Source organism: Nerophis ophidion, linkage group LG01 (assembly GCF_033978795.1).
Source record: "Nerophis ophidion isolate RoL-2023_Sa linkage group LG01, RoL_Noph_v1.0, whole genome shotgun sequence".
Classification (NCBI taxonomy): domain Eukaryota; kingdom Metazoa; phylum Chordata; class Actinopteri; order Syngnathiformes; family Syngnathidae; genus Nerophis; species Nerophis ophidion.
Window position 1 is genome coordinate 57,660,968 of NC_084611.1, and position 288,311 is coordinate 57,949,278.

The 288,311-nt window shown below is 41.5% G+C and overlaps 3 protein-coding genes, 1 long non-coding RNA gene and 1 other non-coding gene across 8 annotated transcripts in view; 1 reads left to right on the top strand and 4 right to left on the bottom strand.

Annotated features, from left to right (window-relative positions):
* Window positions 1–33,567: 33,567 nt before the first annotated feature.
* Window positions 33,568–97,983, bottom strand: patl1 (PAT1 homolog 1, processing body mRNA decay factor). The gene is made up of 20 exons (XM_061907942.1): window positions 97,823–97,983; window positions 86,670–86,772; window positions 86,315–86,539; window positions 85,988–86,206; window positions 67,564–67,643; window positions 65,494–65,574; window positions 64,676–64,876; window positions 64,375–64,476; window positions 62,924–63,010; window positions 62,549–62,769; window positions 57,275–57,419; window positions 55,148–55,265; window positions 50,331–50,428; window positions 47,415–47,474; window positions 44,902–45,047; window positions 44,653–44,812; window positions 41,988–42,113; window positions 37,373–37,464; window positions 37,145–37,294; window positions 33,568–34,089 (listed from the first exon to the last, which is right to left on the bottom strand). Exons 1-20 carry the CDS (start codon window positions 97,835–97,837, stop codon window positions 34,068–34,070), a joined length of 2,451 nt encoding a protein of 816 aa, XP_061763926.1. The 5' UTR covers window positions 97,838–97,983; the 3' UTR covers window positions 33,568–34,067.
* Window positions 97,984–106,201: 8,218 nt separating this feature from the next.
* LOC133557499 (E3 ubiquitin-protein ligase DTX1-like) lies at window positions 106,202–172,860 on the bottom strand. Of its 2 annotated transcripts, none has more exons than XM_061907989.1 (12): window positions 172,414–172,860; window positions 171,968–172,194; window positions 161,054–161,268; window positions 160,068–160,948; window positions 128,512–128,573; window positions 120,802–120,957; window positions 120,632–120,693; window positions 120,396–120,562; window positions 120,167–120,320; window positions 119,968–120,057; window positions 115,940–116,038; window positions 106,202–115,025 (listed from the first exon to the last, which is right to left on the bottom strand). In XM_061907989.1, coding segments are annotated over exons 1-12 (2,247 nt in total). In that variant the 5' UTR covers window positions 172,416–172,860; the 3' UTR covers window positions 106,202–114,893. The 2 variants fall into 2 exon arrangements, with proteins under 2 accessions (XP_061763973.1, XP_061763965.1); XM_061907981.1 differs by having other exon boundaries at window positions 120,796–120,957.
* Window positions 172,861–179,879: 7,019 nt separating this feature from the next.
* LOC133562975 (5S ribosomal RNA) lies at window positions 179,880–179,998 on the bottom strand. The gene has a single exon (XR_009808970.1). It is a non-coding gene; the product is annotated as a 5S ribosomal RNA (ribosomal RNA).
* Window positions 179,999–196,090: 16,092 nt separating this feature from the next.
* Window positions 196,091–288,311, bottom strand: part of LOC133557479 (protein AF-17-like) — a 95,074-nt gene continuing 2,853 nt past the window's right edge. The window contains exons 2-20 of one of the 3 annotated variants that reach the window (XM_061907970.1): window positions 268,256–268,335; window positions 268,092–268,146; window positions 267,848–267,957; window positions 259,271–259,374; window positions 258,651–258,744; window positions 251,801–251,911; window positions 251,574–251,663; window positions 246,721–246,862; window positions 245,908–246,651; window positions 244,642–244,784; window positions 234,839–234,938; window positions 231,503–231,581; window positions 226,868–227,016; window positions 219,163–219,360; window positions 210,801–210,877; window positions 210,333–210,697; window positions 210,133–210,223; window positions 206,108–206,299; window positions 196,091–204,614 (exon numbers count right to left, since the gene is read on the bottom strand). In XM_061907970.1, coding sequence (XP_061763954.1) covers window positions 204,579–204,614; window positions 206,108–206,299; window positions 210,133–210,223; window positions 210,333–210,697; window positions 210,801–210,877; window positions 219,163–219,360; window positions 226,868–227,016; window positions 231,503–231,581; window positions 234,839–234,938; window positions 244,642–244,784; window positions 245,908–246,651; window positions 246,721–246,862; window positions 251,574–251,663; window positions 251,801–251,911; window positions 258,651–258,744; window positions 259,271–259,374; window positions 267,848–267,957; window positions 268,092–268,146; window positions 268,256–268,335 — 2,960 coding nt within the window. In that variant the 3' untranslated portion in view covers window positions 196,091–204,578. Of the gene's footprint in view, window positions 204,615–206,107; window positions 206,300–210,132; window positions 210,224–210,332; window positions 210,698–210,800; window positions 210,878–219,162; window positions 219,361–226,867; window positions 227,017–231,502; window positions 231,582–234,838; window positions 234,939–244,641; window positions 244,785–245,907; window positions 246,863–251,573; window positions 251,664–251,800; window positions 251,912–258,650; window positions 258,745–259,270; window positions 259,375–267,847; window positions 267,958–268,091; window positions 268,147–268,255; window positions 268,336–288,311 lie in introns of all 3 variants that reach the window. The other 2 variants (XM_061907966.1, XM_061907957.1) reach the window with 2 other exon arrangements.
* LOC133557522 (uncharacterized) lies at window positions 245,981–248,937 on the top strand. The gene is made up of 2 exons (XR_009807784.1): window positions 245,981–246,487; window positions 246,553–248,937. It is a non-coding gene; the product is annotated as an uncharacterized LOC133557522 (long non-coding RNA).

Below are 288,311 nucleotides of genomic sequence, written 5' to 3' on the forward strand. Positions count from 1 at the left end.
CGGAGTACCCGGAGGGAACCCACGCATTCACGGGGAGAACATGCAAACCCCACACAGAAAGATCCCGAGCCTGGGATTGAACCCAGGACCGCAGGACCTTTGTATTGTGAGGCAGACCACTAACCCCTCCTCCACCGATATCTTATTATATATGTAAATAAAATAAATAGTTGAATTTCAGATGGCACCTACCAAATACACAGTAATAAAAACACAGTTGTTCTACTAACTGTACTGTGCTTGCTGGTTACTGAAAGAAAAAAAAAACACCTTTCACTATTTGAGTAACCTTTGTTCTGCCATTTGCGTACTGGCGAGAGTCACTTGCCATCAGGTACACAACACCACGTAAATCGTTGGCCAATCAAAAAGCAACCCCATAACGCTAAAGCCAACATTCACCAGGAGATGGCAACAGACAACATAGATCACTCTATTACAGACGGCGTCGCCATGGCTGTAACTTCCTCGTTCTTCTGCTTCGTCTCCTTGTGTGTGCAGTTTTTTATTAAAATCCGTAGATGTTGTAACGTGATTGGACAGGCAAGCTGTTTATATATTAGGAGAACGGACGTGAAAACAGGCTGTCCCCACTCATGTCCGTATGGAGTTGGACGGGGCGTGGCCTCCAGCTTCGGCTGAATTTTGGGAGATTTTCGGGAGAAAATTTATTCTGGGAGGTTTTAGGGAGAGGTGCTGAATTTCGGAAGTCTCCCGGAAAATCCGGGAGGGTTGGCAAGTATGATACTTGCCAACCTTGAGACCTCCGATATTTGGGAGATGGGGAGTTGGTAGTGAGGGGGGATCTACAAAATTTGCAGACAGCAAACCCCTTCCCCTTCGAGCAGTCCTGGATGAACTGAAAGTATTTTTTTTCCAATCATTTTGGAACTTGCAAGCTTATTCGTCGTCGCCATGTCTCCTCTTTGTTCTTCTGCTTCGTCTCTTTTAATGTTTTTGGACATTACTACTTGCCTTAGTTTTGAAGCAATGCATGATGGGAATCCGGATGTTGTGTGTCAGTGTATTAACGTGTCGGCTGGAATAAACACACGCTGAGAAATAGCCTGCCTAATTTATGGGTTATAGATAAACCTATGGACAATGGAGACATGTAGAATAGTCTCCTTTTCAGGTGAGAGAGGACGCTAAAGTGTGGAAATCGGGAGAAATTCGGGAGAATGGTTGCCCCGGGAGATTTTCGGGAGGGGCACTGAAATTCAGGAGTCTCCCAGGAAAATCGGGAGGGTTGGCAAGTATGCAAATGATACACACAACCAAATTGGTGGCTTTTTTTGTCAAATTTTTGTCTCCCGGCTGGCTTGGGAACACCTCGGGATCCCCTGGAAGGAGCTGGACGAAGTGGCTGGGGAGAGGGAAGTTTTGGCTTCCCTGCTTAGGCCGCAACCCCCGTGACCTGACCTTGGATAAATGGAAGAAGATGGATGGATGTTTTTGTAGCAACGTGTTACATATTCAGCATATAAATAAAGGTGGTTCTCAAACTTCTTTTATCAAGTACCACCTCAGCAAAAAACAAGGCTTTACAAAAAAAGGACATATTGTACAGGTGCAGGAAAGAAAAGTGGAAGAGGAGAAACAATGCCAAGATAAGGTCAGGTGCATTTTTGGAGGGCTTTTCAACTTTAGCCAACTCGATGCACAGGCGACGAAGGACCAGTGTACATTTGCAGAACAGTCGAATATTGATGGGAATGCACGGGCTACCGAGATAGAGAGCCTTCCAGATCTCCCCAAAGCTCAGATGTCCCCCTTTGAATTTCGCTCTTACTTTCTCAAAATGAGATCTTTCGGCAGCTCTACGGATAGTCTGCAATCTTCCTGAGGCCGTTATATCTGCGTAGTGGAGCTTTGCCAATCTCAAATTAATAATAAACTACTTGAGTTCTTCCATGGCACCGGAAAGACTGAGTGGACTGCAGTGGTTAGTGTAAATAACAAAGGTGGCCATCAGATTTCTTAAAGTATCATGAATTACATTTCCCACAGAAAAGCCAGGAAGCACAGGTTTTAAGGAGTGGGCGGCGGATTGAGGAAGAACAGAGGAACAAAAATGTGATTTAATTGTCAAATAAGGACGTTTATTTAGATTTTTTTCCCAACATTTACATTGTTTTAATACATAGTTCTTCAACTTTATGATTGTCCATCCGTCCATTTTACTACCGCTTGTCCCGTTTGGGGTTGAGGGTGGGTCGCTGGAGCCTATAAATGATAAATGGGTTGTACTTGTATAGCGCTTTTCTACCTTCAAGGTACTCAAAGCGCTTTGACACTACTTCCACATTTACCCATTCACACACACATTCACACACTGATGGAGGGAGGTGCCATGCAAGGCGCTAACCAGCACCCATCAGGAGCCAGGGTGAAGTGTCTTGCTCAGGGTACAACGGACATGACGAGGTTGGTACTCGGTGGGGATTGAACCAGGGACCCTCGGATTGCGCACGGCCACTCTCCCAATGCGCCACGCCGTCCCAACTTTATTCGGGCGGAAGGCGGCGTACACCATGGACAAGTTGCCACCTCATCGCAGACTTTAGGATTGTTTTTAAACAATTTTTGTTACCTTGTTTCTGGTAACTGTTCATTAATATTATTTAGGTGTTTGCTTGATATTTAATTATTTTTGTTTTTGTGCAGTTGAATATGTTATTTTAGCAGTGGTGGGCCGTCAGGGCCAGCAAGGTCTTTTCTGCTGGCCTAACATAACCAGAAATCATGATCATAATTAAAGATAAAAGCTTTTTTTTTAAATGTACTTTCCCTAAATATCTAGAAGTATTTATATTCTCTTAATGTCATATTATGCTCCTTCCAGTGCTGTTGTAGAATTTTTATCCAATCAGAATTCAGGTAGCTCATGTTGCCATGCAGTACGAAATCTGCCCGGGGCCTTCAGAATCAACATTGCAGGCGTCTGTGCACTGTAAGCGAACGTACACATACAGTTGATAGACAATTGTGATAGCCAATCAGATCACGAATTGTTGTCAGTAAGTCCTTCTAGCTGGCCTTGCGGTGAACGTGTGATTGGATACTCAATTGGGAGTCCCAAGTGACTATCCAATCAAAAGTTGCGAAAACATGAAGTGGCACCGGAGACATACGAGCCATAGAAAGCCACAGAAAACTCACAGAGGAGAGAATATATAATTACAAGGCCATTTTCAAGAAGAATACTTTAGAGAAACTAGATCTTGTGGGACGAGGTCGGCCGACACAGGAAGCTATCCCGGTGGTGAAATGGTTTGCCCGCCACTTTCACACAAAATCAACCGACTAAGATCCAACTATTGACTAGGAGTGGTACCACTGGCTTATACGGCATCGAATGGGTTCTACAAATTGTGACTTCAAATATTTTATACAATCAATCAATCAATCACTCAATGTATATTTATATAGCCCTAAATCACAAGTGTTTCAAAGGGCTGCACAAGCCCCAACAAAATCCGGGGTTCAGCGCCCACATAAGGGCAAGGAAAAACTCACAACCCACTGGGACGTCATGAGAATGAGAATGACTATGTGAGACCTTGGAGAGGACCGTGAATGTGGGTAGCCTCCCACCCTTACGTCCCCTCTAGGAGAGACCGGATGCAATGGATGTCGAGTGGGTCTGACATAATATTGTGAAAGTCCAGTCCATAGTGGATCCAACATAATAGTAAGAGTCCAGTCCATAGTGGATCTAACATAATAGTAAGAGTCCAGTCCATAGTGGGGCCAGCAGGAGACCATCCCGAGCGGAGACAGGTCAGCAGCGCAGAGATTTCCCCAACCGATGCACAGGCGAGCGGTCTACCCCGGCTCCCAACTCAACTCTGGACAGCAAGCACTTCATCCATGGCCACCGGACCCCCCCATCCAATATTTCTTAATTTTGTTCATGTTTCATTGGTTTTATAAAATTAATTTTGACAGTACCACCTAAGATATGTTTTAATTGCTGAAATGGGTTTATTGAATGTTAAATGCGCCAAAAAATAGACAATTTTGTACACTATTGCGGGGGATCAATGCCCAGTAGTGTGCGAGTGGGTTTCTGTATAGTATCTCCAGCCGTGTCCATGTGGTGACATAAATTACGTTATTTTGAGAGGTGAAGTAGGACTAAGTAGGACATCACTGAAGGCCTATGTGAGAAGCGCACGGCCCGCCACTGTATTTTAGTATATATTTAAATCAGGGGTCCACAAACTTTTTGACTCGTGGGACGGATTGGGTTAAAAAAATTTAGCCGGGGGCCGGGCTGTAAAATATATATCAGGTCAGGGAATAACACAAAGGCTATTTCATCCCCACAAGCCTGTTTCACAGGTTGCCCTGATTTTCAGGGGATTTATAATAACTATATATATATACATATATATATATATTATTCTTAGCGCAATGATGTCACAGGAAAATGCATTTTTAAGCGATAACAACCGCTGCTGTAACCCAGGACACATCTCTGTGAAGAAAGTCTTGTGTTGCCCGGACCTGGAGCTACTAGCTGTTAGCCTTCGGCCATACTATCTGCCGAGGGAGTTCAGTCACGTGATCTCCCTCTGTGTTTACATTCCCCCGAGGGCAGATACTGCCAATGCATGTGAGATGATCCACGCCATCACATCAAGGCTACAGACAAAACATCCTGAGGCTTCTTTCATCATTTCTGGGGACTTCAATCATGCTACTTTGGACTCAACATTAGCTGCTTTTTACCAGGCTGTGGATTGTCCCACGAGAAACAACAGGACAATTGACCTACTGTATTCTAATGTCAGGGATGCATACAAGGTCACACCCCTACCCCCACTAGGGAAGTCTGACCACAATCTTGTTCATTTGCGGCCAAAATACACCCCCATGGTCCAAAGACAGCCTGTTAACACTTGCTATGTGAGGAAGTGGTCCCCTGAATTGGAAGATGCCCTCAGAGACTGCTACAACACCACAGACTGAGACGTGCTGCTTCCACAGGGTGAGGACATTGATGGGCTGACTCACTGTCTCACAGATTACCTCAACTTCTGCATGGACGTGATCTGCCCTGCTAAGACTGTTCGGTGCTACCCTAATAACAAACCCTGGGTAACACAAGAAGTTAAAGCTGTCCTCAACAAGAAGAAAGCTGCCTTCAGGAGTGGAGACAAGGAGGCAATGAGAGCAGCACAGCGTGAGGTGAAACGACGGGTGAGGGAGGCTAAGGACAGCTACAGGAAGAAGCTGGAGCAGAAGCTGCAGCAGAACAACATGAGGGAGGTCTGGGAAGGTGTGAAAACAATCACAGGCCACAAGACAAAGACCAGAGCTGTTGTGGGGACAATAGAGAGGGCCAATGAGATGAATAACTTCTTTAACCGGTTTAACCAGCCCGTGTCCTCTCCGTCCCCCACTTCCCATCACAGCCAACCCCTCTTCTGCTCCCCTCAACGCACCTCCCCCCCAGCCATGGCAGCACCCCCCTCCACCACCTCTACGCAGACATTAGTCATCTCTGCGGACCAGGTCAGAGGTCGACTGAGGAAGTTACAGCCAAGGAAAGCAGCAGGCCCAGACAAGCTGTGCCCCCGACTCCTGAAGACCTGTGCTGCAGAACTGGGTGAACCACTTCAAAGGATCTTCAACCTCAACCTCAGCCTGCAGCTGGGAAGAGTGCCCACCCTCTGGAAGACGTCATGCATCGTTCCAGTTCCCAAAAAGAACTGCCCCAGTGAGCTGAACGACTACAGACCAGTGGCGCTCACCTCTCATCTAATGAAGACATTGGAGCGGCTATTTCTCAGCCTCCTCAGACCACAGGTGCAACATTCCCAGGACAGCCTGCAGTTTGCGTACCAGGAAGGCGTTGGTGTGGAGGATGCTATCCTTTACCTGCTGCATCGAGCCCACTCACATCTGGATAAGGGAAATGGCACTGTGAGGATCCTGTTCCTGGACTTCTCGAGTGCCTTTAATACCATCCAGCCTCCGCGTCCTTCAGGACAAGCTCTACAAAATGCAAGTGGACCCCTGCCTGGTTGCCTGGATTTCGAACTACCTCACCGACAGGCCACAGTACGTCAGACTGAAGGACATCACGTCTGACACTGTGATCAGCAGCACCAGAGCACCGCAGGGAACGGTGCTGGCCCCTCTTCTCTTCACCCTGTACACCGCTGACTTCTGCTAAAACTCAGAGCTGTGTCACATCCAGAAGTACGCGGATGACAAAGCCATCGTCGGGTGCATCAGGGACGGCAGAGAGGAGGAGTTTCGGAACCTGGTGAGGGACTTTGTTGTCTGGTGCCACACGAACGTCTTGCAGCTCAATCCGTCAAAGACCAAGGAGCTGGTCTTCGACTTTGGGAGGTAGAGTCCACGGTCACAACCTATTGTGATCGAGGGAGTTGAGGTACAGACCGTGGACTCATTCAAGTACCTCGGGGTTTGGGTGGACAATAAGCTGGACTGGACTGTTAACACAGACCACCAGTACAAGAAAGGACAGAGCAGGCTGCACTCCTTCAACATTTGTAGAAAACTCCTGTGGATGTACTACCAGTCTGTGGTTGCCAGTGTTCTGTACTACATGGTAGTGTGCTGGGGGGGCAGTACATCTAAGAAGGACAGCTCCAGACTTGAGAAACTGATCAGGCGGGCCGGTTCTACAATCGGAATGAAACTGGACTCACTGGTGACGGTGGCAGAGAAGAGGACTGTTGACAAACTAGTGAGCATCCTGGATGATGCCAGTCACCCTCTGCATAGCGTTATCAGTAGCCAGAGGAGCCTATTCAGTGCTAGACTGCTTCATCCCAAGTGCAGGACTAATAGACTCAAGAACTCCTTTGTCCCACACGCCATTACACTGTACAACTCCTCTCTGGGACAGGGGACGGGGTGTATTAGGATGACAGGGGATGCAAAACATTAACAGTGCAATACGTTTTCATAACATGGTCACTACTGCCTACTTTGTCTTGTTATATTCTTATTTTACTGTTATATTGTTATTCCCATTGTTTTTATTCTTTTTGTAATATTTCTCTATTTTGTTTCCTTTTAAACCACCATTATTTACTTTTTACTTTTTTCTTTAAATTGATCTCAACTCTGTACACTGCTGCTGGAATTTAAATTTTCCTGAAGGAACTCTCCTGAAGGAATAAATAAAGTACTATCTATCTATCTATCTATCTATCTATCTATATGATTTGTCTGGGCGGCTAGGAGACACCAAGAGTAACAAGCAGTATAAAATGGATTAGAAAGGACGGATTAAAAAAATTAAAAAATACAGAAATAAAATTTTATTTCAAATATTGTAACTTGAGACTTCCCGCGGGGCAGATCTTGGACGCTGGCGAGGCGGATTCGGCCCGCGGGCTGTAGTTTGGGGACCCCTGATCTAAATGATTTTATTGTTTCACTTAATTGTTTTCTTGAACTAAAAAATATTTTTTGCACATTGATGTTGCAGGTTTTTGTTATTAAAACAATAAACCAAATCAGAATGAGCTTTATTTACCAAAAATTACCTTTGCACTGTGCTCTCTCTGTTTGAACATACACAATAAATAATACCAATTAGCTAAAAGCAGATTATTTAAGACTCATATGTACAAGACTAATGAGACAAGGTGACAATTTTAAAGTAAATACAAAGCTTTATCGCTTCGAATGTTCAACCCCACTCTTGCAGCTGAACAATCAACATTTGAAATTAGGAACCATATGTGGCAGCCTGGACATCAGTCATGCATTGGTATAATTTGTGTTATTATTGCATTGGTATTATTTATGTTCTTAATTGGGCCACCACCATGTACAGTACTTATAAATGGCATGTCATATGTAAATACATGCCAGGCTAACAATAATAATATAGATAAAGGGCCCAAAAATCCATAGAGGTGTTATGGTTACTAACGACTGAGAGGAAGTGACGGCAATAGACACCAGCTGAATATTTCTAAGTATTTATTTATATAAAGACACTTTATATAATAAACAAACAATAATAATTAAACTAACCAAGAAAATGTAGCGTGACAAAATCCAAGAGTGTGTACAGTGTAAGACTATGTGTGTAGATTAGCTGTTGAGTGATACCGTAAATGTTGAACTAGAGCGAAGGAACACAGAAGTCCGTGGGGCAGGCAGGCAGGCAGATGATCCAAGGCGAGCGCGAGGCGTCAAGAGAAACATTTCCAAGGGGAAGGTTGAGAAACCAAAAGGGCAGTCCAGGAGGCAAGGGGAACAACAGGGGATCACTGGAGAAAAACGGAAAGCGAAAGGTACAGAAGACTATACTCCGGCCTGGCATGGCAGGTTGTGCGGGCTTAAGAAGGCAGCTCGTTCATCCCTTGTAGGTGCGCTGATTGCAGATCTCCTGCAGCCCTGTGGAGGTGCGCCCGCAGAGGAGAGGAAACGCCCGTGGGCGTGGCCTGCGGTGCTCTCACTGGAGCGCATAGACGGACGAGCGGCGGTGGCAAGAGTCTGAGCCCTAACAGGAGGGCCCCAAAACAATGTTTTGCTTCCGGCGCCATTGAGGCTTGGGCTTACCACTAGATAGAGCCCGTGTACCACTAGTCCTTTATAAAGGGTTGCAATCATGTGACTTAGAAGCACTTCCAGGTGATGGTCTATAGTCCCATGAGGTAACAGTTTATTTATCTTTATTAGTGCAGATATGGGCATACTTTGAAAGGTTTAGACGCAAATATATAAGCAAACATGAAAACATATTTAAAATGGGATGGAGTGGATGTATAAACTCTTAAGAATTTTTTTTTTAAGATTCAAGACAGGGCAGCATGTTGTCTGTCTATCTGTGTTGGCCCTGCGATGAGGTGGCGACTTGTCCATGGTGTAGCACGCCTTCCGCCCGATTGTAGCTGAGACAGGCACCAGTACCCCCCGCAACCCAAGAGGGAATAGGCAGTAGAAAATGGATGGATGGATGGTTTCAAGACATTCTTCATCACCAAGACGTTACTGCTTGCCTCGGCCTCACATCTTTTGACACTCACAAGGATTTAAAGAAGAAAATATTGGAAGCACATCATGTTTTTACATCTGGAGGCGTCCGCAAATTAAGCATGAATCCATGGAGGACAATGTCAAATTTATTTGTGTATGGGTAAGTACCGCATTTGATTGACATGACAAGCGCCATGCCGCTTTTATTGTGTCGCTTATGAGAAAAAGGATACGTTTCGTTTTTGCAGTTGATTTCCTGCTAAAAATATTAAGTCTCAGCTACAATTCATGTCTGCAGTTGTGTTTATGGTGTGAAGTTCATGCTTTGTCTTATTATTGCGCTATGAATGTTCCTTTTGCTCAGCAAAGTTTGCTGGTGATATCAAGATTCAGTATATACAGGCACATATGTAGAAGTAGATTTTTACACCAAAGTTTTAAAGCTTTGTGATCTATCGGATTGTAGGTGGGGGGGGGGTTACCAACCACGTTAATATTTTGTTGTGTTTGTTGCATTTTTGTTGCGTTTCGCTTGATTGTAAAATATGTCGATCGATAGGGGGTGTGACATTCATATGTTGTCAATACTCAGTTTTTTATCGGTCATAGTTAACATTGTAAATCCCATGTACATTCTGGGTGTCACATTCAGTGTAAAAATTTTAAATTCCATTTCGGTTTTTTTAAGGCGGTCTGTCATAACATTTTTAGCATTCAATTAGACATTATTTTGAGGTTTTGTATTAGTGTTCCTGAAAATCAGATATACCGGCCCCCAGACACATTTTATGCTCTAAATTTGGCCCCCATTGGTGTGCCGTCAGGGCCAACAAGGCCTTCTCTGCTGAATCATTATTAAAGATAATATAATTTTCTATTTACTTTCCCTAAATATCTATAAGTATTCATATTCTCTTCATGTCATTTTATGCTCCTTCCAGTGCTGTTGTTTTTAGTTTTAGTTTTTATCCAATCAGAATTTAGCTAGGTTATGTTGCCATGCAGTACCAAATCTGCCAAACGCCTTCAGAATCAACAATGCAGGCGTCTATGCACTGTAAGTGAATGGACACATACAGTTGATAGACAATTACGATAGCCAATCAGATCTCGAGTTGTTGTCAGTAAGGCCTTCTAGATGGCCTCACGTTGAAACGTGACTGTAAATGTCTCTCTCTATGGTGGGTTCTCCTGGTGCCCAGAGGTCAGGTTTGAACAAAGTATTTTATTGCAAGCACACACCCCCAAGGATAGCCTGCTTTCCAGCGTGACTTTTCAGTCTGCGTGTGTCTGCTCCCTCTCTCAGTCTCTCAGGCATGTATTTTCTCCGCCCACTCCCACCACGTGTCTCGGTACCGGCTGCTGCTAATAAGGGCGACAGGTGATTAGATAACAAGCTACAGCTGGGCAATCTTCTCACCTGCCGCTGTCTTCGAGGCCGGTCCTTACACACCCGACTCCGCGGCAGGCCCGCAGCCCACACCCCCCCTTCACAGTGACATTTACGCATCCTGTGACTGGATACTCATCGGCACCGTTAGCGGATGAATTTGAGAACATATAAAATTGAGAGACAGTTGCGATAGCCAATCAGATTGCAAGTTGTTGACAGTAACTGTTCTGTTACCACTAAAAGATGTATACTCTTGTTTTTAAAGTGTGGCATGCTTGTCATTTAATTAACATTGTTACCTGTATATTTGTCGACATCATGTGGTCAGGGTAGTTAATATAAATCGGAGAAGTATGTACTTTGAATCCAACTTTATTGACTGGAAGTTGCATAAGCCAAGCAGAGAATTTTACAGTATATGTTTTAATTACTGATGAGTCTGAATTGTTTTTTAAATGCGACAATAAATAACCCGTTTTGCACACTGTTGATGTGATTCAATACATATTAGGGCGTAAATGTGTTCCTGTATAGTATTTATCCAGCAATGGTCATGTGGTGACATCAATTATGGTATTTTGAGAAGTAATCATTGAAGTCGGACATCACTAAAGGCCTAGTTGTGAAACGCACGGCCCACCACTGCGATTACCACACTATGTACTGCCAGCCAGAAATTAGCAGCGCTGTACTCTAATATTTGAATATCTCAGTATTTCAGTTTTTTACCGCATTGTGGGACTACATCCTTCAAGTCTACTACTAAGTAGACATGGTAGAGGGTAGTTGCCCTACATTCTGTTTTTTGTGGCACCATTTTGGTCTTTAATATTGCTAATGGAACACGCTAGGGGCTATAAGGCTGACCGTTATGTCTAGAGGGATTTCTTAATGTTAAAACAATATTGTGGAGGGAGGCGTGATCTGCGGGCCTGCCGCGGGCCTGCCGCGGAGCGGGGTGTGTAAGGACCGGCCTCGAAGCAAAGCTGGCAAGTGATTGGATTATCAGGCTGGGAGTGTTCTGGTTCTTTCTGACTACAGTTCCTGTTCGACCAGTGTTACTTCTCCTCTGCCTGCTAGCTAGCTGCTAAGCTAACGAGGCTAGCGGAGAAAGGCAGCGCCGGTCTGAAGGAAGCTACTCCCCCGCCACCATGACCACCACTTCCCGAAGACAGCTGGCACTCCACTCGGTGACGGAAAGTTTCTGTGAGTATGGCTTCCTGCGCTTCGTGCACTTTACTCATGGATAGGTTGGCTTTGCTAGAGAGCCGTGTCCGCCAGTTAGAGCAGTGTAATTTCGTAACTTTAGATGTTGCGGACACATCTGCTAGCGTTAGCTGTAGCGAACTAACTAGCCCAGCTTGTAGCAGCCCTAAGCGGCCTACAAGCTACGGTGTACCGGTTGAGACGCATAATATATTTAGCCCTTTAGCTAGTCCTACACCCCAGTCTACCGGGCACCATACTTTAGTCATAGGGGACTCCATCACCCGAAACATAAAGCTTAGCAAACCAGCCACAATTAAGTGTATTCCCGGGGGCAGAGCACCTGACATTGAAGCTAATCTTAGGGAGCTAACTCGCAACAGGTCTAGTAAACACGTACGACAGGCTAACCGCACCACTAGTTATGCAAATATAGTTATACACGTTGGCTCCAATGACGTTAGGATGAGACAATCAGAGATTACAAAGAGAAACATAGCCAGGGCTTGTAATCTCGCCAGAAAGATGTCCAGGCATCGAGTAATTGTCTCTGGCCCCCTGCCTGGGAGAGGCAATGATGAGAGATATAGCAGATTAGTCTCTCTTAACAAGTGGCTGGATAGCTTCTGTAGACAACAGGGATTTACGTTTATTGATAATTGGCCCTCTTTCTGGGGCAAACCTGGCTTGCTGAGGAGAGACGGCCTTCACCCTAACCAGGAAGGCGCTATCCTCTTGTCTCGGAACATAGATTTCGCATTGAGCCACATTTGACTAACTGCACTAGAGCAAGCCCGGTCACAGGCAATTACAGAGCCTGCTAGCCTGGGTATGGAGTCAGTTAAGTTAGAACTAGCCAGCGCCAGGCTGGATGATCCCTGTGCACATAGCAATTTTCGTAGACTAATACACAACTCACAAAATGGTTTTTCTACTGTGTCTATGACTACGTCAGAGTTAGACATGCGTTCTACTGAAGTGGCAAATTATGATGCGTTCAGTTTATCGCAGCGCCAAGTAGACAATCTGAAAATTCCCGTCATATCAATTCCTAGATAGGGTCGTAATTATTTTAAGTACACTGTGCATAATAAACGCAACATTATTAATATTGCTACTACGGATAATTTTATCAACAAATCCTTAAAACAGCCCACTACCTATAATATGGGCTTTCTAAACATCAGATCTTTGTCTCCCAAAACGTTATTAGTTAATGAGGTCATTAGAGACAACAACCTTAACGTCATCGGTCTTAGCGAAACCTGGCTTAAACCAGATGACTTTTTTGCGATAAATGAGGCATCCCCTCCTAACTATACGAATGCGCATATTGCCCGTCACCTTAAAAGAGGAGGGGGGGTCACACTAATATACAATGAAAACTTTAACTTTAGTCCTAACTTAAATAATAAATATAAATCGTTTGAGGTGCTTTCTATGAAGTCTGCCACACCTCTGCCTCTTTGCCTGGCCGTTATCTACCGCCCCCCAGGGCCCTATTCGGACTTTATTAGTGAATTCTCAGAGTTTGTTGCTGATCTAGTGACGCACGCCGATAATATAATTATAATGGGGACTTTAATATCCATATGAATACCCCATTGGACCCACCGTGCGTGGCGCTCCAGACTATAATTGATAGCTGTGGTCTTACACAAATAATAAATGAACCGACGCATCGCAGCGGTAATACGATAGACCTAGTGCTTGTCAGAGGTATCACCGTTTCCAAAGTTATGATACTCCCGTATACTAAAGTAATGTCCGATCATTACCTTATAAAATTCGAAGTTCAGACTCATTTTCGGCAAGCTAATAATAATAATAACTTCTATAGCAGCCGCAACATTAATACGGCCACAACGACGACTCTTGCTGACCTACTGCCCTCGGTAATGGCACCGTTCCCAAAGTATGTGGGCTCTATTGATAACCTCACTAACAACTTTAACAACGCCCTGCGCGAAACAATTGATAGTATAGCACCGCTGAAGTTAAAAAAGGCTCCAAAAAGGCGTACCCCGTGGTTTACAGAAGAAACTAGAGCTCAGAAATTATTATGTAGAAAGCTGGAACGCAAATGGCGCACGACTAAACTTGAGGTGCACCATCAAACATGGAGTGATGGTTTAATAACTTATAAACACATGCTTACCTTAGCTAAAACTAATTATTACTCAAATCTCATCCGCATTAATAAAAACGATCCAAAATTTTTGTTTATTACAGTAGCATCGCTAACCCAACAAGGGACTCCTTTCAGTAGCTCCACCCATTCGGCAGATGACTTTATGAAGTTCTTTAATAAGAAAATTTAACTTATTAGAAAGGAGATTAAAGAAAATGCGTCCCATCTACAACTCAGTTATAGTAACACAGATACGACTGTATATACGGCGGATACTGCAAATATCCAAAATAGTTTCTCTCGTTTTGATGAAATAACATTAGAAGGATTGTTACAACGTGTAAATGGAATAAAACAAACAACATGTTTACTTGACCCACTTCCTGGGAAACTTATCAAGGAGCTTTTTGTATTGTTAGGTCCATCAGTGCTAAATATTATAAACTTATCACTTTCCTCGGGCACTGTTCCCCTAGCATTTAAAAAAGCGGTTATTCATCCGCTCCTTAAAAGACCTAACCTCGATCCTGACCTCATGGTAAACTACCGACCGGTGTCTCACCTTCTTTTTATTTCGAAAATCCTCGAAAAAATTGTTGCAGAGCAGCTAAATGAACACTTAGCGTTTAACAATCTATGTGAAACCTTTCAATCCGGTTTCAGGGCAAATCACTCGACTGAGACAGCCCTCGCAAAATTGATTAATGATCTATTGCTAACGATGGACTCTGATGCGTCATCTATGTTGCTGCTCCTCGATCGTAGCGCTGCTTTCGATACCGTCGATCATAATATTTTATTAGAGCGTATCAAAACACAAATTGGTATGTCAGACTCAGCCCTGTCTTGGTTTAACTCTTATCTTACTGATAGGATGCAGTGCGTCTCCCATAACAGTGTGACCTCGGACTATGTTAAGGTAACGTGTGGAGTTCCCCAGGGTTCGGTCCTTGGCCCTGTACTCTTCAGCATCTACATGCTGCCGCTGGGTGATGTCATACGCAAATACGGTATTAGCTTTCACTGTTATGCTGATGACACCCAACTCTACATGCTCCTAAAGCTGACCAACACGACGGACTGTAGTCAGTTGGAAGCGTGTCTTAATGAAATTAAACAATGGATGTCCGCTAGCTTTTTGCAACTTAATGCCAAAAAAACGGAAATGCTGATTATCGGTCCTGCTAGACACCGACCTCTATTTAATAATACAACTTTAACATTTGACAACCAAATAATAAAACAAGGTGACTCTGTAAAGAATCTGGGTATTATCTTCGACCCAACTCTCTCCTTTGAGTCACACATTAAAAGCGTTACTAAAACGGCCTTCTTTCATCTCCGTAATATCGCTAAAATTCGCTCCATTTTGTCCACTAAAGACGCCGAGATCATTATCCATGCGTTTGTTACGTCTCGTCTCGATTACTGTAACGTATTATTTTCGGGTCTCCCCATGTCTAGCATTAAAAGATTACAGTTGGTACAAAATGCGGCTGCTAGACTTTTGACAAGAACAAGAAAGTTTGATCACATTACGCCTGTACTGGCTCACCTGCACTGGCTTCCTGTGCACTTAAGATGTGACTTTAAGGTTTTACTAATTACGTATAAAATACTACACAGTCTAGCTCCATCCTATCTTCCCGATTGTATTGTACCATATGTCCCGCCAAGAAATCTGCGTTCAAAAGACTCCGGCTTATTAGTGATTCCTAGAGCCCAAAAAAAGTATGCGGGCTATAGAGCGTTTTCCGTTCGGGCTCCAGTACTGTAGAATGCCCTCCCGGCAACAGTTCGAGATGCTACCTCAGTAGAAGCATTTAAGTCTCACCTTAAAACTCATCTGTATACTCTAGCCTTTAAATAGACCTCCTTTTTAGACCAGTTGATCTGCCGCTTCTTTTCTTTTTCTCCTCCGTCCCCCCCTCCCTTGTGGGGGGGGTCCAGTCCGATGACCATGGATGAAGTACTGGCTGTCCAGAGTCGAGACCCAGGATGGACCGCTCGTCGGGACCCAGGATGGACCGCTCGCCTGTATCTGTTGGGGACATCTCTACGCTGCTGATCCGCCTCCGCTTGAGATGGTCTCCTGTGGACGGGACTCTCGCTGCTGTCTTGGATCCGCTTGAACTGAACTCTCGCGGCTGTGTTGGAGCCACTATGGATTGAACTTTCACAGTATCATGTTAGACCCGCTCGACATCCATTGCTTTCGGTCCCCTAGAGGGGTGGGGTTGCCCACATCTGAGGTCCTCTCCAAGGTTTCTCATAGTCAGCATTGTCACTGGCGTCCCACTGCATGGGAATTCCCCCTGCCCACTGGGTGTGAGTTTTCCTTGCCCTTTTGTGGGTTCTTCCGAGGATGTTGTAGTCGTAATGATTTGTGCAGTCCTTTGAGACATTTGTGATTTGGGGCTATATAAATAAACATTGATTGATTGATTGATTGATTGATTGATCTTCCAATCACCTGCCACGCTTATTAGCAGCAGCAGGGCCGAGACACAGTTGTTGGAGTTGAAGTTGCTGAGCAGACGCGCACTGGACATTGTGAGAGAAAAGGTCGCAGAGCGGGAATTGAAAAGTTGGCTGTGTTTTTCCAAGCGTGTGTGATGCCAAATAAAAACACATTGCTAACACCAGACATCCGGACTATCGTGGGGGTTTGTCGGCCACATGTAATGCCACGGGAGGGAGACTTCCACAAATATATTAAGAAAGTTATAAACAGTTTTTTTCTACTTTAGGTATGAAAATATTCGATTTATAGATCAATCAATCAATCAATGTTTACTTATATAGCCCTAAATCACTAGTGTCTCAAAGGGCTGCACAAACCACTACGACATCCTCGGTAGGCCCACATAAGGGCAAGGAAAACTCACACCCAGTGGGACGTCGGTGACAATGATGACTATGAGAACCTTGGAGAGGAGGAAAGCAATGGATGTCGAGCGGGTCCAACATGATACTGTGAAAGTTAAATCCATAATGGATCCAACACAGTCGCGAGAATCCAGTCCAAAGCGGATCCAACACAGCAGCGAGAGTCCCGTTCACAGCGGAGCCAGCAGGAAACCATCCCAAGCGGAGGCGGATCAGCAGCGCAGAGATGTCCCCAGCCGATACACAGGCGAGCAGTAAATGGCCACCGGATCGGACCGGACCCCCTCCACAAGGGAGAGTGGGACATAGAAGAGAAAGAAAAGAAACGGCAGATCAACTGGTCTAAAAAGGGAGTCTATTTAAAGGCTAGAGTATACAAATGAGTTTTAAGGTGAGACTTAAATGCTTCTACTGAGGTGGCATCTCGAACTGTTACCGGGAGGGCATTCCAGAGTACTGGAGCCCGAACGGAAAACGCTCTACAGCGCGCAGACTTTTTTTGGGCTTTGGGAATCACTAATAAGCCGGAGTCCTTTGAACGCAGATTTCTTGCCAGGACATATGGTACAATACAATCGGCAAGATAGGATGGAGCTAGACCGTGTAGTATTTTATACGTAAGTAGTAAAACCTTAAAGTCACATCTTAAGTGCACAGGAAGCCAGTGCAGGTGAGCCAGTACAGGCGTAATGTGATAAAAATGTCTTGTTCTTGTCAAAAGTCTAGCAGCCGCATTTTGTACCAACTGTAATCTTTTAATGGGGAGACCCGAAAATAATACGTTACAGTAGTCGAGGCGAGACGTAACAAACGCATGGATAATGATCTCAGCATCTTTAGTGGACAGAATGGAGCGAATTTTAGCGATATTACGGAGATGAAAGAAGGCCGTTTTAGTAACGCTTTTAATGTGTGACTCAAAGGAGAGAGTTGAGTCAAAGATAATACCCAGATTCTTTACCGTGTCGCCTTGTTTAATTGTTTGGTTGTCAAATGTTAGAGTTGTATTATTAAATAGAGTTCGGTGTCTAGCAGGACCGATAATCAGCATTTCCGTTTTTTTGGCGTTGAGTTGGAAAAAGTTAGCGGACATCCATTGTTTAATTTCATTAAGACACGCCTCCAGCTGACTACAATCCGGCGTGTTGGTCAGCTTTAGGGGCATGTAGAGTTGAGATAAAATGTTCTACTTTGCGGAAATTCCATGACCACGCCCAGAACAAATTAACAACAATAAACAAGGGTTTACTGTGTATTACTTTTGGCGACTACAAGTAAATTTAGATATGGGAGCATGTGCATAGAAAAAAGAACAACCAACAAGCATGTACTTAATGTACTGTATGTTTATAATTAGATATTAAAAAATAAGGTATTTATCTGTATTTACTATAAATAATCATGTTTGAATAATAAACAAAAAGACTACCGTATTTTCCGGCCCATAGGGTGCTCTACCGATGAGCGGGTCCAGTCAGGTCTATTTTCATACAAAAGGGGCATCAGATTATGGGGCGCATTAAAGGAGTCATATATTTGTTTTTGTTTTTTTAAATTAAAAACACTTCCTTTTGGTGTACATCGGGGGTCCCCAAACCTTTTTCCCACCAGGGAACGGTTTAATGTATGCGTTATTTTCACGGACCGGCTTTCCACGTGTGGCAGATAAAAACAGCAAAAAAAAAAAATTGCATGAAAACCCAACTCACTGTAACGCTAAAGTAGGCACGTTGATGGCATTTACTCTATACCAGTGTTTCTTAACTATAGGGCCGGGTCCCAGTTTTGGCCCGCGAGCGCCCCCTAGATTGTGATATCTTGTTTTTTCAGCTGTAGTCCGCCAAGGGCACAGCAATACTCAGTTGTAATACACTTTTTTACCACTTGTGGCAGTAATGACAATACAAAACAAGCAAAAGAAGTATGGTGCTAATGTCATAGAGAAATTTCTTAAGCACAAAAATTATGACTATATTGGTGGAGCTGAATTTTCATTTGCACTTTAATTTTATTGACAATTTAGTTAAGAAACATATTTATTATTAATTCAGTTTATTTATTTTAGCACAAAATATTATATACTTTTGGTAAATGTATTTTTGTCTAATCAGCCTAACCTAAGCCTAAGGTTTATTTGTTAAATTAATTATATGATCTTTGTGATTAACACATGTTTTTATATCATTTTATAAGGTAGTAAACTGTAAGTAGTTTTGATATTTTGTTTTGATTGAATATGATTAAAAACAAGAGTAAGATTACTAATTTAGTGTAAATATTGGAGTGGTTTCCGGGTCCGTATAGTGGAAAAGTTGGGTCCCGATTTCAAACAGGTTAAGAACCCCTGCTATATATACGACAGCCCTGCAGATGGCAGTTAGCTTTTGGCTACACTCTGGTACATTAAGATGTTATATGTTCATTAATGTGCATTAATGCGCTATAAAAAATAGTGACTTCCTATCAGGAGTTCTAATATCAATCAATCAATCAATGTTTATTTATATAGCCCTAAATCAGAAATGTCTCAAAGGACTGTACGAACCATTACGACTACGACATCCTCGGAAGAACCCACAGAAGGGCAAGGAAAACTCACACCCAGTGGGCAGGGAGAATTCATACTGGGGGACAGTGACAATGATGACTATGAGAACCTTGGAGAGGACCTCAAATGTGGGCAGCCCCCCCTGTAGGAGACCGAAAGCAATGGATGTCGAGCGGGTCTAACATGATACTGTGAAAGTTCAATCCATAGTGGCTCCAACACAGCCGCGAGAGTTCAGTTCAAAGCGGATCCAAGACCGCAGCGTGAGTCCCGTCCACAGGAAACCATCCCAAGCGGAGTCGGATCAGCCTCGTAGGGATGTCCCCAACCGATACACAGGCGAGCGATCCATCCTGGGTCCCGACGAGCGGTCCATCCTGGGTCCCGACTCTGGACAGCCAGTACTTCATCCATGGTCATCGGACCGGACCCCCTCCACAAGGGAGGGGGGGACGGAGGAGAAAAAGAAAAGAAGCGGCAGATCAACTGGTCTAAAAAGGAGGTCTATTTAAAGTCTAGAGTATACAAATGTGTTTTAAGGTGAGACTTAAATGGTTCTACTGAGGTAGCATCTCAAACTGTTACCGGGAGGGCATTCCAGAGTACTGGAGCCCGAACGGAAAACGCTCTATAGCCCGCAGACTTTTTTTGAGCTTTAGGATTCACTAATAAGCCGGAGTCTTTTGAACGCAGATTTCTTGCCGGGACATATGGTACAATACAATCGGCAAGATAGGATGGAGCTAGACCGTGTAGTATTTTATATGTAAGTAGTAAAACCTTAAAGTCACATCTTAAGTGCACAGGAAGCCAGTGCAGGTGAACCAGTATAGACGTAATATGATCAAACTTTCTTGTTCTTGTCTATATAGATCTATAAACAAGCTTATTGTGTGTATAGTGGGAGAGGCGAAAGTTACGTTGGAAAAAATGTGTTAATTAAATTAAATTATTAAAGTAAATAAGGTAATTCATGTTTCTGTGCGGCCCGGTAGTAAATGCATCATGGACCGGTACCGGTCCACAGACCGGTGGTTGGTGACCACTGGTCTACATAACATGTAATGGTGGTTCTTTGGTCAAAATGTTGCATAGATTATGTTTTACAGATTATCTTCAAGTCGCTTTCTGACAATCGCCTTAGGATGTGCCGTTTTGTGGGCGGTCTTATTTATGTGGCTCACCTTTAACAGCGTCTTCTCCCCGTCATCTTTGTTGTAGCGTGCAAGGATGGTTATGGAAGAAGTGTCAAAAGATGGAGCTAAGTGTTTTATTGACATTCAGACTTTACTTAAATGAATAACAGAGCAGCATCTCCTCATCTGTGGCTCACTAGCGCAATAATAACGCCGGAAATGTGTCCCGTGAAAAACCGTCCGACCAGAACTTTCTAATAGCTGAAGTTCCTTGGGTGATTAATGTAAACTCACCACACCGGTATGTTTTAGCGCTTTCATGGTGGGTTTACTGACAGATATAAGTATGAACTTTACACTACTTTATATTAGACATGGCAACAGTGAAGGATGAATGTCACATAACAAAAAGTTAGAGAAAAAGAAGAAGCTTTTCGACTACACTGTCTCCACGGACTACAAAGGCGGAAGCGCACAAATCAGATCAGCAGGTACCAAAAAGTAAGAAAAGTTGCTTTTGCATAATATTGCAAAACAAAACGCCAGAAAATATGTCTTTCCTTAAACAAAAACCGTAATAATACTCGAATGATGAAGCACAGTACAATCCATAAAGCGGTCCGGCTTCATAATTTATCAAAGTCGTACTAAAACATTTTGATAGATTTTTGAGCGCCGTGTTTAATGTTCTATATTTTCAATGGAACATATAAATGTTGGTGTTGTTTCCTTAAGTCATATTACAGTCCAAATGTACAGTCCAAATGTATCTCTTATGTGTGACTGCCATCTACTGGTCACACTTATCCTTTCACCATGTACCAAATAAAGTAGCTTCGAGGTCGGTAAGCACAACCGAATTTATTCTGTGCATTAGGTGCACCGGGTTATAAGGCGCACTGTTGAGTTTGGGGGAAATGAAAGGATTTTAAGTGCGCCTTATAGTCCGAAAATTACGGTACATTCACAGCTACAATTCAATTCAAGATTTTCAAATAATCCTGTGTTTAAATATCAAATATGTATGTGAAAAGGTAAAAACATAAGTTGGTAGGTCCTAGGGGGGAAAAGTGTTAAATTTAATTAAAAACTGCTGTACGGCTTTGGCATTAATTGAAAAAGAAAACAAAATAAATGGGCAAAAATTATGAAAAAATATATGTTCTTTAGACATGTTTGGTTACAATATTACGGTCGTTTTAGAAATACGGCCAACAATCTTTCGCGATGACGGATGACGATTTTTAAAGCGATGCTAAATTGCCAACTGTCTCTACGGGATTTTTGAATGGACGTGGCCACGATGCTGCTAAACGGAACTAAAACTACTGCAATGTTGACTAATCAACAAATGCAAGTTCAGCCAAAATAAAATAGGATTTTTACCCTTTAGGTTTGTGGAGGAGCGTGGTCGACGCGTCCCCTGCGGGCGGGGCGTGCGCAGGAGCCGGCTGTGAAGCGATGACAGGTGAGGAGATTTCTCAGCTGGAACGAGTTGTCTAATCACCTGTCTCTTTATCAGGAGCGCGGGAGACCATGACAGGCGGTGGGGAAAAGACTGGAGGCCAGAGACGCTGACGGGAAAAGCGGCATTAAAATATTGCTGAAAAGCAAAAACACTAAAAGAAAGAGATTTTGGGCTGTAAAAATAAAAACTATGTAACTTGGCAACCGTCTGGCTGTGCTCTATTGGGTCAAGAACGACCCACGGCTCCAGACCTGTTCACATTGGCGCCCAACTAAACGAACCCAGAAGAAAAAAAAGGGAAAGAAGAAAATGACGGCTCCGACCCCACTGGAGGCACTTGGGAGAGTGCTGGCAGAGGTATCAGCGGCGGGCCAGCAGCAGACGCAGGTGCTGCAGTCGCTGATGGAGAGAGTGGGTGGTCACCAAGCGCCGGAGCGAAGGCCTCCATGCAGCGCATGGCGGAGGCCGAGGATCCACAGGCCTACATCGACATCTTTGAGTCCACAGCAACTGCGTGCGGATAGCCTCAAGAAGAGTGGGGGGTGAGGCTGTTGCCACTCCTAGCGGGGGAGGTGCAGCGAGCGGCGCTCAGCCTGCCAGCAGCGGCCCGGGTACAGTTCCAACATCTAAAGAGAGCAATCCTGGACCGGGTCGGCAGCACGGCAGAAGACCATCGGCGCTGTTTCCGGTCCTTGAATTTGGGACCTGAAGACCGACCGTTCGCTCTTGGGCAACAGCTCTGGGATGCGGCAGCAAGATGGCTCCAACCAGGACAACGGGACAGCCACATGTTCGAGCTCATCTTGCTGGAGCAGTTCCTGGAGGCCATCCCGACACGTACCGCGGCGTGGGTGAGGTACCACCGGCCGCAAAACCTGACCGAAGCGGTAACATTGGCGGGGGATCACCTGGCGGTCCATCGCAACGCACGGAGGGAGGAGGGGACCCCAAGACCGGCAGAAAGACCCACACCGGCCCCGCGCAGACGATCCGCACTGCCGGTGGCCACAGCGCCATTGGGGCCCCGTTCCCGACCGGCAGCGCCTACGCCGACTCATGAGCAGGTTCCAGCCTCGGACAAAACCACCAAACAAAAAAGAAAAGACACACACACACACCAGCATCATCACAAGGGGGGTGAAGGGATATAACGGTGTCTCTGCTCCTCTCTTCTAGGGTACCAGCGCTGCTGATGGCGGGCTTCCCCAGCAGACGGCACTGCGAACACCAGGGCAGGTGTGTTTGGGGTGCGGACAGCCCGGTCACCTGAGGCAGGAGTGCTCTGCAATGGAGGTGGACCAGGTGATACGGGTTGCCGGGCCTCTAGCCTCCCCTCCCGATCCAGGGGAGACGTATTGCGTCCCGGTAAGGCTACAAGGGAGTACACACCGAGCTATGGTGGATTCGGGCTGCAAACAGTGCATGATCCACCAGAACCTGGTTCGACCCGGGGCGTTGAGGCACGCGACACAAGGGAGAATAAGGTGTATACATGGGAATGTGCACACGTACCCTATTGTGCCCATAGAAATCTGGCATAAGGGCCAAAAACATACCGTAAAGGTTGCAGTAAGCGCGCAACTTACGCACCCCCTGATTTTAGGGACAAATTAGCCGGGGTTTAGCCAACTAATGGAACAATGTATGGGGATGCGTTCACGGGCTGTAGGACAGGGAAGTATCCGCGCAGTACTGAGTGGCGACGCGAGTTCACGCGGCGCTGCCGAGTGGGAACCGGCGGGGGCTTTGCGGGAGGCCCCCCCAGCCCCCCAGTGGAGACCCACGGAGGACTTTCAACTCGAACAGTCCCGCGATGAAACTCTGCGCGCGGCCTGGGACCAGGTGGATTACATCGACGGTCAGCTGGTGCGCCCGGGGAAAACGCGGGTATTTCCCCACTTTTCCATTATTAGAGACAGGCTATACCGAGTGACCCGTGACACTCAAACAGGCGAACAATACACCCAATTGTTGGTGCCAAAACCCCGCCGGGAAATGGTTTTCCAGGCGGGGCTTTGCAATCCCCTCGAAGGCCACACGGGTTACGAAAAAACACTTAATCGGGTCATGGTCCGGTTCTATTGGCCAGGCATCCGGGCGGGCATACGCCGATGGTGTGCTGCCTGTCCGGACTGCCAGCTGGTGAACCCGGCGGCCATCCCAAAGCCCCGTTGTGGCCATTACCGCTCATAGAGGTCCCATTCGATAGAATCGGAATGGACCTCATCGGACCATTTCACCCGAGCACACGGGGATATCGATTTGTGTTAGTCCTAGTGGATTACGCAACCCGATATCCCGAAGCAGTGCTGATGCGCTCCATCTCTGCAAAGAGTGTTGCACGAGCACTGTTCTCCCAGGTAGGGATTCCGAAAGAAATCCTTACTGACCAGGGCACGTCCTTTATGTTACGCACGATAAAAGAATTATACGGATTACTGGGAATTAAATCCATCCACACCTGGAAAGATTGAATAAAACACTGAAAACCATGATCCGTAAATTCATACACGAGGACAAACCTAATTGGGACAAATGGCTGGATCCCTTGATGTTCGCGATGCGGGAGGCACCCCAGACCTCCCTCGGCTTTACGCCCTTTGAGTTACTTTACGGCAGGAGGCCGCGCGACGTGCTGGACCTTATTAAAGAAAACTGGGAGGAAGGCTCCAGCCGCAGTAAGAATGAGATTAAATACGTGTTGGACATGCGGGCAAAACTTCACAAGGTGGCGCACTTAACAAGGGGAAATTTGCTCCGCGCCCAACTACAGCAACAGCGCACGTACAACCGAGGAACCCAGCCGAGGAAATTTTCACCGGGAGAAAAAGTACTTGTACTACTCCCAACCTCCAGCTCTAAATTACTGGCCAAGTGGCAAGGGCCCTTTGTGGTCACACGGCAGACTAGCGAGGTAGATTACGAGGTCCAGCGCTCGGACCGGGGTGGAGACATGCAAATTTACCACGTGAACCTGCTGAAGGCATGGAGGGAGGTCGAGCCTGTCTCCATGGTGACGGTAGTAAAGGAGGAGGAGGAGCTGGGGCCGGAGGTCCCGCGCTCCGCCTCCTCTTCCTTGTGATGACCAGGTCACATTGGCACAAAAGCGGAGGTTGCTGAATTACAGCGTCGCTTTTCAGATGTGTTCTCCGCGCGGCCCGGGCGCACAGACCTCATCTGCCATCGCATTGAGACCAGCCCGGGGATTACGGTGCGGTCTCGTCCCTATAGGCTTCCCAAGCATAAGCGTAAAATGGTCCGGGAAGAATTAAAAAACACGCTGGAGTTGGGAGTAATAGAAGAGTCCCACAGTGCATGGTGTAGTCCCATCGTTCTAGTGGGGAAGAAGGATGGGTCTATACGGTTCTGTGTGGATTACCGCAGGGTGAATGAGGTGTCACATTTCGACACGTACCCAATGCCTCGGGTCGACGAGCTCCTGGATCGGCTAGGCACTGCGCGTTTTTTTTCCACACTGGATTTAACCAAGGGCTACTGGCAGATTCCTTTATCACCAGAGTCCCGGGAAAAAACGGCCTTCTCCACTCCAGAAGACATGTACCAATTTGTGACACTCCCGTTCGGCTTGTTCGGTGCGCCCGCGATGTTCCAGCGCCTCATGGACCGGATGCTGCGACCCCACGCGGCATACGCAGCTGCATATCTAGATGATGTCATCATCCAGAGTAACAGCTGGGAGGAACATATGCAGCGAGTGGAGTCGGTACTTGAGTCCTTGAGGCGGGCGGGGCTCACCGCCAACCCCGGGAAGTGTGCGATTGGTCGGAGGGAGGTACAGTATCTGGGGTACCACTTGGGGGGGTCAAGTGTAACCGCAGGTTGACAAAACGGCGGCGATCGCGGCATGCCCACCCCCCAAGACAAAAAAGGAGGTGAGGCGGTTTTTGGGCATGGCCGGGTACTACCGCCGGTTCATCCCCCGGTTCGCGGACTTGACCAGCCCACTGACCGACTTCACCCGGAAGGGTGTGTCAGAATTGGTCCAGTGGACGGTGGAGTGCCAGCAGGTGTTCGAACAGGTAAACTCTGCACTCTGCAAGGAGCCGGTACTGTGCATGCCTAACTTCTCCATCCCTTTCTGCCTGCAGGGGGATGCGTCGGAGCGGGGGCTGGGGGCGGTGTTGTCGCAGCAGGTGGGGGGTGTCGACCGCCCCATCCTATACATCAGCCGGAAGCTCTCGGACCGGGAGGCGAGATACAGTACGCGAGATACATCGTGGTCCGATGGGCAGTCGGGGCCCTCCAGTATTACCTGTTGGGGCGCCCCTTCAGCCTCTCCTCGGACCACAAGCCGCTCCAATGGCTCCACCGCATGAAGGATGCCAACGCGCGGATCACCCGGTGGTACCTAGCATTGCAACCCAACAACTTCCGGGCGGTCCACCGGTCGGGTACGCAGATGGCCGTGGCCGACTTCCTCTCTCTCCCCTCGACGGGGGTGGGGGGGAGTGGTCGCGGCCGGACGGGTGCCCGGCCTTATACTGGCGGTGGAGGCATGTGAAGGGGCGTGGTCGACGCGTCCCCTGCGGGCGGGGCGTGCGCAGTAGCCGGCTGTGAAGCGATGACAGGTGAGAAGATTTCTCAGATGGAACGAGTCGTCTAATCACCTGTCTCTTTATCAGGAGCGCGGGAGACCATGAGAGGCGGTGGGGAAAAGACTGGAGGCCAGAGACGCTGACGGGAAGAGCGGCATTAAAATATTGCTGAAAAGCAAAAACACTGAGAGAAAGAGATTTTGGGCTGTAAAAATAAAAACTCTGTAACTTGGCACCCGCCTGGCTGTGCTCTATTGGGTCAAGAAGGACCCACGGCTCCAAACCTGTTCACAAGGTTATTTAGTCCATCAAAGTACAAACCCCGTTTTCATATGAGATGGGAAATTCTGTTAGATGTAAATATAAACAGAATACAATGATTTGCAAATCCTTTTCAACCCATATTCAGTTGGATTCACTACAAAGACAAGATATTTGATGTTCAAACTCATAAACCTAATTTTTTTATTTTTTTTTTTGCAAATAATAATTAACTTAGAATGTCATGGCTGCAACATGTGCCAAAGTAGTTGGGAAAGGGCATGTTCACCACTGTGTTACATCACCTTTTCTTTTAACAACACTCAATAAACGTTTGGGAACTGAGGAAACGAATTGTTGAAGCTTTGAAAGTGGAATTCTTTCCCATTCTTGTTTTATGTAGAGCTTCAGTCGTTCAACAGTCCGGAGTCTCCGCTAACGTATTTTACGCTTCATAATGCGCCACACATTTTCGACGGGAGACAGGTCTGGCCTGCAGGCGGGCCGGGAAAGTACCCGCACTCTTTTTTTACGAAGCCACGCTGTTGTAAAACGTGCTGAATGTGGCTTGGCATTGTCTTGCTGGAATAATCAGGAGCGTCCATGAAAAAGATGGCGCTTAGATGGAAGGATATGTTGTTCCAAAACCTGTATGTACCTTTCAGCATTAATGGTGCCTTCACAGATGTGTAAGTTACCCATGCCTTGGGCACTAATGCACCCCCATACCATCACAGATGCTGGCTTTTGAACTTTGCGTCGTTAACTGTCTGGATGGTTCGCTTCCCCTTTGGTCCGGATGACACGATGTCGAATATTTCCAAAAGCAATTTGAAATGTGGACTCGTCAGACCACAAAACACGTTTCCACTTTGCATCAGTCCATCTTAGATGATCTCGTGCCCAGAGAAGCCGGAAGGCGTTTCTGGATGTTGTTGATAAATGACTTTCGCTTTGCATAGTAGAGCTTTAACTTGCACTTACAGATGTAGCGACAAACTGTATTTAGTGACAGTGGTTTTCTGAAGTGTTCCTGAGTCCATGTGATGATATCCTTTAAAGTTAAAGTTATAGTGCTTTTAAGTGCTTCCTTAAAAGGGGCAGAACACATTTTTGTGCTTCATGGACACATAACTGCTCTGTCGGGGGTCAGAACATGATTGGTAAACCAACAAGATGAACAAATACAAATTATAATACAAATTAATTTACAAACCCTGTTTCTATATGAGTTGGGAAATTGTGTTAGATGTAAATATAAACGGAATACAATGATTTGCAAATCATTTTCAACCCATATTCAGTTGAATATGCTACAAAGACAACATATTTGATGTTCAAACTGATAAACTTTTTTTTGTTTTGCAAATAATCATTAACTTTAGAATTTGATGCCAGCAGCACGTGACAAAGAAGTTGGGAAAGGTGGCAATAAATAAAGATAAAAATGCAAAATTCTCATCAAACACCTATTTGGAACATCCCGCAGGTGTGCTGGCTAATTAAAGTTAAAGTTAAAGTTAAAGTACCAATGATTGTCACACACACACACACACACTCGGTGTGGCAAAATTATTCTCTGTATTTGACCCATCACCCTTGATCACCCCCTGGGAGGTGAGGGGAGCAGTGGGCAGCAGTGGTGCCGCGCCCGGGAATCATTTTTGGTGATTTAACCCCCAATATCAACCCTTGATGCTGAGTGCCAAGCAGGGAGGAAATGAGTCCCATTTTTATAGTCTTTGGTGTGACTCGGCCGTGGTTTGAACTCACAACCTACTAATCTCAGGGCGGACACTCTAACTGATGTCGGTTTTTGATCGAAGGTCACGGTCATTCAGTGTTGGTTTCCGGCCATGCCGCTTACGTGGAGTGATTTCTCCAGATTATCTGAACCTTTTGATGATATTATGGACCATAGATATTGAAATCCCTAAATTTCTTGCAATTGTACTTTGAGAAACGTTCTTAAATTGTTTGACTATTTAATCATGCAGTTGTGGACAATTGATTGATTGAAACTTATATTAGTAGATTGCACAGTTCAGTGCACATTCCGTACTAATGACCACTGAATGCTATCACCCGAATTAGTTTTTTTATCTTGTTTAAGTCGGGGTCCACGTAAATCAATTCATGGTAGGGGTGTACACAGAGGGGTGTACCTCGCCCCATCCTTCTTGTGAAAGACTGAGCATTTTTTTTTTTTTTTTTTTTTTTTTTTGGAAGCTGTTTTTATACCCAATCATGGCACCCACCTGTTCCCAAATAGCCTGCACACCTGTGGGATGTTCCAAATAAGTGTTTGATGAGCGATCCTCAACTTTAGCAGTATTTTTTCCACCTTTCCCTGCTTCTTTGTCACGTGTTTTTGGCATCAAATTCTAAAGTTAATGATTATTTGGGAAAAAAAAAAGTATAAGTTTAAACATCAAAATGTTGTCTTTGTAGCATAATCAACTAAACACGGGTTGAAATTTATTTGCCAATCATTGTATTCCGTTTATATTTACATCTAACACAATTTCCCAACTCATATGGAAACGGGGTTTGCATCTTATAGACCTATAGACTATCAGTATATCCTGTCTTGACACTTTGTATTGATATTTTGTTTTACATTCTTCCCCTAAATGATAATGATAAAAATAAATGATAATAATGAGAACACTCTTTATCTTCATCATTTATTTCAACTTTATGTTATACAAGCATGACATTTCTAAATTTAATTTATTGACAAGCAATTATATTATGGTCATACTCTTGTTTCAGTACTATTGAAGATATTTGCTCCTTCTCAAATCTGTGGTAGTATTCTTTTCACTAAATACAACCAATAGTACGTTAATGTTAAATCTATCTTGTGAAAAATAATGCCCCGATTCCAATTTTCAAAAGTCCGCTCATTTGAGCAGGAAAACGCCGAACACCAGCCCGGCATCTTTGTTTTCTACCTGTCAACTGTCAGTTTAGGCTGCTCTCCGGCTCCTCTTCACCACTTCAAGATGGCGGCTGGATTTCTCGCGTCATAGCAGCCAATGCTGCGTCCACTTATAAGATGTCTAAGGAGACCACCGCTAGGGGATCAGGCGGGGTCCGAGACACCTGGGCCAGTGCATTGTTTAGAGCAGTACAGCGTCACTTGAGTTCGAGTTGAGCATAATTAGGAGTAAGTCACTTTACTACATGTTCCAAATAAATATTACAATGTTTGTTGTAGATATTGGTACAATACGTGATAATACTTGTAGGGTAGTGACAAAAATGACTTGAATTTGATTCGGACGCCAAGATTCAACACGTTGTCATGTGTCTCTTCCATCACTGGATGGCAGTAGCATTCCAACATCGTCAACCACAACAACCAGAAGTGCTTGTGTTTTCGTCGTCATAATTATATCTATCCATCCATTTCCTACCGCTTATTCCCTTTGGATCGCAGGGGGCGCTGGCGCCTATCTCAGCTACAATCGGGCGGAAGGCGGGGTACACCCTGGACAAGTCGCCACCTCATCGCAGGGCCAACACAGATAGACAGACAACACTCACACTCACATTCACACACTAGGGCCAATTTAGTTCTGCCAATCAACCTATCCCCAGGTGCATGCCTTTGGAGGTGGGAGGAAGCCGGAGTACCCAGAGGGAACCCACGCATTCACGGGGAGAACATGCAAACTCCACACAGAAAGATCCCGAGCCCGGGATTGAACACAGGACTGCAGAAACTTTGTATTGTGAGGCAGACGCACTAACCCCTCTGTCACCGTGAAGCCCATAATTATATATATATGGTTAATGTTATTTTTCTAAATCTCATTGAATTAGATGCGTATCTCCTGATCACACGGAAAAAATAAAACAATATGCGGATCGGTAATAAAAGTATTTTTGTTATTACAATTAGTGAAACCGATTCCTCGCTTGTGACGTCAGTCTGAGCAGCGGCAGCGACATCTGGTGGCAATAGAGACTTAGTCCAGAGATTAATTTTAAATTGTATTTATCTCCTTCATAGGGACTTCACGGTGGAAGAGGGGTTAGTGCGTATGCCTCACAATACAAAGACAATTATACCTCAAATATAAAATTTTACATTCACACAACAAGGAGCAGGATGAAGAAAAATCTTATGTTTTCCTGCCCCCTTTGACATAATACGTAATCTTACTTCATGGAAATCATACAAACCAACAAATACATACAAATGAAATGAAATGAAAACTATCAAAAAACACACAAAAAAAACACAACAAGTGCAATACTTCATGAAGTATAAACCCAACAATGTAAAATAATGATATAATATACACCTCACGAAATGATACAAAACAAATACAAAACCAGACAAAAAAAATAAGTCAAATAATAAATACAAAGCAAAATGTAAACACTTATGGCTGTCCATATGATCTTATTGTTCTATCTTTTTATATATTTTTTTTCAATTGGAATATATTTTTACAGTCTTTTATCTCATTGTAAAGACAATTCCACGGTTTTACCCCCACCACTGATGTACACATTTGTTTTAAAGTTGTCCTTGAATATTGCTGTTTGAAATGACCTTTTCTTCTATGCTCTGTATTCTCAGAAGTGATGACAAACATTTTTTGTAAATTTGCTGGTAATGTTTTATTTTTAGCCTTAAACATGTCACACAATGTCTGTCGCTTTACTAGCTCCTGTTGTCTTATGTTGTCTTTGAGAGTTGAAGTAGAGCGGTAATTGTTTTTGGCAAAACCACAATATTTCATTGAATTGGCTTATGAAGCAGTAACTTGAACAATGCGGACACATTTGTTACTGGATATTGTCTGATGCACTTCTACCTGGGAGCCTGTGTAAGTAATATGGATCTATACATATTTGATGTTGTTTAGATTGACAAATATGCATTTAAGGACAGTTATGTGTCAATCCTCAAGATCTTTCTGTGTAAATTGCATGTTCCCCCCGTGACTGCGTGGGTTCCCTCCGGCTTCCTCCCACCTCCAAAGACATGCACCTGGGGATAGGTTTAATGGCAACACTAAATTGGCCCTAATGGGTGAATGTGAGTGTGAATGTTGTCTGTCTATCTGTGTTGGACCTGCGATGGGGTGGCGACTTGTCCAGGGTGTACCCCGCCTTCCGCCCGATTGTAGCTGAGATAGGCGCCAGCGCCCCCCGTGACCCCAAAAGGGAATAAGCGTTAGAAAATGGATGGGTGAATGTGAGTAATGAATGTTGTCTATTAGTGTTGGCCCTGTGATGAGGTGGCGACTTGTCCAGGGTGTACGCCACCTTCCGCCCAAATGCAGCTGAGATAGGCTCCAGCAACCAACCCCCCCCCCCCCCCCCCCCCCCCCGCGACCCTTAAGGGACAAGCAGTAGAAAACGGATGGATAGATGTGTGTCTAGCTTATATGCTGTTAGGATGGACTTTTATGCGTCTCACAATGGGGAAATTACGTTATTGTCGTGCAGGTTTTTACAAATGTAATAAATACTACATATTGCTCTCTAATATGTATTTTAAAAAAATATTAAAAACAACAACCAAAAACACTAACATCTGCATTCCCCACCACGAAAAATTACAGTAATCCATTAAGTTGATTGTATGGTGTTGTGGATGTGTGTAGAAAAGACCTTCTTGCACAGTGGGTGTAATAGTCTAATAGTGAAGGAGGTGACAGGGATTGGACATTATGGATATCTCTCTTGGTCAGCATTGTCAATGCTGTCTAGTGGGCAGCCTAGGACGTAGTCAGCTCTCTTAATCAGTTTATTAAGAAGTCTGTTCCTGTCTCCGACCTTTGCTGTCCCCACCCTAGTAAACGACAGCATAGAGCATCGCAGAAGCCACCACGGTGTCGCAAAAAGTGCACAGTAGTGACCCGTACACCCCGAAGGGCCTCGTTCTCCTTTGACCACATAGTCCAGTCCAATTTATTGAGGTGAACACTGTTAGCTTCAAACACTGATGACATCTATTAATCAGACAAGAAGCAAGGAACCATGCAGAGACAGAGTTCGATTTAGCGCATGAGGAGAACACATGGAGCTGCACTCTTAAGTCACAGTCACGCCCTACGCTCGAAGGTTCAGCTCCCCGCGTGCTGCTATTTATTCAGGAGTTCCCCAGTCAACATCACTGAGGCCGCCTCTAAAAGGAGTGGTCACATATATTATGCAAAGCAGGTCCAGGATGCACAAAACGTGACGGAATGTGCTGGGTCCCTGCGTCGTCTGTGTGTTGTCGTCTTATCTGCGTTGAGGTCATTAAAGTCATTGGCTGTTAGTGGGCTAAAACAAAGATAACATCTGCGGCTGAAGCCACCCCTCAGAAAATAAGTTTTGTCCTTGCACAGATAGAAACAATGCAGCTTTAGCACAATAGCTAATAACTATAGCAACAGACTTAAAGCATACTAAATTTGTGTGGTAATATATATACATGATTATTCTAGCAAACACCCAGGTTTTTAAAGGAGTCTAATATTTGTATATCTGATCCTTGAGTGTTCACCCAGCCTCACGTCCTGCAGCCAGGTGATGGTCTACTCCCCCATCTTCCAGTTTCAGCCGCAGCAGTGCCAGCTGGATTTTGTTTAAAGAACTGGAGAGGTCAAAGAACACTTACCGTGGTCTAGAGGTGGGTGAAGGCCCGATGCAGCAGGTAGATAATGGGGTCATCCACCCTGAAGCTTGGACAGTGAGCAAACTGCAGGTGGAGGAGGTTAATCCACTCCATGGTCTTCATAAGCCGGGAGGTCAGGCCAACAGGTCTGAAGTGGTTTGAGTCAATAGGATGAGGGCGTTTTAAAAATTGGAACCTCACAGCAGTGTGCTTGGCTGTTGTGTAGCCGCTTGATTACAAAGTTGGCTGAGGGACAGGTTGACACCTTATGAATAGTCCATGCACACTATCCTTTCTTAAGAAAATATTTTTATTTATTGCGGAACTATTTAGGTATTCCAAACAAATGTCAACTTAGAAAAAAAAAAAGTATTCACTAAAAAAAAAAATTGTACATTTATTGAAAACCACATGTTCAGTTTACTTTAAAAAGACAGTTACACACAATGTACATTCCAATAATAATTTACAAAGAGACTTAAAGCAGAGGAGTTTAGGGAATCGATTAGTTGGACATATTTGTCAGCTATACGGTGTTAGAGAACTACGCTCAAAGCAACGGGACAAGAAAAATAGCAGTGCACATTTGATATCATAGAAATACTTTTAATTTTAGGGTTCAATTTTCAAAACAATATATTTAAAAACGCAGATGTCATTGCTAGCATTCAAAAATCCTCAATCTCATTTAGTCGGCTCGGTTCCATTAAAAAAAATGCATACACACGCGGACGCACTCGCACACAAGAAAAAAAGGGGCAGGAGAAGAAATTGGATTAAAACAAGTCATCACAATGCCACACACACACACACACACACACTCGCCCGCAATATACCAGGAGGCTTCTGTGTTGATGACGATGCAGAAACTTTTACCGGGACAAAGTGGAAATCCTGGAAAAGACAAGTAACACACTTATTATTTATTTTCTAAGAAACGTCATTGCTTCAGAAATACAATCCAAAACGACTTCAATGACGTCTAAATACATATTCAAAGCTTAAATACACAATCCTAAAGTATTAAAAAAAAAAAAAGGCAGAAATGTGTATCTTTGTGCAGCACAGTATTGTAAATTGTGCAAAACCCAAAACCAGTGAGGTTGTCACTTTGTGCAAATGGTAAATAAAAACAGAATACAACGATTTGCAAATCCTTTTAAACTTATATTCAATTGAATAGACTGCAAATACGAGATATTTATTGTTGGAACTGGAAGACTTTGTTATTTTTTGCAAAAAATTAGCTCATTTGGAATTTGATGCCTGCAACATGCTTCAAAAAAGCTGGCACAAGTAGCAAAAAAGACAGAGGAAGTTGAGGAATGCTCATCAAACACTTATTTGGAACATCCCACAGGGGAACAGGCTAAATGGCAACAGGTGGGTGCCATGATTTGGGTATATAAGCAGCTTCCATGAAATGCTCAGTCATTCACAACCAAGGATGGGGCGAGGAGCACCACTTAGTAAACAAATGCGTAAGCAAATTGATATATAATTTAAATTGATGCTGGATCGATACCTATTTTTCAGAAGGCCAACTTGTGTAACATTTAACAACAACTCGGTTTAAAAGTACCTCTACCCATAGCCCGTGCAGACTCAGGTACTGTAGTGTAGCGGGTGGGTGGCAGAATAGTAGTTTTAAAGTTAACAGCCAGCGGATTTCAGCGCAGTGAGCGAGTAGAAACTCCATCTATCCCGCGTACAACCGAGAGAATATAAACCCAAAATCCATGAACAAAAAAATGCTTTGACATAGTAACGACTGACTAACTATTTTTAAAGCATAAACAACTGTGGAGGGAAGTTTGTCCACGCGCCTGCAGGAGCAAAGGTCACCGCCTCCGTCAACGGTGTCGAGGGTGGAGAACCATCAGCTAGGGGTAGTGCATTTCCCGGAAGGCGAGACACAGCTGGCAGGTGATTAGATTTCACAGGTGGTACATGTTAAACTAATCATCTGTTGTCTTTAACAGTAAGCGGCCGGGAGCAGAGAGGATTGGGAGAGACGGCAATGTCATGACATGCCGAAAGACATTTGGAAAATCTTGATAAAAACATTAAAACTTAAGTGGAGCTGCTAGGAAGCGACTTCCACACAACACATTATGTTACTACTTATAACAAAAATAACCTGAGTGCTCTCAACACTGGTTATCTAGCCATAAAACATTGAGGAAATCTTAAGCACTTTGAACGTTTTTATTAATATACCGGTATAATGTATCAGATAGCGGTATTCAAACTAAAAATACAGCGGAATCAGTTTAGGTCCATATCGCCCAGCCCTAATATAGTTCAATACCTTAAGTGCTGTGTGTATTTACAAACCCCGTTTCCATATAAGTTGGGAAATTGTGTTAGATGTAAATATAAACGGAACACAATGATTTGCACATCCTTTTCAACCCATATTCAGTTGAATATGCTACAAAGACAACATATTTGATGTTCAAACTGATAAACATTTTTTTTTTTTATTTGCAAATAATCATTAACTTTAGAATTTTGATGCCAGCAACACGTGACAAAGAAGTTGGGAAAGGTGGCAATAAATACGGATTAAGTTGAGGAATGCTCATCAAACACTTATATGGAACTTCCCATAGGTGTGCAGGCTATTTGGGAACAGGTGGGTGCCATGATTGGGTATAAAAACAGCTTCCCAAAAAATGCTCAGTCTTTCACAAGAAAGGATGGGGTGAGGCACACCCCTTTGTCCCCAGCTGCGTGAGCAAATAGTAAAACAATAGTTAAACAGTTGAAGAACAACGTTTCCCAAAGTGCAATTGCAAGAAATTTAGGGATTTCAACATCTACGGTCCATAATATCATCAAAAGGTTCAGAGAATCTGGAAAAATCACTCCACGTAAGCAGCATGGCCTGAAACCAACATTGAGTGACCGTGACCTTCGATCCCTCGGACGTCACTGTATCAAAAAACGACATCAATCTCTAAAGGATATAACCACAAGGGCTCAGGAACACTTCAGAAAACCACTGTCACTAAATTCAGTTTGTTGCTACATCTGTAAATGCAAGATAAAGCTCTATTATGTTCTCAACAACATCCAGAAATGCCACCAGCTTCTCTGGGCCCGAGATCATCTAAGATGGACTGATACAAAGTGGAAAAGTGTTCTGTGGTCTGACGAGTCCACATTTCAAATTGTTTTTGGAAATATTCAACATCGTATCATCCGGACCAAATGGGAAGCGAACCATCCAGACTGTCATAGGCGCAAAGTTCAAAAGCCAGCATCTGTGATGTTATGGGGGTGCATTAGTGCCCAAGACATGGGTAACTTACACATCTGTGAAGGCACCATTAATGCTGAAAGGTACATACAGGTGTTGGAACAACATATGTTGCTATCTAAGCGCCTTCTTTTTCATGGATGCCCCTGCTTATTTCAACAAGACAATGCCAAGCCACATTCAGCACGTTTTAAAACAGCGTGGCTTCATAAAAAGAGTGCAGGTACTTTCCTGGCCCGCCTGCAGTCCAGACCTGTCTCCCATCGCAAATGTGTGGCGCATTATGTAGCGTAAACTACGACAGCGGAGACCCCTGGACAGTTTAAAGACTGAAGCTCTACATAAAACAGGAATTGGAAAGAATTCCACTTTCAAAGCTTCAACAATTAGTTTCCTCAGTTCCCAAACGTTTGAGTGTTGTTAAAAGAAAATGTGATGTAACACAGTGGTGAACATGCCCTTTTCCAACTACTTTGGCACATGTTGCAGCCATGAAATTCTAAGTTAATTATTATTTGCAAAAAAAATTTAAGTTAATGAGTTCGAACATTAAATATATTGTATTTGTAGTACATTCAATTGAATATGGGTTGAAAATGATTTGCAAATCATTGTATTCCGTTCACATTTACATCTAACACAATTTCCCAACTCACATGGAAATCGGGTTTGTATGTGACTTACTGTAGTTTTTCCTGTAACAAGTCCAAGCGTTGGCGGTCCACGTAGCGTGAGAATAGGAAGAGCAAATTGGGAGGCGTAAAAAGAGGAGACGAGAGAGACGTAGAGGGAATGCTCAGCAACTCCCTGGTCACAGAAAACACCAACTCCGTCCTGGATGACAAAAAAGTAACAGCTAATTAAAATGTGTGAGTCGTGTTAGTGCAAACATCGAGGATTGAAGTGTCTCACCATCGATTGTCATCCATGAGCTGACAGTTGGGGTCAGAACTTTGCATCCTCTCTCCTTTACTCAAGATCAGATAGAGCAGCGTAACACCAAACTGAACACAAACAAAGGACACATTTATATTTAGTGTCTTTTTGTATTCTAGACCTCAATATTTGTATTTTATGAAAGTGCTGAGTATCATAGCTAATATCCCAAATCCATTCCATTTTAATTCTTAAGGAGCTAAATCGATCAATCACGATTAAATTTGATTCAATCTGCACATAAAAATTAAAAATGTCTCAGATCTGTTACAGAATGCAAATGTACCATGTTGTTTCTCTCTACCATGAAAAAAAAAAACTTTGGACAGTTAAAACCCTGTCTGTCAAAGTCAAGGCCCGCGAATGAATGATCTATGATATTTTATTAGTATTAGAACTGGCCCGCAAGACTGCTGCTGTTTTGCACGCACCAATATGCCATCAGTGTTGGCGCTAGGAATTTGCAAAACAGGGTCCCAGGGACCCCATCAAGTCATAGAAATGGGGTCCCACAGCAAATTTTTGGGGTCCCACTTTTTTTTTTTAAGTGTTTTGAAAACAAATGATCAGAGGTGTCCGTTAATATCGGAAATGATCAGTATCTGTTTCTAAATTTTCGGTACTGGTTTTAAAAAAAGTAGAATTTATGACTCTTTAAAACGCCGCTGTGTACACGGCCGTAGGGAGAAGTACAGAGCGCAGATAAACCTTAAAGGCACTGCCTTTGCGTGCCGGCCCAGTCACACAATATCTACGGCTTTTCTCACTCACACACTCACACACACACACACACACACACACACACACACACACACACACACACACACAAAGTGAATGCCACGCACACTAGGTCAACAGTCATAAAGGTCACACTGAGGGTGGCCGTATAAACAACTTTAACACTGTTACAAATATGCATCACACTGTGAACCCACACCAAACAAGAATGACAAACACATTTCAGGAAAACATCCGCACCGTAACACAACAGAACAAATACCCATAACCCCTTCCAGCACTAACTCTTCCGGGACGCTACAATACACCCCCCCCCCCCCCCCCCCCCCCCACCTCAACCTCCTTATGCTCTCTCAGGGAGCGCATGTCCCAAATTCCAAGCTGCTGTTTCAAGGCATGTTAAAAAAACAGAATGCACTTTGTGACTTCAATAATAAATATGGCAGTGCCATGTTGGCATTTTATTCCATAACTTGAGTGGATTTATTTTGGAAAACCTTGTTACATTGTTTAACACATCCAGCAGGGCATCACAACAAAATTAGGCATAATAATGTGTTAATTCCACGACTCTATTCATCGGTATCGGTAATTAAGAGTTGGACAATATCGGAAAAAAAGCTATTATCGGACATCTCTACAAATGATGAATGTATGCATTATCCTGTTATATCTCACATTCTATATTGTCTTTTGGAAAAAGGTTGTCATAAACGTAACTTAATTCATGAAAAAAAATAATACAAAATAAAAAACATTGTATTCAGTTACAAGCATTCATTCATTTTCTTCTTTCTCTATACTTTACTGCTGCCAGTATTGTTTCCTATATTTTATTGTAATATTTTCAGAATGTCTTTGTTCTATTTTTGGCCAAAGTAAAACAAGGAAAACAATCTGAAGTTGTCTTTATTTTTTATTATAATGCCATGATTTTATTAGTCCATCCCGTGTGTGCATAGATTTTCCTCCATGCGGCCCCTGAGCTAAAATAACTTTGACACCCATGCTTCAAACCTTAATTTTTAAATAAAGGAACTCGAAGCAAGCTATTCTTTGGGGCTCTTATTATGTTAGTGCGGTTAGACAGGATGTAACACAGAGCAAATTTATTGTAAAGACTGCAAGTGTGGTGTTGTTTTTTCCGCTGCACCTATAAACAGTTGTTATGCATGCGGGGAGATTTGTAAACAAAAGTGTCTTCTCCCGAAATACAGCTGCCACCTTTTTTTTAATAGTGAGTTTAGTGTCCGCCCTGAGATCGGTAAATTGTGAGTTCAAACCCCGGCCGAGTCATACCAAAGACTATAAAAATGGGACCCATTACCTCCCTGCCTGGCACTTAGCATCAAGGGTTGGAATAAGGGTTCAAATCAACAAAAACGATTCCCGGGCGCGGCCACCGCTGCTGCTCACTGCTCCCCTCACCTCCCAGGGGGTGATCAAGGGTGATGGGTTAAATGCAGAGAATAATTCCGCCACACCTTGCGTGTGTGTGATAACCATTGCTACTTTAAATTTAACACTACATTAGTGCAGACATCCCAAAACTGACAGTTAAAAAAATTGTTATCAAAAATAACAGCTTCAGTCAGATGGATAGATAGATAGATAGATAGATAGATAGATAGATAGATAGATAGATAGATAGATAGATAGATAGATAGATAGATAGATAGATAGATAGATAGATAGATAGATAGATAGATAGATAGATAGATAGATAGATAGATAGATAGATAGATAGATAGATAGATAGATAGATAGTACTTTATTTATTCCTTCAGGAAAATTAACATTTTCAGCACAATCCCATTTAATATCAGACAAACATTACAGGGAGACAGAACAGGATCGCTGACGGGTCTGCCAACTTCCGGCGCCCCTTACAAAAAAGGTGAGATATAAACAGGGGGGGGGATAAAAGTTTAAAAATTAAATTAAATTAAAAAATCGGTCTAAGCCTGGGCCTCTGGAGAGGGGTCCAGACTGAGGCCAAGAGAGAAAAAAACAAAAAAACAACAACTCATAGCCATAGTACACATCCCTCTTACATGTGTCTAAGAGGGAAACATCAAACATGATAGAAAACGAAGGACATGACAGACATTAAAGCAGCGGAGCTGATACAACACGCCACTTCTACATACAGCTATGAATAAAAAGTAAAAGAACCATATACACTGCGGTGGCCTCTGCGGTGTTCCACGCCATCGTCTGCTGGGGTGGAGGGAGCATGGCCTGAGACAGGAGCAGACCCAACAGAGCAACCAAGAGAGCCGACTCCACTCTCGGCCGCCAACCAACTCTCGGCCAGTGTCCAGTCCGCATGGATGAGCGAGAATACGTCCAAGAAGACTGAGGTGTTCGATACCTGCTCATTCAGCCAAGACACTGTGAAGTTTGTCCGTCTCGGCGCTCAGTGCCAGCTCTGCGGCCCTGTCTCCTCATCCGCTTCTCCTCCAGTCTCTCCTAACTGACTCCGGTGTGGCAGAGACCCAGCAGCTGGTCTCCATGGCCAAAAGGCTCCCGGAAGGCAGATCCAGAAGTCCACAAAAAGCACCGCAGAGATCACGAAAGTGCCACTCCTTGTCACACAGTCCCAAAGGGTCCCGGACCAAAAGGCAAAAAAAAACAAAAAACAACAACAACAACAAAAAAAAAAAAAAAATATATATATATATATATATATATATATATATATATATATATATATATATATATATATATATATATACATATATATATATATATATATATACATATATATATATATATATATATATATATATATATATATAAAATAACATGAAAACAAGAGGGAAACACAAAATGATGACACAAGACCACAGAGCTCCTGCCAACAGCAGCCACCACAGGGGCGCCATCTTGAAAAAAAAAAAAGGTTTATGTTGCACCAGAGTGTGGGTCAGTACGGGCAGGGCTTTAAGTTTGATGCTGGTGAGTAAGACCATGAATCTTTGCCAACAAAAATAATGATGACCTCTACAATTGTAGCTTCATGGCTCGTGGAGAATCAGGTAGTAATTAGAGATGTCCGATAATGCCTTTTTTGCCGATATCCCATATTCTCTTAATTACCGATTCCGATATCAACCGGTACCGATAGATACAGTCGTGGAATTTGTATGCCTAATTTTGTTGTGATGCTCCGCTGGATGCATTAAACAATGTAACAAGGTTTTCCAAAATTAAATCAACTCAAGTTATGGAAAAAAAATGCCAACATGGCACTGCCATATTTATTATTGAAGTCACAAAGTGCATTATTTTTATTAACATGCCTCAAAAGAGCAGCTTGGAATTTGGAACATGCTCTCCCTGAGAGAGCATGAGGACGTTGAGAGGGGCGGGGTTTGGTGTGGTAACGGGGGTGTTTATTGTAGTGTACCGGAAGAGTTAGTGCTGCAAGGGTTTCTGGGTATTTGTTCTGTTGTGTTTATGTTGTATTAAGGTGTGGATGTTCTCCCGAAATGTGTTTTGTCATTCTTGTTTAGTGTAGGTTCACAGTGTGGAGCATACTTTTAACAGTGTTAAACTTTCGGTCTTGAAAGTGACATGATTGTTTGTGCCACTGCTTAATAGATACAGTTTTAGTGTGATTATATGCATCAAGTGTTCATTCAAGGCTAAGGCAATATATCGAGATAATATCATGTATTGTGACATGGCCTAAAAATATTGAGATATTAATAAAAGGCCATAACGCCCAGCCCTAATTCATATTGCACTTGGTTTAAGATCCTCATTTGTTTGAGTTGCCCCTTCTTTAGGATATTTGATGCCCCACAGAAATAACTACAATACAGAGCATGTCATCAAAAGTGTGTACCTTGTTATGTAGTACTGTGGCAAGTTGACCCTCACTGCCCTGGAGCTCCTGCAGCAGGTCTGTGAGGGCAGCACTGGACATGGACATTATCACAGCCGAAATTGGCTCCACCAACCAGCACAGCACCTGAACAGACAGAAAGCTGGGAGTTATCAGAGTCATTCTGTATTGACAGTATCTTTAAAAAAAAAAAAGCTTCAGTATGAGCACAGAAAATAAGACTTTACTTGAAAAAAATGTATTGCTACTATTTAAAGAGTTATTAAACAGTTGGACAAATAACTTCACTATGTCGGGTGAAGCACAACAGAGTTGTCAATTTGTGTACCAGCTGATCACTAGTCCACACTTATACCTCCATATTGCACTTTTCTTTATGAACCAGTAGAATTTGGATTTTTTTTTTTTCAACCATTTTTTCTCTCCAAGCTCCGCTTGTATGCCCTTGGTGTGTGCGTTTTGACACACATCATGCGCCTCGGCTCTGTCGTCACCGTCGCACAGCAGCATAAACGGCATCGGTGTTTGTTTATCGTTTTTTATTTTTCAAAGGTAGTATTGTACCGTTTCCGATGGATTAGAATCGCGGAAATTTATTAGTACCGGTATACCGTACAATCCTAGTGTACTGCGTGTACGCGCACGTATTTCAATACTACATACAATACTAAATAAAGGGGACCACAATTAAAAAAAAATTCAACTTTAAAAAAAAATTAAATAAAATACATTTTACATTTAAATTTTTACTCCTGATAACAATTTACATCCATCCTTCCATCTTCTTCCGCTAATCCGAGGTTGGGTGGCAGGGGCAGGAGCCTAAGCAGGGAAGCCCAGACTTCCCGCTTCTTAGCCACTTGGTCCAGCATTTCCCGGGGGATCCCGAGGCGTTCCCAGGCAAGCCGGGAGACATAGTCTTCCCAACGTGTCCTGGGTCTTCCCCATGGCCTCGGATGTTTCCAAAACACCTTCCTAGGGAGGCGTTCGGGTGGCATCCTGACCAGATGCCCGAACCACCTCATCTGGCTCCTCTCGATGTGGAGGAGCAGCGGCTTTACTTTGAGCCCCTCCCGGATGGCAGAGCTTCTCACCCTATCTCCAAGCGAGAGCCCCACCACCCGGCGAAGGAAACTTATTTCAGCCACTTGTACCCGTGATTTTGTCCTTTCGGTCATAACCCAAAGCTCATGACCATAAGTGAGGATGGGAACGTAGATCGACCGGTAAATTGAGAGCTTTGCCTTCCTGCTCAGCTCCTTCTTCACCACAACGGATCGATACAGCGTCCGCATTACTGAATACGCCGCACCAATCCGCCTGTCGATCTCACGATCCCCTCTTTCCCCACTCGTGAAAAAGACTGCGAGGTACTTGAACTCCTCCACTTGGGAAGGGTCTCCTCCTTAACCCGGAAAAGGTACTCCACCCTTTCCCGGGCAAGAACCATGGAGCTGGACTTGGCGGTGCTGATTTACATTGTATCACGATATATTCCAAGGGGATATATTCTGGGGATAGGTTGATTGGCAACACTAAAATTGGCCCTAGTGTGTGAATGTGAGTGTGAATGTTGTCTGTCTATCTGTGTTGGCCCTGCGATGAGGTGGCGACTTGTCCAGGGTGTACCCCGCCTTCCGCCCGATTGTAGCTGAGATAGGCGCCAGCGCCCCCCGCGACCCCAAAAGGGAATAAGCGGTAGAAAATGGATGGATGGATGGATATTCCAAGGCAAACAACTACAATTGGAAGTGTCTTTCCTGATGCCTCTTTAACGCAGTCCGTATGGAAGAAACACCCAGAGGCTTGTCATTGGAATCCATAAGTCTGGTGAGGCTGCTTTTTGAGCTGGAAAACTCAGTGGTGCAAAACACTTTAGTCCAAGTTCGCTCAGAAACGCTTTATAGGCACTGCTGCAAGGCGGCGCTTTTTGTTGTTTTTTCTTAAATGACCTGCAAGCAGTTTGCGTTTTATATTTATATTTTAAAAAAAAATTTTTTTCACAAAAGCTAAGCACTTTTATGTTTTGCAATATGTCTCCTTATTGTACACAACATGAACAAACCGTAATGTTAAAACGGAGGGTTTGTAACGACCGGGTCGCTTGGTGATGCGGATTCGTTCTCCCAGGAATGCTGACGAGCCTCGGACACAGCGTGAAGGTAAGAACAAATGATTTATTTAAAAATAAATCAGACTGTGAAAAAGAAAAACTTGCTCAAAGCACTAAAGGCAAAACAAAAGAGCTAGCATGGGAGCTAGAAGATAAACCAAAGAGCCTAGCGTGGAAGCTAGAAGGTAGCGAGCAGGAACACAGAAGTCGTTACTTGTTGCGTGAAAACAAACCACGAAGCCAGACAGACTGACGGGAGAAAGCAGGCTTAAATAACGACAGTAATCATAAAACAGGTACACGTCAGAAGCAAGCGGCAGGTGAACATAATGAGTTACTATGGTGACGAAACTAACTCATAGGTGCACAAATAATAACAAAAGGAGTCCAAAACTAACAGAAAACACAAACAGACTCAAAAATCTAAATCATAATATGATCCGGGCAGCGGATCATAACAGGGTTGTACTAAACAGTGATAAAGGCATACCGTTACTACCCTAGTACATAGGATATTTTCTTATACTGTCATTTGAAATATATATACCTTACCTGGTCTTGCTTGTCCTTCTTGGCTAAGGTGGGCAGGTTGCGGGCAATCGCCATAACAACGGCAGCAGCCTGAGAGGAGGGCAGATAGGGGAGCAGCCTGGATATGAGCCGCTTGCCCTTCCTCACTGACATGATCATCATGCACCGATCATCGCTCACCCTTCCAGAGAGCATAAGGAAAGTAATAAAAAAAATAATTGGGCTTATGAAGACAAAATGCACAGAGCAAACTTAAGTCTAAGGTCTAACCTGTCGTCCCAATCTTTTTCTTGCAGAGAGTTGCACAGCTGCATGGTGTTGGTTTTGTGCTGCTCGAGTAAAAGCTCTCTGTCCTCTTCTGGTGCATGGACAAAACGTTTCTCAAAGTCCTGGACCTCCAGAAGCAAACTGTAGATCTAAAAAGGTTATGTGGATTAAATATGGGCCGGGTAACAATTGTGCTGGTGGAAAACACACCCTAAGAAACGAGAAGGCATCAGTTTCCTGAAATTCATCAAATGTTGTAAATCATATTGAAATGCGCTTGCTGCATAGACGTACTGTTATTACTAGCTATTTACAGCCACATTATCGACCTTGTTTTGATGAGCAATTGTATTGTAAAAAAATTTAAAACATGAAAGTTGACAAGCTATCATATAGTTCATGGAATTTCGTAAATTATATTGAAGTTGGTTTGCAGCTATTCTGGCTAGGGCTGGGCGATATGGCCTTTTTTAATATCCTGATATTTTTAGGCCATGTCACGATACACATCTCGATATTTTGCCTCAGCCTTGAATGAACACTCGATGCATATAAGATAAATAGATAGTAATTTATTGATTCCATCACAGCAGTATGATGATTATATGTGTGTACATTAAAACATTCTAGTTCATACTGCATTAACTTATGCTAAATTTTTTTACTTTCATGCAGAGAGGGAAATCACAACTAAGTCAATCGACCAAAACTGTATTTATTAAACAGTTATTAAGCAGTGGCAAAAAACATTCATGTCATTTTAAAACAGAAAGTGCAAGACTGTCAGAGACATTTTAAAACAAGCTATTAGTGCACTTTTGTGCATGATGTCACCAAGATGACATATCAAAACAATAATAAATTAAAGTGTACTTTTTGTACAGAATGCCGCTACAATAGTTTAAAAAAAATAAAGTGCTCTTTTGTGCATGATGTCACAAAACTTTTCAATAACTGTCAAATAAAAATGAGCTGCATAATAGGTTCCTGCGGACGTTATCTCCTTCTGTGGTTGGAAATAGTTGCTTGGGCATTTTGTTGGTGTGTCACCGGCCGGAGATGTTGACATGCGGATTTTGAAGCACTCCTTGTTCTCTAGCGGGTGACTTTTCAAATGATGCTACATTAGCAGTGCTTTTACTTTTTGTAGCAACACTTTTGCCGTATAAATGTTGAACATATTCCCGCTTAAAGCCAACCCACCGCCGGACGATGGATCCCGTGCTGTTTTTTTGGGGAATTAATTCTGCCTTCATTTGTTACCAGATTTGCCCCTTCTCGCTCTCTCGTATTATCACTTGCACCTCACCTTTAGCATCACAGCTAATGTTACCATGTCGCTACCTCTCTGCTCCGCGGCAGCGTGTGACGTTGCGCACGTGACGTGTGTAAGAAGGTGCGGTTGGTTTACGTCTCTGTGAGAAGGAGAGACAAGAAAGAGTGGGAAACGCATGCAGTGTAATGCCGGCAGCTAAAAGTAACTGCGTGAGAATGTATACTCGAATATCACGATACAGTTATTTTCTATATTGCACAGAGACAAACCCGCGATATATCGAGTATATCGATATATCGCCCAGCCCTAATTTTGCCATTGTAGTTTACTAGCTACAGACACACATGCTGGCTTGTATGTCAAGCCATTTTAGAATAAAAACATCCAAAACATGACTAACGTAAATTTTGAAAGTAGATCAGCTGTTTAATCATTAATTAAATGTAGTAAATTGTAGTGAAGTCTGTTTGCTGCTCACCTGACATCGTTGTTTACTGGCTACAAACGCATTTACTAACTCATTCTGATGAGTGATTCTTAAGTAAAAACATACAATGCACGGCTGTTGTTAATATTGAAGGCAGATCAACTGTCCAATCGTTCATAAATGTAGTACATTTTTGCTAGTCTGACAATGTGGTTATACTAGCTACAGCCGCACAACCTAGCTAGCATGACAAGCATTTTTAGAATAACAGAACAACATCCTAAATGGGGCTTATATAAATTCTGAAAGTAGATTGTGTAATGTGATGCAGCGTGATGGGAACTTTTTCATTACACTTAGTTGCAAGCTTTATTAATTTAACAATGTAATAAGTGTCCCCACTTGACAGCCATTGTAGCCAGTCACTCTGGAACGAGGGTCCCCACATCCGTGATTAATTTTCATAAATTCTTCTTTTTCCCCATCTGGGATTGATAAAGTTTTTTCTCGCCCGGATGTGGGTTTAGGTCAGGGGATGTTGTGATTTTGTGAAGCCCTTTGAGGCACTCGTAATTAAGGGCTATATAAACAACATATGATTGATTGATAATGTCCAGGGTGTACCCCGCCTTCCGCCCGTATGCATCTGAGATAGGCCCCAGCACCCGCTGCGACCCCGAAAGGGACAAGCGGTAGAAAATTGGATGGATATAAATGTCCAAAACAGAGGGCGAAGAGCTAAAACAAGGTAGTTCAGCCTTACAGCAGTCTAGCTGGATGCGTGGAAAGTTTATCTGATTTATATGTTCTTACCTTTTCCACTGTGTACAGAATTTGCCGCCTCTTGTTCCAAACCTGCTTTTCTCTCTTTTCCTGGAAATAAAAACACGTACATAAATTAACTGAAAAGGAACATGTCAATCTAGTTATACAACAAAAAGCAAAAATATACAAATATATTGAAAATGATACAGTTTAATTAATAATAATTAATACTTATTATTAATTATTAAATAAGATAATTTAATTAATTAAAAAATTAATTAATAATACAGTACAAGCTCTGAGAACCTCAGAGAGTGGTCTTCTGCTGGTGCCCAGAGTCCGGACCAAACATGATAAAACTGTGTTATTCTTATGAACCTAAAATCTAAAATAGTCTTCGCGAAGATGTGAGACAGGCCTCAACATTTGCAATGTTCAAATCTCGGCTGAAAACATTTTTACTTTTGCATATGATCACTAAAAATATTTTATCTACAGTATTTGATTGATTTTAAATCTAATTATGATAGTTTGTATGATTTATTTTTCTGATTTTAATTTTGATTTTATATTTAGATTATTGCCATGTCATTTTCTGGAAAGCCCTTTGAATTGCCTTCAATACAAATTGTGATCTATAAATAAACTCGCCTTGTCTATTTCTTCCATCAAGCTTCTATATCGTGTAGCCTGTCCCAGTCTTGTGCAGGTCTACAGTCTGGTTCCTGAGGTTTTTTGACAGCTCTTTCGTCTTACCCATGGTTGTGGTGAGGTTAGAATACTATTTTTTTTTTTTTACACAGCAAGATCTTCACCACCAACCACAATTATTTTCTGAACTGGTGTCGAATTTAGAGATTTTTCTAATCTACATTTAACAAGCTTTTTTGTGGTTTAGATAATATGTATTAGAAATGTGTTGGTGTAAACTGTGTGAGATTTTTGCACCACAGTCACATTTGTAACCCATGTTTTTGAGAGTATGCAAGACATTTTTTGTGAAGATTGCGATTCTAATTCTCAACACCCTCTCCAAAGTATCAAAACATACATTTAAACAGTTCTCATTTTTAAAATGTAAATTTTGAAAACAATCATCACAACTATATTTTCAGTCAGGGTTGAAAAGCTTCATAAACAATATTTTGATACGCCGGTCAAAACTATATGTACACCTGCCCACTCTTGGACCCATACAGCGACGCATCAAAAACTGCTTTTAGCAGCATTTTTGTCACTGAATGTCATTTATAGGTTTTAGATTAAAATAATACTTGATCTTTCCTTATCTTGTGTTTCCTCAAACAAAGTAGTAATGTCGCTGCATTTTTCCTGCGAAGTTTAGCGGCTAATCCAATTTTGTGGTGTTAGTTTTATAGTATTTATTTTATAAACATATAGCAGGCAAGAGGGGATAGAACTAGAAGGAATATACAGAAGTTCCAGCAACAACAGTCAGATTAATTTAGCATACACTGAATATGTTCATGTAGTCTGTGTATGCACAATTGTGATGCTTGACTTTCCTAAACCACATTTGAGAAAAGGAAAACTAAGATAGTTACTGTGTAACATTAAATAGGCCCTCCTTTTCGACTGAGAGGAACACAGTTCGAGGTGAATATACGTGTGAGCCAGAAAACATTGTTGATCCCGAGTCAGTGGTAGAACCTAACGCTGCACTATTGTAATTGATGTGGTGGAGTTTAGTGCAGCACTTCAGAGAAATTAAAAAGAGTGATTGTAGCTGAGATAGCCGCGACCCCAAAAGGGAATAAGCGGTAGAAATGGATGGATGGATGGATAGAGAATTTTTCATGGAAGAAACTATTTATGTGTCTTTTATCCGTTCAAGTTAACCTTAAGTAAAAAAAGTTAAGCCTTTTGTAAAAAAAAAATATATATAAAAAAAATTAAATAAAATAAAGGGACAGAACTAGTTTGTGTGGAGGTCAAAACGCTAGCTGGTGAGTAGCGGATTAAATACGCATTTCACTCAATTCAACACAAATTAGGTTTGTGTGTTTTTTGTTACACACTCCCTCTTTCTGTTATTGATGACATCAAATTGGAGATGTCCGATAATATCGGACTGACGATCTTATCGGGCGATAAGTGCTTTAAAATGTAATATTGGAAATTATCGGTATCGGTTTCAAAAAGTAAAAATTATGAGTTTTTAAAACGCCGCTGTACGGAGTGGTATACGGACGTTGGGAGAAGTACAAAGCGCTAATAAACCTTAAAGGCACTGCCTTGCGTGCCAGCCCAGTCACTTAACATCTACAGCTTTTCACACACACAAGTGAATGCAAGGCATACTTGGTTAACAGCCATACAGGTCACACTGAGGGTGGCCGTAAAAACAACACTGTTACAAATATGCGCCACACTGTGAACCCACACAAAACAAGAATGACAAACAAATTTCGGGAGAACATCCGCACCGTAACACAACATAAACACAACAGAACATGTACCCAGAACCCCTTGCAGCACTAAATCTTCCGGGACGCTACAATATACACCCCTTGCCCCCCCCCAACCCCGCCCACCTTAACCTCCTCACGCTCTCTCAGGGAGAGCATGTCCCAAATTCCAAGCTGCTGTTTTGAGGAACGTTAAAAAAAAAATGCACTTTGTGACTTCAATAATAAATATGGCAGTGCCATGTTGGCATTTTTTCCCATAACTTGAGTTGATTTATTTTAGAAAACCTTGTTACATTGTTTAATGCATCCAGCGGGGCATCACAACAAAATTAGGCATAATAATGTGTTAATTGCACGACTGTATATATCGGTTGATTTCGGAATCTGTAATATAGAGTTGGACAATATTGGAATATCGGATATCAGCTAAAGAGCCATTATGGGATATCTCGAGATCAAATACTTTTTTTTAGATGTATGCAAAGCAGCTGGTAAAAGAGGATGTTAAAAAGGCACAGAACAAGAAACAAACCTCATCATCTGAGCGAGTTGTTACCACAGCATCAATCATCTTGCGTGGATTGTTGACACTAGACACAGTCAGCTTACCCAGAGAACCCGCAAACTGAACTGTGGGAAACATACAACAGAAACAAATGTTAGTTTGATTCATGATAATCTCTAGTGTAGTGTGTGTGATACAGATTTAATCTAATGGTCTTTGCTCTGTTCATGTCACCAAATGACATTGGGGGAGTGCTGGAGCTGTCTAAATAAAATAGCACCGACCACAATGGCACATATCCCTAATGCTGTTGTTGCCAGGTGAAAAACACACCCCAATACTGAAAACATAAGCCACACTTGGTAAGCAATACTGTAAATTAAATGTATCATAAAGTTATGAATATAAAGTGAAGCTGCACTTTCGTAAATCCGTGATCACAATCAAGATTAAACGAGGGTGATCGTAATTGATATTTAAAAATCAAGCTCCACTGCATATCAAATCAAGCACTTTCACAGCCCGTGGCGGCAGAATAGCAACAGCGGCTCGTATTGGTGCCCTCTAAGTTACCACCCAAGCCAAGCTATAGGCCACTGAGTATGGCACAGACCTACATGACCACACCAGCCACCTCGCCGACCAGCGGCGATCGCCTCATTTTACTTTGCTAAAACAACAAATTCGGCACCATCATGTAATCTTGTATTAAATAGCCTAAAATACAGGCTGGTCAAACAGTATCCATGTATTTAAAATTCAATTTTAGTATTAATATATACATTTTTTTCTCATTACATGATGCCTTCAGCTCCATTTTTGATGCTTTTTTTATGACTCCATAAAAAGCTCGTCATAAATTGGACACCCCTGCTTGACCTGATCATACATTTGATTTGTAGTGTGAAACATATTTAATAAATGACATAATATATGTCCAAGTAAATGGACAAATACATAAGGAGTTTGAGCAGAAATATGTCATATAGGAATCAACTATGCACCTCAAAACATTCACGAAAAGTACATCATATGAATTGCTTTTTAAAGTAATAACATTCTGACATGAAAATCCCCTACAAATAATGTACTTTTTAAAATCAATATAAAACAAACCAGCTTGGCCAATGAAGATAAAATAGAGATTTTTTTTTTTTTCTTTCACAGAACCATGTGCTAAAGTTAACGTTAAAGTACCAATGATTGTCTCACACACACTCCAAGTGTGGTGAAATTTGTCCTCTGAATTTGACCCATTCCCTTGTTCACCCACTGGGAGGTGAGGGGAGCAGTGGGCAGCAGCGGTGCCGCGCCCGGGATTCATTGGTGGCGATTTAACCCCCAATTCTAACCCCTTGATGCTAAGTGCCAGGCATGGAGGTAATGGGTCCCATTTTTCATAGTCTTCGGTATGACTCGACCGGGGTTTCATCTCACAACCTACCGATCTCAGGGCAGACCCTCTAACCACTAGGCCACTGAGTAGGTCATATTATATCTGTAATATTTGTTGCAATAATGGATGGTATTAGAGTTTAAAAGCCATGCAATTTCAAGCAGTAGATATATTTTTTCTGTCAAAATTAAAAAAATAAATTACATTTAGTGTGAAAATATTAAGTACTTTATTGACACATATCATTTCCAGGTGTTTGCAGGCCAGATAAAATGATGTCGCGGCCCGGGCCTTGAGTTTTATATCTGTGAACTATCTTGATGATTAGTTGACTAATCGGATTTTGAAGTGTACACCTAGTAAGTGGGTCTAATTTTGCCATCGGTTTGTGACCTAGTTCAGTATAATAGTTTTGCCTCACTGACAACCGAATGCTGTCAGTTTACAGCCTGCGTCTAATTCAATTACATGACAAAACATTTTAGCTCGTATTAATATTGAGAACACTGACCCTCCGGGTACTCCGGCTTCCTCCCACTTCCAAAGACATGCACCTGGGGATAGGTTGATAGGCAAAACTAAATTGGCCCTAGTGTGTGAATGTGAGTGTGAATGTTGTCTGTCTGTGTTGGCCCTGTGATGAAATGGCAACTTGTCCAAGGTGTACACCGCCTTCCGCCCGATTGTAGCTGAGATGAGCACCAGCGCCCCCCGCGACCCCAAAGGGAATAAGCGGTAGACAATGGATGGATGGATGGATGACAAACTTGGCAAACAAAATAATGGACGAGTGACCATCGTAATTAACAAAGGGCAAGACGTTATAAACAAGTTGTGGCAACGTTCCCTCCACTTTTCTGCCTGTTCATAACACTCAGAGTCAGAGCAGGTGAGGGAAGGAACGACCAGTGACACGCGCTGCGTTACGCTTTACAATGAAAGCAGCATCAAATATTTTTCTCTTCTGTAGTATGATCTTCGGGCGGGACAAATGCATCAGTTTCCAATATTGCCTACATCTGTTGCTATCTAATAACAGCAGTGCCTTTTTAAACGCCCGCCATCAACTACAACAACCTCGGGAAAATATTGTGAATCTTAATGTTTTAATGTAATTAGTGTAGTTCATGTTTAGGTTCAGTGTGGTGATAACGTTTTGTGCCCATACACAAAGGACTCTGGCGTAGATAGGCGCTCTCTTTATAAAGCTGTTCTTTGCCGCTGCGGTTGTGAAAGTACTTGATTTGATATTAAGAGGAGCAAGCGTTTTCAAATTGTACGGTACTGTATGCTACTCAGTGGCCTAGTGGTTAGAGTGTTCGCCCTGAGGTCGGTAGGTTGTGAGTTGAAACCCCGGCCGAGTCATACCAAAGACTATAAAAACGGGACCCATTACCTCCCTGCTTGGCACTCAGCATCAAAGGTTGGAATTGGGGGTTAAATCACCAAAAATGATTCCCGGGCGCAGCACCGCTGCTGCTCACTGCTCCCCTCACCTCCCAGGGGGTGAAAAAGGGGATGGGTCAAATGCAGTGGACACATTTTACCACACCAGGAGAGTGTGAAACAATCATTGGTGCTTTACTTTAACTCTGCATTGTCATTGCACAAGTACAACAAAATTTCATTTTCAACACTAACTCGTTCAAGATTAGACAAACATACACTATATTGCCAAAAGTATTTGGCCACCCATCCAAATGATCAGAATCAGATGTCCTAATCACTTCGCCCGGCCACAGGTGTATGAAATCAAGCACTAAGGCATGGAGACTATTTATACAAACATTTGTGGAAAAAATGGGCCGCTCTCAGGAGCTCAGTGGTTTCCAGTGTGGAACTGTCATAGAATGCTACCTGTGCAACAAATCCAGTCGTGAAATTTCCTCACTCCTAAATGTCAACTGTCGGATTTATTTTAAGAAAATGGAAAAGTTTGGGAACAACAGCAATTCAGCCACCAAGTGGTAGGCCATGTAAACTGACCGAGAGGGGTCAGCGGATGCTGAAGCGCATAGTGCACAGAAGTCGCCGAATTTCTGCACACTCAGTTGCTACAGAGCTCCAAACTTCATGTGACCTTCCAATTAGCCCACGTACAGTACGCAGAGAGCTTCATGGAATGGGTTTCCATGGCCAGGCAACTGCATCTAAGCCATACATTACCAAGTCCAATGCAAATTGTCGGATGCAGTTGTGTAAAGCACATCGCCACTGGACTCTTGGGGCGGTATAGCTCGGTTGGTAGAGTGGCTGTGCCACCAACCTGAGGGTTCCCGGTTCAATCCCTGCTTCCGCCATCCTAGTCACTGCCGTTTTGTTCTTGGGTAAGAAAGACAATTTACCCACTTGCTCCCAGTACCCCTCACACTGATTTAAGTATAACTTAGATATTGGGTCTCACTATGTAAAAGCGCTTTGAGTCACTAGAGAAAAGCGTTATACAAATATAATTCACTTCACTTCACTCTAGAGCAGTAGAGAGGCGTTCTCTGGAGTGATGAATCACGCTTTTCCATCTGGCAATCTGATGGACGAGGCTAGTTTTGGAAGTTGCCAGGAGAATGGTACCTATTAGACTGCATTGTGTTGAGTGTGAAATTTGGTGGAGGAGAAATTATAGTGTGGAGTTGTTTTTCAGTAGTTGGGCTTGGCCCCTTAGTTCCAGTGAAAGGAACTCTGAATGCTCCGGGATACCAAAACATTTTGGACAATTCCATGCTCCCAACCTTGCGGGCCCCTTCCCCTTCCAACATGACTGTGCACCAGTGCACAAAGCAAGGTCCATAAAGACATTAATGACAGAGTCTGGCGTGGATGAACTTGACTGGCCTGCACAGAGTCCTGACCTGAACCCGATAGAACACCTTTGGGATGAATTAGAACGGAGCCTTTTGCAGCTGTTATAGCTGCAAAAGGTAGGCTGACATCATAATGAACCCTATGGGTTAGGAAAGGGATAGAACTTCAAGTGCATATGTGAGTCAAGGTGGGTGGCCAAATACTTTTGGCAATATAGTGTACATTGTACAAGTAGACAGAAAAAGAACGGTGATGGGTCGCCACTTAATGGCGCCCCATAAAAAGTGGGAAAAACGTAGACGCTGGGGAAGGATGAGTATAATAACTTGATGGGAGCCCACAGGACAACACAAGTTACTTAGTTAAATATCCTTTCCAAGTCCACAAGGCACCTGCTCGACGGGCTGGCAAACTTCTATGCACCCTGGCAAGGGTGTAGATCTGCTCGAGTGATTTCTCTTTACCCGTGTGTCCAAAACATCCGGACACGGTCTGATGATACGACTACAATGACGATAAACTAGTGGCATTAAATGTCCTGGGCATTGAAAAGTCTCCACGCTCCCTTTAACAGGACGTACCCAAAATGATCTACGACAGAAAAAAAAAAAAGGTGCAGGTCCACCTGCATATCAACTACATTTACCTGGTCTGTAGGTGTGTTCAATCTTGGCAACTTGTGGAGTAATGAGCTTGGTCGTATGTTCTTTTTTACTGCTGTCTCTTTCTCTCTCCTGACGTTTTTCCATCTTTTCGTAGTAGTTCTGCAAGTGTGGCATGAAATATATAGATTATGATATTGAATTAATGCAGTAAACGATTGCATGTTATGTTACCAATATTGTTATAGTTATCAATACCTCGTGATCATTTTGCTCAGTAGGAATGTGATGTGTTGCTATGTTTAAATAGGCACACTTCAATTTAAAATACATCCCGGAGCTTTTAGTACCACTTATTTCAAATAAATCATTAAAGTGATTGTATTATGACGTTTATTTTTCAACATTTAAAAAACATGTTTGTGGTCTACAGGCCTGTGGGTATAAAAAAAACTGCTCCCAGCGGTGGTTCGGCTTCAAGCGGGAAGACGTCGAATAGACAACTTTAACTTATCAGGTGTGGAGCACAAGCGTTGCTACCAAAAGTAATATTACTGCTAATACGTAGCATCATTTGAAAAGTCACCTGCTAAGAACTTTAATACACAAATTTGGTCAATTGACTTAGTTGTGATTTCCTTCTCTGCATGAAAGTTTAAAATGAGCATATATTAATGCGGTATGAACAAGAATGTTTTAATGTAGACACATAGAATCATCATACTGCTTTGATTATATGTATCAAATGTTAATTCAAGGCCAAGGAAAAATATCGAGATATATACTGTATCGGGTAAAGCGACATGGCCGAAAAATATCGAGATATTAAAAAAGGCCATGTCGCCCAGCCCTACTTCCATCTGTTGAAAAGCTCTGTGGAGATGATGATTTCATTGTCCAGCATGATCTGGCACCTGCCCACAGTGCCGAAACCACCAGTAACTGGTGTATTGGTGTATTACTCTCCTCAATTGGCCAGCCAACTCCCCTGACATGAACCCCATAGAGAGTTTGTGGGGTATTGTGAAGAAGAAGCAGAAAGAAACCATACCCAATAATGCGAATGAGTTAAAGGCCGATATTGAAGCATCCTGGGCATCCATAACACCTCAGCAATGCCACAGGCTGATTTCCTCCAAGCCACGCCGCATTGAGGCAGCAATCCGTGCAAAATGATTCCCAACAAAGTACTGAGAGCATTAATTGACATTTTCAAATGTTTGATTTTGTTTTTCTGTTATAAATCTTTTTTTTTTTTTTTACTTGGTCTGAGGAAATATTCTGATTTTTTGAGATAGGATTTTGGAGTTTTCTTAAGCTGTATGCCATAATCAGCAATATTAAAACAATAAAAGGCTTGCAATATTTAAGTTGTGTAATGAATCCAGAATGTATGACATTGTCATGCTTTTGGTTGCATTACAGAAAATAAAGGACTTTATCACAATATTCAAATTTTCTGAGACAGTCCTGTATACTCCGGCGTGCACTCTGAGGTCCGAGAGCCAGCTCCTGCTCGTGGTGCCCAAAGCGAGACATAAAACCAGGGGAAACAGGTCCTTCTGGAACACTTTGCCCCTCCATGTTTGAACTGCTCCAACAGTGGAGTGTTTTAAGTCTCGTCTTAAGACCCACTTTTATTCTCTGGCTTTTAACACTACTTGAGTTGTGTGGTCCTCTGTGTTTTTAAATTTGTATTTGTATTTTATGTTTTCATTGGTTTTACCCTGTAAAATCGTTATTAATCATATTTATTTTGTTTTTATTCAGTCATTGGTGGAGCCATGGATAATATTTGAATCTTGTTTTTAATATTTTTGTGCATCACTTTGGAAACATTTTTGTTGTTTAAATGTGGTATATAAATAAAATGGATTGGATACATTTTAAATTTGATTAAAAAAATTCAGAACTTATGCAAATCTACCAAATACACAAACAGGTACCAATAGGTAACAAAAGTTGGTTTTGGAAAATAGGTCCCCTTTAAGAGCCCTTAGTTAAGACATTACGTGCGTTATTACCCAAACTGTGTATATTCTCAAGGGACCATACAATAGAAATTAAACTTGGATTTTCACTAACTTAAGAGTACTCAGTGGTAAAAATATGTATTTAGTGTGAGCACTACTGTAGCAGTACTTTAGAGGAGATGAACTTGCAAGACCCACCTGATAGTAGTAGTCATCCAAGAAAGGGTCAGTACTCTGAAGCTGCATCATTTGAATTTTAGTGACCCATTCCTTCTCTTTCGGAGTCATCAAGTTACTGTATGGATCCCTGCTGTGCCAGTCCCCTCCAGTCCTGTTACGGTCCCTTCAGGAAGGTAAGCAGATGTTAGAAGTAAGGAACTTAGACCTGCAGTGCATTCTAGAGTCAATGTCCCCATGAAATATATGAAGATATTATATAATTTGATCGCAAAGAAATAGCGATAGTTGAAAGACAGGAATTGACGCGTACGCTGTACCGTATGTGCTTACATGTTACGTTTCATTGCATAAGTTGATTTGAAAAAAAAAAGCTAACGTAGATCCACGCTGATGTCCACTAAACAGCCACAGAAAGATTAGAACCCTCCAAAATATATTACACATATTTTACATACATACATACATACATACATGCATACATACATATATATCAGTGGTTCTTAATCATGGTTCGATCGAACCCTAGGGGTTCGGTGAGTCGACCTCAGGGGTTCGGCGGAGATCAAAAAACACCCGACTCTTCGTGTAAATACAAACTTCTCCCTGTTGGCATATTACAGATACGGCAACAGCTGACTGATTTGCAGGTGTGTAATTTGTTGTGAGTTTATGCACTGTCTTAGTTTTGTTGTTTGAACAAGGTGATGTTCATGCACGGTTGATTTTGTGCACCAGTTAAAAAAAAAATGTGGTAACCCTTTAGTATGGGGAACATATTCACCATTAATTATTAATGCTTATTAATTAATTATTAATGCTTATTAACATGCAAATTACTAACATATTGGTTCTCAACTAGTCATTAAGTACTAATTAATGCCTTATTCGGCATGGCCTTATTATAACCCTAACCCTCTAACCCTGACCCTGACCCTAACCAAATAACTAACATATTCAATTACTTAGAACATGTTCCCCTAGTGTCCAAATAACTCTAAATTAAGTCTTTGTTACTTAGAATATGTTCCCCTATAGTAAAGTGTTACCAAAAACATACTTTGTCTTGAATTTGAAAAAAAAAACATTTTATTTTTCACAAAAAAAGGGTTCGGTGAATGCGCATATGAAACTGGTGTGGTGTGGTGCCTCCAACAAGGATATATATATATATGTTGTGGATAGGTGGAAGGAATACTTCGAAGACCTCCTCAATCCCACAAACACGTCTTCCTATGAGGAAGCAGTGCCTGGGGGATCTGTGGTGGACCCTCCTATTTCTGGGGCTGAGGTTGCTGAGGTAGTTAAAAAGCTCCACGGTGGCAAGGCCCCAGGGGTGGATGAGATCCGCCTGGAGTTCCTTAAGGCTCTGGATGCTGTGGGGATGTCTTGGTTGACAAGACTCTGCAGCATTGTGTGGACATCGGGGGGCGGTACCTCTGGATTGGCAGAACGGGGTGGTGGTCCCTCTCTTTAAGAAGGGGGACCGGAGGGTGTGTTCCAACTATCGTGGGATCACACTCCTCAGCCTTCCTGGTAAGGTTTATTCAGGTGTAATGGAGAGGAGGCTACGCCAGATAGTCGAACCTCGGATTTAGGAGGAACAGTGTGGTTTTCGTCCTGGTCGTGAAACTGTAGACCAGCTCTACACTGCCGACAGTGTTCTTGAGGGTGCATGGGAGTTTTCCCAACCAATCTACATGTGCTTTGTGGACTTGGAGAAGGCATTCGACCGTGTCCCTAGGGAAGTCCTGTGGGGAGTACTCAGAGAGTATGGGGTATCGGACTGTCTTATTGTGGCAGTCCGCTCCCTGTACGATCAGTGTCAGAGCTTGGTCCGCATTGCCGGTAATAAGTCGGACACGTTTCCAGTGAGGGTTGGACTCCGCCAGGGCTGCCTTTTGTCACCGATTCTGTTCATAACTTTTATGGACAGAATTTCTAGGCGCAGTCAAGGCGTTGAGGGGTTCCGGTTTGGTGGCCGCGGGATTAGGTCTCTGCTTTTTGCAGACAATGTGGTCCTGATGGCTTCATCTAGCCGTGATCTTCAGCTCTCACTGGATCGGTTCGCAGCCGAGTGTGAAGCGGCCGGAATGAGAATCAGCACCTCCAAATCCGAGTCCACGGTTCTCTCCCGGAAAAGGGTGGAGTGCCATCTCTGGGTTGGGGAGGAGACCCTGCCCCAAGTGGAGGAGTTAAAGTACCTAGGAGTCTTGTTCACAAGTGGGGGAAGAGTGGATCGTGAGATCGACAGGCGGATCGGTGCGGCGTCTTCAGTAATGCGGACGTTGTACCGATCCGTTGTGGTGAAGAAGGAGCTGAGCCGGAAGGCAAAGCTCTCAATTTACCGGTCAATCTACGTTCCCATCCTCACCTAGGGTCATGAGCTTTTCCTCATGACCGAAAGGATAAGATCACGAGTACAAGCGGCCGAAATGAGTTTCCTCCACCGTGTGGCGGGGCTCTCCCTTAGAGATAGGGTGAGAAGCTCTGTCATCCGGGAGGAACTCAAAGTAAAGCCGCTGCTCCTCCACATCGAGAGAAGCCAGATGAGGTGGTTCGGGCATCTGGTCAGGATGCCACCCGAACGCCTCCCGAGGAAGTTGTTTAGGGCACGTCCAACCGGTAGAAGGCTACGGGGAAGACCCAGGACACGTTGGGAAGACTATGTCTCCCGGCTGGCCTGGGGACGCCTCGGGATCCCCCGGGAAGAGCTAGACGAAGTGGCTGGGGAGAGGGAAGTCTGGGCTTCCCTGCTTAGGCTGCTACCCCCGCGACCCGACCTCAGATAAGCAGAAGAAGATATATACAGATATATATATATATATATATATATATATATATATAATCAATGAGATGCCAGCACTTTGATCGGGGATGCATCCATGAGGTTTTGTAACGGTTTCTCTGGCGGAACAAGGTGTTTGTGATCACGAGCTCGTGTTCAGCACATTTAGATAATAGGAGGATTCCATTGGAGTTTACATTCCCAACACCCTCTTTGCCCAAGGTGCCTTTCCAGAGCTCGTGGTCCTGGCATTGAAGTCCCCGAGTAGGAGGATCTTGTCTTCCTTTGGGACGTTTGATAAAACCTGGTCAAGGGTTGCATAAAAGGTCTCCTTATCTTCATCTTGTGAGTCCAAGGTTGGTGCATAGGCACTCACAGCTGTGGCCATCTGATAGTTTGAGAGACTCAGTCGTAGGGTCATGAGACGCTCATTGATGCCTAGTGGAGAATCGGAGAGTTGGGAGATGAGCCGATTCTTGATGCAAAACCCACCCCATGATTTCTGGGCTCATCAGCCGCTTTTCCCTTCCAGAAGAAGGTATATCACCCTTTCTCCTCCTTTAGTTGGGTAATGGTGAGTCCTTCCTTCAGGAGAACGCCTGTGCATGGAATCTTATAAAGTGGGGAGGCTGGTGCACAGGCAGCCACCACACTGTCCTTGACAAAGGGAGGGCCAGGGTCCAATGGCATGGAGACCAAGACAATTGGGGACCCATCTTTGCTGCAGCCTTCTCCCGCCTTTGTGACCGTTGTGGAGCTTTCTCCGCTGCCATCATCAGCCCACTCCGCCGTTGAGGACTTTTTGGGCCGCTCTTCGTCTGGAACCTCACCCTCAACCTTACCACCATGGTTGAACCTACCAGGAGCTAGCTCCAGACGGCATCGCTCTCAGGTTCATTGGAACACGCAGGGCTCTCCACCACGACAAGGTGGCGACCCGTTCAGTGTATACTAGGGTTGTACAGTATACCGGTACTAGTATTGTATTATAGTACTAATGAATCAAAAATAGTACTATGTTTGAAAAGTACCGGTTCCCAATTAATTTTTTTTAACGGGCATGACGGCGCTGTTACTTCATGACATTGCTGGGTTTACGAGCAGAGGAGCATGCTCGGCAGCACACAATCCCAGAGTACTTACAAGCAGACAAGGTGTGTAGACAGAAAAGGGAGAATGGACGCATTTTGGCTTAAAAACTAACGATAAAGGTGAAGCCTGTAACGCCCTCAGGAACAGGTACTTTAAGACATGAATAGTTAGCTAGCAGAGAACATCCATCAAGAGCCGGCAGTCTTTTAGTTATTTCTAAATCGCTAATCCGTGCCTCCATGGCGACGAATAAAGTAAGTTTCTTACAAGAATCATTCCTGCAGGACGAAGACTATCTAAACATGCTTCACTACACACCGTTGGAGGATACAACAGCTCACCGGCGTCACCGCTAACAAAAGCTAGGGTTCCCGAATGTAAACAAATGCCATGAGCGGATCTACACCTGACATCCACTGTAATGATACCAAGTACAATAGTGTATCTAGTCGATACTACTATAATTACATTGATATTTTTTATCGTCAGAAAATCTATCGTTTTTCCTTTTTTTAAAATTCACATTATGTTTATGAACTCAGTAAATATGTCTCTGGACACATGAAGACTTTGAATATGACCAATGTATGATCCTGTAACTACTTGGTATTGAAACGTTAACTAAATTTGTGGTATCATCCAAAAATAATGTGAAGTATCCCAACAACTGAAAAATAAGTCATTATTACATTTTAACCGAAGTCTAGATACAACATGTTGAAATGGAAAATAACCAGATATTAAGAGTCAATGAACAAGTGGATTAATAATCCATTTTTACAGCTTGTCCTTTATAAATTTGACGAAATAAAATGAGAAATGACACAATATGGTACTGCATACGTCAGCAGAAAAAAATAGGAGCTTTTCTTTGCTTGCTTACTACTAAAAGACAAGTTGCGTTGTATGTTCACTATTTTTTTAAGGACAACATTTTCTTCAATTGCAATAAGAAACATATGTTTAATGTACCGTACGATTTTTTTGTTAAAATAAAGCCAATAATGCTATTTGTTTGTGGTCCCCTTTATTTAGAAAAGTATCGAAAAACATATTTTGATACCGGTACCAAAATATTGTTATCGGGACAACCCTAGTGTATACACATATTTATTCACAGATAGACACATACATACACTATATTATTTAATTTTTTTTATAATTCAGGTAAAAACTGAAATTTTTAAGTTGTGGCGACTTTTGTTTTATTTTACGGAATCTGGTCAACTTGCTTTGTTTTCACTTAATCGAACTGCACATGCAAATGACGTCGAGGCCACATTGGGCCCTGTGCGCATTTATACAGGAGTCTAAAAATTTTACTTGCAGTGTAAACAGAAAGGTGGAAAAAAAATCTGATTCGGGTCACTTAGGTAAACGTGTAAACGTAGTCATTGTTGCACACAATCCCTTACCCTCCTCTGTTCTGCATGCGCTGGGTGAGCATGCGGCGATGTTGGGGGTGTAGGTGGGTGGCACTGTGTCTGATGGGCGGTATGTGGTTAGGGTGGCCAAGATGGGGCAGGGGACCCATTCGATGACCGTGGGGAGGGTGTGGGCCACCGAAAAATGGCCTGAAACTTCCTCCGCCTGGTAACAGAGGAGGCATTGGACTGCCACGGTGAACACCTGCCACCTGGAAACACGAAAGTGTTGTTGGTCGTGTGTTATTTCAAATGTTAAATCAATTAAATTGTCAATTATATATGAAGCCTATGAGAGATTCACCAGTCATGGAACAACGCGACGGATTTGCTTTAAAGGTTTCATCACTATACAGTATCACTGACCTGAGAGTTAAGAAGCTGGGCTCTTTGAATCTGGGAAAGCACAGGACCGACTCCTGGAGGAAATGGTCCACGATACAGAGGCGAGTTCTAGTAGAAAAAACAGCAAAGTTTTTCTCCTGCACTTAGTCATTTGAATTGTTAAAGCAAAAATATATATTTTCCATTTGCACAGCAAATTATTTAACCAAAAATACAACATTTATACAACAACAGCAACAGGAATTTCTCACATTAAAAATTGTCTTCTTCTAAAACGTTCAGCCACCTATAAGCAGGTAAGTTTTTATTTTATCTAGAGATGTCCGATAATGGCTTTTTTGCCGATATCCGATATTGTCCAACTCTTGATTACCGATTCCGATATCAAACGATACCGATATATACAGTCGTGGAATTAACACATTATTATGCCTAATTTTGTTGTGATGCCCCGCTGGATGCATTAAACAACGTAACAAGGTTTTACAAAATAAATCAACTCAAGTTATGAAAAAAATGCCAACGTGGCACTGCCGTATTTATTATTGAAGTCAAAAAGTGCATTATTTTATTTTTTTTAATATGCCTCAAAACAGCAGCTTGGAATTTGGGACATGCTCTCCCTGAGAGAGCATGAGGAGGTTGAGGTGGGCGAAGTTGGGAGGGCGGCCTTGAGGTGTGGGGGGAGGGGTGGTTGCGGGGGGTGTATATTGTAACTTCCCGGAAGAGGTAGTGCTGCAATGGGTTCTGTGTTTATGTTGTGTTACGGTGCGGATGTTCTCCCTAAATGTGTTTGTCATTCTTGTTTGGTGTGGGTTCACAGTGTGCCGCATATTTGTAACCGTTTATACGGCCACCCTCAGTGTGACCTGTATGGATGTTGACCAATTATGCCTTGCATTCACTTGTGTGTGTGAAAAGCCGGAAATATGTGATTGGGCCGGCACGCAAAGGCAGTGCCTTTAAGGTTTATTGGCGCTCTGTACTTCACCCTACGTCCGTGTACCACTCTGTACAGCAGCGTTTTAAAAAGTCATACATTTTACTTTTTTAACCCAATACTGATAATCTCTGATATTACATTTTAAAGCTTTTATCGGCCGATAATATCAGACTGCCGATATTACCGGACAGCTCTAATTTTATCCATATACTTTAAAAATATTAGCGTATTTTAGCTTCTGTATTAAGGATTTTCCCCCCTTGTTGGTGTAAAAATGCAGAGGCTTTCTATGACCTCATCATCTTCTTTTGTGTCATCGATGTTGGTCTGCAGAGGTGCGCACATACCAAAAACTGATATCTTTGATGTCCTGCGGGCCTAATTTAAAAATACTAAAAGGCCACACATGGCCCTAGTTTGAACACGCCTGGTTTAATTTGTCAATATTTCTCATTACAGCTCTTAATTAACAGATTTTGTGCAACATTTTTTGTGAAAGAAACTTTAAAAAGGTGATGAAAAATCTTACAGCTAAATTGAGTAGAGTGTTTGGTGACAGACGTTCCGGGAAAGGAGGCGGGTATCTGTGCTGAATTGGGGCTCTCACATGAACTGCTGTGGGATGGTGGATCTACACACATACACACACAATTATTGAAAGGGTTGGGCAGCACACAACATGTACACAGAGAAAATGGCAGAATTAGGGTTGATTAAAAAAAAACATGAACTACAACCATAAAATTAAGAATTATGGCGGATCATTTTTTAAATAATTAATACAGATTTTGTAAAGTATGTGATGCAAAGGATGGTTAGATGCTCTATACCTGATGATTTAAGGTGTGACTCATTGGCTGCTTGGGCGGAGTTCCAATAGGCACCGCTCTTACTGGGGGGGAGCCAATGACAGGAGAAGAAGAGCGTGGAGGTGGAACTCTTTCTGAAAAATCCCGTCCCTCATCGTTTCTCCCCTGAACTGGGCGCTTTGGAAGTCCCGCCTCCTTTATTATGGACATTAACGGACTATCCTGAAGAGAGAGCAAGCGCCACAAAAAACAGTCTATTGGCAATCACATTTATTTGAAAACATTGTTCATACGTTCCCGGCCAAAAACCTTGCATGCTCATACGTTGCACTTTACGTGCAGATGGTTATAGATAAAGTTAGCTCTTGCTCGCACTTTTTTTTTCTTTTCTTTTTTTTGTCATGAAAAAGGGAAGTTTTTTGGGTTGGTGCACTAATTGTAAGTGTATCTTGTGTTTTTTATGTTGATTTAATAAAAAAAAAAAAAAAAATTTAAAATAAAAATTATAAAAAATTCTTCTGCGGCCCGGTACCAATCGACCGGTGGTTGGGGACCACCGGTGTAGAACCTCGATGTGCGTGCGCACTGCTGTTAAATGGCTTATTCACAATAATGTTTCTTCTACAAAGGAAATTTAGAATTTGTTGGGGGGTTTTTAAATAAAACTTGGTTAAAATATTTCAGTACTTTTTGAGCACATTCAAAAATACTGCGATAATAATAACTGTGATAAGAAATGTGCATACAGTGACATCCCTAGTGTACATATATATATAAATGAATAAAGTGGACAGTGAGCAGTTGGTCAATTGTTAATAAAAAAAATAAGAGGAACTCACCTCCATTTGTGTAACTAGTCCAGGGGTAACACTGACTGGTCCAAAGCCCATACTGTTCTCCCATATACTGTGGGAGTTCATCTAAGGGCAATAAGAAGAGAAAACACAATTCTGTAAATAAAGGCATTGTTTTTGGCCAAAATCGCTGTGATTACCTTTTTTGGAGTACCGGTCCAGGCACCAATTAATCAAAGTACTGTTTCAAAAGTTCCAATTTTGTACTGGTGTCAAAATATCTGTCCATCCCTACCAGCTCCTTGTTGATGATGTTAGTGTGGACGGATTTGACTATTTTAAATGTTTATTAAGGATTTCATGATCGTTTGAGAGTGGCGAGAGTGTGTTCGCGCATGTTGCCGGGGCAGCGCATACAGCACAGCTCATTTGTTATTAAATAGAAAGTTGATCCACCACGCCCTTATGTTTGTTTGATATACAATACAGTATACTACTTAATATTGTGATCAAAGTGTACAAAACTTCACTAAAATACAGACTTTTGTCAAGGCTGGAACCCATTATTCATATTTACATTGTTTCTTATAGGGAACTCTGTTTCACTATACAAACTTTTTTATGTGTACGAACCATATACAAGAACCAACTAATTTTGTAAATCAAATCAAATGCATAGCCTCCGTAAGTATGACTTCTAATAGCCACAAACTGGAGGATATGTTTTTCGATTAGGATACAATTTAAAAAAATAGTTACCGTATTTTTCCGAGTATAAGTCGCTCCGGAGTATAAGTCGCACCTGCCGAAAATGCAAAATAAAGAAGGAAAAAAAACATATATAAGTCGCATTTTTGGGGGAAATTTATTTCATAAAAACACCAAAAATAGACATTAGAAAGGCAATTTTAAATACACCTCATGTGACCTACAGCTGCTTAGGATGGTCAAACAAGGCAATTCTAACCACAGACCACAACTTTTAATGTTCTGACATTCCCAAAGTAAATGAATGAGTTCCTTCAGTTGCCTGATACCTGATACATAACTTGCTATCTACTCTGCCCATTTTCAACAACTGAGAGGGTGTGAAATACATTATATTCAAGATGTTAAATTGTTTATTTTCAATGCATCTTATCGCCATTTTTCCAAATATCATTCCTTGACATGTATTTTTCCCAAAAATTTAAATCAATTATTCTTAACAAATGCATCATTTGAATTCCTAGTATGATATTTATTTATAATTCCATAAAAACTTTAACCATATTTTTCGGACTATAAGTCAGTTTTTTTCAGAGTTTGGCCGGGGATGCGACTTATACTCAGGAGCGACTTATACTCGGGAGCGATTTATACTCGGGAGCGACTTATGAGTGAAATGATTAACACATTACCGTAAAATATCAAATAATATTATTTAGCTCATTCACGTAAGAGACTAGACGTATACGATTTCATCGGCTTTATCGATTAGGAGTGACGGATTGTTTGGTAAACATATAGCATGTTCTATATGTTATAGTTATTTGAATGACTCTTACCATAATATGTTACGTTAACATACCAGGCATGTTCTCAGTTGGTTATTTATGCGTCATATAACGTACACTTATTCAGCCTGTTCACTATTCTTTATTTATTTTAAATTGCCTTTCAAATGTCTATTCTTGGTGTTGGATTTTATCAAATAAATTTCCCCCAGAAATGCGACTTATACTCCAGTGCGTCATATATATGTTTTTTCCTCCTTTATTATGCATTTTCGGCCGGTGCGACGTATACTCCGGAGCGACTTACAATCCAAAAAATACGGTACATTTTTATGTCTCTGGATATCGATATTAATAATTGTTAATGCTATTTAAGGCCTTAATTTTTGCAAAATCCATTTATGAACTTTTAATGCACTGCCGAAACCCTGTAAACATAATGAAGGTGACGTGCCTTAGCTGGCAAAATCGCAAACATGGAGACTCAACTCGAGTGGAAAGTCTTCTGTGAAAAGCGGAAGTTGTGATAGCTACAAAAGTGTAACGATGGGCTATATTCACTTCTAGAGGTGTAATGATCACCGGCCAAATATTTTTGTCATAGTGTTTTAACACTAACCTGACCAGGTCCTGAGCGTAGTAAATGTTGTTGTTGTTGGTAGCTGAGCATTGATGAGGGAAGATGACCAGGAGGAAGACCTGGAGAAATGCAAAGAGCAAAGTCACATAAATCCATCAAAAATAAATAAGACATAATTTTTTTAACAAAAACTGGGATGTTTTGTTTGTTTTAGACACCAGCACAGTTTTAAAAATACCGATTTGGTACAAGTAACAAATTTATGGATCAATCCATCACTTCACGTCATGGCAGGACGGTGACACACCGTGGACTGCTGTCTTAGTGACAGAACAAACATAACTTTGATAGCTTGTAAAAAAAGGTAAGCAACAAAGAAAAGACAGAAATAAGCGACCAAAGAAAGATAAGAAAACAAAGGAGGACATCGTGGAAATTTGTAACTAGCTCTACCTCATGTCAGCGGAACTGAACAAAGTAACGAAGCAGCTAACAAAGAGGTTAGACATCTAAAATATCTTATAATAGCCAAATATAACACCATTAAACACCTTGAGAAAAGAATTGACAGTCTAGAACAGTACACAAGAATGGAGGATGTCATCATTTCTGGGCTGGATGTCAAACCTTGCTTGTGAGCCAAAGTCGTACAGGGGGGCAGAACTGTTAGCGAGGACGCCGGGGACGAGGAGCTACAAAGACTGGAGAATCAAGTCTTGCAGTTTTTCAACAGTAAAAATAGATACAAAATAACATCCCAACGTGTCATAACCTTCCTCGAATGGACAAATCAAAGCCTGCTGTGATTCTACGTTTTAGAAACAGGTCTAAAATCGAATTGCTGAATCCAAGAAATCAAATAAAAGGTATCCGACATGTGCGTAAATGAACACCTAACGCAAAAAAACCTAGATTTTGCTTGTGACTCGTGAGGCACGCATACTGAGAAAAAACCCCAAAAACATCAAGGCAACTTGGACTAGAAACTGCAACGTTCTAATAAAGCTGATTGGATTTACTTTGGAGCAAGCTAAAGTTATAATGATAAGATGACAAGAGAGCTGACCTAACTTGACAAATGTAAGTAATGTTGCTGAGATTCCTGAAAGATGTCTAGAACAAAGAGAGGCCTTTTAGATATTTTTTGGACAGGACAAATACTTTTGAGGAAGTGATGGATAGCCTATGATTTTTTGAAGTTGTGGCTATGCTTGAAATATTGACTATGACTGTTTTGGATGGGACAAATTATTACTCCTTTCGAAATGTGCTTATACAGTAAATGGAACATATTCGGATGGATATCTTCATTACCAACTAGCAAAAAATGGACAACAATCGAAACAAATGACTCTTAGGGATGATAAATATATGTTTGCATTAACAAACGATGATGATGAATTTGAAAATAGTGATGATGAAAGAGGACTTAAACTGCACCCAAACACTAAAATTTCTGCTTCTAATGACACGTCTTTAGAATACAAAACTAATCATTTTGGAAATGACTTACATCCCGACAACAATTAATTCAACAGCATAATCGAAAGTTCTAAATATTATACTGATGACGACTTCAAAAATACTAATATTGAAAGAGATTTTACGATAGTACATTTTAATAGCAGGAGTCTACAAAATAACTAATAGTAAGATAAAAGAACATTTGAAACAATTCATCAAATTCTCGGTTAGTGGCGTGTCAGAGACTTGGTTAAATACCGAAAAGGACCATCATGTGGGAATGGATGGATATGAGCCGTTTACAGTACATAGGACAAGTACAAAGGGAATGGGGGTCGCTTTATATGTAGATAGTGAACTGAAATATAATATCATTAACACTATGTCAATCGCTGTCAAAGGAATTGTGGAATTTTTGACCATTGAAATAGTTGTTGAAGGAACTAAAAAACATAGTAAGTAGTTTGTACAGAACACCTGACCTGGGTCATGTCTGGACACATTTCGCTAAAACATTGACACCATGTTTAGAAACATAAACATGTTAAATTAGTTTGTGGTGATTTCAACATCAATTTATTAAACTCCAATTTGTATACTCAAACAACATAATTTAAATAGTCGAACATCAGATTTCATATTATGTGTAGCAACAACTTATTTCCACTGATAACTCAGCCAAGTAGGATCACAGTAGACATAGCCACATTAATTGACAATATTTTCAAAATAAGTAAAAATTAAAGCTGGACCACTAATAAATTATATCAGTGACCATCTTCCTGGCTTGGGTATCTTCCTTTTAAATCCTAAAGAATAATAATCATGAAACGTAACACGCTCAAAGATAAATTGATCCGATGTAAACCACCTGCAACCATGACTGCCTTCAAAGCCCAACTTTGTTTACAGCAATGGGAGGGAGTCTATGCCAATAGTGACACAAACGATGCATATAACATTTTTTGGCAACATTACTCAAACTCTGTGACAGGCATTGTTCACACAAAAAAATCATGACTAAATATAACAAATTAATTAAATCATGGATCACATGGTATAGCAAAATACATGTAAAAAGAAAAATCAATAATATAAACAATATATACACAACATAGAACTAAGTAAACAGAAAAAAGATAAGATATATAACAACAAACTAATAAACATACAAACCCCATTTCCATAAGAGTTGGGAAATTGTGTTAGATGTAAATATAAACAGTATACAATGATTTGCAAATCCTTTTCAACCCATATTCAATTGAATGCACTACGAAGACAAGATATTTGATGTTCTAACTCAAACTTTTTTTATTTTTGCAAATAATAATTACCTTAGAATTTCATGGCTGCAACACGTGCCAAAGTAGTTGGGAAAGGGCATGTTCACCACTGTGTTACATCACATTTTCTTTTAACAATACTCAATAAACGTTTGGGAACTGAGGAAACTAATTGTTGAAGCTTTGAAAGTGGAATTCTTTACCATTCTTGCTTGATGTACAGCTTAAATTGTTCAACCGTCCGGGGTCTTGTTGTCGTATTTTACGGTTCATAATGCGCCACACATTTTCGATGGGAGACATGTCTGGACTGAAGGCGGGCCAGGAAAGTACCCGCACTCTTTTACTACGAAGCCACGCTGCTGTAGCACGTGGCTTGGCATTGTTTTGCTGAAATAAGCAGGGGCGTACATGATAACGTTGCTTGAATGACAACATATGTTCCTCCAAAACCTGTATGTACCTTTCAGCATTAATGGTGCCTTCACAGATGTGTAAGTTACCCATGCCTTGGGCACTAATACACCCCCATACCATCACAGATGCTGGCTTTTGAACTTTGCACCTATAAAAATCTGAATGGTTATTTTCCTCTTTGTTCCGGAGGACACCACGTCCACAATTTCCAAATATAATTTGAAATGCGGACTCGTCAGACCACAGAACACTTTTCCCCTTTGCATCAGTCCATCTTAGATGAGCTCGGTGTTGATAAATGGCATTCGCTTTGCATAGTAGAGTTTTAACGTGCATTTACAGATGTAGCGACCAGCTGTAGTTACTGACAGTGTTTTTCTGAAGTGTTCCTGAGCCCATGTGGGGATATCCTTTACACACGGATGTCGGTTTTTGATGCAATACCGCCTGAGGGCTCAAAGGTCCGTGATATCATCGCTTCCGCGCAGTGATTTCTCTAGATTTTCTCAACCTTTTGATAATTTTACGGATTGTAGATGGTAAAATCCCTAAATTCCTTGCAATAACTCGTTGAGAAATGTTGTTCTAAAACTGTTCAACGATTTGCTTACAAATTGGTGACTCTCGCCCCATCCTTGTTTGTGAATTACTTAGCATTTCATGGAAGCTACTTTTATACCCAACCATGGCACCCACCTGTTCCCAATTAGCCTGCACACCTGTGGGATGTTTCAAATAGGTGTTTGATGAGCATTCCCCAACTTTATCAGTATTTGTTGCCCCCTTTCCCAACTTCTTTGTCACGTGTTGCTGGCATCAAATTCTAAAATTAATGATTATTTGGAGAAAAAAAAAAAGTTAATCAGTTTTAACATCAAATATGTTGTCTTTGTAGCATATTCAACTGAATATGGGTTGAAAATTATTTGCAAATCATTGTATTCTGTTTATATTTACATCTAACATAATTTCCCAACTCATATGGAAACGGGGTTTGTAATAAGAACACTTAAAAGGAATTGCTGTCAAAAACAGCTGGAACCGCACGGATCAAATACTCAAGAAACCTGGAAAATACAATATTAAAAAATCTTGGAAAAATTGTTTGCTGTAAGACAGGAGAGTTTAATTGAAAATAACTTATTGAGTAATCTTCAGTATGGGTGCCGATCAAACAGGTCAATTTGGATGGCCGTTATGGAACTTGTGAAAAAGATAACCACAGTAACAGACAACCAACAATACACAGTTGATATATTTATTGATATAAGTAAGGCTTTTGACATCATTGATGATGCTCATAATCTGTTACTGAAAAAAATGTCAAAGTGTGGTCAGGTGTCAGAGGCACTGCGATTGACTGGTTAAGTAGTTATCTTAGCAACAGACAAGTTTATACACATAAACCATGTCAATTGAGATAAAAAACATTACCCACAAGGTTCTATACTGGGGCCCAAATTTGAGATATCCGAAAATATCAGCCTGCCGATATTACGACAGATAAATGCTTTAAAATATGATATTGAAAAAATTATCGGTATCAGTTTCAATAAGTAAAATTAATGACTTTTTATAACGCTGTTGTACAGAGCGCTACATATCCGGTAAAACACGGATATAAACTGTTGGATGTGGTTGTCTTTTTATTTCCTAGTCAGATTTTAGAACAGCTAAAGTGTGAGCCTTTTTACATAGACCTTGAATTTGGAATGTGTGAATGAAGACATAACAATCTGTTATCTCAACTGTCCAAGGTAGGGAGGAGAAGAAGAGGGGCGGGTGAGAGTGAGTGAGGAGGGAGAAACTGCCATTTTAGGATTAGATCAATTTGGACCGAGCTTTGAAATGTTGTATCTAGATTGATCTCCCAAGGCGCTTTGGTTATTAAATAGAAAAATGAGCAACCTCTGTATCTGATTGATTTAAAACCAGCTTATGTGTCATCAAACAATCTGGGGGCGTTGACCGAAGGAAGAACAGGTCCAAAACGCAACAATTTGGGGGCTCGTCCGGGATGACACGCTGAAAAATGGACTGCTCTTGCAAACTTACGGACAGACTCACTTGGCCAACATCAAGGTAAGCAGTGCCTTTTTCTAAAATCTGCATTAGGAGTCTGTCCAAAAGTCTTGTAAGTCAAACACTGTTATATACCACAGAGACGGGGTGCTGATTTTGATAGGTTGGTTGCATTATTGCCTTGTCCGCCATTACATAATAGTTGAAAATAAGTGGTCAACTCAAGGCATTGTGTCTAGATTACCGTGACGGGCTGCTTCACTGACGAGTAGGCAAATAGTCGGGTGTGGCTCGCCCTGGGGAATTGGTCTCCCCTAAAAGAGTAACGGGATGGATAACCGTTGTGTGGATAGTAAATACTCCCCGGTTGTGAGATTCAAGTGACATTAACGCGTGCACGGAAATTCCGAGGTTGGAGGCCATTCGTAAAGAGTACAATAAAGTTCCCGGTTGCAAGATCCAAGTGACACTAACGTGTGCACGGAAAATACGGACCGTAAGGGTGGAGGCCCTTCTATGCCACATGACAAATTCCGAGGTTGGAGGCCATTTGTAAAGAGTACAATAAAGTTCCCGGTTGAGAAATCCCTGCGGCACTAAGGTGTGCGTTAAAACTAAGGAAAAAGACACAATGGCAAAGGAGTGTGACAGAGAGGAACGTAATGGCGGCTGGGAAAATGTGATCAATCGTTACCGCTTGATGAAAAATTGAATGTACTGTTGTCGACAATAAAAAAAAATTAAAAAAAAGAAGAAAAAAGAGAAAATAAAAAAGAACGTTTCTTGAAAGGGGTAAGAGGGTGTTTACAACACTCGTAAAGTAGTGAACTCAAACGTTTGGTAAATTAAAAAAAGTAAGTCGAAGTTTTATGGTAAAGTGGAACGTAGAAAGAGAGCAAGAGAGGTTTGAAGGTGAAGAGAATGGATGGTGAAAACCTTACGTAAATGGTTTCTAGGAGAGAAGAGTAGAAATAGAAACAGTCTGAAGAGTAAGGAAGAGATGGATACAGGATGTGGTTTGAAAATGAAAGAGCCCGTCGAAGTAAGGAAGAGAATGTGACAGATGAAGGTATTGATGGTGTTCGTGTGTCAGCGTATGCTGTTGGGGGTTCACTGCATTTGTTTGTTTGTATGGCTGGTTGTTAACTCCTAAAACTTAAATACATTTGTGTTTTATAGTTGTTTTTATAATACTTAGTTCAGAAATCGTATGAGTGAGTGATCCATCTATTTAATTATCTTCCTCCGCTTATCGGAGGTCGGGTCGCGGGGGCAGCAACCGAAGCAGGGAGGCCCAGTGACTTCACTTACATAGGGCCAGTTTGTGAAGGTCAGAGTGAATGGTAAATGTTGTTTGCAGTTACTAAGGGTTGATATGATACAGCTGCGCTTCTGGGTGAGCCGTGAGATAAGAGTTGTCTTAGAAACAAGGGCATCTTTGATCGTGTTCCGCCTTATCTCTTGGAATGTGCGTTCGCGCACACAAATAGGTGTGTGTGTGTGTGTGTCACATTGATAGTTTTAGACGAATGAAAATAAACACATGCTCTTATTTTGTAGAATATCACACACGACAGGAAGTCAGAATGCACAACTAACTAACTGATAGACACTAACAATAGACTCAATAACTTATAGATAAGCCAAAGTGTGTGCAGTTCAAAGGATTCTTAGATAATCTTTAGTTGATTTAGGAAAGCTACTTAAATATACATAAAGGAATGTGTATAAATCGTTGAAATAGGGGTATTGATTAACGTTTATTGGGACAATTAATGATGTGGTTTTAAAACGTGATATGCATAATTGGGCGAAGCAGGATGACGATGATAAGACGGATGACAGAGTAACAAGGAAACGACTCCTTAATTTTCAAATCACTGTAGAAAAAAAATGTCAAAAGAACCGAAAGGACAAAAATCAGCTAAAGTATATTCAGCAGTGGGTGACCTTCCTTTTGAGTTCCAGCAGGCGGAGAAAAGATTCCGCAACAGATGTGAGACCAGACAGATGGACTCAAGGTCAATCCGGGGTGGAAACTGTTTCGCCTGTTACCAACCTGGTCACTGGATACAAGACTGTCCCAACATTTCCGAACAGGAAAGGTCCCGTCATGCCGCCAGGCAAACGCGGAGGCGTGGCAGAGGGCGCACACAACAGAAGCCCCAGCAGGAAATGCAGACAGGCCCCATGCTGGACAAAAGTGTCAATGGACAATGTTATCAGTTCGTGATTGACACGGGTGCCACCCACTCATCTCTGAATGCAAAGATACCAAAGAAACTGTGTGCTTCCCTTTTGAAGGTCAAAGGCTTCGCTGAGGTCACAAGAAGGTTACCTGTCACCAAACCGCTTCCGGTTCAAATTGCTGGACACACACTGAAGCACCCCTTTGTGGTCGACCTGAACACACCGTGCCTGCTTGGTAATGACCTGCTTTACAAACTGTGCCCTGACATTTAATATCGCACAGAAGGGACCTTTCTGGTGTTACCTGACGGTACAACCACCAAGCTGCGGCACCACTATCAAGGCACCTCCATGAGCATGGGCTCATACCACAGCCTGGAGCACCAAACATGGCTGGCGCCTACTGAGTACCTCAACTCCTGCTGCAACTGTTCTATCAGTGAAAACCCTGGCTGACTGAGCTGTGTCTGTGTGCACCACCACCCGACCCGCCATTTGTTATGATCACAAATAGACGACTCATACCAGGAGGCCTTTGATTCCTTTTTATATATATATACATATATGTTGGAACTCAAGGTGTGGCTACTCACATTGACATATCTGTGCAACAACTAGCATTGTATAAGATGGACACCAATGCAGTCCCACATTGTTCCCTTGCTCTCTGTCCCCCCCTACGGAAACTAAAGACTTAGATCCAATGATGAAACCACACAAATACCACATTATTAATTGTTTCAGTTGTCTGTTAAACACATAGCTATGGGCTGCACTTTGGACACTGCGGCTGTAGGCTACAAGGAGCTAGCAGCTACACAACAGCTGAGCTAAAACTACACATGACATTTAAGCATATCAAATAATTATAGTTGCTTATTAAATGCACAAAGTAGTCAAGACAGAAGTCTAACAGAAAGTATTCGGTAACAAACGTGTCCGCATCATTCAACTTTCTACAACATGAGCTTTACTTAACGAATTGATGCGGCCACCATGTGTGGTAGAATGTCAAATTACTATTGCAAAAGCATCCGCCATAAGGTTGGTGTTTTTCTAGCATTTGTGTCAATATAAATATAAGCATATTTTGTCGCCTTCACCAGGTTGAATAATTTACTTGACTATCAGCTAAACTTTTTCTTAGATGTTTCTGAAAGGAAAAGTATTACAAACACCTTTGATGTCCCTTCTTCAGAAACAGAAGGGGGAGGAGTTGAGGGTGGAGTCAGACTCGTTATAAAAAAAAAATCGACAATCATCCGACTCTGACAATTTCCATAGTTTTAACATTTTTCAGTTAAAAACAAAGTCAAATTGAGAATGAGGTAATAAAATCATTGACTAAAAAGTATTTGTTATTTAGAGACCTGACATTCAACAAACCCATACTGATGAAGTTATTGACAAGCTTTGATGTTGGCTTTGATTAGGAGAAGATGGTAATGAGATTGTTTAGGTTAGCAGGGTGGCTAAGTTTCCCAATGGTTACTCTCTTGGTGGTCACAACAGAAATGTAAAAGGTGCCATGATTGGATGTAGGCAAGACTGCTGTCAGGGCGAGGTAAGGGAGAAGTGGAGTAGTTGTAACTTTTTTTCAGTGGGTAAAAAGATGTAACTAAATTTAATTTGAAAATACGATGTTGCACATCGATAGTGGTTTAGTAGATTAATCTGGAATATGGAGGAGGTGAGGTAACATCTGGGTAAAGTTTGTAATTTCATTGATATGATCAATCAGGTACAAGGGAAAAGGTACTTGCTGACTTGCGTAGACAATTACAGTGGTTGGCCGGAAACAACCACAACCCAAAAAGAGGATGCAAAATCAGTAATAAAAAGGCTTGTTAATGACCTAATAGCCCGACATTGTGACCCCAAAAAGATTAGGTCAGATTACGGCACCCATTTTAAAAATGCTCACTTAGCCTTGGTCAAAAAGGATCTCGGACTAAAACACAGGTTTTGTTCGGTGTACCATCCCCTTTTTAGGTAAGGTCGAGAGAATGAACAAGAATTAAAACAAATTGGCTAAAATCTGAGTACAGACCAAATTGAAGTGGGTTGGCGCAGTACCATTGGCTTTAATGACCACTCGAATGTCCATGAACAAAACTGGTCTTTCACCCTATGAAATGCACACAGATCAGCCCTTCCCAGGTCCAGCCGCCCCCTGGAAGGAGGAATCAGCGTAAAACCAAACTTGTAAGTTGAGCAAATTCAGAATTATGTGCCAGTTCCTCTGTGCAGATTTGAGGATGACAGCCCACCACACCAAATTCCCTTCCGCCGGTCGACAGGGTCAAGGTCATTAACCGCAAGCGGATGGAGCCCAGGTGGACCGGTCCCTTTGAGGTCGTGGAACTGACGTCTCACTCCCTTCGGCTGGCAGATGTCACTGCCGCCATCGCCACATCACCGGCCCCACTCGGTCCCCTTGCAGAACTTATACACATAGCCTCACAACCCAGAAGACGACGCCGAGAGAGATCTCCCCACGTTGAGCTGCTGTCTACCGTCGTGTAGATCTACCAGACCTACTCAACTGCTGTTTCATATATCCAAAGCTATCATTACTTGAGATCAACCTATTTACTCGATGTTATATAACTTCTCTTACTTGTTTTCAGCATAACTATTGGTGTCGCTACAATAAGTGAAACGTTTGATGTTTATCCCCGTTTAGTTACCTAAATTAATCTGATTTTGATAGACGAAAGGTAGGATGTTACACCCAGCAGTATTCCCTGACAGATTGGTACTTAGGCTTGTTCTAATGTCCTTGTGCCTCAGTCCTCCCTTCCTGACGACAGTGACTGACAAGTGTCTTAAAACATAAGGAGGACTTGAAATATTCTTGATCAAGGGGGACAGCAAGACTTTTTTTTTTGATCTGTGCAGTGTGATTGATAGCGAGGGACATAGTAGCTATTACCGTGGTAGTAACCTCTATTTTTGATATGACGCAACTCTGAACTATTGGTGTCGGAAGCAGGATACATACTCTAGGGTGTGGTGACCCTGGTGAAAGCAGGTAACCCACTACACAGGGCATTGGAATCCCACTGGCCCCAGTATTACATCAAAACTACACGGGAAGGGATGACCTTCCAGAGGAACTTTGATCGTTCCCAGAACCCCATCGCCCTTACAAATGCCAACGTGGGTGTCATGCCCAATTGGCCCAGTCCGTTTTATGTTGTTTTAGGGGTTGACCTGACTGGTAAAGAATCTAAAGGGATTATCAAAATTAATGTCCTCGAGAGGGCGCAAAAGTATGGGTGATTGTGTTGCTTGTTCCGCTAAAAGTCCTTTTCCCCACACTTACCCCGCCCCTTTTAAGTTGACTGACACAAATGGCTCAAACTGGCTTATCTCCTTGTTTTCTGAAACCACGCCGCCAGGGTGCAATTTGTTGGCTAGTGTGTACCCTCCTGTTGACAATTTCATCAGACTTCTTCCCATTGTGGCCCAAAAAAAAATGAATTACACGTGTTTTCAATTCACAGGACCCTCTTCGGCTCCCAACAAATTGGGTGACATTGACCCTTCCTGGTGCACCACACTGATAGATAGGCCCTTGCGCAAGGGCTAACATATTCTGGTATTGTGGGGAACACAGATTGTACATTTGAATCCCGACGTCAGCCGTTGGGCATTGTGCTATGGTTAGACTGGTGACCCCACTCACCCTAGTGGGTACCAAATTAACACCCCCTGTAACTCCTGTAACGATTTGTTTTAATTTTATTTTAATCTTCTATTTTTTTTCTCCCCCCCTTGTTTACCTGTATCTCATCTTTTTTTTGTAAGGGGCGCTGGAAGCCGGCAGACCCGTCAGCGATCCTGTTCTGTCTCCCTTTAATGTTTCTCTGATCTTGAATGTGATTGTGCTGAAAATTGTAATTTTCCTGAAGGAACTCTCCTGACGGAATAAATAAAGTACTATCTAATCTAATCTATCCTGTTTCATCGGCCTCTTTAACTTCCTGCCTACGCCATCATGTTCTATCTAGGAGGAGTGTAAGGGGCTCCTTTGATTTGATGAAAAACCCGGATGGTGTTTACTTTGATGCAATAGGGCAACCAAGGGGGGTCCCCGGGCAACATAAATTGTGGTGTGAATCCTGTGCAGGTTTCGAGAACCTTCCTATCATTGGTGCTATTTTCCCTGTGACTGCCACTAAAAACATAGAACGCATTAACTATGTTTTTTATAATCTTTTAAGACTGACCAACCTGACTCTGGACGCTGTTGAGGAACTTGCTGAGCAACTTGCCCCTACCTCCCTCATGGCCATTCAGAACCGCATAGCCCTTGACTGCATCCTAGCCAAGGAAGAAGGTGTGTGTGCAATATTTGGTGACCAATGCTGTACCTTCATTCCAAATAATACCGCCCCCGATGGCTCGGTTCAGAGGGCATTAGAGGGCCTCCAATCCCTGTCTAGGGAACTTACTGAAGTGTCCGGAGTCTCTGACCCCTTCAAAGATTGGCTTCACGGCACCTTTGGCAGGTGGACTGACCTAATTAAGTCTGTCCTGGTCTCCCTTGCTGTTTTCGTGGCCACTCTAGCCTCATGCGGTTGCTTCATCGCCCCATGTGCTAAGTCTCTTTGCACCCGCATCATTGTTAGAGCCGTAGAAGGTCAACCCCACCCTGTTTCTGGGTTTGCTGTGTCTTTGAAGGGAGTGAAGCAAAGTGATGACTTTCGAGAATTGTTAGTTTCCCTTTCTAACTAACCCTGATGACTTTGACGTCGACCCCCTCCCTCTATCTAACTGCCAATTATAACTATTATTTTATTTTAGTGCGAGCTTGCTAAAACTTCAGTGTGAGGTAGGTGCTTTAGAAGTATTGTAGTTGTGTTGAGAGATCTTTTATAGAAGATCTGAAGGGGGACTGTTTGATGTGGTTGTCTTTTTATTTCCTAGTCAGATTTTAGAACAGCTAAAGTGTGAGCCTTTTTACATAGACCTTGAATTTGGAATGTGTGAATGAAGACATAACAATCTGTTATCTCAACTGTCCAAGGTAGGGAGGAGAAGAAGAGGGGCGGGTGAGAGTGAGTGAGGAGGGAGAAACTGCCATTTTAGGATTAGATCAATTGGGACCGAGCTTTGAAATGTATCTAGATTGATCTCCCAAAGCCCTTTGGTTATTAAATAGAAAAATGAGCAACCTCTGTCTCTGATTGATTTAAAACCATCTTATGTGTCATCAAACAATCTGGGGGCGTTGACCGAAGGAAGAACGGGTCCAAAACGCAACAATTCCCAGTCAGCAGGCCCTCCCTTCTCCACCCTCCCCCACACACAACACAGGAGTTGAAGACTGCAGCATGAGAGGCTTACTGGCGACGCTTGATGACCTCATCAAACGCCGCGAGTGCAGCATAACAACAGGAAGAATGTTGTTGCCGGTGCTGTAGGCGTGGCTAACAAGCGAGCGAGCTCGATGACTGACTAACGACACCATGTTTATGGTTTGGGATTATTTTAAAGTGTGTCCGACGAATAAAAAACTGGCAATTTGCGATGACTGCAAAAAGCTGGTTATGCGAGGAGGAACCAAGACGTCTTCCTTTAATACGAGCAATCATAATTATAAGGAGATACACCATGAATACAAGCGGAAGATGGAAAGCAAACTCAGAAAAATAGTAGTACCACACAGTTGTCGCTTAAAGACTCCGCCGAGAAAAAACAAAAATACAACAAAAACCACCCCGGGGCGAAAGTTCACGTTGTGGTCAGGGACAACGCCAACAGTATGGCAAAAACTACAGTGGAGTTTGGTGTGGCTCGTCTGCCCTGCATGGCGCACACTTTGCAGCTTGCAGTGAACGGAGCTGCCCTGTCTCAACGCAGAATTTCAGAAGCTCTGGCTGACTGGTGGGCCACTTCAAGCACTCACCACCAGCTTGCAGCACATTTGTGATCCATCCATCCATTTTCTACCGCTTATTCCCTTTTGGGGTCGCGGGGGGCGCTGGCGCCTATCTCAGCTACAATCGGGCGGAAGGCGGGGTACACCCTGGACAAGTCGCCACCTCATCGCAGGGCCAACACAGATAGACAGACAACATTCACACTCACATTCACGCACATTTGTGATACTCATACAAATATGTTATAGCAGGGCAGATTAAGACCAGTTTATAATTCCCTGTTACACAGTATGCCAGGCAGTCTTGCACTAAATGAGGACTATGTTATTGTTTACTTTATTACTCTAGTACAGTCTTGACTGAAGCTGTGTGCCTTCATTGTTTTTGTAGCTGTTGTTTTGAGGCATGTTTAAAAATAAAGGAATAATGCACTCTCTTAGACTTAGACTTTGTAAAAGTCAAAGTATAGTATTTATATGTGTAGTTGTAGTGGGCATCAGGATTATCTCAGGGAGAGCATATCCCAAATTCCAAGCCGCGGTTTTGAGGCATGATTTTCCAAATTTTAGTTGAAGGTCTTCTCTTATTTTGGAAAACCTTGTTATATTGTTTAATGCATCCAGCAGGGCATCACAAAAAGATTTGGCATAATAATGTGTTAATTCCACGACCGTATATATCCGTATCGGTTGATATCGGAATCGGTAATTAAGAGTTGGACAATATCGGATATTGGCAAAAAAGCCATTATCGGCCATCTCTAGCCAAAATTGTTCCATCCATCCATCCATCCATTTTATACCGTTTATTCCCTTTGGGGTCATAGGGGACGCTGGTGCCTATCTCAGCTACAATTGGGCGGAAGGTGGGGTACACCCTAGACAAGTCGCCACCTCATCGCAGGGCCAACACAGATAGACAGACAACATTCACACTCACATTCACACACTAGGGCCAATTTAGTGTTGCCAATCAACCTATCGTGTAAAAAATATAAAGTGTATATTGCTTGCAGACGACACCAGTCTTTACTGCTCATGAGATAACCTGGATCATCTCCTGGATACAGTGGAACATGAGCTCAGAACACTGAAAACATGGTTTGATATCAACAAATTATCACTCAATTTACCTGTTAAGTAAAACAAATTATATCCCCTTTGAAAATTAAAAAAAAATAATACACAGATTAAAATCCAAATAAATTAAACCAAAATAGAACGAGTATAGGAAAAATTAAATTGGAAATTGCATATTGTTGTACTGTATAAAATGAAAACATATTTAGCACAGATGTCAAAGTTCATATGATACACTTCTCTCGTGCTTCCACATTTAAGCTACTGTGTAGAAATATGGGGGAACTACATATCAAATATTAATAGCATAATTTTGCTCCAAAAAAAACAACCAAGCAGACTATAACGCACCAACTAATCCCTTTTTCAACAAACTCAATACTTAAAAATTTCCCGACCTGGTTGAGGTAAACAGAGAGGTTGTCTTGTCTAAGGCACACAATCACATGCTTCCAAACTGTATCCAGGAAATGTTCAAACCAAGAGAAAGTAAACGCAGTTTAAGAGGTTGTGCATTTTTCCAAAAAACACAAATAAGGACTACTCAAAAATGCATGTGTATTTCAGTGAAAGGAGTTAACTTGTGGAACATTATGGATGATGAACTGAAAGAAAGTACCTAAATTAAAAGATTAAAAAAGAAGACTAAAGCACATATAGAAAAATATATAGGAAATATAGGTGTGCTACGAGCACAGAACTGAATATTATGAGTATAAAACCTGTCTACAGCATAATGCAACAATAACGATGTAAGGGATGATAAAATACATACTCTATGTAATTACTATTATGTACTGAAATTAATATTGCCGAATATCAGGCATATTAAGTAAATGATAGTTAAAAAACTCAGAATTCCCCATTTATCTTTTCTTTCTTTTATATTAGAACACATGTTTTCCACTATTATGCATTGGTAATTGATATACAAACCCCGTTTCCATATGAGTTGGGAAATTGTTTTGGATGTAAATATGAACGGAATACGATGATTTGCAAATCCCTTTCAACACATATTCAGTTGAATATCCTACAAAGACAACATATTTGATGTTCAAACTGATACATTTTTTTTTTTTTGCAAATAATAATTAACTTTAGAATTTGATGCCAGCAACACGTGACAAAGAAGTTGGGAAATGTGGCAATAAATACTGATGAAGTTGAGATATGCTCACCAAACACTTATTTGGAACATCCCACAGGTGTGCAGGCTAATTGGGAACAGGTGGGTGCCATGGAAAGCAGCTTCCATGAAATGCTAGGTAATTCACAAACAAAGATGGGGCGAGGGTCACCACTTTGTAAGCAAATTGTCCAACAGTTTTAGAACAACATTTCTCAACAAGCTATTTCATGAAATTTAGGGATTTTACCATCTACGGTCCGCAAAATCATCAAAAGGTTCAGAGAATCTGGAGAAATCACTGCACGTAAGCGATGATATTACGGACTTCGATCCCTACACTGCATCAAAAAGCGACGTCCGTGTGTAAAGGATATCACCACATGGGCTCAGGAACACTTCATAAAACCACTGTCAGTAACTACAGTTGGTGGCTACATCTGTAAGTGCAAGTTAAAACTCTGCTTATCAAAGCCAAACCCATTTATCAACAACACCAAGGAAAGCCGCTGGCTTCGCTGGGCCCGAGCTCATCTAAGATGGACTGATGCAAAGTGGAAAAGTGTTCTGTGGTCTGACGAGTCCACATTTCAAATTATATTTGGAAACTGTGGACGTGGGGTCCTCCGGAACAAAGAGAAAAATAACCATCCGGATTGTTATAGGCGCAATGTTCAAAAGCCAGCATCTGTGATGGTATGGGTGTGCATTAGTGCCCAAGGCATGGGTAACTTACACATCTGTGAAGGCACCATTAATGCTGAAAGGCACATACAGGTTTTGGAGCAACATATGTTGTCATCCAAGCAACGTTATCATAGACGCCCCTGCTTATTTCAGCAAGACAATGCCAAGCCACGTGTTACAAAAGCGTGGTTTCGTGGTAAAAGAGTGCGGGTACTTTCCTGGCCCGCCTGCAGTCCAGACCTGTCTCCCATAGAAAATGTGTGGCGCATTATGAAGCGTAAAATACGACAGCGGACACTCCGGACTGTTGAACGACTGAAGCTCTACATAAAAAAAACAATGGGAAATAATTCCACTTTCAAAGCTTCAACAATTAGTTTCCTCAGTTACCAAACGTTTATTAAGTGTTGTTAAAGAAAAGGTGATGTAACACAGTGGTGCACATGCCCTTTCCCAACTACTTTGGCACGTGTTGCAGCCATGAAATTCTAAGGTAATTATTTGCAAAAAAATAAGTTTGAACATTAAATATCTTGTCTTTGTAGTGCATTCAACTGAATATGGGTTGAAAAGGGTTTGCAAATCATTGTATTCCGTTTATATTCTCATTTAATACAATTTCTCAACTCATATGGAAACAGGGTTTGTAAGTTAGGGCTGGGCAATATGGCCTTTTTTAATATCTCGATATTTTTAGGCCATGTCACGGTACACGATATATACCTCGATATTTTGCCTTAGCCTTGAATGAACACTTGATGCATATAATCCAACCAGTTTGATGATTCTATGTGTCTACATTAAAACATTCTTTTTCATACTGCATCAACATATGCTCATTTTTTAACTTTCAAGCAGAGAGGGAAATCACAACTAAGTCAATTTAGCAAAACTGTATTAGTTAAACAATTATCAAGCAGTCGCACAAACATTCATGTCATTTCCAAAACAGAAAGTGCAAGATTGTCAGAGACATTTTAAAACAAGCTATTAGTGCACTTTAGTGCATGATGTCACTGAGATGACATATCAAAACAACACAAAATTAAAGTGCACTTTTTGTACAGAACACCACGACAATAGTTTAAAACAAATAAAGTGCACTTTTGTGCATGATGTCACACAAGATATTTCAATAAGTGTCAAATAAAAATTATCTGCATAATAGGAAATCAAATAGCAGTTCTGCTGCTTTTTGTAGCAACGCTTTTGCCGCATAATTGTTCAACATATTCCCGCTTGAAGCCAAACCACCGCCAGACGATGCACACCGTGCTGTTTTTCTAGGGAATTAATTCTTCCTTCATTTGTTACCAGATTGGCACCTTCTCTCTTGTATTGCCACCTGCAACGCACCGTTGGCATCACAGCTAATGATACCCATGTAGCTACCTCTCTGCTCAGGAAGAGCGTGTGACTTTGCACGCGTGACGTATGTAAGAAGGTGCGCTTGTGTACGTCTCTGTGAGAAGGAGAGACAAGAAAGAGTGGGAAATGCATGTAGTGAAATGCCCACAGTTAAAAGCAACTGTGTGAGAACATATACTCGAATTAGGGCTGGGCGATATATCGATATAAACGATATTTCGCAGGTTTGTCTCTGTGCAATATAGAAAATGACTATAGCGTAATATTTGATTATATGTTATCCCACAGTTGCTTTTAGCTGTGTGCATTACATTACTCGTGTTTCTCACTCCTTGTGTCTCCTTCTCACAGAGTCATAAAACAAACCCATACTGTCGCGCATGTAGCCTCACACGCTCTCGCGGGGCGCTAACGTTAGCATGGCTAACGTTAGCATGGCTAACGTTAGCTGAGCCAGGTCGAGCTGCTTTTATTTGATATTTTAAGGTAATGTGTTAATAATTTCCCACATAAGTCGCTCCGGAGTATAAGTCGCACTTAAACTGCGACTTTTAGTCCGAAAAATACGGTACAACAAATGTTTTGCACTATTATGCATTGTTAATTGATATAAGTGACTCTACTTCAAGTTAAAGCCAGCTTAAGTCCATTTCAGATGGTTAATATTAGGTTCATGCTTTTCAAACCTACACCATTGTTCTCATAGTAATGTCACCTTATCAAGCCTTTTCTAACATTCCACACAACAAAAAGAAAGTATGCATGATTTGTGCTGACATCGTATCGGCCAATAATAAAAACTAAAATATCGGTCTTGTTATGGAGGTAAAAAAGTTGTTTCGGGAAAATCCTATCAATAATTTTTGTCAGACACTTTGTACATGGAAACAATAACAATTACAAACTAGATCAGCTGGTTTTAGGTCTCACCTGTGGGCGGCCCAGGGGTTTGCTGGTGTGTGCGAGTTGAATCCGAAATGGTGGAAGGTTGAAGCAGAATTTTGGGTCTTGAGTCATGCTCCAACCTTTGGTTGTGGGAGAAACCAGGCCTCTCTGCAGCCCCAACTCCAGCAATTGCTGGGTCAGCGTCGAGGACCAGTCTTGCCAGCGACTCGGCCAAGTCACCTTCCCTTCTTCCGTCATCCACATCTGAAATGTTGGTTTTACATTTGTTTCTCTTGTATCAGCACATCAGTTTTTGCTATCTGCCCATGGAAACGTGACAACAGAGGATTCCCGTTGCGTATTTTGACTCACCTGGCTGAGGTCTGCCTGGGGAAGAAGAGTGGTGGGGTGAAGAGAGGGATGACTGAAAGGGGAGATGGTCAGCTGAAGATGAAACATAGGTGGAGGATGGCTTTTCAGCCGCTCCTAAATCTAGTTCACCTCCCATCCCACCTCTTTCTAGCCCAAACCCCTCTCCAAGCCCATCTCGTTGATCAAGCTCAGCCAGGCGCTTGTGTTCCTCCTGCCAATCATCGTCTGGAAGAAGAGAAAGGTCAAAAATGGTGAATTGTTGTTGTGTGCCAGTCCGTGTTGCAAATTAACCAATATTTATATTCGTGAATATCGGCAGTGATGAGTGACTTGTTTACGAGACAACATGACTCACCGATGGCGCCTGCTCCAAACGTGTCGTCGTTGAACTGATCAATTTCATCTTCTTCTGCCAGTCCCTCATCTTCTTCCTCCAATGTACAGTCTTCATCTAGGGACTGGAAAATAAGGGACAGAAGGGAATAAGAATGCATAAGAGTGCCAATGTCTAATGCATGGTAGGTTTGGCACAGGCACTGAATCGTGGCCCGGCGAGGCACACTTGCCCTATCGCAAATGTAATAATGCACTTCTGTTTAGCGCCATACTTGGCAACAACTTGTTTGGTAAAGTTCTGTGCAGTTGAAACTAGGACTGGGCGATATATCGATATACTCGATATATCGATATATGTCTCTGTGCGATATAGAAATGACTATATCGTGATATTCGAGTATACATTCTCACGCAGTTGCTTTTAGCTGCGGACATTACATTACAGGCGTTTCCCACTTTCTTGTCTCTCCTTCTCACAGAGATGTAAACCAAGCGCACCTCCTTACACACGTCACGTGTGCAACGTCACACGCTCCCGCAGAGCAGAAAGGTAGCGACATGGTGAACGTTAGCTTCGATGCTAACGGTGAGGCGCGGGTGGTAATACAAGAGAAAGAAGGTGCAAATCTGGTAACAAATGGAGGAAAATTTAATTCCCAAGAAAAACAGCATTGGGTCCATTGTCCGGCGGTGGTTTGGCTTCAAGCGGGAACATGTTCAATATTTATGCGGCAAAAGCGTTGCTACAAAAAGTAGCAGCACTGCTAATGTAGCATTATTTGAAAAGCCACCCGCTAGAGAATGAAGAGTGCTTGAAACTCTCTGCATGTCAACATCTACGGCCGGTGCCACACCAACAAAATGCCAAAGCGACCATTTCCAGATCAACACCGTATGGAAAAAAAAGTCAACAACAGGAGATAACATACGCAGGAACCTATTATGCAGCTCATTTTTATTTGACAGCTATTGAAATATTTAGTGTGACATGATGCACAAAAGTGCACTTTGTTTGTTTTTAACTATTGTAGTGGCGTTCTGTACAAAAAGTACACTTTAATTTAGTGTTTTTTTTATATGTCATCTTGGTGACATCATGTACAAAAGTGCACTTATAGCTTGTTTTAAAATGTGTCTGACAATCTTGCAATTTCTGTTTTGAAATGACATGAATGTTTGTGCCACTGCTTAATAACTGTTTAATAAATACAGTTTTAGTAAATTTACTTAGTTGTGATGTCCCTCTGTGAATGAAAGTTTAAAATGAGCATATATTAATGCAGTATGAAAAAGAATGTTTTAATGTAGACACACAGAATCATCATACTGCTGTGATTATATGCATCAAGTGTTCATTCAAGGCTAAGGCAAAATATCAAGATAAATATGTCGTGCATCGTGACATGGCCTAAAAACATTGAGATATTTAAAAAAGGCCATATCGCCCAGCCCTAACAATAACCATCAACAATTTCGTTAGGTTAAGAGTCTGGCTGTCATCTTTGACAGCACACGGTCATTCCAGTCAAACATCAATAACATCATTGGCTCTGCTTTTTTCCACCTCGCTAATATTAACCGGCTGCGCCCCTCTCTTACTGTCCATGCTACCTCCATCCTTGATCACAGTCTGATCGATTACTGTAACTCCTTTCTCTTTGGCCTCCCCTAGAAGTCCCTCCACAAGCCCCAACTGGTCCATAACTCTGATGCCTGGATCATAACCCAAACCCTCTCATTCCATCACATCACACACATCCTACAAATAATTCACTGTCTCCCGGTCAGGCCAAAAATTACATACAAAATCCTTCTACAGTATATACAGTGGGGCAAAAAAGTATTCAGTCAGCCACCGATTGTGCAAGTACTCCCACTTAAAATGATGACAAAGGTCTGTAATTTTCATCATAAGTACACTTCTACTGTGAGAGACAGAATGTGAAAAAAATCCAGGAATTCACATTGTAGGAATTTTAAAGAATTTATTTGTAAATTATGGTGGAAAAAAAGTATTTGGTCACTTCAAACAAGGAAGATCTCTGGCTCTCACAGACCTGTAACTTCTTCTTTAAGAAGCTCTTCTATCCTCCACTCGTTACCTGTATTAATGTAACCTGTTTGAACTCGTTATCTGTATAAAAGACACCTGTCCAAAGCCTCAAACAGTCAGACTCCAAACTCCACTATGGCCAAAACCAAAGAGCTGTCAAAGGACACCAGGAAAATAATTGTAGACCTGCACTAGACTGGAAAGAGTGAATTTACAATAGGCAAGCAGCTTGGTGTGAAAACATCAACTGTGGGAGCAATTATCAGAAAATGGAAGACATACAAGACCACTGATAATCTCCCTCGATCTGGGGCTCCACGCAAGATCTCATCCCGTGGGGTCAAAATGATCATGAGAACCGTGAGCAAAAATCCCGGAACCACACGGGGGGGACATGGTGAATGACCTGCAGAGAGCTGGGACCAAAGTAACAAAGGTTACCATCAGTAACACTACGCCGACAGGGAATCAAATCCTGCAGTGCCAGACATGTCCCCCTGCTTAACCCAGTGCATGTCCAGGCCCGTCTGAAGTTTGCCAGAGAGCACATGGATGATAGAGCAGAGGGTTGGGAGAATGTCGTGTGGTCAGATGAAACCAAAATATAACTTTTTGGTATAAACTCAACTCGTCGTGTTTGGAGGAAGAAGAATACTCAGTTGCATCCCAAGAACACCATACAAAGTCTGAAGCATGGGGGTGGAAACATCATGCTTTGGGGCTGTTTTTCTGCTAAGGGTACAGGACGACTGATCCGTGTTAAGAATAGAATGAATAGGGCCAAGTATCGTGAGATTTTGAGCCAAAACCTCCTTCCATCAGTGAGAGCTTCGAAGATGAAACGTGGCTGGGTCTTCCAGCATGACAATGATCCCAAACACACCGCCCGGGCAACGAAGGAGTGGCTCCGTAAGAAGTATTTGAAAGTCCTGGTGTGGCCTAGCCAGTCTCCAGACCTCAACCTCATAGAAAATCTGAGGAGCGAGTAGAAAGTCTGTGTTGCTCGGCGAGAGCCTCAAGACATCACTGCTCTCGAGAAGATCTGCATAGAGGAATAGGCCAAAATACCAGCTACTGTGTGTGCAAACCTGGTAAAGACCTATAGTAATTGTTTGACCTCTGTTATTGCCAACAAAGGTTATATTACAAAGTATTGAGTTGAATTTTTGTTATTGACCAAATACTTATTTTCCACCATAATTTACAAATACATTCTTTAAAATTCCTACAATGTGAATTCCTGGATTTTTTTCACATTCTGTTTCTCACAGTTGAAGTGTACCTATGATGAAAATTACAGACCTCTATCATTTTAAGTGGGAGAACTTGCACAATCGGTGGCTGACTAAATACTTTTTTGCCCCACTGTACCTTTAAGACCAGCCACAACTTCACCCCTAGTTATTTGTCTGACCGTTACTCCAGCACGCTTCCCCAGATCATCCTTTTACATACACCTTGGGGTGCCATCAACCCGCCTCATCACCATGGGGAGCAGAGCTTTCAGTCACTCTGCTCCCAAAATATGGAACGTTCTCCCATCTGACATCCGCAATATTGACTCCCTTCATACATTCAATTTAAGACTCAAAACCCACCTGTTTAGCAGTGCTTACTCACTGTAACTGCTTCTACACTGTTACATGTAGATTTTATCCGTTGTTTTATCATTTTTTTTAAATGATTTTATCTGTACATGTGGATAATATCTATTGTTGTTTTTATCATTTTATTTTAATTATTTTGTCTGTATATTGTAACGTGTCCTTGGATTTTTTGAAAGGCGCTTATAAATTCATTGTACTATATTTCAGACTATAAGGCGCACTTAAAATCCTTTTATTTTCTCAAAATTCGACAGTGCGCCTTCTAACCCGGTACACCTAATGTACAGAATAATTTTGGTTGTACTTACCGACCTCGTAGCTATTTTATTTGGTACATGGTGAAATGATAAGTGTGATCAGTAGACCAGTGACACATAAGAGATACGTGTAGTCTGCAATATGACTCAAGTAAACAACACCAAAATGTTATAAGTTCCATTGAAAATATAGAACATTAATAAGCACGGCGCTAAAAAATATATCAAAATGTTTTAGTACAACTTTGGTAAGCAATGACACCACACCGCTTGATGGATTGTACTGTGCTTCAACATATAAATATAATTATGGTGTGTGTATAAGGTAAGACATTATCTGGAGTTTTGTTTTGCAATATTTTGCAAAAAAAACTTTTCCTACTTTTTGGTACCTGCTGATCTGTATCTGGAATCTGCATGGATTCGCCCCTGTAGTCTGCCGTAGTCGATAGGCTTCTTCTTTTTCTTCATCTTCTTGTTATAGGAAATTAACCCTCGCGGTTGCCATTTCTAATATAATGTAGTGTAAAGTTCTTACTTATATCTGTCAGTAAATTCACCATGAAAGCGCTAAAACATACCGGTTTAGTGAGTTTACATTATTCACCCCAAAAACTTTAGTTATTAGAGAATTCCAGTTGGACGGTTTTTCGCGAGACACATTTCCGGCGTTGTTATTGCACTAGTGATCTACAGATCAGGAGATGCTGCACCATTATTCATTTAAGTAAAGTCTGCATTTCATTAAAACAGTTAGCTCCATCTTTCGACACTTCTTCCACTCCCGCCCTTGCACGCTACACCGCTACAACAAACATGACGGAGAAAAGACTCTGCTGAAGGTGAGCCTCATAAAACAATCTATGCAACATTTTGACCAAAGAACCACCACCACATGTTATGTAGACCAAAAGGAAGTGTTTTCAATTTAGAAAAAAAATAAAATAAATGACACCTTCAATGCGCCTTATAATCCGGTGCGCCCTTTGTATGAAAATAGACCTGACTAGACCCACTCATAAGCAGTGCGCCTTATAATCCGTTGCAAGATGGTCCGGAAAGTAGGGTACGACTACTATTTTTATCTATCAATTAAAACTAAAGTCTTGGTTGCACTTTTTCAAATATGATGTATATGCAATGGCCCTTAACTGTTGTTTACTTGCTTGCTTGTATCCATAATTCATTTATACCCAATTCCCTTACAAGACATAAGAATACAGGAAACTTCACCTGCAGTGTTGAGTATCCACTATTTATTTCACAGTCAAACTGGTTGTTGTTTTTTTTGCTAAAATTACTAAAACTGTTTCAACTCACTAAATTGTTCCAGATCATATTGTTCTAAAAAAATAATATTTTCCCTGAATTCTATTGGCAACCACAAATTCTGAATCAAATCAAATTGTTAAAACCCTAAATGAAAGGGACATTTGAGTATATTGCTGTAAAAATGTGGTGACTGATATAATTCCAATTGACATGGCATCCACCAAAATCTTGTAGTAGTAAATGTAGCAGCATCAAATTAAACTTTAAAGTATGACTAACAAGTCCAGAGGTCAAACTGTCAAATGAGGTTGTTTTAAAAAAGTCAGGTATGAAAATTGATATGAAACACTGACTACACACACTGTGACCAACAATTTGTACACAAAACCCAAACCAGTGAAGTTGGCACGTTGTGTAAATCGTAAATAAAAACAGAATACAATGATTTACAAATCCTTTTTAACCTATACTCAATTGAATAGACTGCAAAGACAAGATACTTAACGTTCAAACTATTTTTTGCTAATATTAGCTCATCTAAGATCGACTGATGCAAAGTGGGAAAGTGTTCTGACGAGATTACATTTCAAATTGTTTGGGAAACTGTGGACATCGTGTCCTCCGGACCAAAGAGGAAAAGAACCATCCGGATTGTTATAGGCGCAAAGTTCCAAAGCCAGCATCTGTGATGGTATGGGGGTTTATTAGTGCCCAAGGCATGGGTAACTTACACATCTGTGAAGGCACCATTAAGGCTTAAAGGTACATACAGGTTTTGGAGCAACAAATGTTGCCATCCAAGGAACGTCATCATTGCTTATTTCAGCAAGTCAATGCCAAGTCATATGTTACAAAAGCGTGGCTTCATAGTAAAAGAGGGCGGGTACTAGACAGGCCTTTCCCTTTAGTCCAGACCTGTCTACAATTGAATATGTGTGCCGCAATATGAAGCCTAAAAAAACACAACGGAGACCCCGGACTGTTGAACAACTTAAGCTGTACATCAAGCAAGAATGGGAAAGAATTCCACCTGAAAATCTTCAAAAATTGGTCTCCTCAGTTCCAAAACAGTTACAGAGTATTATTAAAAGGAAAGGCCATGTAACACAGTGCTAAAAATTCCCCTGTACCAACTTTTTTTCAATGTGTTACTGCCATTAAATTCTAAGTTCATAATTACTTGCGGGCAGCACGGAGGAACAGGGGTTAATGTTTGTGCCTCACAATACAAAGGTCCTGAATAGTCCTGAGTTCAATCCCGGGGTCGGGATCTTTCTGTGTGAGGTTTGCATGTTCTCCCCGTGACTGCGTAGGTTCCCCTTCGGGTACTCCGGCTTCCTACGACCTCCAAAGACATGCACCAGGTGATAGGTTGATTGGCAACACTAAACATGTGTGAATGTGAGGAGGGCTGAGCGATATGCCGTTTATCTAATATCTCTGTATTTTTAGGCCATACCACGATGCACGATCACGATGCCTTACCCTTATATTAACACTTGATGCATATAATCACAGCAGTATGATGATTCTATGTGTCTATATTAAACAATCTTCTTCATACTGCATTAATATATTAATATAATATAATATCAAACTGATAAAAACATTTTTTTTTTGCAAATAATAATTAACTTCAGAAAATTATGCCAGCAACACGTAACAAAAGAAGTTGGGAAAGGTGGCAAAAAATACTGATAAAGTGGAGAAATGCTCATCAAACACTTATTTGGAACATTCCACAGGTGTGCAAGCTAATTGGGAACAGGTGGGTGCCATGATTGGGTATAAAAGCAGCTTCCATGAAATGCTAAGTAATTCACAAACAAAGATGGGGCGAGGGTCACCAATTTGTAAGCAAATTGTCCAACAGTTTTAGAACAACATTTCTCGTCGAGCTATTGCAAAGAAATTAGGGATTTTACCAACTACGGTCTGTAAAATCATCAAAAGGTTCAGAGAATGTGGAGAAATTACTGCACGTAAGCATTGATATTATGGACCTTTGATCCCTCATGCGGTACGGCATCAAAAACCTACATCAGTGTGTAAAGGATATCACCACATGGGCTCAGCAACACTTCATAAAACCACTGTCAGTAACTACAGTTGGTTGCTACATCTGTAAGTGCAAGTTAAAACTCTACTATACAAAGCAAAACCCATTTATCAACAACACCAAGGAACGCCGCAGAAAGACAATGCCAAGCCACGGGTTACAACAGCGTGGTTTTGTAGTAAAAGAGTCCGGGTACTTTCCTGGCCCGCTTGCAGTCCCGACCTGTCTCCCATCGAAAATGTGTGGCGCATTATGAAACGTAAAATAGGACAGCGGAGACCCCGGACTGTTGAACGACTAAAGCTCTACATAAAACAAGAATGAGAAAGAATTCCACTTTCAAAGCTTCAACAATTAGTTTCCCCAGTTCCCAAACGTTTATTGAGTGTTATTAACAGAAAAGGTGATGTAACACAGCGGTGAACATGCCCTTTCCCAACTACTTTGGCACGTGTTGCAGCCATGAAATTGTACGTTAATTACTATTTGCAAAAAAAAAATGTTTATCAGTTTGAACATCAACTATGTTGTCTTTGTAGCATATTCAACTGAATATGGGTTGAAAGGGATTTGCAAATCATTGTATTCCGTTTATATTTACATCCAACCCAATTTCCCAACTCTTATGGAAACGGTGTTTGTATATCGCACAGACACAAACCCGTGGTATATAGAGTACATCGCCCAGCCCTAAATGCGAGTATGAATGTTGTCTGTCTATCTATATGGCCCTGTGATGAGGTGGAGACCCGAAAGGGACAAGCGGTAAAAATTGGATGGATGGATGATTATTTGCACACAAAAAAAATTACACTTCTCAGTTCGAACATTAAATATCTTGTCTTTACAGTGCATTCAATTGAATATAAGTTGAAAATGATTTGCAAATCATTGTATTCTGTTTTTCTTTATGATTTACACAACATGCCAACTTCACAGGTTTTGAGTTTTGTTATTATTCAAGTAACTATAGGTGACATTACATTGACTGAACATGTAGAAAACGCAAATTTTAAATGTATTACACAGTATGGAAGGTCTGAAACAGTACTTGGCGACCAGCTGGCAAAAAAATGAAGCCAATAGTGAATGACCAAGACATCCTTCTGTTGCGGGGGTCAGCAACCCGCGGCTCTAGAGCCGCATCTTTAGCGCCGCCCTAGTGGCTCCCTAAAGCTCTTTCAGAGATGTGAGAAAATGGAAAAAGATAAAGACATTTTTTAATTTATTTTTTAATATGGTTTCTGTAGGAGAATAAATATTACACAAACCTTCCTAATTGTATGTACCGGTATAACATACTGTTTATGTTATACATGCTTCACTGGTGAGAGTATTTTGCAGGCACCGTTTTGTCCTACTAATTTCAGCAATCCTTGAACTCATCGTAGTTTGTTTACATGTACAACTTTCTCCAATGCTGCCACAGAAAGGCGTGTTTTATGCCACTACTTATTTGTCTCATTTTGTCCACCAAATGTTTTATACTGTGCGTGAATGCACAGAAGAGAGCTTTGTTGATTTTATTGATTTGTTGGCGTGCTTATCAGGCATATTTGATCAATCCATGACATGCTATTTAGGCGAGTTGTATGAATATATTGCATCATATTGCCTCGTTTGTAGGTATATTTGAGCTCATTTAATTTCCTTTACGCATGTCTTCTATGTATTTAATTTATAGTTGCATGTCTCATGACCGATTATCTGGATGTACAAACCCCGTTTCCATATGAGTTGGGAAATTGTGTTAGATCTAAATATAAACAAAATACAATAATTTGCAAATCAAACCCATATTCAGTTGAATATGCTTCAAAGACAACATTTTTGATATTCAAACAGATAAACTTTTTTTTTTGCAAAAAATCATTAACTTTAGAATTTGATGCCAGCAACACGTGACAAAGAAGTTGGGAAAAGTGACAATAAATACTGATCAAGTTGAGGAATGCTCATCAAACACTCATTTGAAACGTCCCACAGATGTCCAGGTTAATTGGGAACAGGTGGGCGCCATGATTGGGTATAAAAACAGCTTCCCAAAAAATGGTCAGTCTTTCACAATAAAGGATGGGGAAAGGTACACCACTTTGTCCACAACTGTGTGAGCAAATAGTCAAACAGTTTAAGAACAACATTTCTCAAAGTGCAATCGCAATAAATTTAGGTATTTCAACATCTACAGTCCATAATATCCTCATAAGGTTCAGATAATCTGGAGAAATCACTCCACGTAAGCAACATGGCCGGAAACCAACATTGAATGACCGTGACCTTCGATCCCTCAGACGGCACTGTATCCAAAATCGACATCAATCTCTAAATCTGTTCTGTCTCTCTATAATGTTGGTCTGATCTTGAATGGGATTGTGCTGAAAATTTAAATTTTCCTGAAGGAACTCTCCTGAAGGAATGAATAAAGTACTATATATCTATCTATCTATCTAAAGGATATCACCACATGGACTCAGGAACACTTCAGAAAACCACTGTCACTAAATACAGTTCGTCGCTACATCTGTAAGTGCAAGTTAAAGCTCTACTATGCAAAGCGAAAGACATTTATCAACAACATCCAGAAACGTCGCCGGCTTCTCTGGGCCTGAGAACATCTAAGATGGACTGATGCAAAGTGGAAAAGTGTTCTGTGGTCTGACGCGTCCACATTTTAAATTGTTTGTGGAAATATTCGACATTGTGTCATCCGGACCAGAGGGGAAGCGAACCATCCAGACTGTTATCGACGCAAAGTTCAAAAGCCAGCATCTGTGATGGTATGGGGGTGCATTATCGCCGAAGGCATGGGTAACTTACACATCTGTGAAGGCACCATTAACGCTGAAAGGTACATACAGGTTTTGGAACAACATATGCTGCCATCTAAGCGCCGTCTTTTTCATGGACGCCCCTGCTTATTTCAGCAAGGCAATGCCAAACCACATTCAGCACGTGTTAAAACAGCGTGGCTTCGTAAAAAAAAACAAAAAAAGAGTGCAGGTACATTCCTGGCTCGCCTGCAGTCCAGACCGGTCTCCCATGGAAAATGTGTGGCGCATCATGAAGCGTAAAATACAACAGCGGGGACCCCGGACTGTTGAATGACTGAAACTCTACATAAAACAAGAATGGGAAAGAATTCCACTTACAAAGCTTAAACAATTAGTTTCCTCAGTTCCCAAACGTTTGAGTGTTGTTAAAAAGTGATGTAACACAGTGGTTAACATGCCCTTTCCCAACTACTTTGGCACCTGTTGCAGCCATGAAATTTTAAGTTAATTATTATTTGCCAAAACAAAAATAAAGTTTATGAGTTTGAACATCAAATATCTTGTCTTTGTAGTGCATTCAATTGAATATAGGTTGAAAAGGATTTGCAAATCATTGTATTCCGTTTATATTTACATCTAACACAATTTCCCAACTCATATGGAAACGGGGTTTATATTTTGCATATCCTGACAGATTTTTAATTCGTATTTTTGGGTCCAAAATGGCTCTTTCAACATTTGGGGTAGCCGACCCCTGTCCTGGTGTCCCCACGGTGTTGGTAACAGGACAACCCATTAGCAACAATGCTAATCCGAACGTTTTCTTACATCACAAAACCACCAACGCCTTTCAATCGCAAAAAGTAAAGAACATTGCACGGGTTAAGAAAGGCCGTCGCACAAAACAACATCATAGCATTTGGGGAAATAAAGTGTCGAAAATATGATCGGGTAGACAACACGTCACAGTGGTCCTCCTGCGGGTCATTACGTCAGGCGAGCGGGCTGCTTTACAGGCCGCCCGTCACATAAACAAGCAGCGAAGAAGCCACGTCTTTGATCGAGCACGTTATGTGTTAGCGGCGTGCGTTTTTACACGCGCCACGGCCTTTGACAACAGTGTCGTGGGAGCTAGCTGGACGGACAAACTCACCTTAAATCGAAACATCTGTCCTCAGATTTCCACGCGAGGAGGCGCAGTGTTGAAGTGGCGCGCTTGTGACGCACTCGTTCGCGTGAACGTGCGCGGGGGACGACGTGAACGAGCGCACCCCGGGATCGCCACGGGTACAACAGTCGGCTTGTTTTATTTACCTTACTTGACGTTGTTCGCCGGTGGGACAGATGACGTCGTGTTCATATAGAGCGCTGTCAAGTAAACATGGTGAAAACATTTTTTTTTTCGTTAAAAAAAAAAAAAAAAAAAAAAAAAAAAAAAAAGTTGAGCAGGAACACTTTGTCGACCTCTGTCGGCCACCTGGAGGTATGACAGATGATTGATTGAAACTTTTATTAGTAGATTGCACATATTCTGTACAATTGACCACTAAATGGTAACACCCGAGTAAGTTTTTCCACGTTAATCAATTCATGGTAAGGGGTGTCAAACTCAAATAGAGTGGGCCTAAATTTAAAACTGAACAAAGCCGCGGGCCAAGGTTGAACAAACTACCTTTTTAATAGAATAGAATAGAAAGTACTTTATTGATCCCTGGAGATATTCAGCACCACAGTTCGCTCACAATAGACAATAATACTAAATAATATATCAATCAATCAATCAATGTTTACTTATATAGCCCTAAATATAACGTATATTATATAGATATAATATATGAATAATATGAATATATTCTGCATATATTCTACATTTAAGTGCAGTCAAGAAGGAACATATGCATTTTACAGTCTGATTGCTGTCAGTATGAAAGACTTCCTGTGTCGTTCCGTGTTACATTTTGAACGTGCTCATTTTCTCCGCAAGGTCCGAGTGTAGTGGGTGGGAGGTGTTGTCCATAATGGCTAGGAATTTTGCTGGACTTCTCTCTATGACCCCACCCCCAGAGAGTCCAGCTCCGCTCCTAACACATTACTGGCCTTCTCTACCAGCTTTTCCAGTCTGTTTCTGTCCCTCACTCTCAGCCCGCTGCCCCAGCAAGCCACGGCGTACAAGAAGGCGCCCGCCACCACCGACTCGTAGAACATCTTCAACATTTTTGTACAGATGTTGAAGGATCCTAGCCTCCTGAGGAAGTAGAGGCGGCTCTGTCCCTTCTTGTAGAGGGCCTCAGCGTGTTTTGACCCATTCAGCTTGTTGTCCATGTTTACACCAAGGTATTTATAATCCTCAACCATGTCCACATCCACCCCCTTGACGGAAACAGGGGTCGCTGAAGTACTACTCCTCCTTCCCAGGTCCACAACCAGCTACTTGTTCTTTGTCACATTGAGCTGGAGGTGGTTCTTTCCACATCATGTGACAAAGTCCTCCACCCTGTATTCCTCATCATCACCCTCCTCAATACACCCCACTATCGCAGAGTCATCAGAAAACTTCTGAAGGTGGCAGGACTCTGATTGATAGTGGAAATCGGTGGTGTAGATGGTGAAGAGGAAGGGGGAGAGGACTGTACCCTGCAGGGCCCCGGTGTTGCTGACCAGCCTGTCAGACAAACGTACTGTGGTCCGTCAGTCCTGCAGTCAAACGTACTGTGGTCCGTCAGTCAGGTAATCTACAACCCAGGACACCAAGGGGGCCTCCACCTGCATCTTCTCCAACTTCACACCCAGTAGCCCAGGCCGTATGGTATGGAATGCACTGGAGAAGTAAAAAAACATGACCCTCACAGTGCTCGCAGGCTTGTCAAGGTGGGCGTGGGCTTGGTTCAGCAGGTAGATGACTGCATCCTCCACTCCCAGTCAGGGCTGGTAGGCGAATTGGAATGGGTCCAGTTGGGGCTTGACTGTAGGGCGGAGTTGTTCCAGGACCAAACTCTCCATGGTCTTTCTTATATGTGAGGATAGAACCAGGGACCCTTTGGTTGCGCACAGCCACTCTCCCAACTGCGCCACGCCGTCCCTGTATATGGTTTATATCTCCTTCGCTCCCTCCTCGCTTCAGCCCTCTTCTGTCTCCAGCGTCTCCCTTTCCCTCGACAGCCACGAGCACCTCCATAAGTCCTTTTGAGCTCCTCCGGGATCTGGTAAGTTAGCGCCGGTTCCGTTAACTGGATGCTAATAACTGTTCCCTGGTGTAGATGAAAGAGCCTCTGCACTGTTGCCCGTCTGAGCTCATCAGTAGCGTCCCCACCGTCAGTAGGACGTACAAAACACCTCTAAACTGCATGTTTAGAAGGGCTCGACTTGATAAAAAGTACATGTAGATTAAATGTAAAAGTATACAAAAGTACAACACGAACAAAGACAATAGACAAAGACCAAGCGAACTGCAGCACATCCCATATATATATGCGCACATATATATGGGACCCAAACAAGTTGTGCATTGAATATTGAACAAGCAAGGCTTATATAACTTTATAGGGACGTGCAAAAACGAGTTTCAAATAATAATAAAAAAATATCAATGGCATTTCAAATCGAATTCTAATAAAAATGAAATGCCTCTTTTCTATGTGCAGCCTTCTGAGGTATATAGCAAAATAAACTTTTTCCACAGGCTAATAATACATTTGAAGATAAAATGACTATAACGAATGAATCCAACATTCAAGCCTTGACGTAACAAGACAAAGAGCATGAATAAAACGTTAATTATTGCTCAGTTTGCTACACTGATTTGCTTTAACACTGAATATGGAACAATAAACGCTTCTATAACTTCATAGTGCAAAATCAACTTTCAAAAAACAAACGAAAAAACATCAATGGTATATTAAATAAAAGTTAAATAAAAAATGTAATGCCCCTTTTCTATTTGCAGCTTTCTGAGGTAAATATCAACATTAACTTTTTCCACAGGCTTATAAATTTGAAAATAAAATAACAATGAATAAATCAACCATTCATGCCTTTTAATTGCTCAGTTTGCGACACACTGGTCTAATCTGATGTGCCCAAGCCAGATACCTGGCATCTTTTCTTGGATACTAGTTCATTCATGTCGAGGCTCAGGTGGGTGGGGTTTGTTGGTAGCGGGGGTGTATATCGTAGCATTCCGTTAGAGATAGTGCTGCAAGGAGTTCATGGTATTTGTTCTGTTGTGCTTATTTTGTGTTACAGGGCCGATGTTCTCCCGAAATGTGTTTGTCATTTATGTTTGGTGTGGGCTCATACTGTGGCGCATATTTGTAACAGTGTTAACGTTGTTTGTACGGCCACCTTCAGTGTGACCTGTATGGCTGTTGACCAAGTATACATTGCATTCACTTATGTGTGTGTAGAAGCCGTATATATTACACGATTGGGCCGGCACGGTGTTAGTAAGGAGTAAAAGCGGACGTGACGACAGGTTGTAAGGGACACTAAAGGCAGTGCCTTTAAGGCCCCCAATATAGTTGTCCGGGTGGAATCCAGGAGAAATTCGGGATAATGATTGCCCTGTTAGATCTTCGAGAGAGGCACTGAAATTCGGTGGTCTCCCGGGTTAATCGGGAGGGTTGGCAAGTACGAGAATTAGCGGTGAATGCGGTGATACAGCGGCACCCCCAGCTCTAATGTTATTTGGATATTGCCTCAAGGGGCAAATGAAATTACACGGCAGGCCAAATTTGGGCCACGGGCCAGAGTTTGAGACCCACGCTGTAGGTAAACCCAGACTAAATTGGGACCCTAAGATTTTTTTTCACACTTTTTCATTCATGTGAATCAATTTTTCAATCAATCAATGAACGTTTCTTTATATAGCCCTAAATCACAAGTGTCTCAAAGGGCTGCACAAGCCACAACGACATCCTCGGCTCAGATCCCACATCGGGGCACGGAAAAACTAAACCAAATGGGCCAATGAGAAACCTTGGAGGACCGCAGAGATGTCCCCCCACCCCCGGGGCGACCGGTGCAATGGACGTCGAGTGGATCTGCCACAGGGGTCACCAACGTGGTGCCCACGGTAGCCCGTAATGACCAGATGAGTAGCCCGCTGGCCTGTTCTAAAAATACCTCAAATAGCAGCACTTACCAGTGAGCTGCCTCTATTTTTTTAAATTGTATTTATTTACTAGCAAGCTGGTCTCGCTTTGCTCGAAATTTTTGATTCTGAGAGACAAAACTCAAAAAGAATTTGAAAATCCAAGAAAATATTTTAAAGACTTGGTCTTCACTTGTTTGAATTAATTCATTTATTTTTTTACTTTGCTTCTTATAACTTTCAGAAAGACAATTTTTGAGAAAAAATACAACCTTAAAAATTATTTTAGGTTTTTTAAACACATAAATTTTTACCTTTTAAATTCATACTTTCCTGACAATTTAAATCAATTATTGTTTTTATTGTAAAGAATAATTAATACATTTTAATTTAATTCTTCATTTTAGCTTCTGTTTTTTCGACGAAGAATATTTGTGAAATATTTCTTCAAACTTATTATGATTAAAATTCAAAAAGATTTTTCTGGCAAATCTAGAAAATATTTAGAATCAAATTTAAATCATATTTCAAAGTCTTTTGAATTTCTTTTAAAAAATTTGTTCTGGAAAATCTAGAAGAAATAAGGGGTTGTCTTTGTTAGAAATATAGCTTGGTCCAATTTGTTATATATTCTAACAAAATGCAGATTGGATTTTAACCTATTTAAAACGTGTCATCAAAATTCTAAAATTAATATTAATCAGGAAAAATTACTAATGATGTTCCATTAATTATTTTTGTAGTTTTTTTCAAAAAGATTCAAATTAGCTATTTTTTCTCTTCTTTTTTTTCGGTTGAATTTTGATTTTTAAAGAGTCGAAATTGAAGATAAACAATGTTTCAAAATGTAATTTTCATTTTTTTCCTCTATTAAACCGTTCAATTAAGTGTTTTTTTCATAATTTATTCTCTACAAAAAACCTTCTATAAAAGAAAAAAAATGTACGATGGAATGACGGACAGAAATATCCATTTTTTATATATATGTAGATTTATTTATTAAAGGTAAATTGAGCAAATTGGCTATTTCTGGCAATTTATTTAAGTGCGTATCAAACTGGTAGCCCTTCGCATTAATCAGCACCCAAGAAGTAGCTCTTGGTTTCGGTCCTTGGCCCTGCACTCTTCAGCATCTACATGCTGCCGCGAGGTGACATCATACGCAAATACGGTGTTAGCTTTCACTGTTATGCTGATGACACCCAACTCTACATGCCCCTAAAGCTGACCAACAAGCCGGATTGTAGTCAGCTGGAGGCGTGTCTTAATGAAATTAAATAATGGATGTCCGCTAACTTTTTGCAACTCAACGCCAAAAAAACAGAAATGCTGATTATCGGTCCTGCTAGACACCGACCTCTATTTAACAATACAATTTAACATTTGACAACCAAACAATTAAACAAGGCGACTCGGTAAAGAATCTGGGTATTATCTTTGACCCAACTCTCTTTTGAATCACACATTAAAAGCGTTACTAAAACGGCCTTCTTTCATCTCCGTAATATCGCTAAAATTCGCTCCATTCTGTCCACTAAAGACGCTGAGATCATTAGCCATGCGTTTGTTGCGTCTCGCCTCGATTACTTTAACGTATTATTTTCGGGTCTCCCCATGTCTAGCATTAAAAGATTACAGTTGGTACAAAATGCGGCTGCTAGACTTTTGACAAGAACAAGAAAGTTTGATCTTATTTCGCCTGTACTGGCTCACCTGCACTGGCTTCCTGTGCACTTAAGATGTGACTTTACTACTTACTTTACTACTTACGTATAAAATACTACACGGTTTAGCTCCAGCCTATCTTGCTGATTGTATTGTACCATATGCCCCGGCAAAAAATCTGCGTTCAAAGGACTCCGGCTTATTAGTGATTCCCAAAGCCCAAAAAAAGTCTGCGGGCTATAGAGCGTTTTCATTTCGGGCTCCAGTACTCTGGAATGCCATCCCGGTAACAGTTCGAGATGCCACCTCAGTAGAAGCATTCAAGTCTCACCTTAAAACTCATTTGTATACTCTAGCCTTTGAATAGACTCCCTTTTTAGACCAGTTTATCTGCCGTTTCTTTTCTTTTCCTCCTATGTCCCACTCTCCTTTGTGGAGGGGGTCCGGCCATGGATGACGTACTGGCTGTCCAGACCCAGGATGAACCGCTCATCCAGAGTCGAGACCCAGGATGGACCGCTCGCCTGTGTATCGGCTTGGGACATATCTGCGCTGCTGATCCGCCTCCGCTTGGGATGGTTTCCTGCTGGCTCCGCTGTGAACGGGACTATCACTGCTGTGTTGGATCCGCTTTGGACTGGACTCTCGCAGCTGTGTTGGATCCATTATGGATTGAACTTTCACAGTATCATGTCAGACCCGCTTGACATCCATTGCTTTTGTCCTCTCCAAGGTTCTCATAGTCATCATTGTCACCGATGTCCCACTGGGTGTGAGTTTTCCTTGCCCTTATGTGGGCCTACCGAGGATGTCGTAGTGGTTTGTGTTGTGGCTTGTGCAGCCCTTTGAGACACCAGTGATTTAGGGCTATATAAGTAAACATTGATTGATTGATTGAAAAAGGTTGGTGACCCCTGATCTAGCATAATATTGTGAGAATCCAGTTCATAGTGGATCTAACATAATAGTGAGACTCCAGTCCATAGTGGATCTAACATAATAGAGGGAGTCCAGTCCATAGTGGGGCCAGCAGGAGACCATCCCGAGCGGAGACGGGTCAGCAGTGCAGAGATGTCCCCAACCGATGCACAGATGAGCGGTCCACCCCAGGTCCCGACTCTGGACAGCCAGCACTTCATCCGTGGCCACCGAACCTGTGCCCCCCACTCCACGATGGATAGGCGGGCAGCGCAGAAAAGAGACGGCAGAGCAACTGGTCTAAAAAGTGAGTCTATTTAAAGGCTAGACTACAAATGTGTTTTAAGATGGGATTAAATGCTTCTACTGGGGTAGCATCCCTAACTGTTAACGGGAGGGCATTCCAGAGTACTGGAACCTGAATAGAAAACGTTACATAGCCCGCAGACTTTTTTTGGGCTCTGGGAGTCACTAATAAACCTGAGTTCTTTTCACAATTTTCAAAAAAATCAAACTTGAATTCAATTTGATGCGTGTTTTGCCCTAAAACAAATTCATTAGAAATAATTGTTTAAATAGATGCATTTTTAGTGCAAAATATTACATTTACCATTATTAAAACATACATTTGCATATATTCCTGGCAAATGTCCATGATGCCAGCCAAGCACTGAATAGTGAAATACATCTTCTTATGCACTTGAAGACACCATCAGTGATGTTCCTGGGGTCATAAAGTGTTTGGGCTCTTTTAAACGTCATACACCCTTTCTCAGGTGACCCAGCCGCAAAAAGGCGACTTGTGTTTTGGTGGCACTTGCTTTTCCTCCCCGTGGGTCTCCCCTTCGGATCCAGAGCCATCTGCTGCCAACCTCCATGGGCATATATCTTGCCTTGTAGCCCTATTCACGACAGTTGATGACCAGGGGCCTCATTCAAAAACAATGCGATGGGAAGACGGCTTGGGTGAGGCCCGTGTAAAGAAGAAGACCAAGTATGAACAATATACAAAAAGTTCCATGGCTTTCCAACGAAGATGTATAAAAGTGTTCGCAGGTCAACTATAGTTTTGATGCATCTCACCATTTGCTGTGAAAAAGGACATTCGACAGGTTTTTGTGCGTACGCAAGCTTTGTACGCCAGGCCCCAGGTGTTCATACTTGGTGTACTTCCTTACACGGGCCTCACACCAAGCAGTCTTCCCATGGCATTGTCAGCTCCATTGTTATGTTGTTCTTGGTTCTCTCTGAGACCAGTAGGATGTCTGGCATCAGGTTGGTGCTGGCAGCTGCTTCTCCAGGTCAGCAGTGATTTATCCAGATTCTCTAAACCTTTTGATGATATTTATAATGAATTCCCTGAATTCCTTGCTATAGCTCGTTGAGAAATGTTGTTCTTAAACTGTTGGACAATTTGCTCACGCTTTTGTTCACAAAGTGGTGACCCTCGCCCCATCCTTGTTTGTGAATGACTGAGTGAGTATTCCATGGAAGCTGCTTTTCTACCCAATCATGGCACCAACCTTTTCCCAATTAGCCTGTGGGATGCTCGAAATAAGTGTTTGATGAGCATCCCTCTATTTTCTTTTATGCCACTTGTGCCAGCTTTTTTGAAACATGTTGCAGGCATCAAATTTCAAATGAGTTAATATTTGCAACAAAGTTTTCCAATTCGAACATTAAGTATCTGGTCTTTGCAGTCTATTCAATTGAATATAGGTTGAAATGGATTTGCAAATCATTGTATTCGGTTTGTATTTACGATTTACACAACGTGCCAACTTTACTGGTTTTTGGGGTTTGTATAATCTTATTACTTGATGCATCCGTACTTATATAGCACAGAAAAACAGACAGCTGTTTTGTTCATTGTTTATTTTACGTGTATTAATCAGTCTTACTCCAGCATTTTCTGTTACACATTGCCCTTCGTACCACACATTTCCCATTGTCCTATCAAAAAAACAGGCACAATCCCAAAGGGCTCACAAAAAGATGTGCTATTGTCTTCTGGAGGAACGCCGAGTGGGAATCGATCTGCTTTCAAAGGAGGAACACAAGTCGAATGGTGAGGTATTATTGCTCACATTGTTCAAACACTGCACCACATGGCATCAGTAACCAGTCTTCTAACATTGTCCATAGTTCAAAGTCATTTACTGACTACACAGCATTAGCAGTTTCCAGAAGCAATTGTACAGTGTTTGGGTCGTCAGAGCAATATATATGACAAAATACAAGAATGCTCAATTAAATCCCCTATTTCAGAAAAAACATGTTGAAATCAGCATTACTTATGCCATGAAAATGGTAAATAAAAACATTTTGCATTAAACATAACACACAAAGAATACACAGTAAATTGACAAAACTATTAACACTATGATCATGTTAGGGTAATACTATCATAGAGAAATGGTCTATTTTTAAACCTATTTAAATGAGTAACCATACAGAGAGGACCATTATTGTTGTAATACAGTGGAACCTGTTATTTTCTATGTCAAAGCCCCTCGTTTTATGTCATCGTTTGTTTGCTAGTTGTCAAAGAAATGTAAAAAGTTATGCGCGGATTTTCACAAAACGTTCAGGATTTTTGGCCTACTACGTTACAATTTTCAAGTTCTGTTTGTGTAAGATAGCGGCCATGGAGAGAAACAAGTGGGTTCACGCTGTTTCTTTCATTGCACTATAGCCAACTCTTTATTTGCCGGATTTTCACGAAAGTTTCGGGAAATGCTAGAAATGGGATAAAGAAGGTAAGGTCTATTCAGGTGTACTGGAGAGGAGGCTACGTCGGATAGTCGAACCTCGGATTCAGGAGGAACAGTTTGGTTTTCGTCCTGGTCGTGGAACTGTGGACCAGCTCTATACTCTCGGCTGGGGTCCTTGATGGTGAATGGGAGTTTGCCCAACCAGTCTATATGTGCTTTGTGGACTTGGAGAAGGCATTCGACCGTGTCCCTCGGGAAGTCCTGTGGGGAGTGCTCAGAGAGTATGGGGTAGCGGACTGTCTGATTGTGGCGGTTCGCTCCCTGTATGATAAGTGTCAGAGCTTGGTCCGCATTGCCGTTTCCAGTGAGGGTTGGACTACTCCAAGGCTGCCTTTTGTCACCGACTGTGTTCATAACTTTTATGGACATAATTTCTAGGCGCAGTCAGGGCGTTGAGTGTATTTGGTATGGTGGCTGCAGGATTAGGTCTCTGCTTTTTGCAGTTCACGTAGTCCTGATGGCTTCATCTGGCCAAGATCTTCAGCTCTCACTGGATCGGTTCAAAGCCGAATGAGAAACGACTGGGATGGGAATCAGCACCTCCAAGTCCGAGTCCATGGTTTTCGCCCGGAAAAGGGTGGAATACCATCTCCGTTTGGGGAGGAGATCTTGCCCCAAGTGGAGGAGTTCAAGTACTTTGGAGTTTTGTTCACAAGTGAGGGAAGAGTGGATCGTGAGGTCGACACGCGGATCGGTGCAAGGTCTTTAGTAATGCGGACGCTGTATCGATCCGTTGTGGTGAAGAAGGAGCTGAGCCGGAAGGCAAAGCTCTCAATTTACCAGTCGATCTACATTCCCATCCTCACCTATGGTCATGAGCTTTGGATTATGACCGAAAGGACAAGATCAGGGGTACAAGCGACCGAAATGACGGGTCTCTCCCTTAGAGATAGGGTGAGAAGCTCTTTCATCCGGGAGGAGCTCAAAAAGTGCTCCTCCACTTCGAGAGGAGCCAGATTGGTAGGAGGCCACGGGGAAGACCCAGGCCAGCCGGGAGACACAGTCTTCCCAACATGTCCTCGGGATTCCCCGGGAGGAGCTGGACGAAGTGGCTGGGGAGAAGGAAGTCTGGGCTTCCCTGCTTAGGCTGCCGCGACCCGACCTTGGATAAGCGGAAGAAGATGGATGGATGGGATAAAGAATAATTGATTAGATTTGGGGCCTGATCTGGAATGTTTCTACTTGGTGACCTTACATTTAAGTTTGTATTTATGCTATAAACACCGCAGAGACAAATACAGCAGAGACAGGCAACAGGCGTGTCACTCAGTTTATTTAATTCCTAGCAAGTCCAAAATATTTTGGGCAAATTTTCATAAAACTTTCAGAAAATGTCCGTAACATGATTACAATTTGGGGCTGATTCGGATCCCCAACCTTTTTTTTTTTTTTACTATTGGGACGTAGGGCCTGGCGGAGGTCTGCACTCTGTGTGCTTTTCTAACTTCACTTTGATTCTTCTATTGTCATGTATTTTATACTCTTTCTCCCAAAAGGCGCTATGGTGAATTTGTTGTATTTTTTTTACATCTGCAATGACAATAAAGCTTTTACACGTACACATTTTTGGTTCCCAAATTGGTACAGTGCCCCGCAAAAATATAAAGCAATAAAAGGCCGAAACTTCCAAAGGGGTGAATACTTTTGCAAGACATCGGTTTAAGCGGGCACTTTTTTTTAGTAACAACAACAAGACTATGACTTGAGTGGTTGTTTGACATTAGAGCATTGTTCCACTATTATACACCTTTCCCAATGATCTTGTTAGTGCAGAAAATCTAGAAGTACAGTACATAATACTCTTAACTTGGAGTGTGTGGAGAGGATACACATTTCTCTGGCCACACACACGAGCTAAAAACATAAAGATAAAGGTCCATTCATTAACCCGAGTCATCACTTGGTAGAGAAATAGATAAAGATGACAAGGAGCGTTTCAAACAAAAAAGCTCAGTCTCCAATATCGCCATGAGATTGAGGACAAAATGGTCATGAAAACGTGCAGGATTATATATAAATCTAATCCATTATTATCATCATCAGATGACACAAAAAGAGTGGAGAAATTCCAAGTTTTACTTTTCTTAGGCTGAATCCCACTTCTTCCCCTTTTCGTCGAGCGAGGGGTGTCCCAATTCCCCAGGGAAGGGCTAAATGCCAACGTGTGTATAATACTCCAAACAAAGAGTGGTCCCAAACACACTTGCAACCAAGTGTTGTTTCAAGTTCCCATCACAACATGGCTGACAAAATGGCAACAAGCATGTAAATGTAACATAATAAAATGTAATATGGACGGGTTTTATTCGGTATTCAATTATTTTCTCCAAGTAAATATTGCCATGATTTGAACCTTGTTTTTAAAGCTTACAATTAGGGAGGTCCAATAATGGCTTTTTTTACCAATATTCCGATATTGTCCAACGATTAATTACCGATTCCGATATCAACCGATACCGATATATATATACAGTCGTTGAATTAACACATTATTATGCCTAATTTTGTTGTGATGCCCGCTGAATGCATTAAACAATGAAACAAGGTTTTCCAAAACAAATCAACTCAAGTTCCATCCACCCATCCATCCATCTTCTTCCGCTCACCTGAGGTCGGGTCGCGGGTGCAGCAGCCGAAGCAGGGATGCCCAGACTTCCCCCTCCCCAGCCACTTTGACCAGCTCTTCCCGGGGGATCCCGAGGCGTTCCCAGGCCAGCCGGGAGAGATAGTCTTCCCAACGTGTCCTGGGTCTTCCCCGTGGCCTCCTACCGGTCGGACGTGCACGAAACACCTCCGCAGGGAGGCGTTTGGGTGGCATCCTGACCAAATGCTCGAACCACCTCATCTGGCTCCTCTCAACTTATGGAAAACAATGCCAACATGGCACTGCCATATTTATTATTGAAGTCACAAAGAGCATTATTTTTTTTTAACATGCCTCAAAACAGCAGCTTGGAATTTGGAACATGCTCACACTGAGAGAGCATAAGGAGATTGATGCGGGTGGGGGGCAGTGATATTGTAGCCTCCCGGAAGAGTTAGTGCTGCAAGGGGCTCCGGGTGTTTGTTCTGTTGTGTTTATGTTATGTAACGGTGCGGATGTTCTCCCGAAATGTGTTTGTCATACATGTTTGGTGTGGGTTCACAGTGTGGCGCATATTTGTAACAGTGTTAAAGTTGTTTATATGGCCACCCTCAGTGTGACCTGTATGGCTGTTGACCAAGTATGCATTGCATTCACTTGTGTGTGTGAAAAGCCGTAGGTATCATGTGATTGGGCCGGCACGCAAAGGAAGTGCCTTTAAGGTTTATTGGCGCTCTTTACTTCTCCCAACGTCCGTGTACCACTCCGTACAGCGGCGTTTTAAAAAGTCATACATTTTACTTTTTGAAACCGATACTTTCTGATATTACATTTTAAAGCATTTTGGCAGCCCGATTTTATCGGACATCTCCACTTATCACCAACGGGTCAGACAACAACCAATAGCGATAAAGGGGGGACGACTGAAACAAACATATTGTAGCTTCTGAATACAGTGACAATCGTTTTTTTATCAGTCTATTAATAATAACAGTCACCTGGCGGCTAGAGGTGACGACGTATCAAGAAATGAACAACGTGTAATTTTTTTGAGCGTGTTGCCTCACAATACAAAGGTCCTTAGTTCAATCCCGGATCAATCGGGATCTTTCTATGTGAGGTTTGCATGTTCTCCCCGTGACTGCGTGGGTTCCCTACGAGTACTCCGGCTTCCTCCCACTTCCAAAGACATGCACCTGGGGATAGGTTGATTGGCAACACTAAATGGTCCCTAGTGTGTGAATGTTGTCTGTCTATCTGAGTTGGCCGTGCGATGAGGTGGCAACTTGTCCAGGGTGTACACCGCCTTACGCCCAAATGCAGCACCCCCCGCCACCCCGAAAGGAACAAGTGCTAGCAATTCGATTGATGGATTGTGTTTTCCACTGCTAAACCTTGACTCAGTTTCAAGAAACGAGGGCTGGCAGCGAAAAGAAAGGAGGGAAAATTAAAGGGAGAATTGGGATTCAGCTTAAAAGACACAAACATGTTTTGTCTTTTTTTTTTTTTCCAGTTTGAAACCTTTCACGCTCACAAGTTTTAAATCATTTTAGAATGCAGTATAATGTCCACTCACATTTTTATATCAGAAATATTTTCTATCACAGTGTCTTAACATTGTTTTCATATTTTAGTGTGTGATGTCATTTTATTATTATTGTCCGGAAGTAGGGGTGGGCGATATTGGCTTTTATTAATATTGCGATATTTTTATGCCATATTGCGATATACGATACATATTACGATATTTTGCCTTGGCCTTGAATGAACACTTAATGCATATAATCACAGCAGTATGATGATTCTATGTGTCTACATTAAAACATTCTTCTTCATACTGCATTTATATATGCTACTTTTAAACTTTCATGTAGAGAGGGAAATCACAACTAAGTCAATTGACCAAATGTGTATTTATTAAATACTCTTCATTCTCTCGCGGGTGACTTTTTAAATGAAAGAACAAATGAATAGTGTTGCTACCTTTTTGTAGTAGCACTTCTGTTGCATACTTTGCATATTGCTGTTGTCTGCTGAATATCTTCCAACTTGAAGCCAAACCACCGCCTGATGATGGACCCCGTGCTCTTTATTTTGGGCATTTATTGTTCTTCCTCCATTTGTGATCAGTTTCACACCATCTCTCTCTTGTATTGTCACAAGTTCCGCTCTGCCCGACATGCCTCAGCTAACGTTAGCCATGCTGCTACCTCTCTGGTCGGCGAGAGCATATGACGCTACACTCGCGAGAGTATGTGACGTATGTAAGAAGACGGGTTTGTTTTCCGTTTCTGTGAGAAAGAGAGACGAGGAGTGAGAAACGCCTGTTGTGTAATGCACGCAGCTAAAAGCAACTCGACCTGCCTCAGCTAACGTTAGCTCTCGGCATGAGCATGTGACGCTACATGCACGACAGTATGTGACGTATTGTAACAAGGCGGGCTTGTTTTACGTCTCCGTGAGAAGGTGACACAAGAAGGAGGGAGAAACGCCAGTAATGTAATGCACGCAGCTAAAAGCAAGTGTGGGAAAACATATAATCGAATATTACGATATAGTCATTTTCTATATCGCACAGAGACAAACCTGCGATATATCGTTTATATCGATATATCGCCCAGCCCTAGCCGGAAGTCCGCACCCGTAAAGGCTAAAGGGCCTTAATTTGAGTCAAAGATCAGCCCGTGTATTTATCCTCCGACTTTGAGGTAATATTTAGTTGTTTTTTTTCCCACTCTTACATCATTCAAAATCGGCAGAAACCTTGTGGGGTTCAACAATATTTTTCTCTTTTGCATCGGGGGGTCATTAAGAGTATTTAACAGAAAATGACATGACAGCCAGACCTAAACTTTTGACTAGCTGGTGACCAGCCTGTTTTCCACAGATTTTTTTTTTTTTTTTACTATCTTTTGTTCCTTGTTTTTGCATTTTAATGCTTTACTTACAATCTGGTTACCAGTACTAGCAAATGTCGTTGGCATACACTGGTTGTATTGACAATGCCCTAATACTGTGATGGCGGCATCTGCTGTATTTTAAAAAAAAGTCACTACATTTGACACACAAATAAAATTAATAGTTAACAATTATAATATGTGTATTTTTAAATGAATAACTGTGCAGAAAGGAATACGAAATGCACAACTCTGGTCTATGAGCCAAATAGTAAACTGGAAAAGAAGAACTTTGACCTTATTTGGCTTTGTAAAAGTGAAATTCTGGCACTTTTCTGAACTTTTTCTCAGTTCCATATTGATTGATAATGGTAAAAGAGCTTTATGAGAAACAATATGGCGCTTTTGCAGTCAAATAACACAGCAGCTATATCGGCCACATGATTTTTAAAGTGACACACACACACCGAGGTATCAAAGGACACTGTATCACTCGTGCTTCTGTATCGTTTCATCCATCACTACGGTTTACCTTCCACAAGCGCAAAACCTGAATACCTATTGTCCCCCGCCCGTTTTAGTATTTAGTTTAGAATTGTACATGTGATGTCTTAAGACTAGAGATGTCCGATAACGGCTTTTTTGCAGATATCCGATATTCCGATATTGTCCAACTCTTAATTACCGATTCCGATATCAACCGATACCGATACATACAGTCGTGGAATTAACATATTATTATGCCTAATTTTGTTGTGATGCCCCGCTGGATGCATTAAACAATGTAACACGGTTTTCCAAAATAAAGCAACTCAGGTTGTGGAAAATAATGCCAACACGGCACTGCCTTATTTATCATTGAAGTCACAAAGGTAATTATTTTTTTTGACATGCCTCAAAACAGCAGCTTGGAATTTGGGACATGCTCTCCCTGAGAGAGCATGAGGAGGTTGAGGTGTGGGCGGGAAGAGTTAGTGCAGCCAGGGGTTTCAGGGTATTTGTTCTGTTGTGTTTATGTAGTGTTACGGTGCAGATGTTCTCCTGAAATGTATTTGTCATTTTTGTTTGGTGTGGGTTCACAGTGTGGCACATATTTGTAACAGTGTTAATGTTGTTTATACGGCCACCCTCAGTGTGACCTGTATGGGTGTCAACCAAGTATGCCTTACATTCACTTGCGTGTGTAAAAAGCCGAAGATATGTGACTGGGCCGGCAGGCAAAGGCAGTGCCTTTAATGTTTATTGGTGCTTTGTACTCCTCCCTACGTCCGTGTGCACAGAGGCGTTTTAGAAAGTCATACATTTTACTTTTTAAAACCAATATCGATAATATTGAAACAGATACCGATACTTTCCAATATTACATTTAGCTGCTGATAATATCCGATATTATCGGACATCTCTACTTAAGACCATGTAAACCTTGTTTGAAAACAATCACGTGTATGCAAATACTTGTTCCTTGGACTTATTCACTCCTACAGGCTCCACTGTGTGACATTAGACCATAAAAATGTGAATGAAAGTTACAGAACAGTGTTGAACGAGGATTACAGAGACAAGAAATAAAACATTTTCATTTGCTTACAGGCTGGATGTAGCCCGAGATGAAAACCAATAGAAGAAATATTACAAAAAAAGTACCAAAGTTCATCATGAGTTTGTGGTGATAGCACCTGTAAAAGTAGCATACAAGTTAGTTCTACTCAGCTCCTATCCTACACTACATTCAAAAACCTTCTCTCTCTCTGACTGCCACATTATTTCCACAGTTCCCTCCCCTACTGAAGAAATCGCTCTCTTGATCCTTTCTCTCGCCCGATTTTGGATAAGCCATTTTTACAATCTTCTCCTTTCGCTCAGTAAAGTAAACTTGTATCTATTGTTAGTATTTGTACCGTTTCAGTCTCACATACCTGTGTGTAAAGTTAGTACCTTGTTGCTCAGCAGCCAAAACAGTGTGTGTCCTCCTTCCTCATGCTGTATTTTTTGTTTTGTTTTTAGTGGCGTCTTTTGATTGCCACTCATTTCTTCATTGAGACTTCAAATTCTAAAGATTACACCAAAAAAAACTATACAGGATTGGAATGACAGGCAAACCACTATTAACTAAATTAAAAGTTTAAAAAAGTGGTTAATTTAAAAAAACAAATGATCTCCAGCACCCTTTAAATTCAGGCAGGTGGTCACTTTTTGCTTCTGTAATTTTCTATAAATCCTCTTCCCCTTTCTTTATCATTATCCTCTACTCTTTTGCATCATTACGAGCCTCACATCTGCTGGTCTTCCTCTTCTGTTCACTTTTCTGTCAATCCATCATCCTCTGTGATGCCCTGAGCGCGGAGTTCGTCCAGAACATTGTCTAGGTGCCCAGGGTCGGGGAAGCCATGACCTGTCAGGTTGGAGCCAAACTCTGTTTTGTGGTGGACCTGAGGAAGAAGGGAGAGAATTGTTGCATCTAAATTTGATATCAATGTACTAACACATTGGTCAATTTGAGCCTTAGGCTATGTCCACACGAACAAAGACAGTTTCAAAAACACATATTTGGGGTTAAAACAATCTCCATCCACACAAGTGTAGTTTCAAAACTGTCTATGTCTACACACAAACGCATACAGCTGGTGTCATGCACATTTTGTCCAATCAGAAGCCTGAAAAAAGCAGCAATAGCTGACTTGGTGCAGCATTACCATCCATCCATCCATTTTCTACCGCTTATTCCCTTTGGAGTCGCAGGGGGCGCTGGTGCCTATCTCAGCTACAATCGGGCGGAAGGCGGGGTACACCCTGGAGAAGTCACCACGTCATCGCAGGGCCAACACAGATAGACAGACAACATTCAAACTCACATTCACACATTAGGGCCAATTTAGTGTGGCCAATCAACCTATCCCCAGGTGCATGTTTTTGGAGGTGGGAGGAAGCCATACATCACCAAGTCCAATGCAAAGCGTAGGATACAGTGGTGTAAAGCATGTCGCCACTGGTAGAGCAGTGGTGATGCCTTCTCTGGACTGATGAGTCACGCTTTTCCTATTTGGCAATCTGATGAACGAGTCTGGGTTTGGAGGTTGCCAGGAGAACGCTACATTTCGGACTGCATGGTGCCGAGTGTGAAATTTGGTGGAAGAGGAATTATACTGGGGGGTTGTTTTTCAGGAATTGGGCTTGGCCCCTTAGTTCCAGTGAAAGAAACTTTACCAAAACATTTTGGACAATTCCATGGGATGGAACTTCAAGTTCATATGTGATTAAAGGCAGGTGGCCAAATACTTTTGGCAATATAGTGTATCTGTGTTCGTGTGGACATGGACTTCGATGAATGATCTCAAAGACACACCTCGTTCCATATGACAGTGTCAGACTCTCCTGTGGTGCTTGAAGTCCCGACTGAAAAGATCAACCTGCGGTCCCAAGCTACCAGAAGCAATCTCAGTACCTGGTGTTGAATGAAGGACAATGTGACAACTTGCAGGACATTAAGAAAAAAGTATTGAGACATCTTGACTTTAATAATGGTATATTTGAAATACCCAAAGTGAATACAATGAGCTTTAGCCACGATCTGTGTAAAATGTTGCGGCTTCACTCTCAGTTTTAGTTTTTTAAGCCAATTCTATATAGTTCTGGCATGAAATAAGTCTTAAAGTTAGCCCTATTTATATCTTATAAATATATTATAGTGTAATATTTGTGTCCTAAAGCTGGTGTACACAAATATCTTGTAAATCTTAGGAGATGTTTTATCTGTTACAGACCCTATCAATAAAGATTAAAAAAAAAATCAGGCTGAGAAGAAAAGAAAGAAAAAAAAAGGTAGAGGTTTGTGAATGTGTGGAAAAGAAGTTTTGTACAAGGTAGACTACAGCTCAGCGTTCCTTATATACAAGGCAGTGATACTTGTGTGTGGAGTGTGTTACCATCATATACACAACACAGCACCCACATACTGTTACAATTCTGTCCCACCACCGAGCTAGATTCATTCTCTAAGTTTGAAATCTTGCATGAATAAACGTGAACTAACAAAATCAAAGAAGGAAAAAGCATAGCAGCCAATCAACCACAGTAGCAGGGATTATAGAATATGAGAAAACAGCATGAGACTTTAAACTGTTTTTAACTTTTAACTTTGACTGTTTTTAACTTTTAAACTGCTTTTTGTTAAACAAATTGTTCTTAGGGTAATTAGTATTTGCTTTTTCAATGTGTATTTTACTTCTGTTTTAAATGTTATTTTTTAAACTGTCCTTTGACTCTATCTATTTGTGATGTACAGCGCTTTGTTCTTTAACTATGGTTGTTTGTAAAGGGCTTTATAAATAAAGTTGGTATGGTATGTAAACAATGGTGGTCTTAGGACTATTTTTGAAACATGAAGAAGAAAAAAGAAATAGAGTGGAAGATCATGGAGCTGGCACAAACACAGATTCAACTAAGCAAGCTAATGGTGAGTATGTTCTCAACAAAGTAGCTACAATGCTTTTTTTTTTTTAGCATCTTGATTGGCTACTTTCTGGACCACGTCATAACTCATAACTTGCGAGGTTTGTGTTTTCCACGGATATGAACAATGTTTAACAATTGTCAGCACAACCTGTTTTGGAAAAATTCCCTCTTGACACATATCAAACCACATGACAGTGTTATAAGACAATTTTAAATGGCAGACATTTGCTGCCTTTACTCAGAAGATGGACAAAATTAGCCAAATTGTGCGTACCCCGCTTTAGGCTTCATTCACACTGCAGGGAATGATGGCCAATTTGGATTTTTGTTAAATTTGATCTTCTTATATAGTCAGTAATTGTTAACAAAACTGGCAAATGATTCCAAGGAATTGAAAAACAGCTGGTTCTACACCAGCTTTCCAACGTCCCCGGTTTCGGAGGTTCCAGTGTGCCGCCACCGGCTGCTGTTGCTACTCAGCGCTCAACTATGCAGGAGTCACAGGATCACATTGTGTCAGCAAAACGTAGCAAAATTATCGCCTACATAATCCAATACACATACACACAAATAATATGAATATAAAGCATTGGGAAAAGAACATTTGTGTCCTTGCCTCCATCTTTTTTGGCTGAACGACGACCTCTATGTGTTGCCAAAGTATTCACAGACTACAGAAATGTGCGTATGTGAAGCATGAAGTTGGCCTGAGACAACGCACATTCCCTCGTCAACGTCAGTTTTGATACTGCTCAACTTTGCCCTGAAAAAGGGAGTACGCCAGGTTTTGGTGCGTAAGCGAGCTTAGTACATGGCGCACGGAAGCCCCTCTATTATAAACTAATATTATTTGTCTGGAAAAAACATCGGCAAATTTGGCAACGACCATTTTTCTGCGTTGCCAATAAATTCCAATGCCCAATGTTCCGAAGACTTTCTGAAAACCAACAGTATGCTTCCTATCGACTGTTATCACATTACAACAACCAGGAATGCAACCATTGTGCAGGAAATCACAACAACGTATTGTTTGTGAAAGGGACAGTTAGCACCTGTGCTAAAGCTAAATAGTCAACTTTTATAGTGCTTTTTGTCTGTCAGAATAGAGAAAAAAAGAGAAGCATTTTGCTAGTATTATCTGACCAAAATTGTGCAAAAACGGACAATACAACGGTGTAAATAGAAAGAGGGCGATTATGGATTGCAAGTCACATACAGAATATTGATATGGAAAATGTAGATAACATTTTATTTCTTTTTTGTATGTATTTTTATCTGCTTTTAGTGATTTTTTTTTTACAGATATATTGCTAATAAACAATGACTAGTTATCACTTTTGGCATGACAAGATAACGTTCACATGTTGACTTTGTTACTTTCCGGAACCTGATTGTCAGCCAACAACTATTGAATGCCAAGGAAGACAATTTTAAGAGGTATATAGTAAGAATGGTCATAATATATATACTATTGACTAGTGATGCAATATAAAGAAAAAAATATGCTAATACTAATCAAACAGATTTGTTTTTAAATGTATGTATAACATTTTTAATTATTGCGTTATGCAAATTGTATGAAGTCATATAGACCAGTGGTCCCCAACCACCTCGATTGGTACCGGGCCGCGGAAGAACTTTTTATGAATTTTTTTAATTTTTTAATTAAATCAACATAAAAAACATAAGATACACTTACAATTAGTGCACCACCCCCAAAAAAACTAAATTTTTCATGACAAAAAACTCCCTTTTTCATGACAAAGAAAAAAATAAAAATAAACCCCCCCGAGCGGCCTGCAGTGTTTTATACCCGTACAGTATCAGTTGAGCTGAATAACTACTACGAATAGAGATTTCCTGATCCCGGGATCGGATCAGGCCGATATTTACCTTTTTTAACTGATTGTTGACAGGTTGATGAGCGGCTGAGCACAGCCAATCTTTACCACAGTTGTGTCCCAGCTAGGGCTGCAATTGTTTGAGTAAAAACGATTGTTTCAATCAGAAAAAACACATTGATTTGTTACTTCAATTAATTTTTTAATGAGTAAAATAAGACTGCTCCAATAGAGCGTATATGTGAGTGGTCCACCTATTGGGATGTAGCTGCGCTGATAAAGAGACCAGAGTGCGGCTAAAGAGAGACAACTCAAAGGAAAACAAAAGAACGAGGACGAGAGAGAAGAGGAAAAAAGCTGTCAAAAGTTTTGTGATCAATAATTTGTCTTGTTCTCATTATTAAATAATATTTTTGGGGTAATTTTTGTTATTGTTTACATACTCTGGGAGTAAGTCTTTGGATACACACTTTAAGGGCAAAACCCAAATAATAAAAATGAGAGCTAATTTTAGATTTTGCTTTTGTTTAGTTATTACTAGACATTGTTTTGTTAAAATAAATAATTCAATACCACAAATGCAATACATAATCTGATTTAAAACAATACAAGAACATTTTAAAGATATGTTTTATAAAAAGATATCTTTTATAAAAAGGTGTTATTGTGTTTACTTTAGTTACTTACTATAAAACATTTTTAGTTCTATGATCAATTGTCAAAGTATCAGATCAGGACTCAAAATGGGATCGAATCCAATCTTAAAACAAAAATATAGCATCAGGTTCAGAGACCGAAAAGTTGATTGGGACATTCCAAAATAAAAATCTTACCTTTCGCACTTGGTTTGACACAACCCGTGGTTTTACAAGTAGCAACCGTGCAGTTGAGAAGGATATAGAGCTAGAATGTTTTAGCATGCTGAGGTATTTAAAATTCAGGGAGAACTCATGGGTCTGGCCCGGTCGCTGATTGACTTCATTCAGTCAATGCTATTTTTTTGATGAAGTGTTAAGGCCTAACAACTTTGGGTGCATGAAATGTAAGTAAATGTGTCAGGAAGGTCAAGGAAGTTTACCTTACGTCCCCTCTCACTGTCTGGGAGGTAGCAGTGTCTTGGGAAGCCTCTGGCAGTGAAGGGCTTCCCTGGATTCGGATGCTCTGGTCCCTGATCACACATGTCAAAACTAAATTCCAGAACTCTTGTTGATAAGCATCACTGTTATGAGGATGAAATTCAAATGAACACACTGAGCTGCTGTGTTCTTTCTAAGTACCTGAATGCCTGGCGGGATGTTATAGATGATGCGTATAGTTTTGCAGTCCGGGTGGCCTGGTAGTGAGTGAGGGATGACGTGGTACTCCATTTTCCCTGCTGGTTGGCTACCAGTCTTTACACCATATATGGTTTTACAAGTGGGACACTGAAGACTAATACCAAAGGAATCATTCGGTAAATATTGGGAGATTACAGCATATGCTTGATATGGTTATTGACTATTGTACCTGCCGTCCTTGTTTCCATTATTATACATGGCCACCAGACACTGGAAATGGTATTGGTGTCCACACTGTGCAAGACGCCCAACAGACTCTGCCCTGGAAACGGGTCCAACACCTGGACCTTTGTATCCAGATGGACCCCCTAAGGGTTCCATACATATGGTGCAATCCTAGTAAGGAAAACAAAGCTTTAATATTTAATTTAAATTTTTTAACTGATGCCGAAATATTGGTCATACCTCGTCTGGTGGATTCTTTACTTTTTGCAGGTACTTTTTAACCACCTCCTCTGGAGTTTTACCTGCAGACAAAATTTGAAGTTGACATATGTCTCTGGTGTTTGATGTGGATATTTAGGGTGCAGTTCAATGTATGTTGGTTTACTTAGTTTATAGACTATTACCCTTACGAGCCTGCTTCTTGGTGGTTTTTCTGCAACAGTGGCCAAAGCCTGGCACTGGTTTAACTTCACTTTTGCTGACAGGAGGAGGGTGCAGTACCAGTTTAGGCGGCCTGGTAAGACACACAGGCAGAGCAGCAGCACTCATCAGGATGCCGGTGATTCCTGAAATATGCAGAGTTGGAAAAGAAAAAGTTATAGGATCACAGATTTTGATTATTCAATAAAAAGTAATGCACAAGATGCAAGGAACACTACTCACAAACACTTAGGGGTGTCCTATATTAGGCTTAGGGCCAGTAAACGCTGATCAAGTAAGATGTACATTGACCATGTGTGTCCCTATACAACTTTTTTTTTACCTACAATGTGACATCAATATTGGAGCCTTATTGGCAAATACAGATATTGATCCAAGACAATATCAGGACAAATTATACTTACTTTTATTATTTTGTAGTGTACAATGTTTGATCAAGTGAAATTAGTCAGAGAAAAATGGTAACCTAATGTATTTACTATCATTTCTGGACTATGGGGAGCACCTGTTTATATAAGCCACACCAACCAAATTTTTGGACAAATTACATTTTGCACATACAGTATATTGGCCGAAGGTGCACACATTAAAACATGAAATATATCATATCACACAGACGCAAAAATTTAACAAAAGAGCGCTGTCTTCATCCTCCTACTCCTGCGCGATGGAGCTGGATTATTAAGTGTCAGAGTTGAGGAGACTCGGGATTGCTTCGCCTGGTGTTTTCTCTGCCTCATTTTTGCTTTTACTTAAATCACGAGGCAGAAATTTCCTTTTCCGATGCCCGGGTCGATCACTTTCGGCAGGTCTTCAGCATTTCGTCGCGTCTTCTCCAAGTTAAGATTGTGTGTATAATGCGCTAAATGGCTGGTTGAAGGGCTGACTTAATAAGCTCTTTTCCACCACAGGAACTTTATCATTTAACTAGGGATGCACTGAAATGAAAATTTGTGGCTGAAGCTGAATAACATTTAAACACTTGGCCGAAGGCCGAATACCGAATAATGAATGCAGTTTTTCACAAAATTTTTTATATTGCATAAATAGCCTAGAATACATTTTTAGACATGTTTTTTAAATAAAGTACATTTTTATTGAATATTGACATTTTTTAAATATTCCAGTAGGCTTTGCTTTTCAAAAAAAGCACAGTTTTTCATTTATATTAGGCCTTCAAACAAAACACGCATTCCAAAAAATAAAGTGCATTAAAGTGGATAAACCCATAACAAATGAATTATTGTACTTTTGGCAAAAGTCTGCTTAGCCACAGTAGATAGGCTAATAACGTAAACAGAAGGCTCAAGTAAACGTATGGGACCCTCTGAACTCCTGTGAGTGAAGTACAATATTTTGGAACTTGCAATCCTCGTCTACCCATTGTGCAGTTAAACTCAGCATGCTGGTGGGGCTAACATCCGCGCTCCATATGTCTGTCGTGAAGCTGAAGTGAACATCATTATCTTTAACCAAGAACTCGTGGAAGCGGGCTGCAACACTGTCGTACATATGCGGTAAGCACACATCAGAGAAATACCGTCTGCTCGGTATCGTGTAACGGGGCTCAATGTGCTCCATGAGTCTCCGAAAGCCAATGTCCTCCACAACACTAAACGGTTGATCATCCAAAGCCATAAACTCCATTACCTTCTTTGTATTTCCGTTTGCTTTGGCACTGTCAGTCGCAAACTTTTTCGTCCTCTGAAAGACGTCGGCCACGGACGGGGTGGGCGTTCTCGTGCTGTGACCAGCTCTCCTTTCAGCTGCTGCAGCTGCAGCCGCAGCCGCAGCAGTCTCTCTCTCATACTCGGCATGCTTTTCTGGGTGTTTGGCTTTTAAATGATAAATTAAAGCAGTAGTGCTGAAGGTCTTTGCTGAGGCACCTCCTCGATACAGTTTGGCTGAACATTCGTTGCAAACTGCAATACTTTTGTCACTTTCTGACACTTTAAAATATCTCCACACTGACATTTTTCCGTAAGCGCCGGGTTACAACGTCACCGCACGTTGGTTGATTGCGTCATCGCGTCAAAAATTGCGTCATCGCGTCAAAAAATTGCATCACACGCCACTATTCGGCCTTGCTTTTAACCCATTCCACCGTAGGCCGAATGTGGCTTTTTTTCCCATTTTCGGCCGAATATATTCGGTTACCGATTATTCGATGCATCCCTACATTTAACTAAAGTTCTCCCTGTTTTTCCACCAAAAACTACTCAGATAAATATAGTTCTTCAGTAAACTTTCGGTGTTCCTCCTAGCTCGGTGAGACTTTTCAAACCTACTCGGAACCTTTTTGAGGGCGGGCTCTGCTGTCGAATGATGATTGGTTGAACACCGTTGGTTGACGTTCCTACAACTTATTTTATTTCTTGTGTAACCTACTCAGTGGCCTAGTGGTTAGAGTGTCCGCCCTGGGATCAATAGGTTGAGAGTTCAAACCCCGTCCGAGTCATACCAAAGACTGTAAAAATGGGACCCAAAACTCCCTGCTTGGCACTCAGCATCAAGGGTTGGAATTGGGGGTTAAATCACCGAAAAAGATTCACGGGCGCGGCACCACTGCTGTACTGTTTCCCTCACTCCCCAGGGGGTGATCAAGGGGATGGGTCAAATGCAGAGGACAAATTTCACCACACCTAGTGTGTGAGACAGTCATTGGTACTTTAACTTTAATTCTATTACGACAAACCCAACAACAAAGAGAAAGAAGAACAAAATTCACTTTCAACTTGCAGCAACTTTTGTGGGGCATCTGTGTCGAGAACTGGACGGACTCTTTTATACGTATTTACGGTGGAGTAAGATCTTGAAGTAACGACTTTAGCTGCTTACTACTCTCACTTTGTTGGATAAATGTTAAATAAAGGAGGCAGTACACGAGTGCAACGAAGGAAAATTACATCAAATATTAACTATTTACTTTATTACATGTTATAACATTAGTCAGTGGCTCTCCATTTGTGTAGTTAATAGCCTCAACCAGAGTAAACAGAATGCTAATGCTAACAAACTAACTCTAAATCAATCAATCAATCAATCAATCAATCAATCAATCAAGGTTTATTTCTATAGCATCTCAAAACATCACAATGGCGCATAAAGTGCTTTACAGGACAAATAAGTTGAAAGCAAGTAAAAACGCGCATATTAAAACAGTAATAATAAATACTTAGAGCAATTGTTTGTTAAAATCCAATTCAAACACTTAGGTTTTTAGTTGGGATTTATAAGCTTTGAGCTCCGTGATGGCTCACAACTCAGGTGCAGGGAGTTCCATAACTTAGGTGCGGATGTGGAAAAAGAACGATCATCCCATTTTTTTACGTCTAGTCCTTGGTTCTTCCAAAGATGTTTGTAAAGATGAGCGCAAATTCCTTGGTTGGTAGCGAACAGTTAAAATATCAACCAAGTATGCTAGGGCCAGACCATTGGATGGCCTTAAAAACAAGGATTTTAAAATGCATTCTGAAACAGACTGGGAGCTAGGGCTGAGCGATATATATCGATATACTCGAAATGACTACATCGTGATATTCAAGTATATGTTCTCACACAGTTGCTTTTAGCTGCGGGCATTATGCTACAGGCTCTTCTCACTCTTTCTTGTCTCTCCTTCTCACAGAGACCTAAAGCAAGCGCACATTCTTACATACGTCACATACATATACGCCCTCGCGGAGCAGAGTGGTAGCGGCATGAATAACGTTAGCTGTGGTGCGAGTGGTAATATGAGAAAAAGACGGTGCGAATATTGTAACATATGAAGGAAGAATTAATTCCCAAGAAAAACAGCAGGGGGTCCATCGTTTGGCGGTGGTTTGGCTTCAAGTGGGAATACAGTTGTGATCAAAATTTTTCAACCCCCACACAATTTGGTGTTTTAGCAAGTTGGACATTTATTCCGTATTTTGTTTATAGTCATATCAAATAAAGATGTGTCAAATAGACAAACGCAACTTAAATTGAAACACTGTATTTTACAAATGACCAAAAAAGTAAATTTTTCTTAATATCTCATTGACAAAATTATTCAACCCCCTAGTTAATGCATCTTTAGTACTTAGTAGAACACCCATTGGCAGTAATTACGTCCTTCAAACGTGATACATAACCGGACACAAGCTTCTTGCAACGATCTACAGGTATTTTAGCCCATTCCTCTTGGGCAAAGGCCTCCAGTTCATTCATATTCTTGGGCTTGCGTGCTGCAACTGCCTTCTTCAAGTCCCACCACAGGTTTTCTATAGGATTTAGGTCTGGCGACTGTGAAAGCCACTCCAGTCTCTTCCAGCCCTTCTTCTGCAACCACTCTGATGTTGATTTGGAGGTATGCTTGGGATCGTTGTCCTGTTGGAAGGTCCAATGTCTCCCAAGCCTCAGCTTCGTCACGGACTTCATGACATTTGCAGCTAATATATCCTGGTAGGAAATAGAATTCATAATGCCTTGAACGCGCTGGAGATTTCCGGCACCTGAGGCAGAGAAACAGCCCCAGACCATGATTGACCCCCCACCATGCTTAACAGTAGGAAAGGTGTTCTTCTCTTTGTAAGCTTCATTTTATCTCCTCCAGACATAACGTTGATTCATAGTCCCAAAGAGTTCCACTTTTGTCTCATCACTCCATAGAACAGTTTCCCAAAACCTTTGGGGTTTGTCCATATGATTTTTGGCATACTGGAGTCTATTTTCCTTGTGCCTGGTAGTCAGAAGTGGGGTGCGCCTGGGAGTTCTGGCATGGAGGCCTTCATCTCGTAGTGCGCCCCTTATTGTCTGGGACGAAACCTGCGTTCCCCTCTCTGCAATGTCCTGTTGTAGTTCCTCAGCTGTTACCCGGGGGTTTTCACCACTGTACGCTTCAAATACCGGACAGCAGTTGCACACAGCATCGTCTTTCTACCACGCCCAGGTAGTGTTTCCACTGTGCCTTTAGCTTTAAACTTGCAAACTATAATACCAACTTTGTCTCTTGGAATGTGTAATGTCTTTGCTATTTTCTTATATCTATATCCCTTCTTATGAAGAGAAATTACCTCCTCTCTTGACTTCTGTGACCACTCCCTGGACTTCACCATGTTGCAAATACAACATTGACCATCTACAAGAAGCTGAGGGTCACAGTCTTTTTCAATCAGTTTAATTGTTGCTCGTTATGGTTCTAATCACATCTACAGGTGTTTTCAACACCTGATTGAAAAGACCTTATTCAAATTCTGTTCTTAAGAGTTATGATCTTCAAGGGGTTGAATAATTTTGTCAATGAGATATTAAGAGAAATGACACTGTTTGGTATGTTACAAAATATAATGTTGTAATTCAAGTTGCATTTGTCTATTTAATGCATCTTTATTTGATATGACTATAAACAAAATACGGAATAAATGTCCAACTTGCTAAAACACCAAAATTGTGTGGGGGTCGAATAATTTTGATCACAACTGTATGTCTAACAGACAGACTTAATTTGTCAAGTGTGGGGCAAAAGTGTTGCGACAAAAAGTAGCATTACTGCTAATATGTAGCATCATTTGAAAAGTCACATGCTACAGAATGAAGAGTGCATACTACGCATGTCAACATCTCCGTTCGGTGCCACACCAACAAAAGGCTGTGGCAACCATTTCCACATCAACACTGTATGAAAAAAATAGTCAACAACAGAAGGAGATAACGTCTGCAGGAACCTACCACATAGCGAAGGACATACACTATTTGATTTCCTATTATGCAGCTCATTTTCATTTGACAGTTATTAAAATATATTGTGTGACATCATGCACAAAAGTGCACTTTATTTGTTTTAAACTATTGTAGTGGAGTTATGTACAAAAAGTGCACTTTAATTTAGGGTTGTTTTGATACGTCAACTTAGTGACATCATGCACAAAAGTGCACTTATAGCTTGTTTTAAAATGTCTCTGACAATCTTGCACTTTCTGTTTTGAAATGACATGAATGTTTGTGCCACTGCTTAACAACTGTTTAATAAATAGAGCTTTGGTCAATTGACTTAGTTGTGATTTCCCTCTCTGGATGAAAGTTTAAAATGAGCATATATTAATGCAGTATGAACAAGAATGTTTTAATGTAGACACATAGAATCATCATTGTGGTGTGATTATGTGCATCAAATGTTAATTCAAGGCTAAAGCAAAATATCGAGATATATATCATGACATGGCCTAAAAATATCGAGATATTAAAAAGGCCATATCGCCCAGCTCTACTGGGAGCCAATGGAGAGCAAAGAGAAACGGGATAATATGGGCATGTTTTGGAGTATTAGTCAGGAGGCTAGCAGCTGTATTTTGTACTAACTGGAGATTGTGGAGGAGTGAATGATTTAGTCCATTATAAAGGGCATTACAGTCGTCCATTTTAGAGCTGATGAAGGCATGAATGGCTTTTTCAAGGTCTGCCCACGGCAGAAAAGGCTTCACATTTGCCAAAAGTCTCCGCTGGAAAAAAAACCCCTGCTCTAACGACGGAGTTAATTTGTTGCACATCATCAGCATAAAACTGGAAGTTAACATATTTGGATATTATTTAACCTAATGGGAGCATGTAAAGAGAAAAAAGAATAGGCCCAGGTATTGAACTCTGGGGTATGCCAGAAGAAAGTGGAGCAACTGTGGAGAAAAGATCATGAATCATTACTGAAAAGGACCTCAGGGAGAGATATGAGGAAAACCATCTTAGCACAGAACCACGTAGTCCAACGCAGTCCTCCAGGCAGGACATGAGGACTGCATGGTCCACAGTGTCAAAGGCAGATGTGACGTCCAAAAGGACTGGACTACCACAACAGCATTTTTGGTGTTGACGGCCATAAGGATGTCATTTTGGACTTTTAGTAATGCTGATTCTGTTCTCTGGCAATTCTTGAATCCTGACTGAAACTTGTTAACAATATCATTGAGGGACAGATATGGCTGAAGTTGTGTAAGGACAAGTATTTCCATGATCTCAGACAGAAAAGGGAAATGTGATTTTGGACAAAAGTTGGATAGAATGGATGGGACTAGGTTATGCTTTTTAGAAATGGTCTGACTACAGCATGCTTCAGGGCAGCGAGGACAATACCCAGCCTGAAGCAGCTGTCAATAAAAAGAACAAGGCTAGGACCAATGGTGTACATACCCTCCAGCATTATTTAAGCAGGTATAATATCGAGAAGACAGCCAGTGGGGTTTAATTGCTGGGCTGATTTTTTTTAAGATGAGAAATGGAAATTGATTCAAAATTCTTAAAAATGTGCTGTACAGGAGGACTAAGTAGGGCAGCAGTTTTAGCGTTGCATTGCAGACGTATGTACTCGATCAATTGTTCGGGTCGTCTTGTTCTCATGTCAAAATGTGAACAGCATGATGAAGCTCATATTTAAACCAGGGTCATACACACACACACACACACACACACACACACACACACACACACACACACACACATTAATTTTTCTTTGTTAGAACCCACCAAGTAGTGGATCATTATACAGTTAGACATGTGTACTGTGTTAAAAATATTAGTAGGTTCACATGTTAAGGTTAGATAATGGTTCATCCTGAAATTTGACCGAGCAAAATATCCCTTACTTTTTTGCGAGCAGTGTACTTGTCTGTAACATCAAACAGTCATGTTTGTGTGTGTGTGTGTGTGTGTGTGTGTGATCTCACCGGCCAACGCAGGGTGAACAGGACTAGATCCATTGAGGTTCTTCACAGGAACAGTGGGAACACTGCAACAGAACACATCCCTATGTTAACATATTCCAAATCAAACTGTACAATATTGTTAAAAAAAATATTGTTTAACCAGGATAAAGCCAGATTCCGATCTAACAAAGGTCTTAACTCATTCTCCTATGCCACCTCAATACGGCATGCACTCCCAACAGGTGGAAGAGAAAGTGCATCTCTACCTACCTTCAAAACCACACTAAAAGAACACCTCGAGGCAACTACAACCCTGGACTAACACCCTCCCCCCACCACATCCCACGTCCCCGGACTGTAATTAGTCAAATGTAAATATTCAAATGTATATACTTGTTCTTATGCTTTCTGAGCTCACTATTTTCACTGCTCGCTGTAGATATCCAACCAAGTCAGACCTACACTGTTTCACTGTCTCATGTAGATGACTGAAGTGCTGATATCAACCAAACATAACCCCCCCACCCCAACCCCCTCCACATCCCACACCCCAGATTGTAAATAATGTAAATAATTCAATGTATATACTCTGATGATTAACTTGTGTGATGACTGTATTATGCTGATAGTATATATTTATACCATGAATTGATTAACGTGGACCCTGACTTAAACAATTTGAAAAACTTATTCGGGTTTTACCATTTAGTGGTCAATTGTACGGAATATGCACTGTACTGTGCAATCTACTAATAAAAGTCTCAACCAATCAATGAATCAAACAATCAATCAATCAATCTTTAAAGTGCTATAGGGATTACAAGTACAAGTACCCTTACAAGTAATTTAAAACCAGCAAATAAACCAAAAGAATCTTACTTTGAAAAACAGATGACGGTCATTTTACGTTGGTATCAAAGGACAAAAAAATAATGGCGATTTTTCCAGGGTGTACCCCGCCTTCCGCCCTAATGCAGCTGAAGTGGGGTCCAACACCCCCGGAACCCCGAAAGGGACAAGCGGTAGAGAAATGGATGGAGTGATGAAGAGGAGAAAAACTAAAACTCAGGCTCAAAAACAAGTAGTATTCATTCACGCCTCTCTTCTCTCCTGTTGAGGGTCCCTCGTTCTGCTCTCATCTGACAACACACAACTGACGCCATCTGAAGGTTAGTAAGCCAATCAATGACCATGGAAGGCTTTGTGTGGGCGTGTGTGTGTGTGTATTTCAGAGCTAATCCACAGATTTTCCTCTGCTCAAAGACACGTCATGCAGTCAATCTCTGGAGATTACCTCCTTCGTCACAAAGCCAATCATCACTATCTGATAAAAAAAAACACCAAGATTTATGTTTCATTTGTATGACTGGAAAAATAAACATTTATGAATTACATCTTGTGTGAATAGAAAAAATCGAACAGATTTTAACTCAGTGCCTCAACCCTGCTAACTAGCAAGGTATAGTGTCAGTTTTCCTCATTTAAAGAAAACTTAAATCTTGAAAATGGAAATACTTCACAAGCTAAAAACGATATTTCATAAAAGTAGCTACACACTTCACATTTTAGCAAATGGACAATACAATAGAAATAGACAAGACTATAACTCAGTGAGTAGGGGTGTTGCGATCTGATACTGATCGGTCCGATATTAGTAAAAAAAACAAGTAATGGATCATAACGGCTTGTATCTAAAATCTCTGATACAAGTAGTCCTGCACTGTGTTTACCTGTGAAAAGCTGTACAGCCAATTAACATCTACATGTCCCCCAATAAGCACACAAGGCTGGTCTTTTCTTGTACTTCAGTCAAGACATTTACAAAACATCAACATGATAGGCTGTAGGCTACTACGAGCTGGGATCTACAGAAAAGCTGAGAAAAATAACACACAAGCTGGAGATATGGGATGTGGGAAAATGTTTTTAAATTTTTCAAGCATACATTGTGAAAAAAAGTTTTAGGCCATCTTCACGTCACGTGTACGTCAGCAACCAAGAGAAGCTTTTATCACCTGTAACCTGTTTTGATGAGAATGTACTATAATTTTCATACCAAATAAAATATTGTGAGAATAATTTTTTGATTGACACTTTTATTAGTAGATTGTACAGTACATTACAGTACATATTCTGTACAATTGACCACTAAATGGCAACACCCGAATAAGTTTTTTAACTTGTTTAAGTCGGGGTCCACGTTAATCAATTCATGGTACAAATATACACTATCAGCAAAATACAGTCATCACACAAGTTAATCATCAGAATATATACATGTAATTATTTACATTATTTAAAATCGGGGGGGGGGGGGGGGGGGGGTTTGGTTGATATCAGCACTTCATTCATCAACAATTATATCATCTGAGAAATGGACATTGAAACAGTGTAGGTCTGACTTCGTAGGATATGTACAGCGAGCAGTGAACATAGTGAGCTCAGAAAGCATAAGAAAAATTATATACATTTGATTATTTACATTTGATGTAATGATGGTATTAGTCTAAGGTTGTAGTTGCCTGGAGGTGTTCTTTCAGTGCGGTTTTAAAGGAGAGTAGAGATTAACTTTCTTTTACACCTGTTGGGAGTGCATTCCATAATGATGTAGCATGAAGGAGAATGAGTTAAGACCTTTGTTAGATCTGAATCTGAGTTTAACGTGGTTTGTGGAGCTCCCCCTGGTGTTGTGGTTATGGCGGTCATTTACGCGAGTTGTTCTCAACCTATTTTTTAGTGATGTACCCCCTGTGAACATTTTTTTAATTCAAGTACCCCCTAATCAGAGCAAAGCATTTTTGGTTGAAAAAAAAGAGATAAAGACGTAAAATACAGCACTATGTCATCATTTTCTGATTTATTAAATTGTATAACAGTGCAAAATATTGCTCGTTTGTAGTGGTTTTTCTTGAACTATTTGGGAAAAATATATAAAAATAACTAAAAACTTGTTGAAAAATAAACATGTGATTCAATTGTAAATAAATAATAATAATTATACACTTAAAGTGCCCTCTTTGGGGATTGTAATAGAGATCCATCTGTATTCATGAACTTAATTCTAAACATTTCTTCACAAAAAAATGTATCTATAACATCAATATTTATGGAACATGTCCACAAAAAATCTGGCTGTCAACACTGAATATTGCATTGTTGTATTTTTTTCACAGTTTATGAACTTACATTCATATATTGTTGACGTTTTATTCAATAAATATATTTATAAGGGATTTTTGAATATTTGCTATTTTTAGAACATTTTTAAAAAATCTAAAGTATCCCCATGTGGAAGTAGTTCGACATGTACTTCGGCATAAGGGAGGTGTAAAATATTTTAAAGACTAGGCTCAGGTTTGATTCGAAAATCGATTCAGAATTTAATCTTCACCCGAATAATCCTAATTGAATTGAATTGTGAGTTGTTCTAAGATTCACAACTGTATTAGACGAATGTAATAAGTGTCCTTATTTGGACAATAATACAGTCTAAAACAACACATATGTCAATAAAATTATCAAGTATCAAATAATTATAGTTGCTTACAGATGCAAAGTCTCCAAGGTTGAAGTGTATTGGAATGTATCCTGTAAGATCCACTAGTGCTGCATGATTAATGAACATCAATTCGACATTGAGGTTTTAATTACGGCGATAACAGCAGAGGACTTTTTTCCTCTCCTCCGTTTCTAGCGATTGAGCGATACAAGTGTTCGCCTGTAATACTTGTCGAGCCTCATGTCCTTACCCAGATGGCCAATTAAAAGTGGTTAGAAGAAACAGGACATTTGTGTGCGCTGCAACTGATGCAATCAATATGCTAATAACAAACACCGCTGTACAGTAGCTGCAAAAAGTTGTATTGTGTGTTTTATTGGTGACAGTGTAAAATGGCTGAGGGAACTCCTCAGGTGACAGCAGTACCTTAACTTAGCTGAAATCGGGTGGACTACGATGACAAGCGGCCAAGGATAGTGAGAGCAAAACTTCATTACAGCAGCATAACCTCATTGTATAGCTTGCATTGATTATTTCTTCAGTTCAGTAACATGATGTACTGTGAACAAAAGAGTAGGTCTTCACAACGCAGACTTTCAGTAATCCAGAAGGGGGAGCTGTCCACATAAAGCCGGAAGTTTTGAAAGTAAATTACTGCTCTAATGAGTAGATGATTGCTCTAATGCAGGGGTGGGGAACCTTTTTGGCTGAGAGAGTCAAGAATCCAAATATTTTAAAATGTATTTTTGTAAGAGCCATATGTTGTTTTTTTTCAACACTAAACACAACTAAACGCATTAATTTTTAAGTAAGACCAACATTTCTAGAGTATAATAGGTCTCTTATTCTTTGTAATAAAATTGTTATTCTGAAGCTAACTATGGAAGGGGCGTGGCCTGCGGGCCTGCAGCGAAGCAGGGTGTGCCAGGACCGGCCTCGAAATCAGCGACAGTTGCGTAGATGGCCCACCTGGGCCTTGTTATCCAATCACCTGTCGCTCTGTTATAAGCAGCAGCCAGGAGGAGAGACAGGGTTGGAGCTGGAGCCAGAGTGCGAGCGAGAACTAAAGAGAAAAAGACAATTGCTGGAAAGCAACTGAGAGACTTATTGAAAAATAAAAAAATATGTTGGTGCTTAATGGTCGGAAGAACCCCCAGGAGGGCAAGCCCTAAACAAACCAATAATAAATAAATCACTTCTTACCCTTAATGCAACTTCTTGAACAAGTGCGGGAGAAAAAAGGATGGATGGATTCAAATGTATGAGCATGTTTTATATTTTGAACGTTATTTGTAACACTTATTACAAGTGGAATTAGTCATTACTTATTGTGTTAAGCAGTGTCAGCTCAAATTTATCCGAGAGCCAAATGCAGTCATCAAAAGAGCCACATAGGTTCCCTATCTCTGCTCTAATGTGTGACAACTTGAAATAATAATGTGTGACAACTTGAAACAATTTTTGATTGAAAGTCTAAAAGTAAAAGACAGCATAAAACAATTCCAGACGATTACTAATAATGAATAGGCAAGTTTTTTTTCACACCCACCTTTGTTCTCTGTTTGACTAATTAACTATAATAGGGACGCACACAGAAGTCAGTATACAGCTTGCCCTTAACAGCGTTTACTGACCTTAATCTTAACATGTTTGTAGCCAAGTAGTTTATGCAACATTAAATCAATCAATTCCACACAAATGACAACATTTTTTAACAATCAAGTATTTTTTTCAAATCTAATACTATGGCAAATGCTCGAATGGGCCCCATGTTTGTATATCGAAAATAATTTTGGGGGTAATTAATAACATGTCATTGACTTAAAAAGCCAATTACGGTACTGCATTGGTAAAAAAAAACAGCCTTATAAATAGGTTTGCAGACATAACTAAATGCAGTCTGCACTCGATGAAGTCATTGTGTGACGTTGACAGTAATCAGTCACACACATGTGCATATACATGCTGCCATTCAATGGATTAATCTATGCAGTGTTAGCAAGGTAGGTGTTACAGGATGAGGGAAGACACAGTGAGTGGTAAGTCTGATCCGAGATAAACTTTACTTAGTCTAGCTCTTTAACACACTTTCCACCCGGCCCACAGATGAGCAGATGACACACAAATAAGGCGCTTGACTCAAATATATTTTTAGAAATTACAAATACGAACGTCACTCTTGTCTGCCTTTCATTTTCCTGATATCACTATACACTAGGGGTGTAACGGTACACAAAAATTTCAGTTCGGTACGTACCTTGGTTTAGACGTCACTGTTTGGTTTATTTTCGGTACAGTAAGAAAACAACAAAATATAAATGTTTTGGTTATTTATTTACCAAATTTGTGGACAATGGCTTTATCCTTTTAACATTGGGAACACTATAATAATTTCTTCCCACGTTAAACAACATTAAACTGCCTCAAATTGTTGCTCAGATTAAATAAAATGACAAAACCTTTCTTCTATATATAAAAAGTGCAACATAAACAGTTTCAAGTCAACTCATCATGCTAAATTTATCACAGCATTTGGGAAGCCTGTTTGTTTTTATTATGTAAATTTAATATTTTTATCAACATGTGATAGCAGGGACCCTGCCATTCAAAGCTTTTCTGTTCGTAAGGCACACACACACCGCAAAATGAGCTAACGTTATGTTAAAAGCTAACCTCACCTCAAGCCAGAACTGCGAGCGGGCTGAGCTGCAATTTTAGTTTCTAGAAGGCCAACGGGCTCATAGTGATGTTTCTAGTGGTTTACTGCGAGGTGTTTATTATCATTTGGGGAGAGTACACTGCCTTATGCTCACCTCCTATACACCTATTTGCTCGACGCTGAAGCATTTACTACATGCGCTTTGAATACGCACTGCTGATTGGCTGTTACCGCTATATATGTAACCAATCAGATGGTTGTGTGGGTGGGCCAATGCTGGGTGCTCAGACAGAGGCAGAAGAAGCAAAGCAGTTTGTTAAGACTTTAGCTTAGAAACTCGTTTGGTACACCCCCGTACCGAACCGAAACTCCTGTACCAAAATGGTTCAATACATGTTCCGTTACACCCCTACTGTACACAATGAAATATAACTTAGATTTTCTAGAAATAAGCATTTTCAGTGATGCATATACTATGTTAGTGGCAATCAGTGGCATGTCCAGACTTTATTTTTTTCAGGGGTGGCGGCGCGCATGGACGCGACGTTTCAGGCTCTCCGCTTAGGTGCATTGTTTTTATTGTTTTTATATAGTTTATTACTAGCCCAGTCAGCAACTTGCTGGGCGAAGGTTATGTACAGCCGAAACGATTTGTTGGAGATTGGATTGCGGTCTGAGCAGACTATTTCGGTGGATTTTACAAGCCGACACAACATCCCAGAGGAGTTAGCACGTAGCCCTGGAGCTCCATGGCTACTGTGCCCGGCGAGGAGGAGGCGGAGGCGAAGACGCCGTGGCCGAAGGGGCGGCGTGTTAGCCAGACTAAAAATGAACCCAAACAGACCACCGATACCAAGTCTATTCCTGGCTAATAAGAGGTCGCTCGCTCCTCATGGTGAAGAGGACAAGATGGACGAGGTGAGGCTCCGTGTAGCACAAAACACTGTGATGGACAGCTGCGCCCTATTGTTTACGGAAACCTGGCTAACGTCCTCAATACCCGACGCTAGCATGGAGATAACCGGTCACACAGCACACAGACAGGACAGAAACGCAGTGTCTTCCGGCAAGCGGCGTGGGGGTGGACTGCTAACCTACCTAAACAACAAGTGGACTTCTGATTCAAAGGTAGTTAACAGCCACTGTTCCCAAGATCTGGAATATTTTACAGTTAAATGCCGACCCTTCCATCTAGCCAGGGAGCACTCTGCTGTCCTGATCACAAACGTGTATATAGCTCCCGATGCTAACGCTAGCACGGCGCTAGCTCTGTTGCACGATACAATCAGTGCACAACAGAACAAATATCCCGACGGCATCCACATCATAGCGGGGGACTTTAATCATGTCGACCTGAAAAAAGTGCTCCCCAAACTTCACCAGCATGTGAAGTGTGCTACGAGGGGAGCTAACACACTGGACAAAGTCTATTCCAACATAAAAAAAGGATATAGAGCCAAACTACTTCCCCAATTAGGCAAGTCTGACCACATATCCCTGCTCCTTTTGCCAGCTTACACACCAATAAGAAAAAGTGCTCCTATCACAATGAAAACGGTCAAAACATGGCCGGAGGGAGCCATGGAACAGCTGCAGGACTGCTTTGATACAACAGACTGGTCAGTTTTTGAAAACCCAGACTTGGAGCAGTACACAGAAGCAGTCCTGGGGTACATCAAACACTGCATAGACACTGTCACAGTGGACAAGCGCATCCGAGTCTACCCCAACAGGAAGCCCTGGATGACAAAAACAGTCCAGGGCTTACTCAAAGAGAGAGACAGTGCCTTCAAAGCGCAGGACCTGGCACTCTACAGTGCTGCCAGAGCCAATCTGAAGAGAGGCATCAGAGAGGCAAATGCCGAACATAGGAGGAAAATGGAAGCCCACCTGCAGAGCAACAACACCAAGGAGGTATGGAAAGGAATAAAAGACATGACCAACTTCAGACCCAGTAACCCTTCGGCTGACGGCGACGCCTCTCGAGCGGGGGAGTTAAACAGCTTCTTCGCCCGATTTGAGAGAAAAACACCTGCAGCCGTCACAACAGTTCCACCCAACACCCACAGCAGCTGCACCCTTATACTGGAGGAGCATGAGGTGAGACACGCTGAAGGCAGTGAACCCGAGGAAGGCTACGGGCCCAGATGGAGTCCCGGGACAGGTACTAAGAGACTGTGCAGACCAGCTGGCCGGAGTATTTACGAAGATCTTCACCCAGTCCCTCTCCCAGGCCGTCATCCCATCATGCCTGAAGACTTCCACAATAATCCCGGTGCCGAAGAAGAACTCTGTCAGATGTCTGAATGACTACCGTCCAGTTGCACTTACACCTATAGCTATGAAGTGCTTCGAGAAGCTGGTACGGACCCATATCACCTCAGTCCTCCCTCCCGAGCTCGACCCACACCAGTTTGCCTACAGAGCCAAAAGGTCCACAGAGGACGCCATCGCCACAGCCCTACACTCCTCCCTGGGTCACCTGGAGACGGGGGAAAGCTACGTGCGGCTGCTTTTTGTGGATTATAGCTCGGCATTTAACACCATTATTCCTGATAGACTGGTGTCCAAACTGTCAGACCTGGGTCTCTCGAACTCCATCTGCATGTGGATTAAGGACTTCTTATCCAACCGCCCCCAGAGGGTGCAGTTGGGTCGCCACATGTCATCAAGCCTGCACCTCAGTACCGGCTCTCCACAAGGCTGCGTGCTGAGCCCCCTTCTCTACTCCATCTACACATACGACTGCACACCTGCCCACTCCAGCAACTCCATCATCAAATTTGCGGATGACACCACCGTAGTGGGGCTCATCTCGGAGGGAGACGAGGCTGCATATCGGGATGAGGTGGAGAAGCTGTCGGATTGGTGCAAAGTCAACAACCTGGCCCTGAACACCTCCAAGACCAAGGAGCTAGTCATAGACTTCAGGAGGAAAAAAACGGACATCCTGCCCCTGATCATCAGTGGTGACTGTGTGGAGAGGGTCTCCGACTTCCGCTCCCTGGGAGTCCACCTGGCCAACGACCTATCCTGGAGCACCAACACCACGGCTACCATCAAGAAGGCACACCAGAGACTGCACTTCCTGAGAATACTCAGGAACAACCACCTCTCACAGGAACTGCTGGTGTCCTTCTACCGGTGCTCCATTGAGAGCATCCTGACCTACTGCATCTGCGTGTGGTTCAGCAGCTGCACGGCCGCAGAGAGAACGGCGCTCCAGAGAGTCATAAAGACCGCCCAGAAGTTAATCGGATGCCCCCTCCCCTCCCTGGCTGACCTGTACAGCTCCCGCTGTCTCAGGAAAGCACAGAGCATCCTGAAAGACCCATTCCACCCCGGGCACAGCCACCTGGAACTGCTACCCTCAGGCAGACGCTACAGGGTGCTAAAAGCGAGCACCAATAGACTAAAAAATAGCTTTTACCCAAGAGCCATAGTAGCACTAAACAGGCACTGAGTGTCCATATGTCCATCATGTCCTCATGTGTAATGTTTAAATGTTTTTCTATTTTTTTGGACTACAATGTGAAATAATGTTTTATGTATGTATACATAGATACATCTGTCATCTCTATCTTTTTTTTTTAATTTATTTTTTATTTATTTATTTATTTTATTTTATTTTTTTAATTTATACTACCATATTGTATATGCACCTTAGGAGGAGCTGCTCCAATTTCGTTGTTCTTTGAACCTGTTCATTGCAATAATGACAATAAAACTCTATTCTATTCTATTCTAGTTCTGCAGGTGTGGGACCCATATAACAGTCAGTCTACCCCAGGAGCAATATTGTACGGCATTGAGCTATTACTATACATCAAAAAACTTGCAACAGTTGCCGCAAATAACAAATACAGAATGTCAAATTTCCTCTTAAATAAAGTAAAATTGTAACATTTATAAACCTTTATTTAAATCTAAATAGATTAGTTCCTCATTCAAATCCACTTTTTACTTTGCTGGCAACAAAATAATTAAAAATATTACAGAGTGTGCCTTTAAGAGTATTTGCACTACAAATAAATGAACTGGACTGAGTAGAACTAGAATTACAAAAGATGGTGAGACTGAGATAAAGTTCAAAACAGATGACTGCGCCGTTCTTGTGTTGGAACCCAAACACTTTGATTACATTTGTGTAAAAATATATATTCTAACTAAAATGAATCCCGTTAAGGTGAAGGACCAGGTACGTCTAGAACCTGGGTGCTCATAATCGGTCATCATTGAACAAAAACATTGCCGGCCACCCGAAAATGTGTGCGCCGAATCGCCCGATTAAGATTGCCCGCCAGTATCATTAGATCGATATTTTTTGAGCATCACAAAATCTTTTTCTCCTTTAAAAAAAAATCATAATATGTTTATAAACTCAGGAAATACGTCCTTTGAATATGACCAATGTATGATCCTGTAACTACTTGGTATCAGATCGATAACTAAATTTGAGGTATCATCCAAAACTAATGTAAAGTATCAAACAACAGAAGCAGGGTTTCCCACACATTCATTTATTTGTGGCGGCCCGCCAAGAAAGAATTACGGCCGCCGCAAAAAACAAAACAAAACAAAACAAAAAAATAATAATTATAAATTTTTTCCGGCTTTTGACACGCTTGACCGCTCATAAAAGCAATGGGACTCTGTATGTGAATGGAGCTTGTAGTTACATATTATATAAATATGTAAATATTATATAAATATGTACATAAAGTGTTGTAATTATATTCCAACTCTGCTGCCTCACCCCCCCTCCCTCCCTCCTCATCGCCCGACCACACCACCACAAATAGATGCCTGACCTGTGGGAAACACTGAGAAGAGTAAGTGATTATTACATTTTAACAGAAGTGTACATGTTCTATGTTGAAACAAAAAAATAACCACATATTAACAGTAAATGAACAAGTAGATTAATAATCATTTTTTGCAGTTTGTCCTTAATAATTTTGACGAAATAGAATGATAAATGACAAAATATGTTACTGTATAGGTCAACAGACAAATTAGGAGTCTTTGTTTGTTTACATACTACTAAAATAGAAGTTGTCTCGAATGTTTACTATTTTATTTAGGACAAAACTGCAATAAGAAACATATGTTTAATGTACTGTAAGATATTTTGTTATAATAAAGCCTATAATGCCTTTTTTTGTGGTCCCTTTATTTAGAAAAGTATCAAAATACATTTTGGTACCGCTAACAAAATATAGGTATCAGGACAACCCTAGTATATACATATATATATACACAAATACAGATACCAGGGGTGTAACAGTATGTGTATTTGTATTGAACCGTTTTGGTACGGGGGTATTGGTTCGGCACACGGGCGTACCGAACAAGTTTGTAAGTCTTCACAAGCTGCTCTGCTTTCTGCCTCCGTCTGAGCACCCAGCATTGACCCGCCCACAACCATCTGATTGGTTACATACAAAGTCAATCAGCAGTGCGTATTCAGAGCGATGTAACAGCCAATCTGCAGTGCCTATTCAGAGCGATGTAACAGCCAATCTGCAGTGCCTATTCAGAGCGATGTAACAGCCAATCAGCAGTGCGTATTCAGAGCGCATGGAGTCACTGGCACTGCTTCAGCGTCGAGCAGATATTCGTTTAACAGGGGAGCAGCGGACTCTCCCCAAAATGATAACAAACACTTCCAAGTCAACTACTTTCTAAACATCACTATGAGCCCGTTGACTTTCTTGAAACTTAAACTTAAATTCTTCCTTCTCCAAACACGACGAGTTGAGTTTATACCAAAATGGATACATGGATGATACAGCAGAGGATTAGGAGAATGTCATGTGGTCAGATGAAACCAAAGTAGAACTTTTTGGTTATAAATTCAATTCGTCGTGTTTGGAAGAAGAAGAATACTGAGTTGCATCCCAAGAACACCACACCTACTGTGAAGCATGGGGGTGGAAACATCATGCTTTGGGGCTGTTTTTCTGCTAAGGGGATAGGACGATCGATCCGTGTTAAGGAAAGAATGAATGGGGCCATGTATCGTGAGATTTTGAGCCAAAACCTTTTTCCATCAGCGAGAGCTTTGAATGGTTGACCAAATACTTATTTTCCACCGTAATTTACAAATAAATTATTTGAAATTCCTACAATGTGAATTCCTGGATTTTTTTTGTCACATTCTGTCTCTCACAGTTGAAGTGTACCTATGATGAAGATTATAGACCTCTGTCATCATTTTAAGTGGGAGAACTTGCACAATCGGTGGCTGACTAAATACTTTTTTGCCCTACTGTGTAATGTAGTAACAGGCACGTTCATAACAATATGTAACATGTACAATATTTACCGAATTTTCGTCATTTTGATCATTTAATCAATGACTTCTTCCGCGAAATGATTTCCACTTCCAACTATCAGAAACAACTTGTGTTTTTATTTCCAGACTCAAACACTAGTGAGTTCTAATCATGGCAGACTTGGTAGAAGACTACGAAGACAACTATTTTTGGACAAATGAAGATTCACAACCTTATCTTTTTGAAGCAACTAGTGAGTTCTAATCATGGTAGACTTGGTAGAAGACTACGAAAACAACTATTTTTGGACAAATAAGGATTCACAACCTTATCTTTTTGAAGCAAAATGAACAGAGGATGAACTGCTGTTTATATAAACCAGCACGGAGAAGAGGGTGAAACGCTGGAGAAGACTGAAGCCGAAAGAATAAGGTCGGCCTGACACGAAGCTGCAAATTTGAGATTTGGAGACAAGCTATTTCGATATAAATGGAGTGCTTAACCCCAAATGATCTGGAAATAACGTCCCAAGCCCGCTGCACCAAACAGACAACCATCAAGTCACACTTTAATAATAAGCATAATACATGCAACATGTCATTCATGTTAGTACACTATGCTGTCTGGCTAGCGGTGTACAAACTAAACATGAAATGTAGGCTAATACTTTACAGATACTGTAAAATGATTATTTATGTTACTCAGTCAATAGAAATTGTTGTCCTATCGCAATGTTGTGCATTACAAACTCAAACACGTTTCGTGCTGACGTTCACTCTTACAATAACAATGTCGCTACAGCTTGGTTATTATACAGGTTACGGAACGTAAATGAAGTATTGGTGACGGGTTTTAAAGTGATTTAGAGGTAGAATTGATTTCTCACATTAGCTGCACTGTTAGCCACCAAGAACGAGACAATTTTTATGTGTTAGAATGCAAAAAAACTAAAACCTTTTGTCTTCTTTTCTGTCATAGAGCACAATAGGCACAATTAAAAAAAAAAGTGCAGTGTGTCTGTGTGCGCTCGGTTTCTAACATTCCTGGGCCCTCCTGTGGCGCACACCTCTGTGTATATGTGTTTGATACCGTGGTGCAAGTTGGTGACGAGCTTTGAAGGTCCAAACAGGAGCTGTGGTCCTTGGAAGATTGGCCACCTCAATTACAAAGTCTACTAAACAGTTGCAAGCAATCGCCTCTCTTTTTCTCTGCTTATTACGCTTTGCATCTGCATCAAGTTGCTACATTTTGATTGACTCATTTTATCTTGCACTGGTTTTGGTTGTGTCTTGGTTTAAATAAACCAAGACACAACACAGGTGAAGAACGCACTTGGTTTGCGTGAATCACTTTCTCACACTCATTCGTTTGTTTGTGAGCCTCCTCTGAATGTTTAACTGGAGAGGAAGCACACATTCTTCTATACGACTCCTGTGAAGATTGTCAATATTAACTCTCACCGCAGGACAGGAAATGGAAATGTGTCCTTGAGTACAAGAAACATTTCGTGTGAGTGTGACCTCTTTCAATCAGTCCTGATTCCCATGTGATCAGTCTTCGTTTGCAGACTTGTTTCTTTGTCATAAACCCCTCACCCCACCACAATGTTAAGCTTGGTCTTGGGTACTGTCTGGGACAAGTCTAAGATGCTCGCTCGCACACACGCACGCACGCACACACACACACACACACACACACACACACGCACACACACACACACACACACACACATTTGCACTCCTCCCAGAACTGTGACAGACAGGGAGTAGTGACAATGCAGTCTACCCCATAGCCACACAAAAGACATCCTCATTATGATAATGCACAGAACACTACACAGCCCACTCTTAGTGATTCCAGTATATTGCCACAACTTCATACATGTGGCACTGTATTGTAGACATGCAAATAAACACCTACACCCGCACAGCTAATATGACACAAGCATAGGGGAAATGTAGAAATGTGCAAGAACTAAAAAAACCCTGGACGGCAGTGGGGAAGCAAAACTCATGTAAAAATTCACGGGACGAAAGCCGAGAGAGGGGGATGGAAGAAGACTACCAAGAGGGGCAAAACTAGCAGAGACTCGGCATTGTGCTGCTAATGTGTCCCAGGCTTGCGTAACTAACAAAGGTTACTGTGGAGACCAACAATAGGGCACGGAGGGCCCCAGACTGCTGGGAAGTAAAAGGACAGGAGGGAGCAGAGGAGCCGCAGGGTAGAGAAAGCAAGAGACAACTTTAAAAGACATAGGAAAAAAAGATCAACATTTCAAAATCATTTCACCTTGTTTTAAGCATAAAAAAGAAGAAGTACCACTGTCGTACTACCCTCGTACTACAGTTGTCACTCACCATATGATGCTTCAAGTTTTGCAACTTTATCATCATTCGTTTGTTTGTTTTTTAAGCAAATTGTAGATTAATTACCATGCATTGATTAACATGGATCCCGGCTTACACAAGTTGAAAAACTTATTGGGGTGTTACCATTTAGTGGGCAATTGTACGGAATATGTACTGTACTGTGCAATCTACTAATAAAAGTTTCAATCAATCAATCAAAACCATTAAGTGGTCAATTGTACGGAATATGTACAGTACTGTTCAATCTACTAATAAAAGTCTCAATCAAACATATATTTGGCATAAATTAAGTATTATATGTATAACAGCACAATGTGTGTCTTATTTTCTATTAGCGTATTTTTCAGACTATAAATCGCAGTTTTTTTCTTAGTTTGGCCAAGGGTGCGACTTATACTCAGGAGCGACTTATGTGTAAAATTATTAACACATTAAATAAATAAAATAAATGGGTTGTATTTGTATAGCGCTTTTCTACCTTCAAGGTACTCAAAGCACTTTGACACTACTTCCACATTTACACACTGATGGAGGGAGCTGCCATGCAAGGCGCCAACCAGCACCCATCAGGAGCAAGGGTGAAGTGTCTTGCTCAGGACACAACGGACGTGACGAGGTTGGTACTAGGTGGGATTTGAACCAGGGACCCTTGGGTTGCGCACGGCCACTCTCCCACTGCGCCACGCCGTCCCATTACTCCGGAGCGACTTACACTCCTAAAAATACGGCACTGCATTTTCAGAATACATATTGTTGTCACGACGGGGTGGGTCGCAGCTTGCTGCGAGGTTTGTTCCCCCGGGATGCACAAAAACAGGAACTAATGGAGTCTAAAACTAACAGAACACAACAAAAACATGCTCCGGACCACGGATGATGTCAATTGTAGGGTTTCCCAAACATTGCCAATATGCTTGTGGCAATGGGGTCGTGGCCGGCTTGGTGTCAATATGGCATTTAATTTTCTGAATCGGCAATGATACATATCATTTCTTTAAAAAGGCAAACAAAAATTGTATACATATATCTAAAAACAAATTTGTGTTAATTAGTAATTAGTATTTTTGTTGTATTTTTAAGCTAAATATTTTGATTGTTGCTTATATTCTCCTACAATGTAACACAGGCTGCACTTTGTACACCCCTGATTTATTGACATATATTTTCTGGAACGTAAGGCGCACCGGATTATAAGGCGCACTGCCGATGAGCGGGTCTATTTAGGTCCATTTTCATACGGAAGGCACACTGGATTATAAGGCGCATTAAAGGGGTTATATTATGATTTTTTTCTAAATTGAAAACACTTCCTTGTGTTCTACATAACATGTAATGGTGGTTCTGTGGTCAAAATGTTGCAAGTAAAATTGCTTTTAGGTCAATAAGCACAACCAGAACTATTCCCATAATTGCCAACCTTGAGACCTCCGAATTCGGGAGATAGGTGGGGGGGTAGGCAGCAGGGGATGTGTGTGTATGTATGTATGTATATATATATATATATATATATATATATATATATAATTAGGGATGTCCCGATCCAGGTTTTTGCACTTCCGATCCAATATTGTTTTTGCACTTCCGATCCGATACCGATACTGGCCGATACTGGCCTATCCGAGCATGTATTAAAGTTTAAAAATATTTAGCCCACTTAGTTGTCAGATTCATGTTGAAAAGGATTTTAGTACTCTTGATAACAACTAGCCAGCTGAATGAGGTGAGTTTGAATAATACACAATGGTTGGTATTCAAGGATAAACAAAAAATAGAAAAAATTATACATGACAAACAGAAATGGCATCATTAAACAGTAAAAAAGTGAACGGTATAAAGTGCAAAAATTGCTGTAAACATTATTAAAAAAAGCAAAACACACAAACAACCTGAGTTGGATACAATGTATATAACTCAACATCAATACTTGCTCTTGAACAAGTGTAAACTAAAAAAAAAATAAAAAATAAAAAAATAATAATAATAATAATTTATTTTGAAAAACCTTGTCCCATTGTTTAATGGATCCAGCGGGGCATCACAACAAAATTAGGCATAATATTGTGTTATTTTTATTTCAAGGTTTAGGTTTTTTTGTCACATGCAGAGTACACCACAGTGAAATGCTTTTTTTCCATGCTCTTCAGATATTGCTTACAGTGGGATCCAAACACAAATTGCAGAATCTAATACATTAAATACCAAAAATACAAACATTTGAATAGCTCTGAAGTACAATAAATTACAAGACAATAAGTTACAGTTGTTATGGTAGAGGTATCAGTACAAGTAGAAGTACAGTAGTCAAATACAGTACCAATTCCACGACTGTATATATTGGTATCGGTTGGTATCAAAATCGGTAATTAAGAGTTGGATAATATCGGAAATCGGTAAAGAAGCCCTTATCGGACATCTCTATTAAGGAGTCCTCTGCTCCTTCTGACCAACTACGAAAACCTCAAACTTTTTATTTTAAAACAAATAACCTAGTCAATGTTTTGTGGAACATGATTGCAGAAGATGGAAGCAAACATATCATCTGAAAGGTGAATCGTTACTTAATGTAAAGCAAGAAAAATAAAAAAATGAATTTTTGACTTGACGTGGCCTTTAAATTTGCTTCTGGCGGCTCGCCACAAGTACAGTATTTTCAGTATTCATGTATGGTAAACACTGTATTCACCAAGGGGACCTTTCATTTCCAAGTTAATGGAGCCCATGTTTACATGTTTTTCATCTTAAGTGGAGATTAAAACAGCACTTCATATTCGACTCCTACCCAATCAATAACACATCTCCAGAATAATGAGCCTTGAGAGCAATTTTGACCGACAAAAGCTGGATGTAGTATATGAGTCGGCGCAGCACATCAGTTTAACTGAGACTCTAGTTGTTCAGCCCAACTGGAGATAACCTCTTATGAAATTACTCTTCAACATCAATAAGACAGATTTGACTTGAGTGATGTTGAATGTCAATGTAGACACACAATGCAAACCCATAATGCAACATCAAAGCTAATCGCCGCTGCGACTGTGGAGAATAGTGGCTGTGTTGTAGTGGTTGGGCAATGGGCATTGCAATGACCCTTAAAGGATACCGGTAAGTACCTTACTATCTATAAAAGAACAAATTCAAGGCTACTTCATTGGGTGGAATGAGTCTAAGGTGACTGCGATGAGGTGGCGACTTGTCCAGGGAGTACACCTTCCGCCCGAGTGCAGCTGGGATAGGCTCCAGCGACCGCAAAGTTAAAGTTAAGGTACCAATGATTCTCACACACACACTAGGTGTGGTGAAATTTGTCCTCTGCAATTGACCCATCCCCTTGCTCACCTCCTTTGAGGTGAGGGCAGCAGTGAGCAGCAGCGGTGGCCGCGCTCGGGAATTATTTTTGGTGATTTAACCCCCAATTCCAACCCATGATGCTGAGTGCCAAGCAGGGAGGTAATGGGTCCCATTTTTATAGGCTTTGGTATGACTCGGCCGGGGGCGGGCACTCTAACCCAGTGGTTCTCAAATGGGGTACGCGTACCCCTGGGGGTACTTGAAGGTATGCCAAGGGGTACGTGAGATTTTAAAAAAATATTCTATTCAGCTAACAATTCAGAAATCTTTTATAAATATATTTATCAGTGGCCTAGTGGGTAGAGTGTCCGCCATGAGATCGGTAGGTCGTGAGTTCAAATCCCGGCCGAGTCATTCTAAAGACTATAAAAATGGGACCCATTACCTCCCTGCTTGGCACTCAACATTAAGGATTGTAATTGGGGTTAAATCACCAAAAATGATTCCCGGGCACGGCACTTCTGCTGCCCACTGCTCCCCTCACCTCCCAGGGGGGTGATCAAGGGTGATGGGTCAGATGCAGAGAATAATTTTGCCACACCTAGTGTGTGTGTGACAATCATTGGTAATTCAATTTTAATTTTAATTTATTGATTAATACTTTAACAAAATATGAATGTAAGTTCATAAACTGTAAAAAAAAATGCAATATTCAGTGTTGACAGCTAGATTTTTTTGTGGACATGTTCCACAAACATTGATGTTAAAGATTTCTTTTTTTTTGTGAAGAAATGTTTACAATTAAGTTCATGAATCCAGATGGATCTCTATTACAATCCCCAAAGAGGGCACTTTAAGTTGTAGAAATCTTTATTTATGATTAAATCACTTGTTTATTTGTCAACAAGTTTTTAGTTATTTTTATATCTTTCTCTCCAAATAGTTCAAGAAAGACCACTACAAATGAGCAATATTTTTCACTGCTATACAATTTAATAAATCAGAAACTGATGACATAGTGCTACATTTTACTTCTTTATCTCTTTTTTTCAACCAAAAATTCTTTGCTCTGATTAGGGGGTACTTGAATTTAAAAAAATGTTCACAGAGGGTACATCACTGAAAAAAGGTTGAGAACCACTGCTCTAACCACAAGGCCACTGAGCAGATAGGGACAAGCGGTAGAAAACGGATCGATGGATGGAGTATAAGGTGACATATATACATAAATACAAGGTGGTTATTACATGTTTAGAGGGCTCCAATTATGTTAAAAATGTATTTAGAAGGTCAAAAACAGTTTAAGCTCAATGAAAATCTATTTATCAATAATGATCTTACTTCTTGGAAACCAATTTGTCACGATCATCTCCTGTTCCAATTAGCCACAATAAACATGGGACATTGTCATATCGTGCTTGAAAACTTTCAGCTTCACTCATCAAATTTTTGTTTTAGCAATTTGCTCGTATTTTGGCTTAAATTAGGGCTTAAATTATGTATTTTTCATGTCATGTGTAATAAAACACAGCAGGGGTCTTAAACTGAATTTACCTAGAGGCCACGGGCTACAGAGTTTTGTTGTTGCGGCCAGAAGAAAGTCACAAAGTGCAATGTATGACAATCTTTTTAACTTTTATCGCCAAACATCAGTAAGACATGACCATAGATATGTTGTCGAAATAGTTATTTGAAATTACATAACTCTCTCTTGTCCTATGTCCCAAACGGCCAAATAGCATTGCAAATAATTATGGCGTTCTCTGCCGCGACTTGTTCAGAATGAACACGGTCCATCTTCACAATGGTATTTTACTCTGGTGTAGAAGTAAAACGTACATAGTAAACTGATGTCTCTGAATTAGGGCTGAGAGACATATCGATATGCTTGATATATCGCGGGTTTGTCTCTGCGTGATATACAAACTCTGTTTCCATATGAATTGGGAAATTGTGTTAGATGTAAATATAAACTGAGTACAATGCTTTGCAAATCCTTCTCACCCCCTATACAATTGAATGCACTACAAACCAAGATATTTGAACTGTGGACTCGTCAGACCACAGAACACTTTTCCACTTTGCATCAGTCCATCTTAGATGAGCTCGGGCCCAGCGAATCCGGCGGAGTTCCTGGGTGTTGTTAATAAATGGCTTTCGCTTTGCATTGTAGGATTTTAACTTGTACTTACAGATGTAGCGACCAACTGTAGTTACTGACAGTGGCTTTATGAAGTGTTCCTGAGCCCATGTAGTGATATCCTTTACACACTGATGTCGGTTTTTGATGCAGTACCGCCTGAGGGATCAAAGGTCCGTAATATCATCGCTTACCTGCAGTGATTTCTCCAGATTCTCTGAACCTTTTGATGATTTTACAGACCGTAGATGGTAAAATCCCTAAATTCCTTGCAATAGCTTGTTGAGAAATGTTGTTCTAAAACTGTTCGACAATTTGCTTACAAATTGGTGACCCTCGCCCCATCCTTGTTTGTGAATCACTTAGCATTTCATGGAAGCTGCTTTTATACCCAATCAAGGCACCTGTTCCCAATTAGCCTTCACACCTGTGGGATGTTCCAAATAAGTGTTTGATGAGCATTCCTCAACTTTATCAGTATTTATTGACACCATTCCCAACTTCTTTGTCATGTGTTGCTGGCATCAAATTCTAAAGTTAATGATTATTTGCAAAACAAAAAACGTTTATCAGTTTTAACATCAAATATGTTGTTTTTGTAGCATATTCATCTGAATATGGGTTGAAAATGATTTACAAATCATTGTATTCCGTTTATATTTACATCTAACACAATTTCCCAACTCATATGGAAACGGGATTTTGTAGAAAATGACTATATCGTGATATTCAAGAATCAGTTCTCACGCAGTTGCTTTTAGCTGCGGGCATTAAACTGCATGCGCTTCCCACTCTTTATCGTCTCTCCTTCTCACATAGACTTAAAACAAGCGCACCTTCTTACATATGTCACGTGTGCAACGTCACACGCTCCCGCGGACTAGACAGGTAGCGACATGGTAACGTTAGCTGTGGTGCTAATATGAGAGAAAAGGTGCGAATTTGGTAACAAATGAAGGAAGAATTAATTCCCAAGAAAAACAGTACGGGGTCCGACATGTGGCGGTGGTTTGGCTTCAAGTGGGAATATTTTGAACAATTATGCGGCAAGTGATGCTACAAAAAGTAACACCACTGCTAATGTAGCATCATTTGAAAAGTCACGTTCTAGAGAATGAAGAGTGCTTGAAACTCTGCATGTCAACATCTTTGTTCTGTGCCACACCCACAAAATGCAGAAGCAATTATTTCCAGATCAACACTGTATGAAGAAAATAGTCAACAACAGAAGGAGAAAACGTCCACAGGAATCTACCATATAGTGAAGGACATACACTATTTGATTTCCTATTACGCAGCTCATTTTTATTTGACACTTATTGACATATCTTGTGTGGCATCATGCAGAAAAGTGCACTTTATTTTGTTAAACTACTGTGGCGTTCTGTACAAACAGTGCACTTTAATTTAGTGTTTTGATATGTCATCTTAGTGACATCATGCACAAAAGTGCACTATTAGCTTGTTTTAAAATGTCTCTGACAATCTTGCACTTTGTGTTTTGGAAATGACATGAATGTTTGTGCCACTGATTAATAACTGTTTGATAAACACAGTTTAGGTAAATTAACTTATTTGCGATTTCCCTCTCTGCATGAAAGTTTAAAATAAGCATATATTAATGAAGTATGAACAAGAATGTTTTAATGTAGACACATAAAATCATCATACTGCTGTGATTATATGCATCAAATGTTCATTCAAGGCAAACGCAAAATATCGAGATATATATCGTGTATTGGTTCAAATCCCACCTAGTACCAACCTCGTCACGTCCGTTGTGTCCTGAGCAAGACACTTCACCCTTGCTCCTGATGGGTGCTGGTTGGCGCCTTGCATGGCAGCTCCCTCCATCAGTGTGTGAATGTGTGTGTGAATGGGTAAATGTGGAAGTAGTGTCAAAGCGATTTGAGTACCTTGAAGGTAGAAAAGCGCTATACAAGTACAACCCATTTATCATTTATTTATTGTGACATGGCCTAAAAATATCGAGATATTAATAAAAGGCCATATCGCTCAGCCCTACTCTGAATGATTAGTTCCAGTGCAGAGATATCTGTTGTCGACATACCTAGTCAAAGACAGCTGCGGTTACAACTTCAGGACACACTGCCCCTTAGTGTTTTGGAAGAAAATTACGAGGCTGGCGCCAGCCCACACAGCCGCTAACAACGTCAGTGGGGGCCATTAAAAAAATGGGGATGACCTATTGTGAGTATCAGAGGTGGGTAGTAACGCGTTACATTTACTCCGTTACATTTACTTGAGTAACTTTTGGGATAAATTGTACTTCCATGAGTAGTTTTTATGCAACATACTTTTACTTTTACTTGAGTATATTTATAGAGAAGAAACGCTAATTTTACTCCATTCCATTTATCTACATTAAGCTCGCTACTCGCTACTTTTTTTAAATCGATCTATTAATGTTTGTTTTGGTTAATGACAGAGCTTCAAAGTAGAATCCACGCATGCCTGCGTTTCACCAATCACATGCAGTCACTGGTGACGTTGGACCAATCAAACAGAACCGGGTGGTCACATGACCGTGATACGTAAAAACCGACTTAAACATGTTTACAAACTTATTCGGGTGTTACCATTTAGTGGTCAATTGTACGGAATATGTACTGTACTGTGCAATCTAATAATAAAAGTTTCAATCAATCAAGCAAAAGTGTAAGGGAAAAAAAGACACTTTTTTATTTCAACCGTACTTCCCGTCAAAAGCCTAAAGACTGATCGCACAGTTCCTGTCTTCACAATAAAAGCGACGCTCCATCGCGCCTGCGTTAACAAAATAAGAGTCTCCGAAAGCCAGCACAAACAAGCTAGCAAGCTACGGAGTTTGCCGCCAATGTATTTCTTGTAAAGTGTATAAAAACGAATATGGAAGCTGGACAGATAAGATGCCAAAAACCAACGACTTTCATGTGGTATTAGACAGAAAAGAGGAACTTTTTTTCTCCTCCATTTGAAAACGTGGACGTCTGATTCCAATCAATGCAAGTCATCAGAATCAGGTAATACACCAACTTATATTCTTGTCTTCATGAAAGATAGGAATCTATATGTTAAACATGCATGTATATTCATTAAAACACCTTCAACATGTGAACAAAAACGGCAAAATAAATAAATATAAATTATATACTGTATATACAAATGTATGTATATATATATATATATATGCATATATATATGTATATATGATATGTGTGTGTATAAATGATTTGTGTGTGTACGTATGATATGTGTTTGTATAAAAGATATGTGTGTGTATGTATATGTACATATAAGGTAGATCACCTCAACTTGGTCATTTATTAAGTAATTGATAAACGTTGAAAAACTTATTGGGGTGTTACCATTTAGTGGTCAATTGTACGGAATATGTACTGTACTGTACAATCTACTAATACAAGTTTTAATCAATAAATCAATCAATCAATCAAAACAATGAAACCTACTGAGGCTATGGTGCTGTTAAGTTATTGTGGCTCAATGTGCCATTTTTTTATTGTATTTTAATGTACTATTATTTAATATATATTATTGTTTTAGTTGCTTAAGAGATATTCCTGGCTCTGAATTTGCTCATTGCTATTTTTGTTTTTGTGCATTATTTGTTGCCGTAATCAGGTTACTCGTCAGTTACTCAGTACTTGAGTAGTTTTTTCACAACATACTTTTTACTTTTACTCAAGTAAATATTTGGGTGACTACTTCTTACTTTTACTTGAGTAATAAATCTCTAAAGTAACAGTACTCTTACTTGAGTACAATTTCGGGCTACTCTACCCACCTCTGGTGAGTATGCTTGATATAGTTTGCTTTTGTGAAATAATAATATTTTACTTCAAAGCTATGCAAGTTGGTTATTTTTGATATGTTTTGGTCTTGGACGGTACACCTGATTTTGACCTTTGTCAATTTAAGTTGTTGTGATCTGAATAGTCTTCCGTTTTTATAGAACTGGTTTTGCAGAGCTTTTGCTAACCACTGTATGCATATGGTAATGGACACAATTATCACAAAGCTATTACCACACCAACAATGCCGCAACCCAATGGGCCTTCAGACTTAAGACTGAGGTGAGTGCAAGCTGTAAGTTCAGATGTCGATGCATTTATTTATATATTTTTTTGCCTGTAAGCACATAGTATGCAAATGCCACTGCTGTTCAACTGCATTTGACAGATGAATCAGAGACAGAACAGTAGATTTGGCATTTGTGTCTTTTATACAGAACCCATTGAAGCAGGACATTGCGATGTCTGCATGTGTTCCCACAGGAATTTGGCTTCTACACAATATAATGCTTTCAAAACACAAATGAGACACATCGATCTCAGTGATGCACGATTATGGCCACAAGCCGCAATTATGACCACGATTATTTTTTTTTAGCAATGTGTCAGCTTGCATTGATTACATGATGCCTTAGCTGTATTGCTTCAATTTTTTATACTTTATTTGATGTCATCAATTGGTCAACCCGGCTTAACCTAATCATACACTAGATTGTTTGTAGTGTAAAACATGTATAATAAATGCCACGGGGAATTAGAGGATGTAATAAAGTAATAACTGTTTGACATAAAAATCCCCACAAATTAAAAAAAAAACATGGTGTTTACTTTTTAATAGAGATGTCCGATAATTTCGGACTGCTGATATTATCGGCCGATAAATGCTTTATAAAGTAATATCGGAAATGATCGGTATCGGTTTCAAAAAGTAAAATGTATCACTTTTTAAAACACCGCTGTGTACACGGACGTAGAGAGAAGTACAGACTGCCAATAAACCTTAAAGGCACTGCCTTTGCGTTCCGGCCCAGTCACATAATATTTATGGCTTTTCACACACACTAGTGAATGCATACATACTTGGTCAATAGCCAAGTATGAGGGTGGCCGTATAAACAACTTTACCACTGTTATAAATATGCACCACATTGTGAACCCACACCAAACAAAATAGACAAACATTTCGGTAGAACAGCCGCAGTGTAAACACAACAGAAACACCCCAAAAAAAAAACAGGACCCCTTGCAGCACTAACTCTTCAGGGACACTACAATATACACCCCTGCTACCACCTACCCCCACCTCAACCCCCAACCATCTCAACCTCCTAATGCTCTCTCTGGGAGAGCATGTGCCCAAATTCCAAGCTGCTGTTTTGAGACATGTTAAAACAAATAATGCACTTTGTGACTTCAATAATAAATATGCCAGTGCCATGTTGTCATTTTTCCACAACTTGAGTTGATTTATTTTGGAAACCCTTGTTACATTGTTTAATGCATCAAGCAGTGCATCGTAACAAATTGAAGCATAAAACGTGTTAATTCCACGACTGTATATACCGGTATCGGTTGATATCAGAATCGGTAATTAAGAGTTGGACAATATCGGATATCGGCAAAAAAGCCATTATGGGACATTTCTACTTTTTAATATCAATTTAAAACACAAAATAGTTTGGCCTATGAATATAAAGTTGAATAAACAAGCTTCGTTCTCCAACAACATCATAAGGATCAGTAAAACAGTTTTGCCAACAAAAATAAATAGGAGTGATACTGTGATACCTCTCACATCTAATACACAAGCTTCCTGCTTCACTGACAACTCACCGTGAATTGATTTACGTGGACCCCGACTTAAACAAGTTGAATAACTTGCTCGGGTGTTACCATTTAGTGGTCAATTGTACGGAATATGTACTGTACTGTGCAATCTACTAATAAAAGTTTCAATCAATCAAAACTGTGCTTTCACTTTACAGCCTGCGTTCAATTCAAAAGGGATGACAAAACATTTTAGCCAGTGTCCATGTTATTAGGAACACTGACAAAGTTAACAATCAAATAATGGACAAGTGACCCTCCCGGAAAACAAACGGCAAGACATTATAAACAAGTTTGGCAACGTTCCAAATCGTTTTTTCAGATTGCCGGCAGCATGTTTCCTCCTGTCCATAACAAATCAAATATTTTTCTCCCACGCAGTGTAGTATTCGGGTAGGACAAACGCGTCTGTTGTTCACACCTGTCACCATCAAATAACAGCAATGTGGTCCGAAGAGAGTGAAATGGAGTGAGACAAGCCGTTCGGCTGCAGCAACCTCGGGAAAAGTGTGTTAATGTTGAGAATTATGCAAAATAAACTTTTCTTACCTTTTGGTACCTGTTTTGGTGTATTTGGCATCTGCATAAGTCCGGAAATGTTTTTATCAAACCATGGAGGCATGGCGCATATATTTATAAAACAATATATTGTCTTCCTTTATACTTCCTCCAAATTTGTGACATATTTCCCAACGGTCAAGTCAGCGGTTACCCCCATGTATAAAAAAGTTTCACCTGAAGAGCTTTTATTTGCTTTTGAGCACTATCAGGTCCTTTTCAACCACAGGAATTGTAACAAGTGAAGTGTGAAGTGAGTTATATTTATATAGCGATTTTTCTCACGTCACTCAAAGCGCTTTACATAGTGAAACCCAATATTTAAGTTACATTTAAACCAGTGTGGGTGGCACTGGGAGCAGGTGGGTAAAGTGTCAAGGATGGCGGAAGCGGTGATGGAACCTGGAACCCTCAAGTTCCTGGCACGGCCACTCTACCAACCGAGCTATACCGCCCCGATATATACAAGAACTTTCCCATTCACCCTGGTAAATAAAGTTCCCACCAACAACTACCCGGGTAGATTAAGTTCTTCAGGAACCATTTTTAGTTCCTGCCAGCGAGGTGGAACTTTGAAAAGGTTCCAGGAACTTTAGAGGGGTGGGCTGTGTGATCGACCACTGATTGGTTGAACACAGTTTGGGGGGGTGTTCCTAAAAACTTTGTCTTTATAATAATAATAATAAATAAATGATAAATGGGTTTTACTTGTATAGCGCTTTTCTACCTTCAAGGTACTCAAAGCGCTTTGACACTACTTCCACATTTACCCATTCACACACACATTCACACACTGATGGAGGGAGCTGCCATGCAAGGCGCTAACCAGCACCCATTAGGGTGTAGTGTCTTGCTCAGGACACGACGGACGTGACGAGGTTGGTACTAGGTGGGGATTGAACCAGGGACCCTCGGGTTGCGCACGGCTACTCTCCCACTGTGCCACGCCGTTCCTAATAATAGTAATATCTATCCATCCATCCATCCATCTTCTTCCGCTTATCCGAGGTCGGGTCGCGGGGGCAACATCCTAAGCAAGGAAACCCAGACTTCCCTCTCCCCAGCCACTTCGTTTAGCTCTTCCCGGGGATCCCGAGGCGTTCCCAGGCCAGCCGGGAGACATAGTCTTCCTAACGTGTCCTGGGTCTTCCCCGTGGCCTCCTACCGGTTGGACGTGCCCTAAACACCTCCCTAGGGAGGCGTTCGGGTGGCATCCTGACCAGATACCCGAACCACCTCTTCTGGCTCCTCTCGATGTGAAGGAGCAGCGGCATCCTCCCGGATGGCAGAGCTTCTCACCCTATCTCTAAGGCCGCAATAATCCATCCATCCATCTTATTTTCTACCACTTATTCCCTTTTGTGGTCGCGGGGGGCGCTGGCACCTATCTCAGCTACAATCGGGCGGAAGGCGGGGTACACCCTGGACAAATCGCCAGCTCATCGCAGGGCCAACACAGATAGACAGACAACATTCACACTCACATTCACACACTAGGGACCATTTAGTGTTGCCAATCAACCTATCCCCAGGTGCATGTCTTTGGAAGTGGGAGGAAGCCGGAGTACCCGGAGGGAACCCACGCATTCACGGGGAGAACATGCAAACTCCACACAGAAAGAACCCGAGCCTGGATTTGAACCCAGGACTGCAGGACCATCGTATTGTGAGGCAGACGCACTAACCTCTCTGCCACCGTGAAGCCCGGCCGCAATAATAATAATAATAGTAATAATGGACTACAATTATATGCCGCCTTTCTAGACACTCAAAGCTCTTCACAGAAAAGTGAGAACCCATCATTCATTCACTCCACCTTCACACCTGGTGGTGTAAGCTACATTTGTAGCCGCAGCTGCCCTGGGGTAGACTGATGGAAGCGTGGCTGCCAGTTTGCGCCCACGGCCCCTCCAAACACCACTGGGGGCATGGGTGAAGTGTCCTGCCCAAGGACACAACGGCAGTGGTTTGGATGGCAAGAGGCGGGAAGCACATTTCCGGCACGGCTGCTCTACCCACCACCACTACGAAGCATGCAAGACGACTTGTTTATTTCTTATTTCGTGTGTATTTCTTTTACAAAATACGTGGTAACGCTGATAAAGAAGAACAAAAGGAACTTGCGATTTGCAGGAACGTTTGTGTGGCATCGGTTTGCTGATGAACACTGATTAGTAGGGGTGTAACGGTACGTGTATTTGTATTGAACCGTTTCAGTACGGGGGGTTCGTTTCGTTTGGGAGGTGTACCGAACAAATACACATGCTAGGAGTGACCGGGCTAGGACAACATGTAAAAGCCAGAGCTGGAAGACCCTCCTGCCTCATTAAGATCTCCGCGTTACAACAATGGAGGACGGAGGTTTGCCGAGATTGTTCAGCAGCTGCTTCTGACAACATGTCAAACGTGTTGCACCTTTCCTGCTTCCAGCTCCCAAACTGTAGTCCAGTAGCGCAGGGGAGACACTCCTCCAGGGCTGATGTATTCACGGGGGCAACACCCTTCACTCTACCCGGCAGTGGGTCTCCACAGGTCTGAACTCCAGGGTAAATGAAGAGTCCGGCGATAAGTTGCAAATCGTGGCTTTATTGAGGTCTTTTACCCACATTTGCGGTCCTCTCCAAGGTTTCTCAGTCATTATCATCCACGTCCCACTGGGTTGTGAGTTTTCCCTTGCCCTTATGTGGGCGCTGAACCGCGGATGTCGTTGTGGCTTGTGCAGCCCTTTGAGACACTTGTGATTTAGGGCTGTATAAATAAACTTTGATTGATGATTGATTGATTGATTGATTTGTACAAATGTCATTTTAATACACAAAGCTACAAGAAGTGGACAAACTCTTTTAAACGTATTTACAGAGTAATATTCAGTATTCAGTCGGACTTCGAAGCAGCAATGTAAAATGTAAAAGTAGTCATTAACACGCCATTTGTGTAGTTTTTCGTCTTACACCAAGTGAACGGATGCTAATGCTAACAAGCTAACGCTAAATCTGATGTGCTCCTGTTGTCGCCGTAAAATAAACAGTGACATTTATTTCTAATCTATTGTTATTTAAAGTTGAAATTGACCATAAGGACTCACCCGCCACTCATGAATTAATTTTTTACTCAAGGGACTACCGTATTTTTCGGAGTATAAGACGCTCCGGAGTATAAGTCGCTCCTGCCGAAAATGCATAATAAAAAAGGAAAAAAACATAAATCGCACTGGAGTATAAGTCGCATTTTTGGGGGAAATTTATTTGATAAAGCCCAACACCAAGAATAGACATTTAAAAGGCAATTTAAAATAAAGAATAGTGAACAACAGGCTGAATAAGTGTACGTTACATGACGCATAAATAACAAACTGAGAAGGAGCCTGGTATGTTGACGTAACATATTATGGTAAAAGTCATTCAAATAACTACAACATATAGAACATGCTATACGTTTACCAAACAATCTGTCACTCCTAATTGCTAAATCCGATTAAATCTTATACGTCTAGTCTCTTACGTGAATGAGCTAAATAATATTATTTGATATTTTATGGTAATGTGTTAATAATTTCACACATAAATCGCTCCCGAGTATAAGCCGCACCCCTGGCCAAACTATGAAAAAAACAGCGACTTATAGTCCGAAAAATATGGTACTTTCTGACTGTTGGACATGTGGACAAATTTAATGTATATGTGAAATCTGCTACACTTGGTTTTTAAATCATATGTTTTGTATATAAATGCTTTGCATTTCACTTACTTACATCGTAGCCTGTTCAAAAATAAATTACATTTTTTACACCAAATTATATATTGTGAGTAGGGGTGTAACGGTACACAAACATTTCGGTTCGGTACGTACCTCGGTTTAGAGGTCACGGTTCGGTTCATTTTTGGTACAGTAAGTAAACAACAAAATATAAATGTTTTGGTTATTTATTTACCAAATTTGTAAACAATGGCTTTATCCTTTTAACATTGGGAACACTATAATAATTCTGCCCACGTTAATCCACATTAAACTGCCTCAAGTTGTTGCTTTGATTAAATCAAATGAAAAAACCTTTCTTCTACATATAAAAAGTGCAACATTAAACAGTTTCCATTGAAACTGTTTAATGTCAACTCATCATGCTTAATTTATTACAACATTTGGGAAGCCTGTAGTTGACTTTTATTATGTAAATGTTGTGTTTTTATCAATATGTGATAGCAGGGACCCTGCTATTGAAAACTAGGCTGCTACATTACTAATGATTCATGTAACTATAGCTGAAAAATAGTACAATTGCAATAGGAGAGACTATTCATCCCTAAACACAATGGAATTCAATGAAATAACAGACAAGCTTTGCTGCACCAAACACACACACACGCACACACACACACACACACACACACACACACACACACACACAGCAAAATGAGCTAACATTATGCTAAAAGCTAATTAGCCTTCATCATAAGCCTATACTGTGAGCGAGCTGAGCTGCAGTTTAAGTTTCTAGAAGGTCAATGGGCTCATAGTGATGTTTGTAATAGTTGTGACTGAGAAGTGTTTAGTATAATTTGGGTAGAGTCCGCTCCTCCTCTGCTAAACGAATATCTCTGCTCGATGCTGAAGTATTGACTACATCGCTCTGAAGTCTGAATACAGACTGCTGATTGGCTGTTACATCGCTCTGAATACGCACTGCTGATTGGCTCTGTATGTAACCAATCAGATGGTTGTGTGGGCGGGACAATGAGGCAAAGACATATGCAGAAAGCAGAGCAGCTTGTGAAGACTTCTGCTTCCGAACTCGTTCGGTACGCCCGCGTGCCGAACCGAAACCCCCGTACCGAAACGGTAAAGGGGTTGTGAGATTCAGTTTGAATGAAGAATCATGTTGAATCAAGATTAAATTTTGAATTCAATCATCACCCCAAGAATCCGAATAAAATCATGAGCTGCTGTGAGAGTCACATTCGAATGAAAGACCCTATCCAAACTAACACACTGTTCGTTTTTCTTCATCACAATGTTTAATATTGTAAAATATTTAATATTAAATAAAAATATGGGAATTTATATACGCTTTTAAAGCATCTTTACTCTCATAACTCATGAAAGCTATTTCATAGAAGCTTTCACAGTGTTTTTTTTTTCTTTTTACTCACCCTGATGCTATCAGTGCTCTTGACTGGGCCATGGCGATCCTTTGCAGCGCAGGTCGACTCAGCCCAGCTAAACTTGATCTCTGCGGTAGCGGGGCATGGCACACTTTAGCTGCAGATTGTGCACGCTGCGGCTTCATCACCACCGGCGATGGAGATGGCACAGGGGACGGGGGAGTGGTCACACCACTGGCTGGAGTAACTAATGTGGCAGTTGGCACTGATTCATTCGCTGAAGATGAGGAATGCTTGGTTGGAATGGACAAAGGGTTAACAGTCATGTTGGATGATGGCGGCTGAGGTGGTGGGAGGGACGGAGGAGGCGGCCTATTTGAAGATGAGGAGATACCCAGCGTGGAGGTCCCTGCTGTGAGGGCAGCTAGGGACTGGGCAAACAGCTGGGAATTCCTTCTTGGAGACGCAGTGTTTCTAGAGATGGCAAGGCCATGTGGCAGCGTTTGATAAGTGTTGGACTTCTGGTGCTGTCCTCTGCCAAGGGTGGCTGATTTTGATGGATTCAGGGGTTTGAAGTTTGTGGATGCCAAGTGCTTGGGCCGCTGCATGGTTAATGAGCGTCTTCCGAGAGTTTGTATCCCTGCTCCGGTCCCCCCTGTGTTTGTTTTGACACTAAATACGAGCATGCATTGCTGGCAGGAACAAGGCTGGGCCAGTCCAGTTGTCATAATACCCCCGTTCGGGTAAACAGAACGTACAGTTCCCATGCTGGCCCCCGATACCCCAACGCCAAGCAGGGCACCCGTTAGCCCTCCTCCACCTACACCTACACTTCCCCCTTTTGGCAATGGGAGAGGTCCAGACACGAGCGGGTAGACCATGTCAACCCGTCGCTGAATCCTTCGACACTTCTGGCTCTGTCTATTGACCTGAAAAAGCACACAAAAACAAGCATATATTATTGTTGCTGATTTGGCGTTTAAGCGAGTGAAACATTTAAAACTATTTGGATAACATGAATAATTCTAACACACCTGTGTCATATTCTGTAAATCAATGAGGTAGCAAAAACCAAGAGGTGTCAGGTCAAGGCAGGGTTGCTGGCACCTGTGAGCGTTCTCGATGGCGATGGCCACCTCTGTATCATAGGGTGTCCACGAACCAGCATCGTTTTCCCACTCCCACTGCCAGCCCTGTCCTGGGGCTGAGGCCGGGTCATAAAAACACCTCCTCACCGGACGGATAGTGCCTTAGATAGGAAGATGAGAAACATGTTAGTCACAGTTTGTAATTTGGTAGTCCAGAGCATTGACAGAGTTGGTCCAAATTCATAAGCAGAACCATGTTGATTTGATTTCGGTGAATTTACAGCTCAAGTATAATTGTTTTTATAATTTTACAGTATTTAAAATACTATTCTTTCCAACTTGCACGTCACACATTTTCTGGACAAAAATTCATTTTTAAATACCAATTCAGGCACCATTTAAGCACTGGCAGTGTTTCCAAAGTACCATTTTTGCACCAGAAAAAGACATGTAAAAAGAAAAGAAAAGCCTAACCTACCTAAGCTTTCTGACAATGGGCAATGGATTTTGCTCCAGAATGCCTCAATAGTAGTACTGTGATTTCATTGTACCCTTAACTGATGTAAGATACCGCGTACCGGAAACAAAGCAGCAGAGCCGCCCCAGCACATCACCAAGCCTCTTCCATGCTTCGTAACAATAAAACATTTTCATATCATGGATCTGTGTTGGCAAGTATTATTATACTTGCCAACACTCCTGATTTTCCCGGGAGACTCCCGAATTTCAGTGCCCCTCCCGAAAATCTCCAGGGGCAACCACTCTTCCAAATTTCTCCCGATTTCCACTCGGAAAACAATATTTGGGGCGTGTCTTAAAGGCACTGCTTTTAGCGTCCTCTCTCACCTGAAGAGGAGACTATTATATATGTCTTTGTGCGATATATAAAATGACTATATCGTGATATTAGAGCATATGTTCTCACACAGTTGCTTATAGCTGCTGGCATTACACTACGGGCTCTTCCCACGCCTTGTCTCTCCTTCTCACAGACAGCAAGCGCACCTTCTTACATACGTCACATATGTATACGCCCTCGCGGAGCTGAGAGGTAGCAGCATGCGTAACGTTAGCTGTGATGCTAGCGGAGGCGTGCGTGTGGTAATACGAGAGAAAGAAAGTGCAAATCTGGTAACAAAAAAGGAAGAATTAATTCCCAAGAAAAACAGCAGGGGGTCCATCGTCAGGTGGTGATTTGTCTTCAAGTGGGAATATGTCTAACATACAACCATAATTTGTCAAATGTGGGGCAAACGTGTTGCTACAAAAAGTAGCATTACTGCTAATATGTAGCATCATTTGAAAAGTCACCCGCTACAGAATGTTCGGTGCCACACCAACAAAATGCCCAAGCAACCATTTCCACAACACCATATGAAAAAAATAGTCAAACAACAGAGAGAGATAACATTCGCAGGAACGTACCACATAGCGAAGGACATATACTATTTGATTTCCTATTATGCAGCTAATATTTATTTGAAAGTTATTTAATCATTTTGTATGACATCATGCACAAAAGTGCCCTTTATTTGTTTTAAACTATTGTAGTGGCATTCTGTACAATAAGTGCACTTTCATTTAGTGTTGTTTTGATATGTCAGCTTTGTGACATCAGGCACAAAAGTGCACTAAAAGCTTGTTTTAAAACGTCTCTGCCAATCTTGCACTTTCTGTTTTGGAAATGACATGAATGTCTGTGCCACTGCTTAACAACTGTTTAATAAATAGACTTTTGGTCAATTGACTTAGATGTGATTTCCCTCTCTGCATGAAAGTTTAAAGTGAGCATATATTAATGCAGTATGAACAAGAATGTTTTAATGTTACACACATAGAATCATCATACTGCTGTGATTATATGTATCAAGTGTTCATTCAAGGCTAAGGCAAAATATTGAGATATATATCGTGTATCGCGATATTGCGTAAAAATATTGAGATATTAATAAAAGGCTATAGCGGCCAGCCCTAATTGGTAATTAAGAGTTGGACAATATCGGACATCGGCAAAAAAGCCATTATCGGACATCTCTATCAAAAATACTATGATATTTAATAACAAAAGGAGCACAAAGGGTGTGAAAAAACTCAAAAACTCAGTCTGAATGATTAACACAAAGTGACTGCAACATAAGGTTGCTTTAAAAAACAAAGGGAGCGTAGCCACTGAACCTAAACTGGTAAAACGTCAAAAGAAAAAAATCAGAGCAGGCATAGAAAACAGAACCTTGAAAAGGCATGACAGAGGAACAATCCGGTGACTGGAGTAACAAACAGCAAGGCTAATGAAGGCGTGATATATCATAATAAAAATGCAACAAAATGTTGTTCTTAACTGTACTGTAAAGTTCAAATTTGAATGACAATAGAGGAAGTGTAAGTCTAATATTAAAGTGCAATCAGGTGTAGGAAAATGGCTCCACCCCAGGAAACACCAATTATGGGCTCAGCAGGAGACGACATGTTAGGAAAAGTGTCAGGCTACTGCAGGAACAATACAAACATAACAGGAAGTGGAAACAAAATAAAAGCGCAAAACACAAAGTGCCGCCAAAATAGTGCTGGGCGATCGATATACACGATATATCGCGGGCTTGTCTCTGTGCGATATAGAAAATGACTATATCGTGATATTCGAGTATACGTTCTCACGCAGTTACTTTTAGCTGCGGGCATTACACTACAGGGTCTTCTCGCTCTTTATTGTGTCTCCTTCTCATAGACAGCAAGCGCACCTTCCTACATACGTCACATACTGTCACGTCATACGTCACATACGTATACGCCCTCGTGGAGCAGAGAGGTAGCAGCATGGGTGATGTTAGCAGAGCCGTGCAAGAGAAAAAGAAGGTGGAAATGAAGGAAGAATTAATTCCCAAGAAAAACAGCAGGGGCTCTATCGCCTGCCGGTGGTTTGGCTTCAAGTGGGAATATGTCGAACAGACAACTGTAATTTGTTAAATGTTGGCCCAAAGTGTTGCTATAAAAAGTAGCATTACTGCTAATATGTAGCATCATTTGAAAAGTCACCCGCTAGAGAATGAAGAGAATTTAATAACGTCCGTAGAAACCTACCACATAGCAAAGGACGAATACTATTTGATTTCCTATTATGCAACTAAATTTTATTTGACACTTAAAATGTCTCTGTCAATCTTGCACTTTATGATTTGGAAATGACATGAACGTTTGTGTCACTGCTTAATAAATAGTTGTGATTTCCTTCTCTGCATGAAAGTTTGGAATTAGCATATATTAATGCGGTATGAAGAAGAATGTTTTAATATAGACATAGAATCATTATATTGCTGTGATTATATGCATCAAGTGTTCATTCAAGGCTAAGGCAAAATATGGAGATATATATAACGTATCGCGATATGGCCTAAAAATATCGAGATATTAAAACAAAGGCCATATCCCCCAGGCCATATCCCCCAGCCCTAAGCCAAAACCACAGGGAAAAAAGCAACCAAAACTAAACAAAGAATGGCCTGACCAATACGTCATGACACAAGTGACATTATCAATAGACGACTAGAGGAATAGCTAAACATGACGCACCAAGCAAAACGAAACACTAAGTCATGCTGATTGCGAAGCTCGCTTTAATACAACGTAGAGAAACAGTGTGCAGGACAAATGCAGCTGAAAAGCCAATTTTTACCACACAGCAACGTAGCAGCCATTTTTTGTTTTCTCCTTGTTCTTGGGGGTTGTCTCTTGGGAGACCCACATCTTACTGCTACCCCCCTCCTCTCTGTGACCCTATTGCCCGAGGCCTTTGTGGTGGTCTGGGAATGTGACTCCTTCAGCAAGTCCAGCTGGAGCTGCATGCTGTTGAATCAACAGGAGTAAAAAGGTTCCCGCAAAGCACCGCTCAAATGAACTGGCGACAAGTCATTTTTAAAAACTCAAACACATTATAACAAATCCTTTTTGCAAAACAGCAAACCAAGTTGAACATTTAAAAATAGACTTTTTCTACAATTGCAAAAATTTCTGAACGTTTTATTAGCTTTGACCTATAAGAGAAACAGACCCAAATGTCAGAATGTAATGTTAATGAACTTTCCCCCCAAAAAATACTCACAATAAAAATTCAATTATTTTAACTGCAACTGAACATACCAAGATGTGGGAAAATAACATACAACTAGGGCTGGGCGATATGGCGATACACAATATATATTTCGATAATTTGCCTTACCCTTGAATGAACACTCGATGCATATAATCACACCAGTATGATGATTTTATGAGTCTACATTAAAACATTTTTGTTTATACTGCATTAATATATGCTCATTTTAAACTTTCATGCAGAGAGAGAAATCACAACCAAGTCAATTGACCAAAACTGTATTTATTAAACAGTTATCAAGCAGTGGGAAAACATTAATGTCATTTCAAAACAGAAAGTGCAAGATTCTCAGAGACATTTTAAAACAAGCTGTTAGTGCACTTTTGTGCATGAGATCACTAAGATGACATATCAAACAACACTAAAATAAAGTGCACTTTTTGTACAGAACGCCACTACAATAGTTAAAAACAAACAAAGTGCACTTTTGTGCATGATGTCACAAGATATTTTAATAACTGTAAAATAAAAATTAGCTGCATAATAGGAACTCAAATACTGGATGTCCTTCGCTATGTGGTAGGTTCCTGCGAACGTTATCTCCTTCTGTTTTAGACAATTATTTTTATACTGTGTTGATCTGGAAATGGTTGCTTGGGCATTTTGTTGGCTGTGGCACCGAACGGAGATGTTGACATGCAGAGTTTCAAGCGCTCTTCGTTCTCTAGCAGGAGACTTTTTAAATGCTAATGTGTAGCAGTGCTGCTAATGTGTAGCAGCACTGCTACACATTAGCAGTGCTGCTACTTTTTGTAAATAAATAAATAAATGGGTTGTACTTGTATAGCGCTTTTCTACCTTCAAGGTACTCAAAGCGCTTTGACACTACTTCCACATTTACCCATTCACACACACATTCACACACTGATGGAGGGAGCTGCCATGCAAGGCGCCAACCAGCACCCATCAGGAGCAAGGGTGAAGTGTCTTGCTCAGGACACAACGGACGTGACGGGGTTGGTACTAGGTGGGATTTGAACCAGGGACCCTCGGGTTGCGCACGGCCACTCTCCCACTGCGCCACGCCGTCCCAACGCTTTTGCCGCATACTTGAAAAACATCTTCCCACTTGAAGCCAAACCACCGCCAGACGATGGACCTTGTGCTGTTTGTCTTGGGAATTAAGCATTCCTTCATTTGTTACCAGATTTGCACCTTCTTTCTCTTGTACTACCACTCCGTAAGCACATGCCACTGCTAACGTTACCCATGTCACTACTTCTCTGCTCGGCGAGGGCGTGTGACGTTGCACGTGTCAGTATGTGACGTATGTTAGAAGGTGCGCTTGTTTTATGTCTTTGTGAGAAGCAGAGACAAGAAAGAGTGAGAAACGCCTGTAGTGTAATGCCCGCAGATAAAAGAAACTACGTGAGGACGTATACTCGAATATCACGATATAGTCATTTTCTATATCACACAGAGATAAAACCCGCGATATATCAAGTATATTAGGTATATCGCCCAAACAACAACTCTGATCCGATCCAAAAGCCCAAAATATCACATAAATGCTGAATTTAACATTCCCTGGGCGGGCGGGCGGACAGACGGACAGACAGACAGACAGACAGACAGTACTTGATTTATTTCTTCAGGAGAGTTCCTTCAGGTATGAAGGAAAAAATAAATAATAATATGACTACTTTAACGCGCCTTATATATGAAAAAACATTGAAACTAAACTATTAGAGATGTCCGATAATATCGGCCGATAAATGCTTTAAAATGTATTATTGGAAATTATCGGTATTGGTTTCAAAAAGTAAAAGTACAATTAATGACTTTTTTAAAAACACAGCTGTACGGAGCGTTAAGTACAGAGCTGTTGCGTCTCCAAGTCAGCAGCTCCTCCCCTTTCCCCTCTCCCACACACAACACAGGAGTTAACGAATGCAGCATGAGAGGTTTACTGGCAACGCTTGATGACCTCATCAACGCTTGATGACCTCATCAAACTGCCGCGAGCGGAGCATAACAACAACAAGAGTGTGTTGTTGCCGGTGCTGTAGCCGTGGCTAACAAGCGAGCGAGCTGGGTGACTGACTAACGACACAATGTCTACGGTTTGGGATTTTTTTTTAATTGTGCCATGAATTAATTAACGTGGACCCTGACTTAAACAAGTTGAAAAACTTATTCATGTGTTACCATTTAGTGGTCAATTGTACGGAATATGTACTGTACTGTGCAATCTACTAATAAAAGTTTCAATCAATCAATCAATCAATCAAAGTGTCTGACGGATAAAAAATTGGCAATTTACAATGGCTGCAAAAAGTTGGTTATGCGAGAAGGAACCAAGACGTCTTCCTTTAAAAGGGAACATTATCACCAGACCTATGTAAGCGTCAATATATACCTTGATGTTGCAGAAAAAAGACCATATGCTTTTTTTAACAGATTTCTGAACTCTAAAAGGGTGAATTTGGCGATTTAAACACCTTACAATTGATAAGCCTGTAGGAGCGATGACCTTTCACCCGTGTCGTTACAACATGAAGCGATCTGCCATTTTCTCAATCTTATTACACGCACCAAGTCAAATCAGCTCTGTTATTTTCCGTTTTTTTCGACTGTTTTCCCGTACCTTGGAGACATCATGCCTCGTCGGCGTGTTGTCGGAGGGTGTAACAACACAAACAGAGATGGATTCAAGTTGCACCAGTTGCCAAAAGATGCGAAAGTCCCTCGTTTGTTCCGCACACTTTACCGACGACAGCTATGCTACGACAGAGATGGTGACTGTGGATATCCTGCGACATTCAAAGCAGATACATTTCCAACGATAAAGTCAAAGAAATCTGCAATATTGGAAAATACACCACTGAACCACTGACCACTCACTAAGGTGAGTTTTGTTGATGTTATTGACTTATGTGGAGTGTCCTAATCAGACATATTTGGTCACGGCATGACTGCCAGTTAATCGATGCTAACATGCTATTTAGGTTAGCTGTATGTACATATTGCATCATTATCCCTCATTTGTAGCTATATTTGCATCCAGCCTTTCCTTCCACCCACATTAAATGCCAAACAAACACATACCAATCGTTTGTTAGAAGGCGATCGCCGAATTCGTCCTCGCTTCCTCCTGTGCCGCTGTTTGTTGTGATATGGCTCAATAGCTTCAGTTTCTTATTCAATTTTGTTTTCGCTACCTGCCTCCACACTCCAACCATATGTTTCAATACATGCGTAATATGTTGAATCGCTTACGCTGCTGAAATCCGAGTCTGAATCCGAGCTAATATTGCTATACCTTTCTGTGCTATCCGCCATGTTTGTTTCTGTGTGGTCACTTGGACGGGTGGATATTACGATGGTTAAAATCAGGCACTTTGAAGCCGTTTTTCGGGATATTACATGATGTGTAAAATTTTTTAGAAAAACTTCTAAAAATAAAATAAGCCACTGGGAACTGATTTTTATTGGTTTTAATCCTTCAGAAATTTTGATAATGTTCCCCTTTAATACAAGCAATCATAAGGAGATACACGATGAATACAAGCGGAAGATGGATGAAAAGCAAACACAGAAAAAAAGTAGTACCACACAGTTGTCGCATAGAGACTGCGCCGAGAAAAAACAAAAATATAATAAAAAACACCTCACGGCGAAAGCCCACGTTGTGGTCAGGGACAACGCACGCAGTATGTCAAAAACTACGATTGAGTTTGGTGTGGCTCGTCTGCCCTGCATGGCGCACATGTTGCAGCTTGCAGTGAACGGAGGTGCCCTGTCTGAACGCAGCATTTCAGAAGCTCTGACTGACTGCTAGGCCACTTCAAGCATTCACCACTGGCTTGCAACACATTTTTGTTACACATACAAATACATTATAAATTGGGCTCAATGTGCCCTGCTCTAATTCCCTGTCATACAGTATACTAGGCAGCCTTGCACTACAGGAGGACTATGTTATTGTTTACTTTATTGTTATAGTATACTCTGGACTGAAGCTGTGTGTCTTGATTTGTAGCTGTTGTTTTGAGGCATGTTTAAAAACAATAAAAAATAATGCACTTTGTTAAAGTCAAAGTATAGTAATTCCCATAGTTGTAGTGGGTATCAGGATTATCTCAGGGAGAGCATGTCACAAATTCCAAGCTGCTGTTTTGACACAGGTAACAAAAAAAATGCACTTTGTGACTTCAATAATAAATATAGCAGTGCCATGTTGGCACTTTTTTCCATAACTTGAGTGGAAGTTGTTCTCTTATTATGTAAAACCATGTTACATTGTTTAACACATCCAGCAGAGCATCACAACTTAATTAGGTATAATAATGTGTTGATTGCACAACTGTATATATCGCTATCGGTTGATATCGGAATTGGTAATTAAGAGTTGGACAAGATCGGAATATCGGATATCGGCAAAAAAGCCATCTCTACTATTCATCGGCAGTGCGCCTCTGGTACGGAAAATACAGTACCATTCCTATAAGCACAAGAGAATGTACACCATCAACAGCATAAAACATCTCACTGCAGGGACATATTTTATCAACACCTGTTTTTAGTCAACTATGTTTGCAGTGCAAGGTGAAATGCAGTTATGTCATCATCTTGTAAAGACCACACATATCAATCACTGTGTTTCTATTAATCACAGCTACACTCAGATGGAAATAATATTTGTGGCATTCATGTGCAGAGCGCAGACCTTTTACATCAGGGGTCTCAGACACGCGGCCCGCGGGCCAATTCTGGCCCACAAAACGTTATTTTGTGGCCCCCAACTTAATATGAAAGTTTAATGTTCGTGCGGCCCGCAAGTTTTATATGAATGGCGCTTGACAACGTTGTTATTTGGGTCCAAAATGGCTCCTTTAACGTTCTGGGTTGGCTAACCCTGCATTAGTGGAAAAGCGGCAAATGAGTGAAAGGGACAGAGAGGTTGCCATGGAAACGAGGGTTTTCTTACGTGGCTGGCTGCAGTCACACTGCGACACCTGTCCGTCAGTAATAACAGTCCCCGATAACCTTGACCAATTCAAACCGTTATTTGTTTTTTTTTATTGTTTAATTACATCTATATGACACCGGATAACACTACGGGAGCCGTCAGTTTTTTGCGCTCCCTGTCCCAGTACTTTCCCGGCTATTATCGCCGACCGCCGTGTTGCTGTAACGAAACGACACACATTGCGGGAATAACAATATTCTCCGTCCGTCGGCTGAATACAAATATATTCCACAACCCCAAACATGTCTTTTCCAAAGCCTACAGTGAAGAGAAAGGTTTGTGATGAGCAAAGACAATTCCAGGAAAAGTGGGAGATGCAATATATCTCTGTTGAGCACAGGGGCATCCCGACGTATCTTATTTGCACGGAGAAAGTTGATATAAGGGATATAATTTGAAACGTCATTATAGAACTAGACATGCTGAGGAGTATGCAACATTTTTTTTGAAGAAATCTCTTATTGCGGCCCAGCCTCACCCAGACTCTGCGTCCAGTGGCCCCCAGGTAAAGTGAGTTTGAGACCCCGGTTTTACATGATATCATATAAAATATGTGATATAAATCAATACAATTAATTAGCATGTTAGGTGAGTGTGCATTTAAGCAAGATGTGCTTTGATGTCACTCAAACGCGGCATGATGGATTCACGTCAGATGGCGACTCGAGACCAGTCAGCGGATGCTATCTTGCTTCAGCATAACTTTATGGATTATCATCAGTGTTCACTTTTTTGAGTACAGTATTTTTCGGACTATAAATCGCAGTTTTTTTCATAAATTGGCCGGGGGTGCGACTTATACTCAGGAGCGGCTAATGTGTGAAATTATTAACACGTTACCGTAAAATATCAAATAATACTATTTAGCTCATTCACGTAAGAGACGAGACGTATAAGATTTCATCGGATTTAGCGATTAGGAGTGACAGATTGTTTGGTAAACGTATAGCATGTTCTATATCAGTGGTTCTCAAATGGGGGTACGCATACCCCTGGGGGTACTTGGAGGTATGCCAAGGGGTACGTGAGATTTAAAAAAAATATATATAATAATAGCAACAATTTAAAAATCCTTTATAAATATATTTATTGAATAGTACTTCAACAATATATGAATGTAAGTTCATAAACTGTGAAAAAATACAACAATGCAATATTCAGTGTTGACAGCTAGATTTTTTGTGGACATGTTCCATAAATATTGATGTTAAAGATTTATTTTTTGGTGGATAAATGTTTAGAATTAAGTTGATGAATCCAGATGGCTCTCTATTACAATCCCCAAAGAGGGCACTTTAAGTTGATGATTACTTCTATGTGCAGAAATCTTTATTTATAATTGAATCACTTGTTTATTTTTCAACAAGTTTTTAGTTATTTTTTAAACTTTTTTGCCAAATAGTTCAAGAAAGATCACTACAAATGAGCAATGTTTTGCAATGTTATACAATTTAATAAATCAAAAACTGATGACAGAATGCTGTATTTTACATCTTTATCTCTTTTTTGCAACCAAAAATGCTTTGCTCTGAATAGGGGATACTTGAATTTAAAAAAATGTTCACAGGGCTACATCACTGAAAAAAGGTTGAGAACCACTGAAATATGCTGTAAGTGTGTTCATGTTAGAAATAAACAGAAGAAAGAAAGAAAAGGAATAATCACAATTGCAGTTTTGTAGAGAAAAATAGCAATTGGTTTTATTTTGCTACTTTAACTGATAATATGACGCTCGTCTTACCTGTGTCTTGTCTGAACTGGTGCATGGACTGGAGGTCGATGATGTAGGGCGAGAGTCGACTCTCCACCTGGCCGAGAATGACGCTCCCTCCGCGGAGGTCTCCGCTCCGAATGGCCGCCTCGATTTGATGGGCGACGACGGAGCTGTAGGGTCGCCACCGCCCGTGTTCGTTCAGCCATTCCCACACCACCACGGCGGAGGCCACTAGCATGTTGTTACTGTTGGCCCTGTCGAGTAGTTTAAAGATGTTAAGGGGGGTAAAAAGACTTATTGTTTTAGGGGCGGCTGCTTGCCTTCTGGTGCGAGTTGAGCACCTTAATAAACAAGGTGGCGTTTTCATAGCAAAGACACTCGTCAAGTTCAATTAGCTCCATCGCGTAATTACAATAATATACTAATAATGAGCAAATATCATGATAAGAACACAAAAATGTTTTGTAGCTTACATGAAGCTAACTCCAGCGAGCGGAACATTCCTCTACGAAGAGCCGAATTCTTCGCATGGTCACACGGCGAGGAGGAAAGAAAATCTCCGCTCAACTCTTGGTAAATGTGACTTATAAACACATTTTAACCACGGTGGACATTTTCTGTCGACTCTATCTTGTCACCGATAGTTCCTCCGAGCCAAGGCCTTCGGTCTGCTGGTTGAGTCCTGCCTAAATGGAAGAAATATGGAACAAAAGACGAAGGCTTCCGTTGGAGTCTCCTACATCATTCCGGATGTTAACCCCGTCGGTTGAAAGGTAGCGGCGGCAAACGTTTGTTTTTCGCTCGTTATTTGGGCGCTTTGCCCCAAAAGTACCAGCTCCCGGAGAGCGCATCCTCGGTAGTAACGAAGTCTACTGGCCGGCTGTGCAACGCGAACCGGAGAACAGGTTCCACGGATGGGTGGCTCGATCCCAATACCGATGGTGTGATACCAAGATCAGACTCGTTACGATACCAGCGTGATGACATCAATATTTTGTAGTATTGGAATCCCCCCCCCCCCCAATAAAAAATAAGTGCTTATTTCTGTTGTGAAGTTCAGTTTATTTATTTATTTCATTCACAACAAAACAGAAATAAGTATACAAATGAATTGATTAACGTGGACCCCGACTTAAACAAGTTGAAAAACTTATTCGGGTGTTACCATTTAGTGGTCAATTGTACGGAATATGTACTGTACTGTGCAATCTACTAATAAAAGTATCAATCAATCAATCAATCAATCAATAAGTGAAGCGAATTATATTCATATAGCGCTTTTTCTAGCGATTCAAAGCACTTTTACATAGTGAAACCCAAATTCTAAGTTACATTTAAACCAGTGTGGGTGGCACTGGGAGCATGTGGGTGAAGTGTCTTGCCCAAGGACACAACGGCAGTCTTTTTACCATGAATTGATTAACGTGAACAAGTTGAAAAACGTATTTGGGTGTTACCATTTAGTGGTCAATTGTTTGGAATATCTACTGTACTGTGCAATCTACTAATACAAGTTTCAATCAATCAAAAAAAAAAATAAAGCAACAAGGATGGATCCAGGATCGAACCTGGAACCCTCAAGTAGCTGGCACGGCCACGCTACCAACAGAGCTACAAATAAAACAATCAACATAACAAGTACAAAACCAGTGAAGCTGGCACGTTGCGTAAATTGTTAATAAAAACAGAATACAATGATTTACAAATCCTTTTTAACTTATATTCACTTGAATAGACTACAAAGACAGATGGCGACTTGTCCAGGGTGTAGGCCGCCTTCCGCCCAAATTTAGCTGAGGCTCCAGCGCCCCCCGCGACCCCGAAAGGAATAAGCATAGAAAATGGACGGATGGATGGATGGACAAGATATTTAATGTTGGAACTGGAAAACTTTTGTTGTTTTTTGCAAATATTAGCTCATTTGGAAGTTGATGCCTGCAACATGTTTGAAAAAAGCTAGCACAAGAGGCAAAAAAGACTGAGAAAGTTGAGGAATGCTCATCAAACACTTATTTGGGACGTCCCCACAGGTGAACAGGTGGGTGCTATGATTGGGTATGAAAGCAGCTTCCATAAAATGCTCAGTCGCTCGCTGATGTTTGGTCCAAGCTACATGCCCGTTCCACTGCATTTGTCGCAGGCAACGCTGAATACTATAAGAAGGCCAAATATGACCTGCGTAAATCCATCAGCGAGGCCAAGGGACAATACAGACAAAAGCTGGAGGGATTCTACTCCACCACAGATTCGCGGCGCATGTGGCAAGGCCTGCAACACACCACAGACTACAAGCAGGGGAGCAGGGAGGTCACAAACAGCCAACGCTCACCGCCAGATGAGCTTAATGACTTCTACGCCTGCTTCGAGGTCCTCAACACCAACCAACAGAGAGGGGTTCTGACCCCAGAGCGCACGCGGGACCACCACTCACTGTGACAACAGCAGAGGTACGTACAGTTCTGAGGAGAACAAACCCACGGAAGGCAGCTGGCCGGCCCAGACAACATCCCTGGCCAGGCCCTCAGGGTGTGTTCATCAGAGCTGGCTGACGTACTCGCTGACATATACAACTTGTCACTAGCACAAGCTCTTGTGTCCACCTGCTTCAAGACCACCACCATTGTGCCCCTGCCAAAGAAAAACACTGTGACCTGTCTGAATGACTATTGCCCTGTTGCACTCACCCCAATAGTGATGAAGTGCTTCGAGAGGATAGTCATGTCACACATCAAGAAGACCATCCCAGGCACACTGGACCCTCTACAGTTTGCCTACCGGCAGAATCGGTCCACTGAGGATGCAGTCAACACCGTCATCCACACCACCCTCACCCACCTAGAGGGCAAGGACACCTATGCCAGGCTATTATTAATCGACTACAGCTCTGCTTTTAACACGGTCATCCCACAAAACCTCACTGCTAAACTCCTCACTGTTGGTCTGACATCAACTCTCTGTGACTGGGTCCTGAACATTCTCACAAACTGGCCCCAGTCAGTCAGAATCGGCAACCAGACATCAGGCACAAAGTTTCTAAGCATAGGGACCCCCCAAAGCTGCGTGCTGAGCCCGCCTACTGTACACCCTCATCACACACGACTGTGTGGCCTCCCAAAACAACACCAGTATCATCAAGTTTGCAGATGATACTACGGTTGTCGGACTGATCACCGGGGGAGCTGAGGCAGCGTACAGAAAGGAGGTAGCGGAGCTGGTGGCCTGGTGTCAGGATAATAATTTCTCCCTGAACACAGACAAGACCAAGGAGATGATTATTGACCCACGGAGAAGGAGTGCACAGTACACACCTTTGTACATAGAGGGGACAAAGGTGGATAGGGTGAAAACCTTTAAATTCCTCGGGACCCACATCAGCGAGGACCTCACCTGGGATCACAACACCCAACAAACAATAAAGAAAGCCCAGCAGCGACTGTACTTACTAAGAAGACTGAGAAAATTTGGCATGCCACCCAAAATTCTCAGCAACTTCTACAGAACTACGGTTGAGAGTTTCCTTACCAGCTCAATCACGGTCTGGTATGGAAACTGCACTGCTAAGGACAGGAATGCACTCCAGCGAGTGATTAAAACTGCTCAGTACATATCAGGAGCAGCCTTCCCTTCACTGCAGGACATGTACTCTACCAGGGCCACCAGGAGAGCTCACAACATCAGAAAGGACAGTACACACCCCCAGCACAGTCTCTTTAGGCTCCTACCATCAGGTAGACGACACAGGAGCCTGAAAGCCACCACTACGGGACTGACATGATGTCTCCAGGCCATCGGGCTTGTGAATGCTAAATTGTGAATGCTAGCCCCCCCCCTCACCCCCCCATTTTTTTACTTTGTCTTTTTGAACAAAAGACAGGTACCTTGACCACTCCCGAACTGGGAACCATCACTGTAGACACTTTTCACCTTTGATCACTAAAGACACTTGAACTGCTTCTGCGACCCAAGGTCACCTCCATATTTATACAGTTGACTGTCAATCAGAATGTGCAATAATGTTACGTTACTTACTGTGCCTTGTATATAACATTTTTTATTTTTTTATTTTTAGCTAAGTACCGTGTGACTTGTTGAAGGGTGGACTAGCAAAGTAAGATTTTTATTGTACGGCAAACTGTCTGTTTAACTGTGCATATGACAATAAACAATCTTGGATCTTGAATCTTGAAACAAGGATGGGACGAGCGTCACCACTTTGTGAACAAATGCATGAGCAAATTTTCCAACAGTTTAATAACAACATTTCTCAATGAGCTTTTGCAAGGAATTTAGGGATTTTCCGTCCACGGTCTGTAATATCATCAAAAGGTTCAGAGAATCTGGAGAAATCACTGCACGTAGGCAATGATATTACGGACCTTCGATCACTCAGGCGATACTGCATCAAAAAGCGACATTAGTGTGTAAAGTATATCACCACAGGGGCTCAGGAAGACTTCAGAAAACCACTGTCAGTAACTACAGTTCGTTGCTACATCTGTAAGTGCAAGTTAAAACGCTACTATGCAAAGCCAAAGCCATTTATCAACAACACCCAGAAACGCCGCTGGCTATGTTGGACCTGAGCTCATCTAAGATGGACTGATGCAAAATGGAAAAGTGTTCTGTGGTCTGACAAGTCCCCATTTCAAATTGTTTTTGGAAACTGTGGACGTTGTGTCCTCTGGAACAAAGAGGAAAAGAACCATCCGGATTGTTATAGGGGCAAAGTTCAAAAGCCAGCATCTGTGATGTGTGTGTGTGATATTAGTGCCCAAGGCATGGGTAACTTACACATCTGTGAAGGCACCATTAATGCTGAAAGGTACATATAGGTTTTGGAGCAACATATGTTGCCATCCAAGCAATGTTATCATGAACGCCCCTGCTTATTTCAGCAAGACTATACTAAGCCACGTGAAACAACAGCATGGCTTTGTAGTAAAAAAAAAGAGTACAGGTACTAGACTGGCCTGCCTGTAGTCCAGACCTGTCTCCCATTGAAAATGTGTGGAGCAATTATGAAGCGTAAAATACCACCACAGAGACCCCGGACTGTTGAACAACTTAAGCTGTACATCAAGCTAGAATGGGAAAGAATTACACCTGAAAAACTTCAAAAATTGGTCTCCTCAGTTCCCAAACGTTTACTGGGTGTTGTTAAAAGGAAAGGCCATGTAACACAGTGGTAAAAAAAAAGAAAAAAAGACCCCTGTGCCAACTTTTTTGCAATGTGTTCGTCACGTTGGAAACGCATCGTGTGCGTGTTGAGTCACCCCAAGATGCACGAGGACCAAGACAGGCAGGAATTGCAGGTAAGACTTGATTTAATATACAAAAGTAAAAGAACACTGGTACAAAACAGGCAAAAGAAAAGGCGTGCCGAACGCACGGTAAGCTAGACTGTGATTTCCACATTGGAAAATACACGGGCCTCCATGTCGGGGTTGACCAAAAACACACAAAAATACCAATCAATACCTACTTTTTTGACTCACATCACCCACTGGAACACCTACTGGGTGTTATCAGAACCTGGCAATACAGAGCTGATAATGTTCCTACCAGCCTACAGACCAAAGAGAAAGAGCATAGGCATTTGAGGGAAGCTCTCCAAACCTGTGGTTACCCCAACTGGTTGTTTGTGAAAAGTGCATATATTTCCAGAATTAACAAGAACAGACTGAACGAGGAGCAAACATATTGTCATTACATATGTATCAGGTACATCTGAGAAACTCAGTGTTTGAGTTACTCAACGTCAGGACCCTAATTCAATATGTTCTCTTTGTTGTTTTAATGTTTTGTAGAAGAACTGCGACCATATCTAGTCTCCACTTTGTTGAAAGACGGGATGTCTTCTGTTTTTTTTTTTTGTGGCTTATCTGTTATTCTAAACATTTTATATTTTCATTTTACATTTGCTTGGTAATCGTTGAGCACAAACACGTCATGTTTTGACGTGAAATAAAATAACTCAAGGCAATGCAGGGGCAACAGTCATGTTGCTAAAGGCAACGTTATTTAGGAAATATGAAAAGTGATGTTTGCTGCCATCTAGTGGTAAAACATGGTCATTCACTTCCCTGACGAGAGATTTAGATTTTTATTTTTTAAACAACACTTCGACAACAAATGTTTTTTAAAACGATGCAATTTGAAGCAATTCAGTTAGTTGGAATTGATTCAGTAACTTTTTCTTTTTTTAGCAAATAAATAGATAAATATTTAAAAATAATAAATGAATTAAATAGTGGACACTGCAGGTGAAGTTTTCTGTATCCAGTGAATTCTTGTAAGGAAATTAGGCACAAATGAAGGCAAGTAAACAACAATTAAATTATTAGTAAAAAATAATTCATTCAATTAATAATTGAATAAACTGCAACAAATAATTTGGTTGAATTAACCAGAGGAAACCTTTTCTGCTCTCATTTTCAACATTCAAGACATTTTCAATGAAAGTACAGTAACTCACATTTTAACAATAGATTTAGCAGCTACTTTTGCTGCTTTTTTCCAACATAAAATAATTCAATAATAATATCAAAAATAAAGTGCAAACAGTATCTCTTCAGGTGGATTCAACAGTAGGTTTACCTAGGAAATTAAGTGCGACCAAATCTTTTGAGATGAAATGAGCAGTGGTTATAACTGCTACTACTACTGTCATTTTATTAATATCGAGCATCATAAAGCAATCAGCGCACCTGGTCCTGATGAGAAGGAGTTGTAAAAAGGACTAGTGGACACAAGAATCCATGCGGGAACTTAGTTTCTCGATGGTGAATTGTAAGCGACAGGCTTTATGCTCTCTCTCCGAGTTTCCTCTCCACGACTTGATCTGTCCCCTGTGCCCGCAGTGTTTTCCTTCCGTGGCCCAGGGTCTCGACTGCCTCCCTCGATCCTCGACCCCCGCCTGGACAAGGACCTTGTTGCCCTTCTCTCTGCCCCACGGACCTCATTTGGATCACGGACCCTTTTCGCCTAGCCCCCTTTGGATTTGTCTGCTTCCTCATCCAATATTGCCGTGACACACAACAGTTAATTACACACTTAGTTTAACACCACACACACTCTTGGATTTTGGTCACACACTCCACTTCTTAGTTTAAGTATAGTTAGTTTGTATTGTTTATTATTATTACATTTAAATATTGACGATATACATAATAAATACATCTGCGATGAGGTGGCGACTTGTCCAGGGTGTACTCCGCCTTCTGTCCGATTGTAGCTGAGATAGGCACCAGCGCCCCCCGCGACCCCAAAGGGAATAAGCGGTAGGAAATGGATGGATGGATATATAATAAATCATTGAACATTACGACCCCTGGTGTCTGAGCCGTCATTTCCCCTCTCGAAACATAACAGATAGATTGAAAATTAACATCAATATTATCAACATTGTCACATAATTTATTTAGAAAGCATAAACAACGACAAATAAAGATAGAATACTATCAACCACAATATGTAAGTGTAACAAAAAACCCAACAATATTATGATTTGTACAATTTCAGAATGTGCTTGTTCTATTTTTAAAGAAAGAAAACAATCTGAAGTTGTTTTTATTTTGAAGTTATCGTGCCGTGATTTTACCGGTCCGGCCCACTTGGGAGTAGTTTTTTCTCCATGTGGGCCCTGATCTAAAATGAGCTTTACACTTTGCTTTGATCGTTTATTTCACTGTTTTTACCCTTCCGTCTCATTTATTTAAACGCAATTATGTATTTATTCACACATTTAATCATTTATTTATTCATTTAGATATTTGTGCTTTTGTCAGATATCGTCCTCCATACTATGGCACTGAAATGTGAATTAAAAAGGATAGCAATTTTGATTAAAAAAAGGTAGAAACAGCGTCCTCTGCTGTGAGTGATTTGTAAGAAAGAAAGAAAAAGGGTAGAAACAGCGCCCTCTGCTGCGATGATAAAAATATTACAGCACCTGGTATTCCCAGGCGGTCTCCCATCCAAGTACTAACCAGGCCCGACCCTGCTTAGCGTCCGAGATCGGACGAGATCGGGCGTGTTCAGGGTAGTATGGCCGTAAGCCGAAAAAGCGTCTTCGATTGACGTTTATAAAAGTCACACGCTGGCGAAACGAAAAGGCGCTTTATATCATAACTATCTTATGAGTAGACGCAACATTGGCTGCAGTGACGCGAGAAATTCGGCCGCCATCTTGAAGTGGTGATGAGAAGCCGGAGAGCAGCTTAAACTGACAGTTGACAGGTAGAAAACATAGATGTTGGGCTGGTGTTCAATGTTGAAAATAGGAATCGGTGGATTACTTTCCACTAGTACGATTTAACATTAACGTACTATTGCTTGTATTTTGTGAAAAGAATATCATCACAGAGTTGAGAAGGAGCAAAGGTCTTCAATAGTACTGAAATCTGGCCGCTCGCAATCAAGAGTATGACCATAATAGAATTGTTTGTCAATGAAATCAATACATTTAAAAATGTCATACTTGAATAACATAAAGTTGAAATAAATGATGAAGATAAAGATTGTAAAAGCCAACAAGGGTAAAAGTTAGGATCACAGTCCAGATTGTGTAGGGGTAACATATGTTAGCTAACTAGACAATGAATTGAGTAACGCCGACTTAAACAAGTTGAAAAACTTATTCGAGTGTGATCATTTAGTGGTCAATTGTTACGGAATACGAACTGTACTGTGCAATCTACTAGTAAAAATGTTCAATCAATCAATCAACAATCAGATGGACAGTGGCTGTACAGTATTATGCAAGTCTGAATTTAGACTAGCTTTTCCAACCCAATTTTGTGTAGCCCACCTTTGTGAAATGTGTGGGACTTTTGTCCAAAGCGACAAACATACAAAAATACATATAAAACAATTACTGTAAACATTATAGTATAAGGGAAGAATGCAATACAAAATATCAATACAAAATGTCAAGACAGAATAAACTCTCTGCTGCTGCAGCAAACGATGTACAGTCTATAGGTCCCGAAGAAATATAGATATCTAATGTATTCATACATTGATTATGTAGGATATCCGCACGTACTGTATATGTAACCTAATCATATTGTTTGTTCAATTTAATAACAGCTGATCGTTTTTTCCCCCTGTGGTGTGATTGTATTATGAGAGAACTACAGAGTCGACAGGCTATGACGTCACGAGTGTGCGACGGAGGGGAGACACATTGGGGGTGAGCTAGAGAGGTGACACATGTGTGACTGGGCTAATAAATATATCCACGTTACAAAGTACAGCTGGACTTGCGTATTAATTAACTAACTCGACATGGTGTCAGAAGTCCTGTAGTTAATGTGGAGTGTGAGCCAAGTGTAAAGATAGTTTGTACGCGTCTGTGGGGAAAGAAGTGAAGGACAACATGAGCAAGGGAGACGGAGCCGCAGCAGCACCTGCACGGCAACCCGACACGCCGGTGGTTGACGTGGGACCGTGCGCTACGTTCAACATCCAGCCACCGGAGTCCTTTGACTTTTCAAATCCGCAAGAGTGGGACGAATGGATCCGGAGATTTGAAAGATTTCGCCTGGCAAGTAACCTAAATGCAAGCTCCGAGGACAATCAAGTAAACACATTGATTTATTGCATGGGGGACGAGGCGGATGATATTCTCCGTGGGCTAAATTTGACGGCTGCTCAAAGATGTACATACCAGGGAGTGCGCGTTGGATTACAAGGTTTTTTTGTTGTGAAGAAAAATGTTATCTACGAGCGTGCTAAGTTTAACATGCGCAAGCAGAAAGAAGGGGAGAGTGTGGATTCGTTTGTCACTGCACTATATGCGCTGGCGGAGCATTGTAGCTACGGGATGCTACACAATGAACTGATCAGAGACAGACTTGTCGTCGGATTGCAAGACAAGGGGCTGTCTGAACGCATGCAGTTGGACGCGGATCTAACCTTGGATAAAGCCATAAGAATGGCACGACAGAGCGAGCAGGTGAAAAGGCAGCAGTCTACTCTCCGAGGGGACACCACCAGTTCAGAGGCAAGTGATGCAAAATCTGTTGATAGAGTGTTCAAGAGCAACTTCAAGTCTGCTAAAAACAAACCTCAATATGTTGATAGCCCAAAGTACAAGCCACACAGTATTCAGTACAGCAAGGACAAGGGCGCACAGTCACTTTGTCAAAATTGTGGCAGCTCTCCATCCCATCAAAAAAGTGACTGTCCTGCTAATGGAGTGAAATGTCATGCATGTGGGAGGAGGGGACATTACAAGCGTGTGTGTAAGTCCAAATCAGTGCGTGAAGTTGAAGAAGATGAGGAGGAAATCTTCCTCGGCAGTGTCACGAAGGATGGGGATCCTTGGATGGTCAAAATTGGCATCCATGAGAGCAATGTGACATTCAAAATCGACACAGGTGCCGATGTGACAGTCCTGCCTCACTCAGTGTTCCAAAACACATACAGAAATGATCCGCCTAGCCTCAGAAAGGCAACAAAGCCACTCCTGGGACCAGGAAGAAATCCCCTCGACGTTGTGGGCGTCGCCAGGTTGCTACTGAGGAGAGGAGATAAGACAGAGAGGGAGGATGTGTATATTGCTCGTCATGTGCATACTGCCCTGCTGGGAAGATCTGTGAGCTGTCGGCTGGGGCTTGTAGCAAGCCTAGACAGCGTTACTATGGAAACATTAAAGGAGCACTACCCAAAATTATGCACCGGGCTCGGAGAAGTGCGGCAGCCATATGCCATCAAGCTGAGTCCAGGGGCGGAACCATTCTCACTAAAGACACCAAGGAAGATTCCATTGCCTTTAATGTACAAAGTCAAGCAGGAACTGTCCCGCATGGAACAACTCGGGGTGATAAGTAGAATTGAGGAGCCAACAGACTGGTGCGCTGGCATAGTGGTGGTGCCAAAGAAGACAGGTGCTGTACGCATATGTGTCGATCTCACAAAACTCAATGAGTCAGTGTGTAGGGAAAAGTTCATTCTGCCATCAGTGGAGGAAACACTAGGAATGCTGGCTGGAGCCAATTTTTTTAGTAAGCTGGATGCAAACATGGGGTTTTGGCAAATTCCTCTAACTGCAGATTCAGCAAAACTGACAACATTCATTACACCCTTTGGGCGCTATTACTTCAGGCGGCTACCGTTTGGCATAGCATCCGCCCCCGAACATTTTCAGAACCGGATGGTGACGGAAGTCACAGAAGGGTTTGAGGGTGTTGTTTGCCACATGGATGACGTGCTAGTGTGGGGCCGAACACAAAAAGAGCATGATGCTCGCCTGCATGCCACACTAGAAAAGATCCAAAAGGCAGGCATCACTTTGAATGTTGATAAGTGTGACCTGTCAAAGTCAGAGGTGACCTTTCTAGGCCACGTGCTCTCCACCAGTGGCATCAGCCCAGACCCAAGCAAAACAGAAGCTGTGAGAAAGATGCAGGAGCCAACAACTGTGACTGAGTTAAGAAGTTTTCTTGGAATGATTAATCAACTTGGGAAGTTTGTGCCGCAGCTGGCTGAGAGAGACAAGCCCCTGCGAGATCTCCTGTCGAAAAAGAACTGCTGGGTGTGGGGCGTCGATCAGGCAAGGGCCTTCCAGGATCTAAAGGATGCACTGACGTCTACACCAGTGCTTGCAATGTATGATCCCAACAGAGAGTGCAAAGTATCAGCAGACGCGTCGTCATACAGGTTGGGAGGCGTCCTGCTACAAAAATGGGACGAAGAGTGGAGGCCAGTGGCCTACATGTCGCGGTCTCTCACACCAACAGAGCAGAGATACGCGCAAGTAGAGAAAGAAGCTTTGGGACTGACCTGGGCCTGTGAGAGGTTTCGCAACTTTCTCATCGGGAAACATTTCCAGATGGAGACGGACCACGAGCCTCTCCTGAGTCTTCTGGGGTCTCAAGCACTGCATGCTCTACCTCCACGGACCCAACGCTTCAGAATGCGTCTGATGCGCTATTCGTACTCTATCTCTCATGTGCCAGGGAAGTGTCTGTGGACAGCTGATACATTGTCACGAGCTCCTGTTAAGAGAGAGGAGACAGCAGCGGACAAAGAGCTGTTTGAAAAAACCAACATATATGTGGACATGGTACTGGAAAACTAACCTGCAAGTGCTGACTACCTGGAGGAGCTGAGAGAGCAGCTGCAGAGAGACAGTGTGTGTGCACAGGTGATGCAGCTGTGTGCCGAAGGCTGGCCAGCACACGGTTCCAAAGAACCAGCACTCAGGGTGTACAGGGCAGAGCAGGCGTTCCTCACAGTTCAAGATGGTGTCTTGCTGAAGGGACACAGGCTTGTCATCCCTTCTACAATGAGGAATGGTGTATTCGCCAAATTGCATGAAGGACACCAAGGCGTGGTGAAGTGTAGACAGCGGGCACGACAGTCAGTATAGTGGCCCGGGCTGAGCCAGCAGCTAAATGAATTGGTTCTCAACTGCCGAACATGCTGTAAGGAGAGACAGAACCACAGGGAGCCTCTGATGCCGTCACCATACCCGGGGCGACCATGGGAGAAGTTAGGAGTGGATCTATTCATGCTCGGTACCAAGACCTACCTGCTGGAAGTGGACTACATGTCAAGGTACGTGGAGATTGCTTTGCTGACCTCCACAAAGTCAAACGATGTAATCCAACACCTAAAATCCATTTATGCACGTCATGGAATCCCGGATCTTCTCGTTTCGGATGGAGGGCCCCAGTTCTCCGGAGCAGTCTTCGCCGAGTTCGCAGAGTCTTATGGATTCCGTCACGTTACCAGTAGCCCAAGATATCCTCAAGGTAACGCTGAAGCTGAACGTGCAGTACAGACGGTGAAAGGTCTCCTAAAGAAAGCAGACGACCCCTATCTTGCTTTGCTCGCTTACAGGGCTACCCCTCTTGACAATGGGTATAGTCCAGCGCAGCTTCTCATGGGGAGGAGACTCCGCACAACAGTGCCTATCCTTCCCGCTTTACTAAATCCTGCCCTTCCAGATAGCGAAGCTGTTAGGTTGAAATAAGGGGAGAAGAGGACAAAAGATGCACAACGCTACAACCTGCGGCATCGTGCAATGAACCTTGACAGACTGAATCCGGTACAGGACGTGTGGATCAAGGACCAAAAGAACGCAGGAGCTATTATTGGACATCACACCACTCCACGATCGTATCTGGTGGAAGGACCCAAGGGGACCATCAGACGGAACCGTTGTCATCTCATCCCTATGGGATCCTCGCCGGAGCAGAGTGGCCGTGGTACAGCAGAGCCGTTCCTAGGGGGTGTTCCGGAACAACCTTCAGCAGAAACATCGCAGCAGAGTGTTCCAGAACCTCCATCTACTCCTACTCCTAGAACCAGGTCTGGGAGGGCTGTGGTAAGACCAACTAGGTTGGACCTATAATTTTGTTTCCTAGAGACATTACAGAGACTCTAATGAAAAAAAAGAATGTTACTGTATGTGAAAAAAAAAAACAGAAAAGTGTAATTGGAGCGTTTTGGATATGTTTTATTGTATTGTAAATGTTCAAGTCAGTTGCAGGGCTTAGGTTGAGGACAGTACAGGATTAGTATAGGATGGATTGTTCTAAGGGTAAAATATGTGTGTGTTTGATTGTTTGGTACAGGCCCATATAGGAGCAGACCTTCCAACCACGAGGCAGAATAATCCTCAAGGTCTGTTGAATCAACGGCAGTCTACCCATTGATTGTAGAAAGGGGAGATGTGGTGTGATTGTATTATGAGAGAACTACAGAGTCGACAGGCTATGATGTCACGAGTGTACGACGGAGGGGAGACAGAGTGGGGGTGAGCTCGAGAGGTGACACGTGTGACTTGGCTAATAAATGTATCCACGTTACAAAGTACAGCTGGACTCGCGTATTAATTAAGTAACTCGACACCCCCCTTCTCTGGGATTATATTCCCAGTTTTGATCTCGGACGTCTGGTCACTTATAGCATATAAAAATATTGTATTACTGTTAAGCAAACTGAATAATAAAACACACCAAAACATGTGTCCTTTATCATAGCTATACGTATGACAAAAAAAGTGTGTGAAAATTAGTGGTATTGAGTGAGGTAAGATGAATTAAATGCGCTGACAGTTCATTGCTCCTGACAAATGAATTGCACTGAGTGGAGCGGATCACCACTTTAAGATGGCGGCCCCGCGTCTCGTCAGCGTCAGTAGGCAGTAGGGCTCGATGCTGCGTCTACTTATAAGATGTCTATGCTTTCTACACAGAGCTTTGCATGTGTGTCACATTAACTTATGTCTGTTATGTCTTCCTTTCCGGTGTTTCGCAGCCAGACTGGATGACTAGCTTACCATGAATTGATTAACGTGGACCCCGACTTAAACAAGTTGAAAAATGTATTCGCGTGTTACCATTTAGTGGTCAATTGTACGGAATATGTACTGTACTGTGCAATCTACTAATAAAAGTTTCAATCAATCAATCAAAAGCTAGCTCAATCTAAAAGGCAGCCTGCTGAGTGTTCAGTGAAGGTAGAAACATCGGCCTCTGCTGTGCAAAAGTCTTTACAGCACCTGGTATTGCCATGTGGTCTCCCATCCAGGTACTGTACTAACTTGGTCCAACCTAGCTTAGCATCTCAGATTGGACGCGTTCAAGGTGGTAGCGTCCAAGACCACCTTTGTAAATGTGATGCGTTGGTGAACAAGTCTTTTTTGCACAGAGACAAGCCTGTGTGTCACACTAATGAATGTTTTTGTTCCGGCTGTGTTACTCTTTCGTCTTTATTTCTAGTGTTTCTGCAGTATCAAAGATCATCTTTTATCAACATACTTAAGTATGAATACATTTATGTTGGCTCCGTTGAGGGATAATTACACTTATAATTGTAATTAAAACTAATCTGCCTTAATAAAAACGATCCTAAATTTTTGTTTAGTACTGGAGCATCGCTAACCCAACAAGGGTCTCTTTGAAGTAGCTCCACCCACTCGGCAGATGACTTTATGATTTTTTTTAATAAGAAAATTGAACTCATTAGAAAGGAGATTAAAGACAATGCGTCCCAGCTACAACTGGGTTTTATTCACACAGATACGACTGTATATACGGCGGATACTGCAAATATCCAAAATAGTTTCTCTCGTTTTGATGAAATAACATTAGAATAATTCTTACAATGTCTAAATAGAATAAAACAAACAACATGCTTACTTGAAACTTATCAAGGAGCTCTTTGTATTATTAGGTCCATCAGTCCTAAATATTATAAACTTATCACTTTCCTCGGGCACTGTTCCCCTAGCATTCAAAAAGCGGTTATTCATCCTCTCCTTAAGAGACCTAACCTCGATCCTGACCTCATGGTAAACTACCCTTTATTTCGAAAATCCTCAAAAAAATTGTTGCAGAGCAGCTAAATGAACACTTAGCATCTAACAATCTATGTGAAACCTTTCAATCCGGTTTCAGGGCAAATCACTCTACTGAGACAGCCCTCGCAAAAATAACTAATGATCTATTGCTAACGATGGATTCTGATGCGTCATCAATGTTGCTGCTCCTCGATCTTAGCGCTGCTTTCGATACCGTCGATCATAATATTTTATTAGAGCGTATCAAAACACAAATTGGTATGTCAGACCAGGGGCGTCACTAGACCTAATACTGTACCGGGGCACACCTGGGGCACAAATAATTCTTGTGAGCGTGCAAAGCGCGCAAGCAAAAACATTTTTAGCACTTATTTATCATAAAAAATACATAAATAGTGCTTTAAACTCTGAAATCATATCAGATTATGTTGTATGGATCTTTGATTAACCACCTGAAATTAACTAATGCATTTGACCTACTTGTGCACTTTTTTACTCCAGACTTCTAAACTGCTACTGGTAAAAGCAAAAAGGAAGAGCAATGAATCTTTTTGAAATATTTATTGCAGTAATCATCTGCAAATTTAACATCTACAAAAGTAAAACATAATACAAAGCACCCCTACATCTCTGGGTTCTTTTATATTATTTAATTTCCATTTATGGCAATGTGGCTAATCCTATTTCAGATACACAAAACTATAAAATATACACAAAACAATAAAGCCACAGTAGTAGAATAAATGAACAACTGTTGTGTGTCTGTTCAGGGAATCATTTTCTGAGAAGTAAACTGTAACGTCTCCTTTTCATTTTTGCAAAGTGGTCAATCACTCTGGACAGACATGGAAATATTACAGTAACTGTTATACAGTTGACCAGTGGTTCCCAACTGCTGGGTCGTGACATAAAAGTGGATTGTGTGTCATTTTCAGTGAGTCGCAGTCAGATGTGTGCATGAAAAAAAAAAAGTTTAGGGAGAAAAAAATCAAATTGTGGCAACAAAACTAGATATTTTAAGCCATTTTTCTAGTGACTATTAGTGAGTATTTTAGCAAAAGGCAAACCGACTAACAAGTGGGAGGAGGACTCAGGACAGACATGGAAATATATTTTTTAAAAATCTAAATGGGGCAACAAAACCCGATATTTTCAGCCATCTATCTGAAAACAACTACAGAAATGTTACTATTTTTTCTGGAAACAAAACCAGGTGCTTTAGCTGTAGCCATTTTTCTGGTGACAAAACAAGATTTTTTAGTCAAAGTCACATTGATTAACAAGACAAGTCTACTGTGCTATTTTCTGTGAAATAAACGTAAATGATTTAAAAATTTGGCTCACGACTTGATGATATGGAAAAATGTTTTTCTTCCTGAAGAGAAACCATTTGAGAAGCACTTAACTCACACATGCTTACTCCAAATCATCATTGATGCAGAACCAGCAGACAATAACCCACATTATGTTTCATGTTCATTGGAAATTCCCCCGACAGCTCGTACAGCAAATGAATATGTTTGTCTTGATACAAGGAATAACGTTAGCTAACTTAGCATCAACTTAAGACAATGATGTTGCCTAGCTAGCTAGGACTTCACTTACATCTCTCAATCCTGCTGCTTCTTCTCTGCTGCGGGCGAATAACTTTCTGATATCCATCTCGGAGTTACAGTTTGAGTCAAATCAAAATCATCCATCCATCCATTTTCTACCGCTTATTCCCTGTCGGGGTCGCGGGGGGCGCTGGCGCCTATCTCAGCTACAATCGGGCGGAAGGCGGGGTACACCCTGGACAAGTCGCCACCTCATCACAGGGCCAACACAAATAGACAGACAACATTCACACTCACATTCACACACTAGGGCCAATTTAGTGTTGCCAATCAACCTATCCCCAGGTGCATGTCTTTGGAGGTGGGAGGAAGCCGGAGTACCCGGAGGGAACCCACGCATTCACGGGGAGGACATGCAAACTCCACACAGAAAGATCCCGAGCCTGGATTTGAACCCAGGACTGCAGGACCTTCGTATTGTGAGGGAGACGCACTAACCCCTCTGCCACCGTGAGGCCAAATCAAAATCAAAATAATATAATTAGCAAATTGTTGTTGGCTAACGTTACCTACCTCACGCAGTGATTCTCATCCTCTCTCTCTCAACTGAAGTCTCGAGCCACACGTGAATAAATTACCATATTAAGTAGCCATGTGCTCATTGTTTCGTGGAGTGAATACAGTAGCAATCAATTACAATACTAAGTAGTATGTGCGCTGTTGTCTATGTTATGTAAACTTAAAACTCTAAAGCGTTTTTTTTTATTGGTGAAATTTTTACTGGGGCACTGCAGATCAACAGTGGGGCATGTGCCCCAGTGAAATCTGTCTGGCGACGCCCCTGTGTCAGACTTAGCCGTGTCTTGGTTTAACTCTTATCTTACTGACAGGATGCAGTGCGTCTCCCATAACAAGGTGACCTCGGACTATGTTAAGGTAACGTGTGGAGTTCCCCAGGGTTCGGTCCTTGGACCTGCACTCTTCAGCATCTACATGCTGCCAGAAGGTGACATCATACGCAAATACGGTGTTAGCTTTTGCTGTTATGCTGATGACACCCAACTCTACATGCCCCTAAAGCTGACCAATACGCCGGATTGTAGTCAGCTGGAGGCGTGCCTTAATGAAATTAAACAATAGATGTCCGCCAACTTTTTGCAACTCAACGCCAAAAAAAAAGAAATGTTGATTTTCTGTCCTGCTAGACACCGAACTCTATTTAATAATACAACTTTAATATTTGACAACCAAATAATTAAACAAGGTGACTCGGTAAAGAATCTGGGTATTATCTTTGATCCAACTCTCTCCTTTGAGGCACACATTAAAAGCGTTACTAAAACGGCCTTCTTTCATCTCTGTAATATCGCTAAAATTCGCTCCATTCTGTCCACTAACGACGCTGAGATCATTATCCATGCGTTTGTTACGTCTCGCCTCGATTACTGTAACGTATTATTTTCGGGTCTCCCCATGTCTAGCATTAAAAGATTACAGTTGGTACAAAATGCGGCTGCTAGACTTTTGACAAGAACAAGAAATTTTGATCATATTACACCAATATTACACCTGCACTGGTTTCCTGTGCACTTCAGATGTGACTTTAAGGTTTTACTACTTACGTATAAAATACTACACGGTGTAGCTCCAACCTATCTTTCTAATTGTATTGTACCATATGTCCCGGCAAGAAATCTGCGTTCAAAGGACTCGGGCTTATTAGTGATTCCCAGAGCCCAAAAACAGTCTGCAGGCTATAGAGCGTTTTCCATTCGGGCTCCAGTACTCTGGAATGCCCTCCCGGTAACAGTTCGAGATACTACCCCAGTAGAAGCATTTAAGTCTCATCTTAAAACTCATTTGTATACTTTAGCCATTAAACAGACCCCCGTTTTAGACCAGTTGATCTGCCGTTTCTTTTCTTTTTCTCCTAAGTCCCCCTCCCCTTTGTGGAGGGGGTCCGGTCCGGTGGCCATGGATGAAGTACTGGCTGTCCAGAGTCGGGACCAAGGATGGACCGCTCGTCCAGAGTCGGGACCCAGGATGGACCGCTCGCCTGTGTATCGGTTGATCCGCCTCCGCTTGGGATGGTTTCCTGCTGGCTCCCCTTTGGACGGGACTCTCGCTACTATAGTGGAACTATATTAGATCCACTTTTGACTGCATTCTCACGGTTATGTTAGATCCACTATGGCATACTTGCCAACCCTCCCGGATTTTCCGGGAGACTCCCGAAATTCAGCACCTCTCCCGAAAACCTCCTGGGACAAATTGTCTCCCGAAAATCTCCCAAAATTCAGGCGGAGCTTGAGGCCACGCCCCCTCCAGCTCCATGCGGACCTGACTCAGCAATGTTGTGACCCTCTTAAACAGGACAATACTGCCATCTACTGTACAAAGAATAGAATAGAATGTACTTTATTGATTCCTGGGGGAAATCCAGCACCACAGTTCGCTCACAATAAACAATGATAATCCATACCATCCATCCATTTTATACCGCTTATTACATTTTGGGGTCGCGGGGGGCGCTGGCGCCTATCTCAGCTACAATCGGGCGGAAGGCGGGGTACACCCTGGACAAGTCGCCACCTCATCGCAGGGCCAATACAGATAGACAGACAACATTCACACTCACATTCACACACTAGGGCCAATTTAGTGTTGCCAATCAACCTATCCCCAGGTGCATGTCTTTGGAGGTGGGAGGAAGCCGCAGTACCCGGAGGGAACCCACGCATTCATGGGAAGGACATGCAAACTCCACACAGAAAGATCCCGAGCCTGGGATTGAACACAGGACTGCAGGACCTTCGTATTGTGAGGCAGACGCACTAACCCCTCTGCCACCGTGAAACTCAACAATGATAAAAATAAATAATATAATATATTATATATGTAATATATAATATATGAATAATATAAATATATTCTACATATATTGTACATTTAAGTGCAGTCAAGGAACATATGCATTAGGACAGTGATCCCGGGCCGCAGAAGAATTTGTAATTTTTATTTTATTTTTCTATTAAATCAACATAAAAAACACAAGATACACTTACAATTAGTGCACCAACCCAAAAAACCTCCCTTTTTCATGACAAAAACCTCCCTTTTTCAGACCGCCTCAAAAGGGCCATACAGGTACAGTATCCGGCAGCCTGTTGAGTGCTCATAAAGGATAGATCTTTTTCATTTTAGGGGTAAGGAAATACTATTATATGGAGGACAATACCTAACAAAAGCATAAAGAAACAGATCAATGGATTATACTGGTATTTCTACCTTGAAAGTACTCGAAGTGCGAGGACACTATTTCCACATTCACCCATTTATAAAATGATGGCGCTAGCTGCCAAGCGAGGCCTTAACCACGACCCACCATGGGTTAGGTTGGGTTGCTATCAGCATACTTCAGTCATCACCAATTACATCATCTGAGAAATGGACATTGAAATAGTGTAGGTCTGACTTGGTAGGATATGTACAGCTGGCAGTGAACACAGTGAGTTCAGAAAGCATAAGAACAAGGACATACATTTGATTATTTACATTTGAACAATTACAATCTGGGGAGGTGGGATGTGGTGGGGTAGGGGGTTAGGCTGGGGTTGTAGCTGCCTGTTCTTTAAGTGTGGTTTTGAAGGAGGATAGAGATGCATTTTCTTTTACACCTGTTGGGAGTGCATTCCATATAGATGTGGCATAGAAGGAGAATGAGTTAAGCCCTTTTTTAAATCGTGATCTAGGTTTGACGGTAAGATTGGCCTGGCCCACTAGGATCCCTCTTTATGTTTGAGAACTTTGTAGTCCATACACAGGGGTGTCAAACTCAAATACAGAGTGGGCCAAAATTTAAAACCGGACAAAGCCGCGGGCCGAGGTTGAACAAATTAACCTTTTAATAGGGACCCAAACAAGTTTTGCATTGAATATTGAACAAGCAAGGCTTATATAACTTTATAGTGACATGCAAAATCGAGTTTCAAATAATAATAATAATTAAAAAATATCAATGGCATATCAAATAAAAAAAATAAAAAAATGTAAAGCCTTTTTTCGGCGGTGGGATTGAGGTGGACGGGGTTTGGTGATAGTGGTGGGTGTATATTGTAGCGTCCCGGAAAAGTTAGTATTGCAAAGCGTTCTGGGTATTTGTTCTGTTGTGTTTATGTTGTGTTACGGTGCGGATGTTCTCCCGAAATGTGTCATTCTTGTTTGGTGTGGGTTCACAGAGCGGCGCACATTTGTAACAGTGTTAAAGTTATTTATACGGCCACCCTCAGTGTGACCTGTATGGCTGTTGACCAAGTATGCTTTGCATTCACTTGTGTGTGTGTATAAGCCGCATATATTATGTGACTGGGCCGGCACACTGTTTGTATGGAGGAAAAGGGGACGTGGAGACAGGTTGTAGAGAACGCCAAAGGCAGTGCATTTAAAGCCCACCCCAAATAATGTTGTCCGGGATGAAATTCGGGAGGGGCACTGAACTTCGGGAGTCTCTCGGGAAAATGGAGAGGGTTGGCAAGTAAGAGTGTTAGCGGTGAATGCGGTGTTACAGCGGCAGGCCAGCTCTAATGTTAATTTGATATTGCCTCAAGGGCCAGGTGAAATTACACGGCGGGCCAAATTAGGCCCGTGGGCCAGAGTTCGACACCCATGATTTAGAGTGATGTGATAATCAAACGCTCTAGAAGTCTAGAATGAAAGAGTATATAAGAGAATAGACTAGAGTGTGTACCTTCAGTGCTGAATGTTGAGCAGAGGCAGAGTTTGGAGTGTCTTCTTTAGCTCGGTTTCCATGTTTATGTGCTCACTGTCCACTGTGTCCAGGTACGTGAAAATATTTTCGTGCCGTTTGACGCCCGCTATCATGCTAATTAGCTGCCTGAAAGCGGGTGACTCTACTGTAGAAATAGCCTGCATGTCTTCTAGCACATACGCTGCAATGGCTCTATCAATGTTGTCCTGGTTAGCAGTCCCTTCGTTAAAATCCAGCTGCTGTTGGAGGTGGAGGTGAAGTGTGTCTCTCTTTACTTGCTTCGTCAAAGCATAATGCTCTTGCAGCTGTTTCAGCAGATTTGAATTGATGTTTTGGGCAGCAGTGTTATGGACTGAGAAGGGAAGGAGGCGACAACCAGGGCAGAACTGCGGTTTCACAAGGTTTATTTAAGCCTTTGATGATAACATGGCTTGTGTATGCTACTCTAAGTGAATGAGTGTGGACTATGTGTAATCTTTATAATGTAAATGTTACCAGTGGTTGTTGTCTGTGAGTGTTGGTTGTATCCTTCGTCGAATCAAGAGGGGCAGGGCGAAGAGGCGGTTTGTGGACAGGTGAGCGGTCGAGGGCAGGAGCGAGGCAGCGTGATCTGGGTCCGAGCAGGGAGGTCGTGGATCAAGGAAGGCAGTCAGGAATCCGGATGGATTTCGAGTGACAAGCCACGATCACGGAAAACAGGGAAGTCACTGTGGAAGACACAGGGGACATGAACCAGGGAGTCACGGAGAGAGAGAGCAAAACAAAGGCAAGTAAAGCACGGGGAAAGGGAATGCCAGACGTGATGCTTACTGGAAGGTTAGCAACGTTCTGGTAAAGGTTCCTCGGGTCTGCTGGTCTTCATGCCGTTCCCACTCGTCAAGACCAAGTGTGCTGAATACAGATTGTCTGCAGGCTCGTTGCTGCTTGGGCGTGCTGCGCTCAGCCGTAGTGCGCTGCCAGTGGAGGTGCTGGCAGCTCCAATAGCCGAGAAAACGTGGGTTCGACTCCGCGCCGTGACAAGTAGATGGGATCTTTGATCCAAGACACAACTTACATTTGACAAAAATGTTCTTTTCTTTGTGCTCGACAAAAGAAAAGTAGTGAGAATATCTCCATGTTAAGAAACTCGGCGTTGGCTGCACCACGATGTCTTGTTAGTAAATACTGATACGACCCCCCCCCACACACACAAAGCGCGCCTCTTCTCTTCCTTGTGACACAGAAGGACGACACTGCAGCGTTTCAATAAAACACACTCAGATCTTTTCAGTTTCTAGCCGATACTATATAAAAAATAACGTAAAATAAAACACAGTAATGCATCATGTAGTATCGGTAGCTGAGTTACTGAATAGAAAAAATAACGGGTTAGACTACTCGTTACCGCCGAAAATAACGGCGTTAGTCCCAACACTGGATATATCCGATTGTAAGTGGGGTTTTTTCGCCGTTCATGTTATTTTTTCCCTGTATTTGTTGCACTTTTGTTGCGTTTCGCTTGATTGTAAAATATGTCGATTAAGAGGGGGTGTGACGTCCATATGTTGTCAATATTCAGTGTTTTATCGTTCATAGTTAATTTTATAAATCCCAAATTCTTAATTTGTATGTACATTCTGGGTGTCTTTCATGTTTTTAGCAAACAGACATTATTGTGAGGTTTTGTATTAGTGTTCCTAAAATTAGTAATGGCGGCCCCGGAGACATTTTTCTCTCTAAATTTGGCCCCCCGAGGCAAAATAATTGCCCAGGCTTGATCTATTCTATTCTAACATTACTTACATAAATCAGTTGCTGTCATGTCTTTGTGATTGATCATGTTTTGTTTGGTGGTGTTCTGTTGGTTTTTGGACTCTTTGTGCACTATTGTTTTGTCACCATGAAAAACCATTAGTTTCACCTGTCATGTGTTCGGACTCACGCACCTGTCACTAATCATGTCCGTATTATTTAAGCCATAGTTGCCAGGTAGTCTACCTGGCGACATCACCTTTGATATACTCTTTATACCCCTGACATTATCCATGCTCGTTTGTTCACGTCATAGTAAGTGTTTTTGTTTTTATGTCCACAGTTTTTTAGTTCAAGTTTCATGCCCTAAGTTGTTTTTGCCTCCGCCTTGTGCGCGCCTTTTGTTTCGTACTTTTTGAGCGATTGTTTAAATCATGTTATTACCTTCACGTCGTGTTCAGTCAAGTCGATTTGCACCCCGGGAGAACCCACAGCGAGCTGCGAAATCCTCGCAGTAAGCTACTCCAAAGTCCAAGTCTTGACAGTTGCTCTATGAGGTTAAAGAGAAATCAGAGCTCTTGCATAGTTTGTGTGATCACAGCACTTTCCCGTCGCCTTTGTTCATCATCATTATTAATATTATTATGATTAGTTTTTTAATCTTTCCTGTTCGAACACATTTGTCCCTGTGGGCCACCGTACGTTATTGCCCCCAAAAACGGCACGTTTCCCCTTTCACTTCAAAATCATTTAAGAAACACGAGACAAAGTAAAACAAATCAGTAAAATACATTTATTGACAAAAAACCTGTATTCATCCATCCATTTAACTTTACACACAAAAATATCAAAATACTTTACAGGGATTTAATCTGAATATGCTCAAATTCCTCGTTGATCAATTCTCTCAAGCAAATACACTGTACAATGACAACCTCCTTCCATTTAAGTGCTCGTTTCATTCATTTTTTTTCTCTCCTCGGGGTAACGATGCATTTTTAATCATGCAGAGCAATAACTTCGTATTCATCACCTCACTGCGTTTTGTGCAATTATGATTTCCAAAGAGTGACGTGCGATCCGTCATACCTCGTTGTGAGACAGGTGCTCTAATGTTGGAACACTTAAGAAACATACTACGACATTCAGAACATCTTGGTTACGGCATTGGAACAAAAATGTACAACTCATAATGGTTTACGACGTGGGCCCGCCGTGCCCCAGTGCAACATGGGAAAGAAAAATACGTCCTTTGCCTCACTTCCTTCATGCGCACATTGTCTGATGTCACAATTCCATAAACACACACACTTCACAATTGTAGACTTTGTGTTTGTTTTGACCACACTTGACACAATTCTCCTTCAGTCACTGCTACATCAGAGACTGACAGCTTCGACTAAACAACACATACTATTGGAGCAAAACAGTTGTCAAATGCGTATCTGTGTGTGTGTGTGTCTGTGTGTAATCAGAGCCGTGTGCCCGTGTTCTGGTGTGTGTGTCAGTGTGTAATCACATCCACGTGACCGTCTTCCAGTTTGTGTATCTGCGCTTACATTTGTGTGTCCGTGTTGTAGTTTGTGTGTCTGTGTTTACATTTGTGTCTGTGTGTAATCAGATCCGCATGTACGTCTTCTAGTTTGTGTGTCTGTTTACATATGTGTGTCTGTGTGTAATCAGATTCGCAAGTCCGTCTTCTAATTTGTGTGTCTGTTTACATTTGTGTGTCTGTGTGTAATCAGATCCGCAAGTCCGTCTTCTAGATTGTGTGTCTAGTTTACATTTGTGTGTCTGTGTGTAATCAGATCCGCAAGTCCGTCTTCCAGTTTGTGTGTCTGTTTACATTTGTGTGTCTGTGTGTAATCAGATCCACGTGCCTGTTTTTGTAGTTTGTGTGTCTGTGTTTACATTTGTGTGTCTGTCTGTAATAAGATCCGCATATCCGTGTTCTAGTTTGTGTGTATGTGTGCAATAACATCCGCGTCTCCATGTTCTAGATTGTGTGTCCATGTTTACATTTGTGTGTCTGTGTTTACATTTGTGTGTGTTTGTGTTTACATTTGTGTGTCTGTGTTTACATTTGTGTGTCTGTGTTTACATTTGTGTGTGTTTCTGTTTACATTTGTGTGTCTGTGTGTAATAGCATCCGCGTCTCCATGTTCTAGTTTGTGTGTCCATGTTTACATTTGTGTGTCTGTGTTTACATGCATGTGTCTGTGTGTAATCAGATCCGCCTGTCCGTGTTGTAGTTTGTGTATCTGTCTGTAAAAACATCCGCGTGTTTATGGTCTAGTTTGTGTGTCTTTGTTTACATTTGCGTGTCTGTGTGTAATCAGATCTGCGTGTCCATGTTGTAGTTTGTGTGTCTGTGTTTACATTTTTGTGTCTGTTTGTTAAAAATCCGGATGCCTGTGTTCTAGTTTGTGTGTCTGTGCTTACATTTGTGTGTCTGTCTGTAATAAGATCCGGATGTCCATGTTCTAGTTTGTGTTTACATTTGTGTGTCTGTGTGAAATAAATCTCCGTGTCTGTGTTGTAGTTCGTGTGTCTGTGTTGTAGTTTGTGTGTCTGTGTGAAATACATCTGTGTGTCTGTGTCCTAGTTTTTGTGTCTGTGCATACATTTGTGTGTCTGTGTGTAATAAGATCCGCTTGCCTGTGTTGTAGTTTGTGTGTCTGTCCGTAATAAGATCCGCGTGTCCATGTTCTACTTTGTGTGACTGTGTTTACATTTGTGTGTTTGTGTGTAATCAGAGCCGTGTGTCCGGGTTTTAGTTGGTGTGTCTGTGTTTACATTTGTGTCTGTGTGTAATAAGATCCGCGAGTCCGTCTTGTAGTTTGTGTGTCTTTTTACATTTGTGTGTCTCTATGTAATCAGATTCGCGTGTCCGTGTTCTAGTTTGTGTGTCTGTGTTTACACATGTGTGTTATCAGATCAGCGTGTCCATTTTGTAGTTTGTGTGTCTGTGTTTACATTTTTGTGACTCTTTGTAATACATCTGCGTGCCTGTGTACTAGTTTGTGTGTCTGTTTACATTTGTGTGTCTGTGTGTAATCAGATCCACGTGTCCATGTTATAGTTTGTGTGTCGGTGTTTACATTTTTGTGTCGTGTGTAATACATTGCGTGCCTGTGTTCTATTTTTTGTGTCTGTGCTTACATTTGTGTGTCAGTGTGTAATCAGATCCGCGTGTCTATGTTGTAGTTTGTGTGTCTGTGTTTACATTTTTGTGTCTGTTTGTAATAAATCCGCATGCCTGTTTTAGTTTTTGTGTCTGTGCTTACATTTGTGTGTGTGTGTGTAATACGATCCACATGTCCATGTTCCAGTTTGTGTGTCTGTGTGTAATCAGATCCGCATGTCCGTGTTCTATTTTGTGTGTCTGCGTGTACAATTGTGTGTAATCAGATCTGTGTCCGTTCGTGTGTCTGTGTGTAATAAAATCTGCTTTTCCGTGTTTGTGTGTCTATATTTACATTTATTTGTCTGTGTGTAATCAGATCTGTGTGTCTGTGTTTACATTTGTGTCTGTGTGTAAAAAGATCCGCGTGTCCATGTTCTAGTTTGTGTGTCTGTGTTTACATTTGTGTTTCTGTGTGTAATCAGATCCGTGTGTTCGTGTTCTAATTTGTGTGTCTGTGTTTGGATTTGTGTGTGCTTAAAACAATCTGTGTGTCCATGTTTGCCTGTACTCACCACTAGTAGGTGCTGAGCACCTGGCAATGTCAGGCAGGCTTCCATGTTTAAATGGTGGGTGATACTGGTAGTCGATAATCAGACTGATACTTTTGACTTGAAATGTCAAAATCTTTGACTCACTTGTCACTACTGTAGGGCACAAATAACAACAATATAACAAAAATATGAATGTAGGTGTGTACAACAAAGTTTTTGGTTCGTGAAAGCTTTCATCTGTTTCTGAAAATATAATAAAGTCACATTCTACCCCTTTTTCACCATGTAGACCACTATAGTTCAGGTCCAGTTTCAAGACAACTTTACTTAAAAGCTCTCAAATCTGGACTAAATTAACACACCGGTCACCGAGGGGGACAAGTGGTAGAAAATGGATGGATGGACGGACAGTAAAGATGGAAAAAAGCCCCACAGAATTCATAAAATCTATCTTTGAAATTCATGTTTTTTTTGTTAATACAGATAGCTTGCTCTGGGATGCATTTTCAGCAGCATAAAACGTGAATAGCAAAAGTCACTGTATGAAAAGGAACATGTGATTGATCATACATCCATCCATCTCCAGCAGAGACCTCCAGACTTCCCGCTCCAGAGCAACATTAGCAACTTCTTCCTGAGGGATCACAAAGCGTTCCCAGGCCAGAGAGGAGATGTAATCCCCCCATCTGGACCTTGGCCTGCCGCGGGGTCTCCTCTCAATGGGACGTGCAACGAGGTCCTCCCAAGAGAGACGCTCGTGAGGCATCTGCACGAGATGCCCGAACCACCTAAGCTGGTTCCTTTCCAAGCGAAGGAGCAGCGGCTCTACTCCGAGTCTCTCTCGGGTGACTGAACTTCTCACCCTATCTCTAGGGAGATGCCAGCCACCCTTCTGAGGAAACTCTGATGGCCGCTCGTGTCTTCGATCTTATTCTTTCGGTCATGACCCACACTTCATGACCATAGGTGGGAGTAGGAATGTAGATAACTCGGTAGCCCTCTGGCTCAGCTCTCGTTTCGTCACAACAGTGTGGCAGAGAGACTGCAATACTGCCCCAGCTGCTGCGATTCTCCGGTTGATTTCCTTCTCTATTTTTCCCTCACTTGTGAACAAAACTCCGAGATACTTAGACTACTCCACCTGGGACAGAGTCTTTCTACCTGGACTTTACAAACCATCTGTTTCCTGCTGAGAACCACGGCTTCAGATTTGGAGATGCTGATCCTCATTCGAGCAGCTGAACACTCTGCTGCGAACCGATTCAGTGAGAGCTGAAGGTCACTAACCGAAGATGCAGTGACGCAATCTTTAGCCACCCGAGATGTATACTCTCTCCGTCATGGTCACAACTCTGCCTAGAAATCCTGTCCATGAAAATCACAAACAGGATAGGTGACAGAGCGCAGCCCTGGCGTAGACCAACCCCCACAGGAAACGGATCCGACTTACATCCAAGCACCCAGACACAACTTTCGCTTTGGTTGTACAGAGATTGGATGGCCCTCAAAGTTCCCCTCACCCCGTACTTCCTCAGCACCTCCCACAAGATCTCCCGGGGGACCCGGTCATACGCCTTCTCCAAATCCACAAATGTAGACTGGATAGGCATACTCCCAGGCCTTCTCCAGCATTCCCGCAAGAGTAAAGAGCTGGTCAGTTGTTCCACGACTAGGACGGAATCCAGATTGCTTTTCTTGAATCTGAGGTTCGACTATCGGCCGGACCCTCCTTTCCAGTACCTTGCCGTAAACTTTCCCAGGGAGGCTGAGTAGTGTGATTGATCAGATTATTATAAAAATGAAAATATATATTTAAATCATTGTTTTTAGTTGTTGTTTGGCAATCTTGTTGTGACAAATTTGTTGTATGATCATGAAATTAGAAGTAAATAAATATCAGCCTGGTATTGCCTTTCAGTATCACCCACACACACACACACACACACACAAATCCAACATTTTTTTCCCCCCCACACAAACAAATCTTAACACTGACGAACAAAAAACAAAGAAGGAACTAATTGACGACAATGGCGGATACGCACAAAGCTCTTTGGGTAAATCTTTAACATATATGGAGAAATCTGCTGACATCACAAATGGTAAAAACGTCAAATGGGGAAAATTCCAAACGGAGGAAGTATGAAGGAAGGCAAGATTGTTATATAAATATCTCTGCCATGCATCCATGGTTTAATTTGGAATTTTCTAGATCCTTGGTCTACAAAAAGAGGTACCCTTTCAGGGGCTGATTAAAACCAATACAGCCGATGGGTTTTTCTGTATGTTGGTGTTTATGTTTTTATATACTGGAGTAGGGCTGGGGGATATATCGACTCGATATATCGCGGGTTTGTCTCTGTGCGATATAGAAAATGACTATATCGTGATATTCGAGTATACGTTCTCGCAGTTGCTGCAGGCATTACACGACAGGCCATTCCCGCTCTTTGTCTTCTCTCCTTCTCACAGAGATGTAAAACAAGTGCACTTTCTTACATACGTCCCATACGTATACAACAAAATGCCGAGGCAACAATTTCCACATCAACATCGTATGAAAAAAATAGTCAACACCAGAAGGAGATAACGTCCGCAGGAACCTACCACATAGCGAAGGACATACACTATTTAATTTCTTATTGTGAAGCTAATTTCTATTTGACAGTTATTGAAATATCTTGTGTGACATCATGCACAAAAGTGCAATTTATTTTTTTTAAACTATTGTAGGGGCGTTCTGTACAAAAAGTGCACTTTAAATTAGTGTTGTTTTGATATGTCATCTTAGTGACATCATGCACAAAAGTGCACTAATAGCTTGTTTTAAAATGCCTCTAACAATCTTGCACTTTCTGTTTTGAAATGACATGCACCTGGGGATAGGTTGATTGGCAACACTAAATTGGCCCTAGTGTGTGAATGTGAGTGTGAATGTTGTCTGTCTATCTGTGTTGGCCCTGCGATGAGGTGGCGACTTGTCCAGGGTGTACCCCGCCTTCCGCCCGATTGTAGCTGAGATAGGCGCCAGCGCCCCCCGCGACCCCGAAAGGGAATAAGCGGTAGAAAATGGATGGATGGATGGATGGATGTATGTTTGCGCCACTGCTTAATAACTGTTTAATAAATAGAGTTTTGGTCAATTGACTTGGATGTGATTTCCTTCTCCGCATGAAAGTTTAAAATGAGCATATGTTAATGCAATATGAAGAAGAATGTTTTAATGTAGACACATATAATCATCATACTGCTGTGATTATATGCATCAAGTGTTCATTCAAGGCTAAGGCAAAATATGGAGATATATATCATGTATCGCGATATGGCCTAAAAATATTGAGATATTAAAAAAGGCCATATCGCCCAGCCCTATACTGGAGTGGTAATTCATCCCTTTTTTACAGCTTGTCCCTCTCATGGTCGCGGGGGGTGCTGGAGCCTATCCCAGATGCACTCGGGCGGAAGGCGGAGTACACCCTGGACAAGTCGTCACCTCACCGCAGGGCCAACACAGACAACATTCACACATTCGGGCCAAATTCCTGTTGCACACACCGATCTACACACACACAGTTTTTTTTTTTTTTGCTCCAATAGTACTTCCGAATAGAACTCCAAATGTGGCGTGTAGGAGATTGTCTTCATAGTTGGAGAGGTGACAAAAAGACAAGATTGCTACACAACAAAATATTACATGTAAAAAAAATAAAAACAATTCCTCTGATGGTTAAAAGAATAACTTGTAAGCACGTGCGAGAAAAGACCTTTTCTGTTGTGTCTAACGCCGCTACTGCAACATTTTCTTTGACGCGGTCCTACCTTGCTCATTTCAGGGGCTTTCTAATGATATTGGATCCCATTTTTAATCACAATACTCCCTAAATATCATGTTGGATACAGGGAAAAACTAAAAGTCTGTTCTCTTAGCAGACAAACAAAATTGGACCTGTGTAAAATTCACAATAATTACCTGTAAAATATATATATTTTTATTAAGCAAACTATACTGTGCATTTTTGTGATTGCTTTATGCCTCACAATGAACGCAACCTGAGCATTCAGACTGCAGTTGCATCGGAATAATTTGATTTATATCCAGATACGAAAAATGCAATAAAATTTTACCAACGTGAAAAAGCTCAATTGGAAAAAAGCTGGACTTGAGCTGCATTGTGAACGAGGACTTAAGTTGAGTTTTTTTTTTTTTTTGAGAGCGTTGGCAGATTTGGTAGAATAGCCCTAAAAAAACCTACATGTAATTTGCCACAGTACAATCCCAGCCACTCGGTTTTAACCACCACTAATTGACAAAACCCAAAAACTCTTCACGGCATAAATAATTATTATTTTTTTCTGTCCGAGGCGGAATTTGGCAATGTTTCAAATTCTAATTCTCATATTTTCACTTCTTCGGTGACTTGGATGTCTTCTTGTGTCTCATTGGTTCATCCTTGAGAGCAGGATGATGGTCACTGGGCGCTGAGCACAAATAAATATCAACCCCCCCCACCCAAGTCCTTATCTAATATTTAAATCATGTCCTTGTGTCGCACATCTCAGAAGCACATGACAACGTTGCATTGAAACACAGAAAAATACCATAGAAAAGACGCTTTCTGTTATCACTATCAGGTTATTCACATATGATGACATCTATAAAATGTATAAAAGGGTCTAGGAAGAGTGCTGAGTGGGCAAATCCCCATGTACCCGGGATTACAAAAGATTAGCGAAGTAAAGATTAGGTTTTTTTCTGTGTATCTAACATCATTAAGGCATTATCTATCCAGTATTGCTAAAGGAACAGCTGACATGAAAACACAAAATACATAAAAATTGCTCTGCCTAATCAATCCTCTCGTAAATCAAAAAGCAGGTACTGAGCGTCCTATGTGTTAATGACTAGCTACCAACATGCAAAGTGCGCACTTCCAAATGTTGGTTTCGTCCTCTTTAATCTCCCTAGCAACTGGAAAAAAAAAACGCGTGCTTCTTCTATTCACCGATTCCATTTTTTCCCCCCTTTTTTTTTTAAATCCAGTAGTAAAAACGAGCTTTCACAAAATGGAAAGCACACATCACGATAGAAAACAAAAAAAATGTCTGGAAATGTTGAGGTAATATCTAGTTAACGTTTTCTGAAATGCCACATATCGAAATTATATAAATCGCACGTGTTTGGAGAAGAAATGTGGGCGGGGCAAACACAACGGGAAGACAACAAGTCCAGGAAGACAGAAGTTGCGACGAGCGGCCGGAATCTGCAACACCCGACATGTAAAAGTAAAAATGTATTCTTGAAGGTTTCCTTAAGAATCAGTGCTTGAGACTTCGAACGTAAAGTCTGGCTCGCTCCACACGAGCGTGTCTGTTGGTCAAATAAAATTTAGTGCAATTGAAAAAAGAGAGTTTTTCTCTGAAAGCTGCCAGTATCAAACAAAACATAGAAAATAAACTTAAACACGCAAAAAATCTCACCCTTTAAGTCCATCCTGTTGTACATTCATAAAAGAGGGCGGAGAAATGAAAGAAACATGACCTGACGTCTTCCTCAAGAAGCGATGCCTGATATGTGCTTCTGACAACCGATCACCCGTTCTTGTCTCCACTTTTTTCTCCCGCAGCCTAAAAACGACACGATTGATGTTATGTCATGTACAAACACCGTTTCCATATGAGTAGGGAAATTGTGTTAGATGTAAATATAAAAGAAATACAATGATTTGCAAATAATTTTCAACCCATATTCAGTTGAATATGCTACAAAGACAACATATTTGTTGTTCAAACTGATAAACATTTTTTTATAGCAAATAATCATTTACTTTAGCATTTGATGCCAGCAAAACGTGACAAAAAAGTTGGGAAAAGTGGCAATAAATACTGATAAAGTTAAGGAATGCTCATCAAACACTTATTTGGAACATCCCACAGGTGTGCAGGCTAAATGAGAACAGGTGGGTGCCATGATTGGGTATAAAAACAGCTTCCCAAAAAATGCTCAGTCTTTCACAAGAAAGGATGGGGCGAGGTACACCCCTTTGTCCACAACTGCGTGAGCAAATAGTCAAACAGTTTAAGAACAGCGTTTCTCAAAGTGCAATTTCAAGAAATTTAGGGATTTCAACATCTACGCTACATAATATCATCAAAAGGTTCAGAGAATCTGGAGAAATACCTCCACGTAAGCGGCATGGCCGGAAAACAACATTAAATGACCGTGACCTTCGATCCCTCAGACGGCACTGTATCAAAAACCGACATCAATCTCTAAAGGATATCACCACATGGGCTCAGGAACATTTCAGAAAACCACTGTCACTGAATACAGTTCGTCGCAACACATTTAAGTGCAAGTTAAAGCTGTACTATGCAAAGCCAAAGCCATTTATCAACAACATCCAGAAACACCACCGGCTTCTCTGGGCCCGAGATCATCTAAGATGGACTGGCACCATTAATGCTGAAAGGTACATACAGGTTTTGGAACAACATATGCTGCCATCTAAGCGCTGTCTTTTTCATGGATGCCCCTGCTTATTTTAGCAAGACAATGCCAAGCCACATTTAGCACGTGTTACAACAGCGTGGCTTTGTAAAAAAAAGAGTGCGGGTACTTTACTGGCCCGCCTGCAGTCCAGACCGGTCTGCCATCTAAAATGTGTGGCGCATTATGAAGCGTAAAATACGACAGCGGCGACCCCGGACTGTTGAACGACTGAAGCTCTACATAAAACAGGAATGGGAAAGAATTCCACTTTTAAAGTTTCAACAATTAGTTTCCTCAGTTCCGAAACTATTATTGAGTGTTGTCAAAAGAAAAGGTGATGTAATACAGTGGTGAACATGCCCTTTCCCAACTACTTTGGCACATGTTGCAGCCACTAAATTCTAATTCAATTATTATTTGAAAAAAAAAAAAATAAAGTGTATGAGTTTGAACATCAATTTACTTGTCTTTGTAGTGCATTCAATTGAATATGGGTTGAAAAGGATTTGCAAATCATTGTATTCTGTTTATATTTACATCCAACACAATTTCCCAACTCAAATGGAAACGGGGTTTGTATTTGACATTTTATGAATATGTGATGTAATGAGAGAATACGCTCACTCACAGGCTTGTGAAGCGCACCCTCCTGCAGACCGAAGAGGTTTCCCCCTTGGCTGCCCTGCAGGGGGGATGCGGCCACCGAGGACAGCAGGTTGGGCGAGCTCGGTGCAGACGTCAGGGCTCCTGCCAGCGTGAGGCGCTGCAGCTCCCTGTGCTTTTGTTGCTGCAGCATCTGGCAGACTACCGCCCGCTGCTCCTAGCGTGTGGAGAAAGATGGCCTGGTTAGGATGAGGGGTTCATGCTTGATATTGGTCATCCTTTAGTGCAGAGCTAGGCAAATATTTTGGCTTGGAGGGCCACATTGAGAGAATAAATGTATATGGGGGGGCAATGTGTATGTGTGAATAAATTATATATACACATTTAGCTGTAAAAATCTAATTATGTACCGCTATTATCAACACTGTAATTGTTCAAATGCAACAATACAGTACATATATGTAATGATAACTTGAAATACAAAAGAAAGCAGATCAATGGAGGGGAAGAAAGAGAAGCAGACTATATTAACCTTGTAGATTTTTATAGTAAAAATAGGGTGTTGTGAATGTTAATCAAGTGACGTCTTAGTGAAGATTGATGATTGCTAATTTTTTGGTCTATTTCTTTAATGCCTGGCTGGCGATCGACTGACACACCCTCTGCCATCGACCGGAATCTCAAGATCGACATAATGGGCACCCCTGCACTGTATTATCCACCATATTACATCATGGTAAGCCTACGTATTTGTATGTCAGACTTAGTTTGTCTTGGTTGAATTCCTATCTTACTGACAGGATGTAGTGCGTCTTCCATAACAATGTGACCTCGGACTATGTTAAGGTAACGTGTGGCGTTCCCCAGGGTTCGGCTCTTGGCCCTGCACTCTTCCATATCTACATGCTGCTGTTAGGCGACATCATTTGCAAATATGGTGTTAGCTTTCACTGTTATGCTGATGACACCCAACTCTACACGCCCCTAAAGCTGACCAACACACCAGATTGTAGTCAGCTGGAGGCGTGGCGTAATGAAATTAAACAATGGATGTCCGCTAACTTTTTGCAACTCAACGCTAAGAAAACGGAAATGCTGATTATCGGTCCTGCCAGACATCGACGCCTATTAAATAATACCACTTTAACATTTGACAACCAAACAATTACACAAGGCGACTTGGTAAAGAATTCGGGTATTATCTTCGACCCAACTCTCTTGTATTAGTCACACATCAAGAGTGTTACTAAAACGGCCTTCTTTCATCTCCGTAATATCGCTAAAATTTGTTCCATTTTTCTTCCACGAGCGACGCTGAGATCATTATTCATGCATTCCTTACGTCTGGTCTTGATTACTGTAACAAATTATTTTCTGGTGTCCCTATGTCTAGCATTAAAAGATTACAATTGGTACAAAATGCGGCTGCTAGACTTTTGACAAGAACAAGAAAGTTTGATCATATTACGCCTATACTGGCTCACCTGCACTGGCTTCCTGTGCACTTAAGATGTGACTTTAAGGTTTTACTACTTATGCATACAATATTACACGGTCTAGCTGCATCCTATCTTGCTGATTGTATTGTACCATATGTCCCGTCAAGAAATCTGCGTTCAAAGAACTCTGGCTTATTAGTGATTCCCAGAGCCCCAAAAAAGTGTGCAGGCTATAGAGCGTTTTCTATTTGGGCAAAGTACACTGGAATGCCCTCCCGGTAACAGTTAGAGATGCTACCTCAATAGAAGCATTTAAGCCCCAGGGCAGAGTAGCCAGAAATTGTACTTAAGTAAGAGTACTGTTACTTTAGAGATTTATTACTCAAGTAAAAGTAAGGAGTAGTCACCCAAATATTTACTTGAGTAAAACTAAAAAGTATGTTGTGAAAAAACTACTCAAGTACTGAGTAACTGATGAGTAACCTGATTACGGCAACAAATATTGCACAAAAACATAAAAATAGAAATGAGCAAATTCAGAGCCAGGAATATCTCTTAAGCAACTAAAACAATAATATATATTAAATAATAGTACATTAAAATAAAATAAAAAAAATGGCACATTGAGCCACAATAACTTAACAGCACCATAGGCTCAGTAGGCGTTCATTGATTTGATTGATTAAAACTTATATTAGTAGATTGTACAGTGCAGTACATACTGTATTCCGTACAATTGACCACAAAATGGTAACACCCCAATAAGTTTTTCAACGTTCATCAATTACTTAGTAAATGACCAAGTCGAGGTGATCTACCTCATATATACATATACATACACACACATATCATTTATACACACACATATCATACATACACACACAAATCATTTATACTCACACATATCATATATATATATACAGTATATATATATATATATATATATATATATATATATATATGTATGTATACATACATTTATATATACTGTACAGTATATAATTTATATTCATTTATTTTGCCGTTTTTGTTAACATGTTGAAGGTGTTTTAATGAATATACATGCATGTTTAACACATAGATTCCTATCTTTCATGAAGACAAGAATATAAGTTGGTGTATTACCTGATTCTGATGACTTGCATTGATTGGAATCAAACGTCCACGTTTTCAAATGGAGGAGAAAAAAAGTTCCTCTTTTCTGTCTAATACCACATGAAAGTCGTTGGTTTTTGGCATCTTATCTGTCCAGCTTCCATATTTGTTTTTATACACTTTACAAGAAATACATTGTAAATAGACCGTAGCCCACTCGCTTGTTTGCGCTGGCTTTCGGAGACTCTTATTTTGTTAACGCAGGCGCGATGGAGTGGCACTTTTATTGTGAAGACAGGAACTGTGCGATCAGTCTTTAGGCTTTTGACGGGAAGTACGGTTGAAATAAAAAGTGTCTTTTTTCCCTTACACTTTTGATTGATTGATTGAAACTGGTATTATTAGATTGCACAGTACAGTACATATTCCGTACAATTGACCACTAAATGGTAACACCCCAATAAGTTTGTCAACATGTTTAAGTCGGGTTTTACGTATCACGGTCATGTGACCGCCTGGCTCTGTGTGATTGGTCCAACGTCACCAGTGACTGCATGTGATTGGTGAAACGCAGGCATGTGTAGATTCTACTTTGAAGCTCTGTCATAACCAAAACAAACATTAATAGATCGATAAAAAAAGTAGCGATTAGCGAGCTTAATGTAGATAAATGGAACGGAGTAAAAGTAGCGTTTCTTCTCTATAAATATACTCAAGTAAAAGTAAAAGCATGTTGCATAAAAACTACTCGTAGAGGTACAATTTATCCCAAAAGTTACTCAAGTAAATGTAACGGAGTAAATGTAGCGCGTTACTACCCACCTCTGGTCCCATCTTAAAACTAATTTGTATAGTAGCCTTTAAATAGAGCTACTTTTAGATCAATTGATCTGCCGTTTCTTTTCTGCTCTGCCCCCCTCTCCTTCGTGGAGGGGGTGGGCACAGATTCGGTGACCACTGATGACGCGCTAGCTGTCTAAAGTTGGGACCCAGGGCTACTCATCTGTGCATCAGTTGGGGACGTCTCTGCGCTGCTGACCTGTCTTCACTCAAGATGATCTCCTACTGGCCCCACCATGGATTGGACTCTCACACTACTAACTAGATCGACTATGGACTGGACTATCACACTAATATGTTAGATCCACTATGGACTGGACTCTCACAATTTTATGTTAGATCCATTGCACAGGTCGCCCTGGGGGGGTTCCCACATCTGCGGTCCTCTCCAAGGTTTCTCATTGTCATCCCTTTGGGTTGAGTTTTTTCTTGCCCTGATGTGGGACCTGAGCCGAGGATTTCGTTGTGGCTTGTGCAGCCCTTTGAGACACTTGTGATTTAGGGCTATATAAGTAAACTTTGATTGATTGATTGATTGATTTATACTTTGCGAGAATTCTGGTTTACTGGCTTCAACATCTGTATGTTGTGGTACACAACAAACCCACAAAGCGTAACAAAAGTGTGTTTACCACAATCAGGCATGGGAAAACACGAAAGAGTAACGTGACATTACCGGAGTGAAGTTCTGTGACGTCAGGAAGTGTTGGAGCTGTTGCTGCTGCTCCACAAGTAGCTGCTTTTGCTGCTCGGACAGGAGAGAAGATCTGGAAGACAAACATCCATGGACATAAGAAACAAAACAGCCTGTGTCAACGTGTCAGTTTAAAAATAGTTTTTTGGTCGAGGTGATACAAATGAGTAAAAAATACGTACGGGCTCGCACTCTTGGGAAGCTGAAAGCTCTGTGCCGCGGACTGGGGGTGGAGTGGAGGCGGCTGGGGTCGTAGAGCAGGGAGTGTGCACTGGGAGGCGCTTTGGACAGCAGACTGGATCACCCCGTTTAAAAGGCTTAGCGCACCGGTCATACTCAGTTGAGGGCTTCCTACGAGAGACGCCAACAGCCCGCCCGCCAAAGGCTGAGTGGAGCTGCCAGCCTGGCTGATTGTCCCTAAACCGTCGCTCGAAGCTCGTCCGTTCAGCACGGGCTGACTTAAGGAGGCGGGGCTTTGTTGCGGAGGAGGGGTACTCTGGAAGGAGAGGGAGGAGCTACTGCGGGACGGACTACCAGAGTGCAGGTCCTGAGGAGACAATAAATATATACTTGAGTTTGTACGTTCGGCATCGGTCGCGCTCCTCGCTAAAACCGAAACCTTGTTCACCAACTAGACGACAAGTTCTCACCTCAGAGGAGGTAACGAAGGAAGTGTCGTTAAGGAAACAGGTCTTGGACAGGGCACTGTTACTGGTGATAAGGGGGTCTGAGAAAAGAGAGCGGAATACAGCAAACTTCAAGGCTCTGAGACCATCCCACAGTATTGAAAAAAGAATGGTCATGCAAAAGTGTTATGAAGTGCACCATGCAGAAGTAGGCTGGTGAAGAGCAGCGGGGTAATGAACATTATTTTGTTTGTGAAAGGGTTGTGAAAAGTATTATTACGTTATGTTGATACCAAGTCAAAGCAACACACGAAAAGGGCATTGATACCTGTAGATTAACTATGATCAAAGTATTGGACAGGACGTCGGAAATGTGTAAATACAGTTGTAATTTATATAAGCAAAAAATGGGAATACAAAACGGTACAAATCGATCCTTTTATCTTGTTATCTGTCATTCATTCATTCACCGGTAGGCTCGTGAAGCTCAATCTCATCAACCACAATGAACCTGCTTCTGGTCTTTCTTAACATCCGGTTTGCCGCAATCAATTTTGGAACATGCAGTATTTTAGTTAACCTTTTGTTAGGCTATTGAGTAGAAAACAACTAAATTCAGTGTCAGTGTTTCCCAAATAATCAATATCAAATACATGTATAAATCAAATCAATTCCCTTTGAACTCTTTTTAGTTATAAATAATAATATATTATTTTATCAGCAATTAAATCAAATATGCAAATTATGAATGAACATCACATGAACTATATAACCCATAAGTTACAATAATACCTGCTTTTTCCAGTGTTGTCAGTACAGAATACTGTACTGTGCACTTTTTCCTTCGCAAGCCGTTTTAATTCTTGGCGCGTGAGCACTGAGTCAGCGGCAAAGAAGAACGCCTACTGTCTTAAAGACTGATCCAGTGTTTCCATGTACCGTATTTTTTAAGGGTGTAACGGTACACAAAAATTTCAGGTTGGTATGTACCTCGGTTTAGAGGTCACAGTTCGGTTCATTTTCGGTACAGTAAGAAAACAACAAAATATAAATTTTTTGGTTATTTATGTTCCAAAGACATGCACCTGGGGATGGGTTGATTGGCAACACTAAATTGGCCCTAGTGTGTGGATGTGAGTGTGAATGTTGTCTGTCTATCTGTGTTGGCCCTGCGATGAGGTGGCGACTTGTCCAGGGTGTACCCCGCCTTCCGCCCGATTGTAGCTGAGATAGGCGCCAGTGCCCCCCGTGACCCCAAAAGGGAATAAGCGGTAGGAAATGGATGGATGTTATGGGTATGACTTCAGCGGTTTCTCCCTCTTGTGCGCGTCCTCACGAGCGCGCCGCGAACCACGCCCACAGGCGCTCCCTCTCGGCTGCGAGCGCGCTTCAGCGCGGCTGCAAACGCTCCACAATCAACCCACCTGACCGTGATGAGCGATCAGCCTTCATAACCCAGCAGAACCTGAGACCTGACGCTAGAACGTAGCTTCTCGTACGCTGTACAGTAAGCCCACACGTCTCCAGCATTCCTGCATGCATTTGCTCTCTCTCTCCCTGTGCTCCTTCCCTGTCGTGCTCATCGTCTTTTGTGTTGTGTCATTCTCCAGCTCCCCGTCGTCATTCCCCGTCGCCAAGTGTGTCTCGTCAACCTAGAAAACCCCTTGGATCTTCCCGTGCCTTCCTGGATATCAACATCACGCCCGTCTACTGACCACGACGCCGCGCTCCTCCCCTTGATCCTCCGCCTGTCCTCCGACGCTCGAGCCTGCCTTGCCCCTGATTAAATACCTCCGCCTGGATCAACACGCACCATTAACACCCTCCTATCTCCACGCTCAGATAAGTCACACACTTAGTACATTTCATCTCTTTTGGGTAATTACACACCGCACTCACATATCTTGTTTATTAAAGCACTGATCGCTCACGACGTCATCATCCTCCTGCCGTCTTCATCTTCCGCTGTCACGTCACAGTACGTTCTAGGCATGTCAGAACCAGACGGCAAGGACGCGTCACGCACCCCGCTCCCCTCCCGAGGCTCCCCTGTCTCAAGCGTCACAGCCATGCACACGGCACTCCAGCAGCACCAAGAGCGCTTTTGTGTCCTTGGAAATAAGCTTGATGCTGCTTTTGCTAGCCTGTTGGCTCGACTGGACTTGATCTCCCCGAGCTCTGCTGCTCCCCCGGAACTCGTACAAGTTGCCCCCACCGCGGCAGCCCCCGTCAACCTGCGAGCCGAAGATCGCTAGCCCCAAGGCTTACGAAGGGGATTTTGAGCTATGTCGTGGCTTCCTGGTCCAGTGTGACATGGTTTTTCGTCATCAGCCATCCCGCTACACTTCTGACGGGGCCAAGATCGCCTTCATTTTGTCCTTGTTGACTGGAAGGGCTCTCCAGTGGGCCACAGCAGCTGTGGACCGCAACCTGGATCTCAGCTTGAACTATACATCTTTTCGCGCTGAGTTTAGGGCCGTTTTCGACCACCCCTCCGATGGAGGAGACGCCGCCTCACGTCTTCACTCCCTTCAACAAGGCTCTCGTTCTGTGGCAGACTACACACTGGAGTTCCGCACCCTGGCCGCAGACAGTGGGTGGGACAACAAGGCCTTGTTGAGCGCCTACCGTCGGGGCTTCTCTGACGAAATCAAGGACGGATTGCTGCGGGACCGACCTTCCTCCTATCAAGACCTCATTCAGTTGGCACTTCTCATGGACCAAAGGCTCAAGGAACGGGCAGCAGAACGAAGACTTGCAGCCCGTGAGAAGACCAGACGGCCGGTGTGGGAGACCCGAGCCGTATCTTACTCCCCTACCATGGCAAAAGGTCAAGATGAAGGCGCCCCCTTGGTGGACCAGCCTGGGTTTTCCCCCGCACCAACCAGCGGGGTAGAACCCATGCAGTTGGGCAGGACACGACTGGCCACGGAGGAACGGGAGAGGAGGTTCCGTCAGCGCCTCTGCCTCTACTGCGGTTGTGCGGGTCACATGATCCGGACCTGCCCCACACGACCAAAAGACCAGGCTCACAGGTAAGGGGAGTACTTGTGAGCCACACCACCTTTGCCCAGAGCCGCAGTGACCCGGGCATCCTTTTCCCCGCAACGTTGTCCTGGAAGTCAAGAAAACTGAAGGTGGGAGCATATTTGGACTCTGGAGCAGATGAGAGTTTTATGGATCGTGATTTCGCCTGTCAAGCCGGGATTGAGCTTCTACCTTTGGAAGAGTCTCTACCAGCTCAGGCCTTGGACGGACATCCCCTGGGACCCATCACCCACCGTACAGTACTACTAACCCTCACCCTGTCCGGCAACCACACGGAACAGATTAGTTTGTTGATCCTCAACGCCCCGGTCGCTCCCCTTGTCCTCGGCCGTTCATGGCTTCGCCAGCACGACCCCCAGATTTCCTGGACCTCTGGGAGGATCCTAGCCTGGAGCACAGCATGCCATGCTAACTGTCTCTTAGCAGCAGCCCCCATCTCTGAGAACCCCAAGCTCAAGTCTTCCCCATCTGACCTGTCTGGGGTTCCCGTGGTCTACCATGACCTTGCCGCAGTTTTCAGTAAGTCACAGGCACTATCACTACCCCCACACAGACCATATGACTGTTCCATAGATCTCATACCCGACGCTGTACTTCCCACTAGCCGCCTGTATAACCTTTCCATACCTGAGAAGAAGGCCATGTCTGATTACATCTCGGAATCCCTCACTTCTGGCATCATCACCCCCTCCAAATCACCGGTTGCTGCTGGATTCTTCTTTGTCAGCAAGAAGGATGGGTCACTGCGCCCCTGCATCGACTACCGCAAACTCAACCTTATCACGATTAAGAACCGGTGCCCGCTACCACTCATGAGCTCCTCCTTCGAACCCCTTGCACCTGCTACCATTTTTACCAAGTTGGATCTCCGCAACGCATACCATCTAGTCCGGATTAGGAAGGGGGATGAATGGAAGACTGCCTTTAACACACACCTAGGCCACTTTGAGTACCAGGTCATGCCCTTCGGCCTGACCAACGCCCCAGCCGTCTTCCAGGCTCTTGTTAATGATGTGCTGAGAGATATGCAGGAAAAGTTTGTTGTGGTATATCTTGATGATATTTTGATTTTCTCCCAGAACCTGCAGGACCATCAACAGCACGTCCGCCTTGTCCTCCAGCGGCTCCTCGAAAATCGCCTTTTTGTCAAAGCAGAGAAGTGCGAGTTCCATTCCTCATCGGTAAACTTTTTGGGTCACATCATTGAGAGGGGTAACATTCGAGCTGACCCCAAGAAGGTAAAGGCAGTGATGGATTGGCCCCAACCCACCACTCGTACTGAGCTTAGACGATTCCTAGGCTTTGCTGGGTTTTATCGTCGTTTCATATTTGACTTTAGCAAGGTAGCCGCACCACTTCATGCACTAACTTCCACCAATGCGGCTTTTATTTGGAACAAGGAGGCAGTCAGCGCATTCTTGAGCCTCAAGAGAAGCTTCAGTTCCGCTCCCATCCTGGTACACCCTGACCCTGACAAGCCATTCACGGTGGAATTAGATGCATCCGATGCCGGGATTGGAGCAGTTTTGTCCCAAAGGGCTAACAGTAATAATGTGTTGCACCCTTGCGCATTTTTTTTCCAGACGCCTAACACCAGCCGAGAGGAACTATGATGCTGGTAACCGAGAACTGTTGGCCGTCCACGAAGCTTTGGGGGAATGGAGACACTGGCTGGAGGGGGCCAAACATCCGTTCCTGGTCCTGACGGATCACCGTAACCTCGTTCACATCCGCTCCGCAAGGAAACTTAACGACAGGCAAGCACGCTGGTCACAGTTTTTTGATCGGTTCAATTACACTCTCACTTACAGACCGGGGTCACGCAACGGCAAGGCCGACGCCCTTTCACGGATTTTCTCTGAGGAACCTACCAGTAGACCAACCGTGGAGACCATCCTTCCCCCGAACCGCATCTTTGGGATGGTAACTTGGGAAATCGAAGGCCTGGTGAAGACAGCCCTTCAGTCCGACCCTGGACCCGGAAACGGACCCCCAAATAGACTTTTTGTTCCACAACCCTTAAGGAGCAAGGTACTCGATTGGGCACATTCTAGTCTGTTTACATGTCATCCCGGAATTCACAGATCACTTGCTTTCATTCGACGCCGCTTCTGGTGGCCTTCCATGGAGGCGGACACTCGCAAATTTATCGCCGCCTGCTGCATTTGCACACGGAACAAGGCGGACCACAGCCCTCCTGCTGGACTATTACATCCTCTGCCCATCCCTAGTTGACCGTGGTCTCACATCACTCTGGACTTTATCACTGGACTTCCCCCCTCTAAAGGTAACACCACAATCCTCACCGTTATCGACAGATTTTCCAAGGCAGCCCATTTCATACCCTTACCCAAGCTTCCATCTTCGGCCGAGACTACAGAACTGCTGGTTCAGCATGTGGTAAGAATTCACGGGATTCCCACAGACATTGTGTCTGATCGTGGCCCCCAATTCATTTCCCGGGTCTGGCAAGCCTTCTGCAAGGGGATCGGCGCCACGGTCAGCCTGACTTCCGGCTACCACCCCCAGAGTAATGGACAAGCAGAAAGGGCCAACCAGGGGGTGGAGACCATGCTGCGTTGTATGGCTGCTCAACAGCCCAACTCCTGGTGCACGTACATTCCATGGGTGGTGTACTTGTTTAATTCCATGACCTGTGCAGCTACTGGCCTGTCCCCTTTCGAATGCTGGCAGGGTTTTCAACCTCCCTTCTTTCCCTCCCAGGAGATTGAAGTGGCAGTTCCTTCCACCCGAGCCCACCTGGGAAGATGCCGCAAGGTGTGGAAGTCTGCCCGCGCTGCCCTACTGAAAGCATCGGAGAAGATGTGTCGTAACGCCAACCGACGGCGCATCCCGGCTCCCAACTATCAACCCGGACAGCAGGTGCTGTTACGGGCCAAAGACCTCCACCTCCCAGTATCCTCTCAGAAGCTAGCACCACGTCATGTCGGACCTTATACGGTCAAATCCAGGGTTAACCCTGCGTCAGTTTGCCTGGACCTCCCTCGTTCCATGAGATCCCATCCGGTGTTTCACGTTTCTCAGGTAAAACCAGTAAGAAACAGTTTTCTGTCTCCCCCCCACCCCTGCTCCCCCTCCACCTAGGACCCTCGAGAATGGGGACCAGGTGTGGACCGTGAGGAGGATTCTCAAGGTTCGACGACAGGGAAGAGGATGGGTCTACCTCGTGGACTGGGAGGGTTATGGACCGGAGGATAGATCATGGGTCCCAGCTTCTTACATCGCTGACCCCTCCCTTATTGAAGACTTCTACCGAACTCACCCCGAGGCACCCGGAGGCTCGTCGGGGTTCTCGCATAGGGGGGCGGGTGCTGTTATGGGTATGAGTTCAGCGGTTTCACCCTCTTGTGCGCGTCCTCACGAGCGCGCCGCGAACCACGCCCACAGGCGCTCCCTCTTGGCTGCGAACGCGCTTCAGCGCGGCTGCAAACGCTCCGCAATCAACCCACCTGACCGTGATGAGCGATCAGCCTTCATAACCCAGCAGAACCTGAGACCTGACGCTAGAACGTAGCTTCTTGTACGCTGTACAGTAAGCCCACACGTCTCCAGCATTCCTGCATGCATTTGCTCTCTCTCTCCCTGTGCTCCTTCCCTGTCGTGCTCATCGTCTCTTGTGTTGTGTCATTCTCCAGCTCCCCGTCGTCATTCCCCGTCGCCAAGTGTGTCTCGTCAACCTAGAAAACCCCGTGGATCTTCCCGTGCCTTCCTGGATATCAACGTCACGCCCGTCTACTGACCACGACGCCGCGCTCCTCCCCTTGATCCTCCGCCAGTCCTCCGACGCTCGAGCCTGCCTTGCCCCTGATTGGATACCTCCGCCTGGATCAACACGCACCATCAACACCCTCCTATCTCCACGCTCAGATAAGTCACACACTTAGTACATTTCATCTCTTTTGGGTAATTACACACCGCACTCACATATCTTGTTTATTAAAGCACTGATCGCTCACGACGTCATCATCCTCCTGCCGTCTTCTTCTTCCGCTGTCACGTCACAATTTATGTATTTACCAAATTTGTAAAATCCTTCACCAAAAATATTTTTCTAAGTGGAATTTCTGATGTGAAGTAATAGGAGCCTTGGATAGGTCACTAATTCATAATAACATTGATTTTGATTCAATATTAAGTTTTGAGCAATGACAGTTTAGAAGAAAAAAAAACAACAGCTTTGTTTTATTAGTCAACATTGCAACTTTTTCTAAATTACATTTAGCCTTTAAGCTTTTTTATTTCACGTTTGTTGTGTTTTTGTTTATTTTGATAGTATTTTTAGAATGTGCCGTGGGCCTTTAAAACATGGCCTCTGGGGCACACTTTTGACACGCCTGCTATAGATAATAAAAAATAAATAAGTAATGATAAGTGTGACTAGTAGATGGCAGTCAAACATAAGATATATGTGTAGACTGCACTATGATGGCAATATTACTCAAGTAAACAACGCCTACATTTTATATGTTCCATTGAAAACATAGAACATTAAACACAGCGCTCAAAGATCTATCAAAATGTTTTAGTATGACTTTGGTAAGCTATGAAGTCGCACCGCTTGATGTGCTCATCGTTATGGTGTGTGTATTAGGTAAGACATATTATCTGGCGTTTTGTTTCGCAATATCATGAAAAAGCAACTTTTTTTACCTTCTGGTACCCGCTGATCTGTATTTGGGATCTGCATAAATCTTGAAATATCGTGCCTTTTTTAGTCGATAAGTTTCTATTTTTTCCTTTTATCTTCTTGTTATGGGACATTTATCCTCCGCTGTTGCCATTTCTAATATAAAGTTCTTACTTATGTCTATCACTAAACTCACCATCAAAGCGTAGTGAGTTTACATTACTCACCCAAGGAACTTTAGTTATTAGAGACTTCCAGTCAGACGATTTTTCATGAGACACATGCTCCGTTATTGATTTAAGTGAAGTCTGAATGTCATTAAAACAGTTGGCTCCATCTTTTGACACTTCTTCCAGTCCCGTCCTTGCACGCTACACCGCTACAACAAAGATGACGGGGAGAAAACGCTGCTGAAGGTGAGCCACGTAAATAAGACCGCCCACAAAACGGCCCATCTTGAAGCGACTGTCAGAAAGCTACTTGAAGATGATCTGTAAAACATAATCTATGCAACATTTTGACCAAAGAACCACCATTACTTGTTTTGTATTTTCAATTAAAAAATATATATATGCGCCCTATAGTCTGGTGCAGCTTATATATGAAAAAAGATAAATAATTATCCGGCAAATGGCACATTTTTGTGGAATAGTTTATGTCAATTAAGGTAGTACACATGAAGAATCTGACCTGGACTGGAGGACAGGAAGTTGACCTGGGAAGCGGCGTGCAAAGAGGCTTGGACAGAAAGACCATGAGGGAAAGGTACGGCCAACTCTGTGTTGAGCAGCTGCATCCGCTCCCGCTTGGCTGTCAGGCTGAGAATCTGGTCTTGGAGGCGCTGATTCTCTTGTTGCAGCGAATGAAGTGACTGCAGCATCTCGACAACTTGTGGAGAGAAGAGACCAACACTTTTTATATCACTTATAAACTCCAACTTTGCTGCCATTGTTTGACACAACGATAAAACAAACCACCTCTGGAGGCTAGTTAGTAGGGATAGAAACTGATACAATGTTTATGATTCCGATTGCATTTTCAATTCAGTTCACTTCTTTATAAATTCTCTTATCGATTTGAATAAAAGGATCGCAAACAAGGCGATTTGCATCAACTGTGTTTAGTTTAGAAAAAACAAGAGTATACCAACACAAGAGTGAGGCCATAACAGACCCGCAGACTCAATGGGATGCCCCCCCCCAAAAAAATTTAGTCTCAGCAGTCAATTTGAAAAATCCCTCCTTTTTGGGACCACCCTAATTTTGATAGATTTCACGACCAGGGGTGCAAATGACACATTCTCTATTAGATGCAATGGTTTCCCGTATGGGCTTCACGGTGGAAGAGGGGTTAGTGCGTCTGCCTCACAATACGAAGGTGGGGGGCGGGGGCGGGGGGGCTGGAGGGATATATATTTTATTTTTCCTATGTCATGAAAAAGAGAGGTTTTTGTCATGAAAAAGAGAGTTTTTTTTGGGTTGGTGCACTAATTGTAAGTGTATCTTGTGTTTTTTATGTTGATTTAATAAAAAAAAAATAAAAAATAATATAAAAATAAAAATTAACTTTTAAATTAAAAAAAAACAAAAATTAATAAAAAATTCTTCTGCGTCCCGGTACCAATCGAGCTGGTGGTTAGGTGCCACTGCTTTAAGACATGGCTAGCTCGTTAGCGGCAAACATCTATCCACAGTCAGCAGTGTTTTAGCTTCTTCTACATCACTAATCCTCGCCTGTATGGCGACAAATAAAGTACGTTTCTTACAACTTTCATCCCTACAGGACGAGGAATAGCTAAACATGCTTCACTATACACCGTAGGAGGATTCAATAGCTCACCGGCGTCACCGCTAACAAAAGCTAGCGTACCTGAATGTAAACAAATGCCATGGGTGGATTGATACCTGACCTGCACTGTAATGATACCAACTACAAGAGTGTATCTAGTCGATACTACTATGATTACATGAATATTTTTTATCGTCACAAAATCTTTTTCTCTTTTTTAAAAATTAATAATATGTTTATAAACTCAGAAAATATGTCCCTGGACACACAGACTTTGAATATGACCAATGTCTGATCCTGTAACTACTTGGTATCGGATCGATACCTACATTTGTGGTATCATCCAAAACTAATATAAAGTATCCAAACAACAGAAAAATCATTGATTATTACATTTGAACAGACGAATAAATAGAACATTTTGAAACGGAAAATAAGCAGAAATTAACAGTAAATGAACAAGTGGTTTAATAATTAATTTTTACCGCTTGTCCCTCCTAATTTTGACAAAATAATAGAATGAGAAATGACACAATATGTTGCTGCATATGTCAGCAGACAAATTAGGAGCCTTTGTTTGCTTATTTACTTCTAAAAGACAAGTTGTCTAGTATGTTCACTATTTAATTTAAGGACAAAATTGTTCTTTGATTGCAATAAGAAACATATGTTTAATGTACCGTAAGTTTTTTGTTAAAATACCGGTTGTGGAGGGGGGCATGGTCTGCGGGCCTGCCGCGAAGCAGGGTGTGTAAAGACCAGCATCGAAGCCAGTGCCAGGTGAGTGGATTGCCCAGCTGGGATGGGTTATCTAATCACCTGTCGCTCTTATTAGCAGCAGCCAGACCGAAACACGTGGTTGGAGTTGGAGTGGGAGCAGAGAGGGACACAATAAGACACGAGAACGAAAGCAGGCACACGGCTGACTGAAAAGTCCTACGCATTGTATATATGCAATAAAAGCCTTGCTCACACCTGTATCCCCGGGCTCAGGAGAGGATCTTTGTGGTCAGAAAAACCCACAGGAGGGACACCTCCACACCTGTGATGCCTATAATGGCATTTTTTGTGGTTGCCTTTATTTAGAAAAGTATGGAAATACATCTTGGTACCGATACTTGCACCAAAAAATAGATATCGGGACAACCCTAGTGTTAACATGTTTCTCCATATACTGGGTTAACGCATGCGCAGTGTTTATGGGCGCGATACGGAGTTAACGCATGCGCAGTGTTGATTGGCGGGAAGGAAAAAAGTGTTTCCGGTTTTTCCTCTGTGCTGCAGTTGATTAAAAGTTGTGAACCAGAATAGACGTCGTGTTTATTCACCATATTTAACATTGATAGCAGAGGATGGTTGAGGATGGCTGCAAACTATAAAATACCGCCGAGGTTTGACGAGTCCAAGCCATACGAGTGCTGGAAAAATGAAGTTAACATTTGGATGCGCGTTACAGAACTCAATAAGAAAAAGCAAGCACTGGCTGTGGCTTTGGGACTTGAAGGGAGAGCCAGAGAAATCGCAATGGAGATATCTGCGGAGGAGTTGGACAATGACAACGGTATGACGACATTATTTGCAAAACTGGATGACGTTTTCCTGAAAGAGGAAAAGGATCGTGCATATGAAGCGTACACGTACTTCGACCGCATCACCAAAAATATTTCCGTTTCAATGGTGGACTATATTATTGACTTTGAACAGCGCTACAACCGGATGAAAATGTACAATATGACACTCCCTGATGCGGTGTTAGCCTTCAAACTTCTTGACACAGCCTGCCTCGATGGGAAAGACAGGCAGCTAGCACTTACGGCTAACACGGAGCTAAGCTTCTCGTCAATGAAGTCCACTCTCAAACGGATATTCGGAGGTAAAACAACGGGCAAGTCAAGCGAGATACAACTGAACCAGGACGCAGCTTTCCTCACAGAACAGCCACAATGGAGAGGAAGACCAAACACACCGTTTCCACGTGGTCAACGAAGATCGGTGACGCCGTTACCGGGTACAAACCCACTGGATAAGTACGGTAAACGATCACGATGTGCCGTCTGTCAAAGCACATGCCACTGGGCAAAGGACTGCCCGCACAAAAAGCACGAACAAGTAAGATTGACTGAAAATGACAATTTGGATGAAGTTAATATCACGCTGTTAACGAATGATCCCCAGTCTAAAGCTGAGATTTTTATGACTGAAGCAGCAAGCTCAGCGATCATAGACACCGCCTGCACTCGCACAGTGTGTGGAGAAAAGTGGCTTGAAAGTTTTGTACATAATCTCAATGAAAAGCAGGTAAATAAGCTAAGAAGTACAGAAAGGTCTAGCAACAGAATGTTTCGTTTTGGAGATGGAAATGTGATTCATTCCACCAGAAAAGTGCATCTACCTGCTAAAATAGGATGGACAAAGTGTAACATTGAGACAGAAGTTGTCAAAGTCAATATTCCACTCCTGCTGAGTAAAACATCATTAAAAAAGGCAGGAACTACGTTAGACATAGAAAACGACAGGGTAGTGATGTTTAAGCAGCAGATACCTCTTCAGTTTACCAGCTCAGGACATTACTGTGTAGACATAAGAGACAAAGATGACATGGAATATCAGATTCAAGATTTATGTGCTGGAGATGAAGTCCTGATCGTAACAGAAAACATGTCCACAATCGAGAAGAACAAGGTCCTCCTCAAACTTCACAGACAATTTGGCCATGCATCAGCAGATCGCCTGCATAGGCTAATTCAAAGTTCAGGGAACAAAGACCAGGACTGTCTCAATATTTTGCAACAAATAGTGGATACATGTCACACGTGCCATAGATATAGCAAGACAAAGCCAAAGCCAGCTGTTGGTTTGCCTCTTGCTTCGGAATACAATGAAACTGTGGCGGTGGACCTGCACGAGCTTGAGTCAGGCATTTGGTATTTACATATAATGGACCATTTCACACGTTTCAGCGCTGGAAATATTGTGAAAACCAAGAAATCTTCTGTAATTGTCAACTCTTTCATCCACACATGGATAAGTGTCCATGGTCCTCCCAAGAAGCTCTTCAGTGACAACGGAGGAGAATTTAACAATGTAGAGTTCAGGGACATGGCAGAAAACTTCAATATCGAGATCAAGACAACCGCAGGATACAGCCCATGGAGCAACGGACTGTTGGAACGTCATAATCAGACACTCACGAACATCATCCAGAAAGTTAAACACGAAAAAGATTGGGACTGGAGTACTGCCTTGGACTGGGCCTTAATGGCTAAGAACTGCATGCACAGTGTACATGGTTATAGTCCACATCAACTGGTATTTGGTCAAAATCCTAATCTTCCCAATGCATTGGTAAATGAGCTACCTGCACTAGAGGGCACTAGAGTGAGCACAAGAGTAGGAGAACACATATCAGCTCTGCATGCCTCAAGGAAGGCTTTTACTGAAGTTGAATGTTCAGAGAGGATAAGAAGGGCATTAAGAAAACAGCTTAGACACACAGATGACACAGGAGAAAAGGTTTACTATAAACGAGGAGATAGTGCAGAGTGGAAGGGACCAGGAGTGGTGATTGGTCAAGATGGAGCTGTTGTGTTTGTAAGACATGGAGGTATTCTAGTTAGAGTTCATCATTCACGACTTAATAAGGTGCACACACAGATTAAAGACAAGGAAATTACACAAAGTAAAGTTCACACTGAAACAGGATGTGAAAAACATGAAGAGAACATAACCGCTGATAGTGACACAGATGCTTTACACATACCATCATGTAGCTCAGATAATGAAAAAAACACAGACAGTGAAAGTGAACATGACAGTGATGGAGAGGGAAACACAAGTGAAGGTGTAATTCAAAGTGATGCACCTCAAATGAATCACAGTGCCTGTGATAATCTTCTCCCTGCTTCTAATGTGAAGTTAAAAACAGGACAGATTGTAACTTACGTGAAAAGAGATACAAGTGTAACATGTAGGGCTAAAGTACTCAGTAGAGCAGGTAAAGCAACAGGAACCTATAAAAACTGGTATAATGTGCAGCATATTGAGCCGGATGGCAGTACTGGACTAAAAGAGGCTGTTGACATGTCGTGTGTACAGCATCTTAACACTGAGTCAGCTGTCGGGGAGGCTGATGTACTCATAACAAAAGACATATCATTTGATGCAGCCAAACAGGCAGAGATAGAAAGCTGGAAAAGCAATAATGTTTTTGAAGAGACTGAAAATACAGGACAAAAGTGTATCTCTACTAGGTGGGTCTGTAGTTTCAAAGAAAGTGACACTGGTATTGTACCCAAAGCCAGACACTGGTATTGTACCCAAAGCCAGACAAAAAGATTCACCAACCTGTGCTTCTGAATCTCTAAGGCTATTGCTAAGTGTCATTTGTCAAAATCATTGGAAAGTCCATTCCATGGACATTAAGTCTGCCTTTTTACAGGGTATGGAGTTGTCGAGAGACATTTATGTCAACCCTCCTCCAGAAGCTAACTGTAAGGGGGTTATTTGGAAACTAAAGAAGTGTGTGTATGGACTTGCTGACGCATCTCTCTACTGGTACAACAAGGTGAAGGAAATCATGCTGAGCACAGGCGGTAAAGTGTCACAGGTGGACCCAGCAGTATTTTATTGGCTGGATGATGAAAACACAGTGACAGGTGTACTCGCATGTCATGTAGATGATTTTATGTGGGCAGGCTCATCAAACTTTTCAGAAAATGTGATCCCTAAACTGAAGTCTGAGTTCCAAGTGGGACGTGAGGAACATGACAATTTCTGCTATTTGGGAATGGATATTCCATCCATCCATTTTCTACCGCTTATTCCCTTTCGGGGTCGCGGGGGGCGCTGGCGCCTATCTCAGCTACAATCGGGCGGAAGGCGGGGTACACCCTGGACAAGTCGCCAGCTCATCGCAGGGCCAACACAGATAGACAGACAACAGTCACACTCACATTCACACACTAGGGCCAATTTAGTGTTGCCAATCAACCTATCCCCAGGTGCATGTCTTTGGAAGTGGGAGGAAGCCGGAGTACCCGGAGGGAACCCACGCATTCACGGGGAGAACATGCAAACTCCACACAGAAAGATCCCGAGCCTGGATTTGAACCCAGGACTGCAGGACCTTCGTATTGTGAGGCAGACGCACTAACCCCTCTGCCACCGTGAAGCCCGGGAATGGATATTGAAACTGTTAATGATTCTGTACAGTTGCATCAGCACAGCTACATTGAAAGTCTGCATCCCATTCACTTACAGCCAGTCCGTGCTCTAGAAAGAGATGCTCCTCTTAATGAAACAGAAAAAGAACAACTCAGATCAAAAATAGGACAGATACTCTGGGTTGCAAAACAGACAAGACCTGACGTAATGTTTGATTCTTGTTGTCTGGCATCTAGTCTAAAGAATGCGACTGTGCAATCAATTCACAATGCTAATAAGTTAGTTCGTAAACTTAAAGCTGAAAAAGTGACTTTAAAATGTCAACATTTGGGAAATGATACTGCCTTAAACCTAACTGTATTCAGCGATGCTTCATTAGGAAATCTTCCTGATGGAGGTACACAAGGGGGTATGTTGATCACCCTAATGGGAAAAGGAGGTAAATTCTCCCCCCTTTTCTGGCAGTCCAAGAGAATTCGACGTGTGGTGCGAAGCACCCTTGCCGGAGAAACTCTGGCCATGTCGGATGGAATAGACAATGCAGTGTTTCTTGCCCCCCTCTATTCTGAGCTCACTACTGGCACCGCTGGTCTAAATGCTCCAGCGTTAGTTTGTGTGACTGATAATCATTCTCTCTATGATGCTCTTCGATCAACAAAACAGGTAACAGAGAAAAGGCTTCGGTTAGATATAAGTGTCATCAAAGAACTTATTCACAACAAAAAAATACAAAAGGTACTTTGGTCAGCAACAAAAGCTCAACTGGCTGACTGTCTTACGAAAAAGGGGGCATCACCCTTGATGCTTTTGAAAGCATTGAGTGAAGGAAAATGGGTTCTTACCTAAGTTGATTGTATTGTTTCTGTTTAAAAAGACATGTATTTGTTCTTAAGAAACATGTGTTGATTGTATTGTTTCTGTTGTTTAAAAAGACATGTATTTGTTCTTAAGAAACATGTGCTATTTATTTTTTTTATATAAAAGATAGGGAGATTGTTAACATGTTTCTCCATATACTGGGTTAACGCATGCGCAGTGTTTATGGGCGCGATACGGAGTTAACGCATGCGCAGTGTTGATTGGCGGGAAGGAAAAAAGTGTTTCCGGTTTTTCCTCTGTGCTGCAGTTGATTAAAAGTTGTGAACCAGAATAGACGTCGTGTTTATTCACCATATTTAACACCTAGTACACGCACACCTTAAGTAAATCAGGCCCTAATAGCTCTAAATTTCTTTGCGGAGGTCTAAATTTTTTCTTAGCGGCAAATAAATGGATGAATGGGAAAATATTGCTCAGTAATGCATTTAAAAACAGTAACTACTGTTATTGTGTGTGAATAAAATAATTTATGAAAATATTATTTGTGGTGCCTAGCTTCCAAAGATATTAGCACATAACACATCCCACAGAATCAGAAAGCTATGGACAGGATGGTGTTACTCACTGTTAACTCCCATCTCTCCATTGCCATGTTTCTCCAGCAGGAGCTCAATGTGGGAGCTGGACTGGGGTATGTTCTCAGGACACGCTCGAACTCCTGCACCTAAGCCATCTCTCTGGTCAAACAGGAGGGGAAGGGAGCTCATCGGAGACCTAGGCATGACGGAGACAGCGACAAGGAGAAGGTGGTAAACTTTCAGCCAGTCTACGAATGGGTAATATGGCCTAACATCTATATTGCGATATATATTGCAGCCTCTTGCAAAACAATATATATCACAATATACAAACCCCGTTTCCATATGAGTTGGGAAATTGTGTTGGATGTAAATATAAACAGAACACAATGATTTGCAAATCCTTTTCAACACATATTCAATTGAATGCACTACAAAGACAAGATATTTGATGTTCAAACTCATAAACTTTTTTTTTGCAAATAATAATTAACTTAAAATTTCATGGCTGCAACACGTGCCAAACTAGTTGGGAAAGGGCATGTTCACCACTGTGTTACATCACATTTTCTTTTAACAACACTCAAAAAACGTTTGGGAACTGAGGAAACTAACTGTTGAAGCTTTGAAAGTGGAATTTTTTCCCATTCTTGTTTTATGTAGAGCTTCAGTCGTTCAACAGTCCGGGGTCTCCGGACACATTTTCGATGGGAGACAGGTCTGGACTGCAGGCGGGCCAGGAAAGTACCTGCACTCTTTTTTTATGAAGCCATGCTGTTGTTCCACTTGTCTTGCTGAAATAAGCAGGGGCGTCTATGATAACGTTGCTTTGATGACAACATATGTTGCACCAAAACCTGTATGTACCTTTCAGCATTAATGGTGCTTTCACAGATGTGTAAGTTACCCATGCCTTGGGCAATAATACACCCCCATACCATCACAGATGCTGGCTTTTGAACTTTGCGCCTATAACAATCCGAATGGTTATTTTCCTCTTTGTTCTGGAGGACACCACGTCCTCTGTTTCCAAATATAATTTGAAATGTGGACTCGTCAGACCACAGAATACCTTTCCACTTTGCATCAGTCCATCTTAGGTGAGCTCGGGCCTAGCCAAGCCGGCGGCGTTTCAGGATATTGTTGATAAATGGGTTTGGCTTTGCATAGCAGAGTTATAACTAGCACTTAAAGATGTAGCGACCAACTTTAGTTACTGACAGTGTTTTTATGTAGTGTTCCTGAGCCCATGTGGTGATATCACTTACACACTGATGTCGGTTTTTGGATGCAGTACCGCCTGACGGATCAAAAGTTCGTAATATCATCGCTTATGTGCAGTGATTTCTCCAGATTCTCTGAACTTTTTGATGGTTTTACGGACCGTAGATGGTAAAATCTCTAAATTCCTTGCAATAGCTCGTCGAGAAATGTTGTTCTAAAACTTTTCGACAATTTGCTTACAAAGTGGTGACCCTGTCAGGCTTGCCACTGACAGTTTGTTTGTGTTTTAGTTTTTCCTCAGTGTGTGTTTAGTATTTCCTGTTTTTAGTTCCTGTCAGTGCTCTTATTTTATCTGTTTCCTGTTTTTTTCCCTGTGCGCTGTTTCTCCTCAGCTGCGGCTGATTGGCACCTGGCCACACCTGGCGTCAATCAGCCCGATCCTATTTCTACCTGCTTTTGTCCTCCAGTCAGTGCTGGATTATTGTCATGTCGATGTCGCTCCTGTCGTGTCGTGCCGTGTCTTGTATTTGCAGCGTAGCGGTAAGTTATATCCGTCAGATGTTTGTATCTTACTGTTTTTTGTTCCCTGCTTCCAGTCTGTTTTGTACTACACGTTACAACTTCTGTTTTTCTGCTCGCTACCCGCCAGCTTCCATGCTAGACCCTTTTTGTTTTTGCTAGCTTCCATGTTAAGCTCCTTTTATTTTCTAGCTCCTATGCTAGCTCCCTTAGTTTGTTATCCGCCTTGTGCGTTCTTTTGGTTATACCCCTTTGGTTTGTTCTTGTTTTAGTATTTTTATTAAATCATGTTTTCTCACTCCATGCCTACCTCCATCTCTGGGGTTCCTCACAAACTAACTCTGACAGACCCTCACCCCATCCTTGTTTGTGAATTACTTAGCATTTCATGGAAGCTGCTTTTATACTCAATCATGGCACCCAACTGTTCCTAAATAGCCTGCACACCTGTTGGATGTTCCATATAAGTGTTTGATGAGCATTCCTCAACTGTAACAGTATTTATTGCCACCTTTCCCAACTTCTTTGTCACGTGTTGCTGGCATCAAATTCTAAAGTTAATGATTATTTGGAGGGAAAAAAAAAAGTTTATCAGTTTGAACATCAAATATGTTGTCTTTGTAGCATATTCAACTGAATATGGGTTGAAAATGATTCGAAAATCATTGTATTCCGTTTATAATTACATCTAACATAATTTCCCAACTCATATGGAAACCGGATTGGTAATATTTGCTTACATTCATTTATTTGCTAGCACAGGCCAACTGTAAATAGTGTTGCCAATATCCCATATTTTGGAACAAAAGTATGCATCCTCTATTTACCCTAAAAAAGAGTCACATTGTCCCGAGTTACTCTGAAAACTAGTTTGTTAAATGTCAATGAATCAATGACAGAACACTTTATATAACATTTTATGGAAAAATTACTCTCAGCATGTCATTGCTCTGACACCAATGAGAGAATTAAATAACAAAATTCACCAACGTTATTGTGAATCTTTTGCGATTCACATTTCGTATTTTTGTAGCAGCGTGCGCAGGTTCCATCACCCGCCAGAACTGCATCAGGAAGGGAATCCGGTGTAAACAATAAACTAAATCATTATGCAATTGTCTCGCAGTGGCAGGCCCTCATGGAACTAAAAGTTATTTGTTTAATTATTTTAATGTTGTTATTTTGCACTAAAACAGAAATTACGGATCAATTTGATTACTCCAAAATAAACATTTTATTTTAAAAAGTACCAATGATTGTCACACACACACTAAGTGTGGGGTAATTATTCTCTGCATTTGACCCATCACCTTTGATCAGCCTCTGGGAGGTGAGGGGCGCAGTGGGCAGCAGCGGTGGCCACGCTCAGGAATCATTCTGGGTGATTTAACCCCCAATTTTTGATGCTGAGTGCCAAGCAGACTTTTTTTTTCAAGCAGTTGACAATCCTAATTGAAGACCAAAGTTCTGGTATAAAGAGAGGGATTGTTTACAGCCTCCTATTACTTTTCTTGTCTAGGTTGTACCCGCCTTCCGCCCAAATGCAGCTGAGATAGGCTCCAGCACCCCCTGCGTCCCCGAACGAGATCAGTGGTAGAAAATGGATGGATGGATGTACAAACCCCGTTTCCATATGAGTTGGGAAATTGTGTTAGATGTAAATATAAACGGAATACAATGACTTGCAGATCGTTTTCAACCCATATTCAGTTGAATATGCTACAAAGACAACATATTAGATATTCGAACTGATGAACATTTAATTTTTGCAAATAATCATTAACTTTAGAATTTGATGCCAGCATCACGTGACAAAGAAGTTGGGAAAGGTGGCTATAAATACTGATAAAGTTGAGGAATGCTCATCAAACACTTATTTGGAACATCCTACAGGTGTGCAGGCTAATTGGGAACAGGTGGGTGCCATGATTGGGTCTAAAAATAGCTTGCCAAAAAATGATCAGTGTTTCACAAAAAAGGATGGGCGAGGTACACCCCTTAGTCTACAATTGCGTGAACAAATAGTTAAACAGTTTAAGAACAACGTTTCTCAAAGTGCAATTGAAAGAAATTTAGGGATTTCAACATCTACGGTCAATAATATCATGAAAAGATTCAGAAAATCTGGAGAAATCACTCCACATAAGCGGCAAGGCCTGAAACCAACATTGAATGACCATGACATTCGATCCCTCAGACGGCACTGTATCAAAAACCGACATCAATATCTAAAGGATATCACCACATGGGCTCAGGAACACTTTATAAAACCACTGTCACTAAATACAGTTCGTCGCTACATCTGTAAGTGCAAGTTAAAGCTCTACTATGCAAAGCGAAAGCCATTTATCAACAACATCCAGAAACGCCGCCGGCTTCTCTGGGCCCGAGATCATCTAAGATGGACTGATGCAAAGTGGAAACCCAAGACTGTTGAGCGGAGACCCCGGACTGTTGAACGACTGAAGCTCTACATAAAACAAGAATGGGAAAGAATTCCACTTTCAAAGCTTCAACACTTTTCTTTTCTTTTAACAACACTCAATAAACGTTTGGGAACTGAGGAAACTGAGTGTTGTTAAAAGAAAAGGTGATGTAACACAGTGGTGAACATGCCCTTTCCCAACTACTTTGGCACGTGTTGCAGCCATGAAATTAAAAGTTTGTTATTATTTGCAAAAAAAAAAAAATTAGTTTATGAGCTTGAACATCAAACATCTTGTCCTTGTAGCATATTCAACTGAATGTGGGTAGAAAATGATTTACAAATCTCAGCTACAATCAGGCTGAAGGTGGAGTACACCCTGGACAAGTCGCCACCTCATCGCAGGGCGCAAATTTTGTATTCCGTTTATATTTACATCTAACACAATTTCCCAACTCATATGGAAACGGGGTTTGTATAAACAACTTTTAAGACAAGAGATGAAGGTAAATACCAAGTGACATACTGTGATGAAAGACTCTCCCTTGGTGAGTTTCCTTGACATGGGAAGTGACAGTCATCAAGTTCTGACTCTGTGGAAAGAGAAAAGATTTGTTTTTATAGTTAATTGTAATTTGTTGTAAAGAAAATCTTGGCGTCAGTACAAATGGGCTCTTAATATTGTGTGCAAACTATAAAATTGCAGCTACTACAACCTGTGGTGTTTTTCTACGTCGTGGAACACGCAGCACACGACTGTAATCTGCCACAACATTTTTGGATTATAGCAGGGATCAACAATGCATGCAGCTCTTTACTTCCTTCGCCCTGGCTCCCTTTGGCTTGCCTTTAAAACCAAAATGTCAATAAATAATGGCTATAGCATGTTGACATTAGGAATAGGAACCTTTCAAATTTGAAACGATTTTGTACCAATTCGTGGTACCTGAAAATCGATATTGGTACTCAGTCATCAGTCAATCAATGTTTATTTATATAGCCGGAAATCACAAGTGTCTCAAAGGGCTGCACAAGCCCTTTGAGACACTAAGGGCAAGGAAAAACTCAGAACCCAGTGGGAAGTCAATGTGAATGACTATGAGAAACCTTGGAGAGGGCCACAGATGTGGATGGCACCCTCTACCCCCTCTAGGGGAGAGGGTTACCAATTTTCACTACTTTATTGCTTGTTCATATGGTGATACATCTTAATTTTTTTAGGAATACAAGATTGTCCTTTAATTTATTCATTATTTAACAGCGGGCCGATAATTATAACTGCTGTGCAGATTTTATATCTAGTTTTCTTACACTTTTGAGTCTTGCATGCATGCATTCATTTCAGTTTGCCATAATCAGGAAATAGTCTTTACTACTAAGTTAAAGTTAAAGTACCAATGATTGTCACACACGCTAGGTGGGGTGAAATTTGTCCTCTGCATTTGACCCATCCCCTTGTTCACCCCCTGGAAGGTGAAGGGAGCAGTGGGCAGCAGCGGTGGCCGCGCCCGGGCATCATTTTTGGTGATTTAACCCCCAATTCCAACCCTTGATGCTGAGTGCCAAGCAGGGAGGTAATGGGTCCCATTTTTATAGTCTTTGGTATTACTCGGCCGGGGTCTGAACTCACAACCTACCGATCTCAGGGCGGACACTCTAACCACTAGGCCACTGAGTAGGTACCACTACCAGTCTTGTATTTGTTGACTTCTAAAAGGTGTTTGTATTGTAAGTATTGCACTTATTGAACACTAGAAGTTTGATTGGAGGCGTTGAAATTGTCAGGTAATATCGCTATTGCTAATCTATAACATGAATGAAATGAAAATTAGCATCAAGGTAGCACAAATGCAAAGTAGAGCACTACTTTTGAGTTCTTTCTGTCAGGCTTTGTTGGCATGGAAAGTTGCAGCAGTCGGCCCGAGTCCGCCATTAATACACCTGTTTGCCCCTCCATGTGCCTGAGGAGGTGCCGAGTCTGCAACTAGTAATGGCGTCTCGTGTAACAAAGGTATCGAAATATGACAACTTTTAAATTGTTTTTGAAACGGTACCTCGTAGTGGCGACAGGATTCGGTCGATATTTGGGAAAACACAACATTTAGTACCTATCCCTAGTCAATGCGCACACAAAGGATTCTGTCATTGCACTGATCGCATCCTTCTCGCCACACTGATTGCATCCATTTTTGCGTAAATGTGCGAGTTTGCATGTACCTTCCAAACATGCTAAATATAGACGCAAAAACAGCTAGCGGTCGCAAAAAACCTTTTGGCTTGATCACTCACTAAATAATAAAAACTGCATCCCCTCCTCGTACTGTAGGCATTCGGATAATCATCATATATTCTGTAAATGCATGAAGACAAACACGCTAACTCGGTTGCGTGAGCTACTTTTGCCATTTAAGAGACAAAATCCTCGGCATAAAATCTTAGTAGATCAGCTCTGTGTGTGCTATGAAGTTTGCATGATGATGTCCAAGTAGGGCTGGGCGTTATGGCCTTTTGGTCATATCTCAATATTGTTAGGCCATTTCACAATACACGATATACATCTCCATATTTTGCCTTTATCCTTGAATGAACACTTGATGTATATAATCACACCAGCACGATGATTCTGTGTCTACATTAAAACTTTCTTGATCATACTGCATTAATATATGCTCATTTCAAACTTTCATTATGCAGAGAGGGAAATCACAACTAAGTCAATTGACTAAAACTGTATTTATTAAAGAGTTATTAAGCAGTGGCACAAACATTCATGTCATTTCCAAAACAGAAAGTGCAAGATTGTCAGAGACATTTTTTAAACAAGCTATTAGTGCACTTTTGTGCATGATGTCACTAAAACAACACTTTGTACTTTGTTGTTCCTTGTACTTTGCAAACGTGTTGTTTGAACAGTTTCTTAAACTTGATCATGTTGAGTTTGAGTTTATTTTGAAGATACATGCATAAAACATGATGCATAACAATTTGTTGTTTCTTTATTCAACATGTTCAAACTAAATTAAAATGCACTTTTTGTACAGAACACCAACCACTACAATAGTTTCAAACAAATTAAGTGCACTTTTGTGCATGTCACACAAGATATTTCCAATAAGTGTCAAATAAAAATGAGCTGTATAATAGGAAATCAAATAGTGTATGTCCTTCACTATGTGGTAGGTTCCTGCGGACGTTATCTCCTTCTGTTGTTGACTATCTTTTTCATCAATGTTGATGTGGAAATGGTTGCTTCGGCATTTTGTTGGTGTGGCACCGAAAGGAGATGTTGACATGCACTCTTCATTCTCTAGCAGGTGACTTTTCAAATGATGCTACATTAGGCTGCTACTTTTGTACGCTTTTGCCACATACTCGACATATTACAGTTGTATGTTCGACATATTCCCGCTTGAAGCCAAACCACCGCTATACGATGGACCCCCTGCTGTTTTTCTTGGTAATTAATTGTTCCTCTATTTGTTACCAGATTTGCACCTTCTTTCTCTCGTATTACCACTCGCACAGCTCCGTTAGCACCACAGCTAATGTTACCATGCCGCTACCTCTCTACTCCATGAGGGCGTATACATATGTGGCGTATATGTTTGAAGGTGCGCTTGTTTTATGTCTCTGTTAGAAGGAGAGACAAGAAAGACTGAGAAGAGCCTGCAGTGTAATGCCCGCAGTTAAAAGCAACGGCATGAGAACGTATACTCGAATATCAGGATATAGTCATTTTCTACATCGCAGAGATAAACCCGCGATATATCGAGTATAAAAGTATATCGATATATCGCCAAGGTGTCCATATCGGACTGTTAATGTCAAAGACCACGTTTCTGGCTCATACCTGGTAGTGAAGTCGGGGCTTGGCTCAGTAGTGGCGGCAGTGTGGAAAGACCACTGGTGAAAGGTTGTGAGGATGTCACGCTGCTATACCCTGTAAGCACCTAAAAGTTTGTAAAAGAGAATGTGAGAGTCTTAGAGAAGGTATTTAGAATCCACAGTTGAATCATTTCATAATTTAGTAAAACATACTAAATAACAGAAAGAGTCTCGGTCCTACTTTTTCACTTCCGATACGATACTGATATTAGGGCCTTGACCAATGGCCGGTACGATATCAGCACAAATCATACACACCCCATTTCCATATGAGTTGGGAAATTGTGTTAGAAGTAAATATAAAGATTTGCAAATCCTTTTCAACCCATATTCAATTGAATGCACTACAAAGACAAGATATTTGATGTTCAAAATCATAAACTTTATTTTTTTTTGCAAATACTAATTAACTTAGAATTTCATGGCTGCAACATGTGCCAAAGTAGTTGGGAAAGGGCATGTTCACCACTGTGTTACATCACCTTTTCTTTTAACAACACTCAATAAACGTTCGGGAACTGAGGAAACTAATTGTTGAAGCTTTGAAAGTGGAATTTTTTCCCATTCTTCCCATGTAGAGCTTCAGTCGTTCAATTGGTCGGGGTCTCGGCTGTCGTATTTTACGCTACATAATGCGCCACACATTTTCGATGGGAGACAGGTCTTGACTGCAGGCGGGCCAGGAAAGTACCCACACTCTTTTTTTACAAAGCCACACTGTTGTAACACGTGCTGAAGGTGGCTTTGCATTGTCTTGCTGAAATAAGCAGGGGCGTCCATGAAAAAGACGGCGCTTGGATAGCAGCATATGTTGTTCCAAAACCTGTATGTACCTTTCAGCATTAATGGTGCCTTCACAGATGTGTCAGTTACCCATGCCTTGGGCACTAATGCACCCCCATACCATCACAGATGCTGGCTTTTGAACTTTGCGTTTGATAAAAGTCTGGATGGTTCGTACGACACGATGTAGAATATTTCCAGAAACAATTTTAAATGTGGACTCGTCAGACCACAGAACACTTTTCCACTTTGCATCAGTCCATCTTAGATGATCTCAGACAACATCCAGAAAAGCTGGCGGCATTTCTGGATGTTGTTGATGAATGGCTTTCGTTTTGCATAGTACAGTTTTAACTTGCACTTACAGACGTAGCGACGAACTGTATTTATTGACAGTGGTTTTCTGAAGTGTTCTTGAGCCCATGTAGAGATATCCTTTAGAGATTGATGTTGGTTTTTGATACAGTGCTGTCTGAGGGATCGAAGGTCACAGTCATTCAATGTTGGTTTCCGGCGTGGAGTGATTTCTTCTGATTCTCTGAACCTTTTGATGATATTATGGAACGTAGATGTTGAAATCACTGAATTTCTTGTAATTGCACTTTGAGAAAAGTTGTTCTTAAATTGTTTGACTATTTGCTCACGCAGTTGTGGACAAAGGGGTGTACCCCGCCCCATCCTTTCTTGTGAAAGACAAAGCATTTTTGGGAAGCTGTTTTTATACCCAATAATGGCACCCACCTGTTCCCAATTAGCCTGCACACCTGTGGGATGTTCCCAAAAAGTTTTTGGTGTGCATTCCTCAACTTTATCAGTATTTATAGCCACCTTTCCCAACTTCTTTGTCATGTGTTGCCGGCATCAAATTCTAAAGGTAATGATTATTTGCACAAAAAAAAAATGTTTATCAGTTTGATCATCAAATATGTTGTGTTTGTAGCATATTCAACTGAATATGGGTTGAAAATGATTTGCAAATCATTGTATTCTGTTTATGTTTACATCTAACACAATTTCCCAACTCATATGGAAACAGGGTTTGTATTAGCCCCAGGTCCAGTGGACATGCACATGCATCTTCCCCTGTTGCCATTTATAATACAAAGTAGCGTAGAGTTTTAACTTATATCTGTCAGTAGACTCCATATGGTAGTGTTAACAATTACGGGGAGAAGACGCAGTCAAAGTCGAGGCATGTAAATAAGACCGCCCACATAGCGCATCCTGAAGAGACAATCAGAAAGGGGCTCGTAGATGGTCTGGAAAACATAATCCATGCAAAATGTTTGCCAAAGAACTATCATTACATGTTATGTAGACCACAAGAGAGAATATTTAACAGTAGAAAATAAATCATAGCAAATGAATGGGATGGATGACCCCTTTAAATTGAGGTCATGAAACAGTCAATTGTTGTTTCTGGCTATTTTCTAATATGATTCTGCCTTGGAAGATGTGCATGTGTAAGTAATTCATCCATCCATCCATTTTCTACCGCTTATTCCCTTTGGGGTCGCTGGTGCCTATCTCAGCTACAATCGGGCGGAAGGCGGGGTACACCCTGGACAAGTCGCAACCTCATCGCATGTGTAAGTAATATGCAACTAAAATGATTTAAAACGTGTTAATATTTTGCTCTGTCATCCGGGAGGAGCGCAAAGTAAAGTCGCTGCTACTCCACATCAAGAGGAGCCAGATAAGGTGGTTCGGGCATCTGGTTATGTTGCCCCACCGACAGCTCCCTGGGGAAGTGCTTAGGGCATGTCCGACCGGTAGGAGGCCATGAGGAAGACCCAGGACACGTTGGGGTGACTATGTCTCCCGGCCTTGGGATCCCCCGGAAGGAGCTGGACAAAGTGACTGGGGAGAGCGAAGTCTGGGCTTCTATGTTTAGGCTGCTGCCCCCGTGACCCAACCTTAGATAAACAGAAGAAGATGGATCGATGGTGTTTATATTTACAAATGTGCTGTTTTAGACTGCAATATTGTTCAATTAAGGACGCTTATTACTATGGATGTATTGGTATTGTGAATATTGCTATATTTCGGTTTCAAAATGCTAGCAATAATGTTGTTGTATGAACTTGGAGTACACCTGTCAATGTGGGGTTTTATTGCGAAGTTATTAAATAAATGGGCTACATATCCCATGATCCTTTGCGCAGTGCGAAACCTCCTGCAAAGTTCAAATCAGAAGTATGGATACATTTTGGTTTTATCTGAGAAAACATGATGTTGTAGTCTCTCGTCAGTCCGATGAATGAGCAGACACATGGTGTTACTCCTCATGTGGGAGCACGGACACGGAAACGCGACGTCCACAACAAGGATTACCAGTTGGTGAACCGTCACTCGGAAAATATCCTTGATGTGAAACATGGAAGTCAGCCAGGTCAAATATCAATTTGTGACATTATTACATTAGTAAAAGGTAAATTGCCAGTTAACCTTGTGAGAATCCGTATTCTCCTATCAAATTCAAAAAATGTCCAGTGCAGAGGACGACGCTTCTCAGGCAGTTAAAAGTTGTAAGACACGAAACTGAACATTATTGTTTTACACTTGAAAAAAGGCATGTTCACATTGTCACGTTAAAGCAGTGCTTCTCAATTGTTTTCTGTCACGCCCCCCCTCGGAAGAAGAAAATATTTTGTGCCCCCCCCCACACTCTCCACTGTGACTGTAAATAGCATCATTTGTCTATAAAATTGTTATAACTATACCTCTGCATAACATTGAAAGCTTATTACCATTAAAGGAAACAACACACCGGTCTTTCCTCGTCCCCTACCGTGGTTACAGTGAAGCACTTCATCACGTTCTGGTAGGGGGAAAAAAACAACAACTTGTTCCCAGAGGTCACATCGCACCACGCCCCCCCAGGTGGGCCTGCCCCACTGTTTGAGAAGCGCAGCTTTAAAGACACCCCACCAAAGTTACTTGAAACACTTAATGTTCCTGTAGTATTCTTTGCACTTAAAAATATTTGTTTGTACTAATAATTATGATTAGAACATTTCAGCATTATGTTTGTGTTCAATTACAGTAAGGGCCGTATTTACTAAAAGGTTTACGTGTACTAAAACACTTGCAAACTTGTTACCACACGCAAAGCTGAGCTACTAAATGTGTGAAAAGTGGATTGCATCTGTTAAAAGTGAGCAGAATAAAGTGTGCAATACATTTTGAGTCTCTGTCGTCATTATTATGCAGAATATGTGCTGTTTATCAAAACACCCACAATATGGGAAGAGAAGACTCAAATATAAAAATTTTGTAGGTGCAATGTGATTTATCAAAACTCATCACAATTTTGCGCTTAGGCATGTGTCCTACGTCCACACACTGCTACAGGATCAGCGCTCGTGCTGCAAAGAATGGACAGAGGAGAATCCTCCGTCGTTTGTGTGTGTGTGTGTGTGTGTGTAAACATTTTGGACAGTAGAAATATAAAAATATTGGACATATCGTCTATTCAGCTACAAAATGTTATAATTTATAGCTGCTGGAGGATTTAAGGGGCTGATTAAAACTCAATTCAATTGGTCCGTTTTGGTGTCCTTTAGTATCTTTTAATGACCCTCCTTTCCTTCCACATATAATATTAAAATATTTTCTTATTTGAAAAAAGCTGCTTCAAGTATGTATTTTTGCGTTTTGAGCAGAGTAAGTGCAGCCTCCCGACAATGCGACAAGCGGTAAGAAAAAAGGAAATAAGGTGGTGTTAACGTAGATGCACTGCAGGACTGCTGCTAGATTGCCCTTAAAAAGTGGTAGAAGACTCCTGCATGTTTGAAAACATAGCAAAACGCCACAGGTCATACTTGCCAGTCCTCCTGATTTTCCCAGGAGACTCCCAAATTTCAGTGCCCCTCCCGAATATGTCCCGGGGCAACCATTCTCCCGTATTTCTCCCGATTTCCACCCAGACAACAGTATTGGGGGCATGCCTTAACGGCACTGCCTTTAGCGTCCTCTACAACCAGTCGTCATGTCCGCTTTTCATCCATACAAACAGCGTGCCGGCACAATAACATAATATGTGCGGCTTTAACACACACGTAGGTGAATGCAAGGCATACTGGGTTAACAGCCATACAGGTCAAACTGAGAGTGGCCATATAAACAACTTTAACACTGTTACAAATATGCGCCACACTGTGAACCCACACCAAATAAGAATGACAAACACATTTCGGGAGAACATCCGCATCGTAACACAACATAAACACAACAGAACAAACATCGAGAATCCCTTGCAGCACTAACTCTTCCGGTACGATACAATATACAAACCCCGTTTCCATATGAGTTGGGAAATTGTTAGATCAATCAATCAATCAATCAATGTTTGCAAATATAAACGGAATACAATGATTTGCAAATCATTTTCAACCCATATTCAATTGAATATGCTACAAAGACAACATATTTGAAGTTAAAACTGATAAACATTTTTTCTTTTTTGCAAATAATCATTAACTTTAGAATTTGATGCCAGCAACACGTCACAAAGAAGTTGGCAAAGGTGGCAATAAATACTGATAAAGTAGAGGAATGCTCATCAAACACTTATTTATTTACTACTTACGTATAAAACACTACACGGTCTAGCTCCAGCCTATCTTGCCGATTGTATTGTACCATATGTCCCGGCAAGAAATCTGCGTTCAAAGGATTCCGGCTTATTAGTGATTCCCAAAGCCCAAAAAAAGTCTGCGGGCTATAAAGCGTTTTCCATTCGGGCTCCAGTACTCTGGAATGCCCTCCCGGTAACAGTTCGAGATGATACCTCATTAGAAGCATTTAAGTCTCACCTTAAAACTCATTTGGATACTCTAACCTTTAAATAGACTCCTTTTTTAGACCAGTTGATCTGCCGTTTCTTTTCTTTTTCTCCAATGTCCCACTCTCCATCGTGGAGGGGGTCCGGTCCGATGGCCATGGATGAAGTACTGGGGTCCGGTCCGATGGCCATGGATGAAGTACTGGCTGTCCAGAGTCGGGACCCAGGATGGACCGCTCGTCCAGTAGGGACCCAGGATGGACTGCTCGCCTGTGTATCGGCTGGTGACATCGCTGCGCTGCTGATCCGCCTCCGCTTGGGATGGTTTCCTGCTGGCTCCGCTGTGGACGGGACTCTCGCTGCTGTGTTGGATCCACTATGGATTGAACTTTCACAGTATCATGTTAGACCCGCTCGACATCCATTGCTTTCGGTCCCCTAGAGGAGGGGGGGTAGCCCACATATGTGGTCCTCTCCAAGGTCCTTATAGTCATCATTGTCACCGACGTCCCACTGGGTGTGAGTTTTCCTTGCCCTTATGTGGGCGCACCGAGGATGTCGTTGTGGTTTGTGCAGCCCTCTGAGACACTGGTGATTTAGGGCTATATAAGGAAACATTGATTGATTGATTGATTGATTTGGAACATCCCACAGGTGTGCAGGTTAATTGGGAACAGGTGGGTGCCATGATTGGGTAAAAAAGTAGCTTCCATGAAATGCTAAGTAATTCACAAACAAGGATGGGGCCAGGGTCACCAATTTGTAAGCAAATTGTCGAACAGTTTTAGAACAACATTTCTCAACCAGCTATTGCAAGGAATTTAGGGATTTTACCATCTACGGTCCGTAAAATCATCAAAAGGTTCAGAGAATCTGGAGAAATCACTGCACGTAAGCGTTGATATTACGGACCTTTGATCCCTCAGGCGGTACTGCATCAAAAACTGACATCAGTGTGTAAAGGATATCACCACATGGGCTCAGGAACACTTCCTAAAACCACTGTCAGTAACTACAGTTGGTCGCTGCATCTGTAAGTGCAAGTTAAAACTCTACTATGCAAAGCAAAACCCATTTGTCAACAACACCAAGGAACGCCGCCGGCTTCGCTGGGCCCGAGCTCATCTAAGATGGACTGATGCAAAGTGGTAAAGTGTTCTGTGGTCTGATGAGTCCACATTTCAAATTATATTTGGAAACTGTGGACGTGGTGTCCTCCGGAACAAAGAGGAAAATAACCATCCGGAATGTTATAGGCGCAAAGTTCAAAAGCCACCATCTGTGATGGTATGGGGGTGTATTAGTGCCCAGGGCATGGGTAACTTACACATCTGTGAAGGCACCATTAATGCTGAAAGGTCCATACAGGTTTTGGAGCAACATATGTCATCCAAGCAACGTCATCATGGACGTCCCTGCTTATTTCAGCAAAACAATGCCAAGCCACGTGTTACAACAGCGTGGCTTCGTAAAAAAAGAGTGATGGTACTTTCCTGGCCCGGGTGCAGTCCAGACATGTCTCCCATCGAAAATTAGTGGCGCATTATGAAGCGTAAAATATGACAGCGGAGACCCCGGACTGTTGAACAAGAATGGGAAAGAATTCCACTTTCAGAGCTTCAGCAATTAGTTTCCTCAGTTCCCAAACGTTTATTGAGTGTTGTTAAAAGAAAATGTGATGTAACACAGTGGTGAACATGTCCTTTCCCAACTACTTTGGCATGTGTTGCAGCCATGAAATTCTAAGTTAATTATTATTTGCAAAAAAAAAAATATGTTTATGAGTTTGAACATCAAATATCTTGTCTTTGTAGTGCATTCAATTGAATATGGGTTGAAAAGGATTAGCAAATTATTCTATTCCGTTTATATTTACATCTAACACATTTTCCCAACTCATATGGAAAAGGGGTTTGTGCACCCCCCTCCCCCCCATCTCCCGAATTCGTAAGTCTCAAGGTTGGCAAGTATGCACAGGTAGGACCATGATAACATGAATGTGCAGTAAATGAGAGTGTCTCTGTGGTATTGCCACATACAGTATAGTGCACACAAAATCCTCATTTAAATAAGCAGTCTACACCACTTCTCAATTGCACACGTTGAGTTAGTAAATCGCATGCAACACACCCACTAATAGTACACATTATCTTAAAGATTGCATATGCTGATTAACGCATGGGGTTTGGATCTTAGTAAATCAGGCCCTAAGTGTGTTTACCCTTAACATTCCAGCCACTTCATTTTAAACACTACGGAAGTTGTTACCAAGCCTTTACTTTTTAACGGAAGTTGTTACCAAGCCTTTACTTTTTAACGGAAGATGTTACCAAGACTTTAATTTTTATGTCAAAACCACAATAATATCCAACCGTGACCTTAACAGTGTGACAATATTGTACCGTGAGATTTTGATATTGTCACATCCCTACTTATTGCAAATATCTAGATTGTTTGTTATATGTTTGCTCTGCTGCTGTGTACAGTAGTTGCTGGCTACTCGTAGCCTACCATTTCTACATTTTTGTTAACTGGCTGTTGAACTTTGCACATGCTGATGCTGCAGGACTGCTTGTATAAGAGATTCTAAAACAGTGGTTCTTAACCTGGGTTCGATCGAACCCTAGGAGTTCGGCGAGTTGGCCTCGGGTTCGACGGAGCCTCCGCCGCGTAGGTCAAGATACACCCGACTCATCATGTAAATAAAAACTTCTCCCTATCAGCGTATTACGGATACGTCAACAGCGGAAGTCTGATTTGCTGGGGGGTAATTTGTTGCGAGTTAACGCACTGTTAGTTTTGTTCTTTGAACAAGTTGATATTCATGCACGGTTCATTTTGTGCACCAGTAAAAAAACAGTAAACTTTGTCTCGAATTTGAAAAAAAAAAACCCCACATTTTATTTTTTCTAGTCATTCTCATCGACGTCCCACTGGGTTGAAAGTTTTTCTTTGCCCTTATGTGGGTGCTAGGGGTGTAACGGTACGTGTATTTGTATTGAACCGTTTCGGTACGGGGGTTTCGGTTCGGTAGGGGGGTGTACTGGACGAGTTTCTAAGCTAAAGTCTTAACAAGCTGCTTTGCTTCTTCTGCCTCAGTCTCAGGACCCAGCATTGTCCCACCCACACAACCATCTGAATGGTTACATATATAGCAGTAACAGCCAATCAGCACTGCGTATTCAGAGCAGTAACAGCTAATAAGCAGTGCGTATTCAGCGCGCAAGTAGTAAATGCTTCAGCGTGGAGCAGATAGGTGTTTAGCAGGTGAGAATAAGGCAGCGTACTCTCCCCAAATGATAATAAACACCTCCCAGTCAACTACTACTAACATCACTATGAGCCCGTTGACCTTCTAGAAACTTAAACTGCAGCTCACCTCGCTCGCAGTTCTGGCTTTAGGTGAAGGTTAATTAGCTTTTAGCGTAACGCTAGCTCATTTTGCGGTGTGTGTGTGTGTGTTTTACGGACAGAAAAGCTTTGAATGGGAAGGTCGCTGCTATCACATGTTGATAAAAATATAACATTTTCATAATAAAAATCAACTACAGGCTTCCCAAATGCTGTGATAATCTAAGCATGATGAGTTGAAGTGAAGTGAATTATATTTATATAGCGCTTTTTCCTCAAGTGACTCAAAGCGCTTTACATAGTGAAACTCAATTTGAGACAGTTTAATGTTGATTAACGTGGGCAGAATTATTATGGTGTTCCCAATGTTAAAATGATAAAGCCATTGTATACAAATTTGGTAAATAAATAACCCAAAAATGTATTATTTTGTTGTTTTCTTACTGTACCGAAAATGAACCGAACCGTGACCTCTTAACCGAGGTACGAACCGAACCGAAATCTTTGTGTACCGTTACACCCCTAGTGGGCGCTGATCCGCGGATGCCGTTGTGGCTTGTGCAGCCCTTTAAAGACACTTGTGATTTAGGGCTATATAAATATAAATTGATTGATTGATTGATTTTCACCAAGGAAAAGTTTGGTGAATGCGCATATGAAACTGGTGGGGTTCAGTACTTCCAAGGAAGGTTAAAAACCACTGTTCTAGAGGCAAGCAAATATATTCCGATACAGATATCGGTCCAACACCACAACTAAATAATATTATAATAATACACCGATCTCTGATGTATGCAAGTAACATAACATGATCAAAATAAGACTGAGCAGGGCTCTTCCTATTGCACCTGTGGGTTTGTGACGGTGTTGGCTGGTGGGAGAGAGAGTGCGTGGGACGGAAGGACTCCTGTTGAGAGAGAGGCGCTACACACCCCTCCACCCAGAGATGCAGAGGTGCTGCAGAGAGGGTTCTTTAGGCTGGAATAGATACCTGAGAAAGACAAAACAATAAATAATCATAGACATATATTATCTGTGCAAACACTGTGACAGACTATATTATATGTCCCATGGCTTCTTTAATTAAACTCACTAAAGAAAAACTAGTGTTTACTAGGGGTGTACACAAAAATTTCAGTTCGGTACGTACCTCGGTTTAGAGGTCACGGTTCGGTTAATTTTCGGTACAGTAAGAAAACAAAAAAATATAAATGTTTTGGTTATTTATTTACCAAATTTGTAAACAATGGCTTTATCCTTTTAACATTGGGAACCCTATAATAATTCTGCCCATGTTAATCAACATTAAACTGCCTCAAATTGTTGCTCAGATTAAATAAAATGACAAAACTTTTCTTCTACATATAAAAAGAGCAACATTAAAAAGTTTCAAGTCAACTCATCTTGCTTAATTTATCACAGCTTTTGGGAAGCCTGTAGTTGATTTGTATTATGTAAATGTTATATTTTTATCAACATGTGATAGCAGGGACCCTGCCATTCAAAGCTTTTCTGTCCGTAAAACACACACAGACACACGCACGCACGCTTGCGCGCGCACACAAACACACACACATCGCAAAATGAGCTAACATTACGCTAAAAGCTAATTAGCCTTCACCACATGCCATGAATTGCGAGCGAGCTGAGCTGAGCTGCAGTTTAACTTTCTAGAAGGTCAACGGGCTCATAGTGATGTTTCTCGTAGTTGACTGGGAGGTGTTTATTATCATTTGGGGAGAGTATGCTGCCTTATGCTCACCTGCTGAACACCTATTTGCTCAACGCTGAAGCATTTACTACATGCCCTCTGAATACGCACTGCTGATTGGCTGTTATATATGTAACCAATCAGATGGTTGTGTGGGTGGGACAATGCTGGGTGCTGAGAAAGAGGCAGAAGAAGCAAAGCAGCTTGTTAAGACTTTAGATTGGAAACTTGTTTGGTACACCCCCGTACCGAACCGAAACCCCTGTACCGAAACGGTTCAATACAAATACACGTACTGTTACACCCCTAGTGTTTACTAATGCATGCAGTTTGTCTGCAAAGAAAAGCTTTTTCTGCGCCATGCTCACAGGAAGCTTGAGGGCTACCACACTCGCCCACTCACCCGAGCCAAGCAGCGAGCTCCCACGGCTTGTAGAAAAGCTGCTCGTTGAGGAGGATGAGTGTGACGAGGAGGAAAGGGTGGTGGTGGTAGTGGTGGTGGTGGAGAAGGAGGGTTGCGTAATGGAAGACGAGCTTGGGTAGAGCGAGGGGGTGAAGACTGGATGAGGAGGAGGCGTGTTGTCGTGGTGGTGGTGATGGTGCGCGTTCTCCCTCCTCTCTTGGTTCTTGCTGCCCCGAGGCCGCCCTGGACCGTGGCGACTCTTTTTGTTGCCGCGGTGCCGTCTCTCTCGCGTCAGAGTTGCGGGGCTGCTTTTGCCCTCTTGGTCCGCCTCTTCCGGAATGGGCGGCGTGCTCAGCTGAGAGAGCTTGCACAGAGACTTCGAGGGTTTGTAGTCGACCGTGGAGAGCTTGCGGATCTTACTGCTGCTACCCAGCGCGGATGTGGAGGTGATGCGCATGATGGATCCAAAAGTTGAAATTGTGACCTTGTTCTCAAAGGGGCTCGAGGTCCCATCCGACTGATCGTGACCCTGCAACCTCGCGAGTTGGCCTTCAGTGGGAGTCAATGCTGGCGGCTTGTGGTATTTACGAGCCTCTTCTTCCTTGTCGTCCTCATCTTTGTCTTCATTCTTTTCATCCTCCACAGCCTCCTCCTGGACCGCGAGCCTCCTGTGACGCGCTTTGCGATCCTCGCTACTATGGTCACGCTCCAGACGGGGGGAGGAGAACTGATGAAAATCTGTAGCTGTAGACAAGAATCCACCTTCATGAGAAACACAAAGCCAAAAAGCACACCTAATTGTTGCGCAGATACCTGCATTAAATGGACTGGACGAGCAGGAAGAGGAGGAGCAGCTCTTGCCGCTGCTTACGGTTTTCTTACTGCGATGACTGTGTAAGCTGAGCTTCTTGGACTTTCCCTCACTGTCTTTGGGGCTGTGATGACTAGAAGAGAGCTAACCCAGCACACATACATACAAACACAAAGTTAGTTAGTTAGACCTCTCACAAATAGGCTAAAATACCAACAACAGTGAAGTGGAAGTTCTTGCCAAAAAAAATTATATTGTATCCTTGCTGTGTAGTTAAGCAAGTTTTAAGAGCATGTTTCCTATTTTCCATGTGATCTTTCTTCATCATTTCCAGTGATTTCCATGCATTTATCTGCAGTGGGCCGCCACAAATATATTTGGCGGTATTCGGTAAGTTTTGGATGGCAATGACTGGAAATTTGCAGTGATACAAATACATGATAGCACATCTTGTTCAAAGCTTAATCTAATACAGTTTAAGGTTGTCCATCACATATATTTTACTTACGCTAGACCAGGGGTCTCAGACAAGAGGCCCAATTGCGGCCCGCGAGCCGTAATTTTGCGGCCCGAACCTTAATATGAAAGTTTAATATTAGTGCGACCGGCGAGTTTTATATGAATGGCACTTGACAGCCTTGTGTTATTTGGGTCCACAATGGCTCTTTCAACGTTCTGGGTTGCCTACCTCTGCGTTAGTGGAAAAGCGGCAAATGAGTGAAAGCGACAGAGACGTTGCCACGGAGAGGAGAGTTTTCCTACGTGCCTGGCTGCAGTCACACCGCGACACCTGTCCATCAGTAATAATAGTCCCTGATAACCTGAACCAATTCAAACCGTTTTTTTTTTTTAATTATTGTTTAATTTGCATTGCCTCACACGATGAACATTACATATATTTCTATATGACAACGGATAACACTCGGGACCCGTCACTTTTTTGCGCTCGCTATCCCGGTACTTTCCTGGCTATTATCCGCGGACCGCCGCATTGCTGTAGGGAGGAAAAGCGGAACGACAAACATTGCGGAAATAACATTATTCTCTGTGCGTCGGCTAAATACAAATATATTCCACAACCCCAAACATGTCTTTTTCAAAGCTGTAGTGTAGAGAAAGGTTAGTTATGAACAAAGACAATTCCAGGAAAAGTGGGAGATGCAATATTTCCGACGTGTCTTATTTGCACAGAGAAAGTTGCGGTTCTCAAGGGATACATTTTGAAAGGTCATTATACAACTAGAAATGCTGAGGAGTATGCACAATGTTTTTTAAGAAATATTTTCTTGCGGCCGAGCCTCACCCAGACTCTGCATCCAGTGGCCCCCAGGTAAATTGAGTTTGAGACCCCTGCGCTAGACTTTCCGAAATGTATGCCAATATTGCAGATACATGTAATCCGATGTCAATAGACTTCTGCCAACATGACACACGTTCTGGTCATGTACCTGTAATTGCACGCACAGGGGTGCTTTAATTAGAGATGTCCTGCCGATATTATCGGCGGATAAATGCTTTAAAATGTAACATCGGAAATCATTGGTATCGGTTTCAAAAAGTAAAATATATGACTTTTTAAAACGCCGCTGTACGGAGTGGTACAGGGACGTGGGGAGAATTACAAAGCAGTTACATCTCCCAGTCATACTTGCCAAAACTCCCGATTTTCCCGGGAGACTCACGAATTTCAGAATCTCCCGGGGCAACCATTCTCCTGAATTTCTCCCGATTTCCACCCTGACAACAATATTGGGGGCGTGCCGTAAAGGCACTGCATTTGCGTGGCGGCCTAATCACAATATCTACGGCTCTTCACACACACAAGTGAATGCACACTTGATCAACAGCCACACAGGTCACACTGAGGGTGGCCGTATAAACAACTTTAACACTGTTACAAATATGCGCCACACTGTGAACCCAAACCAAACAAGAATGACAAACACGTTTCGGGAGAACATCCGCACCGTAACACAACATAAACACAACAGAACAAATACCCAGAACCCCTTGCAGCATTAACTTTTCCGGTACGCTACAATATATACCCACTGCTATCCCCCCACCACAACCCTGACCACCTCAACCTCCTCATGCTCTCTCAGGGAGAGCATGTCCAAAATTCCAAGCTGCTGTTTTGAGGCATGTTAAAAAAAATAATGCACTTTGTGACTTCAATAATAAATATGGCAGTGCCATGTTGGCATTTTTTTCCATAACTTGAGTTGATTTATTTTGGAAAACCTTGTTACATTGTTTAATGCATCCAGTGGGGCATCACAACAAAATTAGGCATATTAATGTACTAATTCCACGACTGTATATATTGGTATCGGTTGATATCGGAATCGGTAATTAAGAGTTGGACAATATCAGAATATCGGATATCGGCATCAAAGCCATTATTGGACAGCTCTAGTTTTAATTGTTCATATCTCTGATGTGCATGTGAATTTTTCTTAGGAGTACATGTTTGACATTTCTTTATTTAAAAAGTTACCCAGCATCACCTCTGATTGTCGCCAAAATGTCCAAAGTATGCATAAAATTCCTTAAGATGCCCATGAAGTTGGGGTGAGGCACCGCCACATTTCCACGTTCAGTTCACGATTGATTCATCTCAACTTTGCCGTGAAAAAATGTATACGCACTCTTAATACATGAGGCTCCTGGTCTGCTAGAAAATAGGAAGTGCATCAGTGTTGCCAACTTACGGCCTGAACGGTTTGTGTATACTTAAACACATGCAAACTTGATAGCACATGCAAAGCTGGTCTACTAAACTTCCATCCATCCATTTTCTACCGCTTGTCCCGAAAAGGACAAGGGGTAGAAAATGCGTCTCTTTAGTGAATGATGTCTATCTGTGTCGGCCCTGCGATGAGGTGGCGACTTGTCTTGTAACTGTCTTCCGCCCGAATACAGTTACAACCGTGACCCCGTAAGGGACAAGAGGTAGAACATGGATGGATGGATAGTGAGCAGAACAAGGAACACAATCCATTTAGTGTATCCGTCTTCATTAAACAGTAGTAACACAAAACAAAGCAGTGATGAGAGACCAAGTATTCGCAGCAGGAGCGGAGGTCCTGACATGCAAAACAAGTAATGAGACACACTTCTGTCATTTGGTAACACTTTCCCAATGAAATGCTGTATGTAAACCTGTAGTGTCCGTGAAAGTGCAGCCCAGGGAGCGTTTGCAGATCATGACTAGTTTTTAATGAGCAAGTGGTACATTGTAGAAATAAAATCTATTTTTTAAAAGCCAAAAACAAATTGTGCCAAAAGACACAATAATACAAATTAATAAAAACATTTGTTTTGTCTTTAACAAAAAACATGCAAACTTGAGAATGATGTTGTCATTATCTCACATGACCAGTGGTCCCCAAACTATGGCCCGCCAGTATCCAAAATCCGGCCAGCGGAAAGTCCCATTTTAAACATTTTTTTAATTCATATTCTACCGTTTGTTACTCTCTGGGTCTCCTAGCCGCTCAGGCAAATCATATTGTCTAAAAATGCATTTTCCCATTGATAACGTGACATCATCAGTGGCAATTGCACACGCTTTCAGTCAATTAGTGCGCCATATACAGTATATATATATGTATATATAATATGTATGTATGTATATATATATATATATTTATATATACATACTGTATATATATAATATGTATATGCATGTATATATATATGTATGTATGGATATATATGTGTACATATGTGTATATATGTGTACATATATATGTATACGCACACATACATATATCTGTTTATGTATATATATATAAACATATATATATATACATATAATTATACACACATATACACACACATATGTGTGTATATATATATATATATATATATGTTTAAATATATATATATATATATATATATATACATATATATATATATATATATATATATATTTTCCCGAGAGAACTCTCCTGAAGGAATCAATAAAGTACTCTCTATCTATCTATATGAATTTGTATAAAAATGTGTGTGTGTGTGTGTGTGTACATGTACACACAGCCCGGCCCCCAGCCAAATTCTTTTAGCCCAATGCGGCCCCCGAGTCAAAATGTTTGGGGACCCCTGCACATGACAGTTATTATTAGTTTATTGTATTTAATTACATTTCCTTTCCAGCGCTGTTATTGTTGTTTCTACATCCTGTTTTCCTCTATTTGCCACCACTTCTTTAGTCTGATTGCTGGAGTTTGCTAGCTAAACCTTGACTCAATACTGGTGGAGCTTTCTAAACACATCAGCACCATCATCACAAAATGGTCTTCTTTTTAAAGAAGCTACAATAAATAGCATTATTGTTTGTTACGTTGTAATATATGTGATCTTTGTCTGTTAGTTAGCAAAATAACTCAGACTGTTTCAAACTGATTTTGCTGAAACTTTCAGGAAATGTCAGACATGGGATAAAGAACAAGTGATTCGATTTTGGGAGTGGTCCAGATCCCCGTCGGGATTCTGGATTTTTTAAATGAATTTTTTACTATCGGGATGTAGGGCCTGGCAGAGGTCATCACTCTCTGAATGTTTTTTGAGTTTTTATTCCTGCTATTTTGACTGTCCTTTGTTGACATACAATTTGAGGTCAATTAAAACCACTGAATAGGGGGACACTTCATAATCCGATGAGTCAACTAATCCATTAAGAGAATCAAAAACATTTAATTACTAGAATAATCGCAGCCCTGGTGGGAAACACTGATCTCCCTATGAATACAGTATGTCTCTCAAATTAAAATGTGCTGAGAACAATTGTGTGTATTTTAAACAAACATGGTGACTAAAGCCACATGTATGTATTTGCAGCATGTCATACCATGTCTATACTGCTCTGCATTACCGCAGGGACCAAATTGTCCGAAGTATTCTTGTGCCGCTCCTTCTGACGCATCTTGTCCTTATGACTCTGAACAGACACAATGTATATTAGCTTCACTTCAACTGAGCAGTCCAAAGCAAGCAAACACAAAATAGCATGTACAATATAGTTTTTTATGACTTATAAAAATATTCAGAAAAACAATAATTGACACATGTGCTTGCCTTCCTCTGCCGGTGGTGGTGGTGGTGTTTGTCTTGCGATGGAGAAGTGGAGCGCCCCCTGGAATGACTGAAAGCACTACCTGTATTTTCACTCGAGCGCAGTTTCTTTTGCTGTAAATGAAAAAAAAAAAACAATACTGTAATAAGAAAATATATCATACACGCACACACAGTGGAGGAATACGTGTTTGATCCCGTGTTCATTTTGTAAGTTTATACAAGAAAAAATATGTCCATTTTTTAATAGCTTTATTGCCACACAGAAACTTATTATTACTTATCCACTGCAGTACTTCAACATTAATATTAAAGTATGGACAAGGTGTGTACAGAACTTTTTCACTTCAAACACAATATTGGAGCTTTGAGTATCGGCTGATAACGATATTGATCCGATACAATATCAGCACTAATCATACCTGCTTTTATTGTTTTGTCATGTGGAATGTTAGACGAAGTCAATTAGTCAAACAGAGAACAATGGTAGGTACGAAAAGCCCTAACCTATTTATTACTAACCGTCTGGAATGGACTTACAGTATTCTGTCGTACATTTAGTTGAAGAGGAGTGGTAATTGTTTTGGCGACATTTAGTAAATGTGAATGGTCAGTATTTACAAAGCCCAAAATCAGTGAAGTTGGCACGTAGTGTAAATTGTAAATGAAAACAGAACACAATGATTTGCAAATACTTTTCAACCTATATTCAATTGCAAAAGACAAAATACTTAACGTTTGAACTGGTAAACTTTGTTGTTTTTTTTTTGCAAATATTAGCTTATTTGGAATTTGATGCTTGCAACATGTTTCAAAACAGCTGGCACAAGTAGCAAAAAAGACTGAGAAATTTGAGGAATGCTCATCAAACACTTATTTGGAATATCCCACAGGGGAACAGGCTAATTGGAACAGGTGGGTGCCATGATTGGGTATAAAAGAAGCTTCCATGAAATGCTCAGTCATTCACAAACAAGGATGGGGCGAGGGTCACCACTTTGTGAACAAATGTGTGAGCAAACGGTCAAACAGTTTAAGAACAACATTTCTCTACAAGCTACTGGAAGGAATTCAGAGATGTCACCATCCGCGGTCCATAGTATCATCAAAAAGTTCAGAGAATCTGGAGAAATCACTGCACGTAAACGGCAATGCCCGTAACATTCGATCCCCTCAGGCGGTACTGCATCAAAAAGCGACATCAGTGTATGAAGGATATCACCACATGGGCTCACGAACACTTCAGAAAACCATTGTCAGTAACTACAGTTTGTCGCTATATCTGCAAGTGCAAGTTAAAACTCTGCAATGCAAAGCAAAAGCCATTTATCAACAACACCCAGAAACGCCGCCGGCTTCGCTGGATCTGAGCTCATCTAAGATGGACTGATACAAAGTGGAAAAGTGTTCTCTGGTCTGATAAGTCCACATTTCAAATTATTTTTGGAAACTGTGGAGGTTGTGTCCTCCGGACCAAAGAGGAAAAGAACCATTCGAACTGTTATTGGCGCTCAAAACTGGCTTAGTTCAAAAGCCAGCATTTGTGATGGTACGGGGGTGTATTAGTACCCAAGACAAGGGTAACTTACACATCTGTGAAGGCCCCATTAATACTGAAAAGTACATACAGGTTTTGGAGCAACATATGTTCCCATCCAAGCAACGTCTTTTTCATGGACGCCCCTGCTTATTTCAGCAAGACAATGCCAAGCCACATTCTGCACGTGTTACAACAGCGTGGCTTTGTAGTAAAAGAGTGCCGGTATACTAGACTGGCCTGCCTGTAGTCCAGACCTGTCTCTTTTTTAAAATTTAAAATTATGAAGCCTAAAATATGACAGTGGAGACCCCGGACTGTTGAACAACTTAAGCTGTACATCAAGCAAGAATGGGAAATAATTCCACCTGAAAAGCTTCAAAATTTAGTCTCCTCAGTTCCTAAACGTTCACTGAGTGTTGTTAAAAGGAAAGGCCATGTAACACAGTGGTAAAAATGCCCCTGTTCCAACTTTTATGCAATGTGTTGCTGGCATTAAATTCTAAGTAAATGATTATTTGCAAAAAAAAACAACTAAGTTTCTCATTTCGAACATTAAGTATCTTGTCTTTGCAGTCTATTACATTGAATATAAGTTGAAAAGGATTTGCAAATCATTGTATTCTGTTTTTATTTACGATTTACACAATGTGCCAACTTCACTGGTTTTGGGTTTTACATATAATAGTGCTACCTGAAAAAATATCCAAAGCACTTCATACCATACATTATATTCACATACACATTGACACACTAGTGGGCACAATAACTCATTAAGTTAAGCCCATGACGCAGTAAATTGAATGGCTCAGACATGTTTGTTACTTGATACTTTCTAATACGCTTTTGCCTTAGACTTTGTATGTGTAAGTAATCCATCCATCCATCCATTTTTTACCGCTTGTCCCTTTCGAAATCGCGGGGGGTGCTAGAACCTATCTCAGCTGCATTCGGGCGGAAGGTGGAGTACACCCTGGACAAGTCGCCACCTCATCACAGGGCCAACACATATAGACAGACAACATTCACACACTAGGGACCAGAGGTGGGTAGAGTAGCCAGAAATTGTACTCAAGTAAGAGTACTGTTACTTTAGAGATGTATTACTCAAGTAAAAGTAAGGAGTAGTCACCCAAATATTTACTTGAGTAAAAGTAAAAAGTATGTTGTGAAAAAAACTACTCAAGTACTGAGTAACTGATGAGTAACCTGTTCGTTTAATGACGACGGCAACAAGTAATGCACAAAAACATAAAAATAGCAATGAACCAATTCAGAGCCAGGAATATCTCTTAAGCAACTAAAACAATAATATATATTAGATAATATATATTTGGTTTAACACTGTATTGAAAAAAAAATCGAAAATAAATTTTACCTTTGCAACCTCATTATACTATTGGCTAAGTTTTATATTCATAAATGTAAGTTTCTCAATACCCGACCTGTTTTTTGTGCCTTTAAAGAAGATTCAGAACTCTACATTAAAACACTCTACCTCTAACAACCAAAAAGCTGTGAAAATGATGATACTGTGTTCCAAATTTAAGTTATTTACTGAGATTGAGTGAGCATATGGCTTTGCACTTTGTTTATTTTATATATTTGGGACGGCGTGGCGCTGTGGAAGAGTGGCCATGCGCAACCCGAGGGTCCCTGGTTCAATCCCCACCTAGTACCAACCTCGTCACGTCCGGTGTGTCCTGAGCAAGACACTTCACCCTTGCTCCTGATGGGTGCAGGTCATCGCCTTGCATGGCAGCTCCCTCCATCAGCGTGTTAATGTGTGTGTGAATGGGTAAATGTGGAAGTAGTGTCAAAGCACTTTGAGTACCTTGAAGGTAGAAAAGCGCTATACAAGTACAACCCATTTATCATTTATATATATATTTTTTGCATTCTATTTTAGTTACTTTGTTTTTACAACCCCCTGGCGCTGTTTTGTACAGTTTTCATACTGTTTTGTACTGTTTTTGTACTTACTTTGATTATTATTTTCAACTGTAAGTAAATGTTAAAATTTATAAATAAGGGTTTATATAAAAAAAAAAAAAAAAAGTGCAGTTAATCATGTGACCGCCTGGCTCTGTTTGATTGGTGAAACGGAGTCAAACGTCACCAGTGACTGCAATTGATTGGTGAAACGCAGGCATGTGGTAGATTCTACTTTGAAGATCTGCCTGACAAACCAAAAAATCAAAGCGTGCATTAACAGATCGATGAAAATCAGTAGCGAGCAGCGAGCTGAATGTAGATAAATGGAGCGGAGTAAAAGTAGCGTTTCTTCTCTATAAGTAAAAGTAAAAATATGTTGCATTAAATCTACTCGTATGAGTACATTTTATCCCAAAAGTTACTCAAGTAGATGTAACGGAGTAAATGTAGCGTGTTACTACCCACCTCTGCTATGGACCATTTGTGTAAGTAATATTTAACTATAATTATTTGATACTTGTTTATATTGACAAATGTGCTGTTTTAGACTACAATTTTGTTCAATTAAGGAAGGACACTTCTTATGTATGTCTTACTTTTATGCTAATGTGAGCTTGGCTGTTGTGTAGCTGCTAGCTCCTAGTAGAAACCTGTCACCCATCATATGTTTGCCTTCTGTAAAGGCCTTTACTAAAATGAAAATACCAACTTTGTGTGCTTATTGGAGGACATTTAGATGTCCAGCTTTGCACAAGCAAACATGCTGCCGGACTGCTTGTACCACATGGTAAATGGATTTTACTTAACCTCTTAAGGCCCAAGCTGTTTGTTTACGTGCTTTTTTTATTTCTCTTTGCTATTTGGGCTTATTGGACCCCAATTAGAATAAAAACTAAAAATCATCTTTTTATATGATGTACTTAATCCATAAGTACACAAACGTGTACTTCATGTGTAGTGACATGCTAATTTTTATTTTTACACTTTTTTCCCCCAAATTCTATGTGTTATACTCTTCTGACACCACCAGACAGCAGTATATGTGTCCATATGTTGGCATAAGACCCCAATTCAGAAGTGTACACAATTTTGGAAATAAAAGCTAAAAGGTGCTGTCCACGCATGTGGCCACTAATGCCTTTATATATTGTTTTTCTCCCTTCAAGGTACTCAAAGCGCTTTGACAATATTACCACATTTTTCTACTGAAGATGCAGCATCAGGAGCGGCTGGTGGTTTAGTATCTTGCTCAAAGATACTCTGAAATGGTCACAGGGGGACTGAGGATTGAACCCACAACCTTCAAGTTGGGAGACAACCACCTGATGCATGAGCCCATATATTTTCTCATCCTTATCATAATCATCCATACATATGTTTTTACTGATATTGCACCAATACCATTATCAGATCGGGACACCACTGGTATGGACATAGATTATTTTTTCAGACCAACATCGTATTCACTGCAAACTGGTCCAGTTAAGGCAGCTGCCTTAACAACAAAGAGCCGCCGCCTAAGCTAAAGTGTTAACAAGCTGCTCTGCTTTGTTCCGTCTCTGTCAGTACTCTCTGCAGCACTCAGCATTGTCCCACCCAGAGAACCATCTGATTGGTTAAACGCAGAGCGGGAACAGCCAATCAACAGTGCGTATTCAGAGCGCATGGAGTCTGTGCTCCAACGTCATGATGAGCAGAAAGGTGTTTGGCAGGTAAGCATCAGACAGTGGACTCTCCCCAAATTATTATAAATACTTCCCAGTCAACTACTAATAACATTGACGTTCTAGAAACATAAACGGCGGCTCAGCTCTCTCGCAGTCCTTGAGTTGAAGGCTAATTAGCTTTTAGCGTAACGTTAGCTCATTTGGCGGTGTGCGTGTGTGTGTTACAGACCGCGAAGCTATATCCGTCTGTTATTTCACTTTACCTTTTTCTGTGTTGATTGAGCTGTGTTGAAGCAGCAAAAAAGGACATTATGTTAAATGAAGAGTTTCCTGAAGCTGTCTCTGATAGTTGATATAATAATGTAACTGCTTCATAAAGCCTAAATGAACTCCATGGTGTTCAAGGGTAAATAGTCTCTACTATTGCTATTGTACTATTTTTTCAGCTATAGTTGTTACGGTTCAGACCCCTGCCAGCGCCGCTCGTCCATCTGTGCGCCACTCGGGACACGCCCACGGGCGCACACATCCAGGAACGAGCCGCGCGCGTCCCCGCCCTGCAGCAGCCGCCAGCTGCAATCAGTCACCTGCAAACTTCACACCTGATGGTAATGACGGAGCTGCCTTTATAGACCTGGACAACCTGCCATCACTGGCCGGATTATAGCCATCTGTACCTGACTCTTCCCGTGTTTCTCCTGGATCCCCTGTTGTTCCCCTTGCCTGCCTTTTGGATTCTCGACCTCCCGCTTGGACACGTTTTCCCACGGACTTCCGCGTTACTTCACTCTCGTCAACATTTTGGTAAGACATCCTCCATCTAATCTACACACATAGCCTTACACCATACACACTTGAGTTTTGGTCAGACTTCATTTCCTTGGTTTATTCATTAGCAGTATTAGTATTATTATTATTATTATTAGTACTACAGATTTATGTATATATTTACTATATATAATAAATCTTTGGACATACTGCCACCTGGTGTTCGTTTGCCGTCACCTCCCCTTTAGTCAAACATAACAATAGTTACATTAATCATTAGTAATTTAGCAGTCTATTTTCGAATGGCAGGGTCCCTGCTGTCACATGTTGATAAAAATATAACATTTACATAAAAAAAATCAACTAAAGGCTTCCCAAATGCTGTAATAAACTAAGCATGATAAGTTGAGCATATGTCAGCATGTGGCATAATAATGACATACTTAGTATCTCAGGTAACTAGGACTGTTTCGTTTTTACATTATGGAAAAAATATTGAAATATATATCGTATATCGCCATTCAGCATATGGAGCGGAAAACACAACCAAAAGTTGTAGGCTTCTTCATGCGACAAAGCCGGCCTACTTCACCACAGCCTGTAGTCTATTGCCCCCCAGGCTGTGGTGGCAGCCACGAGGTGAAAACGTGATGGCGACAGGCCTAGTTACACCGATTTTTACACCCACACACCCCCTTCTCCGATCTGTCCGCCGGAGAGAAACCGCCTTAACGAACACATTTTCTGGGACAAAACTGTGGTCTAACTCATAACATGCCGCTTCACAACTCTTCAGTCACTTTTAGTCACTATTGTGCTATCAATGACCCCCATTGACTGAGTGTTCCTATTTATCAGCATCTTTGAGTACCTTTGAGCATTATGAACATTTGGGTGTTATTAGTAGCAATACTATCTATAGGTTTCAAATGACTGTGCCTCTTACCATTTTGTTATAGTGGTGCTTGCAGTAGCCACAATATTTGACATTGTCGGCTTCCGGGCCTTCCTCCTCACACAGCAGACCTGCCATCTGAGCACTGGAACATTTCCACACAGTTACTCAGACAGGAGAAGAGACAATAAATGCAATCATAGACATGCACCCCTCCCCTAACGAACACACATTAACTAAAAACAAATCTTGTCTTTATGGAATAAAAACCTTAAGACTCATCATTGCACATTTAGATCTTCCTTCCAATGTGTTGTTCAATTGAAGTCATCATCATTTGTCAGCATTGAAGTAACAGGAGAATAACAGCATAAAAATAGCTTTAAAAAAAAAATTCAAACAAGTTGAATCCACTTTTGACCTTAGCAAAAATATCTTCTATTATTATAGTATCTAATAAAAATTATTTAAAAAGACTTACTTGTCTTTAAAAGAAACATTGCCAGATACACTACTGCCGATAGACAATCCAACAGACTAAATTAGCTGTGATCATTTAACTGACCAATGTATGCAGGTATTCTTGGGGATATTTCTGTAACGGAGTTTTAAAGATAATGTGAAGCTCCGAGTGCGAGACGTTTGCCTCGCAGCCACACAATTACACTTACCAGGTGACATGGAATGCCTGTCTGCAGCCCTGTCTGTTACAGGCCATGCATGCGCCACATGCCGCCTTGCTCTCTCGGCCGTGGTCCTCACAGATGTAACATGTCTGGTGAAAGAAAGGGGAAGAATTGATCAGGTATCGTTTGAAATGTCTTGGTCACATTGCTAATATTCAAATGATGCTGATAGCAGTGTTTTTCAGTCATTTATTTGTCGCAGGCCGCCACATATAGATTATTGTGTTCACCCTTGTTCATAAACACGTTATAATGGGTTTCCATACATGTAAATGATCCTGCGGCACCGCTACGGACAAAAAAATAGCCACCACACCTCAAAACGTTTTTTCATGAAAACTAATTTAGGTAATATATTGTATTTGTTACGGCTCAGATTCCTGTCGCCGCCGCTCATCCATCTGTGTGCACCTCCAGACGGCTGCAGGAGATCTGCAATCAGCGCACCTGTCTGGGATGATCAAGCTGCCTTCTTAAGCCTTCACAACCTGCCATTCCTGGCCTGAATATAGTCTTGTGTTGGTGTACAGTAAGTGATCATCGGATGCTTGATGCAATTTTGCTCTCTCTCTGTTTTACCCTCCGTGTTTCATTGTTGTGTCGATCCTACTGCAAACCTCCGTTCCCGTGTTGACGTTGCTGTTTTTGTCGTCATTCCTCGTCGTCGTTCCCCTGTTTCCCGAACTGCCCCTTTGATCTCTACCTCCCACTTAGACACGGATCTTTTGACGCCTCTCTCTCGCACTGGATCATCTGCCTGCCTAACGGACTGTTTTCCTGCCTTGTTCCCCATCTCGCCCAACACAACATTAGGCAAGACACACTACAGCTAATCACACACATAGCCACACACCACATACATTTTTGGATCTAGTTCATGCTCCATTTCCTTAGTTTGTATTATTATTGTTAGATTATTATACAACCATCCATCCATCCATTTTCTACCGCTTATTCCCTTTTTGGGGTCGCGGGGGTATATATATATTTAGCCATCCATTTTCTAGTCACTATATATAATAAATACATAGAGCTATACCACGCCCTGGTGTCTGTTGCCGTCATCTCCCTCTGCAAACATAACGGTATTAATACATTTGAGATGTTTTCAAGCTAATTATGTTAATAATATATCCTATTATTTACATAATTAGCTTGAATACCAGAATACTAGACTATATGGTCTAATATTTACATAATTAACGTCAAAAACATCTCAAATATCATACAAATGTTCTTCCTTACTTTTTTTTTTTAAGTGCATCAACCAACAGAGTTGGCACTTTGCAAATGTAAGGAGAGAAAAAAAAGAGTTTGAGAGAAAGGTATTTCAAGTTAATCACTATATTTCTTGTTCAAACCTATGAAAACAACCTTAATTTTAAGAATACTACTGACTGTTAGTTACGTCTAACTTTACACTGTGTGCATTTTCGAAATTCCATTTGGACATCTCTGTCTGGAGTTTGCATGTTCTCCCTGTGTGTTCGTGGGGTTTCTCTGGGTACTCCGGCTTCTTCCCACACTTCAAAAATATGCATGTTAGGTTAACTGGAGACTCTCAATTGCCAATCGATTTGAATATGTGCGTGAATGATTGTTTGTATGTGCCCTGCGACTGACTGGCAACCCACTTAGGGTGTTTCCTGCTTCTCACCCAAAGTCAGCTGGAGTAGGCTCCAGCTTACCCTCATGACCCTTATGACGATAGGCGATATAGAAAATGTATGTATGCACAAATTTGTTTTGCCAATTTTTGTTAGACTGTCAATGAGCTGGTCCATTGAACGTTAGCATTCAGCGAGCGGCATTAGAGCTCAACCTTCCATCCTTCATCCCGCATAATTGTATTACTTTCTTTCAATTTATTCCAAACTGCATTATTTATTAAAAGTGATTCCTACATCTATGTGCACTTCATGTGTATATTGATGTACTTTCCTTGGTGTGCTTAGTTTTACATTACGGAGTCTATCAATAAATCACCTAAAGTTCTTTAATTCCATCTCGAATTCAAAGGACCGTTTATATATTTGGCAAATTAAATCACAACATTCATGGAGAGCAGAATATAGTACAGCCTGTGTTGCATTTTACAATGAGCAACAACATTTTTTTTTAGCCTTTTGGAAGAAAATATATGCATCATCGCTGGTTATGCAAATTATATGATGACATCGTATTGACCACGCTCTGAGCCACACCCCAACAACCTCAAGTTTTTTGGCAATCTGGGTTAAACCCTGGACTGTTTGTGAATGTAGAAGCCACTGGAAATACTTAACTGTTTATTTTGATGATAAAACCGATGCGACAGAAATATGCCGATTGATCGGCCACCTACAAACCCTGTTTCCATATGAGTTGGGAAATTGTGTTAGATGTAAATATAAACGGAATGATTTGCAAATCCTTTTCAACCCATATTCAATTGAATGCACTACAAAGAGGTTCAAACTCATAAACTTTATTTTTTTTTGCAAATAATAATTAACTTAGAATTTCATGGCTGCAACACGTGCCAAAGTAGTTGGGAAAGGGCATGTTCACCACTGTGTTACATCATATTTTCTTTTAACAACACTCAGTAAACGTTTGGGAACTGAGGAAACAAATTGTTGAAGCTTTGAAAGTGGAATTCTTTCCCATTCTTATTTTATGTAGAGCTTCAGTCGTTCAACAGTCCGTCGTCACCGCTGTCGTATTTTACGCTTCATAATGCGCCACACATTTTCCATGGGATACATGTCTGGACTGCAGGCGCCACTGGAAAGTACCCGCACTCTCTTACTACGAAGCCACGCTGTTGTAACATGTGGCTTGGCATTGTTTTGCTGAAATAAGCAGGGGCATCCATGATAACGTTGCTTGGATGACAACATATGTTGCTCCAAAACTTGCATGGACCATTCAGCATTAATGGTGCCTTCACAGATGTGTAAGTTACCTATGCCTTGGGCACTAATGCACACCCATACCATCACGGATGCTGGCTTTTGAACTTTGCGCATATAACAATCCGGATGGTTATTTTCCTCTTTGTTCCGGAGGACACCACGTCCACAGTTTCCTAATATAATTTGAAATGTGGACTTGTCAGACCACAGAACACTTTTCCACTTTACAACCGTCCATCTTAGATGATCTCGGGCCCAGCGAAGCCGGCAGCGTTCCTTGGTGTTGTTGATAAATGGCTTTCGCTTTGCATAGTAGAGTTTTAACTTGCACTTACAGATGTAGCGACCAACTGTAGTTACTGAAAGTGGTTTTCTGAAGTGTCCCTGAGCCCATGTGGTGATATCCTTTACACACTGATGCCGGTTTTTGATGCAGTACCGCCTGAGGGATCAAAGGTCCGTAATATCATCGCTTACGTGCAGTGATTTCTCCAGATTCTCTGAACTTTTTGATAATTTTACGGACCGTAGATGGTAAAATCCCTAAATTCCTTGCAATAGCTCGTTGAGAAATAATGTTCTAAAACGGTTCAACAATTTGCTTACAAAATGGTGACCCTCGCCCCATCCTTGTTTGTGAATTACTTAGCATTTCATGGAAGCTGCTTTTATACCCAATCATGGCATTCACCTGTTCCCAATTAGCCTGCACACCTGAGGGATGTTCCAAATATTTTCTTTTTTCCAAGATGGCGCTGCTGTAGTGGCTGCTGTTGGCAGGAGCTCTGTGCTCTTGTGTCATCCTTTTGTGTTTCCCTCTTGTTTTCATGTGTTATTATATTTTTTTGCCTTTTGGTCCGGGACCCTTTGGGACTGTGTGACAAGGAGTGGCACTTTCGTGACCTCTGTGGTGCTTTTTTTGTGGACTTCTGGATCTGCCTCCCAGGAGCCTTTTGGCCATGGAGACCAGCTGCTGGGTGTCTGCCACACCGGAGTCAGTTTGGAGGGACTGGAGGAGATGCGGATGAAGGAACAGGGTGGCAGAACTAGCACTGAGCGCTGGGACGGAGAGGCTTCGCCGTGTCTTGGCTGGGTGAGCAGGTGTCGGACACCTCAGTCACCTTGGACATATCCTCGCTCATCCATGCGGACTGGACTCTGGCCGAGAGTGGAGTCGGCTGTCTTGGTTGCTTTGTTGGGTCTGCTCCTGTCTCTGGCTATGCTCCCTCCACCCCAGCGGACGATGGCATGGAACATCGCAGAGGTGACCACAGTGGATATGTTTCTTTTACTTTTTATTCATAGCTGTTTGTAGAAGTGTCTGGTTGTATCTGCTGCTTTAATGTCTTTAATATCCTCTGTGTTCTTTGATGTTTGATGTTTCCCTCTTACACACATGTAAGAGGTATGTGTTCTATGGCTATGAGTTTTTTTGTTTTTTTTCCCCTTGTCCTCAGTCTGCACCCCCTCTCCAGGGCCCAGGCTAAGACCGATTTTTAAATTTTATTTTAATCTTCTATTTTTTTCTCCCATTACCCCCCATCCCCCTCCCCCCTTGTTTACCTGTATCTCATCTTTTTTGTAAGGGGAGCTGGAAGCCGGCAGACCCGTCAGCGATTCTGTTCTGTCTCCCTGTAATGTTTGTCTGATCTTGATTGGGATTGTGCTGTAAATTTAAATTTTCCTGAAGGAATTCTCCTGACGGAATAAATAAAGTACTATCTAATCTAATCCATCTAATCTAATAAGTGTTTGATGAGCATTCCTCAACTTAATCAGTATTTATTGCCACATTTCCCAACTTTTTTGTCACGTGTTGCTGGCATCAAATTCAAAAGTTAATGATTATTTGAAAAAAAAAAAGTTTATCAGTTTGAACATCAAATATGTTGTCTTTGTAGCATATTCAACTGAAAGGGGTTGAAAAGGATTTGCAAATCATTGTATTCCGTTTGTATTTATATCTAACACAATTTCCCAACTCATATGGAAACGGGGTTTGTATTAGTACTTGCCGATTCCCATGAAAAAGTATATGATCGGACAATGCAGATTAATGCTTTTCAATGCCGATCCCTTTTGACTGGCTGATAAAGGTGGCTAGCAGCTAACTAAGTATGTAATACACAGTGTGGAGACGCGTCCATCCATCCATTTCCTACTGCTTGTCCCTTTCGGGGTTGCGGGGGGTGCTGGAGGCTATCTCAGTTGCACTCGGGCCGATATGTGCTTCGAAAATGTAATAGTCATGACCTCCATTGTGGCAAATAAACAATAATTCTTACAAATATCATAAACCCCAGTGGGCTGGACGACCAGGTTAAACAGGTTACACACGCAATAAAAACAAGGCGCAGGAAACAAAAAGGTACGCTCATCACTAAGCCATTTTGAAACAACACAAGAAATAAGTGCTCAGGAAAGTTTAAGAAGTGTAGATGGGAACACCTTACGTCAGAAGGTAAGCAGTTATTAAGGAAATACCAAGCACATCTATATTTGGTGTGTAGCGACCACTAGTTTACACATAAGGGGAGAACGGATCATTTCATATATCGCTAGTGTTGATAGCAGGGGCAGTATCAGTAAATTGTCGATACTTATCCCTTGTGTGGTTTTCGGGTATGTGGGACCCGTTTCAAATTTTTATTAAAAGAAAAATGATACAATTAATTAATTTTTCAAACTGAGATTCACTGCCTTTGGCTCATTTTGTGTGAAGAACATATATCCATCCATCCATCCATTTTCTACCGCTTATTCCCTTTCGGGGTCACGGGGGGCGCTGGCGCCTATCTCAGCTACAATCGGGCGGAAGGCAGGGTGCACCCTGGACAAGTCGCCACCTCATCGCAGGGCCAACACAGCTAGACAGACAACATTCACACTCACATTCACACACTAGGGCCAATTTAGTGTTGCCAATCAACCTATCCCCAGGTCAGAATACATATTTAATGACCACACACCATACACCCCCCCATCCACATTTCTATTACATATAAGATGTCCGGGACCACTAGAAGTGTGAAAATTGATGTTCTGTGTACCCCCCCCCACACACACACGCGCACGCACGCACGCACGCACACACTCACACACATATCAGTTCAGTGAGAACAGATGTTTACCTTATCCCAATAAACATGTGTTCAGTATTTTAACATAAAAGTGTTTGATTATGAGGCATTAAAAGCCACAAAATGCAACAGGTCCATCAGACCCACAAACGCTGGCTGAGTAACAACAATATGAACATTACACAAGGGTTAAGCTATAAGATTAATAGTGACATTTTTACAAAATCTTTTTTTTTGTGTGCTGTTTACGAAATTTGGGAACAATTCTCTGAACACAGGGGGGACTTTGAGGGCAAAAACTAAGGGATTTAAAAAAGTAGTAGATAGTACTTTTTGCTTTTGTTTACTATTGATTTTGTTTGGATAAAACAATTGCATGTAATAAAATACTACGTTAATGCTGTTACACTGTCATTAGCACTTACTTTAAACAAATGTAAAAACATTGAAGTAAATATATGATTGGGATTGACAGATCTCACTGATGGATGATCGGATTTGGAATCGGCAGCGTAAAACCCTGATCGGAATATATGTGTAACTAATACTGTGTGCTTGCTGTGATGATACGTACACGAAAGAGGACGAGAAACAGGAGCAGGAAAAAAGAAAGGCATGCAGGCTCTTTCCTTTTTTATCCCAGCCAGTTTCGTCCTTTGTCCCTTAGTCTGTCAGCCTCGGTCTCGGTCTACACAGCACAACCCCACGCGGCTTTTACCACAATTTGACACATTCTAGATTCCGTAAGAATGCAGTAAAAATGACCACGTCATAGTGTGGCTGATTCAGTGCTTTGAATACTTGCAGTGTCGGCTTAACATTCAGCCCCTTTTTTTGGTCTTTCGGACAAAAGCAGGCAGGTTTAATAATGGCTCAATATTCCCGCCTTGGACATTCTGTGTAAAAGAAGCTTATGTTACTGTCAAAGAACATCAGCTTTGAAATGGAAGAAAGACGCGGGGAGAGTCACATGGATCTTGCAGAGAGGGAAGAGGGGCTTCTCAGGTTTTCAGGATCCAGCGTAACGCTGTCGAGGAATGCGGGCCGCAGAATACGGATGAATGGTTCTGACAAGGGAAAGCTGCATGCAATTCATTGTAAAATGAAACTGCTACACATGTGTGCGGTAAATGCCGCTGACACCAAGAGCTCCTATCAGCATCTGCACGGTTTCTTAGACAAGATATTATTTTCTATGCAACGTGCAATGATTTGAAGGGCTTGTTTTGACAATAAACTCCCGCTAAAAAGCTGTGGTGGAAAAATGTAGCCAAACACCACCAGCAATATAAGAAAGGGGCACAATGAGATTAGTGATGGGCAATATCATATACCGTATTTCCTTGAATAGCCATCGGGGCGCTAATTAATTTAAAACCTCTTCTCACTCCGGCGTTTACCAAAGGCATGCCGTAAAGGCAAGCATGCGCTAATTATTTTAAAACCTCTTCTCACTCCGGCGTTTACCAAAGCCATGCTGTAAAGGTAAGCATGCGCTAATTATTTTAAAAACTCTTCTCACTCTGGCGCTTACCAAAGGCATGCGGTAAATTTAGGCCTCCACTTATAAATTTGAGTGTGATGTAAGGATACCATCGTGAAAAGCACATTTAATAAAAAAAACCTTATTATGGTCTTACCTTTACTTATAAATGAAGTCCATGCGCAGCTCCTTCTGATCAAAAGCATTGATAACTTGTTAATAGAAGTCTTCCTTATCTTTCTTCAGTTTTAATAGTATAAAATAAAGTTTATGAGTTTGAACATCAAATATCTTGTATTTGTAGTGCATTCAATTGAATATGGGTTGAAAAGGATTTGCAAATCATTGTATTCCGTTTATATTTACATCTAACACAATTTCCCAACTCATATGGAAACGGGGTTTGTATTTCAGTATGAAAGTGTAAAATGTTTTTTTGCCTTAAGTTAAAAGTTAAAGTACCGATTGTTTGTCACACAACACTGGGTGTTGTTAAATTTGTCCTCTGCATTCGACCCATCCCCATGTTCACCCCCTGGGAGGTGAGGGGAGCAGAGGGCAGCAGGAGTGGCTGCGCCCGGGAATAATTTTTGGTGATTGAGGGGTTAGTGCATCTGCCTCACATTACGAAGTCCCTGACTAGTCCTGGGTTCAATCATGGGCTCGGGATCTTTCTGTGTGGAGTTTGCATGTCCTCCCCGTGACTGCGTGGGTTCCCTCCGGGTACTCCGGGTACTTCCTCCCACCTCAAAAGACATGCAACTGGGTATAGGTTGATTGGCAACACTAAATTGGCATCTAGTGTGTGAATGTGAGTGTGAATGTTGTCTGTCTATCTGTGTTGGCCCCGCGACCCCAGAAGGGACAAGCGCTAGAAAATGGATGGGTGGATGGATAACCCCCAATTCCAACCCTTGATGTTGAGTGCCAAGCAGGGAGGTAATGGGTCCCATTTTTATAGTCTTTGGTATGACTCGGCCTGGGTTTGAACTCACAACCTACCGATCTCAGGGTCATGAAATTCTGATAATCGTGTGCCAGGGCATGCACACATTATTTATTTAACGCTTAAATCACTATCTTGAACAGTGTGTGTCAGTACCTTCATGTATCGCTCATGTGGAACATACTGAAGGATGATGGGCTCCATGGTAAGGACGTTTGCAAACTGCACTTCAGGGATGTAGAGAGCGCACACAACGTGAGCCCAACCTAATAGTGACACAAACACATGGTTGAGGCCTTGAATAACTAAAATGTGTTTTTATTTACTTCTGTGACTTGCTTAGTTGAGTGGGCGGAAACAGAAAACATTTGGCCTTGGACAGCAGCCGGTCCCACCTTACCTCCATTGTCTGTCCTCTTTAGTGCGCCATCTTTGTGAGGGCACAGCTCACACCTCTGCAGGACACAAGAGAGTCCATTTTATTCACGGTGTTCTCACAGTGGGAAGAAGGAACTCATGTGTCATTTTATGTGTTTTGTGATGTGTGTCTGTTCATGCACTCACCACTCGAGCAGCTCTCTCCTGTGACTCACACTTTCGACAGAACCACGGGCCAGTGGGCACCTGTACTATGCCATAACATGCTGGGATGCATGCACGCACGCACGCACACACACACACACACACACACACACACACACACACACACACACACAGATACTGGTTATCATTTGGAATGGGGACCAAGTTTTTTGATCATCACTTGTGGGGACCACCCTTTCTACAGGTTGTGGAGGCATATATTTTTTTTTAGGTAAAATGGCCACTGCCCTGTTTGCTCATATACGTCTTTAAATCTCTGGATTGATGAAGAAATGTGCTGATCATTCTGACTGGGGACCCTGGAGAAAAAGTTAATATGGTTCATGGGTACCAAATTTTGGCAACACTAAATTGGCCCTAGTGTGTGAATGTGAGAGTGAATGTTGTTTGTCTATCTGTGTTGGCCCTGCGATGAGATGGCGACTTGTCCAGGGTGTACCCCGCCTTCCGCCCGATTGTAGCTGAGATAGGCGCCAGCACCCCCCACGACCCCAAAAGGGAATAAGCGGTAGAAAATGGATGGATGGATGGTACCAAATTTAAATAATTTTGCATAATTCACATACATTTGTACGTGACTACTGAGGACCATTTAAAAAAAAAAGTTCAAATTAAATATGACATGATCTTCAGAATACAACACTACAGCTATCCCTTTATAGCAGGGGTCGGCAACCTGTACCACTCAAAGAGCCATTTTGACCCGTTTCAGAAAATAAAGTAGACAATGGTAACCACAAAACTCTTTTGAAAATTAAAATGAAATAACACAGCATAAAGAGTTTTTTTTGCTTTGTGCAATGTGTATACCAGGGGTCTTAGACACACAGCCTGCACCTTGATAAGAAAATTATTCTCAAAGCAACTATTCTCGCGATTATCTGCTGATGGTCACCCAGATAAAACATCTAAGGGCGAGATACTAAGCCACTGCTTTTGACACCTTCTACAACATGTACAAACGGCTTGCCAGCCAGTAGCATGTCAAATGTGGCTTCCTCAGATACATATACGCGACTGCAAGGCATAGTTGTTCAACAGCCATACAGGTTACACTGAAGGTTGTGATATAAACAACTTACCCACAATCCCATGCACCAGTGACTCTTCCTGGCTATATTATACACCCCGCTAGAACCAACCCCCCACCCCCATGCATCGGTTGCGGTGGGGGCGGGGTTTGGTGCTAGCGGGGAGTATAATATAGCCAGGCAGAGTCACTGGTGCATGGGATTGTGGGTATTTGTTCTGTTCTGTTTATGTTGTGTTACTGTGAGGATGTTCTCCCAAAATGTGTTTGTTATTCTTGTTTGGTGTGGGTTCACAGTGTGGCACATATTAGTAAGAGTGTTAAAGTTGTTTATATCACAACCTTCAGTGTAACCTGAGTGGCTGTTGATTAAGTATGCCTTGCACTCTCGTGTGATGATAGAATCAGCGAAATGCATGCGTCCGGCCGGCACGCAGACAGCATGGTGTAAAAGCGGGCGCGATGACATGTCGCAGAGGAGGTTAAAAGTAAAGCCATCACGGCACGCCCTCAAAATTTTTGTCCGAGTGAAAATCGGAGACTATTAGCCCCAGGTGATGTCCAGGAGAGGCACCAAAATCCGGAAACCTACCGAAATAACCGGGGGGGTCGGCGATTATGCAGCTGAGCCACATCAGAGTGGCCAAAGAGCCGCATGTGGCTCCAGAGCCGCGGGTTGCTGACCCCTGCCTTATAGGAAGTTTCACCACTTAAATGTACCAGCTACAGCCCGATCAGGGGGGTGCTGTGCAAATGTCTCACACTCAAACTAACCAGCCAACATGTTTTATGGGCCAATGCTTAAAACTCACTTAAGGCATCTTCGGAATGGATCTGAATATCATTTAAAAAGGTTTCCCTTTAGGGTACCTGTTTTTTTTGTCCCCATACCGTAGAGCTGGGAGATATGGCCTTTTTTTAATATCTCAATATTTTTAGGCCATATTGCGATACAAGATATATATCTCAATATTTTGCCTTGGCCTTGAATTAACAATTGATACATATAATCACACCAGTATGATGATTCTGTGTCTACAACAAAACATTCTTGTTCATACTGCATTAATATATGCTCATTTTAAACTTTCATGCAGTGGAGGAAAGCACAACTAAGTCAATTGACCAAAACTGTATTTATTAAACAGTTATTAAGCAGTGGCACAAACATTAATGTAATTTCAAAAACAGAAAGTGCAAGGTTGTCAGAGACATTTTAAGTGTCAAATACTAATGAGCTGCATAATACAAACCCCGTTTGGGGGGGGGGGGGGGGGGGGGGGGGGGGGCAGCTCCAGACTGGAGAAACTGATCAGGCGGGCCGGGTCTACAATCGAAATAAAACTGGACTCACTGGTGATGGTGGCAGAGAAGAGGACTGTGGACAAACTAGTGGATGACGCCAGCCACCCTCTGCATAGCGTTATCAGTAGCCAGAGGAGCCTGTTCAGTGCTGGACTGCTTCATCCCATGTGCAGGACTAATAGACTCAAATATTCCTTTGTCCCACACGCCATTAGACTGTGCAACTCCTCTCTGAGGGGGTCGGGTGTACTTAGGGGATGCAAAACAATAACAGTGTTATTCTTTTTCATAACATGGTCACTACTGCCTAGTTTCTCTTGTTATATTCTTATTTTACCGTTATATTTGTATTTCCATTGTTGCTCTTTATTTTTCTTCTCATTGTAATATTTTTCCTGTTTTTTCTCCCTGTAATATTTGTCTGATCTTGAATGGGATTGTGCTGAAAATGTTAATTTTCCTGAAGGAACTCTCCTGAAAGAATAAAATTAAGTACTATCTATCAATCTCTAAAGGATATCACCACATGGGCTCAGGAACACTTCAGAAAACCACTGTCACTAAATACAGTTGGCCGATACATCTCTAGGTGTAAGTTAAAGCTGTACTATGCAAAGCAAAATCCATTTATCAACAACATCCAGAAACGCCGCCGGCTTCTCTGGGTCCGAGATTATCTAAGATGGACTGATGCGAAGTGGAAAAGGGTTCTGTGGTCGGATGAGTCCACATTTCAAATTGTTTTTGGAAATATTCGACATTGTGTCATCCGGACCAAAGGGGAAGCGAACCATCCAGACTGTTATCAACGCAAAGTTCAAAAGCCAGCATCTGTGATTGTATGGGGGTGCATTAGTGCCCAAAGCATGGGTAACTTACAAATCTGTGAAGGCACCATTAATGCTGAAAGGTACATACAAAATATGCTGCCATATAAGCGCCGTCTTTTTCATGGACGCCCCTGCTTATTTCAGCAAGACAATACCAAGCCACATTAAGCACGTGTTACAAAAGTGTGGCTTCATCAAAAAAGAGTGCGGGTACTTTCCTGGCCCGCCTGCAGTCCAGACCTGTCTCCCATCGAAAATGTGTGGCGCATTATGAAGCGTGAAATACGACAGCGGAGACCACGGAAAGTTGAACGACTGAAGCGCTACATAAAACAAGAATGGGAAAGCTTCAACAATGAGGTTCCTCAGTTAACAAACGTTTATTGAATGTTGTAAAAAGAAAAGGTGATGTAACAGTGGTGAACATGCACTTTCCTAACTACTTTGGCACGTGTTGCAGCCATGAAATTCTAATTTAATTATTATTTGCAAAAAAAATAAAGTTTATGAGTTTGAACATCAAATATCTTGTCTTTGTAGCGCATACAATTGAATATGGGTTGAAAAGGATTTGCAAATCATTAGATTCCGTTTATATTTACAACTAACACAATTTCCCACCTCATATGGAAACGGGGTTTGTAGGAAATTAAATAAGGTTCTTCCCCTGCTATGTGGTAGGTTACTACGGACGTTATTAAATTCTGTTGTTGACTATTTTTTTCATACGGTGTTGATGTGGAAATGGTTGCCTCGGCATATTGTTGGTGTGGTAACAAATGGAGATGTTGTTGACATGTGGAGTTTCAAACACTTCATTCTCTCGCAGGTGACTTTTCAAATGATGCTACATATTAGCAGTAATGCTACTTTTGGTAGCAACGCTTTAGGACCACACTTGACAAATTACGGTTGTCTGTTCGACATATTCCCACTTGAAGCCAAACCACCGACAGAAGATGGACCCCCCTGCTGTTTTTCTTGGGAATTCATTCTCCCTTCATTTGCACTTTCTTTCTTTTGTATTACCACTCGCATGGCTCTGCTAGCATCACAGCTAACGTTACCCATGGCGCTACCTCTCTGCGTCGCGAGGGCGTATATATACGTAAGTTACATATGACGTGACAGTATGTGACGTATGTAAGAAGGTGCGCTTGTTGTCTGTGAGAAGAGACAAAGAGCGGGAAGTGCCTGTAGTGTAATGCCCACAGCTAAAAGCAACTGGGTGAGAACGTATACTCGAATATCACAATATAGTCATTTTCTATATCGCACAGAGATAAACCCGCGATATATTGTGTATATCGATTTATCGCGCAGCCGTACCATACCGTCAGAGGTCACCTAAAGGTGACTGTGTAAACAGAGCGACGGTGCAGCCAGCCAAGTCAGATGCGTAAGCGACACACCTGTGCTCAATCTCTGCATCTTCTGCTGAAGCATAAAAGGGGTGAAGGAGGAACACTCGATGCAGAAGTAGGCGAGAAGACGACGGCAAACAACGAGCACGACGAGCGAGACACAGCTCAAGACGAGCCCCCACAGCAGACGCAGCCCCCGGACATCGAAAGGTGCGCCGCGACGAGCACGATGACGGCAGGAAACTCAACACAAACTTCTATATACTGAGGCTATTAGATTGCAAAAAAATGCCAGGAGTCATTCAATAATTAATAACATACCGGTGTGCAGCTTTTTAACACATCATAAAAAGCTTGTTTGTTTTTGAGGAAGTTAGATACTTTTGGTGGTTTGTAGGGGTGCAACGGTAGGTGTATTTGTATTAAACCGTTTCGGTTCGGTTCGGAGGTGTACCGAACGACAGGGACATATTAAGTAGCGTACCGCACGTTGTGTAAACAATGCACACCGAGGCACCATGAATTGATTTACGTGGACCCCTACTTAAACAAGTCAAAAAACTTATTCGGGTGTTACCTTTTAGTGGTCAATTGTACGGAATATAAACTGTGCAATCTATTAATACAAGTTTCAATCAATCAAAAACACAACAACACACGGCATGCTATTAACGACTGGGCTATGATAGACTGACCACACCTCCTCTTTTCACGGATATGTCCTCTTTGCGGAGCTGTCCAGGTGGAGTTAATAAATCCCTCGAATGTCCGGCATTTTAAGTTAGGGTTGCGTGTATTTTCAATGTACGTTCAGAGTTAACAGAGTTAAAAAGGGGTTAAAAAAAAAAAGCGGTGCACGCAGTGAGGGAGGGGCAGAGACAGAGAGAGCGAGAGAGTAATGATAAATGTGCATGGGTCGCCAGGCTCTGCTTTTTACCCATAGATTTATCAGATTTTATTTTTTTTAATCTATAGCAGGGGTGTCAAAAGTGTTCCCATGAGGCCATTTGCGGCCCACAGCTAATGTTTTAAAGGCCCACGGCACATTCTAAAAATACTATTAAAAAAAACAAAAAAAAAACTTAAACAAGTCAAATTAAAAAGCTTAAAGGCTAAATGTGATTTAGAAAAAGTTGCAACGTTGACAGATAAAACAAAACTGTTTTTTTTCTTTCAAACTGTCATTGCTCAAAACATAATATTAAAACAAAATCAATATTATTATGAATTATTGACCTATCCAAGTTTCCGATTACTTCACATCATATATTCCACAAAGAAAAATATTTTTGGTGGAAGATTTAGCAAATTTGTTAAATGAATAATCAAAAAATGTATATTTTGTTGTTTTCTTACTGTACTGAAAATGAACCGAACCGTGACCTCTGAACCGAAATTTTTGTGTACCGTTACGCCTCTAGTGGTTTATCGTTTTTTATTATTGCTGATATACACACTCTTGTAAAAAGAGCTCAGCAGCGCATGCACTTTTTGCATCAGATGAAAAGAGCACAGCTCCCTCCCCCCTTTCTCACCACATTCTACAGAGGCACTACAGAGAGCCTACTGACCAACTGCATCTCTGTCTGGACTGGAGCCTGCAGTGCCTCAGACTGGAAGTCTCTCCAGAGAGTGGTGAGGACAGCGGAAAATATCAGGACTCCTCGTCCTCTTATCCAGGAGATCGCAAAAAGCCGCTGCCTGACCAGGGCTCAGAAAATCTGCAAAGACGCCCCCCCACCCCCAAAGAATGTTTTCACTGCTGTACTCTAGAAAAAGGTTCCGCAGCCTCCGAAGCAGAACCACCAGGTTCTGTAACAACTTCTTCTCTCTGGCTGTAAGACTCTTGAACGCATCATAAATGTCCCCTCAATTCCCCCCAAAATGGATTAACTCGCTGGAATAAAAAAAAAAAAAAAGACAATATAACATACACTCATAAACCTGGATGCATATGAAAAAGTGCAATATCGTTATCTGTAATCTATTTATTTATATATGCACCTTATTGCTTTTTTATCCTGTACTTCCATGAGCTAATGCGAAAAAATTGCGTTCTTATCTGTATTGTAAAGTTCAAATTTGAATGACAATAAAAAGGAAGTCTAAGTCTAAGGCTGCAACAACTAATCGATTAAATCGACTAAAAAAATAGTTGGCGATTAATTTAGTCATCGATTCGTTGGATCTATGCTATGCTATGCGCTGCGGTTGCGTCTCATGAGGTGGCAGTAAGCCAGCCAATGATGTGTCATGTGCAGCTCATGTGCAGCTCACGTGACGACGCCGTCTCCTTTGCCTGGAAACATTTGAAAAATGGCAGAGGGAAACAGTACGGATAGTTCAGCGGAGAAACATCTTGAGGTTAATGCTTCAATGGAGAAAAGTGTACGACCTAAGTCTGCAAAAGTGTGGGAGCACTTTACTTTAAAGACTTCAAAGAAGACATTTCCTGCAAAACGTGCAGCATGGACCTCGCGTGGCACCGAAGTACAACATTGCTTTGGGAGCACCTGAAGAGGAAATATGTTGGAGCCATGGATGAAGGGAACTACGTAACTTTTTAAGTATATTGATCCATTGTGTCTCTGTGTGTTTTTAATCTTTTGTTAACAAGGAGATGTTTTTTAAGGAATCGCAAAAGCAACTGTTGTGTATTGACTTTCAGTGTTAGGAACGTTTTGGAGAGTGCGACAACTTCATTTTCTGTGTTGTTTTGAGTCGCAACAGGCATTCACGAGTTCAGCTTTTTTGTGAGTAAAGTTAACGTTATGTCTTTGTTGCAACGCGGGGCTGATAATGTGTCTCCGGCATATTTGATTCCTTTTTGAGAGAGAAAACGCACGGTAAACAATTTCGAAATAAACATAAAGAAACAGAAATATCTCAGGTTGGTTTCATAATGGATCAATGTAGCCGGGCCCAATAAAGCTATATGAATATATTCAGCTTTGAGTGACGGTTTAGTATAACTAAATGTTATGAAAGTGCTGGAATGGCTAAATTGTGTATGTGTACACCTTATCCGATTAGTCGACTAATCGTTGAAGATAGTTGATGACTAGTTGACTTTTAAAATAGTCGTTAGTTGCAGCCCTACTCTGCAAGTCAGCAATGCGATACTGACTTATAACATTTTTGGGCATGCTTGCCTTATTTTTTGTGTGCAGGTGTACTGGGAAAAACATGCAAAATGAGAATTCCTATAAAGCTCACATGATGGATAGGATCCGGCTTCAGTGCAGTGTTTCTCTAACAAATAAATAAACTAATAAATATATATAAAATAAAAAAAATCTAAATTATATATTTATATATATATGTGTGTGTTTGCTTACTCATTACTCAAAGAGAAGTGACGCGTTGCCGACGCGTTGTGGATGCGCGGTGTCACCCCAGGGATGCACGAGGACCAAGACAGGCAGGAGTTGCCGGTAAGATTTGATTTAATACAAAAATAAAATAACACTGATACAAAATGACAAAGAAAAGGCTTGCCGAACGCACGGTAAGCTAAGCTAAAACTTAGCAGGGTTCAAAGAGTCCGAAACAAGCGTGCCGAGCGCACGTAAAGCTAAGACGAGACTTAGCACTAGTAAAGATAATAAATAAATACCGTGTATGTTCACATGTTGCATGTAGCAAACAAACCATCCAGATAGAACTGAGGTCGCAAGCGGGCTTAAATAAACAAGCAATCAAATGAGAAACAGGTGTGCGTAGAAACAAGAGTAGGTGGGACCAATGTGAAACCATGGAGACGACATAAAACAGGAAGTGCTCAAACTAAGGAACGGAAGAGTCCAAAATAAGTTATTTAGTATGTTCACAAAATAGTTAAAATTAAAATACATTTTGGTATTAGTATAAATATCGATATTGGGACAAGCCTAACATTAAGTTGAGTATCCTTGCTCTATAAAAACGAATGCTGGTCCCTCCAGTTAAAGGGGAGCTTTTTGGGGAATTTTGTCTATCGTTCACAATCATTATGAGAGACAAAAAAAACATGTCTTTTTTTTTTTAGGATTTAAAGATAATAAAAAAATGCTTGTAAGATGTTGCTAAAGGGAGTCCCTGTTGTAACCTCCAAAGTCCTCTAAAACAACTTCAAAACCCTCCATCAATGTTTTGAATACACACAGAAACTGTCACGCTTTCGGCGCACTTGCTGCACGGAGTTGCCACTTCGAGGATGCACAACGACCAGTCAGCAGGATTGCAGGTAAGACTTGTTTTTAATATAATAAAACAAAACAACACTGACACAAAAATGGAAAAATAAAACGCGTGCCTATGCACGGGATGCTAATGCTAAACTTAGCTGGAGACAAAAAGTACAAAAATATAACGTGCCGACCGCACGCGAAGCTAAGGCGGAACTTAGCACATGGAAAGACATAGAACAGAATACTTAACGTGACTTGTTGCGTGAAGCAAACAATGGACCGAGGACGAACTAAGGAATCAGGTGGGCTTAAATACAGAAATAATAATCAGAAACAGGTGTGTGACAGGAGCCCGTGAGGAGGAGCACAATACGTTGCCATGGTGACTAAAACAAACGAGGAAGTGCTTAAACACAAGGATCGGCAGAGTCCAGAAACAAACATAATGAAAAACATATCAATAGGCAAAACCATAAACGATCCGAGTCGCGGATCGTGACAAGAAACTATATATATATATATATATATATATATATATATATATATATATATATATATATATATATATATATATATATATATATATATATATATATATAAAATGTAGTAGGGGCTTTCACGGTGGCAGAGGGGTTAGTGCGTCTGCCTCACAATACGAAGGTCCTGCAGTCCTGGGTTCAAATCCAGGCTCAGGATCTTTCTGTGTGGAGTTTGCATGTCCTCCCCGTGAATGCGTGGGTTCCCTCCGGGTACTCCGGCTTCCTCCCACTTCCAAAGACATGCACCTGGGGATAGGTTGATTGGCAACACTAAATTGGCCCTAGTGTGTGAATGTGAGTGTGAATGTTGTCTGTCTATTTTGTGTTGGCCCTGCGATGAGGTGGCGACTTGTCCAGGGTGTACCCCGCCTTCCGCCCGATTGTAGCTGAGATAGGCGCCAGCGCCCCCCGCGACCCCAAAAGGGAATAAGCGGTAGAAATATAATGTAGTAACAGACACATTCATAACAATATGTAATACGTAAAATATTTACCTTATTTTGGTCATCTTAATCATTGCCGGAACTAATTTCTCTGCACATTTATTTTCGTTTCCATAGCAGCGCACGTCCGACTTTTGGCGACAAATATGTGTCCTATTTCCAGAAACCAATGCGAGTATGTTTTCTAATCATGGCAGAATTGGTAATAGAAAATGGAGACACTTATTTTTGGAACAAATAAGATTCACACCCTTATCTTTTTAAAGCTGAGTATACTGAGGATGAACTAGTGCTTCTAGAAGCAAGCGCGAAGGAAGGGGGGAGACGTTGGAGCAGTCAGAAGCCGAGAGGGTGAGGTGAAAGAGATTTTGGCGCTGTAAATGTGGAACTTGACCCATGCTATTTCAACATAAATAAAGTGCTTGCACAAATAAAACTGAAAAAATGTCCAGACAACTGTCCATCAAGTGAGTCAGACTTTATCCCATGATACACGCAGCGCGTCATGCGCGTTCTTACAACTATAGTGCATACGTTGTCAGGCTAGCTGTGTACAAACAAAGCATTGGATTGTGGGCTAGTACATTACAGATACTCCAATAGGAATATTCATGATTTTAGTCAGCACAGATTGGTGTTGTATGGCATTGCAATGTGCATTACAAACTCAAACGTGTTGTCGTAAAAGCAAGCGTTATCTATTTCCGTAGCTTTTTTTTTTTTTTTTTTACGGCTAATACCAAAGCATGCTGATGTGATACTACGATAGAAAAACACTTCTTCAGTGTTCGCTTTTACAGTAACAATGTCACTATAGCTTGGTTATTATAGAGGTTACTGAATGTAAATTAAGTATTGTTGACGGTTTTTTAATGCATTTTTAAAGCGATTTAGAGGTAGTATTTACTGCTCCCATTAGCTGCATTGCTAGCCGCCAAAACGGGGCTTAGGCTAAATAATTATTTGTTTAAGGGGTTATCCGGCTTAGTGTGGACATGGCCTTAGTCTTTGTTTTCCTATAGTACTGACAATAACCATGATTGCCATTTGTTGTGATATTCTATGCAGGCATGACGTACTTCTTCCTGAAAATAGCCTATTTTCTGTGTAAAATGGGTTGGTTACAGATGTATTATTGACAAAACGCTTGTCTACTCAACTATTATGGTCCTAGCACCTCAACCCTTAGTAAGAGGCAGTGGAAGTTTGAAGTTCCTTGGACGAGCCAAGATTGGTTTCAGCTGCATATCTGGCAACCTCAGTCAGGCAGTGAGGGAAGGAACTACAAAATTTTGACCGCGATTGCAGTACCATTTCTGGCCATGTTATTACATAGAGCACCTTTAATGTAGTTAAACTAGATGTAAATCATAGCACATTTATTTTGAAGCCATAAAAAGTGTGACTGGTTTAAGAAGGCTTCTTGACATGTTTTGACGACGGACCTGTTTGTTTCAGGCATGTTGGCCCTCAGAGAAAAGAAAAAGAGGAAAACTCACGTAAAAAAGAGGAAAATCGGCGCAAATTGTTGCCACGCAAGCTCCGAAAAAAAATTCGGAAAATCAAGACTACATTTCCTGCAATTGGGGATATTTCTACACAATATTATACCTGTAGATTTATTCTCTCTTTTGGCTGTATTTGACACATATATGTTCCATGTTATCATTTACATTTAATAGACACTAACATTATTATAAAAAAACATGTAATGCTAGCTTCTATAACATGCATGCAAAGAACTCGGAAAAATGTTCCCATTGGGACACGCTATCCTGTCTCCACGCCGCCTCAGGTAATATACTTCCGGTGTTGTGACCGTCTCGTCAAAAATATACCTTCTCGCTGGCTACTAATAAATACTTCACAACCACTTTGAAACTAACAGTCTTTAGATTGCAATCATCCAAATATGATTAGCAGGAAAGTAGACAGCCGTCAACGTTGTGGCTCAGAGAGCGAACAGAGTCAACAACATCTCAGTAAGGCAGTCCCGGTAACAATCTAAAAGTAATGTTATCAATGCACCTTAACTGTAATTTCGGCAGGCATTTGCTCCAGTATGCACGGCTTACGGCAAAAAATAGTCTTGTTTTGTCTTAAGAACAAATTGCCATGGCTATGGACCTGATATTTCAATAATATACCTTTCTTTGGCCATTTCTGCTTGGTATTTTCTAGGGGTGTGGGAAAAAATCGATTTGAATACGAATCGAATCGTTTATGTTGTGCGATTCAGAATCAATTCTAATTATTTAAAAAAATCTATTTTTTTTTATTTAAAAAATAAATAAATTAATATATATTTTTTTAATCAATCCAACAAACCACTAAACAGCAATACCATAACAATGCAATCCAATTCCACAACCAAACCTGACCCAGCAACACTCAAAACTGCAATAAGCAGAGCAATTGAGAGGAGACACAAACACGACACAGAACAAACCAAAAGTAGTGAAACAAAAATGAATATTATCAACAACAGTATCAATATTAGTTATAATTTCAGCATAGTGGGGATTAAAAATCCCTCATTGACATTATCATTAGACATTTATAAAAAAAAAAAAAAGTGTCACAGTGGCTTACACTTGCATCGCATCTCATAAGCTTGACAACACACTGTGTCCAATGTTTTCACAAAGATAGAATAAGTCATATTTTTGGTTCGTTTAATAGTTAAAACAAATTTACATTATTGCAAGCAGTTGATAAAACATTGTCCTTTACAATTATAAAAGCTTTTTACAAAAATCTACTGCTCTGCTTGCATGTCAGCAAACTGGGGTAGATCCTGCCGAAATCCTATGTATTGAATGAATACAGAATCGTTTTGAATCGGAAAAAATATCTTTTTTGAATCGAGAATCGAAAAAATCGATATATCATCGAATCGTGACCCCAAGAATCAATATTGAATCGAATCGTGGGATACCCAAAGATTCACAGCCCTAGTATTTTCCCACTTGTGGCTCACAGGTAACTAGCAAACTAGGGTTGTACGGTATACCGATATAAGTATAGTACCGCAATACTGAATCATATTTGGTACTATACCGACTCTGAAAATGACCGGTCCTGCATCCCACATTCTTTAATTACTTGGTATCGGATTGATGCCCAAAATTGTGGTATCACCTAAAACTAATGTAAAGCATCCAAACAACAGAAAAATAAATGATTATTACATTTTAACAGAAGTGTAGACAGAACATGTTAAAAGAGAACATAAGCAGATATTAACAGTGAATGAAGAAGTAGATTAATAATTCATTTTCTACCACTTGGCCTTAACTATTTTGACAAATTAATAGAATGGAAAATGACACGATACATTACTGCATATGTCAGCAGACTAAATTATGAGCCTTTGTTTGATTACTTACTACTAAAATAGTAGTACGTTCACTATTTTGCTTAAGGACAAACTTGCAATAAAAAACACATGTTTAATGTACCGTAAGACTATTTTGTTAAAATAAAGCCAATAATGCAATTTTTTTGTGGTCCCCTTTATTTACTCAAGTACTGGTACCAAAATATTGATATTGGGAAAACACCATAGCGAACACAGCCAATTTTCCGCTGCTACGGATGATACCTAGGGTCAAAAAGGACGCGTATGCTTTAATCACTTGTTAAAAACACGAGTAACGTTAAAGGAACTTAAACTAAATGCATTATTATAGCGCTAACTTTGACAGCACTACAAATAATATATTGCGATATATATTGTTGTCACAGGAGGCTCAAATATATACACGGTATGTATATATATATATATATATATATATGCATATATATGTATATAAATGTGTGTATATATATATATATATATATACAAACCCTGTTTCCAAATGAGTTGGGAAATTGTGTTAGATGTAAATATAAACGGAATACAATGATTTGCAAATCCTTTTCGACCCATATTCAATTTAATGCACTACAAAGACAAGATATTTGATGTTCAAACTCATAAACTTTATTTTTTTTGCAAATAAAAATTAACTTAGAAGTTCATGGCTGCATCACGTGCCAAAGTAGTTGGAAAAGGACATGTTCACCACTTAGTTACATCACCTTTTCTTTTAACAACACTCAATAAATGTTTGGGAACTGAGGAAACTAATTGTTGAAGCTTTGAAACTGGAATTCTTTCCCATTCTTGTTTTATGTAGATCTTCAGTCGTTCAACAGTCCGAGGTCTCCGCTGTCGTATTTTACGCTTCATGATGCGCCACACATTTTCGACGGAAGACAGGTCTGGACTGCAGGCGGGCCAGGAAAGTACCCGCACTCTTTTTTTACGAAGCCACGCTGTTGTAACACTTGTCTTGCTGAAATAAGCAGGGGCGTCCATGATAACGTTGCTTGGATGACAACATATGTTGCTCCAAAACCTGTATGGACCATTCAGCATTAATGGTGCCTTCACAGATGTGTAAGTTACCCATGCCTTGGCCACTAATACACCCCCATACAATCACAAATGCTGACTTTTGAACTTTGCACCTATAACAATCCGAATGGTTATTTTCCTCTTTGTTCTGGAGGACACCACATCCTCTGTTTCCAAATATAACTTGAAATGTGGACTCGTCAGACCACAGAACACCTTTCCACTTCGCATCAGTGCATCTTAGGTGAGCTCCGGCCCAACCAAGCCGGCGGCGTTTCAGGATATTGTTGATAAATGGGTTTGGCTTTACATACAGTAGTAGAGTTTTAACTTGCACTTACAGATGTAGCGACCAACTGTGGTTACTGACAGTGGTTTTATGAAGTGTTCCTGAGCCCATGTGGTGATATCCTTTACCCACTGATGTCTGTTTTTGATGCAGTACCGCCTGAGGAATCAAAAGTCCGTAATATCATCGCTAACGTGCAGTTATTTCTCCAGATTCTCTGAACTTTTTGATGATTTTATGGACCGTAGATGGTAAAATCCCTAAACTCCTTGTAATATCTCGTTGAGAAATGTTGTTCTAAAACTGTTCAACAATTTGCTTACAAAGTGGTGACCCTCACTCCATCCTTGTTTGTGAATTACTTAGCATTTCATGGAAGCTGCTTTTATACCCAATCATGGCACCCAACTGTTACCAATTAGCCTGCACACCTGTGGGATGTTCCATGAAAGTGTTTGATGAGCATTCCTCAACTTTATCAGTATTTATTGCCACCTTTCCTAACTTCTTAGTCACGTGTTGCTGGCATCAAATTCTAAAGTTAATGATTATTTGCAAAAAAAAAATTTTTTTTATCAGTTTGAACATCAAATATGTTGTCTTTGTAGCATATTCATCTGAATATGGGTTGAAAATTATTTGAAAATCATTGTATTCGGTTTATATTTACATCCAACACAATTTTCCAACTCATATGGAAATGGGGTTTGTATATCGCTATATATATATATATATATATATATATATATATATATATATATATATATATATATCTCGCTTTATCGATTTTTGGTCATATTGATATATATATATATATATATCGCTATATCGATTTTTGGTCATATTGACACCTGTGCAGTGAAGCAAGAGGAAACAGAAAGCTACTGGTCGGTTTATCTCCTACAGCAGATGTGCGAACAGGTTTTATTCGCCCCGCGGGATGAATTTGCTAAGTATAAAAATGAGCCGAAATTTTTGAATGAAAGAAACTACTGTTCTAAATCTGTCCGCTAGATGTCGCAATAACAATTATTAGCATCTTAAAAAAAAATAAACCACATGTTAACAAACTACATACAACATCCTGTAATTTGATTTTGATATATAATTTTATATTAGGAGATTGAAAAATAACACCAATGACGATTGACGAAAATAATAATTTATTCAAAAAGTATAAATAACGACAAATCAAGGTAGAATACTATTAACTGCAACATGTAAGTGTAAAAAAACCCCCAGCAACATAATGATTTCTACATTTACAGAATGTGCTTGTTCTATTTTTCAGGGTTCGTACACCTTTTCCATGGCCAAATTCAAGCACTTTTTAAGGACTTTCAAGATCAATTTTCCAGTTTTTCCAGTACCCTTCAAAAGGCGAAAACCAGTCTGAATCAAACCACTAGGCATACCAAAGACTATAAAAATGGGACCCATTACCTACCTGCTTGGCACTCAGCATTAAGGGTTGTAATTGGGGTTAAATCACCATAAATGGTTCCCGGGTGCGGCACCGCTGCTGCCCACTCCTCCCCTCACCTCCCAGGGGGTGATCAAGGGTGATGGGTCAAATGCAGAGAATAATTTCGCCACATCTAGTATGTGTGCCAATCATTGGTACTTTAACTTTTAACTTTATTAACTGAATGGGGCATAGAATGTGAAGCAGTGTTTCTTTAGACCAGGGGTCACCAACGCGGTGCCTGCGGGCACCAGGTTGCCCGTAAGGACCAGATGAGTAGCCTGCTGAACTGTTCTAAAAATAGCTCAAATAGCAGCACTTACCAGTGAGCTGCCTTTATTTTTTTACATTTTATTTATTTACTAGCAACTTGCTAGTAAATAAATAACCAGCTTGCTAGTAGCAAGCTGGTCTCGCTTTGCTCGACATTTTTAAATCTAACAGAGACAAAACTCAAATAGGGCTTCACGGTGGCAGAGGAGTTAGTGCGTCTGCCTCACAATACGAAGGTCCTGAATAGCCAGGGTTCAATACTGGGCTCGGGATCTTTCTGTGTGGAGTTTGCATGTCCTCCCCGTGAATGCGTGGGTTCCCTCTGGGTACTCCGGCTTCCTCCCACCTCCAAAGACATGCACCTGGGGATAGGTTGATTGGCAACACTATATTGGCCCTAGTGTGTGAATGTGAGTGTGAATGTTGTCTGTCTATCTGTGTTGGCCCTGCGATGAGGTGGCGACTTGTCCAGGGTGTAATCCGCATTCAGCCCGATTGTAGCTGAGATAGGCACCAGCGCCCCCCGTGACCCCAAAGGGAATAAGCTGTAGAAAATGGATAGATGGACAAAACTCAAATAGAATTTGAAAATCCAAGAAAATATTTTAAAGACTTGGTCTTCACTCATTTAGATGAATTCATTTATTTTTTTTACTTTGCTTCATATAACTTCCAGAAAGACAATTTTAGGTAAAAAATACAACCTTAAAAATTATCTTAGTATTTTTAAACACATATACCTTTTTACCTTTTAAAATTCCTTCCTCCTCTTTCCTGACAATTTAAATCAATGTTCAAGTATTTTTTTTTCATTATTGTAAAGTATAATAAATACATTTTAATTTAACTCTTCATTTTAGCTTCTGTTTTTTCGACAAAGAATATTTGTGAAACATTTCTTCAAACTTATTATGATTAAAATTCAAAAAAAATATTCTGGCAAATCTAGAAAATCTGTAGAATCAAATTCAAATCTTATTTCAAAGTATTTTGAATTTCTTTTGAAATTTGTGTTCTGGAAAATCTAGAAGAAATAATGATTTGTCTTTGTTAGAAATATACCTTGGTCCAATTTGTTATATATAATAACAAAGTGAAGATTGGATTTTAACCTATTCAAAACAAGTTATCAAAATTCTAAAATTAATCTTAATCAGGAAAAATTACTAATGATGTTCCATAAAATCTTTTTTTATTTTATTTCAAAAATATTTGAATTAGCTAGTTTTTCTATTCATTTTTTTCGGTTGAGTTTTGGATTTTAAAGAGTCGAAATTGAAGATAAACTATGTTTCAAAATTTTATTTTCATTTTTTTCGTGTTTTCTCCTCTTTTAAACCGTTCAATTAAGTGTTTTTTTCATCATTTATTGTCTACAAAAAACTTTCCGTAAAAGGAAATAAAATGTAAAGCGGAATGACAGACAGAAATACCCATTATCTTATATATGTGTATATATATATATATATATATATATATATATATATATATATATATATATTTATATATATAAACGGTAAATTGAGCAAATTGGCTATTTCTGGCAATTTATTTAAGTGTGTATCAAACTGGTAGCCCTTCGCATTAATCAGTACCCAAGAAGTAGCTCTTGGTTTCAAAAATGTTGATGACTCCTGCTTTAGACAATGCAATGTCATTGGTGTTTGCAAACGTGTCTTGTGTTGTTTTTCAAATTTCTTGTGCTTTATCTTATTTACAGCACATTGATTCACACCGTATTTTTGCTTGTAAACTGCATAACGTGGTGTACATCCACGCACCCTCAAAATTTCAATTACACTCATTTATTAACAAAACTGTTAATAAATGAAGGATAATGCATTAAAGAAAAATATTTTGTTTCACAACAGCTCAGTCACCTTTCATTAAGCATATCTAGCCTTATAACTGTGGCTAAGACAACACATTAACAAAAAAAAAAAGTTAACTATTTTTGCTTTCACTGAGGTAGTGGACACATTTCACGAGTTAAGTAAACAACGAAAATAATATACCAAGAAATGCATACAACCATGTTGTGTAAAATCTACTAAATCAGTCATATTAACTCAGCCCTAAGTTGTGAAAAAGGATACAAATTATACATTACATGACCTTCACAGTACAAACAAGTCCAGTAATGGACTAATAATTTCCATCCAATGTTCATTAAAACGACAACCTCCCGGCATGATGGACCGATGCACCACTGTCCTCTTGGGGGCGAGACAGACGGCTCTGGCATGACAACCACCTAATGTAAGGGCTTGTGCAAAGCCAACAGATCAAGAGTGTAGCTTTCATTTTAAAGGAAACTTATTTGATTTTTTTCCTTTTTTATAATTTACCTATTAAGTCAGACTGCCAAGAAATAGTATAAAGAACACTTCCCAGCATTTACAAGCACCTCACCCAAAATTCAAGCATTTTTCAAACCTTGAAAACACAACATTAAAATCCAAGCATTTTCAAGGTTTTTAAGCACCCATACGAAAACCCTGATTTTTAAACAAAGAAAACTATCGGAAGTTGTCTTTATTTTTAAGTTATCATGCCGTGATTTTACCAGTCCGGCCCACTTGGGAGTATATTTTTTCCTATAGTCAAGAAAAGACGGCTACACACACTTATAATGTATATTAACACTGGCCGATATATCGAATATACTGAATATATCGCTTGTTTGTCTCTGTGCAATATAGAAAATTACTATATCGTGATATAGTATTCGTTCTAACACAGGTGGTTTTAGCTGCGGGCATTACACTATAGGCGCTTTCTCACTCTTTCTTGTCACTCTTTCTTGTCTCTCCTTCTTACAGAGACATAAAACAAGCGCACCTTCTTACATACATCACAAACTGTCCCGCATGCAAGGTCTTACACCCTCGCGGAGCAGAGAGGTAGTGGCATGGGTAACGTTAGCTGTGATGCTAACGGTGCGGTGCGAGTGGTAATACGAGAGAGAGAAGGTGCGAATCTGGTGACAAATGAAGGAAGATTTAATTCCCAACAAAAACAGCACAGGGTCCATTGGCTTCAAGAGGGAAGATACTGCTACAAAAAGTAGCAGCACTGCATATTTGTAGCTTCATTTGAAAAGTCACCCGCTAAAGAATAAGGAGTGCTTGAAACTCTGCATGTCAACATCTCCATTCAGTGCCACGCCAACAAAATGCCGAAGCAACCATTTCCAGATCAACACTTTATGAAAAAAATAGTCAAAAACAGGAGTTAATGTCTGCAGGAACCTACCACACAGCGAAGGACATACACTATTTGATTTCCTATTATGCAGCTCATTTTTATTTGACAGTTATTGGAATGTCTTGTGTGACATCATACTGTAGTGGCGTTCCGGACAAAACGTGCACTTTAATTTAGTGTTGTTTTGATGTCATCTTAGTGACATCATGCACAAAAGTGCTAGTTTAAAATGTCTCTGTCAATCTTGCACTTTATTTTGAAATGACATTAATGCTTGTGCTACTGCTTGATAACTATTTCATAAATACAGTTTTAGTTTGACTTAGTTGTGATTTCCCTCTCTACATGAAAGTTTAAAATGAGCATATATTAATGCAGCATGAACAAGAATGTTTTAATGTAGACACATAGAATTATCATGCTGGTGTGATTATATGCATCAAGTGTTAATTCAAGGCTAAGGCAAAAATATCAAGATATATATCGTGTATTGTGACATAGCCTAAAAATATTCCGATATTAATAAAAGGCCATATCGCCCAGCCCCAAGTATGCGGCAAAAGCGTTGCTACAAAAAGTAGCGGCACTGTTAATTTGTAGCGTCATTTGAAAAGTCACCCGCTACAGAATAAGGAGTGCTTGAAACTCTGTGTGTCAATATTTCTGTTCGGTGCCACACCCACAAAATGCCGAAGCAACCA

Coding starts and splice junctions, on each gene's coding strand:
- patl1 (XM_061907942.1), bottom strand. Junction 86,207..86,314: donor CCCAGGCAGACCTCAGCCAG/GTGAGTCAAAAT, acceptor CCAACATTTCAG/ATGTGGATGACGGAAGAAGG. Junction 45,048..47,414: donor TTCTGTACACAGTGGAAAAG/GTAAGAACATAT, acceptor TAACCTTTTTAG/ATCTACAGTTTGCTTCTGGA.
- LOC133557499 (XM_061907981.1), bottom strand. Junction 160,949..161,053: donor ATTTACAGAATATGACACAG/GTGTGTTAGAAT, acceptor GTGCTTTTTCAG/GTCAATAGACAGAGCCAGAA. Junction 120,321..120,395: donor AATGGAAACAAGGACGGCAG/GTACAATAGTCA, acceptor CTTTGGTATTAG/TCTTCAGTGTCCCACTTGTA.